The 288,358-nt window shown below is 39.0% G+C and overlaps 4 protein-coding genes across 9 annotated transcripts in view; 2 read left to right on the forward strand and 2 right to left on the reverse strand.

The window, feature by feature from the left end:
- The window catches only part of LOC129724512 (leucine-rich repeat-containing G-protein coupled receptor 4-like), an 85,041-nt gene extending 30,380 nt beyond the window's left edge, over positions 1 to 54,661 (reverse strand). The window contains exons 1-2 of one of the 3 annotated variants that reach the window (XM_055679467.1): positions 53,941 to 54,661; positions 19,589 to 19,989 (exon numbers count right to left, since the gene is read on the reverse strand). The gene's annotated coding sequence lies outside the window, so the exon portion shown is untranslated. Of the gene's footprint in view, positions 1 to 19,588; positions 19,992 to 53,923 lie in introns of all 3 variants that reach the window. The other 2 variants (XM_055679468.1, XM_055679469.1) reach the window with 2 other exon arrangements.
- Positions 54,662 to 75,408: 20,747 nt separating this feature from the next.
- Positions 75,409 to 136,851, forward strand: LOC129723394 (uncharacterized). The gene is made up of 9 exons (XM_055677591.1): positions 75,409 to 76,079; positions 101,874 to 102,004; positions 102,913 to 103,076; positions 111,986 to 112,160; positions 113,349 to 113,391; positions 113,450 to 113,870; positions 113,930 to 114,652; positions 136,035 to 136,271; positions 136,362 to 136,851. Exons 2-9 carry the CDS (start codon positions 101,887 to 101,889, stop codon positions 136,494 to 136,496), a joined length of 2,016 nt encoding a protein of 671 aa, XP_055533566.1. The 5' UTR covers positions 75,409 to 76,079; positions 101,874 to 101,886; the 3' UTR covers positions 136,497 to 136,851.
- A 12,787-nt stretch (positions 136,852 to 149,638) lies between these two features.
- LOC129721932 (uncharacterized) lies at positions 149,639 to 189,354 on the reverse strand. The gene is made up of 8 exons (XM_055675051.1): positions 188,843 to 189,354; positions 165,565 to 165,667; positions 165,046 to 165,297; positions 164,253 to 164,857; positions 151,217 to 151,507; positions 150,655 to 150,915; positions 150,392 to 150,483; positions 149,639 to 150,315 (listed from the first exon to the last, which is right to left on the reverse strand). The coding sequence occupies exons 1-8, from the start codon at positions 188,946 to 188,948 to the stop codon at positions 150,055 to 150,057; spliced, it is 1,971 nt and encodes a 656-aa protein (XP_055531026.1). The 5' UTR covers positions 188,949 to 189,354; the 3' UTR covers positions 149,639 to 150,054.
- Positions 189,355 to 248,105: 58,751 nt separating this feature from the next.
- The window catches only part of LOC129721933 (calcium-transporting ATPase sarcoplasmic/endoplasmic reticulum type-like), a 69,747-nt gene continuing 29,494 nt past the window's right edge, over positions 248,106 to 288,358 (forward strand). Inside the window, exons 1-3 of one of the 4 annotated variants that reach the window (XM_055675053.1) lie at positions 280,111 to 280,680; positions 280,744 to 280,853; positions 283,359 to 283,502. In XM_055675053.1, the coding sequence (XP_055531028.1) occupies positions 283,385 to 283,502 (118 nt within the window). In that variant the 5' untranslated portion in view covers positions 280,111 to 280,680; positions 280,744 to 280,853; positions 283,359 to 283,384. Of the gene's footprint in view, positions 248,256 to 264,954; positions 265,165 to 280,108; positions 280,681 to 280,743; positions 280,854 to 283,358; positions 283,503 to 288,358 lie in introns of those variants that run through there. The other 3 variants (XM_055675052.1, XM_055675054.1, XM_055675055.1) reach the window with 3 other exon arrangements.

A 288,358-nucleotide genomic window follows, 5' to 3' on the forward strand; every position in this document is an offset into this window, starting at 1 on the left:
CAACGGGCGTTGAACGAGAATACAGCTATCAAGTATGGTACGAATGGGTTTCACTGGCAACATCGGGATGATGGCCGCCAGGACGATACCTTGAACAGCCTGGTAGAAGGTTTTTGCAAGCGAAAAAGCATTCATCGTCACGTCACAGTACCTTCATTAATCATTCGCACTGTTTTAAATGGTGCATTACGGTGAAGTACTCTCTGCAATTTTTTTCTAGCAATGCTTTAGTTTCAGGAATTATATAACATAATAGGTTGATGATTTTTAATACCGCTTATATAAGCGCATCAAAGTGGTATCAACGGGTCTGTTTTTGTAGTTTTAGGAAGTTTTGTGCACAATGTTGCTCTGGTGACTAGCTACCAGGCGATCACTTTGAACCATTAATCTTAAATAACTTAGAAATAAAAAATCCCAAATAATTTTCACATTTCACAAATTTCGAGCGAGATTTGTTTATATTACTAAGTTCAAACTAGAACGCTGCAGCTACCTGCAATTGCACTCCGTTATGGTCAAATAGCAGTCTATAATTCAATCAAAAAACAATTGAGTTTTTATTTGTACAATCTTTCAAAACCCTCCAAAATCTTTTTATTCTTTTTTCATTCATTTCCTAAATACTACTTATTTATGAGCGTCTTGCCACTTTTGAAAAATATAATCTTTGTATGTAGAACAGTCACCTGATCCTATCAGATTTTCAGAAAATCAATCATCATTAAGTCTCCTTATCGGTCGCCTCGAAAGAGATGAATTTTTTAACTTTTTTATTGCTCGAGGTGAAAAAAGCTACACAGAAAAATCATCTTTTGCATTTGTTTAAAGTTAGGTTTCGACATAGAAAAAAAGTAGCAGGGTGGTACCCAAGACGCGACCGCATGGCTGACTTGGGATGTTTTAGTTATTAAATTACAATCTTTCGCAATATTTTAGCTGTCGATCGAGACATCGGTGTTTGAAATCCGTTCAGGGGTAGTAAAACAATAAGCACTTCAAAACGATGTTGAATTTACCCAATTACAAGTTTTGGCAACCTTCGTCATTCAGTCAAAACATGCATTGTTGATCAAAATCCGTTCATTTTGTTTTATTTTATTTTATTTTATTTCATTTAGATTTCATCTGACATCGTGGTCTTAATGATATGGTTTTTAAAACTAGTCTAAAGTTAAAAATACAGCTCGCAAGCGTTGTCTAAAACTGACACAAGAATCATTAAAGTCGAAAACGTGATAGCCTTCTTGAAAACGTCTGCGTATTGTGTTGATTGGATCGTTATCACCGTATACGGTGTTCCTTGGTTCTGGCAGGATCAGTTGCCGTCGACGCAGTACACGTTCGGGAGCATAGATTCTCATGCGCTCCAGCAAGCTGGCACTATCGATTTCACCGCACAGCATTTTAGCGCCAAACACAGCTTGGTTTATATTTCAACGGGACTCCAGCGGCTCTATACCCAATAGGGCACAACGATGTTCGTAGGGGGGCAGGTGGTTGGGATTGCGCCATGGAAGTCTTCGCAGTGCACGACGGACAAATTAATGCTGAACAGATTCGATTCTAGATTTCCACACAGCTTCATATGGTGACCAGACGATGCAAACTCGAGTATCGAACGAACTAGGGAACAATAGAGAGCACGTTAGCAGATGGGGTCAATAAAGTCGTTTGCCATTTTCAGAACAAAACCTAGTTGACGATTGGCTTTGTTGATTATCGCGGAATAATGCAGCTTGAATGTTTGTTGGTAGTCAAGCAATACTCCAAGATCCCTGACTTCGTCAACCCGTTCAAGCATCTGATCACCGATGACATAGTTGTATAGGATAGGTCCTTTAAGTCGTCGATATGAGATCACGTAACACTTTGCCACACTCACTACCAGAAAGTTTGACTTGCACCAATGAACGAATTTATCCAGTCGTTTCTGGAGTTCTCTGCAATCAGCTTCATTTCGTATGATCAGGTAGATTTTCAAATCGTCAGCGTAGATTAGTACTCCACCATTCGCAAGAAGTATCGTCACGTCATTAAAAAATATCACAAACAGCAGTGGACCCAGATTGCTTCCTTGAGGCACGCCAGAAGAGGGGGTCAAGCTTTCAGATACTGTTGATCCAAATTCAATTTTATTTGTAAACACAAAATGCGCTCTAGATGCAACATCCACCACCGTGATAAACTGTTGCGTGCCTGAGAGTGCGCTGTACCTTTTGCTATCTGCGTTTACCGACACGTACAGAAGTTTGTTGTCACCGGCCGCACAGTGTAGTGTACGGCACCTTCTGATATATGCTTCTATACAACACAAGAAGAAGAAGGCAATTCGAACGGTGCCAGCCAGTTTTCCTTCAAGACATCAGTTTCGATAGCATTATAACAGCGGTGTTGCCGAATAAATATTTGCAGTTGAGCTGCATCTAAAGCGGACATTACACGAAGCAAATATATTTGCACAAAATAAAATTCGTACCAAAAATAGCGTCTATTCGCGCACGCTGCATCCTCCGTCTTCGGCAACTAGTTGATCAGTAGTCGGGCGGAGCAAACTGCCTCCATTGCACTCTCTTTCCATTGCTTCTTCGAATACCTCGGCATCGAAATGCGATGACTTCCAGCCGCGGATGGTCGGAAAAGGCAATATGACGAATTTGATACTTTTGTGCTTAAACGGTTGATGTTAGCCAAAGAATTCATAAGAATTGTTCACAAAAATATAACGGAAATGTTGATAAGAAATTATTTTGATCATGGCCTACTATCATAAAAATAAAAAATCTAACTTATGATACAGCGAAAATACATGAATAGCTTCTTCAGCAAAGTTGTAGAACTTTTCAAAATATGAAACTTTGCAGAAGATAATAAATTTCTATGACGTCTATTTACTGAAATACAAAGCATTTTCGCTGTCAACCCCCTCAAATTTAGTTTTTCTCGCATAACTTTTTAAATATTGTTTTTAAAAGAACATAATGTTCTAGACAAATATGACCAGCATAAAAACACAGGTTTCCTTTGAAGACAGCATGTTGCTACAATCGTTCTATACTGAGCTAGAGCGTTTTTCCATTAATTTTTTTCCCAGATTTAAATGCATATAGGGGAGAAAGAGGCAAACCAGTGCACATCATCAAATACTTTTTTTTTAAGCTTAGACCTTGTACTATAAGCTTGTTGAACTTTGATACTTGACAATTCATAAATGAATGAGTAAAGTGATGGTTTAGGTATGTATGTTTCTGGGGTTTTCTATACAAAAATGCACAAACTACCTGATTAATGAACGATGATTTGTGAATTTATGAAACAGATGACTCGCAATACTTTCAAAATTAGTGAGAACACCTCTTAGGTATATTTAGTTGTTGATAGGTGCATCCATCAGTCATTCAACGTGAGCAAAATGAATACATAACAGCAATGTTTGTTGTTAATTAGGGTAGGGAACATATTTTAAACAGCTTAAGGAGCCGCCTGTGTATTGAGACGAAATACTTGAAATCTGTAAGGGGAAATACGAACATGAGTATATCGATTTGTTCTCTATCCTTTTCTCTGTCAGCACTTATTTTCAGATTCTAACACCGGTTTAGCAAACTTTAACAATGATCAAATAAAGTTCCCTACCGAGGGACGCTATTGCAATCACCCTGAACCTTTCAAGCAGTTTGCATCTGTTTTGCAGGGGATTTATTTCAGCACCCGAATAGCCCCTGAATAGCTGCAATATTTTTCGTTAGAGTTTTTTCAAAGTATTTTCCGTGTTGAACGGAATTTCATGTATTCGTAAGACAGCTAGTCAATCAAAGTTTTCGTTTCCATCATTGAAATTGTCGATATTGATAAAAATTCAGGAGATCGAGGCCCGTTTATTTCGACTGATTAGAATAGACGCCGCTGCTTAAGCCGTTCCTTACCCCATTTATTTCATCTTCATCTGTCTCGTTTTCACTTTCTGTGAAAATTAATATAAGCTTAGCATCTTTTGAAAATTCTTGATGCTTCTTTTGCGGTTTGACCCGCAAGCCGGCAATTACTGGATCTTAAGGAACCAATAGACGACGTATAAGATCAAATGGTGGCGAACCAGCCTGTGGCTGAAAGCCACCTTAATAAAGTTATAAAAAAAAGTATAAGATCACCGTTAGTAAGAGTTCGTGAAATTTTTCGCGTGTGATCTAGCCTGAACCTTTTTATCACTTTGTTCAGTGACTCTTGCGCTTCTTTAAACAATTGGCCTGATGGAATATTGAAATGGTTAATGTCCGCACCGTGAAATAATATTTCATGGCAAGTAAAACCAAGGATATATGGACACCAACAAACGAGCAGTTTCCAAACAATAGTGTTTGAATTTTGATGCGGTAATTTCCGGCCAGATGAAATGACCTGTAGTATTGTAGCGCAACGTTGAATTGCATGTAGATCATTTGTTGGTTCCCATATATCATTGGTTTTACTTGCCAGCAACAGTCCATATGTTATGTGTTCATTTTAATCACAAATTCACAAATCATCGTTCATGGATCAGGTAGTTTGTGCATTTTTGTATAGAAAACCCCAGAAACATACATACCTAAAACATCATTCTACTCATTCATTTATGAATTGTCAAGTATCAAAGTTTAACTAGCTTATAGTACAAGGTCTAAGCTTTAAAAAAAGTATTTGATGATGTGCACTGGTTTGCCTCTTTCTCCCCTATACGCATTTAAATCTGGGAAATAATTCAATGAAAAAACGCTCTAGCTCAGTATAAAACGATTGTAGCAACTTGAAAGAAACCTGTGTTTTTATGCTGGTCATATTTGTCTAGAACATTATGTTCTTTAAAAAACAATATTGAAAATGTTATGCTAGAAAAACTAAATTTGAGGGGGTTGACAGCGAAAATGCTTTGTATTTCAGTAAATAGACGTCATATAAATTTATTAACTTCTGCAAAGTTTCATATTTTGAAAAGTTCTACAACTTTGCTAAAGAAACTATTTATTTATCTTGGCTGTATCAAAAGTTAGATTTTTTAATTTTATGATAGTAGGCCATGATCAAACAATTTTCTTCGTTTAAGCACAAAAGAATTAAGTTTGTCAAATTGCCTTTTCCGACCACTGTGAGACGGTGTGAGTGTTGGTTCTACCCGTCACTCGCCACCTCGCGTTGTTTTCTACACTATAGCAAACCGACTGGTGATCGCTACTGGTGCAGCAAACGTCTACCCTTCAGTACGTGATCAGTCCTGGGCTGGAGATCGTCACATCGATGATCGACTCCGCACCATTTCTGCTAAATGTACATTTGGTCCCAAAGTTGGCCAGATCTAAGTTGAGCTTTGGCATAGCCTCCAACAGGATCTGACCCCTCTGGTTCGTAGTGCGACTTCCCCACTCAACAGCCCAAGCGTTGAAATCGCCCGCCACCACCAACGGCGTTAGGCCCGTTAGCTCAATTGATAGCTGGTCGATTACCTGAGTGAACCTTTCGGTAGACCAACGTGGCGGAGCATAGACACTGCAGTAGAACACTCCGTTCACCTTGGCAACCGCGTACCCTTCGTTTGAGGTGGAAACAACCTCCTGAACCGGGAACTTGCTTGTCGTCCATACGGCCGCCATACTGGACTTATCCGCAACCCAGTAACCGTTTCCGGGAGGAATGCGGTAGGGGTCCGATACGATGGCGATGTCCGCCAACGACTCAGTGACTGCTTGGTATAGTAGCTGCTGAGCCGCATAGCAGTGGTTCAGGTTCAGTTGCGTTACTCTTATGCCCGTGGTTTCGCAGCCGGCTTACCAGCTGGGCACCCGGGGCCTCTCATAAAGTGTTTGGCGTCCCGTTTTCCAGAACACACCATGCACTTGGAAGACTACCCGCAATCCTTCGCTTTATGGCCTGCACCACCGCAACGTCTGCATAAATGGCTACTGTCGGGCCCCTTGCAGGTCCAGGACTTATGTCATCCGTCAAAGCACAGGAAGCAAACGTCCAATTGTTGGAGTATACCCAGAGGGCATACTGACCAGCCGACCTTTAGCTTGCCTTCTTTTAGTGCCGAGCTCGCATCTGGCGATGCTAACCGGAAGGTGGCCACCTGGGTCCTTGCTGGACCCTTTCGGACCAATCTCACTCTGGATGGCAACGACTGGCAGGGCACTGCGTATTTTACTTTTCCCACAAAGGCAGTAAGCTCCAAGGTGAAGTTCATTTCACACATTAAGTTTCCCAAGAAAGTACTGCTGTGTTTGACAATCAGCGAGAAGAATATGTCGAAGCCGCTCTTCTTTCGCTACGGGCTGACCGAAAAAGAGGAAAATTATAGTACGAAGAGCCTATCGTAGGTTGCGTAGTTCATCAAGAAATACCATAACGGTGAAGACAACACAGTTTTTGCCGGATCTGGTGTCTGCCGAGTCACGTTCATAACGTTAGATATACTGAACGGAAATCAGACATGCTCCTTGGTTTCGCAGACCACATTGATATTTTCGTCGATATCGAGACCGTGGAGAAAGCTTTCAGGCTGCAAGCATGGGACTTCTTCTTCAGGCTGCAAGCATGGGACTCTTCCAAAACAGAGTATATGGTAGCTGTAATCAGATAAGGTCCCGTAGTTTCCCAACTCGCACAAAACTAGTGCTATATATGACGCTGATCCTCTCGGTGGCTCTCTACGGACATGAAACATGAGCACCGAAGCGAGTGCTCGTAGTTTATGAGCCTAAAGTTCTGCGATAGATTGGCGTCAAATTAGAAGGTGGAGTATGGCGCAGACGCATGGATCACGAGTTGTACTAGTTACACAAACATGCTGATATAGTGAAGGCGTGGCAGGATACAGTAGGCTGGACATGTAGTTAGAATGCCTGACGATAAAGTCGCCAAAATTTTCTTCAGTAGTTGTTGCAGTGTGGTACAGTTATGTTCTTACAATTTTGAGTATATGGGAAAACATGTAAATGGGATGTTTTGTTTTCATACGAGATTCAATTACCCAATTACAATTCAATTACAATGAACGAAAATGTCGGCTTTAAAAGCAATTTTCAATGTTCTCTATAAATATTTATCTGTCGATCATTCTGGACTAAAGGGGAGTGTCAAGATTGCAGAGTCGGCTTTGATATGCAATTGGTTGTATGTCGGTGTCAGAGGGACTTTTACGCATGGGTTCATTCTCAGACTCCCTCTCCCACACAGTTGAATGAATACCTCTCCAAGCAGTTGTAACTGCCGATACTTGGCAGGGAAACTAACAAGGCTCGGTTAAGAAGAGCAGTAGAGTCCATATATCAGCGTGTAGAGGAAAGAGTGTAAGTATAAAAATCCGTCATTTACCACGGTGACAAACCAAGATTTCTTTTCGTTATAATCGTTAGAAATAAAGATTTCCTCTTTTTGCTTCTCTAACCGTCCATAAGAACGTAGCCGGCGCCGATATCGATCTGTACAAAGCGGGAGCTACGGAATTGTTGTACATTGAAGATGGTAAATTAAACCCAAATAGCAATCTATATGTGATTCTTAGTGCGACTTAAGTAGCTCTGATCCATCACGTAGGAGCGACTACGAAATGTGCGGTCGTTCAAACTCGAGCTCGTTCTATAAAACCTTGCGAGATTGAAGACTTAACCTATTAAGAAAAACACTAATCAAGACATGATAAACACAATATGTGACCGTATTATAGTGAAAACATTTAGTGCATGTTAATACGTTTGCTCGAGTTAAATCGGTTTGATTTCTGATAGCTAAACTACTCGATAAACATTTTCCCAAAACACAACTACTAAAACTCAAGCTCTTGGAAAGTTGTTCGGTCGATATTTTAAAAATAACCACATCCCAACGGGGGTAAATGTTTAATGCATTGGAGTTACGTCACATGTGCATTGCTAGTGCATCTTGGACAATCTATTTTGCATTCGAATCCTGCAAGGCTTAGCAGAGTCGAGCAGTCTAAATAAAATAAGCAACTGCGATTACGCAAATTGCCACTGCTAGCCTTCATTTCGATACGCATAAAGAACCTAGAGTCGACATAATGTTGAACCTTCCACTTAGCGTTGTCCTACCACACATCGACCCTTCCTCACGTGTGTACTACAAACAGCACCGACCAATTATATGCCGAGTCACGCAAACCCATCGAGCTTTCGCGGGGAGAGGAAACGAGGAAAACTTGTTTATGTCTTCGATAAACTTTCCCGATGGCTTATATTCACCCCGACAGATGACAGGCCCCGTACCCGTACTTTCCTAATGCTAAGAAATTTATTACGTCAGCCGCCAGTCATCGATATACGTTTCCTGCAAATGGCGTGATTTGAAATCGTTTGAGGAAAACCTCCCCGATGACACAGGTCGGTACTTGTTTCCCGTAATTGATGTTCTTATCAGCTGCTTTTAGCACGAGAAGTGCGTGGTTGATGGAAATACTCCTACTCGGGGTGCTGTATGATTTATTTCGGTTTGGGCTTGAAGTATATGAATCGATTTGTTGAGCGGTAATTACCGTTTGAAGAAACTAGGTAAAGTGCCAAGGGTATAAATGTGATTCTCATCAAGTCGTCGGCTAATGGTATTTATTTACTTATGGTAATCAAGTTTGGGGCACTTAATGTGTGCATAGTAAATCAAAAGCAACAGCAAAAGACGTACTTTTACTTTGTATTGATACTTAAATGCGAAATTTTTGATACACGAAATCGTGAAAAATGGAATCTACATCGACTTACAAATAGAGTTTAAAACAAAAGGCCTCAAATTGGTGCAAAATCGAATACGTTTGTGCAAATTTGCTTGGCTTGGTGCATCAAAAACAAAATCATCCATTGTTCAAGATTATATTTATGTAGTAGATCTTCTTGTTTATCCTTCTTATGTATCTTCAAATCAATCTCAAGCAAAAATTCATTAAAAATGACCGAAACATTCTTTAATGAATTTTTGCTTTCTTTGGTGCAACCGTTGTAACACTTCTCATATTACCGGAATACCTTTACTTTTAAAAAAAAAATGGACCTTTAGGAGTTTTTTTGCAATATTTCTGAAATTTTTACCAAAATTATTGTTGAAACTCCAAATTTTTCCACATTATCCAAAAATTAGGATTTGTTTATATATAATGTTAGAAACTCATTTAAAGCAGTTAATGCAGCCTCCTATGCATTGAGACAAACTACTCGAATTGTAATACCGCACACAAAACTAACTCCTGTAACAGAACACGACATCGAATCAAATCAATGTTTGAAGCAATTTACTCGGTAGTAGCAAACCGGCACATGGTTAACCATAATCAAACAGGCATCCATAATTTACGCTATGCAGACGAACGGTAAATAGCCTGTCATGTTCCGAAAATGTGTGTAACCGTGTTGCACAGAGAGGCTCCGCAATTCCGAGGCATCCGGTTGAAACTGTGCGGGACTGAGTGCTGCTACTGGAGCAAAAAAGAAATCCCATTACGGGAATGCAGAAAAATATCCCTCCGTAATCCTTCTGTCTAGAGCTTGTCAGTTGAGTCTACTGCTGCTGCGTTAGTGTCGGCAAATGGCTGAAAGCAGGGAAAAAGTTCACACAAACTTTTGTTTCGTTACATCCCATTTAAATTGAATTTTTTCGTTAGTGAAGATTTACTTTTAGCCGCTAGGTAAATTACGGAGCTAGCAAAAGCCTGACAAGACAAAGCTTTTTGAATAGGTCACAGGTCAAGATTGGGTCACGTAGCTTTTAGAGCAGTGGACCTCTTCACGGAAAAAAATGCTCACATAAAACCAAATGGATACCTCGAGGATTCGAGAAAAGCCCACTTCATACTTCTGCTGCAAATTTTACACGCTTCAAACTTGCTAGTCACCCGACCCCACCACCTGCAAGCCATGATCTCAGGAACATGGGATTAAAACGGAAAATAACTGGGGGCTTATTCGTGTCTGCTTCACTCCCATGGGGATGGAAATAACAACCACGCTGGAGATGGGGAATGTGTCACGTATCTAATATGAATGTTAATGAAACATCTTTCTTCATTTTTCATGGAGAGCGTGTAACCAAACAAATCTCAGATGGATGCATTTATAGAAGGGTTGACCCTAGAAAGCTCGCGATAAACCACACTGGATGGATGTTTGAGTTACTGTAACAATCCTGCCGCGTGACCTCAGTTGTAGTGGAAAAAGTATCAGTCGAGCCTCAAGTGGTTAACTGCTGATGGCAGCATCGAGATGTCGTTTCGCCTTTGTTTTGTATTTGGAAGAGACATCCGTTTCTAAATTTCATGGTAATGCCAGATTTCAAAGACATAATCATTGATTGCGATGAGCGTAAATATAAATTGTGTTTGATTACAATTCACCCACACGAGACCACATGAGACCGAGGAAGACTTGCGATTCGATTTTTTGAGAAAATTTTTGCAGTGTAGGATATGTAAATAAACCTTTCCCTGTTTGCTTTAACAGTACCTCTTTCAAAAACCAACAAACCGTATAACGTAAGATCAAAGTAAGTAAATGCAACATATCTTCAGGATACATGGTTTTCCTAGAAAATAAACAAACTCTGATATTTTGAACTTTATTTTGGTTCAATGATTCTTAAAAACTCTGCTCGGAAATCCTCCATTCCAAACCACGCAATCAAAAACCTCATGAATATTCAAATTAAACCTGCACTATAGTTTTATAATAATAATATTACAAAACTAAACTTGATAGTTTTTTCTAGCAAGATGCGAAAAAAATCATCAGAGTACAGTTGATAAAAAAACAGGAGGGTTGTGTGCAAAGCCACGACCGCAAGGTTGAAGTAGAATACTTTTACAAGAATGATAACCCGGCTGCTTGCGAGTCAGTCATTTTTTCTAGGAAATAAACGTTGACTAATCAGATCAATCGAATTTTGCGCTTCAACAAAGATTGACCATTTTCAATAATATAGCAAGTCATGATTGGGGTTTGACAATTTTTAAATTTTGATATGAAATTTTTTCGGATGTCGTGCTCATGACTGAAGGAAAAGATAATTCAGTACGTTTTGAGACACAGAGATGAAGTAAAATTTATAACTTTTACAAATTTAAAAATGTGAATTAACTCATTAGAAAATATTAAATCTTCAATCAAGTTTTTATTTCATCCTGAAAAGGACAATTTGTTGTTCATTTTAGTATCGGATAAGATGCCGATCACATTTTTGCGTTATCACTAACAGTGCGAATAAAGTATTCCTTGTGATAAAATAAACAGTGAAAACTGACTTAACACTCAAAACTAGACAGCTCACGTGTTGTCAAAATGAGCCAACTTTTCATTGAATGCATTTACTAGAGCCCACTATCGCACAGAGACTGCATTTCACTAAAGTGCCTCACTGCATCAGCTGCTTTGATACTTAGATCCTATGTAACTAGTTCGCTATCCATAGCCATACCACAATTGTGACCGCTATACGCTGCCATTGGTATCCACTGTCCCTGCATCAGCTGGCCCAGCTGCTATCGTTGCTGGAATCCGCTGCAACTAGTGCGCTATCCATTGCTACGCCACAGCTGTGGCCGCTTCCCGCCCTCGCTAGTATCCACTGCACTGCTAATGCTGCTGCTAAGGGAGGACGACTGCTGTTGTCGCTGTCTAGAACTATTCTGAGCGGTTTCGGCTGAAACAGGCTTTTATATAGCCCAAATAGCATGTTTTCAATTGCAAGGTATATGATTCTGTCGACCGTGCTTGGGAAGCAATCATATAACAACCAATCAGAGGTCGAATATTTCGTTTTGACAAGCCTTAATTATTTTCAATAGTACAATAGTGTGAATAATAAAATTACAATTATCTTCTTTTGGGAAGAATCTTAGAAGATTTTCTAATCTATTGCTGCAAGAACGAAGGAAATCCATCGAATACTAACCGATTTATTAGCATTTGAAATTGGACATATTTTTCACTTTTTTCGGTTTTAGATTTTCATTTCACATCCCTATGTAGCCGAACTTCCTGAGAGAAGTATTCTACTTCAAAAAATCAAAAAGGGTTTTGTGAATACACAAAAAAAGAGGGTGGTATCCAAGACACGACCGAATGACGTTGGACTACGGTATTTTTATATTCCATTAAAACAAATGGTAGACGGAATTGTAACTCTAGTATTTTCTGCAATTTAATCTAACAGTGCATTTCTAAAATTTCTGCTGAGAGGTAGAAGCATTATAAATAATAATATATACTAAAGGCACAGACAAACAGACTGCCACTCGATGACGATTTCATCGAGCAGAAAAATAATGATTATTTTGAAGTTTTGCTTAGTAGGCAATAATGTCGCTGGTGTCGCTATAAGCAAGCCTGCACATTCATTCTCAAAAACAAAAACCGTCAGTAAAGCCGCTGGTGTTGATTTGAGCAAGCATACACACCCATTAGCCAAGACAAAAACCTTTTACGAAAACAACTTAGTAGGCAACAAATCGCATGGTGGCGCATGAGTGTAACGTTTCGAACAAGGACCAAGATTTTTCAGGATTTTTCTTCGAAGAGGCACATCTGTTTGTCCGTGCTAAAAAAATGGATCTTTTATATTAGCGCTCTCACTTCATAAAAACCTTAGCCCCAGCCCAGGATATAACGTACGAGAAAAAAAATCCGAACCACTTTTAAATTGCTCAAAGATTTCGAAATGCTGCACAAATCGAAAAATCCTTTTCCACAAAATGAAGATCCACTTTTATATAACTGGCAAAACGATCAGTCGATTCTGTCAGGTGACGCTTAGTTGAGAAAATGGCGTTGTCGGAAGAAGACCGTCGTAAATTGATTTGCAATTTTTGTGAGCAAAACAAAGAAAATTATAAAAGATAAGGGTTCCACTATTTTAGAGATCTTGGATATAAAAAAAAAAACATTTATATACATCACTGTCAAACTCTTCGAGGATGGAAATACCTTCAAAAGAAAACCTGATTCCGGACGAGAATGCACTTTGCAAGAGAGCAACGTTCGAGCGAAATTGAGGGCGGAAACGGCTGGTCGGTCGGCGAAATCATATCGTGAGCTGGGCAATAAAGATCAGAATGATCCGAAAACAGTGAAAAATATCTGCATGAAAGAGGTATAAAACTTAGAATACAAGTACCATAAAAATGACAAACTAGTGTTTTGGCCAGACCTTGCAGTGTCACACTATGCTAATGCAACTTTAACGGAGCAGGATTTGCGGTAAGGCAATATCGAATTTACTCCGAAAGAATGCTTTCCTCAAAATGTGCCACATCTGCAGTCTATTGAAACTTTCTGGGCAAATTTGAAGCGAATGGTCTACCATGAAGGTTACAGAGCAAAGAACGTCGATTGTTCGATCGAAAAATCAAGGAGCTCGAAACAACTGAAACAATCGGAATTCAGAAAGCTATGAGGCAAGTACCCCAGAGGATCAGGAAATCAGCGCGATGTGGAGCTGAGTTTTTCTTATGAGGTTTGTTAATGAGTTACACTACTTAAATAAACAAACAAGTTTAGAAAAATAAGTTGCGCAAGATTTTTTTTTTTTTTTGAATTGAAAGTTTGTTCGGATTTGTTTACTCATACGTTAACTTCATGTATTTGAAGAAATTACGTTTATTTCAATAATTCAAATAAGCAAGAACTCAATCACACGCTTTTTGCGTAGTTGTTATCAAGGTGACGAGGGACAGGAAAATATATTACTTTTTTAATTATGGTTTGGAGCATTTCTAAATGTTATGTTGTTTTTCACGATAGGGACAAGTTTGTTTTTTCTCTGTGTGCGAGAAACATAAACAAAACCGCGCACCGATAAACAAAAACGAAAATATATTACTTAAACGAAAATAATGTTTTAGTGAATAAACGTGAAAATACTAAATCTTCGATTAACACCCGCTATAGCTACCCAAACACGTGCTATAGCAATCCATACATACGAATGAATGAGAAATTTAATTCGATGGCGTGCGCTTTAATAAGCGACTAATATTTGCCACCACGCACTTTCTGCTGCTCCAGAGAGAATTGTTCGCTTTGCCGTTCAACGCATGAAACAGAAATTTAATACGATGGCGTGCATATGTTACCGGTAGAGTTTTGGAATGTAAATGATGGGGTGAAATGTTCGAATATATCATCAAGGTTATATATCAAGGTTTCGTCAGTTATTTGGAAAGAGGGAGGGGTTCAGAAGAATATGGAATGGTAAGGAAAGTCGAAAAGCATCGAAAACAGAAAGTGACCTCGAGTAAAACAACAACAACAACAACAACAAATCGTATACAAAGTCAGATCGGTTGTATCCGTTAGTGTCGGCTATGCTTGGGAAGAGGTAGTGGTTAGTTGCTCTGTATGATTCAGAAAACCGATGTTATTTAGCAATTTTTCAATAGTGTATCTCAAGCAATGTTTGTTACATAAATTTAACCGTAAACAAATTTCTGTTCGGTTGATGCCAAAACCTCGATGTTCTGAAAAGAAATGACTGATATATAAGCGCTCTAAACCTGACCACTTTTCCCTGGTTTTCCCTGATTGAACTACTAGATTTTCAAATTCGGGTGCCTAATTTTGACGTAGACGTTAGTTCAATGGCAATAATTTTAAATCTGAAGTTAACAGAGCGTCAATAGAAAGTAATAACAACATTTTATAATTGCAAAGGCGCTGATAACTTAGATTTATAAACTTTCGAGTTGATGATTATAGAGCCAATTTTAAATGTTTACTATAAAATAATGAACCATCAACAGGGTTACTAATAAGAAATTTAGAAAATTTATAAAAAGATCAAGGCTATGATCAGTCCAACAAAATAGTGAGGTTTTTACAATGTCTCTGGAATGTCATCGTAACCGGTAATAAGAACCGACTGTAGTTTGGTTTACAAAGTTGGTTTTACAAGGAGTTTCAAACATTAATCGTGACTCACGAAACAACTGATTTGAGACAAATTCATAACGATTGCATATTTCGAAATATAACTAAAACCAATTCCCAAGTCAATCTAATTTATTTTTAAACTCAATTTGTCACCCTTATGAAGGCTAGTTACCTTATTTTTTCATAAATATAGTAATCACCCGATTATATCAGTACCCGATTTTATCTGCTCCCGATTTAATAATCATAAAACATTTCATTGAAAAAATGTCAGGGTGAACTGATTTTCTATTACGCTTCAATATTTTAGACTTTTTTCATAATTCTGTGTAGAATCTCCTAAAAGTGAGATAGAATATTTACTTTTTCATTAGATAAAGATAGACGCTTGGTGTCTTAGGCAAAGTATTAGGTTATATCAAAACAAGAACCTTTACAGAAGACATCATGTTTCTATCTCTTACATATTGCAAGCAACATAAAGTTTTCTATGAGAAGGCATTAAAAATCGTAATTTACATTTCAAGATTTTTCTGGTTGCAATATGTGAGAGATATCAGCATGCTGTCTTCGGCAAAGTTTAATGTTGTGAGAACATTTTGCTGTTGGTACTGCGCTACAGAAAGCAAGTAATTCATTTTACCAATTCAAACAAAGACATGAACTATTAAAAAACTTAATTGTAATTTATTTGCAACTTTACATCGATTTTTTTAAGTTTTTTATTTTTTTAGGTTTGTTCAGAAAAGTTTTAGGCATCTGAGTTTATCTATCTAAAAAATATTTAAAAAAATAGTGATGATCGATTTTTTATAGTCACTTTTTGTTTTTGACATATTTTTATTATCAGTACAGGATCTCAAATTGAAATTTTTAATTATTTTTAATAGAAGCTCAGACAGTTTTCTCAAATTCATCCCTTGACAACTTTTCTCTATCTTTTGTCATTATTCAGATATATCGATTTATAAAAAAACAACTGCAGCTTTTCTCATATGTTTATACAGATAAATTTTCCAAAAAAAAAATTAAATCACTGATTTTAGGTATTTAGTTATTGATTTAACTAATTGATTGATTTATTGATTAAATTTCAATAAAAAAAATAAAATTTTAAAAACATTCCCGATTTTATCACTTTCCCTATTTTATCACACCAAAAATCATCAGGGGGTGATATAATCGGGTGATCACTGTAATACAGATGAATATTAAAAAAATCAACTTTGTATCCTCAGAACCAGAGGCTCAGGAGCTTCGTATAGTTTAATGTTATCGACATATGAGCCGTTGTGGAACGGAGTGTTTTGCATTTGGCCATTCTGTTTCGGAAGAAATTTCGACATGGTATAAATTAGCTTAAAAGTTCGATTTTTCGAATTTTTTCTAGTCTCCTAACTTAAGCTTCTTGAGTAGATGCGGTTTATGTAAAAAACTCATTTTTGAAAAAAATGGTCTTTAGACCACTCTGTTCCACAACGGCACATATAATAGCACTTTCAGATTCTTTAGAATAACGAAAATGTATTGCACTCACAAAAAAAAAGAATTGGTCTCAGATAGCAGCGTTAGGAGACCAGCAACTTAAATTGGGTTTGGTATATGATATGCATATGATACATGTCATTTCAACAGACCAGGTTCAGTTCTATTTTTCTGCAGTTCGAAAAGTAGTATTGGTATGTCAATACAGTCGAACGCCTTGTAAAAGCCTGTATAGAAAGCTTCATGTATACTCTTGTCGTTCTTTTACTGTTTGAATATCAATCAACATACAGTGAGCGTTTTATGAGGGAAGACGATGTGAGGTCTAATCTAGCATACCTCAAGCATATAATAAAAATTGCATTTGATAGTTTGTCTGTACGAAGAGACCACATAAAATTGCAATGTTTCTGGGAGGCCTCTCATAGGCAATATCTGAAATTTTCAAAGTTTACGGGTCTTAAAAATTGTAGCAAAATCGTTTAATAAACCCTTGTATGCTATTTGTCTTGATTGTGATAGTGGTGTAGTGGTCTATGAAATAAGGTTCAGAATCTAAAATTAATTCCAAATACCTAACTTTTTCATATTTTCCTACATTCTGATTTCTTATCCTAACTACAATGTTGTGTATTGTTAATTTTTTACTATAAGGTATTGAATTGCATTTTATTATATTTAATTCTTCTCTTACATCTGATGGTCTTTTATTTCCAGTTACAGCTCCATACAGTCTTATCTTAGTACTTTCAGTCTTTTGCGGTTGAAAGAAATGTCGTTTACATACGAAATAATAAGAACTGTTCCCGAATTGTAACCTTATGGGACACTTGAAGCAACTTGAATGAGGTTTCATTTCTTTTCATTACACCTTATTATATGTTCCCTGTTAGTTAAATATGATTTACTTTAACAGACCAGACTCAATTTCTATAATATGCATTTTAAAAAGTAGCACTGGTATGTAAATACAATCGAATGCCTTCCTAAGTTTGCGGCCACATTCTTGCAATCCTTTGCACATTTTTTTCCATTCCCACAAAATTTACAAAAAAGGGATTGTTGACTATATGACCGATGAATTCAATATTTCGCGATTCTATCCGATGCGAGAGCGACGCAGGTCCATCTATCAAACCTTTATTTTACAACCAAAACAATTGATATGTTTACAACATTACTTGAGCGTATTCCCAAAAAAGGTAAGATCATGGTGAAGGAAATCCATCCATCAATGAAAAATACTATACCGTTCGTTTGAAAATTCGCGCACGAAGACGACTCTTGCATCTCATTTTGTTCCATTATTGCATCTCAAACATAACATAACCTATCTTGAAGCTTTGTACGCTGAACTAAAAATGGTACAACTTCATATCCCCTGAGGAAGACCAAGTCCAAAGGCCGAAACGTCGGATATAAGACATAGTAGCGTTTTGATACACCCTTGAAACTGAAAAAAGCCAAATTTCCCTTGAAATTTCATGTTACAGTCGTCTCTAAATTTGAATATGTTATTTTTTCTTGAATTTATTCCAGAACCATAGTGTCTGCAGCGGAATTGTTCAACTATTATTCTTATTAGAAGCTGAAATTTTTTATTTAATTTGAAATGCAAAAAGTAGGTTTATTTCTTGCAAATCTTCATACAAACTTGAAATGCAATGCGCCAGGCGGAGACAAAACCAATCGACTTCCGATGAATTCGGGATTGTTTGGGGCCCCAAATAGAACAAAAAAGTTTGGTTCTGGGTTTGTGCTATCAAGTATAATTTATTCCATATAACGGCGCCCCGCTCTAATACATATGTGTGTGTATACATGATATAGTTAGTAATGCCCGAAAAAATCATGTTACTTTGGCTTCGAATAGTAGAATGGCTTCCATGACCAGATCCGGGGGTATCTATCCCCTCCCCCCCTGTTTCCCCTGAGACCGGGCTTAGCCGTGAGCAAAACGACGAATTCGGTTCCTGAGGTTAGGAAGTGAAATTATTGAATTTTTCACTGATAAAACCGGAAAACAAAGTCAGAGTAGAATACTTCAGAGTCAGAGTAAAATACTTTGAGTAGGCTGAAAGAAATCCATTCCATTACAGTGTCCCTTGCGAAAAAGAACGAGAACTTAAGAATGTGACCTAGGCTTAGAAAATATATAGCACATCCAGGCGAGACTCGAACCCGCAAACTTCCTGTCTCCGGCATGGTGTTTTATCCAACTAAACTGATAAGGAGCGTTATAGAACGTTATCCTGGCAAACTTGGAATTTAGTTATTGTGACGGGTGGCCCACTAAAGTTAATAGAGCACAGGGGTTCACTATAGGTCAGTTTACCCTAAATCAAGCCAAATAAAATATATCTTCCCAGTAGTTTTAATAGGTTGAAACCCCACACCTGAGACAGCAAAATTACGGGTTCCGTCTGTATGAGGTATAGTTATCATTTTTTCTAAGCCTAAGTCACATTCTTCAATTCTTGTTTATTTCAAAAACTCACATATACTACTTGCTCTGCAAAATCTTAAAATGTAGTTATAAAAAAACAAAAATTTGAATTCATTCGTAAAGTAAATTGTTTGTCGTTTTAAATTGAATGTACGCTAAAAAAATAGGAACAACTACTCTACGTTTCGTACAATAATGACGAAAAAGATACCAACGAAAAAATACAGATACCGAAGACTCCTAAATGCAGTTTTGAATAAAGTTTCCTAAACGAGTTATTATTTCACTTATTTATGTTTTTTTTTCTTCATCTATTTATTTATGTTTTGTTAGAACTATAAATCTCTATGAAATGACTATTTGATCAATCTCTGCACAGTAGTAAATATCGATTGAAAAATCATTGAACGATGTTTCTTTTTATTTAGGATTATGATAGCTTATTTGAAAGTACACTTCATGAGTAAAGTAAACCAGTGTCTGTCTAATCGTAGGCTATTTTCATAAGCACAATGTGATGTGCCTGATTTTTCGATTATTGATTATGGAATTCTTATATTCCGACACATGAAACTGCGAGCAAAAAAATCCCACAGGCGTTGAATACTCAAACACTCTAATAGTCAATTAGCTTAATATCCGAGCAATGCACACATCATGATTGCTAGAAACAGAATCTACCGCAAAATAAAATGACACAGATTGCAGACGCACGGGGGACGCAAACCATAAACAAATTAGAACGACATTAGTATCAACTCACCAATACACGAACGGAAGTTTGTATACTGTCGGCAGTCCCATATCCTATATCATGTCCGAAAAAACGAGCCGTCCTCAAATATCAATATTTTTGAACCACCGTTTCGCTTTACCACCGAGAAAAGCCTCACGGACCCGATGCCGGGAAACAATAATTATTTTGTTTCGACCCAGTGCTTTACCACTTAACAATTTTCACTGCTCTCACGCTTAGCACTCAATGACTCGCAATGAAATTTTTTTCTATCTTTTATCCTTCACTTTTGGGGTAAAACAAACTGAACAACAAACAGCCACTGGCCAAATTTTCCCTCGTTTTCACATGTGCAGAGGTGATGACCGGATTGGCGGCGGGCCAAAACGTGCCGAGATTGGCTTCAGTACATTTTCGCGCGCAGTGCACTCTGGAAATGAAGAGAAAAAAACGGAACAAAATAAATATGGAACTTGTTGTCAATTAGCTAATGGTATTCAATGTGAACAAGGTGATTTGATTATAATCAATATTATTTATTTTGAGAGAATCTTCTTCCACGCCTTTATGCCGAAGTGTGAATGATTTTTATTTTGTCGTTTGCCCTGTCCAACGGGTTTCGACAAGTTCAATAATATTATGCAAGTCTTGTATAAGTGTTCATTTGAAATTGAAGCAATCATTGAACCAGAACGCTCAGCTGATATCGTCAAAAAACGTAATGTTTCGAATCTTAATCGTTTTATTGCTTGAAATAATGGAACTGTTTATGACAACGAATTTCAAAACCTTTAATGAATAAAAATCATCCAAACATTTATCTTAGGGATGACAAAATCAGAGTATCCCTGTGACTCTTTTTTGCACTTGATTCCAGCTATTACCTTAAGTCCAATCATCATTTAGCATGAAAAAGTAAAGCAATTTTAAATTCCAGAACAGCAAGTGCTAGCAGGCACGCCAACGGCAAACTCGTTTTAAATATTAATCTCTTTCAAAACGCCATGGTTCGGGATTTCATTTGCGTGATGTCCCGGCTTATGTCCAATCACTATAGATTTGACGCGCATCTCCGTCGTGTTGGGCTCGGGGAAAGTGGTATCTGTGCCTGTGGTGAAGGTTATCACGACATAGAGCACGTTGTTTGGTCATGCCCTGTACACCGTGACGCCAGGTCTAGATTAATAGCTTCCCTGCAGGCCGAAGGTAGGCAGCCGGCTGTTCCTGTTCGTGATGTCTTGGCGAGCCGTGACCTATCCTACATGTCCCTTATATACGTTTTCCTGAAATCCATCCACGCCCCAGTTTAGTCCTATCCCCTTCCGCCTACATCCAACCAAACGACAAGAACACGTTAAGACCCCGGATCCGGAAACAGCAATCAGACCCGCACGATACTCTCAAGGCCCGATGGAAACAACCCAATATGCCAGTCCGTAATATCTTGGCCCAGCAGAGGAACAAATTTAATATGCTGCTTACCTATGGCAATGAAAATCATCAAACAGCAACCTGTGCTTTTAATGCAAAATATTCTAGCTTTAAGTTAGATTTAGTTTCAGCTCGTAGTCGGCAGCGAGGATAAAAAATTTGCTTTTAGTTATTAAGATACTTTAGAAAGTAAGCTACCAGATATAATTGGCGCCGTTAAACATTGAATTGTATTTGTGCCATGTCAAATAAACTATAGATGAAGAAAAAAAAAACCGCCATGGTTACTGTTAGTAGAACTTTTCCGTGTTAGCAAGCGTCCCGTTAAATCCTCTTTTACGGTTGCGCACAGTGTCAGATGGAGCCCATATGTTAACTAGAACAAGCAACCTTACGAAACCAGCCGTGATTGCGGCAGCGGCGTTTGTTTCGATGTTTCCGCGAAGTGTCCATGGCACCCGTATCATTGTAAGGTGGTGAAAAACTTTTGTTGTAGGTATGTAAATTTCTGGAACATGAAGAACAACTTGGATGTTGTTAGGGATGATATTCAAAATGTTCGTTACAAAGTTTACTTCCAGAGTAGGAATGTTGTTTAGAGAACGGTACATTATCATACTAAAATTTTCAAGATGACAGATCAGAGTTACTTTCAAGATATGTATATTTTCATGTTCAGATTCAGACGTGGTTACATCCTTCAAGCATGGATGAAAAACTGTGCCACTCGCCAGTGGAACGTAAAATTTTTCTTACGGTGATTGGTGTTCAATCGAAAATTCTTCTCAGAAAAATGTAACTTCAAAGTGACTCTTATACCGTTTTTACTCCAATTGAATCGGTTTTGTAAGTAGGATAGCGAACGGCTTCGGCAGTGGTTTTCTTCGGCAGGTTTCTGCATAAGATTGCTGCAGAAAACCTGCCGAAGAAAAGCACTGTCGAAGCCGTTTGCTACCGTACTGTTGGTAAAGGCGAAACTCGTGATCCATTTGTCAAGTGGACGTATTGCTTTCGATTTTGCCAATAAATCTGGTACTCTCATAAAAGGAAGCATGATAGAACGAAAATAATACTTTTGAGGCACGGTGGTCATTTTTTCTGATGAAACCCTATTTCTTCTGGAGCAGCCACACAATTCACAAAATTACCGGTTATGGACAGCAGTTAGAGACAATTTCAGAGTTTTAAAAAAGTGTTCTTCGGTTCAAGAGTACAACTTGAGTGATGATTTGGAGGACAGTTTCTAAGCAAAATAAGCTTCCACTGTTTCTTATCAACAAATTAACGCAACTGATTTTCATTAAAAAACGGATGCTTCGGAGAAAATTGTTGCCCCGAGTTTTCGAAAACTCTTTGAAGATTACTATGTGTTCCAGCAAAACCTGATATTCCGTATATACTGCGAACTTGGATCAAGTTTGGTATAGGAACCAGAATCTGAGAAAGTATTTTAATAGACAATTATCAGGTTAAAATGATTCTGTGACCCGTCGCTTTCAATTTAAGAACATTTGCTTCATTAACACTCTATGAATCAAATGAAAGCTACTCGAATGCTCTTGTTTTGATTCTGACAACTGAACAGTATTACTATCACCGGACGATTGTCAATAGGAAAAGACAATAAGCGCTGGCGAATACAGGGGACTTCCATACACGCATGCAGAGGAAAGAAGGAGGTAAAAAAATCGTGACGATATGAAACGAAAGAAGCCTACACCACACAGTAAAAAAAAATTACATTACTTTAAATGCACATAAATGGAGCATTGGAAACCACGTAATATTCCATGAGGCATTATATTCACATGCAAAGTAAATGAATATATTGTGAATTTGCATGCAAATTTATATTCGAAGCTTTAAGTTTATATCAATTAACGTACAAATTTACATGTCTTAAAACGATTCTGTATTGTACATTATTAACGGTGTGAAATTGTATATGTTTTTCACTTTATGTGTTAGAAATCGTTATGTGCTTTCATTTGTATTAGTTGTAAATTTCATTTTTTGGTACTGTGCAGCTTCACAAATCAAAAACAAAAAAAAATTATTCCGAACTATTTATCGCAACTTGCGTAACGTATTTATTGGATGTCATTTCCGTTATGACTGCGGCTTGTGGTATTAAAAAATTGCATCAAACGACGTAATGCAGTGCCAATAACAATTGACACGCTGAAGGAGAGGAAAGAGTGTCTCTCTCCGTCTCTCGCTCCGTCAATTGAAACAGTCATCAGTTTCATTGGGAAGGTTTCGATTCAAATCTGGTAAGAAAAAACCGTGATCAAAGATGTTTGACAGCAAAAATGTTCATCGTGATTCGATGACAGTCACCGAAAGAAATCAACTAAAATTAAAACTGTTCGAATCGAAGTAACTGTGCGAAATCTTAAGTTTCATTGCTATGTTTAGAAAATGTAGTGCCCTAGTAGGAACACTTTGAATCCAAAATTCTTACGAATGCTTACGAAGGTAGAGAGGGACTCAAGAGAATCTTACGTAAGATTCGTGGGGGGAGGGGGGTAATGCGAAATCTTACTAAGCCTTATTATGGGGGGAAGGGGAGTCAAAAATTTCGAAAAAAGTCCTTACACAATTCATGGATGACACCTATCTCCTTATATAAACCCATTGCGCACTTTGGAGGGGCTCGAGAGTGTCCCCGATACGCGGACGTGTCAGTTTATTCGAAAAACCCTAGTTGTGCATTATTCGCCAGAGGTGATCTCGATCGACTGTATCATACGCACCTTGGAGTCCCCGAAGACGTGGTGTGCTCTCGTACTCATAATATTTCTGAAGGACCTGCCGGAGAGTGAAGATTTGATCCGTAGTATCGCGTGCTTGCGTAAATTCCACTTGATACTGCGCTACGAATTCTTTTACTAAAGGAGATAAACGGTAACGCAGGATCTGGGAAACAACTTTGTGGGTAGCGTTGAGCAACGCCATGCCACGGTAGTTTCTGCAATGTAACCGATAGCCTTTCATGCACTAACGTAACTACGCACGCCATCATAGTAACCCATGAGTCAGCAGAATAAATTTGACAGTTCTATCAGTCGAACTCTAACCGTGATGGCGAAAACAGTGAAACTATTCCGTTCAGAAGTGTGCGCGTTCAAAGAACAGTACCCCGTCGAAAACGGATATCGTGCGGCATTTTCTGGACGCCGGATATTCCCGTTCCGGCATCTGCAACATCTTGACACTATTGCACACTAATCAGAGCATCGAAAGAAAGCCTGAGGAAAAGTGGCTACATCGTTGCATGCGCTTGCGTCCACTGGTCTCAAAGCTGCAGGCAATGACGCAGCAGCGGCGGCTGGATAAGATGATCAAGTCTATTTTCACAGCAAATCGTGACATGGCGATGGTGAGGGACTACGAGACCTATCTCATCCAGGATGGCAACGACTGGCAGGGCACTTCGTATTTTACCTCCCCCACGAAGGAAGTGAGCTCCGAGGTGAAGTTCATTTCACACACCAAGTTCCCCACGAAGGTGCTGCTGTGGCTGACAATCAGCGAGAAGGGGATATCAAAGGCGCTCTTCTTTCGCTTCGGACTGGTCGTAAATGGGGACATTTATAGTACGAAGGGCCTGCCCGAAGTTGCGTCGTTCATCGAGAAATACCATAAGAGCGAAGACGTGGTGTTCTTGCCGCAAATCTGAAGCGTAAGATCTGCTCCAACAATTTTGTCATCTGAGGGGTAATCGACTGAGGGAGAATTGATAAATGAAACGAAGAAAGAACTTAAAAACATGCCTACACGCATGTTTTCGTCCGCCAATGCGAATGTTCCGCTTAACCGCCGGAAAGCATTTCAATTATCTGTCTTAGTTTTTTCTGTCACCATACAAAAAAACTTTTTTAAGCGTTTTTTTTTTTCAGTGCACAAATTTCCCGTTCGATCTTCAGGGTATCGGGAACTGGGACACGGCTATCGTCCGCAGCATTCCAAGGTTAACTTTTCTTCCATCTCTCCGTTAACTCGCCACTGCGGTGCTTTTCGAAGAATTACTTCCACCTACCACATTGCGTTCGATTGTGCTCAGGTTTCATCCACGTCTCTACAGATATCCGGACCCAGTGTGTAGCCTTAATGTGATTGGTTCAACTTCGCATTCGCATTGGCGTGTGTCATCAACCCGGACTAGTTGCTCTGCCCTCCTGCTGACGCTCTTTTCTCTTCAGGACTCATTACTCAATAGCTCGCTGGCATTCCCGGTCAATCTAGTCATTTTGTCGGCAAGAGATTACCTCAACTTATGCCTCCGATGGCCGAACGCAGTTTGTTTCTCCAATTATCGAACGACGAAGCTCTTGATTTTTTCATAGCACGTAATACCTCGACAAGTAGCCCTCGGTAGCTTGCGGGTTATGTAATTACCAGATACCGAGGAACACCATGTTTGAAATACCGTAGATAGTTTCTGTACGCTCATGTACTACTAGTAGGTGGTGTTATGATATCCGCACTCCAGAGGGAGCATGCTCTTAGATAATGTGGAAGCATAAACTTTTACTGAATGTTGCGAACTCTTCGCTAAATTTTTTGCATCGATGTTCGACGAAACTTGTGTCTCGGAACCCGAAGCTGAGTTGTTCCTGTGGACTGCATGAATCTAACGCCGTCCGGGATCTGACGGTATACGGTCAGTTATATATTGTCACAGTGCTGTTAATTTTGCAGTGCCATTAGCAGTCATTTCACCCTCTCTCTCTTTGATGTAGTTTTCCCTGAAGTTTGGAAGCAATCGTATATGTTGCCCGTGTTCTAAGCTGGCGACAAAAGAAACGTTAGAATTTATCGCTGTGGAACAAGCTTATCTGCGGCACCACAGCTATTCTAAATTATCGTCAGTGATATGATTCGTAGCCAGTCAAAGAGCTAGATCTCTAGTGATCAGTACAGTTTCATGCTTGGGAGATCTAATTCCACGAATCTTTGGACTTCACCGGCACCTGTATTACTGCAATGAAGAAAAAAATTCTTGATGTCGGTTTTCGACAAAATCGATCACAACGTACTGTTGGCCGAACTGTCTCGTCTAGGATCCTCTTAAGTTGACCTTTCCTGGATCTTCATAAGTTGAGCCTCGAGTTTCTGCAATTCAACCGGAGTGCCCCAAGGTAGCAATTTAGGCCCGCTGTTGTTTCACTATTACCAAACGACGTTGCTTTGCAAAACCAGCTGAATGTGTTGTGGACTGGTGCTCTCGCAACAAACTAAGTTTGTACGCTTGACGTTCTATCGCGCAAAAAACTGATTTCATTTGATTATTGCATTACCGGGACTTCAATCCGATAGGTTGCGTAACATAAACGAGTTAGGAGTCATACTCGATCCAATACTATCATTTGACCTCCACTACACCTCGATAATTGCCAAGGCCAATCGGCAACTTGGTTTCATTTCCGAAGTTGCCAGAAGTTTCAATGATCCATACTGCTTGAAATCCTTGTACTATGCGCTAGCTAGACCAATTCTTGTAACCGCTTGTATTGTAGGATTCCACTAGATACGTGCTGGATCGATGGGATTGAAAGTGAACGAAAATTTATCCGGCTGGCCCTGTGTCACCTTCCTTGGCGAAATTCTCTAGTTCTCCCTGAATACGAAAACCGATGCAGACACACTTGAAAAAACGCGTTAAACAGGCGATGGTCGTCACGAAGTTGCCCAGTGGATAAGTTGACTCTCCTCTGTTACTTCCCATGTTGGATTTTCGTGTGGCTCAACGTTCCCTCCGGTACCGATTGCTGCTGCTGGATACGATGCGGCTTGTCGGGGTTTGAAACAGGGTGACGGGCTGTCAAACTTATAGTTTAGCATTATAATGGAAGGCTAGCGTGCAAAGAAGTGACAATACATGCTCATAGGTTTTGCGGACGATATTGACATCATTGGTATTAACCGTGCAGCGGTGGAAAAGGCCTTTTTACCTCTCAAGTGGGAAGCTGCAAAAATAGGTTTGATCAAAAACTTTATCAAAACGAACTGAATGATGGCTGATAAAGAACGTGGTACCGAGTTTCGCAATGGAGCTACCATTTTGGCTGTAATAGCGTTAGATTCAGTTACCCGCTCAGACGCAGTCGTGAGCCGCCCCAAACCGGGGGACAGACGCTCAGAAAGGCTAGGTTTTTCTCCGAGAAGGTCAGTATCCCATCTCTGTCATCATACGGCCGAGGTCCCACCACGGGTTGGTTACCATGATTTTCGCTTTTTTACTCATATCCCGGCTGGTACCACGGAGATAGGAATACGAGTTCCTTAGCAGGATGCTATGAATCATAAATGAGGTCTTTTTCATTCCTGCAAGTACTGATGGTATGCCCTGTTCAGTTTTTTACCAGCTTCTGCGAGATACTGAAGAGAATTAAAAACTCAGACTAGTACCTGTAGTAAGACGTAGCCATTTACAAGAAAAAGTTGTTTAGTCTATTCCTATGTTAAACACAACAAGTTAAATACAACAATCACGGCTGGAATTAGCTTGTTCCCACAGAATGTAAATTATTCAAAATGAGAAATGTAAGGCACTGTGTACACCGCTCGGTAAGTCCGTCGACATTTGCCCGCTAAAGCTACATAGCACTAAGCTCACATGATTTCCCCGTAGGATCAAGTGGTTTGCTTCCCCGACTGATTAATATGAACTAACCATACGTGAGGTCATATCGAGCGGATGAAATCCATCCATCTAGTGGGTTATATACCTCTGCACATCTACATCTACTTATAACCACCACTTTCAATATGTGCGAGCACGCTCTGGCCGGGAAAGGCGAACAAAACCGTAACAATCCTACCCCAAGCGGAGGAAGAATGTGAATGAAAATTGTCCTTTTTATTACCACTCGGGGACGTTCCGCTGAGCATAAACGGAAGAGAAGTCATAATATGGTTCAACTGTGTAACAACGGACGCATGTGTGGCGCGTATCTTGGCTAGGAGAAGATGGTGCAAGATAAGGAAAAGCGTGACACCACCAACAATGTCTTTCTATTCACAAAAAGGAACTAGGGGTAAGCGGGGTAAGACCGCCCCCTTAAGCAATTCTGTTTATAAAAAAAAAAAGTTGCGGCTGCAATTTCATTTTTTTTTCGCTAAGAGGTTCTTATATTCAATACCCGCATTTAAAAAATAAGAACTGAATTTTTTTTGTTTATTTTCCAGCTTTTTTTTTTCAATTTTAAAAATTCATTGAAAATGTGCAGATCTTTTTCATGCGGGGTAAGCCCGCCCACCAGCGGGGTAAGATCGCCCACCATTTTTTGAGAATAACAAATATTTTTAGGGCCAAGTTGGGTTGATTTTATCGGTATAGTGTCTTTGACAAAGTTGTGGATGGTATTTTTTTTTTTTTTGATAAAATATACCTACACTGTGAAAAATCTGGAAAAATTTTTTTTTCTAAGTTTTAACTTTTTTTTGTTTTTTGATTATCCAAGTTGAAATCAATGTTTAGGTAACTCTTTGTTGTTTTCAAAATACATAGATTTTTCAGAATTGGGGTTTTTCAAGATATTCAATTTATAATAAACCTGTCTTTAAGCTAAAAATACAAACTCATTATACCTGTCTGTATGATTTTTTTGAAGACTTATTATGTATAGAGTAATAATAATAATTATTGATTTTTTGCTCATATTTTAAATTTTTTTATGGTTTTTTTTGACGAACAAAATTACCAACGACGCCCAAGAAATAATCTTTACAAAATTTGAGCTATAAATATTTCCATTACTCCATGATCAAATAACCATCAAATTTCAGCTTACCTTTTGTAGATTCTGCAGGCAGAAACATCTTTTTTTTTAAATAAATTAAAAAAAATTTAATGCCATTTTTATATCTTTTCTTTAATTTTTTTACAGTGTATTCTTTTTTCGGAAGTAAAAAACTGCTGTTTTCAACTCTGCCGGAGAAGTCATATCGATCAAACAAACCGTCCTGGCTCTAAATTTTTTTTTGTTTATTAATACCATTTTTACACAAGTTTACTTTTTTCAAAAATTAGTCGCCATAAAAAAAGTTTCTAGAAAAGCTTCTACCAAATCGGAAATGGTCTATTAACATTGATGTCTTATGTGACTTGAAATTGCTTTACTGATCCCGTAAATATTCCCTTTGTAGTGTTGAGGCATTTTGGTCTTGAAGTAAAACAACAAGCACTTGTATACGTGGCGGTTTTACCCCATGTATAGTGGGCGACTTTACCCCCAGTGGAACATTTTCATATTCCATCGAAAAAGTAGTCAAAATTACAAGATTACTCACGGCCTTCGATATTTCCGAAAGAAGACAGATTCAGGCAAGCGGTTAAACGTATATTCACGAATAAAACAATAGATTTTTAGACAGAAAAACCTTAAGTCCCGTTGCCGCAAAACAATAGCGCGTTGACTGGTTGCCAGCTGAAAGGTAGTTTTTAATTATTTCTGTGACTGTTTGCGCACTATCAAAAAAGAAAGGGGTGCAAAATGTTATGTAATTATACTGTAATAGACATGTTAAATATTTTTTTCAATTATTATATAACTTGGTAGTAAAATCACGGTGAGCGGTCTTACCCCGCTGGGCGCTCTTACCCTGTTTACCCCTAAATAGCTGGAAGCCGCTTACATCGACTCGTTATTGCCCATTACGAGCCGGCTGGAATATGTGGTAGGAAATGTGGGTCAGTCCCGGTGAACCGAAACACTGACGTACAATATACGTTAAATATTTGTTATCAACCTCTAATCGTAGGGGTGTTGCTGGAAAATTTAAGACTATATGGTTTTAGGATAGTGAATGGAGTCTATACTTATAGTAAAAGCAAATATTTTTTCTAACGAAAAATAAGGTCAGACACGTTTGTTATTATAAACTATGAGGGCTATCTTAGCGCCTATCTTCGTTCCATCTAGCTACGGGCCACGAGCAATGATCATCGCCAAGTCGCCCAGCACGCAATATCACAGTTTAGTTCAAGCTGTCATTTCACTGGTAAGCCTTTTGTCCTGCGGGAGACATGTTCCGGAATGATAAAATGACGAAAAATGATGACCACCTAGGACACACGAACACGCAAACGTGCTCTTAGATATAGGTATATATGCATGCGGACAGCACGGGCTTCCTTAGGTAGTCCTTTTCATTGCTTCAATGTTCAATTTGCTTGGGCAAGCTGTCAGACTCAGAGTTAAATTATACGAATACTGAGGGGAGACCGTGGTAGTACGTGATGCGCCGGGGGGGGGGAGGGGGGGAGTGACGACTATGTTTTGTGGTATTGCTGGCGGAAGCTGGCTGCCAGACGAATGAATGGCGAGCTTTGCATACAAAAGTGATTCTAAGTATGGTACTTTGTCAAGCTCACGTTTCATGGGAGTCTCGAATGTATTTGACATAATTGTCTGGAGGAGAGTTCCGACAACGAAGTATTCGTTTTTGGGAGCACCGGAAATAATTTGTGTCTCGTACGATGTGATAAATGGCAGAAGATTTGACGTTGTGGGTAATTAATTAGCTTCGGTGGGGATCATCTTATTTCTGTTGGGGCTCAATTTCCACTTACAATGTGTGCGTGGGTAGCATAGCATGACGTAGATGTATAAAAAAGTAGGCAACTGATTGATTTTGTACGATAAAAGGCTACATAAAAGTGCTGCACGGCATTTAAGACAGGTACTTAACAACAAAGTAATAATTTTACTCAGTAAGCAATTCAAGACCGTATTCAATTCCTATTGAATTTTTTAATTTTTTTTTCATAGGCATAAACACGGGTCGCGTAAAATTTCAAATCAATTTTGTCAGTTTTCCATGATTTTATGCGGGCAGGAATTTTCTAATTACCTTATTGTTTATTACATAATCATTAACTTTATGTGAGAGAATTTGAACAAAATAGCATATTTGGAAGTGAGCTATGTATTCCCTTAACTTCTAATAGTGTGTTCTATGGTGTAGGTCAGATACTTCGCGGAATTTCATTCCTTCATGGAAAAATCTAGCAAACAGCAATCAGTTTAGCATATAATGGCTTCCAGAGAAATGCGGCTAGGAGAGCAATAAAAACGTCAATATTTTTGCTGTACATACTACCAATCGGTCTGGGCACAAAATTCTAAGGAATGAAATACTTTCCCAGACCATAAAAGCCAATTTGTTATTCTCTGCAGTACGACGTCAATTGAAACGCTTTTTACATTCCAACAGTTATACAGAATGTTATCGCTTAATATACATATTACCTAATATGATAACAGAACTGTCTGAGGAATACTATTGAAACTAATGAAACTAAATTTCTAAGCATGTACATAACACACACTAAATTCCGATGGTATGAAACTATATCAATATTCTGCGAAATTCGTTTAATTAGATTGGGTTTAAATCCGATATTAAGAATGTGCCTCAACTACGACATATCTTTTAAATATTCATGCTTTTTTCGTATTTTGGTCGACAAAAATCACTACAGTATTAGAATGTTTACCTGTCCCGTGTTTTTAACCTTAGGGTGCTTATGTTAATCGAGCGGAAGATCTCAAAAACTAGATTTTAACGGAGAAACTTAGGGCATTTTCCGTAATTAAAGGGCGTGTTAACAAAAAAAAACATGTTTTGAAATTTGCACTAAGAATTTGTTTTTGTATACTAAAGTTAAAAAGTTTGTATACTAAAGTTAAAAAATGAGTACCTTCTAGCTGAAATTTAAAAATGGTTTTCTTGCAACAGTGTTTTACGACATGTAACCCTTGTGGGCAACTCGTATTGATGTAATGCTGAAAAACATACATTTCTGGATTCAAAAATATTGATTTCTTTATCCTTCCTTAATCGTTGGTTACTCTAACCGACATTTTATTGCTTGCATCCTCCGATTTTTACCGATCATTAATCATAAAATATTGCTCCCGTGAGACTGTTTATAGCTGGTTGTCAATGTACCGTGTAACGCGAAGGTTGTCGGTCTCATCATCCTCACCACATATACATACATATTCATAATCGCCTGGTATGGTCATGTTGGATGGATGAATGCACGGGCAGATCATGCTACCTCGACTGCAAAATTGCTTTTTTTGTTAGATAGGTAGAACACAATATTTTCCGCAATTCCCAGATCCTCTCAGTTCATGTTTTTACACCACCATTTACACCCCAGTCACACTGGAAGCTGCTAAAATTTCATTCACTCGCAAATAAACTCAAACCGTTTGCCAGATCTAGATCTGTGCGAATGAATAAAATACGGCTCTCGTGACAATCGCTGAGCCACGAAACGAACTTGCCTGTTGGTAGTAACATAAGTTTGAAACTGCCATATAATCCTCACTTAACAGAACGATGATGGCGACAGCCATCATTATCATCATCATCATCATCATCATCATCATCATCATCATCGCCGTCTCACCGAATCATTTTTTGAGTGCAAAATATTGTTCGGGTATAAAATCACAACCACGGTTCCCGATTGAACTTGGAGTCTGCACAAAAAATGCAAAACTCCATTCCTCTTCTCTACTTGCGGAACGCATGCCTGGTACAGAACTCTCAGTTGGATGTGCACATGTACGTTGTACATATATCTGTATGTGGGACGTTTGTTGTACTACGAATTCATCACTTTAATTGAATTAAATCCCGCACACCACAAACGGACAGACGGACAAACGGAACCGACCGGGTGTAAGGCCAACGAGCTTCGGTATGATAACGATACGATTAAATTGGTCTGCTTTGGAATCTGTTGTTCAATAACCAGCATATCTTTCCTGAACAATACAATACGTTGCTGGGACTTGTCACATACAACAGTAGACAATTCAATTGGATCTGAATCACAACCGTATAGAATCGGATATAGGAATATGAAGCTGGAGCATGTCTCTTCAGAGAATGGATGCTTGAGTTGATTTGATACTTCCTGTGCGGGTCCTTCTGTTAAGTGCGGTTTACCAGCGTGGTCTTCGACCGATAGAATATGTCACTATCTCTGCCGAATGAGCGCTGTGATTTGATCAACTGAGGTTTAACTGTATAGTGTAATTCGAGTATTTTGTTTGCGATTATTTCAAACACCGAGAATCCTAGAAACAGAGAAACCGTACCGTAACAAGCTTTCGAACGCTTGGGCGGATTTGTTTCTGTCAGCATGACGACAATCGATAATTCGTTCCGCTAACCGACGGTGTAATTTGACCTCTATTATTTATGGGAATACACTGTGCCACAAACAAACGAATTGCAGCAATGTCAGTACACACACACAGCAATGTCAGTACACACAGTGACACACGATTTTGGCGATTTATTAACAACAACAGAAGTTATAAACAATTGAAGTCGATTTTTTTTGTCGAAAAAGAACTTTTTTTTTCAAACCGTTGCCATTTTGCGAAGAAAAATTCTAGAAATATAATCCTGTGTACTTCACTAGCGACACTTATGTAGATAATGAAAAAAAAATTGTTTTGGTGATAGGTAGAGTTGGGCACGACCTCTACTGCTCGCCGCGGAACAACTTAACAAATGCGGTTCACCGCAATCGCTGCACAGCCGCCATTTTGTAACAAAAATAGTAATAACAATTTTTTTTCTACTCTGCAAGAGTTGCTTAATCCAATTATATATAATTTATATACCTTACATCTCAAATGTCCTTTGAAAAATTAAGAAAAAAATCCTTGTTTTTTTGAGCATTTGGTGGATATTACCTCTTAAGTAAACTCTAAATGTCTCTATACCTCTTTCTTAAATATCACTCAACGAAAAAATTTATCTAAGATTAAGAACTTGCAGTTATTTTATGAAGAATTTCGAGAGAAATTTGTTCAGTTTCGGAAACTTCGGTATTTCGCACAGCCTTACTGATAGTGATTTCATCCTGACGTCATATACTTTTATTTGTATGAAGAGCTTTTTTAGATAATAATTTTTTACCTATTCTTTTAGTTTTTTTTTTTTCAGAGAAAAAAAAAACTTTTTTTAGAGTGTATATTTCATCATATTGTGTCATACCGATCAAACAAACCGTTTTGGCTCTAAAAATATTTGTAATCATCAATACCTTCTCAAAATCGCATTTTTAAAAAACTTTCCAAAAATGAATCGTGTTTCAAAAAATTAAGCCAATAGAACAACATCTATTGCCCATAGAAACATCTATGCAAAATTCTAGCCAAATCAAAAATGGTCGATTAAATTGGTTGCTGTTTTTTTGTCGAATTGCTCACATCGTCTCGCTGATCAACAAATCTGCTCGTATGAAGACATCGAAAAACGGCTTGAATCGTGGACAGCTTCAAACACATTTTTAGTGACGCTATTCAAGCACTGCCAGAAAGATTGGGCAATGCATTGAATGATTTATTAGTATTTAGTATTTTTTGAATGAAGTTGCATTTTTAATAAAAAGTAACGAAGTTTATTCTTGAAATTCATTTGAATGAAAAATTATAATAAATAATTCAAAACATATAAAAATGCAGTCCTGTCTGTCTGTCTGTCTGTTTGATCCATATAGGCTCGGAAACTACTGAACCGATCGACGTGTAATTTTGTATATAGAGGTTCTATGGGCAGGAAACGTTCCGATAGTTCGAGACCCCTCCGTGTTTGGAAGGGAGAGGTCCAATATAAATGAAACACAAATTTCTGCGCATCGCGAAAATTCAAGTAAATGACACCAGGTTTGGCATGTGAAAGCTATAAAAGGCAAAAAATATTTCAATGGTAGTTCGGTACCCCTCCCTCTTTTGAAAGGGACACAAATGAAATACAAATTTCTGCACATCTCGAGAACTAATCAATCAAATGAAACCAAATTTGACATGTAAAAGTTTTTAAAGCCAAAAACATGGGGGTTTGATATCCGTTTTTTTCTGTCCCATTCAAATGAAACCAAGATTTTGCTTAACTCGAGAACCAATCAAGCATATACAGCAAAATTTAGCATGTGTATGTTTTTATAGGTAACAAATATGTCCATGGTGGTTCGACACCCTCCCTCTTCTGGAAGAGAGGCTCTAATACAAATGAAACACAAATTTTGCACAACTCGAGAAACAATTAGGCAAATACAACCAAATGCGGCAGGTAGAGGTTTTTGAAGAAAAATTTTCATGGTGGTAAAACACCCCTCCCTTTTCTCAAAGGAAGGGCTTTTCTCAAAGAAAGGGCTTTTATACAAATCGAACATAAATTTCTATGGTGGTTTGGCACTTCTCCGTACTCTGAAAGGGAGGGAGGTCTCTCAGACAATTAAAACAGATATTTCTACCGGTTTCCCCAGAAACAGCCAAAAATCGACCCCAGGCGCCATTTTTAATTTAAAATGGATACTTCCGGTTCTTGGAAAATAGCTGAACATGAACGAATACCACCCAATATGGATGTTTCTAAAACCAGAATGACGCTCAGAGGTCAAAAATTGTCTCCAAACGCCGTTCCTGAATCCAACATGGCGGCTTCCGGTTTCTGAAAAACACCCAAAAACAGCAGATTTCCACTCAATATGAGTATCTCTGGAACTAAAATGATGCACAGAAGCTGGAAATCGACCACAAACATCATTTTAAATTCTAAGACGGCGACTTCCGGTGTCTGGACCACCGAAAATGCCCAAATACCATCCATTATAAATAATTTTGAATTCCAAGATGACGATTCCCGGGTTCAGGAAAACAGTCTAAAGTGACCAACTTACACTCAATATGGGTATTTCCTAAAATCAACCCCAGATACCATTTTTAATGCTAAGATAGTGAATTCCGGTTTCTGAAAAACAGCCGAAAATATTTATATTTTCCACAATCAAGGTGATGTACAGAATCTAAAAGGCGAGGATGTTGTCATTCCGATAAAACTAATTTTTGAGTCACACCATCCGCGCTACAGAGGGAATGACTGTCCGCGACGCCGTGAGTGACGCGAGAACCAAGCCAAGCTAGTTGGCGCGTTTTGCTTTGCCACTATTGGGCTTTAGTTGCGCTTCCCGCCAAAGCTGGTCATTGTTTGTGACCAGCTATAAAAGTATGCTTGCCATCTCAAATAGTCGTTAGTCAATAATCGTACGGCGGCAGCGCCGTCACGCTGCCCCGTTGTAAACATCCGTCGAATAAATGTACAGTAAAATAGTGATCATTTGTGCTGTGTCGTTGTGGCAAAAGAAAGCTCGTCCCTGGGCCGTAATTGCCCAACCCATGATGCCAAAGGGCGAAATTCAACACAACGTAGGGCCGTGCGCGATCACCAATAATTTCAAACAATTTGTCTTTTGACTTCGATCGTATCTAATATTTGAATCGTCATGCATTTGCAGACTATAAACAAATCGCAAGGATTCTATCAATTTGGAATGTTCAAAATTATTTTAACAAAGAAATCAAAAATGGACGGCATTCGAGTTATCGGTTTCAAATCGTCAAGAAGCATATGCCAAGGGCTCCTAGTTGAAGTGAATTTACTGTTGAGAATTCTCATTAAACACCACGTGTGAGTGGTCCTTAGTCAGTTTTCATCGCAGTTTTCTGTAGGTAGTGTAGAGAATTAAAAAAAGTGTGTTTTAGGGCGGTAAGACGCGAAAATAATCTCGAGACGGCCGTTGTCTAGATCTCTGTTTCGTCAGCACTAATGACACGGCACCACCCTTGGCTTACGCACCGGATCCACTCGTAAAAACGTTCTTCATCACCCGGCACTTGTCTTGTCTCTCGACGATCGATTCAAAATCGACTACCGGGAACCTTCCACTCGATTTAATTTCAACTTTCGGCGAGCCGACTTCGACGGTTTGATAAATGCGTTACTATCTGTCGATTGGGTTGGCATTTTAAATTCGACTGACATCGATTCGGCTGTGAACGATTTTTCCGGCATTTTAAACGGTCTGATAGAAGTTTTCGTCCCTAAAACACGGAACCGATCGCAGAAATATCGTCCGTGGCAGACACCGGCTTTGCGACGCTTAAAAACGTTAAAAAATTCTGCGTTGAAGAGGTTCTCAGCGAGTGGTGCCCTTATACTTCGCGAACACTACCGACAGTTAAACCACGATTATAAGAGACTTCGCCGACGGTGCTATTCTAACTACAGACTACATATGGAAGGTAAACTGCGAGCCGATCCAAAGAAATTTTGGAACTTTGTCAACGAACAACGGAAGAAATCAGGCTTTCCATCCACGATGGAATTCGCTGGTGAGAAAGCGGATAATGTTGCCTCTATTTGCAGAATGTTCGCAGTCAAATTTTCAAGCGTGTTCAGCAACGATACACCAACGGATAGGGACATTTCTGATGCTGCTAATAACGTTCCTTTCCCTGGCCGCTCCATCGCCTCGGTCAACATTGACGACAATGCTATCCTCGCCGCTGCTAGTAAATTGAAACATTCGTACTCCCCAGGCCCGGATGGTATTCCAGCAACGCTACTTAAAAAATGCATTACTGGTTTGGCCACACCGCTTTCTCACTTGTTTCGCTTATCACTCGCTACTGGTAGATTTTCCACAACTTGGAAACAGGCCTTTTTGTTTCCGGTCCACAAAAAAGGCGATCGCTCGAAAATAGACAATTATAGAGGGATTTCGGCTTTGTGTGCAATTTCGAAGCTATTCGAGCTAGTCGTCCTCCAACCAGTTTTTTCTCATTGCCAATGCTCTATTGCGGACGACCAACACGGATTTCTTCCTAAACGTTCCTGTGCTACAAACTTGCTTTGCCTGACTAGTTACGTGCTTGATAGCTTCGACAAACGATGTCAAACCGATGTGATTTACACGGACCTTTCAGCTGCGTTCGATAAAGTAAATCATCAAATCACTGTTGCCAAACTCGACCGCTACGGATTTAGTGGCAACTTGCTCCACTGGTTCGAATCCTACCTGCGAGGACGAACTCTTAGAGTAAAAATCGGCGACGAAATTTCGGAATCATTTGTTGCTACTTCCGGGATTGCCCAAGGTAGTCATCTTGGCCCGCTGGTATTTTTGTTGTATTTCAATGACGTACATCACTCGCTAAAATGTCCCCGCCTTGCCTTCGCTGATGACTTGAAACTGTTCAATGAAATCAAAAACGTCGAAGACGCCACTCATCTTCAACAACAGCTCAACTTATTTACACGCTGGTGTAAGTTGAATTGCATGATACTAAACCCCGATAAATGCTCTGTGATAACGTTTACCAGAAAGCACCGCCCACTACATTTCGATTACACATTGGATGGGACTCCAATACAGAGAGTCGAACACGTCAAGGATCTTGGAGTCCTCCTTGATTCCAAACTCACCTTCAAGCAACATATATCGTTCATTGTTGCTAAAGCCTCTAGGCAACTGGGTGTGATTTGTCGCTTGACGCGGGACTTTAGAAATATACAATGTTTAACGACACTCTACTGCTCACTTGTTCGGTCCTCGCTAGAATTTTGCTCTACTGTCTGGATTCCTCACTACAATAACGCAATTCATCGCATCGAAAGCATCCAGCGCCGGTTCGTGCGTTACGCACTTAGAATGCTCCCCTGGCGACAGCCCATGCGCAATACCCGATATGAGGACCGCTGCCAGCTTCTCCAGCTCGATACTCTCCAGCTTCGTCGAGAAACAGCACGCGCCATGGTAGTGTCGGACGTTTTGACATCCCGGATCGATTGCCCAGCCATTCTCCGCTTGATCAACCTAAACGCGCCATCTAGAAACCTGCGGAGGTCATCTACGCTGCAACTACCTTTCCGCCGCACTAACTACAGTGCTAACGGTGCCATCACTGGTATTCAGCGAGCTTTCAACCGAGTTTCATCTGCCTTTGATTTTCATCTATCTCATCGAGTTTTACGCTCAAAATTTATTTCTCTGTTTCGTAGTGTTTTATATTATTAACCATTAGGACTAGCTATTTATGTCTGTTGGTAGTTGCTTATAAATAAATAAATAGAATTATACCCTACTGAGAATTAGCGACATCAGCCATTGTTTTCGCGAACAATAAACGCACACCAGTGCGGATCGGTTTATCGGATTATCGCCGAGTAGTGATACCAGTGAGATACAACTTTGTATCGTACTTGCATACAAGTTCGACTCGCACACTATCGTGCACTGATGATACTGAGCAAGATAAAGAGATAAACAGTGCGAGGACAAGTGGAAACAATCAATTATTCTCTAACAACGACACGTGCAAAATAAACTCAACTGCCTGCCGAAGAAATAGAAGATGCCGCCTCAGGGCGGTAGAACGAACCATCCCGTTCCTGGTGAGACTAGCTTCCCGGCATTGGGTTTATTGCCCAAGGCTAACGATGAACGTTTTCTCGTACTGGAACGCACGGATGATGGTCAAACACTGGAGAAAATTTCACCGTTTCTGATTGATAAAACCATCAGAAACTGTTGTGGAGACGTCACCAGTATAAAACGAATTCGAGAGGGTAAAATCCTAATTAAAGCGAAAAATGAGAAGCAAGCACGGCAGTTACTGAAACTAAAATGCATTATCGCTGGAATAAACATAGTAGTGAAAGAACATGATACGCTAAATACATGTCGCGCAGTAATTACGTGCCGAGACCTTTTAGAAATGAAGGACGAAGAAATCTTAGAGGAAATGAAGAGCGAGAAAGTTATCAAAGTTGAACGCATCATGAAAAAAATCGACGGTGTCCTTACCAAAACTTCATCCCTGATTCTAACTATCTCAACCGCCTTGCGTCCAGATAAAATAAAGGTTGGCTTTCTTTATGTGCCGACTCGACCATATTATCCAAGACCTATGCGCTGCTTCCAATGCCTTCGATACGGATCTTGGACGAGATTGTAAAGCAGAAAAAACATGTGTGAATTGTGGAGACAACTTTCACGGTGACGATTGCACCAAAAAAGCGAAATGCGTTAATTGTCAAAAGCCTCATAAAGCAACAAGTACTGACTGTGATATGTGGAGAAAAGAAACTGCAATTATTCATCTGCGAATTGATAATAACATACCCTACCGAGATGCCAGAAAGTTGTATGAACAACAAAACCAAACGAGATTAAGTTACGCCTCTACAACAGCGCTAGGTGCTGATGGATGCAAATGCAAATGCACATGCAATAAAACCCCAGAGAATTTTAGAACAACCGAAGTTGTGTTGGTCACACCGCAACCCATGCAGAACATCCCAGAGCCAACTGGAATTACGGATATCGCTGACGAAGAGAGAACTCCCACGAATACCGCCAAATCACAAGCCAGCACGAGTGAAGATAACACCCCACCACCACCGAAACAGAAAAAAACCAAAACAGTTATGAAAACTAGAACGGAGAATAATTTCACAGACAACTGCAGCCAAGGAAGTACATTACGACCCAGCAATACAGGAGAAAATCTGGTAGACCTAGGAAACAACCGCAAAAACTTACACAGGATACCACTGAGCCAGAAGAAAAAAATAGCGAGATAGACATGGTCTAAGAAAAAAAAATCTCAAATCATGATGCCTAACACAACACAAACCCCGCAAAATAACGTACAATCAACGCACCCCAGTGTAGTATCTTGGAATTTCCAGGGACTAAAAACAAGTCGAGCAGATTTAAAAATAGTTTGTAAAGAAAACAACCCGATAGTGCTTTGCTTACAAGAAACAATGTGCTCTAATCAGCGAGACGCCAGCATCAAAGGATATACATCGTACCACCGAAAACGAAGTGAAGGAAGTAGGGCAGCAGGAGGTGTCATCATAGCAGTTCAACTAGACGTAGACAGTGAGGAACTAGAATTAGAAACCGATCTGGAGGCAATTACCTTTAAAGTAAGTGCTCCTCTTAGCTGCACAGTATTAAATATTTATCTCCCTCCAGGAAAACAAATCAGACCTGCACAAGTTGCAGATCTACTCTCTCAAACACCCGGCCCAATCTTAATAGTAGGAGACTTGAATGCGCACCACCCACTATGGGGGTCGCGAAACATCAGTCAGAGAGGAAAAGAAATCGAACAGGTCATACAAGATTTCTCTTTAGCCGTACTATACAACCTTCGTTAGTCAGTCAACAGGGAAAGGTTCCTGTATTGACGTCGCGTGTTGTTCTTTGAAACTAGCTGGAAGATTTGATTTTAACGTAGCAATCGACACCCACGGCAGTGACCATTACCCAATCATAATTTCACTCCCAGACTCTTCACAGAACACTAAAACGAGAATAAGGTGGAAAATTAACGAAGCGAACTGGGATCTATATCAATCCACAGTTGAATTCACGCACAAGGAGAGCGCTGAAGAACAGATAGCCCACATAACATACCAAATCAAAAAAGCGGCCGAGATAGCGATACCTAGAACATTGGGCCGTACCGGAAAAAAACTGTACCCTGGTGGAATGAAACAGTAGCGAAAGAAGTACACAAGAGACGAAAAGCGCTCAGGAAACTTAAAGCTTGCAAGGGAACTGTTATGGAAAAACAGCAGCACATCGAGAATTTTTGCATAGCAAGGACAAAAGCAAAAGAAGCTATTGCAGAGGCACGCGCAAACTCATGGAAAGACTTTGTGAGTTCATTTACAGAGAAAACACCAGTTAAAGAATTGTGGAAAAAATATAGAGCCATACAAGAAAAACAACAAAAAACGAACATCCCAGCAATAAAGTATCAAAACCAAGTAACATCAAACGGCTTAGAAATCGCAGAAGCGTTCGCTGAATATTTCGAAAAAATCGCTCAGAACGAAAGCTACGATCCAGATTTTCGAAATTATAAAGAAAACGTTGAAAAGCAAACGTTGCAAATATTACCAGTACCAGATGCGGATTACAATAACAGTTTTACACCGACTGAATTGGAAGAGGCGCTTTACGGGCTACGGGGCTCATCCCCAGGGCCTGATGACATCCACTACGTAATGATTATGAACCTACCTTTTGATTGCAAGAGAAAATTACTAGAAACATTTAATCGACTTTGGGAGCAAACGGTATATCCAGATAGCTGGACAAAATCGAATGTCGTCCCAATCTATAAAGGCAAAGGCGAAAGATGTAACCCCAAAAGTTACCGTCCTATATTCTTAAACAGCTGTATCGGTAAAGTGTTTGAGAGGATGATAAACAATCGCCTTATACACGTACTAGAGTCACAGAAATTATTACATAATAACCAGTTTGCATTCAGAAAGGGCCGGACAACAACGGATCATTTGTTTGAAATAGAACAGCATATTCGTGAAGCTATGAGCAGAAATCACTATGCACAAGCAGTATTTCTGGACATAACGAAAGCATATGACACCGTCTGGAGGAGGTTAGTCTTGGAAAGACTGACAAGCTGGGGAATAGGAGGACTATCAGTACATTACCTGCAACAGTTACTTAATAGAAGAACATTCTCGGTGGTAGTTAACGGAGAAAAGTCGTCAGAAAAACTACTAGAAACTGGACTTTGTCAAGGATCCGTTCTCAGTGTTACACTTTTTTTAATTGCAATAGATTCAGTAACGGAAAAGTTTCCCGATGAAATACGAATATTGATGTACGCGGATGACATCGTAATCATCACCAGCGGGCCGATATGTTCAATATTGGAAACGCGCCTTAAAATGGCATTAATGCATATTCAAAAATGGCAGCTTAGGACAGGATTTAAAATCTCTGCAGAAAAAAGTGCAACCGTTCTATTCCGTAATCAGAGATGCAGAAAACCGAAGGATGCGACGATACTGTACCCAAACTCCCAACAGATACCTCGGAAGAACAGTCACAGATGCCTCGGAGTGAAGCTAGATCAACATCTACTTTTCAGAGAGCATGTCGAGGAAGTAAGAGCGTCTTGTCTACAACGCATTCAAGTCATCCGAATGGTTGCATCGACACAATGGGGTGATGATCGCCAAACTCTAGTCAAATTATACAAAGCTACGGTAGTTGAAAAACTACTATACGCATCTCCCATCATATCATCAACAGAGGATCAGGTATTGAAGCGATTGGAAACTGTGCACAACGCAGGTCTGCGTTTGATTTGCGGAGCTTTCCATACGAGCCCTATTGAAAGCATACAAGCTGAAATTGGAATACCAAAGCTGCGGTATCTCATAGAACAACGTCTAGCGATTTTCACAGCCAGGAAAACAGCAATTCTTCGCCAGCACACTCCAAGTGAAGATGAAATTTCAACAGACCCCAGTAGTGATAGCAGCTCTGGATAACTGTGGAACTCAAATCAACGGACGATTTATTCAAACACAAAGGAGAGAGGCAAAGAAGTCTTAGACAACCTCAATATAACTTTACCAACCCAAAAAATATTTTATAGACCAACCAGTGCTCCTTGGGAAAGATTCTCGATTTCCACAGACAAAAACATGCTACTAAAAACCAAAAGTGGATCATCAGTTAGCGAATTGAAACAGTACTTCAACGAATTAAAGAACACCAAATATAAGGTATCCCTGGCCATATACACGGATGGCTCGAAACAAGGTGAACGGTGTGGATATAGCGTAGTGTGCGGAGACACAATAATTCGCAAAAGAATCAACGATCTATGCAGTATATTTCAAGCAGAGTGCCAAGCACTAAAAGAAGCGATGCTATGGATATTGTAACAAAATACCGTAGGAACATACGTCGTTTGCACAGACTCACTTAGCTCAATCGAATCACTTGTAAACAGCAACATAAACAGTATATGGCGAGACGTGATGGCAATTTTATACAGCAGAGTAACCAGTAACGGATCAGCTGTAACTTTTTGTTGGGTACCAGGCCACATTGGTATCACTGGCAATGAAAGAGCGGACGAGGAAGCAAAAAAGGCACTTCAAGAACCTCTTCAGCCAGGCGAGCCAGTAGAACACAGGGAACTTAGAAAACACATTAAAACAGCAATTTTGGAAAAATGGCAGCAAAACTGGAACAGGACTACCGACAACAAACTACGAGTAATAAAAAACATAATAATTCCGTATCAATCTGCACTCGAGGGTTGCAGGAGAGATAATGTGGTCTGAGGCTGAGAATCGGGCACACCAAGCTGACACATGGATACCTGCTAGAAAGAGAAGAACAACCAAAATGCCAGTGGTGCAATTCTAGGCTTACAGTGAAGCATATTATTCAGTTTTGTCCATCTCTTGATGCTGAAAGAGCAGCAGTTGGACTCCCAGCCAACATTCGAGAAGCTTTAGCCGACGACACCAACAGGGTCTCAGAAGTTCTAAATTTTATAAAAAGGATTGGTATTTTCCACAAAATTTAACTTATAAGGATAGGAGAGAACATGATATGTAAATATAAATTTTTTTGTAATTTTCTTTCACGGAATAACAAATAGTTAAAAGGTCCTTAAAATAAATATAATAATAATAATAAAAATGGGCGGAATGAAGTTTGCCGAATCAGCTAGTATAAGAATGAAAAGAATATATTTTGGTTACAGTAAGGTCTTTTTTACACGAAGGATGCGTTCCAAATTTGTATGGGATCGCGTGAAAAAGACTTTTGCGAGTTGCAAATATGACGAAAAAAACCGTTTTAAAATGTTTGAATTTCATTTTAATATGATAGTGGTCAATCTAGAGACTAAAATTCAACATTTTAAGTTTTCAGTATTTATTTATTTATTTGTAAATTTTTTTGAAAACGAATATATCACCTTTGGTCTAAAACGGAAAACGTGATAGAAATGAGGTCGATATCTTGTACCGTTGAAGCTCATTTTTAAACATCTATATCTTTTTTACAAAAACTACAAAAGATTACCTAAACAATGCAACCGGTCAGATCATGGAGAAATCAAGAACAAAATCTAAATTAATCCACCTAGCGGTCAGACCCAGCCTTTCTCATTCAAACTTATTATTTGTGAAAATAGATTTACATGAACGCTTCAATCCAATAAAGGTATATTCACTCTGTGAGTTCTAAAATATTGATGTTGTAATTGAAGTTTAAAATATGAAATTTGACGTAATTAACATTACTTAAGTGCTTAAGGAAAAGCGGAATAAAAGAAATGACTCTTAATTTCGAACAATTTAATCACGAGCGATACCGGGAATGTTCAAATAGTGTGATACCACATTTAAATTATGTTGAGGCCACATATATTAAACATAGCAGGTATAGTTGGTCGGCGTGCGACCAGACCGATCCGAGCGCCAAACACATTGTTTTGAGTAATTAGCATTAGAAGTTTGACCACCCATAAATTAATCGTGTTTGAACTTATCATTAATACAATGCTAACACGTAATGGACAGGGATCAATGAATGTCCTGTTATCATAACTACACGAAAAATAGCAATAATTGATAAAATATTTGGTTTTTATTTTTGACAGCTATGCACTCAGTTCACTCTGGTCGAACAAAAATTTTAAAAATTGGTCTTCAGTTCGGTCTGGTCAAACGTATTTACTACAACATATCAACTTGACTATTAAACAAGCTAATTTTTCTCACTAGTCAAACGTAATACATAGATATCAATGCTACCTTAACTCCCAGTCCAATCTGTATCAAAAATTATACAGCTGATAGACAAGCAAAGCTTTATTTCTGTTGCTCTATTTCCTGAAGCCAAAGCGCACCAAGTGCTAAGTGTTAAGATAGTATCAATATGAAATGCTCTGGTATTTTGAAGCGGGTAATGTCTAATTTTATTGATTTAACATATATTAACGCTCAAGTGTGGTCCCCGTGGCTCTGTGGTTAGCGATGTCGGTCGGCTAGCTCCCCCACACGGTTGTGATATCGGGTTCGATTCCCGATCGGGTCGAGGTTCTTTTCGAGCTGGAAATTTTCTCGACTCAGCACTGGGGCACGTTGTATCGTTGTACTTATCCTACACATACAAAATGTGCCAAAAACAATATCGATAACGAATTCTCTCAACTGATATAGTTGATCGAGACCGCTATTAGCCCCAAGGCTAAGCGTGCGATATTGTTTTTTTTTTGTTTAACCCAGTCCTGACGTTTGTTCCAAGAAAAATTGAATTTTATTTGAAAAATATCAAATGGAAATAAAATGCACTTGGTTCGGTCTGGCTCAACAAGATCTTAAAAAAAAGTGATGTGCCCATTGAAACGAAGTTCGGCTCTACGAAAACCACCAGGCTGTTTATTTTTCTAATTCTGATGACAGTCGTATTAACGAGCTGTCCGGAGCGGAGAAATCAGTTACTGGTTAAAATAAATCGCAAAGTTTGTTTTTAAATCACAAACCATCACTTTCTTTAGATGCCATGTCTGTGTTTACGGTTCACTCTGGTCGAACGCAATTTCGTTCTTTTCACAAAGTGCCACAGAGATTTTTCAGTATAACACGCCTATGAACTGTTCAAATGATTTTATTCTTTAATGGAACATAGATTATCAGTTTGCACATCCACTGGTGCTAATAACTCAATTTTAAAGAAAATGGCGCTTGGCTCGGTCTGGTCGCACGCCGACCAGTTCTAAATAGTCTTTGAATTTCGTTTCTTCCCGATCAGTCGAAAATATCAGGATTATAACAAAGCTTGATATTTTGTTACGAACTTTTTTAATCAGCTTGTGTTCTAAACTTGGTCTCGTTAATAGTTAAAAAATCAAAACTCCTAGCAAAATTACTTACTGATTATTACAAATTATAGCAAGTTTTGTAAGGTTTTTGGCAGAAAAAGATCAGGATTAGTTAGGGCATCTTCAGCGGTGGTCTATTTTTGAAACAACTTTATACTAGATTTACACCAGCGAAACCTGAATAGAACCAGCTAATATAGACCAACTTTTAGTTCTCCGCACCGGTGTTGTATATCTTGTTGTTTTAAACCGCTGACATCTGTCACACTGTCAACAATTCAATACCCCATGCAATCAGTTTATGAGACTTGTTATAATAAAAAGCACTCAATATTTAACAAACGGAAATTCGATAATTTTTACGCACATTAAACGATTACTTTGGCAAGACACTTTATATCCACATGACTTCATGATTTGACGGTTTGACCCGAGCGTCAGTGACATTTCTCGGGATGGATTGGTATGATTATGGTATGTTCATCTTCGTATGGTATGGTATGGTATGGTATGTTCATCTTCCATTTTCTTCTCATCAATCTTTCGGAATCTTGCAGTTCTTTAAACTTGGGTTCAGTTTTGAAGATATTGAAACAAGCCTGCATTTTGAACGTTTTCAGTTCAGTGTCTTCGAGGAACATTTTTCTGGCCTCTTAAGTGGTTAATTTTCTTTCTCAGAAAACCCACAAAAATGAATTGTGAATTGTCATAAAAAATCTTTGTTTATTCCCCAACACTCGCAAAACGCTTATATGGAAATGAGGTAATTAAGATATGACATTTTACCCACCTAATGGTAGCGTACAAAGGGTTTCAGAACGATCTATTTCTTGTTCCAAAAATTGACGGAAATAGAACAAAACGTATACCAGTTTCAAATTTTTTCAATTTAGATCTGGTATAAAACAAAATTTACACCACCGGTGCAACAGTGAATATGAGTTTGTTCCAAAAAAATAAAACAAAACAACGATTTGGATCACCGCTGAAGATGTGCTTAGAATGTACAATATTTTGTTAATTGAATAACAAATTTCGGTATAAATATGCTTTAAAAAATCACACTTTTGAACATTCAATTGTATAACAAAATTTGATATAAATCTCTATTTATTTTCATTCTGGCATATCAAAAATATTACAGGCTTTGTTATTTCTATCAAGTTCAGACATATTTGTGTTACCTGTTTGTTATAATCGTTTGATCGGGTTTCCATAACTTTTGAACCACATTTGTTATTTGTTAGTTTTAAAGATGACTCGTTCGTGTGATGCAAGTTTTTGTTCAAATACATCGTGTAATCTTTGAGATAATAAACTTTCGTTGTTTTAACAACAATTTAACGGTTGCTAAAGTTCGATTATAATCAAATGAATTGGGAAGTATAGGTCCAGCCATCTCTGAGAAAAGTGAGTAAGAGTAATAAGTTGCACAAACACACACACAAACACACACACACACACACACACACACACACACGCACACACACACACACACACGCACACACACAAACATACACAAACACACACACACACACACACACACTAAAGTCGCTTTTTACGCTTTTTACGCGGGGAATACGTGCGCCTTAAAAAAAAGTGAAACTTTCGGAATCCGCGCTAAAATAAACGCGCGTAAATTCCAGAATCCGCGTAAAAAAGCCGCATAATAAACCGCGGTAAAAGCAACCCTAGTGTATATTGTTTTTTTTTTTAATATTTTTTTTAATTTATGACATAATAGTTACAGTAAAAGTCCTATGATACCAAATGTGTATAAGAACTTTCTAAACCGCTACACCTTCCATACGACACTAATTTTGTGAAAATAAAACAGCCTGTTCATTTGATATACCTAATGTTTTTTTTAAATCGGTAGTGTAGTTTCTGAGATAATAAGTTTCGTGATTTTTACATTTTGATACATTACAGACAAAGTTACATTCCGATTACAATAAAATTCGATAGAGTGTTATGAGGCAGCTAGACCTCTTACTTGACACTAATTTTGTGAAAATCGGTTAAGCCAACTCTGAGAAAAGTGAGTGAGTTTAAGTATTCTTCGGAATATGTTTCTTTTCAAAGCTAGATTTCAAATTTTTAAACAAAACAGGCAAAGTAAGCGCCCGATTGCAAAACAAATCAATAGGGTCTTATGAGGGAACTAGACCTTCCATTAACCACTGCTTTTATGAAAATCGGTCCAGCCATCTCTGAGAAACATGAGTGAGATTAAACAGTCTCCAAAACATGTTTCTTTCCATATTTTTTGAACCACATGTTCAATTTTTTGTTCAAGGAGTAAATGTAGTAATGAAGATAGAAAATTAAAGTAACTGAAAATATGATAGTAGAAACTACGAAAAATATGGTTCAGCATGTGGGACCCGAGCCCACAACTTCCAATATCCGGTCAGATGTGCTCCGAAGTTGTGGATTCGTGCCAAGTACTGAACTATATTTTTCGTAGTTTCTACTATCATATTTTCAGTTAATTTAATTTTCTATCTTCATTACTACATTTACTCCTTGAACAAAAAATTAAAAATAGCATGACTATGCTTAAAGTAAAAAAAACACACATGTTCAATCTTTATAAAAATCTAAGTTTTAAGGGTTTTTGAGGTAGCTCGTTCATTTGAAACCAATTTTGTTCAAATCGGTTCTGTATTTTTCGAGATAATGATGTTTCATGATTTTTACATTTTGATACATAACCTCTAAACCAACCACCGATTACAATAAAATTTGATAGAGTTATATGGGACAACAAGACCTTTCATTTGCAATTAATTTCATGAAAATCGGTCCAGCCATCTCTGAGAAAAGTGAGTGAGAATAAAAATCTGCACATACACACACATACAGAAAATGCTCAGTTCGTCGAGCTGAGTCGAGTGATATATGCCATTCGGCCCTTTGGAGCACTTTTATATCTCCGGTTTTGAAGGTGATTGCTATACCTTTCTAAGAGATAGGCAAAAATATCATAACTATTTTGAAAAAAAAAAAATTTTTTTTGTTAATATTTTTTTGTGGGGCATGTTTTTTGGAAGGACATAATTATTATCTACAACTTTGCTGAAGACACTATGCCGAGCATTCAAACCGTTTTGGCTGTAGAAATATTTCTAATTTCCAGTAGAGCACTCTATGGGGAATTAAAAATATTTTATAGTCAAAACGGTTTGTTTGATTGGCACAGTCTTTTTTGGCAAAGTCGCAGATAAATGTTATGTCCTTCCATAAGAAAATGTACCCTGAGAAAAAAGTTAATTTTTTATATCTAAATATCATTACTTGTTTTCTTGATTTCTCCATGATCGTTTCATAAAATTGAATTATATTTTTTTAAATTACCCTATTGAGACTATTAATTTTTAATTTTTTCTTCCAACTTGTTTAAAAAAAAATTATAGCGTATATTTTTTTTTTGGAAAGACAAAACTATTATCTAGAGCTTTGTCGAAGACGTCACACCGACCAAACAAACCATTTTGGCCCTAAAAATATTTGTAATCATTAATACCTTCCCAAATTAGCATTTTTCAATATCTTCTAAAAAACAAGTCGTGTTACAAAAAATTAAACCAACAGTACGAAATGGCACCTTTTGTCTATAGAAACGTTTATGCAAATTTTCAGCCAAATAAAAAATGAGAATTTGAAAAAAAAATTTAAAACTGGGACATTTTTTGTGGATCTGCTCTTCATTTTTATTTTCTCTGAGGACCTCTATTACAGTGCATTCAAAATTTAGTAGTCTAATCAATCGTTGGCCAATGATCGAGCTTTCGATCGGAGACTGCCCATCAGCTTCAGTCACAGATTGATCTGCTGGCTTCACATATTAATATTTATCGCCACCGTGCCTTTAAGTAGTGCGATGCCAAATCTGGCCAAAAAAGTACTGGGACATCATGTTTACGGATCATGGGCAACAGGAATTGTTGTTCTTTTTTGAGCTTTTACATCATTAGTTCAAAATCTCAAGACAATGTTATAGCTTAATTGTTTGTTGCCGAGCGAAACAGTATTCATTTAAACCCCTAATCACCTCTAAGACTATGAGTTAAATTTCTATCGTTTACTTTAAGAAACAAATCTAAGAATTCTCTAAGGATCATGAGATAAATCGGAGTGGAATTGACCACCAAATCCACGCAATCTACTACGAATGTGGTATTGTTCGATATGTACTCGGCAAATGATGATTTTATAACTAGAAAATATCACCCACAGCTACTTTGGAAAAGAAAATAAAAAATTTGGGTAAAAATCTATTCATTTTGGTTCACGAGATGAAATTTTCCAATTTTGCTCTTATTTGATCATCGGTCGATCGATTTTAATTCGGTTTGTTACATAGATTCAAAAATAAGCCCAAAATATATTTTTTTTATGTTTAGTAAAAAGGGCAATGTGTGTAATGTAACGAGGATGTGAAAATTAAACAAGGACAGAAGGTGTGACTTAGACTAAGAACAAAATTTCTTCACCCAGACGGAACCCGTAATCTCCGATGTCTACGCCATGGTGTTTTGGCTAATTAAACTATTGGGATGGTCCAGTTTGGAAGAGGAAAAATTTTTCTAAGTCTAAGTCACACCTTCTCTCTCTATTAATTTTTCGCATCCTCGTAACATTACATACATTGCCACTTTACTAAACTAAAAATATAGTCATAAAATGGAATTTGCTCGTAAATTATTTTCTTGTAAATTTTATTTTTGGTAAATCATCAGTATTACATTACTGGTGTCGATGAAAGCTTCGCTTTTATGGCTTTTATAAAACTTTGGTCACACTGAAAATAAATTTTAGTTTATTCCACGAGAACGTATGTTTTATATACAAAACATTTTGTTGTTTTCTGCAACGAAACCAATGCGTAATAAATATGAAGGTACTTTCGTCAGAACTGTCAAAACTATTACAGATTTATATTCGTATACGTAACGAAAGGTTTTAAAAATGAACGCAATCAATCGTACAAAGAATGCTGCATAATGTAAATAGTACGAAAAATTAGTAAGCTTACGCAATAATGTATACATAATACGAAATCAAAAATAAAAGAGTGGCTTGATTGATCATCACCGGTTTGCCACAACGCGATTCTAGTTCTATCGATTGCGAGAGAGCGACGACGCGCGCTTTCCAACTTAACCCCAGAGACGTACAAATGTTCACGAAAGTTATTTCAATACGAAACCTGAGCGAAGGGTATATGTATCTCGGCGGTTCTATCGATGCGAGAGTGATGTTGTTTCAGAAGCATATAAATGTTCTCTTACCTCATCGTGGGAAAGCAACGGATTCGGATCAAGTGAAGGAGTGGAACTCACGACCATCTTATCAAAGCGGACTCTGTAACCATGTGGCTACCAGCTCTGTTCATACGAAATCAAAAATAGCAGAACACATTCAAGTCATTACTCGTTGTCATCCACGTTCATACGAAAGTACATTCGTGAATTGGCCAAATTATGTGTAAGTTGCAGTTCTATTCTATAACTTGCAATACGAATGTTCTATACAACCAGCAAAAGTGCTGTACAATCTACGAATTCCATGTTTACGAAATGTGCGTGCAGAGAATAACGAAAAAATATTTTCAGTGCAGTTCTTCAAGTTTAATGTAATTTACCCTAAAATACGTTCACTTCAAGTAAATTCAACAATTATTTGGCATTATTGAACCTGTTCTATCAAATTTGATTTGGACGCTAGAGAAATTTTAAGAGAATATATCAAAAGGCTTCGTGCATCCAAGGGTTAGCTTTGACAGGTACGTGATTTCCGTGAAAATTGTATTTGAGGACCTATAAACATTATCTTGTGATATAAGATTGGCATCTTTAAATCAGTACTTTTTATCACAAATTTTTGAGTGATCAGTTTCACCTCATTTCACGGAACATCGATGGTTAGAGGCTTATACCATTGAGGCCAATGTTTGATAGTGGAATATTTGTTTTCAAAAATATTATTCATTCTAATTTATGGAAGGGAGGACCAGTTTTATAGAACTACTGAATAACTTGTCACTTGTGAAAAACAAGAACACTGTTTTACTAGGAGTAATCATACAACAATACAAAAAAAATTGATAATGGTAATTTGTCATGGTTTGTCAATTATAAATAGTGAAGATTGTACGACTTAGAGATTGAACATGAACATGTAACTGGTTTCGCGTGAAATTTTTGTACATAAAAGAGCGAAACACACATGTTTATAGATCATGTTATCAAACAATGTGATTCAAATTAGAGTGAAAGGTTAAAATAATTCTGGAAGCAATTTTTCATCTTTTGAATCCACACTAAACGTAATTTGCATTATTCCATTATCAGCCATTCACAAGTCTTCTCGGCTATTTGAAGCCTGGAACGTTCCCAAAACAAATTCAGTACGCTCAGTTGTATCTCCAATTTGACACCGTAAATCAGTCTATTAGGTTGCGACCGCATCCCTTATATAAAGTCATTTCACTTCATTTTCAGCCGGAACTATACCGTGTGATACCGGCAGACACTGGAAGGTCCATTCTGTGATAGAACTCGAAGCACCACTCACGACACATCCACGACCATCGAGAAGATGAAAATACTCGGTCTCAGACTTGTGTCACCGACATCGGCGACGATGACAACGACGATGGCGGCGCAAAATGTCTCCTACCACCCGCAGTGTCATTTGCCTTCCATCAAGTTGCCGCTACTGTTTCTGGTACTGTATGTCGCCGTCGCTTCTATGGGTCCCGCAGGGAGCAGACAATTCATTCAAATTATTTTTTATTCTTTTTTTATCAACCACTTCCATCCATTCAATGGTTTCCATATCACTAACACAGAGCTCGTCACTCCCTATTGCGGTTCAGAGTAAAGCTTGCCTACCGTTCGGACAAAATAATATGCACCAGCACTTGAGGGTGTTTATGATTATGGGTTAAAGTAATTTGTTCTAATCCAGAGTCACTGTTATTCAATTCACTACTGGGATAAAATTGCGCTTCTCAACCGCTTTGTCGTTACTCTTTGTCTCCTGATAAATTTCTATCACCCTGCAGCACGAAATAACACCGTGAAATATTGAAATGATGCTTTACTTCTTGCACGAATTCAGGAGTGTCTTAATTTTGAACCGCTTGTCACTTTTATTTTTCACTTTATGGTGTCACCGGTCGTAAAATCTTATTTTATTGTTTGGGGAACAGCACGAAACACTGACCTTCCTACCTTATTAGGCTTAAGTTTCACACTGCAAAACACAATGCAGAGGAGAGGCACAATTTGATAATTAGTGGTAATGATAAAATTTAATTCCACTCCAAGTTGAAAAAAAGAAAACAAACCATTGAAATATCTTCACCTTTTTTTTGTTCGTCTGCTCGCCGATGGTCACGACACCCTTGATATCCTTGCTGTGTATCACCTTTTCTAGGGTGCCGATTTCTCTGCTTCGCTGGCCCGTAAAACGCGAAGCACTTTTGCTCCAGCCAAGATTCAATTATTCGCACTCTATTGCTTCCGCACAATAAAAATCTATAGCACCCTCCGCGCTCCACAGCAGCTCTCACTGTGGTCAGCGAAAAGCTAGAAAGCACCTCCCCCACCTGTCGCGGTGGCACTAGTCGAGCTGTCTTCCTGTCCCAAAGGAAAATCACGAACTTGCACGCAATGAACAATGGCTGTGAACTGTCCGCACTCTGCTAGCTACCGCGCGTAAACCAACTTAACCCGAACACACAACGTCGCAGAACCTCGCACAACCGTCACCGTCAGTCACGGAGAAACAAAGGATGGTTTGAAACACACCTTTAACCAAGCCCCACCAGAAGGATGCACTTAGACAGGGGATACAGTATAATAAATGATGGTTATCCTGCAGTATGTGAGAGTGTGAGTGCACACGCGGTACAACAGATAGAATCAGAAAACACTTTTATTTTGCGGTATGATGTTCAAGTAAGGAACGAAACAAAACCACGTCCACCTGGAAGCGAGCCGTTTTCTCTACTGAAAAACTGAACCGAAAGCGAACTGTGACTGACTAACGGAGTGACCCCACCGTACCAGTAGTCTCGACAAGGTTGCGTCCATTCATTATATATACGGATGGCTCTCCCGGAAGCTAGCGAATGGCAGTACCCTGAAAACGATCCACCAGTTGCAAAAGTGCGCGAGTCATCCTCGTTAGATGCAGAGAGTGAGCAATTGCGAGCGAGAGAAAGAAAATATGAGAAATTTAGAGACAGGAAGTGAGCGTGGGGAACTCTCCTCAATAAGGATTCGCTACCCATACAGGGTAAGCATTAAGTCTCGAAAGCTTTCAACGCAGAAATGGTTTTCGAAAAAGCTCAACGCCATGCACCGTGACAGCATTTGTGTTGGCTGTATTACTAATAGGATCAATCAAAGCGGCGAGATTTTCAAGGTTATTAACTTATTTAGTTTGTCATTATCATAGATTATATCAATCACGATAATGAACACTTGATTGTGATAACTTGCTAGGGTGAAAATTATGAGGATTATTATAAGGATGCGGAAAAAATGTTTGATGTCTGCAGGTTAAATCACACGAACCTTCCCTAGTAGCCTTCACCGGATCTTATTATCATGCACCATTGCCTGTCAAGTTGGTATCGGATTCCATATTACCTGAAACGGTTTCCTAGCTTGGAGAGACAGTAAAATTCGACAGAAATCAGTTTTTGCATGGAAACCATCGCAGACGCTTGATACAGGCTTCGAACCTAAAATTGTTGTTTGGGTGAACTTACGCAATGCTTTAGTCCAATTTGTAAAGAAAAGTAATTACAAAAAGATTGTTTGATATGAAAGACGTTACACCAATTGAAGTATTAAGTATTGAAAGCAAAAACAAAATTACCATCGTGTGGACAATACATAAGCTATTGAAATAATAACACCTTTAAAACAACCTTGTAAACTAGTTACACAAAAACAGTCAAACATCTTATAATAAAACGAAGCTCAAGTAAGTATTGAAACTGAATTAACAACCATAAAAATGATGAACATACACATTACAAAGTTACAAACTGGTAAAATGGTAAACTTATAGCACACAAGTTTACTGAAATAATAAGCTTCTAAAATTCCAAGCAGCTGGACTGTTGTATTGATATGCTGATAAACTATGAAACAGCTTAACTGCTCAGAAACAAAAACGTTATAAATGCTTAAAATACTTAAATTCTGAAGTGCCAAACAGCCATAACTCTGAACTGCCAAATGCGCATCCTGATTATATCCGCCGATTTGTGCACCAGGTAAATTTCATGGTTAATGAGTCTACGCCAAACACCATTTTCTAGTTTGCCACCAAGGATTAAACGCAAAATCCTACGCTCAAAAACACCAAGGGCTCGCCGATCGGCCTCTTTAAACGTCCAGGAAGGATTAGTGTTATGTTGAGAGCATGTTTAATACAGGTTTGCAGACTGTGGGACCTTAGCTGGTTACGTAATCCGTAGGAAGCCCTGTTTGCAGCTGCTATCCACCTTTTTATCGAATGGCTAATCTTTTGGTCCCATGTCACTGATGTACCCAGGTAATTAATTTCGTCGACTACTTCAAAAGTTTCCCCAACAGCAGCCTGTCAGCACCAGAGCAACACATATTACATATATTTATTTGTCAACAGATGAAAATTTTTACCCTAATGAGAATTACTTAATTAACAATTGAAGTAACACAGAAAGTTTCTCAAGCATCGTTTGTTTTTATCACGGGACGCGTTGAAATCAAACACTTCGTAGCAGCTGTTGAAGACACGACACATGCTGAGCACTGGTTCATGTAGAGCATAGTTAGTTCTTGCAGGTCGGGTAGTTAGAAACGTGTGTGAACGGAGATTACATCGTCTAGCGTTTATATCAAGAAGGCCGAGTAGTAAAGGACAATCGATGATTCCCTGAAGAAGGTCTCCAACGAAACAAGACTTGGCCAAAATCTGCCTTGCTTTCAGTAGCTCTAAGTCGATGAGCTTACAACGGCTTTCATAGCTTGGTAGGTTACGCGAGTCTCGCCAAGGAAACTGTCTCAGGGCAAAGCGAACAAATTTGCGTTGTACGGCTTCAATCCTCGCAATTGTGTCTTGGTAGAAAGGACACCATACAACAGCGGAGTATTCCAATATTGGACGAACCCGAGAGCAATAGAGCGCTTTAAGGCAGTGCACATTTTTGAAGTTTTTAGCGAAGCGAAACAGAAATCCCAATTGCGATGAAGCCTTTGAAACTATGTAAGCTGCATGGTCCTTGAAGTTTAATTTCGAATCGAACATAACTCCCAGATCCTTAACTACCGTTTCGCGACTCAAAACAGTACCTGGAAAGCTGTACTCGTGACGATACATGGCATGATTCCGACCGAAGGAGATAGCTGAGCACTTAGACACATATAGTGACATCCTGTTAATTCGGCACCAACTATCGAAGGCTTCCAAATCATGTTGTAGCATCTGGGCGTCTTGAATATTTGTTATTGTGTTGTATAGTTTTAAATCGTCAGCGTAAGATAATTTCATACATTTGAAAAGCAAATTTACATCGTTCATAAACAGTAGGAAAAGGAATGGTCCGAGGTGACTGCCTTGAGGAACGCCGGATGTAACACAGAAGGGGGACGAGATAAAATCTCCTAGTTTTACAGACATAGTTCTGCCAGTCAAGTAGGAGCAAAGCCAAATTAGGAGGTTGTCATTAATTCCTATTTTGTCGTATTTTGCCAAAGCAATCTCGTGGTTTACCTTGTCGAATGCAGCAGAGAGGTCGGTATAAATAGCGTCTACTTGATGACCGCATGATCTACAGTTTCTCGAGTAATAAACGATGTAAAAGTAATCAGATTTGTTGTCGTCGTGCACTTCGGCATAAACCCATGCTGGTCCAGAGAAATGATGTGAGAACAGTCATGAGTTAATTTTTCAAGAATAACTATTTCAAAAAGCTTTGAAACAGAACTTAGCGATGCAATTCCACGATAGTTAGTAACAGTCCGCTTGCATCCCTTCTTGTGGATGGGGAAGATAAATGAATTTTTCCAGCATTCGGGGAAAACGCCCGTCGTTTAAGATAGGTTGAAAACCAAAGGCCAGGTTGGCCAAAGGTGCAGCAAGAAAATTCAAACATCGTTTGAGGATTAACGAGGGAATACCGTCAGGGCCAGATCCTATTGATGTTTTCAATTGATTCTCGGCTTCAATCACCATGTCTCTATTAATAGTGAACGAAGAGCCGAATAATCGCATAGTCTCTATATTACTCGTGGCATTTACGACATCCTGAGCATTTAGATTTACCTCAGAGAATACACTGTAGAATTGGGTGCGAAACAAATCGGCAATACCTTCGACAGTGTCCACTTCAATGGTCCCATTAGTCATGTTAGACGGCAAACCAGATTCTTTGCGTTGTTTGTTTACATAGCTCCATAACTGTTTGGGATTCGATTTGAGACGATTCTGCAGATCACACTGGTAGTTTTTAAATAAAGTGGCATTGAGGCGCTTGTAAGCGGCATTGGCGCGTAAGTATTCAGCTTTCGCAGCAACGGTTCGATGTTTACTGAATTTCCTCAGGGCCGCTCTTTTTATTCTCTTCATGTGTTTCAAAACTGAATTGGACCAGATTGGATTGCTGGTTTACGGTGGCGTTTTTTAGGGCACAAACTGGTCAATGGCGTAAAGCAAAACATTACACACCGTCGAAGCTGCGGAGTTAGCATCGTCACAGGCAAGCGAAGTATTCCAATCAACACCAGCTAGGCAGTTGTTCATTCCAACAAAATTTGCTCTGTTAAAATCGTAGTGAACAGTTTCGGTGACAGCGTCAGTAGTAGAGGTGGATGATGACTGCAATATTTTACAAGCGGCGCAGGAGCTTGTAGAAGGGAACAGTTTTGCCCCAAATCCTCACTGATGAAGCACTTGCCGGAGCCTGGCAGTAGAATACGCATCGAGTAGGGCAAACGATGCTGATATGATCGAAGAACGAGAATAATCGGGGAATCGGAAGTTGTTACTACTGTGGAGCCATGATATCGTGCTGAGATTGAAGTCACCTATGATGACAATGCTGTCTCTAGTTTCCATTTGTGAAACGATCCATTCTAGAGAAAGTGTATGTGTTTCTATTAAGCTGCAGTCGTTGACACGATCGGGAGGAACATATATTACGCAAATTAACAGGGTGCCAGTAAGCGTGGGAATCGCCACCCACAGATGCTCTGCCGTTAAATCCTCAGGAGGTTTCAACAGACGAGATTTGAAACTGGAACGAACAGCTAGAAGAACTCCACCACCGGTGCTCTTGTTGCTGTTGAGAACTGAACGATCATGCCGATAAACTGAGTACGTTTCATTTAACAGTTGATGCGATAAAGTGTTATTGTTTAACCAGGTTTCGGTGAAAGCATAAATATCATAGCATGCGTCGCTGCATGCTAGCTGGTAATCGGCAAGGGACAAGTTGATGCCGCCTGTGTTCTGATAGAACAGCGAAATTTGTAATTCTGGATCGCCTGAAGGTAACCTGGAAGTGGAGACGGCATCAGGCCGAGCGACGTCGTTGAATGAAGAATACTTGCCGTGAGCGGCAGTTTGGTAGGCCCTGTCCCCAGCACTAGTCTCAGAGCCGGGACGATTATGATGGCAGGAGCGTGAAAGCTGAAAATTACAGGGTCTAGCATTGGGCAAAGCTGAGCTAGGAGGGTCCAGGGTACCATACTACTGTGTGGCGTGCGTCCCGGGCTATCAGAATGCAGATTGATGAGCAGCGATTGTCCAGGCTCTGCAGTTATATTTCGAAGGTATTGGTCCTTAGGTTGATCAGCATGCAGTGGTGAACCAGTTGCAGATAGGCTGGAAGCGCAGAACGAATCAGCGGAAGAATTGTCGTAATCAGGATTATACTTGCCTGAAGATGTATTTTGAAAACTCCGTTCCCCACGTCCACACGCAGGGCCGGGACGATTGTTGCGCGCTGGCAGGAAAAGCTCGACTGCGGTGGAGGGGTCAGGAGCTTCCATAAAGCTAGTTTCGTTGCGTCCCAGCAAGCAGTAGAAATCCGGCTGGCTGGCAAACCTGGTTGAAGAAGCTGATTGCTATGTCGAATAATCGATTCTTTGTTTCGACCTGTTAACTTGATTTTTATAGAGGGGGCATATAGAACTCCAGGAGGCGTGTTTATCACCAACGAACACCAACGAAGCATTTGATTCCAACACTCACCAAAGCTCATAGACTTGTCTGCACAGAATATTTCTTCCTCTTCTGTAGTATTGGTGTTTGGGCTAGAGTCCGACAGTTCGAGCTGGAAAATTTTTGTGTGATGGAGGCGAAGTGTATCGCTCGATAGATTTTTTCACCAAAATAAACCAAATTTGAATCTGCGCTTCGGATGTACGGCATTAAACCCTTTACGACCCGACCTTTTTATGTTTTGCACAAACTTTTTAACTTGTTGGTTACTGTTTTCGAGTGAGTAGTTTTTGAATGTCATATAGTGTAATATTGTCCTACTGTAAATCAATTTGTACGTAAAATGTGAAATATATTTTAGACCCTGATGATGATCCCATAGAAGAACCGAAACGTTGGTGATGAGCAGATAGAAATCAACGCAATTCATTAGACTGCAAGCCGAAATATAAATCCCTTAAATAATACATCAATTCCAGTCGAAAACTTAAGTTACGGTGAACATATGGTCCGTAGTGGAGCGTCCCTCTCGAAAACCACATTGGTAATCGCCAACAAAGGTCTCCTGCAACGGCCTCAGTCTATGGAACAGAACACGGGAGAGAATTTTGTAAACGGTGTTGAGAAGGGTTATGCCCCGAAAACTACTACAATCCAGGCGGTGGCTATCCTTGTGGATGGGACATATGAGAACCTTCAACCAGTCCGAGGGTAATTCTTCATCTGACCACACTTTCAGCATGATCCGGGGTAAAACACGATACAGCTCTTCGCTCCCGACTTTGGAGAGTTCGGCTGGAATGCCGTCCCTACTAGCTGCCTTGCAGTTCTTCAGCTCTTTCACTGCCTTTTTCACCTCGTCCGTGGATGGTGGGTTCACAGCTTTGCCATCATCCTGCTTCTTTCGACACAGCTTTGCCATCATCCTGCTTCTAGCTACAAAATAAAACCGATAAACACGACAACCAATATGCAGTCACAACCTGAAACTTTAGCGTAGCACTTCAACACACTCACAACAAACTGTCATGAAAAAGTAGACTACAGAGAAAGACGCAAAACCAATAGCTCCGAATAATAAATTATCGCTCGAAGTTTTACAGTGCTAGAAAAAGAAGTGCTAGAAAAAAATGTTAGCTGTTATCAGAGCCGGATTTACGATTGTGGGGGCCCGGGCCCAGTTTTAAGTGGGGGCCCCAAAATTTAAAAAAAACGTTTTTTTATCGTACGACAAAAAAACATTTACAGTCAAACCTGTTCTTGTGCGAGGGATAGGGACCGCACAAAATAAATTGCATAAAAAAATCATTTGAAACTTCACGTGCAGTTATAAAACAATATTTCCACAACATTATTGAAAAAAAAAAAATTTTTTAAGCGGTGTATAGGGACCGCATCAAAAAACTACTCAGTTAAAAATAACTCGAAAGTTGTTGATTCTGATTTAGAATACCTTTGAGAACAATTTTAAAACATCTGATTGATAAACGTAACTTTTTTAATTATACTAATCCATTCAACCGCTTTTCTTCGTAGGCTAGCAATTCGCGACTTTTCCTACGTAAAACTGACTCAAATAGTAATTTTTGGACGCAACACTTCTGTAATGCGTTGGAATTTATTCCACGAATCGGAAAACCTAATTGGCTGAAAATGTTGTCGGAAGTGGTCCTTTTTCATATACCGCACAAAAAAAATTCGCACAAAAATAGTCGCACAAAAAAAATTATCGCATAAAAAAGTCGCACAAAATGAATTTCGCACAAAAAAATAGTCGCACAAAAACAGGTTTGACTGTATTTGTTATTGAAAAGTTACTTAAAATTTTGTTAGAACTTTTTCTTACGAGTTTTTTTTTGCAGAGAACTTATTAATTTTTAAACATTCAACTCCTTCAGTATATCGTACTCGCAACTTAACAATGCTAAGTTTGACAGCCTTATAATCCAAGGTTCAAAAGTTAGGTATGGCGCCCTATATACGGCGAAATTTGTAACTAATTCCATCAAAACATATGAAGAACAGCAGTAAACGAAGCAACTTTCTAGAACAGTGTCTCCCTAACTTTTGGCTCCGCGGCCCCTTTTGCTAAATACAAAGAGCTCCGCGGCCCCCTAAAATAATTTCAGATAAGTTTTGCAGTACGAGGCTGCGTTTTTCAGTCTCGAATCATTCTGTAAGTCTAATTTGTTTCACGTCTTGGTCCTAATACTCAGAAGAGTTGAAAAACCGCCTTCACAGAGGTACCTAGAAAGAAAATTCAACTACCAGTCAAATTTACCAAGAGCTTCGCGCCCCCCCTGTATGAGCCTCACGGCCCCCTTGCCGGTCGCGGAGCCCTGGTTGGGAACCACTGTTGTAGGAGATATGGATAACATAAGACTTGAAAAAATAGTTTCGCCGTCCGTTTCTCGATTTTATTTGAAGATCCGGGGTTGAAGACTAACATTGTTCTCCTTGAAGCCTCTTCCATTCATATACTTTGTTTTTGACGCATTGATCAGCAGTCCAATAGGCTTTGCTTCCGCATTTAGTCTGGTGTAGGTGTTTACCACCGTCGCAAAGTTTCGTGCTATGATGTCGAAGTCATCAGCGAAGTTTTTAAGCTGAACACGTTTTGCGAAAATCGTACTTTCGAGGGCGATGTTGAAAAACAAACATGAAACTTCATTACCTCGTCTCAGTCCTCGGCATGACTCGAAGGGATTCTCGAAACACGTACGTGACACATCGCACGGTTTATGGTAGCCTTGATCGGCCGCGTCAATTTATCCGGGAAAATATTCTTGTTCTCAAGCATGATCTGCCATAGCTGTTGTCGACAAACTGTATCATAAGCTGCATTGAGGTCGATTAAAATGTGATGCTTTGAAACGTTGTACTCACGACATTTTTGCAAAATCTGTCGGATGGAAAATATCTGGTCCGTGGTTAGGCGGGCTCTCATGAAACCCGCCTGGTACTGCCCCACGACCCTCCTGGTTAAAGGTGTTAAACGTTGGAATAGAACTAGGTAGAGTATTTTATAAGCAGCGTTGATGAACGTAAAGCCACTTCACCCTTCTTATAGATGGAACAGACGACTTCCTTCATCCACTCTTCCGCCAGTTTTTCCTCTTCCCAGATCTTGGAAATGTCCCAGTGCAGTGCTCTAGCAAGTGTTCTTTTACCATATTTGTAGAGTACTCCCGGCAAGCCGTCTTTGCCGGTGGCTTTGTTGTTCTCGAACCTCCAATTCTCCCACTGAATTTTGTGGAGGTCGGGGGCTGATTACTCAGGTCCGTCTTTTCTCTGGCACCGCTGCCTTGCATTTCCCATCATACCAGTCGTTTCTGCCACTCGGCGCCTCTGTTCCTAGTGTCAGCGTTGCGGATTCCCTGATGGCCGTGCGGATCATGATCCAGCAATCCTCGAGAGACACTGCGCTGAACTCCTCTACCGTGGGTAGTGCCGCTCCAAGCTGTTGCGCATAGACTTCGGTAGCTTGCAGGTTCCGTTGCTGCTCGATGTTGAGCCACGGGGATCGGCTCTGTCGTGACTGACAGACAGTCGACAGTTTTGAGTGCATACAAACCGCCACTAAGTAGTGGTCCGAGTTAATGTCCGCACCTCGGTAGATGCGTATGTTGTTGATGTCCGAGAAAAACCGTTTTTAATGAGCACATGGTCAATTTGGTTTGTTGTTCGTTGGTCAGGTTATTTCCAAATGATTTTGTGGCTGTCCTTGCGGGGGAAAAGTGTACTTCGGACTACCAATCTTCGGGAAGCTGTAAAGTTTACGCATATTTGGCCGTTGTTGTTCGTAGTGTGCAGAATATCTTGTCCGGTCACCGGTTAATACAGGTCTTTCCTTCCGATTTGAGCGTTCATATACCCAATGACGATCTTGATGTCCCGCTGCGAGCAGCTGTCGAAGACGTCCTCCAGCTGTGCGTAGAAGGCTTCGTTTTCATCATCGGCTCTTCCTTTATCCGAGCAGTGCACATTGATGATGGAGCCTTTAATTTTCAATACACACATCCTTTCGCTGATCGCCTGCCACTTGATCACACGATTTTGCATCCTATCCAACACAATAAAGCCGTTACCCCGCTCATTTTTAGCGTCGCCGCTTTGGTAGTACTGGGCTTACAGCTAGGCTGTGCGTATTGAAACACACATTGACAATGTGAGACGCGTTTTGAGCCCTGTGAGCAAGCTTAGGAAAATGACTGGAGAGCGACACTATACTAATGACTTTTCTCTCTCTTCACTCTAACAGCCTCATGCATGAGCTATTCATGAGAGCTCACATACAGCTACAGCTTAAACAAGGCAAAGAAACTGTCTTGTGTTGCGTACGACAGCACATTCTTGCGCATGTATTTTGTTCGTTCGGACATGACAGCCTAGTTTGCTCATTTTGAGGATGTCCTGTTCCTGTCGACAGTCTGCTGATCGGCTGCGGCTGTCGTCGACTTGCATTTTTTCGTTTCTCCTTTTTCACAGGCCGGTGACATACGAAGCAAACCGTTTCCATTGTTGATATTATTCCCCACGTAAGAAAAAACGTGCTTCGCACCGTCTCTCTTTCATTTTTGCATCGGCCTTACTGTCGTGATCATAATCACCTGTCATCCCGCTCGGATTCGTGTTGAAGGATGTCGGAAAATTACAGGCTGTCATTCGCGGCAGCTTTAAAATACCAACAGACATATGAAGATGAAAAATAACAGTCCGTATGGAGTTGCATGTATGCTGTCGTCAGTTGCTGTCGGACTGTTCACCGAACGTGTGGGGAGCAGAAAGAGCAGTGCAATACAATGAGAGCCGGATCAGTTGAAAATTTGCTGTCATTGTCTTGCAGTCATTTTCATAACACTGCCTGTGAGGATCACTACGGCATCCACATTGAACCCTGTGAGAATCACTACGACACGCGCTACACACTATCAGTCTCTCTCGAGCTGGGACTCGAACCTACGACGACTGGCTTGTTGTTAGTACCTCAAGACCAGTTTGAAGGGTACGAGTGGAAGGCACATCTGAATCATGTCCAATTTAGCGGAAATTTTGCACAGATCATTTTTTCGGGTCAATTAACAAAATGTTCATGGTCGGTTTTAGAAATGTGACATGACCATTTTCGGTGCCACCCCTTTTACATATAGAGCTATTTAAATTTTAAAGAGCTTAAACTGGTAGAATGTTAAAATCCTGAAACAACTAAAATTCGATAAAGCTAAACATCAAAAAAACTAAAAAAATTAAAACTAAAAGATGGAAAGATTAAGAAGTTAAAAAGAAGTAAATATTAAAAGACTGAAAGGTAAAAGGCTGAAAATCTATCCGAATCTCGCCTTTAATCTGAACATATATTTCGAAATTGTAAAGCTCAATTGCAAAGAAAAATTCGGCGCTAATATTTTCGAACAAGATGGGAGAGCATTTTGTGCCGCGGAAAGGGGATTTACTGCTTGAGTATTTGTATCATTGAAATAATAAAAGAAAATCATTGATGTTTCAAACAAAGCATTAGTCATATCTATAACTCATGTCAGTTAGTCTATTTCCTTTCGTCGCTTGTAATAACGGAGCCTGTATGTACAAATCCCTGTGTAAGGAAGAATCAACAGCGCGTCAGGAAATTTTCGCAATGGGGAGAATCACAAAAAGCTCACGATCCGCTTACCGGAGTTGAGCGACTCTCTTTCTCCACCAAGCGAAAATATCGTGACATCGTGGATATAATAGTGCAAACAAGTGGCGATTGTGCGCAACTTGTAGCTTCGAATAGGTTTTATCTCTGCATTTTACGGTCTTTCGCCACCTTTTCGTTCTGGTAGCGTTAGCACGGTTCGAGCGAATTTCCGTCTGTCTGTGGTGAATTCACCGGCAAGGATAACATAAAAAACAGGACATGCAAACGAAGTAAACCATCATCCAGCGTTTCATGTTCGTATGTTCCATGCAGTGCTGATAAAAGTCATTTTCCCCAGCAAAATTCTTCGCAAATTACAGCCAATCATTTTCAATTTTCACTTCCAATTATCGCAGCACTCTTTCAGATACACTAGATTTTCGTCCTAGTAACGTGCTGTTATACTCAGATGAAATAGATCGCGCGCATCGTTCACGGTTACGGAAAAAAATTTGACGACAAATCCAACCAAATGATCTTCACTTCAAAGCGAAAAAGAAAAACAAACAGTCCACTCAACAAAAATAAACCTCACCGAAACACTTTTTCACTGACACTGACCGATGCATTGACAATCTTCATCAACTGATAAACTGATTTTGTTGTCTTGCTTCCATCGCATGAAATATAATGAGGTGTTTGACAGTTCACTTCCATGCAAAAAGCGGGAAAGGAGAGCTCTGAAAGGATTGTAAAAAAATAACGTTTATGGATGCTTTTTTTCACTTTCACTCAAGAGTGTCAATAAATATCAACCCTGGTTCCATGACCCGTTCTCATGTAACTTGGTGGTGTTTTTTATTCATTTTTAATAGGAAAAGGTGGAGAGAAAAAATGAAAAGAGCGGAACTGTCGTTGCTCTATCGCCAATAAGGATCTTCGAAGCATTTTACGGGTTCTTGTGCACCGTGGTGACCTTAATGTGAATGCTTCACACCCAACGGGTTGATGGAAACGAAGCGGACTAAGATCACGCTCGAAAAAAGTTCATAACGAGAAATGAATATATGAGGAAAAGTTTCGCTAGGGACAGGATCCACGATACGGTAGGAGCATAACTTCAGGGGTGTTGCATCATGATATGTAGTAGAAACGATTGAATAAACGTGACATTCGAGGAAGCTACAACGTAATGGTCTGACCGTAGCCTGGGGTGGAATGGGCCCCGATGGCTCGTGCGTGCTGTTCGAGTACAGCCGCCGCTTTAAGAGAGAAGTGAAAGATAAAAGATAACGTTATTTTAAATATTTATGAGCTCCGACTGGAGAAGTGATGTCATCGTGATGGGTGTTTAATGTAAACGTAATTCTTTTTCGGTGATATATCGTTGTTAAAGAAGGATACAATGTCACTCTCGTGTTATTGATGTATACAAATGTACTACACATTTAGAAGGGATGTAAAACAATGTTGCCGGGAACTGGCAAAAATACTGGGAAAAGTAGAGATATTTTGACGTAAATTTTATAAATGACGACACCGACACAGATTATTGAAATTCAACTTGCCGAATTAAAATAATTTGAATACATTCAAAATTATTCAAATTTTGAATCAACAATTCAGCATATTTTATTCAAATCAACATTTTTCTTCTACTACAATCTCTTTAATTACGCCCTTTGGTACAACTTTGATCTAACCCAACTCAACCACAAATGACGTCATCTCGTTATTCAGCCTGCTAGTCTCAACCGGTAGAGTCACGAAAAACCGAATCGTTTCTTTTACTCACCCGGTGGCGACTCGAGCAATCCGATGCTGACTGTAAATATGCATGTCTTGCAACATCAACCTCAAACCTTCTCCGAATGAACAAAATAGTTGAGCGCCACATTCAAACCAGATTGATGGTCCTTCGGCGCAATGCATCTCCCACACAATACGGTTTGGTGTGTTTGCCATGTGCTGTAGTTTCCAACCTCAGAAGCAACCGCAGATCTACTAGAGAAACGCGTCTTGTATCACAAGCAACAACAGCACAAACAACTGAAACAGTGTCGGTTGTTCACTAGTGCACACACTGTGATACAAACCGGCCAGTCTGTTTTCGAGCTGCCGGATCAGAGAAGGAGAGAAACGGGAAAAAATCGCGACTCAGCTCAGCCATCGTAAATCAATATTACTCGACTGACCGGGCGGCTCGCTTACTACCACACCACCCAGCGGCCATCTGTATTACGTTTCGTACGATGTGCGATCATGATGGTGATCGGGTTGTTATACAAACAAGTGAACTGAAATGCTGGTGGGGGTGATCGAATTGTTTTGATCTAATTTATGGAACGCTGAATAATTGAGATGATTGATCTGTATTGCATATAGATATGATACTGTTGGAACAACAAAATAAGGAAAAAATGATTGATTTTTTTTTTATGTTCCGATATGTCATATAATTCATTTCTTGTTACAATTCAAGTTGCTTATACTGCCGGTAACCGCAAGTCAGTCCCATCTGTAAAAATATGAAATCGAGAAAACAGCTTCGAAAGAAATTTTACTCACGCTCAGTTATCATTTATTTAAGATGAATTATTTTTACAATATTCCTTGCTAAAATATAGTTTGCATACTAGCCTTTACTATTACGTTGTAACAACCACTAACATCATTGATTTCACGATAAAAAAATTGAGTGTGCCTGACTTGCCGTTACATTCTACAGCGAAGAGAAAAGTAACCGCAAGTCAGTCACATTTCCATGTTGATGCTTTAGTGCATGTTGACGTGTTGTTATTCGTCGCCGTGAAATGCCGTCAATCCTTCGCAGTCCGGGAGTGTATGTCCATGAGAACAGTTAAAAAAAGGTCGGCGTTGGAAAATCTCAGAATGTAGGAATCCATGAAAGCTCATCCGGTGAGGATTCAGATGAAGAAATTGAATCCGGGACTGCAGTTGGTTCACCCGACAACAAATGTCAAGATGATCAAAATCCGTTTGAGGTTCAAGCATCACCTTTGGAGATATCTTGGAACGATTCCCAGGATTTTGATGGAAGTTTATTCGATACTGGAGATTTTTTGGATAGATCCACGAAGAAGCGAAGCAAGAAAAAAATGGACTTGATTTCGTATTAGCAAGAAATTACTGCACATGATTAGCACCAATTCAAACTACAAAATAATCCCAAAAATTGATAATTGTTACTAGATATAAACGGTCATATCAAACTTCTCTCTTCTCTCTTCATCCATTTTATTGTATTAAGCTTGTTTTGTTTTTTAATTGGTTATTTTTCGGTTATTTTTTCTCTGGGACTGACTTGCGGTTACTTATCATAATGGGACAATTCGACTTGGTATTGGTTTCTACTTTTGTTGAACAAACTACTATTTTTTATCGGTACATCTGAAAATACACTCAAAGATAGACCAAAATCCGATGCTAACTCAAAATTGCCAAAATTACAGATGGGACTGACTTGCGATTACCGGCAGTATAGACGGAGAAACATTTACAAAAACGTACGATAATTTTGCTTATCGCATTAAAAAGAATTTATTCCGTGAATTATGTTATATTCGCAGGAACGAAATTCCTTAAACTATTTCATTCATCAGCCTTATTTTCTTATCAGAAACATTCAAATGACTTTTATCCTTTATTTTATCTAACATATAAAATCTAAATTACATCTAACTAGGGGTCTACTAACATCTCCACTGTCCTTGAAATACGTTAATTTATCAATACGCTAGCACACTATTTTTCAAGCAGTTTTTAGATTATTATTCAATAATCTAGTATAGTCAGTTATAAATTTCACAAGTGCTTTGGAAAAACGTTCGGAATTATTTTCACAGCTTTCAACTGCATGGTCACACAAATATAAATAAAAAATTACTATATTAATGATGTACTATAATACCCAGACGTAGAGAATCATTGTGTAACTCAAATTGTAAAGAGCGATAACGCATCTATACACTGCCAATGCGAATCAATTGGACAAAATAATTCAGAAACGTTAGTTCGATCTAGAGATAAACAAAACCATTAAGGACAGAGCATTTGACTCGTAAAAATGCTTCGTTTATCAGGTCTTTTCCTACTGCAAAATGAACTCGATTGATTGGTCATTGAAGTAAAACAATGATCGTAATCAAAAATATAAATTAAATCTTCTGTATGTACACACGGTATCAAGTAAAGTTTACTATGAAGGCCGTACACATCTGTATAGGTCAAAACGAAGATTGAGAAAATTCGATAATAGCAGATCAGCAAAACTAATACAATACTGTTGCAAAAGCATATGCATTGCTGGTTGTGGCAAATGAATGGTGGTCGTTATATGTAAAATGTACTGAGATAATCGCATTTTGCACAACTTGATTAAATCTCAGTTCAAATTTTTGATAGTTTGTGATAGTTTAAATAGTTCTCCCGAATGGTCTCGAGATACGATACTGGCCTAACAAGCCAATCGTCGTAAGTTCGAGTCTCGGCTCGGGAGAGACTGTTAGTGTCAGTTGGTTCGTAGCGTCTAGCCCCGCAACTGTTATGTACACTAAACAGTTGTCTGAGAAGTCTGTCTATAAATAAATCAGAAGGTCGAGTTCCGAATCGGAATGTAGCATAAAAAAAATTACATGCGAAATATTTTGCACCGATTTCGGAATTAACGCATTTCTATGTGGATTTCGAAATTGACACCGATTGCAGTGGATTTAGGAATTCAGCCGGTTTTATTGGGCGGACTTTAAAATTTTCTAGGCATTCTGAGATGGCATTCGTATTCACTGAAAGATGGCATTAGTATTCACTAATAAGAACCATTTTTGCCGAGCTTGATACTTTAAATGAGGCCTGTCAAAACTTCAGCCATTTATGTTTACGCATTTACAAGTTACAGCACTCAGAAGCAGCGTTGCAAAGCGAGCGAGATGCAAAACCTTCCTCCCCCTTTCTGCTTGAAAATGAGACATATGCTACGCTTCTCAAGTCTTTTGCACATACGCTTTCGAGATACTCTTTCTTCTTCATGCATTTCCCTGAGTAGCAGCAAGCACGCACCGACACGCAGAATCTCTTTTTTATTGCTAACTCAGTGACTGCTAAAGAGTACGCGAGTTCCTGCTAGCGAGTAGGAGTACTTGACTAAAATTGCTCGACTAGGAAAAGTGCTTGAAAAACTGTGCTCGAAAACGAAAATGCTTTCTTAATCTACCCGGTTTTACTTCGTGCACCGACAGCCGAACGTGAGAGGAGAATCTGTAAAGTATCGCATACTGGAACGTGTAGGGTAGAGGACTGCTTTGGTAGGTTTTTTACAGCAATCTAATGCAAAACCAGCCCGAGCAAACCGCTATCGAAGTAGTCCGTTACCCTATTTAAAATATTCATTTTGTCCCTCCGCAACTATCGTAATACATCTTGAAACAATTTTACTCGGCTGGTTGTGCTCGCGAGAAGGGGAGCACACGCGAGTAAAAGAGTAGGCGCACCTGTGTGCATATGATCTCGGGAGCGAAGACAAGCAAGGAGGACAGCGAGAAAGAACGAGAAATAGCTTGAATGGAGAATACGCCAGTGTGTGATATCGACAGTTACGAAAACCTCACTTGAGGTGTTACATGCTGTTTATGAGTGAAACTAGCAACACTGCTGAGAAGCGACTAACCACCGAATTTTTTTTTTAATATGAAAAAATGTGAGTTTCGAGTTTTGATCAAACACTAACATCCACGTAAGAAAGCGTTATCCGAGACTAAGCAACATCGATTGGAACGATTCATAAGGGGTTTACCGAGTTTCGTTGTGGCTGTACGAGCAGTGTTGATGCTAAGCCATTTGGGTGCCCAAAAGAGGTCACTACACCAGAAAACGTCGAAAATTTTCAGAATTTGATGCTGAATGTTCCCAAAGTAAAATTGAAAGAGCTAGCTAATGCTTTAGGCATGTCATTGGACCGCGTGGGCTATATCGTGCATTCAGTTTTGGACATGAAGAACCTCTGCGCGCGATGGGTGCTGCGTTTTATCACAGTGACGACTTCCCATCAAAATGTGACATTATTTTCGCGTAAGCCGTCCGAGTTTTTGCGCCGATTCATTACCATGGATGAGACCTGGATCCATTACTACACTCCTGAGTCAACGCAACAGAAAAAACAGTGGGTTTTACTGGGCCAAAGTGTTCTGAAACGTCCAAAAACGCAGCTATGGGCCGGAAAGGTTATGGCCTCCGTATTTTGGGATGCACATGGCATGATATTCGTGGACTGTTTTCCAGACCTGGCTCCCAGCGACTATTACTTGTTCCTTAACCTGAAGAGACGGTTCATCGGTAAGCGTTTTCATTCAAATAAGGAGCTCATAGCTGAAACTGAGGTGTATTTTGGAGACCTTCCGGTCGAGTACTTTTCGGACGGTATCAAACAGTTAGAAAATCGTTGGACTTGCTGTATTGACTTAAAAGGAGTGACCAGATAGTTGGAGCTCGAACGCGGAAAACCAATCTAATTGGGCAGGGGGAAGAGGGGTATGGTTTGGTTTAAAAATCGACTATTTGGTACTTAGAGATTTTCAAACTGGAAAACTTTTCATTGTCATCACTCTCTTTCAGTCTAGTCTAGTCTAGTCTAGTCTAGTCTACACTAACACAGCCAATACTTGAAAGAATCTTGAAATGATATCCACCATTTGAAAAAAATGATTTCCATACATTTTTCCAGGCCGACTGTATAGCGCAATATAATACAATATAATCTAAGAACGGGGACAATCCCTACCAACCGATCCGTTGGGACTGACAAAGCTAAGAAAGTACACTCCTTTGTTGACCAATCTGCTGGGATGAACATAGGTATTTCCTCCTTATGTTCGGGTTTCGAAAGCGCCTTTACTCGCTTCAACTGTTACGGTTGGAACTTGAGCACGAACTCTAGTCCTAGCATTTTTAGCTAATGGTTATAGCGCCATTGCTCGCTTAAAGAAATAATGATCAGTAAAAAGAAATATTCTTAAAGAATTATTGATTAGTAAATAAGAATTACGATATTTTTTCTTGTTATTGAAAAAGGAAAATCTGTCATCAAAAATATTGACACAAAAACTCTAAGTCCCCTTCATCCGCCGATCACTGAGCGGCTGGTAATTCCACACACAGCTCCCTCACTTGTCGACGCAAAACCAACAGTATATGCGAGAACAAAAATAATTAAAGTAAGAATACTTAGCTTTCACTTAAAACCAAATTTGCCCTCTATGGTCTTATCTCGAACATCAATCCGAAACTTCTCTCTTTCACAATCAGAGCAGTCAAAATCCTCCTGGCTCATTTTCACACTAAATCTGAATCTTCACACTAAATCTGGATTTTAAAATCACTTTTGGCACTAACAACACAAATTATTATTTATTATTTATTGATTTTCGTTATCCGACTACACATCTAAATAATATTTGATGTTTGGACTGGGAAAAGCCACCTTGAGTAAACTTCTGTCTTCACTCAAATGGGCATAAAACCCAGTATCTTTTTGTACAACACAATCACAAAATAAAACTATTAGAATTTAGCAATACAGAATACTTAACAAGTGAACAAATACAGTTAACAGACTAAACTAATATCACGTCGGTTATATTCTAAAGCCATCTGCCGAATTGGCTCATGCAGTCGTTAGTTGGTGCGATGTGACCTAACCCGTAGTAAATGATTGTTCCGTTGTGGTCGGAGTGGGCAATGTAACTGAAGAAGCGACAATACAGTAGGGCAGTCATAAACGATCAATAATATTCTTTGGGCGGTGTTTGCTAATATATCTTTGCGACGTTGGTTGAGCGGCGCTAAGCCAATCAGTAGACATAGTTCTTCATAGGGTGGTCGAGCGTCAGGGATTCTCCATGGTAGCATACAGCAAATTTTCCGAATAAAAAAATTTACTTTTCTGTATCCGCTCCAAACGGTTAGTGCAGAACTCATAGTGTGGATTCCAAACGTAGCACACAGAGTTCCGGGATCAATGAATTCTCGTCCAATTCTGAAAATAATTCCCAGCTGTCGATTCGCCTTGTTAATAATCGTCATATAGTGTTGTCTAAACTTCGAATGAGAATCCAACACGTCGCTGCGTCTTAAATACGTATCAATGCAGTAATCATAAACCAGAGGCTGTTTTTTGCGACTGAAGCTGATAACATAGCATTTTGAGATGCTGATTGTCATATGGTTAGATTCACACCATTGTGCAAACAAATCTGCGTAGCTTTGAAGTATTGCGCAGTCATCGATAGATTCTATCAGCAAATAGATCTTAACATCATCAGCATAACATAATCTGGATCCACGTGGCAACAACAGAGTGACATCATTAATTAACAATGAGAAAAGTAGCGGGCCTAAAATGCTACCTTGTGGTACTCCAGAGCGGATAAGAAACCAACAAGATTGAGATGATCCCAACATCACGTTAAATTTGCGAGAGCGTAGATAAGAGCTAAGCCACGAAAGCAAGCAAGGTGACACGCCTAGTTTGTTAAGCTTAGCGCGTAATATTTCATGGTCTACCCGATCGAAGGCCGCTTTGAGATCAGTGTAGATGGCATAGATTTTATTGCCTTGTTCCATGGTGCGCAGACACAACCATGTAAACTCCAATAAGTTGATTGTAACTGATCGGCCTGGATAAAAACCATGTTAAGAAGTGGATATGTTATTTTTTACACGAAACAAAAGATGTTTATGAACGATATTCTCAAATATTTTAGTACATGCGCACAGTAAAGTGATTTCACGATAATGCTCCACATTCTGCTTATCACCTTTTTAAATATGGGAAACATATGCGATGACTTCCAACTCACAGGAAACTTATGGCTTCGTAGAGAGAGATTTAGCAAAACAGTGATAGGAAATTTAAACGCCTCGCAACATGCCTTCAAAAGAGCGGCAGGACTAAATAAATCAATCTGTTCACTGTCGATATTTAGTCGCTTAGTCTTCCAGAGTTTATTTTTTTCTTAAAAACGCGAACGCGAAAAAAACAGACGTCTACTCGTGCCCACGCTTACTTCGATTCCTTTTCATTGTCATCATTCTCTTCATACAGAAAGTCGATTTTTCTAGATTTTTTTCGAGATAACACTAAATCCCGACGTTTCATGCATCTCGAAGACATTTTGTCGGCGTGTAGTCAAACCGCACTAAGCGCCAAAACCATTATTTCTAGTAATCGACGTTCAAAGTTCAAAAGATTCCGTTTTTTTTCATGAAAGATAGATGATTAATTTTTACATCTACTAGTGTTTAGAACACAATTTTTAAAAAACTTGGGCTTGGTTCGGTCTGATCGTATGCCGACCGTTTGGAATTTAAAAGATCGATATCGATAATCGTCCCAGTGAAAATATGTGACATCCGGTGGTTCCATTTTATTGAAATCGCGGGACACCTTAGAAGCGGGATCAACGCAGGATATTTGGTTCAAACGCAGAACTAACCCGCGAAATGCTGGACTACTGTTCACTTTAAACATAACGCGCAACCAAGGAAATTAACACTTGTGTTGCTTATCCCTCCAGATCCCCAAAAATGGGAATTCTTTTATCAGCCATTTCGCAAGATCTCAATCGAATTTGATCCAACTTTTTTCAAGCTGTTGGTTGTTCCTGCCATTCAAAAAATTTTAGAATTTATTGTGGGAATTATGAATTTTATATAATATTTCACTCCAATCCAAAACAACATTTTCATAATGCAATCAAAATAACGCGAATCGAATGGCACCCCCGGCAGCAACAGAATCTTCGATCATCCCCAGCTGAGCCTCTCACACTCGCGCATGATCGCCCCCATCAATGGCCGGGTGTATAGGTTAACTCGGCGATCGTAAGATCGTTTGTTTGGGTTTGTAGCGGTTGGATTTACTCGTTCCGCGAGCATGTGTTGCTCGAACGCAAAGCCGCCGCATCACGTTTCAAGTGTTCGCACGCGCGTCGCGTCTCCTCAGCTCGATGCGCAAAGTTTTGTGCGGAGCAAAATTTCGCTTTAGTTACACTTTAATCACTCGCAACGACGGTCGATCGCCGTTTTAAGTCCTCGCCATTCGGCAACTGTGCACTAAAACCAGCCCACGTCCCTTCGCACTTGCTCTCGTTCGATTTTTCTTCCTGTGTTGCAACCTTCGTGTAGAGAAAAGGATTTGCTAGACAGTTTGTGAGTGCTTTCTTTTGTTAGTGCAGTGCTATATTCCGATTTCTCGAACAGCAGAAATACCTGGCATAAGTTAAAATTCCACCGCTGCAAAATTTTACGAGGAAGTTTAAAAAAAAGTGCTGACTGTTTTTCTCCGAATATTCGCTTTTTACTCAACCAGTTCATACTACCATCGCCTTACTGTGTGTTGGAATCAACTCGCGGTAATATCGAATCGCAGATCTGCACTGGGTCTTCTTTTATGAGGTGTCGCTTTTGCTGAACCGTCAAGAAAGCAGAATAGAAAGGTACAAGCAGTAGACACAGCAGGTTAAAAATAAGAAAACTCGTTTTTTACGTTTCTGAAACGTAATTGGTAAACATAGCAGCAACAACTACGACTGCAAACAGGAGTATATCTTTGCGTTTGAAATAAACATAAACGGATACAAATCATGTAAGTAGTTCGATAGTTGAACATATTTTCAACAGTTCATCGCAGTGCATAGTGTTTGTGTTCCATGTGGATTGAGCTTTAATTAAATATACCTTTATCATACACCGGCAAATTTATGTCAATTGTTTTCATCATAAACCCCCAGCTGCGGAACCTTCGCATGTCAATATTATCGAACATTACCTGACTGTAAATTAAAACCATAAACCGCGTAGATTTTATCATCCAGCCACAAACCCCACATTAGCACTCGTGTCTTGCAGCAAATTTGATTAGTACTGACAGGCAACAGTTTCTGTTCGCTAGGCTCAGACGTTCAATTTCGGTTTTTGTTTACATTGGTACTTGATTGCCGTATTGATTAGCGATAGCACGATTAGATGAGGTTGATGGGCGATCATCAAAGCGAACTCCACCTCGGGAGTTGATAAATTCGCTCACGCTCACGGTTGATGCGACCTTGATGTACAAGTATCTGTTGATTTTTGTTCTCCAACCCAAAAGCACAACAGCTCATCCGTGCGGTGAAAATGTTGACATTCGATCAGCATCCCACGCCGGCCGAACATTTAATTGACCTATAAAACGACTGGCGACACCGACCACTCCGTTGTTGGCGCACAGTAGGTGAGCGTGAAATAGTCTAAGGCCACATTTGCCAGTAAAGCGCTTCCAATCTAGTTTTCGTGTTCTTCAGTGTGGTTTTGTTTCGAATGCGAAGCATATGCTGCACGAAAATCTATCGAAAAACGTGAAACTGAAACCCGGAAGACGTCGGAAGGATGTTACTTATACAATTCTGCTGAAATTGAGTTTGGTTTGTTTGTATATATACTGGTTTGTGAATTACGGATATCGATAAAATAACATAGGCTAGCCGAAACTTTGGGTTCCACTCTCGTGGTTGATATATTGTAGTAGAAGCACATATTGTATTGGAAATTGAATTCATGTGATATATTTCATATATATCAAGTATTTATAAAACTGTGTTAGTTTTGCTGTAAAGAAGCCGATGAAGGATCGAAAAGCAATTGTAACATGGTCGCATTATCTAAATTTTTTTCTCTGAGATGTTATTAATGCACAAATAATTTCAATTCTGTTGAATACTATATAACATAGTGCTTTTTTTCCTACCAGCTGACATAGTTTTCTTTTTGCTGTTAAGAAATGTATCATTGAGTTCAATATAATATTCTAGCAGCGACTTATTTATAAAATTTATAAAAACTGCTAGGTTTTCTTTAAAGTAAAATAAAAGATAGTGATGATTTATTAAAAACAAAAATCTGAGCAAAACAAGAAATTTCAAGTCATGAACACTGAACACTTGTGTACAAATCTTCACAGTAATCAAGTTGAAAGATTTAATTTTCAAGAAGAACAAATTTACCTCTCTCTTGATCACGCTCACGTTGGAAAAGAAGGTGAAATAGATTTATCCATGATCGGCTCAGTTATTTCATTAAATTTATTAGTGAATTTATTCTATTTTCCAGTGTATGGGCGAACCGCTCCACGGTGCTCTCACAGACCGTTATTATAAAAAAATGCACCAAAGAATCTGAGTACACCATTCGATTCGTTACAGACAAAATTATAGACTAAAAATTGATTTTAAGAAGGGGTGTTCCACAAAAAACTATATTTTGTCGAGTCCAACGTACAGATAGGACATCGCAGTATTTGAAAATTATTTTTCTTTCGAACTTTTCTACTACTTTGCTGAAGGAAGCAACCAGGTATATTGAAAATTAGAAAAAATATTTTTTTTTATCTAACTGTTAGGTGGATTGATCGAAAAACCAAAAACGCCAATAGTGAGGTATTGTTTCATGAAACAATCTTGCTGGAAACATTGAGTACATAAATCAATTTTTCACAGTCAAATCTAAAGCGATCACAATTTTTCGAATTTGGACTACTGTGCATTGTGGGATTTTCAAATAAATCTTTTCACCAATTGCTAATGTCTTGAAATATAATATTTGGAATGCGTAGAAACTATTGTTGAAGTTATTTCATAAAATGGTGGCTAAAAAACGGGCTTTTCAACAAATTTTTCGTTGTTTTTATATCACGGTTTTGTACTTTACGACCTTCAAAAGGGCATTACTCAAAAGTGTACCGTACGATGATTTTGAAATTTTGACCATAAATTCTGGACGTCATAACGAATCGAATGGTGTACTCAGAATCTTTGGTGCATTTTTTTTATAATAACGGTCTGTGGGAGCACCGTGGCTCATCTTACCACTTAACCACTTATTGTCAAGATTCGTCACGCATGTCTGCCACTACATCTGATTCTTGAATTTTACCAACCAAAATTAATTTCATTTCTAAGACTCACAGGCTTCGGAAGATAGATACATTTGAAAGCCTTTTGTAGTCTAATCAGCTCAACGCATATACTTTTTAAAATTATAAAACAGCAAATGAAAACAGTCTGCATTAAGTAGAGCACTACAAAAAAAGGAAATTTCATTAATTGCTTTCCATACATTGAAGGATCATTCGATATTTTTCTCATTATTTCTTGCGGAAAGCTAGCAGTAAAAAAAATTATGTCAAATATCTTAAAAATGCATAAGACTTTGAGATCTGGTGTTATCTCAAAAGCATTTTTTTTAAATCGACATTCTAGGACTTTCGCGAGTTTCTCGAGGCCGATGGAACGAGTAATGCTCTTTCAAGACATTTGGCATCACAAAAACAATGCCTTGTCGATCATTTCTTAGATTACTTACTAGCAAAGCTGGTGGTACCTACTACATTTCCATTCTGTTTATTATACACAGACATTGCACACAACTGAGTAGTTCCAAAAATTTGTCCCAGTTTTTTTAATTTGAACTGTCATTTTTGATTTAACTGAAATTTTGCATAGACGTTTCTATAGGCAAAAGATGCCATTTTGTGCTATAAGTTTTTTTTTTTTTTTGGAACACGACTTATTTTTGAGAAGCTATTGCTATTCTGGGAAGGTATTGATGATTACAAATATTTTTAGAGCCAAATCGGCTAGTTGGATCGGTGTGACGTCTCGAACAAAGTTGTAGATAACAATTTTATCTTTCTGAAAAAATATGCACTCTGAAAAAAAATCACTGCACGCGTTCGATTTCGTCAATTTCAACGACTTACGACTTTTTAACCTGATCGCGTTGGATTTTAGAAATGGACCCTTAGGCTTACCTCCTGCAAAAAAAAAATTGAATCGTGAGCACTGAAAGTGAAATCATATCATAACACAAATCACCGACAAGTCTGCGACAAGTAGGATCGCTGCATTGGAATAAAAGGCGTGTCCAGATAATCAATGGTTCAAGCTTTACACAATACATAGATGCGTTGCATAGATTGATAGATAATATCGAGAGAGTTACTGAAACTAAAGAAATTGTACTAACCCATACCGTTTGTTATTAAAAGTTTTATTAAACTTCACATTAATACTGTTGGATCCCTGCTTTGTGTTTGTTTTGACTTCTTTTGTCAAGAGGAAACTAATGGGTTCTGTAGAATTTAAGGTGAGGGAACGGAGCAGTGTTAAGGAGATTGAGATTAAAATCACGTCAAAGTCTTTTAACAACAAAACAGCCTAATCCGGTTAAGATTCGAACACCCGATCCTTGCTTGTTGAAGTATACTCTGTAATCTTGCAGCTACGAAGCTCGAGAAATTTTTCAAGGACGTATGAGAGATTTTCAATCAAATAAATAGTATCTGACTATACATGGTATAGAATAAGAGTCATCATCTTGCAAATCGAAATAATGTCTGGAGTTGAGTTTTGAACGCTGGGTTTACAAAAACCGGATGTCTCAACGAAACTGAACTTGGAGTTGATTTTCGGTCACTAGGTCACTAGGAACAATATTGGTTCCGAATGTACATGTATTTGATGGTATTCTTCCCCGAAATAATGACCAGCATAAAGACCTTTAACGTAAACTAAATCTTATATAACAACAGTAAATCGAACGGAAACCATTAGCAATCGTCATAAGAATAAAAACTCGTTGTTTTTCTCGTGATATGTTGAATTATCCGCTCGAGTAGGTATGTCTAAAGCCACCACATCACCGCGCGCGTGTTTTAAGCGATGCCACGGAGGGTTTTTACATTGCCCTTCAGTGCTTCAGACCCCCTCCCCGTAAAATGGGGTGGATCACGTAAAGACAAATTGTTATTGTATTGTAGAGTATCGCTTACATAATTAATATTACATTAAACATATTTCAAATAAGTTAATCTAACGTCGAGATAAATTTATTTTAGTATTGTAGGAGAATTGGAGCAAAATTGACATGTTGCTGACATTTTACGTGGATCATAGACCTAGCAATCGATGACTGAAACTTTTTTACTCAATACAAGACAGATTTTAACTTCAACTTTTAGATATTAGCGCATTACCAATAATGCTCATACATACCTATTATTATACCGCTTTATGAAAAATACTAAAAACATGCCAGAACCGTTTTCATAAAAACACCGATTGGAGCTTAATTTTTGTCCGATTTAAGATCTGAATTTTGAAAGATGGGTAAAAAATGCTAATATGTGGACAAACTCTCAGAATTTTCAGATTTGGCTTTAAATCAAAATGGCGTCGAAAAAACATTGAAAATTTCCGATTCCTCAAAAATTCTAAATGGCGCCACTGTTGCCCCTTGAGGTGAAATGTGTTCAAACTCGGGACAATTTGTTTTTGCGTCAAAATACATAAAAATATATAGATAATAGAATATATCATATATAGAAGCCAAGGCAAAAAAAATGTTGCACTGTGTTATCCGCTGAAATGATGAATGAGCATCGGCTATTGAATATGAACACTGCTTAAGTCCCATTCATTCAATGCATGAAAAACTTAACAAAATGAATGATCGAGCTAATATAAAATAAATATTCTTACTGGGCACAATCATAATAGCGCTTGATACAAACGATAAACTGGCCAGTATGTGGTATTCAGCTGGTTTGTTATTCGTTGCACGAAAAGTGTTTTTCAACAAATATAAAAAGGTTTTGAACGTTCATTAAGCCGTATCGAGCCCGCTGATGTGTTCACCTATTCGAACCTTTTTAACAGTTATTCTTTCTTTCTGGCGCACAAACTCGAGGTACATTCTACAGAAATTAAAACCAAGGTGTGACATCGGAATTGAATATTTCATACAGTAATTTGTGTATGGAATTATATTACATAGGTTACAATAATCATTGGGTAGATAGAGTGATGGATAATTTTAATGCCCTTAGCAAGCAAAATTTATGAAAAGTTTCAAGGTCGAGTTTGACAGGATATCCCCGTCCCAACAGGTCAACTAACAAGGTTGCTTCCGTGACCCTAGACAATTTTGACGTCTCAAAGGTAAATCATTTCTGAAAACTATGTAATAAACCCTTTAAGTAGACAATTTAATGATCTGCTGTGATATTGTAATAAAACTGATATCTTGAAGGAAAACATATTGGTATAGGCAACAGCAAACTTGGTCCCTATCTAATATGCATTCGGTGCTTGATGCTCGTCTTGGGATCAGCACGCAACTAATAAAGAACATCGCCACATAGGAAGTATCTCTTTTCTGGGCCTTTGCTGCGGTTGCATGCAGCTTGGAGTGGCTCTACGACATTGTTTGTTTGCTTTTCTTTGGTTTGTGTCGTCATTCCGCAGTGTAAGCACGGACAACGTATGCAGACGACTATATCGTCAGATGATTTTAAAACTGGTACAATTCAATATCGATACGACACTTAATTCTATAGTTTTTGTATATTATGAAACGTGTCTTCGTGGGATTAAACTTAACAATATTTAGTGAATAATATAATATTGCAAAGTTTTGATTTGTGACAGTCTTGAAATCAGCGGACGAAATATTTCCTGTTATTTTTGAAACTGATCATCATGAAGTTATTGCAATGAGACTGCACAAACATATGCTGTTTAACAGTCATGTCAAATTTCGAAAACCGGCCATGTACATTTTGTTCATTGGCCCAAAAAAATGATTTGAGGATGCCTAAAAGCGCTCAAAGTTGTGATTTCTCGACCCTCGAAAATCTACCAAGGGGGGAGAACATGAAAATGGAAAAGTCGGCAAATGACTTTAAAATGCACAAAACTCTAGTGGTATCTCGAAGAAAAAAAAATTTCCCGAAAACCGACCTTCTAGGACCGAAGACCGAAGATATGGAATATTTTGGAACTGGTTCCTAAAGTGACTCACAACTCACACCAAATCAGATGCAATTTATTTTAATGTTATTAGGTATCTCAAACTTAATTTTCATTAAGGTGGCTCAATCATTTTTATTAGGGTGGTTCCAAACACAATTAAAACTCAACTTGAAAAGGTTTAGTAGGAAAAACGCTCATATTTATTTACCTACTTGACATCTTAATGATTAATTGATTGATTTATTTTATTCTTCTAAGTGATGCATTGGTGTAAGACACAGACGTTCCAGTTATACCTCTGGAGGTTAGGTACTTTAGGCATCTTATACTTGATATTCCACAAAAATGGACTAACTAGTTTTCGTAAGGGTGGTGACATCTATGAAAACCATGGAATTTTTTGATATTTAGAGGAAAACAGAAACATAACCACAACAAAACTCTTCGGAATTTCCCATTAAAGAATATTGCTATTCAAAGCGAGAGTAACGCAATGTTAATAAGTTTTCTACTATGATTGAGTAACAAAATTTCATTTTTTTTAACCACCCTATAAAAAAAAAAAATTAACCATCCTGATGAAAATCAAGTTTAAGATACTCAATGAACATTAAAATGATTTACATCTGGATTGGAACAAGTTGTGAGTCATTTTAGAAGCCAATTTTAGAACATTCCATATTAAGCATGCGGTTGCCCAGAAAACGACTCCAGTCGAAAAGGGTTGATTTTCGGATATTTTTTTTCGAGATAACACTAGTTTTATGCTTTTGAAGTCATTTGGCATCGAGAAAAATGTTTCGATTCTCCCGATTTTATGTACTATCCTCTCGGTTGATTTTCGAGGGTCGAAAAATCATACATTCGAGTGCTTTGAGGCACCCCTGAATCATGTCTGATTGAGGTGAAATTTTGCAAAGATCTTTTTTTTGGGCCAACGAACGAAATGTACATGGTCGGTTTTTGAAATTCGATGATTATTTTTTTTCCATACAGTGATTGCTATCCTAGAACACAGGGTTGAATTCGTGTTTTCGGTGTGGCCCACCGGAACTACACTTTTGCACTGAAGTTACTCGTTTTTAATTTTCGTGTTAGTAAAATTCTGGTGCTCATTTAACAACCAGAAAAGATATAATATTGAAAAGTGTAAATGAATCTCATTCGTGTATTGTAGAATGTATCTTAAAGAAAAAATTACGGGAAAGCTAGGATTAACCATGCGCAACTTGACAAATGGATTTAATTTAATTTAAGAAAAACATCGTCGACACCCATAAGCAATTAGTTTTATCGGAACGTTTCTTATGAATGCTTTATGACTGAAATAAACAAGTAATGATTAGACAATATCTAATGGCTTGAATGCTTTAATAAATTATATTTAGTCACCGGATAAACTTTAGAAATAATTGTACTTCAGAAATAAAAAAATTTCTTTTAGTGTTATGCGAATCTCTCAGATGGTCTAGGCTTTGCTTTGCTCTGCTTCTGCGTAAAGAAACATTAGAACACAGATATTTTTCAACTCGTCGGATTGAGTCGACTGGCTGTCTGATTCAAATAATTATGAAATGGTCATATGACCATTATAGATAAATTGAAAAAAAAAGCATTTCCTCTTCCTTGACAAATAAATAGAAAAAAATCATCCTGCCGCTGTGTATCACTAAAGCATCTTAAAGAAACAATAAGGCCTAGTTGTTCATGAGGCATATAGCCTCAAAGAAACAAATTTCGCAGAAATATATTTATACCTTACTAAATCACACCTTCGTCAAACGATGGAACAAATGGAATGAAACAGCCGCGATCAAATCTGGCTGAGTATATAAGCCGATTATAGATCCGGATTGGTAGATTTATTTTATCAGCTTTTTCGGAGTTTCCAACATTAGAGATGACATACCTGTTTCACTCTGAACCATTTTGTACTAGAAAACAATATTGTTTCCTTGGATAGTGACTTTTGGCCTCATAAAATATAAAGTTTTACACAATGTGCGCATCATCACCGAGGCGCTTTTCTGCCGTTGTGTGATCACAATTTGTTTGGCACGAAAGGCAAACACGGCCCTTTTTAATATCCGTCCGTCGACGGTACTGGGGCACCCAGCCATCGGAGACCTTCACCGATCCGCCAACACACACTGTATACAGTCTCATTCTCGACATCTCGTAAACGTTAGTTGCTATGCTGCGAGATCCAGCCTGTCAACATCGCCTGGCTGCTGCGGCCGCTCGTTGCGTTGCGTTTACCAAGTATTAGGCACGATTCGCAGGCGATGGCAGCGGGTGCTGGTATTAACGAACACACCAGTAACCCAGTAATGGGACAAGACCAGATAGAGCAGACACGCGGGGATTGGCATGAACCGAAGGTGCACGAACTAAAACCACGCTGATGATAGTACTCCATAAGCATCAAGTGGTTTACTCGATGGCCCACTCGCAGTAAGTCGAGTGTTATTGCCACCGCCTTGCTGCTACCGCAGCCGACAGCGCTGGGCTGAGCAATTTGCTGAGTCGAAAGCGATACTATCAAGATCGGAACAACATGAAGAAAGAATAAATTCCACTCAGCAGAATGGGTGAATTTGACCCTCACCCAGCGTTAAGACATATACGTAAAATGATACTAGATGAAATTATTTCTCAGCTCGAGAGATGCATAATGAGGATAAATCAAGTTTAATAGCACTTATGGTTGGATCCTTTAATTCCGTTAGACTCTAACTGCAGCCACAAATTGTCAACATTGTCAGAAACAGTGAGAAACCGCACTGTTGCTAGACGCACTCCATCTCGCTGCCGTAAGTAACGAAGAAACCTTAATTTAATCCGATGATTTCATTACACCTTGCCAAGTTTGCTGGTATTTATACTCACGTGTGAATAATAATCCGGTATCGAAGCAAGATACAACAACACCCACACGTTTTCTGTCAGCTACTGCCAGCCAAGGCACGACGCTGGCACGGCAGGCCACAATTTCGCTGAAATGGGAAAGACTACGGCAAGAAACCAGCATCCACACACGGGACGACTGTTAGGACGATCATTTATATGAGCGGTATTGATAGCATGCCAGCTCGTTAGATTATTAACCGACTTTCGTATGAACGTCTGAACATCGGGTTATAGAGCATGATCCTCAGTATGGATAAACTAACATATTTTTTCGGAAATAATGTTTTACTACTTGGTTAATTTTTTTTACAAATTAGCTATCTATTTGTGATATAAATTCAAAACCTACTTCTAAATAAACTTTAAAGAACATAAAACATTTCGATTTTGTTTTATTTTGTCAATAAGGCATTCATAACAACACAACACAATAATTTATTTCAAGCGAAGTTAGCTGATTTAGCAGAAGCAGGTTTCATGAAAATCAAGAGCACAAGTTGAAGCATTTTTTTTTTGTTTGATAAAAATTCGAATTGGCCAACGGAGTTATCTTTTCCGTCAAAATTGACGAAGATAAATGCTGCATAGTATCCGCACGTTAACTGTTGTAACTGAAACCGTTCGGTTAAAAGTGAGATTTAAAGCGACATTAGCCAACCCAAGCCACGAGGATTGTGAAACCAAAGGAAAGATATATAACTCAATGACAGTATCCAAAGTAATGTTTCGTGTCAACAAGAGCACGCGAGCAATAAGTTTTGCAATAAATCCAACATTCACGGCAGCCGCCAGACGCCAGACATCGCCATTAGACCTATTTCGATCAAAATGCTAAACAAGCTAATTTCACTTTTTATGGGAAATCAAAAAAATTATTCAGATATACAACTTGAAACCACTTTTTCTTTATGTGAGCCTATATACTTTGGCTAGAAAAGTATTTTATACGTGTGCTGTTTTTTATTCTTAATGGGAGGTAAAATTTTTACTTCGAAACTGTTTTTCTGGATTTGGAAACAAGTAATAATTCGAATGAATAGTTCGCATTCTAATTTCAATTTTCATAATTCATCGTGTTCCTTGAAAAATTTCACATAAGAAACAACTATCACCCCGAGGTTATATGAGTAAGTCTCGAAATATACTAATTTCTCCAATTTTTATCAAACAATCATATTTATTGGAAAATATCTGTTAATTTTCTAACCCAAAGAACAACCCAACAAATGATTTTTAGGATTTTGCTGTCTATCAAGTAATCTAAACATATTTTTACTGCAATGTTGCCTTTTTTTTACTCTCAATTATTAACCAACAAATAAATTTTCAAAAATAAAAGTTATGGGTTTAGCTCTCATTTTTTCTTTCATTCCTTTCTTTCACTTTCTTGCACTTTCGTTGCTATTTTGTTTTAGTCTACGGTTAAATCAAATTGACAATAGTATTATTTGCAATAAAAGAAGAATAGTTTTGGAATCCCTAATAAGGCTGACACAAATTTCGAATTCTTACTATGTCCAAGGTAATCAATAGTTGTATGCAAATTACGACGTGTGTAACTTGCATTCAAGTAAATGTTGAAACATAACACTTTATCATTATTAATGAGTGTTTGGCTTGCTTTTTGACGACACTCTTACTGTCCTTGGACTTGTTTGTTGCGATCAATTCATATACGCTGTCAAAAAAACAAAATCAATAATAAAACGGTATAAAATGAAAATTAAGTGATAGTTTTTTCTTACGTAAAATTTTTCAAAGAAGACGATGAAATTATTAAATTTAAAATTGAAATGACTGCGATAGCCGGAAAATGTAAATTTAGTTTTGAATTACAAAAATAATTTATCTGGCAACACTCCAAATATTATATTTTTTCTAGATTTCTTAGTTTATTTTTTCTTTTCTTCAAAAATCATCTATCAGAATTTTTCGGACATCTTACGTGTATGAATTGTAAGAGAAAGAAAAAAGATATTTGGACAAAAACGCGTTTTTTGCAATAAAGAGGGTGGTACCACAGAGTAGGGAGTGTTTCACCTTACCGTACCAAACAGTCCCAAGCCGTGGTGTGGCCTTTGCTGTACGTAAGAGTCGTCTCCATTCCACTCGGTCCATGATTGCAGTTCGTCAGCTCTGCAGCCTGCGTAGGGTCCGTAGGTTGCCTTCCATCTGATCGATCCACTTTGCCCGCTGTGCACCTTTCCGTCTCGTCCCTGACGGATTGGTATCAAGAACCAACTTTACCGTGCTGTCGTCCGACATCCTTACAAAATGCCTAGCCCACCGCAACCTGCCAATCTTAGAAGTGTGGACGATAGATGACTCACCCTGCAGTTCGTAGTTCATTCGCCTTCTCCATGTTCCGTTCTCCATCTGCGGTCCGCCGAAGTTGGTACGCTACACCTTCCGCTCGAAAACCGCAAGGGCGCGTTGGTCCTCCACAAGCATAGTCCATGACTCATGTCCGTAGAGGACTACCGGTCTGATCAGCGTCTTGTAGATGGGCGACGACGAATTCTACTCGATCGGAGCGTCCTCCGGAGACCAAAGTATGCACGATTTCCTGCTATAATATGCCGATGAATTTCTCTGCTGGTATCGTTGTCGCGGTTACCAGTGAGCCCAGGTACACGAACTCGTCGACCATCTCGATTTTATCACCACCAACTTGAACTCGAGGTGGGAGGTTGGCACTGTCTTCTCGTGGACGCCTTCCTTTCATGTACTTTCTCTTCGATGCATTGATGGCCGGTCCAATCCGTTGGGGTTCGGTCTTTAGTCCGATGTACGTATTCGCCATCTTCACGAAGGTCCGAGCCACAATATCAATATCGTTTGCGAAACCAAACAGATGAACTGACTTTTGGAATATCGTGCCACTCGTGTTAGTCCCCGCTTTTCTAATGACACCTTTCAGGGCAATGTTAAACAGTAGGCACGAGAGATCATCACCTTGCCTTAAACCTCTTCGGGTTTCAAAGGAGCTCGAGAGTGATCGGGGGCACTCGAACTACACACATCACTCGATCCATCGTCACTTTGACTCACCGCGTTAGTTTATCCGGAAACCCGTAGACGTGCATAATTTGCCATAGCTGGTTTCGATCGATTGTGTCGTATGCCGATTTGAAATCGATGAATAAGTTGTGTGTGGGTACGTTGTATTCGCGGCACAGCTCGCTGGGAAGTTGGTCGACTCCAGCAGCTTTATTGTTTTTCAGCCGGCCAATCTCCACTTCCATATCCAGGAAATCGGGGGATGTTATCGTGTTGTCTTCTGCTCGTGCACCAAGATCAGTTGCCTTGCCAAACCGTCTTCGCGCTCTACTGCATCGCCGTTCAGATGCTCATCGAAGTGCTGCTTCCGCCTTTCGATCACCTCACACTCGTAAGGAGGTTGCCGTTCAAGCTCCTGCACATATTGGTTTGCGGCACGTAGCTTCTATGCGAGCTGTTCAGCTTCTCGTAGAACTTCCGAGTGTCGTCAGCTTGGCACAGCTCTTCCATCACTACGTGATCTCTTGCTGGCGCTTCTTCCTTCGTAGGACTGAGTTTTGGCTGTTCCGAGCTTGTCGGTATCGTTCCACGTTCGCTCTCGTACGGTGTTGGCCTTGTAATCTCCAAGTGGATTTGTGATTTGTGAATATCGTGGCGGAGAAAGAAGGTACTTCGGACTTCCATACCACGGGAGGCCGCAAAGTATGCGCATCGGTGGCCGTTATCATTAGACACGACGTGCAGACTATCAGGCCTGATTACCGGTCTGTGAATTGTCTCCCGTCCTACCTAAGCATTCATGTCCCCAATGACGACCTGCTCCAGCTGCGCGTAGAGCGCTTTCTTCTCGTTATCGGGTCTTCCTTCATGTGGGCAGTGCACGTTGATGATGGTGTAGTTGAAGAACCGGTTCTTTATGCTCAACTGGCACATCCTTGCTTTGGTCGGCTGCCACCGCATCACGCGTTGGCTTATCTTGCCCAGTATTATGAAGCCGGTACCCAGCTCGCAGGTGGTGCCACAACTCTGGTAGAAAGTAGCCGCCCGGTGCTCACATTTCCATACCTTCTGTCCTGTCTAACAAAGTTCCTGCAGCGCTACGATTTCGAAGTTGCGTGGATGTAGCTTGTCGTAGTATAATTAAAAATAAATAAAAGTAGTATAACTAAGTCGCATCCCATAAAGCAGAGCGATTTGCAGTTCCATGTCCCTAGTTTCCAATCGTAGTCCTCATTTGATTGCTTAGGTCCATGCCGTTTGCTCCGATACGTATTATCTCTTACGTTGTATTCCGGGGCGACTCGTTGGGCTTTCCCCAACCCCCTGTCTCGCCGGGGTACCATCGTGTCAGCTCTGTTTAGAGTCCCACGTTGACACCAGGACGTTGATCAGCCGCTTCTAACATGAAAATCAGTCGCTGTTGTGAGCCGCATCATTTTGGTGAATAGACATTCGGGTTGGCGAAACATTTTCTCTACCCAGTTCCTGTTTGACGCTCCTTCTAGGTTGTCAACTCATCATTTGAAGCTCATTATTGAGGGGCGTATTTCAATCGACACCAAAATTTGTTTTTTTTTTTAAGTGAACTTAGATGTATAATTCCCCCAACTTTGAGCCAAATCCATGATGGTCGTGTCCGAGTAGTATGGACACTTCGTATGAAACGACCCATTGACTCTCAGCATGATCCGATGTATGACACAATACTGCTGTTCGCTCCCGATTTTTAAAAGTTTGGCGTGAAAGGCCGTCCTAGGGAAGCTGTGAGTTCGAATCTTATTACGATCAGGCCATTTGATGTCAAAAGAGAAGGACTTAAACAGGGGTTTATTCTCACCATGCCTTCACGCTGAATTCTAAAAAGTAAATCCAGATTTAGAGAACCGGGAGCTTAGAGATTGAGCAGAGACAGTTCCTTCTATTAGTCTTGAGACAGTCCACGCAACTTCGTAATGCTGATCAACCGGTCTTTTTGGGTTTTTTTGTAAATAATCAAAAATTTATTTTTGTTTTACAATGTTTGTTTTTTTTCTGGAAGGATGAAATTAGTATCTACAACTTTTCCGAAGACAGTAGACTGTTCAAACAAATCGTTTGGACACTAGAAATTTAATCATTTTTAGACGTTCAGCGCAGGAATAAATATTTTACTAATTAGGGGGGTAGTTGAGCCCGTTACGTAACTGTGTAACTTTCGAGCAAATAGAAATTGCAAATTTGGAGGAGGGGACAGGTTGTCCAGCGTTACGTAATTTTAGGGGGGGAGTCATATCTAACGTTACTAATCGTTATATAAGGATGGGGGAGGGGGTCTGAAATCTAGATTTTAAGCGTTACGTAATTTGTGTACGACGCCTAAGTAATAAATTTTCAACATTATAAGGTGTAGCTATAAAAAACACTCAAAAAAGGTTTAGAGTGAAAATATCAAAATTTTCAAACGTTTATAACTTTTTTGTGTTTCATTCTACCACCACCAAACTTTGACAGAGAGTAGTACATATTATCATCTTCAATGTGTAAAAAAATTAGATTAAAAAAACTTTTTGAGATGTGAAATATCATGTGACAGTTTGGAAAATTTGGCACAGGAAAGAATTTTTTTCCCAGTGTAAATTAAATTTTAAATTTTATTACCTACAACTTTGCTGAAAACGCCATTTCAATTAAAGAAGCCGTTTCTCTTATATATATATATATATATATATATATATATATATATATATATATATATATATATATATATATATATATATATATATATATATATATATATAAATATATATATATATATATATATATATATATATATATATATATATATATATATATATATATATATATATATTTTTTTTTTTTTTTTTTTTTTTTCATCAGCCACCATTTTGGATAGGCCCAGCAGTCGCAAGTCTACATGAAGACTTGATATCATAAAATGACCTTTTTATTAAAAAAAAATTGCAGTGAAAAGTCTCAGCGAAATCGGGAATGGCATGCTATAAATATATTTTTTTACCTTTATTTCATGGAACGCCTCAATAGATTACTAGAGAGTTCATCTCTCTCTCTCTCTCTCTAGTAATCTATTAAAAAAATCTCTCTAGTAATCTATCTTAAAAATTAGGATGAAGAGAAATAAAAATGAAGAAAAGGAGATATGAAGAAACTGTGAGATGAGTGAAAAAAGGATAAAGGAAACGAAAGATGATGAGTAAATAAAGAGACATTAGAAAAAAGAGAGCCAATGAGTATTGTTTCGGTTTCAATTTGCAACGTGCTTTAATAGGCTTTGTAACTGTTTTTTAGTTTCTTTATTGAAAATACCAAAAACCTTCGCATTTAAAAAAAAAATTTTTTGATCATGCATTACAAAAAATGCAAAAAAAAACAATCCTACTTAGTTCAATAACTAACAGTTTCGAAGTAGGTTATTCCACTCAACTCTGACATCATTCAGTATCTTCCGAGGAAAGCACAAAAAGTTGAGCAGCGAGTACCATATGGCGCAAAAATTAACCGAAAAATTTGCATTCTTTTGCATTCTACTTTGCGATCGCAGTGTGGGTGTTGCCAAGAGCTATATGGCAAGACTAGCAAACTTTATAAGCCAGCAGTACAAGTTGAGTTAAGAATTTACGAGCACGCTTCCTTCGAATGTAGCGGTCCACACCGCAACGTACAAGAGCAAGGAATGTCACTTTGGCCTACATAATAAAACATTTCTAGCTGCTGTACTACTAAGAACCATGAATTTTTTATTAATTTTAATTGCAAATGTTGACCTGAATAAAATTATCTTTTAAGGCAATACGTTTTTATGCTGTATTCATACATATTTCAATTTATCAATTATTATATTTCATTTCGAGCATAATTATTACTTGAAACTTGAACAAATACCGGATTATTCTGCACACACGTGTAGTCATATGGACAAATTTCATCACCACTCACTTACCCTGCGTTTCGCTAGGGCCGATCGAGCACGCGGATTGTTGTACGCAGCAACGCAACATGCCAGCTTGATCAACGTCGCACAACCTGTGTGATGTGTCGCACAACACCCGAACTCTCCCAGCCCCGTCCACAAGTATGACTGTAGCAGCACGTCGTCATGTATTAGAGTTTAGGTTACCGTTTGCTCCGTGCCGGTAGAAGGTTTGGGAAAAAATAACAAACAAACAAACAAACTATAACAAACATCGCAACGGCCAACATATGTTTCGAATTTTCGCGTAACGCTTACGACGACGGTGCGGGGATGTTAGCTAGGATCGTGGCTTGCGTAGGAATTTTGTGATCTTACACCACACTGTGCGTACGAAGGCGGCAGAATCAACAATAAATAACTAATCAGATGTTTGGCTAGTGTTTCAGTGTAGTCGTTCGGAATTTAGTTGGTGTGTGCGTCAAAACCATCGAGTATGGGAATAAGCCATAGCAGCAAAAGCTTATATGAACTAATAGGAGGGGGATCGGGTGATAAATTGCTTTTTGCGGAAACGAAAACAAACTTCATCATAAACTGGCTAACAAATGACTATACTCATCGGAAGCAACGTCCGAGCTTTGGTCCGTTCATGGGTGAATAATTGAAACATCGTCGACCGGCTGCATAGCAAAAAATAGCGGTGACGTCGGCAATGCGCTTGGCATTTATGCTCGCATATGGTTGGAAATTGTTGAAAAACTCATGACCTGCACAGATTGGTTGAGCTGGCGAGTGTAGAAAATGAAAACAACTGCGAAAACAATTCACTGCTTTGGTTAAAATTAGTTTTCGAGTATCGGCATCCCGCAGGATATTTGTCCATTAGATGCTCAATTGCATTCAGTTGAATAGATACAGTATTTTGGGATGCATAAATAAAACATCTGATTTTATCACGGCTTGTGCAGCCGGAAGGTCACCGCAGGGTATGATATAACACGTTATTGGAGGCAAATCAAATTTATGGGTTTGAGTCATACTTGATTTCATCAAAATAGCCATTGATACTGTGGTCAGTTGTTAAATCAATGTATGTTCAGTACCAGTATATTCAGTGTCAGTAGGAAAAAAGATCACTTCCGAAACATGGTAAAAAACGAATTTAACTTCCCAGTGCCCAATGCCGCCTTTAAACGGTCTTCAGTTGAACCTCTAAAAAGCTTCAGTCAATACTTAAAAAATGTTTATAGAGATACAAAGTGATTTTTTCGAAGTCCGTCTAAAAATTAATTTGGGCACTAGAGGGTTAATTCGCGGTAACTCGACCAGATGTTGGCAGCACTTTCTCTGAATTCTATGAAATTTTGTCGGTTTTACTACTACTTACTAGGCTTTAGGGGCCATCCACATACCACGTGGACAGATTTTTAACGATTATTACCCCTCCTCCCCCCCCATAACGAGAAAAACGTGTATTTGTTATTTTAACCCAAATAATTATATTGAGATACAATTTCAACAAAATAGTCTGTCAATTTTATGAAGATTGATGTTTGAATAGAGGCCCCATGGATTATACGAGTCTGCCCATGGTTATTAATCCAAATAAAAACCGCTACGCCAGTTTATGCGAATAAACATGCATTTTTCTCGCAGATTGTTCGCATAGTTTGGCGTAGAAAGTCGACTACTTCCTACTCTGCCTCGCAGTTGAATTATTTTTATCAATCGTGTTTCGGTCAAACGTCAATTATTGTCCATCGGCAGTTTCAATTATACAAATACGCACAAACACACATACAAACCCACACACATACACACAAACACATGCACAAAAACTTACATTTACGCTAAGGTGGGTAATCGTTACATGGAAAAATGCAAACTTGACAGCACAGAGCCAGAACAAACTTTTTTTTTGTTCAATTTAGGCCCCCAGACAATGCTAAACCTGCCGAATATGGATTACTCGCGCCTGTGATTGGTGCATTACATATGCATGTTCATGAGTTTGTATGAAAATTTGTATAAAAAAACTTTTTCGTATGTTTTTTTCCTAGAGAGCCATCGATCAATCCACTTCCGGTTTTGTCAGGATTGTTTAGGGCCTCAAATAGAACCATAAATACGTTCTGGAAAATCGATTAATTTTACCCACCGTAATATACACACTCGTTTTAATTATTTCATCTGATGCAAATATCCACTAGTAGGGGGAAAGGACACGGTGACTTTAGACCTTCCCGAGGCTGAGTGTTTGTAAAAATATCAATATACAATAAAAGAATTCAATCCCCCTTACCCCTTTTCCCCTTTCCATGGAATATTTGTCGAATTAAACGGCTTAACTTACACAAACAGACAGTAGTTAGACAGTCGAGTAAAACGACTTAACATAAACAATTGCACCTTGTATGGAGTGACGCCAGTTTTTGCAACTAATTGGCAGTTACGTCAAAACCTTTTTCCAATATTTCTCGAAAGTTTTAGAACAAAATGGTTTCCTTTTTGTTTGTAGTGTATGTATCTTAGGGAAAGGAAGCTGAACAACGAAAAAGTGCATTTGGACGCCATTCGGAATTTCGAGATGGTGACTTTTCGGAAAACGGCCAAAATTGAACAAATATCACCTCATATGAGTATTTTCGGAATCGAAATGATGTGCACAGACCTGGAAACGACCCTAGCGGCGATTTTTAATAACAAAATGGCGAATTCCGGTTTAAGGAAAAGTTAAGAAAATGGCCAAATACCATATTATTCGGGTATTTTCAGAATAGGGATGCTACACAAAGACCTTAAAACGACACCAGACCAACCGGAAGTCACCACCTTGAATTTCAAAATAGCGTGTGAAATTGATTTCCGGTCTCTCGGAATCATCCCGATTCTGAAATACCCATTTTGGGTGGTGTTCGTCCTTTTTTAAATATTTTAGAAACCGGAAGTCACCATTTTTACATTCAAAGTGGCCACTAGGCTGGTTTCCAGGTCTATGGACATCATCTTGATTCCGAACCAGTCATATGAGGTGGTATTTGGTCAATTTTAGCTGTTTTCCAAAAACCGGGAGTTGCCGTCTTATATTTTAAATTAGTGTCTGGAGTTGATTTCGGGTCTCTGGGCCGGTAATACCCATATTCGATGGTATTCGACCAATTTTGATGCATTTCCAGAAACCAGAAGTCACCATTTTGGTATTCAAAATAGCCAATAAGGTCGTTTACAAGTCTCTGGACATCATCACGATTCCGGGAGCACTCATATGAGAATCAATTGTGATTATACCAATAATATTATCAAATATTCATAAAAGCCTGATAAAAGTGTATTTTCAATAATCTTTCGATTTGGAAAAATAACTCAATTAGCAAGGACATGTGATTATTCAAGCTATTTACTGCACTGAAAAAATTTTCTCGAGGCGATAGCGGTTGTAAATGAAGAAATACCAGTAGCGGTTTTCGTTTGTATGATTTGATTCCCGCAATATTTCTGCCGCTTAATCGACGAAAGAGAAACTCATTACGGATGTATTTCTGAATATCTTACATTTGCAATCCTGGCGGCGAAATGAAAAAAGAGATGTCGACGATTTGAACTTTATCTTTCAGAACGAAGTTCGCGGAACTTACAAGAATGAATGAATCAGTAAACTGTAACAATAATAACGGTCACCTTGGTCACCTTGACCAACTATCCAACGAAGCATGCTTGGAAACCAGAACCAACTAGAATTATGTGTTGAGACAAGATTTGAAATAAAGCACCCAAAAACCCAAATATTACCAGCAACGATTTACCTTTTGAGTTTGAACAGATCCAATATTCGATTCATTATGCATTTGCAGAATATAAAAAAATCCCAAGATCAATCTTTTGAAATATGTGGAATCAATTAAGAAAATCCCATCAATGTTTAAAATTCATTAAATAAAGAGAAAAGCTGAGCGGGACTAAATTTATTCATTAACTTCCTGATCAGAGGCACCGCAAAGAAATAATCTGCTAAGAACGCTAGCCGACTAAAGTCAGAAATAGAATTCAAATGGCTTATTTTTAAATAATTGAAAATACAAAGTTATCAACGTTTATTTTTATTAATATAAATGTTCATTTCCGACAAAACATCGTTTGCCGGGTCCAGCTAGTAATTTTCATGAAATTGCAAGTGTGGTCAAAATCCGCTACAGATAACGTGTAGTTGGATATTCACTACATTTTGATAAAACTGTGCATAAACAGTGTTATATACTGCCATCAATTAACCCTCTATTGCCCAGGTTAATTTTTAAACAAATTTCGGTAAAAACACTATGAATCTTTATCAACATTTTTAAAGTATTTATTGAAGCTTTTTAGAGGTTTGACTGAAGCCCGTCTATAGGCGGCACTGGGCACGAGAGGATTAATATCAGCACAAACAGTCTCGCAGTCCAGCACAGCTGCAATATGCAACACGTAACTATCTCTTGCTATTTGCTACCATCCGATACTAGAAGAGTTTGATTGTCCTTCTTCCAAGCTGCAACCTGATACAACGTGCTATTTTGTTATGTGGTTGAGAGCCCTATCGATCTAGTTCCACTGTTTGCCAACACGAAATGAGATTCATGTTTTGTAGATCCATTACATACGGATTAAATGGCCTAACTTGAAAAAAGGCGGAGCTGCTTACAACATGAATCTGAAATGTAAAACACTGGTTTTTCAATTGATTTTTGACTTATTTTTTCATTGTTTTTCAATTGAAAAGATACGCTTATTTGTATAGCATAAATTTAAGAAAAATTTGATCTACCGATTAAAACATTTGTGTTCAAGATCTGTTTATTGAAGGTAACAATGCATATATTCAAAACGGCTCATGGTTCAGTTCTACACTCTACCGTTACGTTATCAGCTATAGAAGTGTTCATTGATTTACTACTAAAAAGATGTGTCAACTTTTATACCACAAGATTGGGATAACCCTCACGTTTCGATCAAGATATTGGCGATTAAAATCCGTTCCGGGATAACCTGGGCGATTGCAATTCCAGTCTTGAGTGGCAAATAACTCTGATTCGGGTGCTGCTGTAAGAGCGTGTGCCCACCATGACAACAGCTCACCGCTGGCGCTGAATATCGTTCACGGAAGTTCGTTCATTTTTTATTCATCTTTTCGTTTGGGAACGATTTATGGTAAATTGACCTAGAGTTTATCCCTTTTTTATAGTATACCACCCGCCAAATAAACTCAATTTATGCAAAAACTCGATGGATTTTCAGGAAATTACCAAACACCGTATACAGCCAATCTACATCAGAATCACGAGAGACATTATTAAAATCCGATTTATGTTAAGAGAAATTGAGTTAATCTGACGAGTGGTCCACTATAGGAAAGGGATCTACTATAGGTTAATTCATCCTAGTCTCGATTAGAAATGTTTATGCCCTTTCATGCCAGCTTCAACCCATTTTCAGCGGACAGAACACAAATTTCGCTTCGGAAAATGACCTTCACATTGTTCTTACTCAGCAACTACATGTACAATTGACACAAACTGTGATGCGTATTGTAGGTTGATCTGTTCTTTTACCGTATTGAACGGTTTCATTGTTCAAAATTTCAAGTTTAATTGTTAAGTTATAATCCGAGCTTAGATGTCAGATGATGCTATACGGCATCAGCCGCCGGGAATGGGTTAAAACCGGTGCTGAATTCAGTCTTGGCGGGTTTGTTTTGATCGGCAGCGGAGGCAGCCATCGGGGGATTATTAGTTTAGCCTCGATCATGTTTGTGTGAGGCGAAGATTGTTTCGCTTTTGTGCCAGTCCAACGAAGGTTGTTCCGTTGGTCGTAGATCAAGTGCGTGAGTTTTGGTATTTGCTCTCCGGATAGTATAAGCTGCGCTTTTGGCTACCACCAGTAAACAGTAAAAAGACACCCACTAAAGATCGTTGTTGCAGCTGGTGGATACTGCGAGCAGCAAGAGCCCATTTTGTGTGATACCATGAGACCTAATTCTCAATATTTTGGTCGAACGGCCGTTTTTGAACCAAAAATTGTCCATATAATGTGATCTTGTACCAAGGCCAGCCGTTGCTTGTGCCAAGGATATCTTGAGAAGCTCCGCTCCGATACCGTCCTTTCCAGCTGTTCTTAAGCCACCGGATAGCATCATCCGTTGCTTGCTGCACCGACAGATTCTCCTGCGTCGCTCTTCTGGTCTCCTGCCTGTACGCCATTCAGGTGTTCATCGAAGTGCTGTCTCCACCTTTCGATCACCTCACGATCATCCGTCAAGATATTTTCTTCCTTATACCTGCACATTTCGGCTCGTGGAACAAAACTTTTGCGGGATGCGTTGAATCTCTGATAGAACTTTCGTGTTTCATGAAAGCGATACAGCTGTTGCAGTTCTTCGCACTCCTCCTCCTTCTTTTTTCCTGAAAGAGTTGGGTTTGCTGTCTCCGTTTCTCCGTTTCTCTCCGTACCGCTCCACGTTCTGACGGGTGGCTCTCCGCAGCATTACTGCCCGCGCTGCGTTCTTTTCATCTAATCTCGTCGAACCATTCGTTACGTCGACTCGGAACTTCGCGACCTAAGACGTTCTTCGCTACGCTGCTGATGGCTGACTTGACGGGATTCCAGCAGATCTCTAGAGGGGCTTATTTTAGCTCGTCCTCTTCTGGCAAAGCAGCTTCGAGAGTAAGCGCGTAGTTTTCGGCGACTTTGGGTTGCTTCAGCCGCGTGAGATTATACCTTGGCGGGCAATGGTACCGTATGTTGTCCACAACGGGTAGTTTTTGGCGTATCTTTACTATCACTAGGTAGTGTTCCGAATCGATGTTAGCGCCCCGAAGTGTTTTGACGTCGACAATGCCTGAAAAGTGCCGAGCATCTATCAAAACGTGGTCGATTTGAGTTTCTGTTTGGCTAGATGATCCCCAGGTGTACCGATGTTGGAGGCTATGCTGGAATTCGGTGCTACGTATGGCCATGTTCTTGGAGGCGGCGAAGTCAATTAGTCTTAGGCCATTTTCACTTGTCAGCCGATGTGCGCTGAATCGTCCAATTACCGGTCTAAATTCGTCCTCCTGACCGACCTGAGCGTTCTTATCCCCGATGACAATCTTAACATCATGTTTTGGGCAGCGATCGTATTCACGACCAACCCCACTTTCTCGCAGGAGGACCGACGTAGTGCTACTGACTTGAGTCCAGAACACAACTAGGACTCGGACATAACGCTTATGGGTGCGTCACTTGGGGCGCTTGTGGTGGCGTTACCGGTCCAAGAAACTTCCTTTCGAGAAAGGAAGCTCGCTTCCCCTGTCAGCATACGACCGATAGTACCACCCGGGTTGCTTACCCGATCTTCTTATTAGTCACTCGTATCCCGGTTGGCACCAACGAGGAGGTAGGGGTTCGGTAGCTGGAAGGCTAATGGTTCGCATGTAGAAACAATTTTGCGTCTTTGGTCCAGTCATTCGCCAACCAAGTGTTACGCCACCATTAAAACCTTTTTGACAGAGAAGGTAGTGTAATTTTGATCTCGTAATCTAGTGAGTTTTAAAACATGTTTGCACATCTATTCTTGGTAGTATATAAATCCTATTAACAGGTGCAACAGTGCAGTACATGTGAGTTAGATTTAAGTTTGAATCCACTGCATAATAATCGGATTGCGATGAAATTCGTGACGTGTCTGCTGCAACAGATTGTTGCTTTGTCTTTCGAAAACATAAATTTCAATCTAGAAACAACACTTATCGCATTGATTTAATCGCCTTTCTTCCTCTTTTACGGAAGACCTGGTCTGAAAGCCCACCCTTTGTGAACTTCGTGAACAATTTTACCAAGTCTATTATTATTTAGTTAAACAATATCTGCAATGCCAGCATATATTTTTTTGTTTATGCTTGCTCATTTAAATGCATTGTATAATTCTAACTGAACTGCACAAAAATATTAGCAAAAAGTTCACGGCAGATCATTTTAAAAGCGAATGCCTTACGTTTTCTACTGTGTATAATTTCTAGCAAACCTCAAACACAACTCGACAGTAAGATAGAGGAAGACCAGCCAAAGTTATGGATAAAAAAGTTTCTTCTTGTTTAAATAGTGACTCAAGCCCAAAAATCTGGCTATCAATCAAAAAATGTACCAGAACATTTTGGCCAGATAAAGCATCATCACTGTTCGCATCGCAAAATATATGGATTATTGGTTGGTTTGGTCTTTTTAAACAAAATAACCAGGTTTAGTACCGAAACCTTCAAACAGTGAAATATCAAGTTTATTACTCTGTATGTAATGTTTGCGTTCAATAAAGTGACACATCTAGGGTGGATACATTTTTTATACTATATTCAACATAGTTACATCTGTTCTATACATCATGGTTACATCATCATTGATTAAAAATTGCATTCTCCGTAAGCTGCCCAGACAGATTGCAATGACATCACTTCGCTACCACAAACGAGTTTTAGTTTCACTTGTTTATCCGTCAACTCCACCTCCAGGTCACACTCACAGTGTGTCAGATAATGACAAGAAAACTTGGCGTTGGTGGACCTCGGAAATACCATTGACGCCGCTTGCGTGGTCTTCCTCCGCGAAGTGAGCAAAAATGCGATTAAAATCTTCAAGATTTACAAGTCGATTCTAATATGTTATGAAATTCTAATAATTTTTGCGAATGATGATGTTTTGTAAAAGGTGTCAGTATATCGAATATTGTCATTCTCATAAACTTTAGTTCGCAGATGAACTAAACCAGATTGTATTTCACGTTAATATAAATAGTATCATGATAATTGAAAATATTCGGTTTTTAAACCCAAAGATCTGTCACGGTGACCAACAATGCGCCGAAGGTGCATCTTATGTCACGACGGTAAACTTCACGCATTTTGCGCATTCGGAAATCTCGTCCATATTGGGTTAGTCAGTTCCGTTACCTTGACTCCTCGGCGGCTTACTGACTTGGACAAAATCGGAGATTCGCTAAATATGGTAAGAACCGCACATCGGCCTTACTCACGGTCAACAACAGCGGTTTACGGCAACAAGACACGTACCTATTTGCTCTCGAAGGGAGCGCAGATGACGAATCACAATCCACTGCGAGCGATCACGATTGTGGAGTTGCGCTACAACTTTTGTTGTGGTGCCAGTAGTCAGTGTGTGACTTTTTTCTCCTCGTTGCATACAGCCTTGGCCATTGAACGGTTTGTTCAACTTTACGACCGGAAGCTCTGACACCAGCAGTAGTCGCGAAAAGGTGCTTGCATGGATTTTATGGGTATTGAGAAAAAAATTCAAACATCCATTGATTGATTCTATCTTGATGGTTGAATCAACAGGTCGAGGTTATATTCTGATTTCCGTAAAATAATAAAATCCAGAACTGAAAGCTAAAGAAAATCACACAGCACAGAGGATGCTCGTGATTGTCATCTTCTCAATTCAGCACATGTCGTAATATTCAGATTTCCTTTGAAATTAAAACGACTGCCTGCGCCCACATTGCTCTCGATTCAGCGAAGCGCTCTTAATTCAAAATAAATAACTTGAGATCATCGAAACGATATTTAGAATTCATTTTACAGTTGGAAATCTGAAATCCACTTGATCATGATCATAGCATTAAGATTGTTTACTTTTACACGGATTCCGAAGAGCATCGAACATTGTGATTTCATGCCATTTTTGTGTGTTTCTTTTTTCTAATTGCGCTTATTTTTATTTGTTCCAGAATTGACTGAAACATGACAACGACTCGAGAGCGGCGAGAAGAATATCACACTTCAAACGTGGTCCGCACGTTAACTCCCTCCCGGCCACTTTCCCCGGGAACCCACACGACTGAGTTCGACAGCAATTTGGGTAGGTAATTCTACTCTTAGCTGAAGTAGGAGGTTAAAACTAAGGATAAGAGCTTTTGCTTTCGTATTTTCAAGTGAATACTTTTTAAACCTTAAAGGCCATATTTAATAGAAATACTTCCTCATGTTTATATTTTTATCTCCACCATTCACTATCCACGAGAACATTTTTCTTCAAGCTTGTACACAAGAACATTAAAAACCAAAGAATGCGTCACTTGGCTTTGCTTTCCACGGTCTAATTACTACGCATCTTGCCTTGGCAGTGGCTATCAACTCGGCATAAACATCTATCATCCGCAAAGCAATCTACCGATTCTTCGCCCCCTAAAGCACAGAATGCTGAATGAAAATCCTTCCACCACAATCTCCGCAATCAGCAGTGACCATATCGCTTATTACCACTAATGAGAAAAAGAATTCTTCCCCGACAGTGCAGTACGATTGCATCGTTCGTTGTGCACTGCATTCAGTAGCTTGGATTGTTCAGGCCAGCTGAACCGTACCAACTGGTTGCTGTATTTTATGAATCTTTCCTCATTTACTGCCAGCATCCTACCACCGACTCAGCAGAAATGTTCATTTTCACTCAAACAAAACAGACCATCGGGATTCTGCCGCTCCGATAGGCAACTGCCTCGTTTTACGGTTCGTCTATTCGTTCTCACTTCCAACAGGTGGCTGCAGCTCCGGAATGCCCCTCCTTGTCCTTGGCCTTCTTTTTTTCGCTGACTATAAAGTTTAGGGCCAGGAAGACCATTGAGCTACAGCACACTGCACTGTTACATCATGCATTGTTCAACAGTACCTGATCATGTTCCAGAAACGTTCCCCAGTAGTGCACTCGAAATTGCATAGTTTTAAAATATAAACTTTTATTATTCGATATTTTTTCTACTTCACCCACAGATAACCTGCTGGAGGACCTGCAGGCAAGTGTTTCACGCCCGGGGAGCTCGCTGGGGCAACCCATCACCGGTGGTTACACGACAACCCGTGAAGTGCAGTATCTGCAGCCAGCCAACGTGACCACAGTTGCCCGGGAGCGCTCGCTCAGCCCCAGTTTGCACTCGGTAAGCAAATGGAAATTTACTCTACTTTACGGTGCACTTTGCTGCCAATTAGATTTTGTTTTCTTTTAGTAATATTTTTTTGTAAGTGTTTGCCAGGAACGGATTGAGTTCAAAAAGTGCAAGAAGGTATTGCGACTGTAATTTTGACTTCCGTCATGATTCATATGCTATGAATTTTTGAAAACGATAATGTCCAAGCAAACTTAAAAATTTTATTTTGAGTACCTATGCTGAGAAAGTAAACGACTCTGATTTTCTATTAGATTTTTTTCGTTCGTCGGTCTATAAATTCTACCAGCTCACAAAGTATCATAAAAATGCGGTATATCCCGGATCAAACTTTTGCAATTATACAAGTTTAAGTAGTTCTACTGTTGTTGTATATTCCTAATATGAAATAGGGTTTTTGAAACTATGTGCTACTATGCAAACATGTAAAACAATACTATCACCTACTTCGATTACTATTACTGTGCTGGACACAGACCCCCTGAATAACAACTCAACCCAGGGCTCTAACTAACGACCTGACAAACCGCTTTGCTTCCTTGTGCGTTGGAAGCCGAGATCCAAGAAATTTATTGCATGAGCAACTTGCCCTGTGTCAAAGGAGGTTATGGTTTAACGCGTTGGATGGGTTGAAAAGAAATCATACCATCCCACAGCTAGCGTGGTGAGTGGAGACATTACCAACCAAGCTAAATTAACACCACAATGTATATAGTAGTTGATGTTAACCAATACATCGAAAGAAAGTATAATTATTCGCTGGACGAAAGTTGTGATTATTTACCTATCACAGTTCACTCAGTAATGATAAATAGGTATGATAATAATGATAATGTAAATGTTTCTAGTTTCATGAAAAAAGAATTAATCTAGTTGCTTAAAAGTATGGCTGATGCTCTCTTGCCGGCGGGTAACTCCTAATTTCGAGCAGTTCCTGCTTTTGACTAGTATTTTCATGCCATGAGGCTTATAGAGCAATTCCTTCAATACAGGGTCTTCGAAGGTTTTAAAACTTCCCGCAAGTGACGATTATTCGGCACAAAATCGGACATATCCATACACATTTGGGTCCTACGATGCCAGTGTTGGAAACAACTTATATTCATATACTCTTACGCATAGAAGAAAACAGGATGGAGCAATTCATGGCTTTATGAAGAAGACCGGGATTTCCTAGCTTGTTGAATAGCAATTTTGCAATATATTTTGTTATTTCGACGAGTCGAAGATTCTTTATCCATGGCAAGGGGTCAAAGCGGCCCAAAACTACCAAGTGCTTGTGAATCGAGCCGGCCACCGACTCGTCACTGGAAGCCAAATTTAATTCAAAAAACTTTTAGAGTAAAATTCACATAGGTTTATTTCAAGTTTGTTTAATTTAAAGGGATCTTAAGCTATAGTAAAAACCATCGTTGAAGCTTTTGCTTTGCGTTGATTTCCTCGACCAATAATGAATCACAGTTTTCTGTTTTCCAATTTATTAATTAGTTACGTAACTGACATGAATTCCCCCCTGTGTAACAATAAGTAAAGCAGATTTTTCCACCTTCCTTCATGCATAACATAATTGTGTCATACACAAGAGAGGCAAGAATATATACATGGAAAAATGTTCCAGATTAGGCCTGGAACTATTGAATGACTATTATAAAGTTATAGAACAGTCAATAAATGGTTTCAAACTTTGAAGTTGATTTAAAATACCAAAATAACGTTTATCAAGTAGATAGGTTTAAAAGGTTTGCATAAAAAGTAAGTTTTCCAGATGGCGATAAAAAACTAAGATAGATAATTGAGTTTGATATATTTCCCATGGGAGGTAATTATATTAGCTTGCGAAAAAATTGTACGCTCTTGCAAACGGTCTTCGGAAGCGCCAGTCAACCGGGACATTGCCATGGTTGACGGAAATATGCGTGTAGGCATGTCTTTGAATTATTTTCCGTTTTATTTATCAATTCCATTTCAGTTTCCGCGAGAAAATTGTTTGCCAGGAATCCTCGATGGGACGCAACTTGGGGACGTTGAGCGGGTTCACCAACTTGGATACCATATCTATATTCAGTCGCTCCATCTCCTCTAACGATTGCTTCAAGTAGGCCGACGCCAGATCCAGCCAAAACACCGCGTACGGCCTTACGGTATTTCTTAATGAATGACGCGACTTCCAGCCCCTCTCGCACCTTCTTAAAGAACTTGGTGTGTGAAATGAACTTCACCTCGGTGCGTGGGGGGAAGTAAAATATAAACTGTCCTGCCAGTCGATGCCATCCAGGAGAGATAGGTCTCATCGTCCATCACCACTGCCACGTTGCGATTTGCCGGTAAAATCGACTTGACCATCTTATTCAAGCGCTGCCGCTGCGTCATTGCCTGCAGCTCCGAGACCAGTGGACGGGACTACCGCTTCCTGACATGTATTTCCATATGCGTCAAGTAGTCAGCCTCCAGGCCAAGCGCACGCAGCGATGTAGCCACTTTTTCCTCGGTTTTCCTCTTCAGTATTCTTTGAAGCTTCTTGTCACTCAGGGTCGTCGGCCGTCCTGAGTTGGGCTTTTTTCCGATGCTCTGATTGTTGTCCAATATTGCCTAGATGATGTAGATGCCGGAACCGGCGTATCCGGTGTCCACGAACTGCCGCACGAAATCCGTTTTCGACGCGACGGAGTACCGTCCTTTGAACGCGTATATTTCTGAACGGAGTAGCTTCGCTCTTTTCGTTTTTATACTAAGATTTCATACCTACATGCAGGCTGGCTTCTCCTCAAAACGTCGAAAGAACAAAGTGGATATTCAGCGCTCTCTTATTGACCAGCATGAACATTGCGTGTAATAATGTTTTCCACTAGACCTCTTTATTCTGCTTTGTACTGTGTTTCTGTCGCTCGCAAAAAGTTGATACACTTGCTGCTTACATCATAGCTAATCAAACCAAGTGTGATGATTCACTCTAGTGAGAATACGCAGAAGTACACCACGGTACGCACTGCTGAGATGAATTCGATAGCATTCGAAGAGCAAACATGCGTGACGGGTTGCTGAATTTTTTTTTTAGTTTCGAAATGCAAAGCAAACACTGCAATCTACTTTCCCAGCCAGATGCTACCCTCATTTGATATATGTTTAAGAGACACACAGTAAAAGCACCATGGGCGCAACTAAGGAAAATTTCTAGGGGGGGCTAGTTTTCATGTATGTAATTTTGTAAAACAAAAAAATGAGTTTTAATATGTATATTTAATAACGCTTAAAATAGTGTCGTAACAGCAGAAAAAATCACTTCGAGATAGAATCTCCGAAAATGTACTGAATATCTTGAACACAGCGTCAACGCCAACCTCTTTCAGCAACAATGATTTAATATTGAGGAGAGCCAGGTTTGGTAAACTGCTGGGCAGTGCTTTTTCACAGCACACCCGTACTAGCTGGAATAAAATAGACCCCAGTGTGGTTCAAGGCATAATGCCCTATTCCTATACCCACGTGTTACCGACTGAGATACGAGTAACCAAGAGAAAACCGGTGGGAACTTGGTCGTATGCTGACAGGAAAGGGGTAGTTGTTCTCCTTAGAGAGCAGCTTGTCTGAACCCCACAGGCTGGGGGCGACTTAAACGGCTGAACTATGAAATGCGGTGTCTCGCCAGCTACACCTATGGCGGCAGTCCCGTCGCGAGACTAGGCATCGCAGCTCTAGTAAGGCAGCATACTAGAATAAACATATTACGAAGAATTCAAAACGAACCGGAACAATAGGCAATGACCCAGCCGACGAAATAAGGACGACGATTAGAAGCTCGGTACATGTTACAGTAGATCGCTCAACGCCCCGGATGTCGACTTGATTCTGCTGGATCAGCTAGAATTCCGCCACGTCGACATCGTTGCGCCGTTGCTGTTGCTGAGCTGGATACCTTAAATATAGCATTTCTTATGTAAAGTTGGCCAATAAATCGATAGGTGATATTTTCACTCTGTGCAGGGCACGGGAAAGGGTCTATATTTCCAAAAATACGCAAAAATAGGGTGAAAAGTGGCGAAAAAGACCATTTCCCGTACCCTGTTCAAAATAAAACCATCGCCAATCAATTTGTTGACCAATTTTACATAAGAAATGCTATATTTAAGGTATCCAGCCCAGCGGCTTTTAATTAGTGGGAAATTGGATTCATTTTTATCAGTGTGCGTTGGTCGAAAATTGACATCGCCGTGTTGTCGTCTCTTGCCCATAGAGGACTACCGGTCCAACTAGTGTTTTGTACAGTTTCAACTTTGTACGGTGCAAAGTAGGCACGGTTTCCCGCTTGAATGCGACCCTGGATCTCCTTGCTGGTGTTGTTGTAAGCGGTTACCAGTGATCCTAAGTACACGAACTCGTCTACCACCTCAAGCTCATCGCCGTCTACGATGATCCGGGGTGGGAGGCCGACATTGTTCTCCTCTTCCCTTCATATGCTTAGTTTTCGACTCATTGATCAGCAGTCCAATACGCTTAGCTTCCACTTTTAGTCTCGTGTAGGTTTCCGTCGCAAAGTTTCGTGCTATGATGTCATAGTCATCAGCGAAGCCGTTAAGCTGATCCCGTTTCGTAAAAATCGTACCACTCGTGTCGATGCCCGCTCTTCGTATAACACCTTCGAGGGCGATCAGCTGTATCATAGGCTGCCTTGAAATTGATAAAAATGTGATGCGTGGACACGTTGTACTCACGACATTTTTGCAAAATCTGTCGGATTGAAAAAATTGGTCCGTGATTGCGCGGGCTCCCATGAAACTCGCCTGGTACTGCCTCACGAATCTCGCGTTGATAAGCGTAATGCCACGATAATTGCAGCACTCCAGCTTGTCGCCCTTTTCATAGATTGGGCAGACGACTCCCTCCATCCACTCTTCCGGCAGTTTTTACTCTTCCCAGATCTTGGAAATGACCCAGTGCAATGCTCTAGCAAGCGTTACTTTACCATGTTGGTAGAGCTCGCCCGGCAGGCCGTCTTTGCCGGTGGCTTTGTTGTTCTTCAGCCTCCCAATCTTCCCCTGAATTTCGTAGAGGTCGGGGGCTAATACCCGGTCATCTACTGCTGGCACTCCAAGGTCCGTTCCAGTTCCGCTTTTGTTTGTTGTATCGCCATTCAGATGTTCATCAAAGTGCTGCTTCCACCGGTCGACCACCTCGCTGTCTTTCGTGATGAGGTTACTTACCATATCCTTGCAAAAGTCGGCTCGCGGCACATAGCCTTTATGGTATTGGTTAACCTTTTCGTAGAACTTTCGCGTCTCATTAACAGTGAACAGCTCTTCATGGTCACGATCCTCTTGCTTGCCCGTCTGTATTTGACCAGGTTCTTTCTCGTCCTTACCCTCAGGTAATTTACCCAAGTCTGGTTTTTCTCTGTCACCGCTGCCTGGCATTCCCCATCATACCAGTCGTTCCTGCCACTCGGCGCCTCCGTTCCTAGTGTCGTTGTCGCGGGTTTCCTGATGGCCGTGCGGATCATGGTCCAGCCATCCTCGAGAGAAGCTGCGCCGGGCTCCTCTGCCGTGGGTAGTGTCGCTTCAAGCTGTTGTGGGTGGACTTCGACATCTTGCGGGTCCCGTAGCTGCTTGATGTTGAACCGCGGGGATCGGCTCTGTCGTGACTGGTAGACAGTTTTGAGCGCATACAAATCGCCACTAAGTAGGGGTCCAAGTCAATGTCCGCACCTCGGTAGGTACGTATGTTGGTGATGTTCGAGAAAAATGGTCAATTTGGTTCGTTGTTTGTTGGTCAGGTGATTTCCAAGTGGCTTTGTGGATGTCCTTGCGGGAGAAAAATGTACTTCGGGCTACCATTCCTCGGGAAGCTGCAAAGTTGACACATCTTTGGCCGTTGTTGTTCGTTTCAGTGTGTAGACTTCCGTGTCCGATCACCGGTTTATACAAGTCTTCCCTTCCGATTTGAGCGTTCAAATCCACGATGACGATCATGATGTCACGCTGCGAGCAGCCGTCGTAGACGTCCTCCAGCTGCACCTAGAAGGCTTCCTTTTCGCCTTCGGGTCTCCCTTCATGCGGGCAGTGGACATTGATGATGGAGTAATTGTAGAACCGGCCTTTAATTCTCAATACACACATCCTGTCACTGATCGCCTGCCACTCGATCACACGCCTTTGCATCTTGCCCAACACAATAATGCCGGTACCCCGCTCATTTGTTGTGCCGCCGCTCTGGTAGTACTGGGCCCTGCGGCCACACATCCTCCGCACAATTTCTCCTTTCCGACAAAGTTCCTGCAGCGCTACGATGCCGAAGTAACGGGGTTCCAACTGATCCAATAGAATCCTGTCGCCACTTGGGATGTTCAGCGATCTAAAGTTCCATGTTTCAAGCTTTCAATCAGTGTCCTTTTTTCGTCGCCTAGGTCGTTGCCGATTGATCCGATCCGTTTCTTCTTCTTGATTATTCGTAGTAAAGTGTTTTTGCCATGCTTCCTCCCTAGGGTGATGATGGCTAGTCTCGCGACGGGGCTGCCGTCTTAGATTTAGCTGGCGAGACACCGCGTTTCATGATTCAGCCGCCCGCTTCGGGTCAGACGCTGTTGTACGCCGCCCTAACATGGGGAAACAGCCGCGTACGTTCCCCCTTCCCAGTCAGCATACGACCAAAGTATCTACCGGGAGTTGGTTATCCGATCTCCGCTAAGGTTACTCGTATTCCGGTCGGCACCTCGTGGAGGTTGGGATAGAAATTGCTGGACAGAGGTGAATGACCACAATAGGGTCTCAGGTGACACGTGTCCAACCATTTACCAGCTCTGTTATGTAGTTGTGAATAATGTCCTTTCGTGTGAGAAAGCTCACATCAGTTTATTATCTCTCCCTCATGATTCGCTGCTCTCTTCAAGCGTCGTCTGACCACCGTGAGAAATAATAAACCCAAATTCCCACTAAATAAACGCCGCTGAACTGGCAACATAAAGTATGTCATTTTTAATGTAAAATTGCTCAGCAAATCGATTGGCGATGGTTTCATCCAGTGCATGGCATGGAAAAGGTTCCATTTTGCCCTTTTTTTCCCTACTTAAGGTAGAGAGTTTGGCGATGGTTTTTGTTACATAGATTCAAATATGAATGAGGAGTAATATACCTCTTCTAGGGAACTAAATGAAACCATTTCTATCAGTTTCCCGCTAGTGTATTCGTGGATTTTTCCATTTTTGCACATAAAAAGTCAGCGGCAATCGTAGCTACGACAGAGGAAATCGAAAAACACGCAAATATATGGTGAAAGGGGGCAGAACAGACCCTTTTCCGTACCCAGCACAGAATAAAACCATCACCAATTGATTTGTTGACTAATTTTACATAAGGAATGGTGTATTTCAAGTTGCCAGTTCAGTGGCGTTTACTTGATGAGAATTTGGGCTGACTTTTTCCCAGTGTGCAGTGTTAGAGCAGCTGTTTTCACAGTGAAAGATATTCTCCTACACGCTAGTAATTCTCTAAGGAAAAAGTCTGTAAGCCTGCTTACGTGTAACATTTATAACATTTATAGCGAAAATGCTATATGAAATTTTTCGCTCTTTGAAATAGCTAAATTATTCTTCTTACACCAATTTAATTTGATGTTTAATTCAAAATAATCATTATTTTACAATTTTTTTGGCGATTAGGGACCTGCATTATTGAAATCCAGAGTGTGCAAAATCGAACTTGTAAGATGTACTTAGTTTAAGTAGCAAGCATTTTTGCATTTTCAACAAAACGCAACAGTGAGATCGGTATTATAATTTTGGTAAGTATTCGAAACGCGGACGGTTTCTTGAACTTTTCCGGTTGGCGAATAAATATTTATCGATTCTCGGAAAATTCGGTAGATGCAAAACGCAGCGTAAGTCAGTATAACTTGAGTAATACGTGCCTGCCGACACCAAAATATGATTAAAGACAATTTGCCACAGTATTTACTTTTAGTCCGTACTGCAAATCATACATCGTACGATTAAATTACCGTATATGAAATTAAATAAAACAGTTATTTTATTGTTTTTACCAAAAATGCACTTTATTTGGCGTTATCTAAAGGAAAGGTTGCCGAGAAATTACCGCGAATTTTGAATATTTTCTATTTTACCACCTGCAAATTTTCGACTTTTTGACGTGAATTACCACTGTCTCTTGTTGCCCCGAATTCTCAAACTCATTTATATCTACTCAACGAAACTTCGAATTAGGTTTAAAAAACGAACAATAATTTCTCAAGATTATTATCGAAATTTTTCAATGCAAGTTTTCTATCTTGAGATAAAACGTTATCAATTTGATCACGGCTTTACATTCTGTCGCGATTTACTTGTTGTTATTGATCTTGCTGAAAAATTGTTATTGATCTTGGCGAGAAAATTTTGCTAATTTTGAAATTGCCAAAACTTTACAAAACATGAATCAACAGTCTTTTATTTTTACTGGAAATGTTTTCTAGTTTCCTGTAAACTAGACGTGACTAACAATAACCAGAAATTTCCCAGACTTTGGGAGTGTGTATCAAAGTTTATAATTACGCAATGAGTGGAACTTTTCTGACATCTGTTTTATTTAGGTTTTTATGTTACCAATAAACTAGAATTTATTTTGAATTTTTTGGTACCCAGAGATAATAAATCCATCAAGAAACCATCGAAATATGAATTATGTAATTATGGGTGTTGTTTTTGGCAAGTTTTATTTTCCTGTTGGGTTGATAGTACACAAATATATTTCGGCCTTAAAAATTTACAAAAAAAATTCTATCTCAATCATTTTATCTATTCTTTGTAGGTAGATCTTAGCAAAAAACAGTAATATGTTGAAGAAGAGCTCTTTAATCGTTAGAGGGCGGAAATGGATCAATATTTTATTTTATTTTCTTCCGTGATATCATTTCAGAACGAGCGGAAAGTGTACAAAACAGCCAAATACGAATACAAAAGTAGCAGCAACAGTGGCACAGCACCAGTGGCCGGTTCCCAGGGAGTCAGCGAAGTGTACCAGCGCAATATCAATCAGCTTGACACACTGCTTAACGATCTCGAGCGGGAGCGAGATTCCTCCTTGGACAGAAGTAAGTTTTCTTTCGTCGGAGCTCTAGCCTGTGGGAGGGAAAATTGTTACCCGATCTGTTCTGTTTTATTTATTGAAGATGACAGACACAACAAGTTGCGCGACTACAATGTCGTTTGTGGCGCTCGGAATCGAAAATCAATATTGGTTTTCGAAAGACGTAGGATAATTTATGCCTTGAAATGGAGATAGGACTGAATACCTTCGAGGCCATCTTCTTTGTAAAGCGATAGATTCATTTTCATTCCAAACAAGATTGAAATTCACAGCTAATCAAAATTTTCAATTTACAATAAACAACGGCGTCTCGGTGTGACGGTCAGCACAAGACGCCGTTTTCGACAGTCAGTACATGAATAATTCTCGATGTAGCGATGAATATAGTGATCTTAGCCAACTTAACGTGCGAGCAAAAGTGTTACAATGTCATCCAAGTTCTAATTTTAGCTGTCGTGCCGAAACATAAACCTCATACACACGTTCGTTCAACAGACATGGCAGAATGAAAATTTGTGAAAAACAAGCGAAAATTTGGTCGGGAAACTAGCTAGTCAAACCAATACCAAGAGCTGAGATCGAGTTTTTGCCAGCCACCGTCGTCTGGCGATGATTCATTCATTGCAACGAATCGGAAAAGTGTGTGCGGTATAGAATGGTTTTTAATTAACCAAGCTCTGATGATCTCACAGAATTTGTTTACCTTCGCAAACGATTGTTGAATTATTGGGCTAGCTGTGCGGAAATGGTTCACTACAGAGATAGAACTCCAAACCTCAGAAGTGAGACATTCCCTATTTTTTTTGCTGGCAATTCAAATTGGGACCAATTTCTAGTTATCTAATGTCTTTCGGTCGGTCGGTTGTCGATCGGTTGAAGAAACAGGCCGAGCGAAACTTGCATAATTTTTCTGTTCAAAATGGGGGACAGTGAACACTTAACATTTGAAAATGTTTTTCAAAAATAAATTGAAAATTATCAACAAGAAAAATCGGTACTAAGGCTCTAGAGCAATTCCAAGCAAAATGTGTCAATTTGGATATTTTTTTAACAGTTACAACTTTGTGGATCAAAAACAGTTAATAAAAATCGTTTCTCTTATGTTGCTCGGAATTACACTCTGTATTAAAATAATAATATACAAACTTAAAATTAATGCATCTAGTTTCTAACATGATTTTCACTCTTGTAGGTCAACGTAGCCTCAACCGAGCAGGAATCGATTCAGGACTAACGTAAGAATATTTACAATTGATACGTTTTTTTAATACTCATCACACCTCCAATTTACAGGGAACCTGGAACGAAAATAATCAAAACAACTCATACATACTCATCAACGGGTGGAAAACAGCCGGTATCACGCGAGCTTATTTTCGACTCGCCCGGTAGCTACGAAGTGCGTCAATCTCGTTCCCGACAGCGGAGTCCGTCGTACGAGAACGCTTCATCTACGGTTAAAAATGTCTCCTACAGTTCCGATAACAGCGGAATCTACGGTGGAATCAACCGCTCCCGCACGGTTACTCCGGTCCGATCTGAGCAGTATTATACCGAAACGCGTACCGTTTCGCCGAATTCCGATCTGGTACCCCGAAATGTACACTACAACGAATCGATTACGACAGACACCATTCCGGCATCCAAGGCACTGGCCAATATCCCTCTGTCCGATAACATTTTACCACGACCGAATACGAAAGTGACCACAACCGTGAGAATTTTATACCAACTTAGTTGCAATCAAAAGATTAATGTTTTCTGAAATTTCAGGTTCGCACTTATACCTACGAGCTACCGCCAGACAACGAACTAAACCAAACCTTGGCTTATCGTAATGAATCTTTCAACCAAACCACAAATACCTTGCCAGCAGCGTATCCAGAGCGCGATCTATCTCCCACGCAGCATGTCAATCCTAGTTCGAAGACAATTCTAGTAAAGAACGAAACCATCAACACATCAAACAACATCCAGGAGTATCCAGTTCCGACGATATTAGACCACCAGCTTCCACCTAACACAGCCAAAACGATTTACTACAAAAAGGACACCAAGCAGTCGACCACTAATTACTATCCGGAACACCTGAACGGCCCGTATCCGACCAATTTCCAGGCAATCGAAGGTCCACCGTTGGGAGATCATCCTCCCCCACGTCCAATCAAGTATACCGAAAGTCCTGCCTATCCACCGGGCCAGAACACGTACATTCACCGCGAGGAACGCACCAACACAACTAACAATCGCTACGGATCGCCGGTTCCTATTGTGGAATATCCAGACCGACACGGAAGCTATCCGCGGGATCCACAGCCGACAACGGTAACCTACAAATACAGTTCGACGACTACAAACGCTACCAGAAACCTGTATCCACCCCCGGAGGAACGGGAGCCTCTTCTGCATCCATTCCCGACCGATGGAATTCCACCCAGCGAAGTGGACGGCACTCCACCGAAACGGGTGGATGATCTGATGGCGACACTTGGAGAGGTAAGTTGGTTTCCAATAGACGAAAGCTGTGTTTATTTCGTAAAGGCTTCAGTTGAAAATACTGATGGTTTTAACTTATTTCCAAAAAAATCTGTAGATTTGGAAAATTTCGTTTTCAAAATAGGTACTTGTCTAGAGGTTATATGCTTTCTCCAGTTGATTCGATTGTGCGGACTTATACGTCTTCTACGTATATTGCTTTCAGTCACGCACACGACAAACGAAAGTTACTCAAATTGTCTTTTTTTCAAGCAAACTCTAAATCTGAGGTACACCAAAGTTTGTTATTTTGTGTGTGTTGCTACGCAAACACAACTGTCGTGACTACAAGTCTGGCAAGTCTGTCCCAATTGCATTTATATCAATTTTGATTTTATTGGTGGAATCATCACCTTTTCATATGTACTTTCGAAAAAAAAACATAATTTTGAATACTTTCTTCTGAGAAACATTGAAAAAAAAGCATGTCAGTTTGTTCCGTAGCAAAAATGATCACATGTCGGTACTATAGAAAAAATCATTGCAAGTGAGTCCTACAGCCAATAAAAATTATGAAATATATTATGTTTACTATACTTTATGGTCTTCAGGTTTTGAGTTTGGTTAACCAGTTGACCTAGTGACATTTGATAAGTGATTCAAGGGAATTTTACTGTCCTTAAGCATTTAAAATGGAAGAAATAAAGGATGCGCTCTTTATTAGCGAAAATTGATTCAAAAAACTGGAATCGCTATTTGTTGTGCCAATACTTTGTAACGTATGAGAAAAAAAATCCGAACAAACTTTCAATTCGAAAAAGAGATTGGCGCAACTTATTTTTCTAAGCTTGTTTGTTTATTTAAGTAGTGTAACTCATTAACAAACCTCATAAGAGAAACTCAGCTCCACGTCGCGCTGATTTCCTGATCCTCTGGGGTACTTGTCTTAAAGCTTCCTAAATTCCGGATGTTTCAATTGTTTTAAGCTCCTTTTTGATTTTTCGATCAAACAACCGTCGTTTTTGCTCTGTAACCTTTATGGTAGAACATTCGCTTCAAATTTACCTAGAAAGTTTCAATAGACTGCAGATGTGGCAGATTTTGAGGAATGCATTCTTTCGGAATAAATTCTATATTGCCTTGCCGCAAATCCGCTAAAGTTGTATTAGCATAGTGTGACACTGCAAGGTCTGGCCAAAATACTACTTTGTCATTTTTATTACTTATATTCTAAGTTCTGTACCCCTTCCATGTAGATACTTTTTCACTGTTTTTGGATCAACCTGATATTTATTGCCCAGCTCACGATATGATTTCGCCGACCGACTAGTCGTTTCCGCCCTCAATTTCGCTCGAACTTTGCTCTCTTGCAAAGTGCATTCTCGTACGGAACCAGATTTCCATTCTCATAGAGTTTGACAGTAATGTATATAAATTTTTTTGACGTAGGACTACGTCTTTGTTTTCTATACTAGATTACACTTGTGAAATTGAAAAATGAAACTGGCAAATGTTGCGTTAGATTTCAAACGATTATAGCAAGCGAACGACTTAATGCATCTTAGTCATTTGTATGTCGGTGGATGGATAAAATGTGTAACAATTTTTTTTGATATAATGTTCAACATTGTTGCTTTACTGCTTAATGGTGGAAAAATCACAGGATGGTTGTGTGCAAAGCCACGACCGCAAGATTGAAGTAGAATACTTTTACAAGAAAGTTAACCCGGCTGCTTGTGGGCTACCGCTTGTTAAGCACAGTATCAACAAATCGTAATAAATATCACACTGCTGTGCATTTGCAGCAGCACCAAACCTCAGTTGCAGTTTATTGATAACCATTCATTATGCTCTTCCACATACATTTAGTAGCCTTAAATAAGGCCGATTGCTGCAATTGCATGTTTCTTTCAATTATTGCACAAATGCTTCATATTCAGATAGCGTGCGATATCCGCTCTGACATAATAAATTTTTCGAACGTTGTGCAATGACATAACTGGAAAAATAGGTGTGGCTAAATTATTTCCAGTTATACCACTCTAAAACGTTCGAAAAATTTTATTTCGTATGTCGCAAAACTCATGTACGAAAAATACATCTCATTCATTCTGTACCCGCCTTTTCAGTTCCTACAGATTTTCTCAGTTTCGTAACACGGATGAACAAAAACGATTTTTTGTGGACATTCTGTCGAGCCGGACCGATAAAGCTCTCATTAAGGCAACAAAATAATATGTATTGTGTCGTGTTGTACGACTTGGAAAGAAAATGTTCCCGTCCCCGTGTCGCATGGAAGCAAATTGTTGCGTGTTTGATATTGCCGATGGTACACATGAGTATGAAGGTCGAAATTCTGCTGGGATGTCTAACCATAACCGTCTTCTTCAAGGCGTTACATCCTTGTCAATGAAGTGTTGTGAATTTTCTGAAACAGACCCAGCATCGTGAGCAGAACGTGCCGAACTTTTCTGTTTGAAATTGGATTTGTTTCGTATACCTATACCGCTTGTTATGCACAGTATCAACAAATCGTAATAAACATCACACTGCTGTGCATTTGCAGCAGCACCAAACCTCAGTTGCAGTTTATTAATAACCATTCATTATGCTCTTCCAAAAACGATCACGCCTTCTATTCTGTATGGAAAAGGTTTCATTGCGCCGTGTGTGTATCTGGGCCTTTAGTAGCCTTGAAAAAGGCCGATTGCTGCAATTGCAATTTTCATTCAATTATTGCATAAATGCTTCATGGTCAGATATACCCGCTGCAACTGCTACGCTATTCGTAGCCATGCCACAGTTGTGGCCGCTATATGCTGCCATTGGTATCCGCTGCATCAGCTGGTCCAGCTGCTATCGATGCTGAGATCCGCTGCAACTAGTACGCTATCCATTGCTACCCCACAACTGTGGCCGCTATTCGCTATCGCTGGTATTCACTGCACTGCTACTGCTCCTGCTAAGGGATGACTGCTGTTGTCGCTGTCTAGAACTATTATGAGCGACTTCGGCGGAAACAGGCTTTTATATAGGCCAAACAGCATATTTTAAATTGCAAGGTATATGCTTTGTCGACCGTGCTTGGGAAGCAATCATATAACAACCAATCAGAGGTCGAATTTTTCGTTTTGACAAGGCTTGATTATTTTCAATAGTACAATAGTGTGAATAATAAAATTACAATTATCTTCTTGTGGGAAGATTCTTAGGAGATTTTCCAATCTATTGCTGCAAGAACGAAAGAAATCCATCCAATACTAACCGATTTATTAGCATTTGAAATTGGTTTTTTCACTTTTTTCGGTTTTAGATTTTCATTACACATCCCTATGTAGCCGAACTTTCTGAGAGAAGTATTCTACTTCAAAATGTGAAAAGTTCCAAGGTCAAGCTTTCTCATTCATTTCCCTCGTTATTGACTTGCTTCCCGAGCACAGATAACAATAACATCGACGAAATAAATTCCACTGCCTACATATTTTGACTCAACAAAGTGTTTTGGTTTGTTTGGTTTTCTTAAGCTGTGTGGCCACGCCCTAATGGCAAAAATCTACTCTGAACTCGATACAAAAGACTGCGTGTAGAAAATTCAGCTTCAGTCTAGTTTGTCACACAACAGCGAGTGGAGTATAGCTGGTGTGGTGCGATCATCATTGTTCTGTAGCACGAATTTCATACTGAAGATTATGGAATCGGTTCTTTTCAGAACTATAGATGCTTGAAGATAAGAGTTATGAGAATTTTCACAACTACTACCTATGTAAATGTAAAATGTATTCATGCATCGTTAGTTTTACAATAACGACCATCAAATATAAACGGTGGTGTTGCCTATGAACAGTTTATCGCAGCATATAATATATACATTTAGTCCTACGTCACCATTTCATACAACCCCTAGGGCTGTATACTTTGTAGTATTTATATCCAAGATCTTTGAAATAAGGGAACACTTACTTTTTATAATTTTCTTTGTTTTGCTCACAAAAATTGTAAATAATTTTCGACGGTCTTCTTCCGACAACGCCATATCATTAACTAAGCGTCACTTGACAGAATCGACTGATCGTTTTGCCAGTTATATGAAAGTAGATCTTCATTTTGTGGAAAAGGATTTTTCGATTTGTGCCGCACTTCGAAATAGTAGACCAATTTAAAAATTGTTCGGATTTTTTTCCTCACACGTTACTAGTAAATTACAAGAAAAAAAGCTAATCACATGTGTGTGTATCAGAGAATAGGACAAAATTTAAACTTTATTGCTTCGCAGTCGTTTGGTCACATTTGTTATTATTATTTCAAGAGTTAAAACTATAAAAATCTATCGATGTCAGTTTTTACTCGAAAATCATTCTAAAACTACTTCTTCTAGTCGTTTAAAACTGGAATAATTGCGTTCAGTGGGGCCTTTTTACAAAATCAATCGTTTTTGTCTCGCTGATACTACAATGTTTTTTACGAGGAAGAGCTTCCACCAGTTGCATGGTGGTTCGAATTGTATGGCAAGGTCAAAAATCATTTCTGTACAGCATTGTTCTTGAAAACTACTGAAATCGCCAGAACTAGGTATTTTTGACTGTAGCTATCATCCAACTTGTTTCATTTTTCTGGCATTCCCATTATTTTGCATACCTAATAGGGTGCCAAAAGAATATAGGGTAAGTTTAAATTTCAAAATGCGGCAGTTTTCAAAAGTTTTGTCTTCTCGGAAAAAGTCCCTATGCAGAATTTAAGCTCAATCGGGCTTCCTTAAGTGAACCCTCAAAGCGATCAAAGTTTGACTTTTCTAATATTAGGAAAACTTCAAACAAATTCGATATTGTCTCAGAAACCTCACGTATTTAAACACCAGATATCAAAATTCGAATATAGACAAATGTTTGTGAACAAATTTGTAAATAGAACTGAATGTACCACAACCCTTTTAAGGAACTATGCAGGAAACATAAAATTCAAACGAAGAACTAACCATGTTTAGCCGCTTGCCATCGACTTAGACTCAAATATATGCAGATGAAACTTTTAACAATTTTTCCTGAGTCCTGAGTCTTTCTTTAGGTGGTAATTCGGTGATAGTGTCTTGCGCGGAACACGAAAAGTTCACATGAATTTTAGTATGAGTGGTGCTCATTGACTTTATTACTACGTTATCTCTTACGACTAATTTTGATTAAGTGTAAGATGTTACAAGTCTCCGAAAGGCCTGAGGAGAGTATATTAATACACATCCCTATACTAGCTAGCTGAGTTCTGTAGTCTGAAATCAAAGTCGTCGCTCAGTCTACTACCACTGTTAAGGTTATTCGATGGGCAACATGAAGTAGTGGTAACTGGAAGCAGGCATCAAATGGTGAGTTGACAACCTGAAAGAAGCGTCAAACATAGCTTCGGCCCTCACAAAATCCTATCTCACACCTCCACGAGTCATACAGGGGATAGTCAAAATAAGTAGGATAGGCAACATTTTGATGAAATTTGAAATGCTATAGCTTTGCTAAACGTTATTCGATTTTGATAATTCGAACACCATTGAACTGGAAAATTTTTGAAGTTTCATTTTCTGACCCCAGATCTGGCCTAGATCACCGGATATAGGAAATATTCCTGAGTTCCGGTAGGCATGTCAAACCTGCTAATTTTTGGATGGATTTGGTAATGGGTTACCTGATAAAAATGCTCATTTGCAATATTGGCATAGATGACAAAATCATTTTTGAAGCGAATGGTACATCAAGATCCGGAATCGGCCAGGAACTCATCGAGAAATGGCTATTTTTCATCCGGAAGTCCTCAGAGGAACCTTTAGTAGGGGACATTTACGTTTTTGAACCAAATATAGCGTGTTACACCTCTATCTTCAGGATTTTTTATCAGGAGTCATTTAAAAGACAGATATATGAATATAGGCTGCATTGGCCACTTCCGGAACGACCTGGAGGCCCCGAAGGAACCCGTAGTGGGAGGATTCACATTTCTGCATCAAAATATAGCATGCGACACCTCCATCTTCAGGATTTTTCATCAGGAATCATCCAAAAGACATATTTTTTCAAATACAGATTACGTTGGCCACTCCCGGAACGATCCAGATTCCCCGGAGGAACCCGGAATTGGGACATTTACATTTTTGCATCAAATAAAACGTGCGACACTTCTACCTTCAAGACTTTTCATCAGGAACCACCAAGAAGACATATTTTTGAATACAGATTACGTTGGCCACTCCCGGGATGATCCGGATACCCCGTAGGAATCCGGAAATGGGGACATTTACTTTATTGCATCAAATAAAGTGTGCGACACTTCTATCTTCAGGATTTTTCATCAGGAATCATACAAAAAAAATATTTCCAAATATAAGCTGCATTGGCCACTTCCGGAACAACCTGGATGCCCCGAAGGAACCCGTAGTGGGAGAATTTACATTTCTGCATCAAAATATAGCATGCGACACCTCTATCTTCAGAATTTTTCATCAGGAATCATCAAAAAGACATATTTTTGAATTCAGAGAGCATTGGCCATTACCGGCACAATCTAAATACCCCGGAGGAACCCTGATGAAAAATCTTGCAGCTCTATGCGCACGCTTTATTTGATGCAGAAATGTAAATGTCCCCATTCCGGATTCCTCCGGGCATCCGGATCTTCCTTCGGGGCATCCAGGTTAGTCCGGAAGTGGCCAATACAGCCTATATTAGGAAATATTTTTTTTGTAAGATTCCTGATGAAAAATCCTGGAGATAGAAGTGTCGCACGCTTTATTTGATGCAATGCAGTAAATGTCCCCATTTCCGGGTTCCTACGGGGTATCCGGATCATCCCGGGAGTGGCCAACGTAATCTGTATTCAAAAATATGTCTTCTTGATGGTTCCTGATGAAAAGTCTTGAAGGTAGAAGCGTCGCCCGCTTTATTTGATGCAAAAATGTAAATGTCCCAATTCCGGGTTCCTCCGGGGAATCTGGATCGTTCCGGGAGTGGCCAACGTAATCTGTATTTAAAAAAATATGTCTTTTGGATGATTCCTGATGAAAAATCCTGAAGATAGAGGTGTCGCATGCTATATTTTGATGCAGAAATATGAATTCTCCCACTACGGGTTCCTTCGGGGTCTCCAGGTCGTTCCGGAAGTGGCCAATGCAGCCTATATTCAGATATATGTCTTTTAAAAGATTCCTAATAAAAAATCCTGAAGATAGAGGTGTAACACGCTATGTTTGGTGCAAAAACGTAAATGTCCCCTACTAAAGGTTCCTCTAAGGACTTCCGGATGAAAAATAGCCATTTCTCGATGAGTTCTTGGCCGATTCCGGATCTTGATGGGTTCGCTTCAGAAATGATTTTTTCATCTATGCCAATGATGCAAATCAGCATTTTTATCAGGTAACTCATTACCAAATCCATCCAAAAATTAACAGGTTTGACATGCCTACCGGAACTCAGGAATATTTCCTATATCCGGTGACCTAGGCCAGATCTGGGGTCAGAAAATGAAACTTCAAAAGTTTTCCAGTTCAATGGTGTTCGAATTATTAAAATCGAATAACGTTTAGCAAAGCTATAGCATTTCAAATTTCATCAAAATTTTGCCTATCCTACTTATTTTGACTATCCCCTGTAGGATTACACTAGACTGCCGGTTGCAAATGGATACAACTGGTTGGTGTTGCCTGGGCAATGTTGTCATCCGACAATAGCTAAGTGAGAAGGTGCGACACGATCATTGGCGCGAAAACATTATTCCGGCGGTAGAGGAAATGCTTCGCCAATCCGAGCGTTTGTTCACCTAGATGGTGCGGCACAAAACAGCGTCTGATCTTTATGTTAGGAGCGGTAGATCAACGTCGTGGTGGCAACGTGGAACTCTAAACAGAGCTGACACGATGGTTCCCCGGTGAGACAGGGGATTGGGGAAGCCAGATTGGGGATAATACGGATCGGAACAATCGGCATGGACCTAGACAACGAAATAAAGACTACGATTCGAAACTTGGGACATGGAACTGCAAATGCTCTGCTTTCCAGGACTTTCAGTACTGGGCAAGATGCGCCAACGCGTGATGGGGTGGCAGCCGATCGACGCAAGGATGTGCAAGTTGAGGATAAAGGGCCGGTTCTTCAACTACAGTATCATCACACACGAAGGAAGACTCGACGACGAGAAGGAAGCGTTCTACGCGCAGCTGGAGCAGATCTACGATAGCTGCCCGCGACGGGACGTGAAAATCGTCATTGGGAGCATGAATGCTAAGGTAGGACGGGAGGCAATGTACAGACCGGTAATCGGACCAGACAGCTTGCATGCCGTGTCTAATGATAACGGCCATCGGTGCGTAAACTTTGCAGCCTCTCGTGGTATGGTAGTCCGAAGTACGTTCTTCCCCCGCAAAGGTATCCACAAATCCACCTGGAGATCACCCGACCAACAGACAGAAAACCAAATCGACAACGTTTATTCGACGGCAGGTTCTTCTCCGACATCATCAACGTTCGCATCCAACGCAGTGCGAATATAGATTCGGACCACTACCTTGTAGCTGCGTGCATGCGCTCAAAACTATCGACGGTGTATAACACCCGCTGAAGTCGAACGCCGCGACCAAACATTGTGGAACTACGGAATGCCGAGGCTGCACAGGAATACGCGCAGCAGCTGGAGGCAGAGCTACCCATGGAAGAGCAGCTTGGCGCAGCTACCCTTGAAGATGGCTGCAGGAGCATCCGATCCGCCATAGGTAGCACTGCTGTAGCGCTACTAGATACAAGGGCCCCGAATTCTAGAAATGACTAGTTTGGCGGCGAATGCAAACGGTTAGTCGAGGAGAAGAATGCAGCACGGGCGAGAATGCTGCAACACCGTACGAGAGCGAACGTCGAACGATACCGACAGGCACGGAACAGCCAAAATTCGGTCCTCCGAAGGAAGAAGCGCCAGCTTGAGGACCGAGATCGCGTAGCGTTGGAAGAGCTGTACCAAGCTAACGACACTCGGAAGTTTTACGAGAAGCTGAACAGCTCCCGCAAAGGCTTCGTGCCGCAAGCCGATATGTGCAGGAGCTTGGACGGCAACCTCCTTACTGACGATTGTGAGGTGATCGAAAGGTGGAAGCAGCGCTTCGACGAGCATCTAAACGGCGATGCAATAGAGCGCGAGTACGGTATGGCAACTGACCTTGGTGCACGAGCAGAAGACATCAGGATTCCAGCCCCCGATCTCCTGGAGGTGGAAGAGGAGATTGGCTGGCTGAAAAACGATAAAGCTGCTGGAGTGGACCAACTTCCCAGCGAGCTATTGAAATACGGTGGAGAAGCACTGGCTAGAGTCGTGCACTGGGCCATTGTCAAGGTTTGGGAGGAAGAACGAGTACCGGAGGAGTGGATGGAGGGTATTGTGTGCCCCATCTATGAAAAGGGCGACAAGTGCTGCAACTATCGGGCAATCACTCTGCTGAACGCCGCCTATAAGGTACTCTCCCAAATACTCTGCCGTCGACTATCATCATTTGCGAAGCAGTTCGTGGGGCACTATCAGGCGGGAATCATGGGTGCCCGCGCCACCACGGATCAGATATTCGCGGTTCGGCAGGTTATGCAGAAATGCTGAGAATAAAACGTGCCCACACATCATTTGTTCATCGATTTTAAATCAGCGTACGACACAATCGATCGGGACCAGCTATAGCAAATTATGCACGACTACGGATTTCCGGACAAACTGACGCGGTTGGTCAAAGCGACGATGAATCGAGTGATGTGTGTAGTTCGAGTATCGGGGGCATTCTCGAGTCCCTTCGAAACCCGAAAAGGCCTAAGGCATGGTCTCTCGTACCTACTGTTTAACATTGCCCTGGAAGGTGTCATTAGAAGAGCAGGGATTAACACGAGGGGCACGATATTCCAAAAGTCGGTTCAACTGTTTGGTTTCGCCGACGATATTGACATTGTGGCTCGGATCTTTGTGAAGATGGCGGATACGTACATCGGACTAAAGGCTGAAGCCAAACGGATTGGACTGATCATCAATGCATCTAAGACGAAGTACATGAAAGGAAGGGATTCACGAGAAGACAGTGCTAACCTCCCAGCTCGAGTTTAAGTTGGTGGTGATGAAATCGAGGTGGTCGACGAGTTGGTGTATCTGGGCTCACTGGTAACTGCCGACAACGATACCAGCAGAGAAATTCAACGGCGCATTATGGCAGAAAATCGTGCATACTTTGATCTCCGGAGAACGCTCCGATCGAGTAGAATCCGTCGCCGCACCAAGTTAACCATCTACAAGACGCTGATCAGACCGGTAGTTCTCTACGGACATGAGACATGGACTATGCTTGTGGAGGACCAACGCGCCCTTGCGGTGTTCGAACGGAAGGTGTTGCGTATCATCCTCGGTGGACTGCAGATGGAAGACGGAGTGTGGAGAAGGCGAATGAACCTGCAGGAGCTGCTTGAGGAGCCATCTATCGTCCACACCGCTAAGATAGGCAGGTTGCGGTGGGCTGGGCATGTTGTAAGGATGTCGGACGACAGCCCGGTAAAGATGGTTCTAGAAACCAATCCGTCAGGGACGAGACGGAGAGGTGCACAGCGGGCAAGGTGGATCGATCAGGTGGAAGATGACCTGCGGACCTTACGCAGATTGCAGAGCTGGCGAACTGCAGCCATGGACCGAGTGGAATGGAGACGACTCTTGCGTACATCAAAGGCCACACCACGGCACAGTGGTTTGAAATAGCAATGTAGCGAACTTAATTCTATAGTGCCTAAGTGCTTTACTTTAGGACTATAGTGTCTTCGAAGCAATTGTTTGTATTGAAATTGCCCACATGATGGTGCTATGCAACAATAGCCATAGCCTACTATGCAAAAAAAAGAATTTCTAACTTTTTTGTTTCTGCATGAAACTAAAAGTTGTCTTCGGCAAAGTTGTAGTTAATTTCATTACAAACAACTTTGCTAACAAGACTTTTGTTCTATATACTGTAGATTTTGAAATAACTTAAGTTTCGTATGACTATGTCCGTAAAATCTGGTTTTTGCTCCTAACTTTTTGGCTTGATTTTTTTTATAAACACACTGTTCTAGAAAATTTTAGGTCTCATGTTTTAAAAATTTCATTAAGACACTATGCTAAAATTCCTTTTGGTTTAAAAGATAAAAGCAATATTTACAATAATTTACCCTATTTTCAACTGTGGATTAGAGAAAAAGGGGGACGCCCGGAAGTACACACTCACCGCCATTTTGAAGCTTCAGGTTAGTACTACAAAATGGCGGAAGATTTACTTGTCCGACTCGTCACAATTTTGAGAAAGAGCGTTATACATATCCGTAGATTTGCGTACTTTTCCTCCTGTGGAACGAGATATCTTCATAGTAACACGGTATTGGACATTGTGTGCATGTATATATGGTTGCATATGTAAGTGTGTATCTCTATGGACGTATGTGTGTGAATGTATGTGTGGGCATATCTGTGTATGTGAGTATAGATATCTATAAATAAGAATATCGTTATATGTTTTGCATTATTCAGAATGCTGTAGAAAACCTGCCGAAAACTTCACTACCGAAGTAGTCCGATAACCTGCTGCAATTTTCATTGAAAGGTATAATCATATTCTCTGATATCATCCGTGAGTTTAAAAGCAAAAAGCAAATTGGTATTAGTCTCTATCTCCTGCTTATTAGTTTTCACAACCGCTTGCCGACGATACATACACTGCATGGCTTTTTGCGATATCACACACAATCACCCATAATTGTTACATAATCCTAGCAGTATTTAGAAATTAGAATCTGAATACGAATCACACATACACTCAATTTTCACATATATACGGTTTTAGAGACACACACTTACATACGCAATCATATATACATACACACAATGTCCAAAACCGTATTACTATGAAGATATCTCGTTCCGCTGAAGGAAAAGTACGCAAAACTACGAAAATATCTAACGCTCTTTCTCAAAACTGTGACGAGTCGGACGAGTAACTCTTCCGCCATTTTGTAGTACTAACCTTAAGCTTCAAAATGGCGGTGAGTGTGTACTTCCGGGCGTCCCCCTTTTTCTCTAATCCAAAGTTGAAAATAGGGTAAATTATTGTTAATATTGCTTTTATCTTTTAAACCAAAAGGAATATTAGCATAGTGTCTTCATGGAATTTTTAAAGCATGATGAGGCCTAAAATTCTCTAGAACAGTGTGTTTATAAAAAAATCAAACCAAAAAGTTAGGAGCAAAAAACAGATTTTACGGACATAGTCATACGAAACTTAAGTTATTTCAAAATCTACATTATATAGAAGAAAAGTCTTGTTGGCAAAGTTGTTTGTAATGAAATCAACTATAACTTTGCCGAAGACAACTTTTAGTTTCATGCAGAAACAAAAAAGTTAGAAATTCTATTTTTTGCATAGTAGGCTATGGCTATTGTTGCATAGCACCATCATGTGGGCAATTTCAATACAAACAATTGCTTCGAAGACACTATAGTCCTAAAGTAAAGCACTTAGGCACTATAGAATTAAGTTCGCGACATTGCTTTTTTAAACCACTGTGCACGGCTTGGGACTGTTTGGTAAGATAAGTAACTTGAAGTAGTTCTCTGCTATACGCTGCCTTACCATGACGTGGTTGAAAAAAGCTGGGACTCAACTAGTTGGAGTGCTTCTGAGGTTCAATTTAAGATTGTTCCACAACAGTTCACAACAATTTAGCACATCCAAACAACACCGTAATTGCAAAACATAGCTGTTTTCTAAAGGTTCATGATGAAAATAGGCAGATGAAGCAATTGAATTTGTTCCAGAGCGAGAATAGACATATTGTAAAAAACATACTGCTCAAGCTGATTTTGCAAGTGTCAAACACCTTCACTTATTTCGTGCTCGAAAGTTTATAAAATAAGCCAATAAAAACAGCTTTTCTGCATTCTCAGGTTCATAACCGATCCATTAAATCGATAATAACCAGAAAACACAAAAACTTTTTTTCTATTTTTGGCCAATGGACGAACCACTGTGAGTTGCTTCTTCCGCCTAAATTTTTTCATTGACTGTGAACAGAATTTTATTTGGCCATCATAATTAGATATGTTACTACTTAAGGTAATGTGAGTTAAAGCATGCTGAAGTGAATACTGCTCTTCGTATTTTATCAATGTTGGGCCGTGGGTAACAATTATTCAACACATATTGGGAAACGGTAAATTTCGTTTTCAAGACCGAATATCGAATACGTTGGTACGCTTCTTAGCTGTTTTCAAGAGGGAATAAAAGTTTTCTAAGATGTGTAGAAGCTGCTCCGCCAAGAACGTGAGGGCGCTCTCAAAACAATTTAGAACAAGTTCCTTGACCTGAAGTGATTTTGAATTTCTCAATAGGATAATAGGATGTTGTATCATGATCGGACCAGTCAGAAAATGTACCATGATCGGACTATTTTTTTATATGCAAGATTTCTCAACTATTGAATAAAAAACTGTATCAAATATGTACCCGCATCATCAAAAAACTTCTTCTGATGATGTTCAGAAGGTTTTATTTAGATTACTTAAGTATTACTATTATTAAAAAAATTTAAAAAATGGTCTATTTCCGAGCACAATTTGCCCTTACAATTGTTACCAAGTCTTGTTCTCAAGCAGTGATTTTAGAATCGAATATTTAAAGATTGCAGTATATGTTCCAGTAATATGCTTCTGTAACATTTAAATTCAATGTAGGAACACTTTTTATATAAAATATTTGCTTTAAAGTTTGAATTATTGGTGAAACGCGAAAGCCAGTTTTGTATCATGATCGGACAAGCATTGAACCATGATCGGACCAACTTACTTCTGAGACATCACTCCTGCACTTTGCTTATGCTTGATATACCCAATGAAGGATTTCACGTTTAATTGATTGGAACAGAATAAAAATGATGAAGCTTATTTTTCATAGAATAAAACCTCTCAAGAACGACGTAAGGTTCGCAAACTAAAGTAAATTTATTTAAAAGTTCACTATAAATAGTCCACTATAATTCAAATAGGGAAAATAAAACTCATTGTCACCCTTATTTAGGAAGCACTTTTTCCCGCGAATTTTCGAACAGTTTACGAGAGAGTGATAAATTAAAATATATGAAAATTTATACGTAACGTTTTGCGTGGATTTTTTTCACGATTATTTTGACTGGTAAAATGATTTACAGGTTTAAAAATTGATTGATTTGTGATCTAATGATAATATGTATATCGAATTTGTTTTTCAGCAACAAGACTCTCTTTGAGACTAACTAATTTATGAGCTGCGGCAAAGGAAACGTAAGGCAAAAAACTAATCTTCGAATTTCGTTTAGCAATATGGCTTAAATGTTTCGTCTCTCCGAAAAATGTCCTAATACAAAGTTTCAACTCAATCGAACTTAAGGAAGTAGTGTCTCAAATTGACCGCTTTGAGTCTTACTTTTTCAACTGATGACGAAAGGCACAGTTCATGCAATTGTCGATATGGAAATTTTTGTTGATACCAAATATCTTAGACATGCGTAAAACGCCGAGATCTGGTGTTTTCTCGAAAAAAAATAATCGGAAAAACTCGACTTTCTGGGACTTAGAAATTTTTGTGCTGGGAAACTCATTTCACTTGTCTTATTCTCATTTTCACTTCACTGTCAATCTAACTTCACGGAGCTAGTTTTTGTCACTTCACTTTAGATGGAATCGGAAATTGGTCTCAAAAAATGAAGTGAGCGTGAGAGTGAAATATATTTCACCGTGAGGTAACTCCCGTAACAAGTACCATTGGCTGAATATTGTACTTCAGGCATAAAAGTTAGAGCATTGTAATATTCGGGAATTTGTGGTACTACTTGGGGACTACAAGTTTGTCATACGTCGTTTCTCAAAATTGTGCTGGTGGAGTGAGCCAGCGGTAAAACGAAACTGCAACCGAAAAAACACCCACAAATTGAATAAGCAAAGTTGCCGTATTGGAAGCTCAAATATAATTCATAACGTTTTCGCAATAATATGAAAAATGTTTGAAAATAATTTTAGAATCACGAAAAAATATCTAATTTCTCAATCCCAAACCAACCACCGTGCATTTAAAGCCCAGCACGCGAAGCGGAATATCGCTTGAAGTCTCAGAAGCACACTGGTCCGATTATGATACATTTTTTGGTCTGATCATGATTCACCCTGGTCCGAACATGATACAAATTCTAGGGTCAGGAAAAACGATATATTTAAATGAATTTACGTCAGATTTGCTATTAATTTTTATTTTTGTAAACTAGACCGATAGACTTTTCCGATAAATATATATTATTTATGATTACATGTAATATTAATGGTGAAAATGTGACATGAAAAGTGATGTTCCTCGGAAATAGTCTAGATTGATCGGATCATGATACATAACCCTAGTATCAGATAGAGAAACAAAGGGATGGCGCAGTTATTCAACCACATTGTGAAATGCTTCTCGCTACAAAATCAACGCAAGCCTAGCACTGGAATCGATTTGCAGTAGGACCTAGTTTGTTTTTCATCGCCGGTCGCAGGTCGCTATGTGACTGATTTGCTATCATTCTGGCTAGGTATCATAAAAGTAACCGCATATGGGCCCTGGCTAATGATTTTCAACAAAATTTAATTTCATTTGATGTCAATGCACGCTTTTTGACGCAAAAGTATTTGCTTGCCATTTCAGTAACAAATTCTGTTGACAGTCTTAATTAAAATAACAAAGGTAAAAAAAGCAAAAGAGTGCAAAATTTCTCCTGAAACGTTACGATTTTCAATTGTCGTTTTCTCATCAGCACAAAAACGCAAATGGGACGGACTTACCATGAGCGGCATCTTAGTTCTCTACAAACCTCCTCTTGCCTGATACAGACCCTTTGAAGCGTGAGGAAATCAGAGAGAACTGAGTCTTAACTTCTTTAGGCACAAGTGTTATTCGCACATATCTAAATGTTCTTAATGATTCAGTTGCTTCGACAAAAACCGTCAAAACTATAGGTAATGTTTCGCTAAGATAGAGGAAGGTGATTTCGGGATGTGGAAGGAAAGTAGTGTTGAAAATATTCAGCTGTGACATACAGAGATTTTAAATTAACCAAGCCACCATCAGTGGCTCATGAACGTCAATCTATAGCTACATGTCCAATTAGTCCTGAAACATCATACAGCTTTATCAAAATTAGGTGATTAAGTGATGGCATAAGACAGTACCCGACTATGAATAGGTCAAGTTCATCATGGGATATTTAAAACAATTGCGCTCCAACGTAATCCTTTAACTATACTCCGACATTTAAACAGTAGAGCAATTCCACAAAAAAATGGGCAACCAATTTAATCGAACATTTTTGATTTGGCTGAAACTTTGCATAGACGTTTCTATAGGCAAAATATGCCATTTTGTGCTATTGGTTTAATTTTTTGGAACACAAACCATTTTTGAGAAGCTAATGAAAAATGCTATTTTGGAAAGGTATTGATGATTACGAATATTTTTATGGCCAAAACGGTTCGTTTGATCGGTGTGACGTCTTCAGCAAAGTTGTAGGTGATAATTTTGTCTTTCCAAAAAAACGTACACTCGAAAAAAAATATTTATTTTTTGGTGAAAAGTTAAAAGAAAAATTAAAAAATTTATTGTCTTAAAAGCTTATTTTTTAAAAATCTAATTTTTTTTCACTACAAAAGATTACCCAAACAATGCGACCAGGGAGAAAAAGTATGATTTTTTGAAAAAAAAATTTTAATAATTTTTTTCGGGGGACATTTTTTTTTTTGGAAGGACAAAATTGATATGTTCAACTTCGCCGAAGACACTATGCCAATCATTAAAACCGTTTTGGCTGTAGAAATATTTTCAATTTCCAATAGAGCACTCTATGGGGAATTGAAATATTTTACAGTCAAAACGGTTTGTTTCATTGGCATAGTCTTTTTAACAAAGTTGTAGATAATAATTTTGTCCTTCCATGAAAAATAATAACCTTTTTTCCCTAATCTCTCCATGATCGGACCGGTTGCATTGTTTAGATAATCTTTTGTAGTTTTCATAAAAAAATAGATTTTTAAAAAATAAACTTTTTAGATTATTTAATTTTTATTTTTGATTTAACTTTTTTTCAAAGAATTAATTTTTTTTTTAGAGTGTATATTTTTTTCGGAAAGACAAAATTATTATCTACAACTTTACCGAAGACGCCACACCGATCAAAAAAACCGGTTGGCTCAAAAAATATTTTTAATCATCAATACCTTTCCAAAATTGCATTTTTCAATAGCTTCTCAAAAATGAGTCGTGTTTCAAAAAATTTAACCAATAGCACAAAATGGCATCTTTTGCCTATAGAAACGTCCATGCAAATCTTCAGTTGAATAAAAAATGACAAATTAAAAAAAATAAAACTGGGACATTTTATGAGGAACTGCTCATTTCTGTTGAAGAATACAAGCGGAGTCGATCATCGTCGTGGCGTTCTACAGCCCAGGACTGATCACGAACTGGAGGGTAGGGGATTGACGATGACTACACCAATAGCGACCTTCAGTCGGTCCGCTATAGTGTAGACCATAACGCAAAGTGATCGGTAGAGCCAAACACTCCGAACAGGGTGGAAGACATATCATTTCAATACCGAGTTATCCGAGAAGGTAATTATAAGAGACCACGAGAGGAGTAGTTGATTCCGTCCGAATGCTAATTACCGTACAGTGCCCATTCACCGCGAGGGTTCCATTCACCGCTCACTTTGCACTTGGAAGTTATTTTTTTCCATAAGAAAACACACTGTTTGAAAAATATTTTCACCGATACTCCAGCAACGCTTTTCTGAAGGATTGGGGTAAATATTTTTCGTGAAGTTTGTTTTGTTATAGAAAAATAGCTTTTAAGTGAAAAGTGAGCGGTGAATGGAACCCTCACGGTGAATGGGCACGGTACGGTAATCAGTTGCCATCAGTGTTGCGAAATTTTGACACTGCGAAATGAATAGCAATTTCACTCTCACTCGCACCTCACTGATACTGAGTGCCACCCATGTCCTTTGTCAGTGAAAATCATGTCAGTGATATAAATGATAATATCATTGTGTCTTAAATTATATCGAAATTATTTGATTTGAGCCAATTCATCGCATGTGGTCAATGAAGTAGGTAAACCTCTACATCTTCAACCGCATAAACATCGCTAAAGTAACACAGCGTGTACGAAATCACAGTAATGCTGCCAGTCGTAATATCACTGTCAACTGACTAGAGCTGAAAGTAATTTTCGCTTTCAGCTCGTTTGTGTTGAAACTGATATTCATAGTTTTCGGTTTCAACTGAGAATCTATCACTGACAGTGAAAATTGGTGAAACACTGGTTGCCATACTATCACAGGCGTGCGAAACCACCATGACTCGGAGTGAAAAGTTATCAGTACACTGGTGGACAGATGCGATAGCGGACCTCCGCAGTTCGTGTCTCCATGTAATAAGAGGGATGCGATGTGCCTGGTACTGAGGAACATACAGTAGTATGTCGCATTTGCTAGATCGGCGCCTAATAGTTCGATTAAGGCCAGCAAAATGTCCTGCTTCAAGAAGCTATACGCTAATACCAAGACGAATCCATGGGATGACGCTTACAGGGTTGTAATGGCGTGTTGGCGCCTCATTGATGGACTCATTTCACGTGATGAGCCAAGTTCTTTGCGTCCAGCTGTTGAGTCGTCTAACGTCCGACCTTCCAGTATTTTAGACACAGTGGGATGGACGGTATCCAAATCGTGAGCGACGGCAACCGTGCAGAGACTAAGGAGGCGGTAAAGGTTATGAATAACGAACTCATCGTAATCGACAACTTGAGCAAGACCAGCAGGATCAGATAGAAACCCAAACTTGGCCATGGAACTGGACCCGGGCTGTTTCGGGCAGTAGCTCAGAAGTGACAAGATAACTACCTTTTTCCAGAGAGGTGGAAGAGGTAGAGACTGGAAAACCGCCGGATGAGCTGTCGGCATATAGCCCTGTCTATCCTGACGAAGAAGTTGAAGCGTGGTATACTGCAGGGAGACAGTCTGTCCCCGTTGCTCTTTGTGCTATATATGGGCCAACGAAAAAATAAAATGCCTAAGAACATCTGGAATGATTCAAAAATCAAAATTAAAGATCAATAACGAACATTTCATAGAAGACTTCTTAGTCACAAACCGAATTGGACACGAGAAGATACTGGGAAGTGAGTTCCTTAGAAAGAATAATAAGACGATAAGCTTCAAAACAAGAAACTTGACTAGAGAGAGAACAGAGGAATAGAAAGGACCTACACATCGCATAGATACATCGAAATTATACAGGTTGGGCCGTCAGCTGGATGAGCAAGTTAACTGACAGATTCAGAAATACCTGAATAAGGGTATCATCTGGGCAGCTCCGATAGTGATGGTACGAAAGGCCGGAGAAAAGTGGGACCTGTGTGTCTACTATCTCGCTGTCTTTGAAAGTCTTTGGTCTATCGTCTCCGGACCTTCTCTGATCACTGTCTTCTTATGGACAGTCTCCTGAATGTACGACTCGATTCTGGTCGTGAGGCCGACCTTTTTCACGTAGTGCTTGTGGAACTTCAAGCAAGTATTCTTCGTAGGGCCTTGAGTCGCCCTCTGTAGTCTCACCGGCTTCCACCTCCCACATCCCTTGCCAGAACCCTCTAGGGTTCTCTAGAAGAGTTTGCGCCGAAGCTCGAAATTGCGATTTGCGGCTCTATACTCACATCGCGCATCGCTAATTTTAAGCTTCCTCCTGTATATTGCCTCGGCCTCCGTCAGCCTTTGGATCGCGGCATCGAAGTCTCTGGACTTCCCGAACACAAGGCCCAGCTCGCCCATCTTCCTCTTCGCTTGCCGCTCTTCGTCACGCTTCAGGAGCCGGCGGGCCCGTGCTTGTTGTAGCAGCTTCCGAGACGCAGAGATCTTTGTGATCTTGGCCTCCACACATGTGCTATCTGCAAAACCGCAATCTTTTTGGAGGCGAGCCAGGGAAATGTCCACACTGCAGAGAAAGGTTCAAGACAGTGGTCTACTAGACACGCTGGATGCTATTTTCTCCGTCACCAATATGACGAAGATAGTATTCCAGCGCAAGAGAAGGAACATTCGCTGTTGCACGATCGTCATACTAGATACGAGAAACGTGTTTAATTGCGTTAGCTGGGACTTTATGGTGTACGCGCTTATGAGCATTCACATGCTGGTGTCGCTGTACAAGATTATGAAAAACTTTCTCCATAGTCGAGTACTAGTTTACAAAACGAAAGAGAGTCGGAAGTGCATCCAAACTACCACAGGAGTACCGCAACGTTCTCTCTTGAGACCGGTATTGTGATATCTGGAATGTACCATGGGATGAATGAACCCAAATTCCCACGAATTGGTCAATAAATCGATTGGTGATGGTTTGGTTTTGTGCAGGGCACGGAAGAGGTGCAGGGCATTTTCCCTCTTTTTACCATATTTTCGTGTATTTTTGGAAATATAGACTATTTCTGTGCCCTGCATAGGGTGAAACTATCACCAATCGATTTATTGACCAATTTTACATAAGAAATGCTATATTTCAGGTGTCCAGCCCAGCGACTTCTAATTAGTGGGAATTTGGGCTCATTTTTTTCCAATGTGCATTGCCTTAAAGCGGTCTTTCAAGCTCTTGGGGGTGATGGTGATGGTTCGGGAGACACGTCGAATATGCCTGTAAGAAAGCCTCGAAAGCTATTGCAGCCTTATCTTTTATAATGCTGAATAGCTCAGTGGTGACTGTGTATACTACAGTGTAAGATAAAATACTGTAACATTCAGATCTATTCTACTTCTAGATCGAGAGTAATCTTGCTAATTGTCAGATCTAAACTATATGGTACAATAGTTCGATTAGAGTTCAGAATAACAATTATCATCATGTAGATCGCAATATACAGCCCCGGATTTGAGAGGGGGCAAAGGAGGCCAATGCCCCGGGCCTCCTGATTCAAGGGGCCCCCCTAGTTCTGGGGCGATCTTTTTTTGCTCGTCACTTCCCAGAAATTTACCTCTACGAGTTTTAAGAAAAGAGGGCCTCACAAACAAATTTGCCCCGGGCCCCCCATCGTCTAAACCCGGCCCTGGCAATATAGATATGAGGTGATTGTAACCATCAATATTTCAATCTTTTATATATCATAATTGGTAACTCTCTTTTCGAGAGCGTATATTTTTAAAATTTTATGATTTTTTTTTGTAAATTAGTGTCAGATTTACCATACTGGTTCATATATTTTTTTATGATAGTACAACTTCAACTTCAAATATCAAAAAGCAACGTTAATCTAATTCAACTAATCCTCCTTTTCCTCCATTTACAGAATGGACAGATAACCTATATGTCAAAGCACACGCATGCCACCGAAAATGGAACCGGTCCGAAAAAGCCCCGTGAAGTGACACCACCCCGGAAGACCGTCCAGCTGGAGGAACCAATCGATAGCAAAGCAGCAGCGGTCGTCTCATCGAAAAACATCGCCGGGCCACCGGTCTACTATCCACCAGGGCATGAAATGTTCGCCAAGAAGGAAAGCGAAGCCGCCGCATGGCGGGCTCAGGTGAGTGCGACAATTTTCAATCGCACAAAGTGTCCCTTCCCGGTCGGGTAGAGTGATGGATTGCGTTTTTCTTTCTACTTCGTTTAACAGGGTGAATATGCAAAAGCGAGTGGCAAGTACATGTACGAGGCGGAAAGTAAATCCAAGAGCAGTTCCAAGTCTGGTGCCGCCGTCGTACCCGTGTGTCTTCCGCTGTGTTGTGCCATGCCGTGCAGTATCATGTAGAGGGTGAAACCCCGGTAGAAGAATGGTGCAGCCCACAAGTTGTGGTTTATTTTCGTTCAGAAAATGCAAGTAGTTTGTAAGAAACCATCAGAAAGCATGATTACTTAAACTATTAACAATGTTAACAATTGAACTTTGTATACAAGTGCCATTAGCAGAGAGGATAAATTATTTTGAAGGAAAAATAAGTGTTCGATGTTGAGATTAAATCAATGCGTTCGAACGGAAGCTGATAGGGCGAAAAATGAAACATATTATGCTTGAATCTTGAAGACTACAAATGCGTATTAACAATTTATTTTGTTGCTATGTTAAATACTCTAATACTTGCTATCAATAAAGTCGCGATCCGAAAGATTAGTTTTTTATGAAATTTTCAAAATCATGGTCAAACCCTGATACCCTGATTTTAGAGCTGCAGCAAAAAAGTGGTTTATACGAAAACAACTTATAAACGGGAACTAATATTTCGTATACAGAAGGTTTAAAAAAAAGTTTATTCTTCGTGATTAATCTCCAACAAACGATGTTCAAGTTTTATGGGTGGAACTCAGAAAGAGAAAACAAATCGAGATCGTTAATGGTCAAGTAAAACTATCTTCGAAACTTTCCTGATTTCTAAGACAATACCGTTTCTAAACATCGTTGCTCATAAATCAAAACTTTATTGTAGAATTGCAAGTGCTAATTGCAAGTATAAACTCAGTTTAGTTAAAGTAAATTAAAAAATAGCGTTTGGAAACTTGTTTCATCACATTTGATTGAGTTTTGGGGCAGTTATTAATAACATTGGCTCAGGTACATACCAACAAGAAGGTGAATCTCGTAAAAGTAGTATTTGAGAATACGTAAACAATATGCAGTGTTATAAAACCAGCGATTTCCCTTCTATATCACGAATTTTAGTTGATAAATCTCATCCCACAGATTAATATAATTAATCTTCCACAAGACAAATAATTAGCCTATACGAATTAGTCACTCAGTTCTGTTCAAATATTCGTCGGGTGTGGTTGTCTTTTTAATTCCCGCAAACCACATCTTATACTGCGAATACCCAATCGTAAATTATCTGGATAACTTCCGCTTCCGATACCAACAACTTCATTGTCCGTTGTCCCAATATTTTCCACGGTTACGAGAGCGATTTCATCAAACATGTGTGAACTCGACCGGTTTTAAAATAAAATTTCTAGTGATAATCACGGAGAAATAATGGATCTACGGATGGAGGGCAGTAAATGGAAGACTACCCCGTGACCCTTTCACCATTCGCACATCCGTAGAACTGTGCGTCGGTGGAAATACACCGACACTGACGAAAATGACCACAGACCAACGACAATTGAAGAAATGTACTTGATGCGGAAGTCATGGGCCAGCCGGAGCTGAGGACCAGCGCACTTAGAAATAAATAATGGAGAGCGAGAATTGACAACTCTCCGATTCTCTGCTCTGTCAGGGCGCACCCATTGTCCCGAAAGAATGATTATCAATGACGCTTGGAACCTAGGTGTTAGGCGACTCACAACACCAATGTCACTAGAACGAACAGATCTTTATCTAGCAAGCACAGATGGACCATTAAAAAGCGCAACAACTTGTACCACTCGGTAGATATAGAAGCTCAAGCTTTTCTACCATTCAGTCGCATCAAACGGGTACAGACCTCCAGCGATTGCCATCAGAATTAAATTACCAATCGTCGTCACTATCGTATCGGTATACCTACATCCCATGTAGGAAAGCGACTAACCTGTAAAGTCTGAAGACTGATGTTATACCCAATCGAAGAAAAAAACTGGAAGACTGCTAGTATGCATTGCTGCCCGGGCTAGCTACAAACACTTGCTGTGACGTAATGCGACAAGCAATGAAAGATGTGATTTTTTACAGGAAACATATCGAACTTGCAGCACTGGATCTCTCAAAGGCATGTAACCGAGCAATCAAGCATGAACACCAGGCATACTAGATCAGCTCATAGGATGGAATCTCGAAAGACGAACTTTGAGCTTCATTCGAAGCTTTTTGTCTACCAGAATCAAACAGTAGTCCTACAGGGATTCGACTACCAGACGACATCCGGATATTCGTGAACGCGGATGACATTGTTCCTATCTCACACTTCCACGAGTCAACTGATCACAATATACTGCCAGCTGAAACACTGGCACAACTGGTTGTTGTATCCTGGACAATGTTATCATATAATCATTGGCAAGTTAAGTATATCAGCCATGGCCCGAGTGGAATAAAGACGACTCTTACGTACAGTAAAGGTCACACCACGGCTTAAGACTGTTTGGTAAGAGTAAGGTAAGTTAAGTACATCTCGGCGGTAGAGAAAATGCTTCGCAAAACCGGAGCGTCTGTTCTCCATGTTAGGGGCGGCTGATCAACGTCCTGGTGCTAGTACGGGACTATAAATAGTGCTGTCACGATGGTCCTCCGGCGAGACTGGGGGTTGGTGCAGGCCTTACTGGGAATTGGCGCAGGAAGCAAATACTGTTAATACGCACCGGAACAGGTCGGCAACGAAAACGGACTAATGATTGGAAACTCGGATCATGGAACTGCAAATCTTTTAAATTTTGGCAATTACCCCCATTCTTTCCGACTTATTGATGGTCCGCAAGTTGGACATTGTAGCGCTGCAGGTGGCATGTTGGAAGGGAGTATCGGTACATACGTATAGAAATGGTTACACCATCTACCAGAGCTGCAGCAACACACACGAGCTGGGCACAGCTTTCATTGTGAAGTGTAAAAGGCAAAAGTGAATGACTGATTGGTGGCCAATCGACAATAGAACGTGCAAATTGAGGAGCAGAGCTACTCAAAACATGACATCAAAATCGTTATCGGAGATCTCAGCGCTCAGGTTGGCAAGGAAAATAAATTTAGACCGGTTATTGGAAAGTTCAGCGCACACCGGCTGACGAATGAAAACGACCTTCGATTTTCTGATGAGGAAGAGCTAACCGCAGCCCCTCTGGAGGACTGGCTATAGTACTGTGAAAGCAGCTATTACCCACGCAGCGAAAGGTGCTGTCGGATTCGTCGAGAGTAATCGACGTAACGACTGGTTAGACAAGGAGTGTCAAACGCTTCTAGATGAGAAGAATACAGCGCGGGCATTGATGCTGCATCAAAAGGCCCCGTCATAACGTGAAGAGCTGGAGTGTGAAGTAATGGAGCAGCTGTGTTGTTCACAAAAAACACGTAGATTCTACAAGAAAATAAACGCATCCCACACAGGCTTCGTGCAGGGAGTTAGAATGTGTCGGGATAAAGATTTAGGAACCTTGAAGGATGAACGTGAAGTGCTCGATAGGTGGAAGTAGCACTACTGGCGTTTAATATGCTGGCCGTACACACAGTTAAAATTACGTCGAGGATAGGCACTTTCCTGTGGAGTGGTTTTGTAGCTAGAGTTCCTATAATGCAGCTGTCGCGCAACCGCGAGCGTGGGGGTCTAACGCTTTAACTACAGGCACTTAAGTGCAAATCACTCGCCGGCATCTACGAGAAATTGATTCCATTCCTCACTACAGATCCCTCCTTCTCCACGGCAATCCCCGCCCAGCAATTTCCATTGATAATCCTGACTACAAAACCATCCTCAACAGCATATCTCGAATACCTAACAAAAATCCAACAAAACCCCTCCGTCGATATCATTCACCAGCATTTCATCCAGCAAACTGAATTTCCAAAGGTAGAGCAAAACAACATTGTATGTTACACACGTCAGGCCCCTGCTGGAATATTGTAGCATAGTCTGGTCGCCATATCAGGATACACATATAAACCGTATAGAATCAGTACAAAAGCGATTTTTGTTGTTTGCTCTACGAAAGCTAGGTTGGACCACTTTACCCTTACCTTCCTATGAGTCGCGTTGTATTATAAACGATGTAATTACACAAAGAATAAACAGCTCAGAAATCTTGGGGAATTTGAACTTATATGCTCCTACTCGTTCTCTTAGAAATGGAAACTTGTTTTATATCAGTAATCAACGGGCAAACTATGGAAAAACCTAACCGCTTAATAGAATGATGTTATGTTATAACCAATATTGTAAATCAATCGATGATGAACAAAACTACACTTGGAAAAATATTTTTTTTTTTAGGTTAGTAAGTTAAGAATGAAATGTAATTATTACGGTCTACTTATGATTGACGACAAATAAATAAAATAAAATAAAATACGACTGGCCATGGGCAAGGCGAAATATTGCATGCAAACAGCTTATTTCGGCTGACAAAAGCAATTTGTACCTGGCTGTTAATGGTAAAATACCACACAACAAACTCTTTTTAAAATAAAGAGAGCTGAGTTTGCCGAATGCGGTCATTGTGATGATCATGCAGAGGAATCAATGAAGCATAAATTTTGATCCTGCGCTCGATTTAGTCCAGCCTGGAAACTCCTACAAAGAAAAATCCCCACCATTTTGAATGGATGGAGACGACTTTCTTTCGACGACCTAATCAAACCGGCTTTAAATCAAAGAAAAAGAGTGGAAATCATGAAAATAGTAATGTTTTTAGTAATGATAGGATAATTAACTTGCAAGCTTTAGAATTCCATTTAAACTTATAAATTACATAAAAAAAAACAATTATACACTATTGACAAATAAAAATTTATCTTACAAAAAATAGGGGGAACTGAGCGTGATAGGACTCGCATAGGCAGTAGCATAGTGATCGACGGAGATGGGTTCGAGGTGGTTGGCGGATTTGTGTACCTCAGATCACTGGTGACGTCAGAAAACAGCTGCAGTAGAAAATGTAGTAAATTGCTGGGCAGAGCGTACTTGCAGTACAACCCGTACTAGTTGGCATAAAATAGACCCCATTGTGGTCCATAGCATCCTGCCCAACAACTCCTATCCCTACCTTCCCGTGGTACCAGCCGGGATACGAGTGACCAAGCAAAGATCATACTGAACAACCCGTGGTGGCAGGGCCGGCGGTTCATGTGGGTAGTGTGGGTAGTAGTACCCATTCGGAAAATGCCTCTGTGGGTACTTACCCACACGGAATTATCCCGCTCCATTGCTTACTACCCACTCGGGAAAATAATGTGACGCCGGCCCTGCGTGGTGGGACCTCGGTCGTATGCTGACAGGGAAGGGGAAGGTGGGTTGATCTCCTCGGATGAAAACCCAACCTTTCTGAGCGTCTGACTCAGAGTGGGCGGCTGAATAAGGAAACGTGTTGTCTCGAACGCTATACCCAGGATTGCAGTCCCATCACGGGACTCGGTAGCGTGCTCCTAGTAACCTACCTGAACAATCACATTACGAACAGTCAAGAAAATATAACTCGTAACATTCGGCATGGACCTAGGCAACGAAAAACGGACTACGACTGGAAACTCGGTACCTGGAATTGCAAGTCGCAAAATCTTGTGGGCGGAGACAGGGTGCTGCGTGAGCAGCTAGAACCCCGCAAGTTCAGCATCGTGGCTCTGCAGAAGATCTGTTGCAAAGGTGCAAAACAAAGCAAAGCATTGGTGCTACATTCCGATTCGGAACTCGACCTTCTGTTTTATTATACACAGACTTCGCAGCCAACTGTTAAATGTACAGGACAATCGCGGGGCTAGCGCTACGATCCTTTTGGCACCAACAGTCTTTTCCGAGCCGAGACTCGAACCTATGACGACTGGCTTGTTAGGCCAGCATCGTACCTCGAGGCCAGCTGAGAGGTTGCAAAGGTGAGGAAGTGCGAATAGTCCGTGGAGGCAATGCCCAGTTCTATCAGAACGGTGGAGCAACTAACGATTTGGGAACGGATTTTTGTGTTTTGGGCAGAATGCAGGATCGCGTGATCAATTGGAAGGCGATCAACGAGAGAATGTGTCTGTTGAGGATTAAAGGTCGTTTCTTCAACTACAGCATCATCAACGTGCACTGCCTGCACAAAGATAGACCTGAGAAGGAATCGTTCCACGCGCAGTTGGAGGCAACATATGAGCCGTTGCGGAACAAAGTGGTTTAAAGACTGTATCTACTCAAGAAGCTGAAGTTGGGAAATCAAGAAAATTTCGAAAAATCGAACTTTCAAGCTGTTTTATACCGTGTCAAAATTTCGTCCGAAACAGAATGGACATTCTGTTTCGGAACAGAGTGGTCTATGTACATAAATCGGTGTAATACTATCATGTAACACATAACATGTAACATATTACATGTGATAAGTAACATGTCACTTGTCCTGTAACATGTCACACGTGATTTGAAACATATTACACGTAATGTAACACGAAAAATGTAACATCATGTAATATGTAATATGTTATGTTACATGTAATGTGAAACGTGACATGTTAAATTTTACATGGTATGTCTTTCATGTTACATGTGACGCTAGCCATTTCGTACCAGTAACCGTCATTTTTTTTGTTTTTCACTAGTATTGTGTACATAGACCACTCTGTTCCGAAACGAATCGAGGATTCCAATAAAATATATATGAAGTCAGAATGGTCTACGAGTTGGTAAGTAAAAATCACTTATTTCGCAAAAAAAAACTGTTGATTTTATGTATTCCCATGTTAAACCACTTCATAACCTTTATATAAGAACATATTGTTCGAAAGAATCCGTTAAACAGAATTTTTTTCATAGATATTTCGGAAATTGCTTTTCCTGATAAATTTGCTCATAGACCACTCTGTTTGCACATAGACCACTCTGTTCCGCAACGGCTCATATGACGGCTGCTTGTCACGGAATATAAAGATCGTCATCGGGGATATGAACACCCAAGGTAGGGAAGTGATGTATAGACTAGTGATAGGGCCTCACGATACCGACACGAGCGACGACGTCCAACTTTGCAGCTTCCCGAGGCCTAGTGATAAGAATCTCCTTCTTTACACGCAAAGATATCCACAAAGCCACCTGGAGAAAACCTGAGCGCTGAACAACAAATCAAATTGACCACGTTCTTATTGATGGCCGATTTTTCTCAAACATTTCAAACCTTTCCCCCACTCCCGGGTGCTATTATCGACTCAGACCACCACATAATAGCAGTACATGTGCGCTCAAAACTTATCACGGTATTTCACACACGACAGAACCTTCCTCCACGGCCGAACATCCGGCAATTGACATCCGAACATCCGGCAAGCTGCCGAAAACTAAGCGCGCCTACTTGATGAGACACTACCTTCCACGGAAGAATTACGTGCTTCGACTCTCGACGATGGATGGGGGCAGTTACGCTCGTCCGTTGGAGGGGCCGAAGTCGCGGATTGAGTTTGATTATGAGTTTGATATCATAAATTTTCATTAATGGGGTATAATGGTTATGATTAAAATTAATCCTGGATGAAATTTCAACCTCAAAAAAAAAATGAAATAACTGCTATCGCTTTTTTACTAAAGTGGCAATTTGCGCAGCAGCGGACAATATGCGTTTGAAAGCTTACGTTTTTACCTAAATTTTGAATGTAGTCACAACCGTGGCAAACTGTGGCAACTAAACTTTTAAGCTACTTTTCTACAAAAAAATCACGTTTTTTCAATTTTTTTCTAGTGTCAGGCCTATTATGACCAAATTTTACAATATCCAATAAAAAGGGTTTGTTTTGCACAATATTTACAACAACTTTTTCTTTGGCGTCAAAAAAATCCAAGCTATCATTGAAGCTACCGAGCGTTTCAAAGCAATGTACTTTTTTTCAAAAAAAGGCAAAAAACGTCAGCTCGCCAAGCTTTGAAAAGTCATAAAAAATTCAGAGTTCATGATATTGCGCCCAAATTTTGGATTTAGACACTTGAATGTTATAGCAATAAAGGAAAAATATTATAAAACAGCTAACGAAAAAAAATTTTTTTGGCTGATGGCCAGCGATTCCCCACTGTGGGGTGGTAGGTTGGTAGGATCACGCCAAGGTAAATCTCTCAGGACCAGTCAAATGAAACGTCTTTGTACACGCTCAAGGCGCAAGTTCCATGAAAGTTGGTGCGGAGTCCAGACCACACTAACGTTTTCAAGTAAAGGGCGCACTAGTGAACAATACAGTGCTTTCATGCAGTGAGGGTCCTTGAACTCACGCGCAACTTTTGCGATGAATCCCAATTGCCTACTTGCTCTCGAAATAACTGCAGCGCGATGTTTATCGAAAGTAGGCTTTCGGTCATGAATAACTCCAAGATCAGTTACGCAATCTACTCTACGCAACATTTCTCCATCGACAGTATAGTTGAAAATGATTGGCGTTTGAGTGCGATGAAATGTTATCACTTTACATTTTGCAGTACTTATAATCAGAAAGTTTAGTTTACACCACGTCACAAATGTATTAAGAAGTGATTGTAAACGATAACAATCCTCGATGTTGCGAATGGTCACGTATATTTTCAAATCATCGACGTGAACTAATCTGCAACCGATCCCAAGAGCATCAGCGACATCGTTGAAGAAAATAATGAAGAGAAGCGGCCCAAGGTTACTACCTTGTGGTACACCAGACGATACACCGGATCCCAGCTTGACTTGTAAAATTCTATCATGCAGGAATGATTCAAGCCACTTAACGAACCGAGATGAGGCACCAAGGCGGGAGATTTTGTTTAACAATATTTTATGGTCGATTCGGTCAGAAGCAGCTTTGAGGTCCGTGTGAATGACATCGACTTGTACTTTACGTTCGAGTTCTGAAATGCAATGCGACGTGAAATGCATTAGATTTTCAATCACAGATCGTCCGGGGAGAAAACTATGCTGGTTTGAAGAAATGTAGTGTCGTGCGCTACTCAATACAACAGAGCTTACAACGATCTCGAAAAGTTTAGACGCGGCAGACAAATTTCCCTAGTAACAATATTGGTTTTATCAAAGTTTTATAGCGCTTAATACAACCAAAACAGCGCTATAAAACTTTCATAAAACCAGTTTTGTTACTTGGGTTGTTATTCGACGGGAATTTTTGACATTACGACGATCACCACTTTTGAAGACCGGGCCTATATAGGAGTGCCTTCAGACCTCGGGGAACTTCTCTTCTACCAAAGACTTGTTGAATATGGTGCAAAGTGGAGCGGCTAGAATATCAATACAACGGCAAAAAAGCACGACCGGTATTCCATCGGGACCAACAGTGTACGAACATTTGAGTTTCTTAGTGGCGGCAGTAACCATATCATGTGTAACTTCAAAGCTGTCAAGATCAACAAGATCTGCAGGCACATTCGCAGCGGCGCGAGCAGCATCGTCATTCGAGGCACAATCGGAGGCGAATATAGAAGAGAAAAACTTCGCGAAAAGTTCGCAAGAATCAGAATCCGAGCAGGATACCATTTCCTCCAAATACACGTCCGTTGGGGTCGAGAAGCATTTCCGTTTTGAATTAACGAAATTCTAAAATGTTTTCGGGTTTCTACGCAGGTTTCTTTGAACTTCCAACACGTATGACTTGTATAGACTTGAGTTCAGCCATCGATATTCTTCACTTGAACGTTTAAAATCATGCTTCGATTCAAAACTCTCAAACTAGGATCACTCCAAGTAGGGGAAGATGGTCGTCTAACAAATGGCAAATTATCTGCAAGCCAAGATCTAACAAATGCGCAAAAATTTGCTGCCATCGAGTCCGCATCGCTGCCAGACGCCACAGTGCTGGCCAATCAATGTTCGATATAAAAGCATTGAAAGCTTCAAAACCTATTTTCCTATGATTTAATACTCGCCTGGCGGAAGGGAGACTAGAACCAGCAATCGATATCCTGGAGATCAAACGGGAAATTGGGTCACTCAAGAACAGCAGAGCTGCCGGCAAGGATAGGCTATCGGCAGAGCTCTATAAACATGGAAAAGAAGCACTAGCAACGGCACTCCATTGGGTAATCTCTAGGATTTGGGAGGAATGGAGACTACTGATGAAATGGATGGAAGGAGTCGTATACCCCTTTTATAACAAGGGCGATCGGCTACAACGCAGTAACAACCGTGGCACAACGCTGATCAACGCTGCCTATAAAGTTCTCTCCCAGATTCTACTCCGCCGTCTATTCCCTTTAGCGAAACAATTCGTGGGGCAGTACCAAGCGGGCTTCACTCAAGCACGCACTACTATGGATCAAATTTTCACTCTCCGGCAGATTCTTCAGAAATGCGTGCCCACACATCATGTTTTCGTGGACTTCAAGGCAGCGTATGATACAGTCGATCAAGACCAGCTATGGCAAATAATGCACGACTACGGTTTTCCGAATAAACTGACACGACTTATCAAAGCTACCTTAGACCGAGTGATGTGTTGCGTGTGCGTTTCGGGGACACTCTCGAATTCCTTCGAAGCGCGCAGTGGGTTGAGACAAGGAGGTGGATTATCCTGCACGTTGTTCAACATTGCCCTTGAGGGTATAATAATATATTTTCAGCAAAGGTAGTTAACTTATAGGCTTCGCAGACAACCTGGACATTAATACGAGAAACTCAGCGACGGCAGAGGTAATCTACACCAGACTAAAAGTGGAAGCTAGAAGAGTTGTACTATAGTTGTATATGAAAGGAAGAGGCTCGAAAGAAACCAACATTCGCCTCCCACGGACGGTGATTATGGACGGCGACGAAGTCAACAGTAGAACAGTTCGTATACTTGGAATCTCTGGTAACCGTCGACAATAACACAAGTAAGAAGGTCCAACGACGTATTCAAGCTGGGAATCGAGCCTACTTTGCCCTTCGCAGGACACTTCGATCCAGGAGCATACGCCGCCGCACGAAACTGTGCAAAACCCTAATTAGACCCGTAATTCTCTATGGACTCGAAACCGTGACGCTGCCCCCGGAGGACATAAGCGCACTGGCCGTATTTAAACTGAAAGTGTTGCGGACTATATTTGGTGGGGTACAAACCGAAAGCGGGGTGTATGAACCACGTGCTTCAGCACTACTTGCTGAGGTTCCCGTTGTGCACCTGACAAAGGTCGAGCGGCTACGATGGGCCGGGTATGTCGCGAGGATGCCGGACGACAGTGCGGTAAAATCGGTTATCTTCAAGGACCCCACTGGCACTAGGGATAGAGGGGCCCAACGTTCTAGATGGCTTGACCAGGTTGAAGCGGATCTGCGAGTATCGAGACGTCTAGGGGAGCTGCGTAGCCGCAAGGTTACAGAGTCCGCTTTGTCAAGCTGATGGTCGTGGGTTCGAATCTTAGTAGAACCAGGCCATCCGATGTCAAAAAGGACTTAAGCATGGGTTTATTCTCAGGCTCCCCACCACCAGTTACCCTTCCTTTACGCTGAAATCTACAAATACCTTTGCGTGACTCCCTCTTAACAAAAAATAAGTCCCTCTTATCAATAAAACTGGCCAGAAGGACGCACGACGAAACTTCTACAGGGAATTATAATTGGTGATATTTGGCAAGAGGAACGAGTATCGGTATAGTAGAACAGTAAGCGTGTAAGGAAGAGTAGCACATTACACACAAGCACTGATGAACAATAAAAATAAGCATGCCACTTCTCAATAGAGGTATTGCTATTAACAGAAGTGCGGGATACAGCAGACACCCGGGCATATCTCACAATAGATCTACGATTCTGGTCGCAGTGAGGAAGCCCATACAGGAAAAAAAAAATCGAGACGTCTATTCAATTGGCGAAGAGTAGCCCAGGACCGAGTAGAGTGGAGAAAAATTCTTGATACGAAAGAAATCCACAGACGTAATGTGGCTGGAAGTCGTTCCTACTACGAACTCCACAAGACGTTGAGGTCTGGCAAAATTAGTCCTCGTATCAAGTGCACCTTGTACGAGACAGTCATGAAATTGGTAGCCCTTTTCAGGAATTGTAGGAATCTTGAAAGCAGTAGACGTTTTCGAACGACGTGTGCTTAGGTCCATCTTCGACAGAGTATATGATAGCGTATGGATGCAAAGAATGAACCTCGACCTGGCGCAACTCTACGGCAAGCCCAGTATCTGGAAAGTCGTTAAATCTGAAAGGAAACAATTGCGGGACATGTTGTAAGAATTCTGGACAACAAAGCCGCAAAAATGGTGTTCGTCTCAAAACCGGTAAATACAAGACGATGGACAGCGATAAGATGAGCTGCAAGACGAAAGTTAAGCTTCATGAAACCTTAGCGAGTAAACATGCAAACACCAATCGAATTGAATACCAGGCCCAGAGATAACCGGGATGAAAATCGACGCCCGCGTCTAAAAAGTTATCCCCAGACCCAGTTTATCAGAAATCAATCCGGATCACGTCCGTCTTACTGTCTTTAATTCTGAGACTAGCAGCGTATGCAAAAGCAGACGTACTCCCATTAGAGCACTTTTTATCAAGATGCACAATATTCTCAAGCAGAAGCAGCAGCAGCCTATATCGCAGCAGTTACCCTGGCCTACCGACCACTCGTCGTACTTATCGACTCGGCCAGCGTCGTCACTGCACTACAGTCCGACACCGTCTCATACTCATGGCTCCAACAACTGCTGTTCGAAGCACCACCAGGTACCACTTTCGTACGGATTCCAGGACATTGTCCAGTAACTGGCAACGTAATGGTCGACCAACTTGCCAAGGCAGGTAGGAAACCGGCATGGTTCACTAAGTTCTAGTTTTGCTAAGTATCCAGATTAATTTGTATTTCCCAGTTTTTCCAACATGCATCCAAATAGGCAGATTTTATGTCCAATTTACAATTTTTTTTTGAATAATAACACAGATTCTTCCAGAGTTTATTCTCTTTGTCAAACTTTACGATTTTTTTTTGCAATTTATTCGTTTCAAATGTTGCATACCTCAAGAACTAGCCCCACGAAATGGCTGCCAGATTTTTCTATTTTTCCCGCTGCAAACACCTGAAATAATGGGTAACAAAGGTGTCAGAAAAAAAAGCGGAAAGCTGTCTGAATGCCTGTCGATGAAAAACTAGAAAATACTTCCTAAGAGAAATTAAGACGAATACTTCTCGATGGAAGGACTCCCTAATCAAACAGAAACAACGAACAGAAAACATTATTAAAATATAGCTATTTTTGTAACGGTTTAAAGTTACCAAATATTCATTTTCCACCAGTGGAAAAAACTCAGTTTAGTAACCTAAATATATCTGCAAAAATTAATACAAAACGGTGATACTCGGCTCCAATCTCTCTCTACAGTTTATTTTTTACTAAAGTTCCGGTACATTGTTTCCTCAATATCGGAAATAACTCAACAACGATATCAAATACGATTATAACGTTTATTCAAATCGAGCATTAATTGAACGTTGCCAGCCAAATTTAGCTAGACTTATTCTTCAAATTCTCAAATAGCACACTGAAATATAATCAACTATTTCATTCTATTGGATTTCTTTCCGCATGAGTGATTTCCCGTCTCAGTCTGAACCGAGACTGAACTAATTAGCCGCAATAACAGCATCGCATGCAAGAGCGAAATGCAAATTTATCTTCTATAACAATCTGCACACCTGAACTTATTCATACTAACAAAGATAGTTTCTCGGAATAGCAGACCGATCCACGGGCTGCTGTTTCATCGCGATTCCCTCACTCAGCACATTAAATAAGAAAATACTTTGGCCCGATAAAGTTCCGACAGGTAGGAAAATCCGAAGGAAAATCTACACCGGCTTGCTGCGCATCTGTCACACTCAGCAGCACGTCCAGTCCCCGGGACCACCCGGACCGTGCGCCCAGATCTCGCAGCATCCACAGCCCGGCATGGGAGGCGACGAATCGCAGCACCGCCAGTGACCTTTTCTCGATGCGGATCGTGTCCCGCTGTATCGGACGGTCGAAATTCCGCCGCACTGTTTCCAGCTGGAATGGCAGTAACAAAGATAAGCAAAGGTGACAATAAATTTAATTTCAGAATGAAGCGAGACAGGTAGCTCACCTGTTTTGAGCAATCCTTGTCAGAACAGCGGGCTGCTGCCAACAGATAGAATCGGTTGCCATGAAGATGATAGGAATGATCTGAATCAGGATCTGTACGTAAGAAAGATGTGAGAAATGTGGCATTTTTGAAAGGTGAAATGGTTTTTCACTCGGCTGACCTTGAGGCTCAATAGTAATTTATATTTATAAAACTTTCTTGTATAATTTTCAACGACGCAACGGAACTTTCGGTTTGGGAACAAAACCCTTGGGAAACATTACCTTCGTTAATTAGCACCAATTCGACTCGATGACCCGCTTCGATAGTCTCGACGTGAACACATTCGCATGACTTGTCAAGTGTTGCTGGCCGATGGCATTTGCTTGGCACCTGTCGGTGAGGACCGTTCGTGCTTTTTATGCGGCTGCTGTTACCACAGAGGTGTGGTACTAACTCGCCATCCCGAATGTTTGACAGCATCAACATCGTAGGAAAGATGAAACTGAACCCGTTGACGGAGTATAAGATATCGTGAAAATGTTCTAGAAGTAATAAAAAATAGATTTTAAACTCCTTCGTTATTTTACGAGAGCCGTTAAGGTGTCAGTTTTTATTAGTTTGAAAAAAAAAAGACATAAATCTCACTCAACGATACTGGCAGATGTGTTTTCAATTACAAACTGTGAAAACCAAACCTCTACCATCGTTTCGTAGAAAACATTGAGAGGAATATCATACTTTTCGCTGAGTGATTCGCGTGCGGAAAAAAACTGTTCCTGAAACTTACACCTTTAATCTACATCGTTAGCAGAGCAAAAAATTAGCCGTTAAAGTTGGACTTACCACCGAAGATCTTTTTTTCAACTTTCTGCTTTGAAAGAACCAGTTTAATCTGCTGGTCGACATTACGCAGCGGCGTCGGAAACTTGTCCTTTCCGGTCATGTCATTTCCGTTACTTTTGGCTCTAGCCCCGAGCAGGCAGAGCTGCTGGTCATAACGGGGCTGAGATTCCACCGAGACAGGGTTTTTCTCGCAGATGGATCGGCCAGCATTAAACCCCAACGGATACTGCTGCTGGTGCTGCTGCTGTTGCCATTCCGGGTGCACCCCATTCGATGCCGCCTCCTGTGGTCCTGCAATCAGGATACGAACGAACGAAAAGGAAGATAGATTACAAATTGAATTTAATTTAATTGTTTCTGGCTGAGCTCGGAAAGTTACCAGCTTAAAATACGCTTCGGGTTGTTAGTGTAGGGAAAAGTAACATAAAAACGGACCAGTTGTGTTTAAATAAGTCTCATTCGAATACTTAATACTCAGTAGATATGTGGTAATCGTTACGGGGAAATTTCCATGTTCTAGACAACTTATTACTACTTATTATTTTCATAAAGGTTTTGCGAGAAATTTAGATCAGTAAAAACAAAACTTTAAAGTAAATTGAACGAAGTATATAATGGGAAACGACTCTGAAGTTACATAACCGACTCTTTTAAAATGAAACCGATTTTTCATCTTAGAAATAAGCTTATATCTAGCTGTTCAATAACGAGCATCATCAAAATGATTCCAGGTACGGTTTTTTATGAATGTAAGGAAGCCAAACTCCTTCTTGAAAACCGGGGTTATTATTATGGGAGAATGAGTGTACGTGAATGAACGTGAATCTGGATGTATAAGCAAATATCTATATTACACATTGTATAATTGTTATCCAAGCTCCATCATCCGATAGTTCACTAGTTTAGGATCACAAAATAATCGTGTGATCTGATCAGTCTAATGATCACTCACTCAAAATTTATTATATTTTCGAACTCAATGTTGGTGATAGGCGATAAAATCGGTGAAGGATATTAATTTTTTTTTCACTGTTCGAATAAACCTGGTTTATCAGCGCGTTGAAACAAAATACGATGTCACTCAACGAGTGAACAAGATGAAGAAAAAAAAAAACGAGTGAACAAAATTTGACGTTAGTTAGGTTATGTTATATCGTCTCGTGAACTAAACGGACAACAGCTCACCAATATCGGACCGATCGGTATCTTGTATAGATGATAATTATGACAGACGAGATTTTGTTTTTTTTGCATTTTTAGTGATATTTCATTTTCTTTAGGTGGATTAACTGTGATTTCATTGATTAATAATGACTTTTTAGTCATCATGAGAGATAAATGCCTCTTGTATACTTGGGATTTGTTTGTTTTTCATCCAAACGCTACTAAACTGATGACTGCTTCTCAATTTAGCACGCGTAACAACACGAATGCAATATTGTTCACTCTATGTCTTCTTCGCACATCTTTGTATACGTGTATAATTTGAACTGTGACAATAACTGCTTCACAGAATAAGTAATATATCTTCTAAAAAAAAAATATCTAAAAAAATATCTTCTAGCTTTAGTTTACTTTATTTTGTTTAATATAATCATTGCGGAACAAATCGCATTTATTTTCTTGGATATTTGATTGCATTATTCAATCTCTATTCCTTAATATCAACAAATTTTCTGTTGAACTTTCTTGAGAAACCTAGTTCTCCTTTAATCTATTGAAAAATCCCTGAATCATATTTTAGGTAACTTTTATGTGAACATGTCACAAAGTAATTATTGATTGATCTTTGATTTCCATTATCGTTCTCAGCAATTTTTTTTATTTTAAACAATTTTTAGCATTTCATGACTCCAGTTCAAAACTGGCCATTTTCACGAAAGTATCCGGAACATGCCTAGAAATTTAATCCTGGATTGAGCAAAACTACCTATTTTAAGGTTTCTATCGATTGCAGATACGTTATTCATACTGAGGCATTAATTATTAATTAGGAGAAACTTATACCAAAAAAAAATAGTATCGCTTTAATACTCGTCGTTCGAAAGCTGGAGGTTTCCCTTTTAGTATGCTACCAAAATTGAAATGTTCTATTGGCGGATCTAAAACAACTTTTTGCAATCAAATTAGTTTAACTATGCAACACAACGAAGTTTTGCAATTTTTTTGCAGATTTAAAAAAAAAGTAAAGTAGGGTGAAAATTACATTTTTGACGTCTCTCAGAAAGCTCAGCTACATACTCAGCTAGATAGGGATGTAAAATGGAAATCTAAAACCGGAAAAAGCGAAAAATATGTCCAATTTCAAATGCCAATCAATCGGTTAGTTTTCGGTGGATTTCCTTCATTTTTGCAGCAATAGATTAGAAAATCTTCTAAGATTCTTCCCAAATGCTGAAAATTGTAATTTTATTATTCAAACTATATTGAAAATTGTCAAGCCTTGTTAAAACGAAAAATTCGACCTCTGATTGATCGTTATATGATTGCTTCCCAAGCACGGTCGACAGAATCCTAGGCCTTGCAATTCGAAATGTATAGCACATGGCCTATAAACGAGCCACTTTTAGCCGAAACTGCTCATATCAGTTCTAGACAGCGACAACAGTAGTCCTCCCTTAGCAGCAGCAGCAGTGCAGCGGATAGCGGCCACAGCTGTGGCATGGCAACGGATAGCACAGCAGTTGCAGCGGGTCTCAGCATCGATATCAGAATTATAGACCTAGTAGCAGGCCCAGCTGATTCAGCGGGGCACTTTTTTTAGTGGAAAGCTGTCTCTGTGCGATAGCGGGCAGTAGTGAATGCATCCAAGAGCTAGTTGCCTCATTTTGACAACACACCAACGTTCCTGGAAGCTGGCGTTAAAAATACATGAGCCGTCTAGTTTTGAATGTAACAGCTTTTCACTATGTTATCTATCACAAGAAAAACCATGAGCGGGGGCCTAGTGTGGTCGGTAACGTCTCCGCCAACCACGCTCGACGCCTGGGTTCGAATCCCGCCGCCGACATAGGTGTCGATGGTTATGAGGTGGCGTGATCCACTCACAACCAACCCAACTGGTCTAGATTCAATCCTAGCCGACACCGGGAGATTTTCTGAGGCGAAAAATCTCTGGGATCACGCCTTCCATCGCATGAGGAAGTAAAGCCGTTGGCGCCGGTCCGTTAATAAACGAGTCGTGAGTTAGGGTCCTGGGTGTGGAGTCGCCTCCCTGGGCGTCGGTGATTGGCCACAACAGTGGCGGAACTAGACCGACGGAAAATAAGCGAGAATAAAAAAAAAACAAAAAAAAACAAGGAAAACCTTATTCGCATTGCCAGTGATTACGCAAAGATTTGATAGGCATCTTTTCCGATATTAAATTAAACAGTAAATTGTCCTTTTCAGGATGAAATAAATACCTAATTGAAGAGTTAATATTTTCTCTTAAACACAAAGCACAAGCAACAATATTATTGAAAATGATCAATTTCCATTAATCTGATTGGCCTTTCTCAAGCACGGTCATCAGAACTATAGACCTAGTAATTCGGAATGTACTATTTGGCCTATATAAGAGCCTGTTTCTGCCGAACCTGCTCATATTAGTTCTAGACAGTGACTACAACAATCCTCATTTAACAGCAGCAGGTGTGGCAGCAGATAGCATCAGCTGCAGCAGTGGTATCAGCAGCGATATTGGGGCCAGCTGGTGCAACGGCACTCCCTCTAGTAAAAGCTTGCTTTGTGCAGTAGCATCAGTAGTAGGTACATTAGCCGGCACTTTCTCCTATGAAAGTTGCCGTATTTTGACAACATTTTGGAAAGCTGACTTTCAATGTATATGGATCGGTAGCACTTCAACTCCTCTTTTGCACAAAATTTTAAACTTATTCAATACAAGTAATGCAACAAACTACCTTATTTAGTTCTTCGTCAAACTTGCGGTCGTGGCTTTGCATACAACCCTTGTAATTTTTTTTCTTCAAAACAATGATGATTGTTAGAGCGTTTCACTCGTAAGAATACTCAACGAAATACTGATCATGATAAATTCAATCATATTATTTCCACAGATCTATTAGTTACAGATCCATGGTCATGGCTTATTTTGAAAAAGTGAAAAGTTATCGTAAATACTACAAGGTATACAGCCCTAGAGGTTGTATGAAATGGTGACGTAGGACTAAATGTATACATTATATGCTGTGATAGACTGTTCATAGGCAACACTACCGTTTTGATTTGATGGTCGTTATTGTAAAACTAACGATGCATGAAAACATGAAAATTTTACACTAGTGGTAGTTGTGAAAATTCTCATAACTCTCATCTTCAAGCATCTATAGCTCTGGAAAAAAAACCGATTCCATAATCTTCAGCTCGAAATGTGTGCTGATGATCGCATCACCACCGGTAGTATTGAATATTTTGTTGGCCGCGCATAAAATTTGCTCTCCGCTGTGCCCTCCAGTAGCTGTGCCAGCAAAATTTCCTGCAGCGTACGATGGTAACTGTTGCTGCCTTATGCAAAATGAAGGTAACATGCTCCGCGGTGCCTGGAAGTTGACTCGTATGCAGCTCTCGTTTCTCAATGTCGCGTACCTCTAACAGCTGTACTCCACTCGCTGTTGTGTGACAAACTAGACTGAAGCTGAATTTTCTACACGCAGTCTTTTGTATCGAGTTCAGCGTAGATTTTTGCCATTAAGGCATGGCCACACAGCTTGGAGAGAGACGAACAAACCAAAACACCTTCGATACTACTGAGTGATTTTCATATGAATCAAAAGAAAGTTTTTGCTTGCCCGATGCGAAAATCACTCTGGTTCTTAGGTTAACTAATTTTCGTTACTAATATTTGACTGATTACGATGTTCGAGTGGGCACAAAGAAACAATTAAACCGGAAAATCACTCAATTCAGCAGTGAAAATTCTTGAAATGAGGGTTATATCTTGCTGTGATAAACTATTCATAGGCAACACTACCGTTTATCTTTGGTGAGCCCTGGTCGTTATTGTGAAAATGATTATTGAGAAATAGATGAACATTTCACACTAGTAGTAGTTGTGAAAATTCTCATAACTCTTATCTTCAAGTATTTATAGTTCTGAAAAGAACCGATTTCATAATCTTCAGCTCGAAATGTGTGCTATAGAGTGCTGATGATCGCACCCCCACTGGTAGTATTGAATATTTTGTTGGCCGCGCATGAAATTTGCTCTCCGCTGTTCCCCTCAAAATATCATGCAGTGTACGATGGTGCCTGTTGCTGCCATATGCAAAATAAAACCGAACCGATTCCATAATCTTCACGTGTGCTACAGAACGCTAATGATCGCACCAACGGTAGCTTGGAAAATTTTTCTTGGCAGCGCATAAAATTTACTCTCCGCTGTGCCCTCCTGTAGCTGTGCCAGCAAAATATCCTGCAACGAACGATAGCAACTGTTGCTGCCGTATGCAAAATAAAGGTAACATGCTCCGCAGTGCCTGGAAGTTGACTGGTATGCAGCTCTCGTTTCTCAATGCCGCGTACCTCTAACAGCTATACTCCACTCGCTATTGTGTGACAAACTAAACTAAGGCTGAATTTTCTACACGCAGTCTTTTGTATCGAGTTCAGCGTTGATTTTTGACATTCGGGCGTGGCCACGCAGCTTAGAGAAAGACACAAACCAAAACACTATGTTGAGACAAAATATGTAGGCAGTGGAATTTATTTCGTCCATGTTATTGTTATCTGTGCTCGAGAAACAAGCCAATAACGAGGGAAATGTATGGGAAAGCTTGACCTTGAAACTTTTCACCTTTTTCCACCATTAAGCAGTAAAGCATCAATGTTGAACATTATATCAAAAAATTGTTACTCATTTTATCTATCCACCGACACATAAATGACTAAGATGCATTAAGTCGTTCGCTCGCTAAAATCCTTTGAAATCTGACGCAACATTTGCCAGTTTCATTTTCAATTTCACAAAGTGTAATCTAGTATAGAAAACAAAGACGTAGTCCTACGTCAAAAACTTTAAGATGAAGTAATATTTCTATTGAAAAAAACAGTTGTTGAATCAGAAAAAAAACAGATAATCAACCTGATCACAGTTATAAATATGCAGAAATAGAAAAGGAAGATGATGATTGTTTTGTATTATCTATGTTGTTTTAATTCTAATGAAAAAATCACATTTTTCGCAAAATTTAATTGATGCTAAAGCTACGTAATCTTTTTCAGTGAGTAGGACACCCTGTGGCGTTGCTAGTGATTAAAGATCATATAATTCTATTTAATATAAAAGTAACGGAAAAAGTGCCAAAAAATCATTAAAAATTAGATCGCGTGCTTTATGGATGGCCCCAATATAGATTCGTGATCAGCATCCCAAAATTATGTAAGTACTATATTTTTGTCGCATTCATCGACACTTTTTTGCTTGGCCAGCTTTTGTATGAAGTCGCCCCACTGTGCAGTGTGAGAGCAGGTGTTCTCTTACACTGCACAGTGGGGCGACTTCATACAAAAGCTGGGTTCGATAGTGATTCTCTGAGGATAGACGACAAGCCTGATTGGTACTTTTCAAACTATCGTAAATTCTTTGGTAACTTTTCTGTGTAATCAACCACAAAATCGATCATCTTGAAGTTCTTCTTTTAGGGTTCAAAAAATTAGTCGCCTATTGACACAAGTCGTTAGGGAGAATCTTCGAATTGACGGGAATTTTAGGCGAAATCTTCCTGAAGATGCTTAATTCTCAAACCATCATGTTTCACTCTGAGAAAGATGTAGATGCTTAAGGTGGAATCTTCAAAAAAATGTACCTCAAAGACTTGAATCACTAGTTATAGAAAATGAAATGATATGATCTGAAAATTTGCAAAAAATTATTAGACCTTTTTGATTCGAATGAAATTGTGCACACATATCTGACTCAGCAAACTGAGAAAGAAATTTTCTAACAGGGTGTGTGTATTTTTGCATTGACTTTGTTCGAAGCATTGTAGCTCAGAAACCTTTAGTGGTACAGATAAACTGTCTGGGAATGAATTGTAGAAAACGGATGCTACCTTGTGAAAAAAATAAACACTGTAAAAAAAATGTGTTCGTTACAAAAAGAATCTAATTAAACACCAAGTTTTACTTAACAAAAAACAGATTTGTTATTTTTTTTCGAAAAATCTAAGTTATAATAACTAAGTTATTTGCTTTGGAAAGAAATGAGGATCATATCAGAAGCCAATTCATGAAGATTCCATATTAAGCCTTCGGTTGCCCAGCAAATGGAAAAATCCCAGAAGTGCGGTACTCGGCCAAGAGTGAAATGGGGTGAAATTGATCAGTGGGGTGAAATTGATCACTTGAAAATTTGTGATAAAAAATACTAATCAAAAGATACTGATCCTACAACACTAGGCAATGTTTACGTGTCCTAAAATTCACAGTTAACCCTTGCATGCCCGGTGCAATTTTACATATTTTCGAAAAATTCTTCTAACTCAGTCAAAACTCAATCAAATTTGATCAAACAAGTTTCCAAATGACAGAAAAAGTATTGAATTTACTTAACCCTCTCCCGCTCACAAGGTTTATCATTGAAATTTATAGCTTCACGAGAAAATTCAAACTGAACACTTTGTAGACTAACTAAAATTACTGTCAACTGTAGTATTTTGAAGAAAATGCATAGTGATGCTCTGAGGCAGCATATAAAAGTTTATGGAACAATCGTAAGCACAACAAATTATTTTATGTCAAGATATGATTATAATTATTATTATTATTATTATTATTATTATTCTTGGTGCTCTAGAGTCACCATGAGCGGGAAAGGGTTAAAGAAGGGGGAATAGGGGCATAATGAGCACCCTTACTTGGTTGCTGATTTAGGCATGGAAAACTATAAAAATTTCAAGCTGTCTTCAGTGTAAAACTTGAATTAACTATTTGTAATTAAAGGTACACTATTCACAAATTGAAAAGTTTATCGTAAAATGGTGAAAAACACAAATTAGATTCATGCATCAAAAACTCGCAATCAGCCGATGTGTGGGGCACAATGAGCACCCCACTGGGTCATAATGAGCACTCTTATAGAACATATATTGAAACTGCGTAGAAGTACAACTAATGGGCCAACGTTGGTCGCGGGATGCCGTGATACTTGGCGGCTTGTGTCTTGAATGTCCCGTCGCGCCTTATGGTGACCAATTCTGCCTGCAGTCCCTTTTTCTGACCGATTCGGTCTCAAAGATTTTCTAAAATATGTTCGCACCATCACCGTAAACAAACACTGACTATGGGAACAGACAAACTCACAAGTCTACTGAGATGAATTTCAGGTAAGTTTATGTGACAAGGTGTGCTCATTTCACCCCACCCAAAGGTGACCATTTCGCCCTATCGAGTTAGTTAAAGTTAACATGAGATTTTAATACTAATTATAGCTTAAAATCAAAACTTCAATGATGGTGAAATTTGGGGTACGACCCATACGTCATATTGATGTGTCTACATACTTGGTTGAGCCATTTAAACGACCGTAGAAGCTTATTTTATAGTGCGCAAAAATAATAATTTTTCCAAGATCCAGGAACCAAATTGATTTTTTCAATATATTTCCATATTTTAAACAGACAAACCACTTAACCACTTTTGTTCTACATAAATAGATACTGTAGTAACTACGAAAGAATTCCGCATACCATATTGTATTAAAAAATGCGTAGTTTCGCATAAAAGAGGGGTGCCCATTTCGCCCCGTGTGCTCATTATGCCCCTAACCCCCCTAATCTTTTTTTTCACAACATTTATTTAACACGGCACAATACTTAAAGTAATCTTGACTAATGGTTAATTACGTTAAACTTGGATAAGTGAGTGAAGTTTGATAAAAGCTCAATAAATATAATCTTTAGCAATGATTATTCCAAACCATTAAAGTAATACTGATGACTTCGCAGGAAACCCAAAAGATTTTAATTTCAGAGCTAGCTTTTAGCTATTGCGATAAACCGAATGGGAATCGATCTAACGATGATCAAATGAGAACCAATTTAGCAAACTGCAGCTTGTGAACCAAAATGAACAAATTTCAACCTGAAATATCGTTGTTTTCGTTTCCACACTAGCTTTGATTGATATTTTACAATTAAGAAATCATCATTCATCATGAACACATCGAAAAAAGCACATTTCCAATAAAATGCATGGATTTCGAAGGAGATCAATTTTACCCCGATTTATCTCATAGTACCTTATAGAATTTTTTGAATTTATTTCATGAAGCAGACGATAGAAATTTCACCCATATCCATAGTAGTTTCCTAGCACATACCTGTACTTGTTTCAAATATATACTATTTCAGGAAAAATGTACATGAAGCTAGTTGGTTGGTAAATTGATCAATTTCACCCCGTTACATGGTACCTCCCGCTCATAAACTTTCTCAATATCCTTAATGCTATTTGTTGATCACCGATGCGATCATAAATATGACTTTCTCCAATTATTACGATTGCATATTACTGCTGGGAACAGCATAAATGTTTTTCATGTTTACTAGTAAGCATGCTGTTGATTCAAAGCGCCATTTTTATGAAAATGTTAAAATTTCAAATGCGGAAAGAAAAATAAAACTGGCGGCCTTTTCAATGCTATGCATTTAGACGCGTATTGAATATCGTAACAGTGGATGACTTGCCAAAAATTTAAAATGTGTTTTGCTGATAGTCAGGCCAAGAAGGCAACGAGTGGATCTTTTTCTCTTAGCACCTAATGCTTTCGTCCTAGCCTAATGATATCTTCGAAACAATTATTTGTATGAATGTATAACTTCAAAGTGTTAAATGTATTTCAAGCTTAAAAGTATATTTAGAAAAGTTTTATATGATAAAATAAATGAAATTGTGTTCAAAAATTCCGATCGAAATTGGGTACAGAGCTATAAAATATTTTACATGGAGGATACTCTAAATTTAGGTTGTTTCACTTAACTTTCATAGTTGCATTTTACAAGAAAACGTTGTTTTTTTTTTTTTTTTGTTCGGACAACATTTATTTGACACGGCACAGAGAAAACGTTGTTTCGAAAAACCATTGGGGCCAGGACTGCAAATTTTCGACACTGCAAACGGAAGTGACAAAACCCGGATTCTCACTGTCTCAAGTTGAAACGACCTTCAGCGTCAACAGTGTCGATTTTCAATAAAAGTCCGGTCATTGACAGAAATGAGAAATCTGATTTAATATCGAAATTATTTGATTTGAGCCAATTCATTGCATGAAGTCGATGAACTATATAAGCATCTACATTCTCAACTGCTTGAACATCGCTAAAGCAACACAGCGTGTGCGAAATCACAGAAATGCTGCACACTACACAGGGCAATTAAAAACTTGATGGCAATACTTTTTCTTGAAGCTCAGCTCAAATACTTAAAGCTGTTATAGGTTCCATTTGTTCCAATCCAACCATATTAGCTTATGACAAGCACATGTTACAGTAGTTTTCCGTATATTGATCCACAGTTTTTTGAAGATTTCCATGAATTATTTGTTTGTTTCCATTTTCAAAGCTTAAAATGCTCCTGAAATTATGGAAGGTATAAAACCACATGCTTGGTCATATATTTTCTAGAGTATTTCAAGTGCGAGTTCAAGTTTCTATATAGGTGCTTCTTGTGTGTTTTGAATACGTTCTATCATGCTTGTCATTCTCCTCAGTATGTGGAAAGAGCGGAGAAAAAATTTACCGCGCACTTCCCTTTCAGTATGTGCCTGCGTGTAGCAAATACTTTCGCCACACTGCTTCTTTGTCCACTCCAAAGTGTCTCAACCAACTTACAGAGAGACAAACACACTTCCAGCTCACCCCACATCTGATAGAAACAAAAGAGGTGAATCACTCTACAGACACGCTAAAGTTCAAGCTTCAATCATCCAATGTGTTCTTTCAATTCGCACAGAATTTGCTCTGACTTCGCACAACCAATGCGTGATACGCATAACGCAAAAGTTGTACAAGGAATACATTGACAGAGATCAAAATCAGAATATGTATCATATACACAAAAATCGTAATGTCTCGGTAAACTTCGGCTTCGGGCGAACGATCAGTTTCGAGGCGCTCAAAAAACCGTTCTTTACTTTCGCGAGCCGGTGCGTATCGACGGCTCGTGCATCCCTAAAAATCGTCAGCAACCGAAACAGCCAAAAGCGAGCCTTGTTGCCGCGAAAGTTATTGACGCTGGTGCCAATAACGCAGAACCGAATGCATGTGAATGAAACCAGAGTCATAATTAAATGTAAAATGTTTTGGACTAATCTCATGTTTCTGTTTATTGTTAATGATTGAATGATGTTTTCAAATGACCTGATTCATGAAAGTCAATGGAGTCAGTACCCAACTTATCAGTATTGATTGCTGGTTGCACTGTTTTAACGATGCCAACCTTCTGAACATCGGCTGATGCTTTATAAGTGTAGTGGTTTGGAGCTGCGCAATACATTCAAAATACGCTAGAGCATCAAATGCGTTATGCCCAACGCACATGCGTTGTACTGGTTCCAATTTTAATTAGTAAATGCGCTAATTTCGCTCATGAACGATCTGGTTACGCACACTCCAACTTTTGCGTGGAGAAAACGCAGAAGTACACCACAGTGTCCACTGACGAGTAGTCCCGAAAGTGGAAAAAAAACTACCGGGCAAAAGTGTAGTCCTCGTGTAACTACACCGCGAAAACGAATTCGACCAGAGTAAACTCGACCGGCACGAGTAACGCAGTCTATTTTTTTTCTATACGTGTGAGAAAGTACAGCATAGTTCATTGTCTCGCAAGAGAGAGATTTTAGATTTCACCACGGTGTTTTCAGGAAGCTCACCAGATAAAAATTGTCCGTCGTTCTCTTCTAGCATGTGCGTTGATTTGCTCTTTTGTGTAAGAGCAGTTTTTTTCGTAGTGCAAGATGTTCTCCTGCACTCTAGAGGTTTTCTGAGGAGAAAAGACAAGCATGACAACACAGTTATGATCTTGTATCGATCAGGGTGCACCCAAACCGAGCCAAGCATTTATCTACATTAATGGAACTAGAAAACTGCAGTAAGAACTAAATTTTATATATTTTACTTTATTTAGCTTTTGGCTGGTTCGCCTCAAATTTCATATTGCAAAAACAGATGGAGTAGGTTGATACATGCTAAATTAATCACCCACAAAACGAGCATGGAATGCGAACATCGAATCGTCACCGTGTTTTTAAATCGTAAATGCGCCGAAACGCAATTGAACTGAAAACCATTTTATTTGAGTTTTATTCAGCCATAGCGGACTGAGTATACGATTTATGTAAACTAGATAACTACTGAAACTAGTTATGAAACTTAGATTGGCTTTCTCTAGAAAACACAACTACTGTTTAAGGATAGTTCACTTAACACTCCACCTTGTTTGAGATTAAAATTCAATGGAATGTTGTTTTAATCACGTACCAATTAAAATTATAATGAGGGAACAGGTCAAATTGTTCACTCGACAAAAACAAGGATTCTCGTTGGCAGCGATTTGTCTATACACGCCGGCACGGCTATTCATCTCAGTAAAATTAAACTCCTAAACCCGAAATACGAGTAAACAACAAAAAAGAAACAGTACCGATCACAATATTATTTGTTCTGTCCTTGATCTTCCACTGGCCTTAACTTATTGACGGCTATTACGAAATTAAACCCCCGTGAAATATTTCTACTTTTCACTTCGGAGACCTGATGCAATGCTGACAAACCACGCGGTATTTGTACTATAACGAAAATAATTTCATTGCGAGTTTCAATGTTTCAATTTATCTATTTCGCATTGATTAAATCTAATTATTGAAATAATATCTAGCAAATTAAAACATGCCGATAGATTCTTCATTATTATAGAACGCTTTAGAAGTTTAAATGAATTATTAACCAAAACAACACACAATAAGTTACCGATTGTACTCAATGTTTGAATGTGAATTTGCACCAAATTACCTAAATTACGACAGAACAAACTAACTCACCTTTACTCCCGCCATTCCCAAGCGTTCTAAGCTTGAATTTATCGAACAACGAATATTTGTCGTGTGGAAAACTACTGACGCAGGTTCCGTTCTTAGTGTCATTGTTACCACCACTAGCCAAACGAATCTGGTAATCCCTCGCTACACCGGCAGTTCGCAGAACAAAATCAATTCGATCCCCATCTGAGAGTGCAATCCGTTGCACTACCAGCGGCTCGATCAGGTTCCCATCGATTGCAACCACCGTAAGGTGATGGTCCTCTATCTCTAGCCATCGTTCGCATTTCGTGTCACCGAAGGGGGCAATGTAGGCGACACGAAATCGATACTTCACGCCACCAGACTGAACCTGTTGAACCAGCCGGTTTCTTCCGTTTATCAGCAAGGAGCCACTGCCTTCGGATATTATCCAGACCTTATCTTCTTGGACGTCTTTCGTCAAAGAGTACTTTCTTCGCTCAAAGTCTGTACGAACGAGCAGCGCTCCAACCAAACCCATTCTCCGCTCCTCACTGGAGAAACCATGGTACAGATGAGTTCCGGCACGATCAGCTTGAAATTTATATTGGAACGTGGTATAACTAGCAATAGGACATTGGGTAATCCTAAAATAGTAAAACAAACAAAAACGCGTCTAAGTCGGTGTTTAACATAACACATGTTTTGTCAAGTTTCGCGCTAACACAGCAATCGATGGAACCGCCCCGTCGAGTGGCGCGCAGTTCAACAACCAGGCGCTTCCATTGAAATTTGCACAACACTAACCCACCCGTTCGGTGCACCACCTACTCACATAGGCACCCCATCCATGAAGGGCGTATGGCGTTGTGTTTGGCCAGTCCAGTGGATCGAAATACTTTGGCCTGGGATGCGATTCTCGACGTCAATCACAATGAAATCGTTCTCACACACACTCAAAGCTGGCCCGGTGTGCTTCCCGTTGACAAGGTAGTAGTCATCAGCCCCGGTTCTGCCACTAGTGAACTGCCCAGCTCCGACAGCGCCAGCCAGTTTATCGTCGCTAATTATACTTTTATGATCCACTCTGTAATTAAACAAGCGGAACGCAATATATTTTAAGCAAAAATAGAGCTCCGGAGTGGCGGGGCTGGTGTTTCTTTCCTTGCATTTAATTAGCCATAGGCGAAGGAAACTCCACCGTACGCTTGTTGACCAAACCAGCCAGGATAGTGTTTTGGTTGGCTAATTAGTTTGTCGACGTTGTTGCTTTTTGGGTGTTGTTATATCCGGATTTAAATGCAACAAACGCGAGCAACTAGTGTGGTGAGTAATGAATACTAGAGCTACTCACGAGGATTTGTAAACGGTGCGTTTCTCCACCACCAGTTTGTAGCGGCAGATCCGGGGCCAGTCTGCCCGATTGCAAGGTCTATCACACGAGTCAAGGATCGCTTCTGCAAAGAGAGTATTTAACAAATTAAAGTAAATATTTTAGCAAAACGAGAAAATCTATAGCGACTGTCGCTTGGAATCGACAGTTACCATCTCGAATCAAGTTTTATCTGTTGCAATTACGTGCAGTTAAAAATTGTAAATCAATGAAAGTGAAAAGCAATGAAACCATGTATTTTAAATGATGCGAGTTGCTCGTCGAAGCTTCTATAATATGGCTCATAATTTATTCCACAATAAAGATCATGATGATGAGAATTGACCAGCAAGAAGTCGTGTGTATACACATTTTTGCTTTTTTTCCCAAAAAAGGTATGGCATTCACTGACAAAATCAAAGGTAAAAATGCTCCAAAAGGTCGTATGTCGTTTATCACTCGACTATCAGTTCGATGAACTGAGCATTTTTTGTATGTGTGTATGTGTTTGTATATGTATATAACGCTATCACTCGATTTTCTCAGAGATGGCTGGACCGATGTTCACGAAATTAGTTGCAAATGAAAAGTCTTCCCGCCCCACAAAACTCTATTAAATTTGATTAAAATCAGACTGTAACTTTGTCTGTTATATATCGAAATGTGAAAATCGTGAAACTCCATTATCTCAGAAACTACTCAACTGATTTGCATAAAATTGGTATTAAGTAAACGAGATGTCTTCAAACCCCTTGACTAATGAAATTCGTGATGATTGAACATTTGAAACACATGTTCAAACATCACGAATTTCATTGGTCAAGATTATGGAGAGGACAGTGTTCTGAAGACTTTTCAAATTCATTCGTTTTTCCAAAGATGGCTGGACTGATATCAACAATCCTAGTGTAGAATGAAAGGTTTAGTTGCCCTCTAGGTTTCTATTTCATTGGATTACAATCACTGGTCGGCAAAAACGAAAAAATGCTGCCCCAAAGCCCAAAATAATTGCTCTAGAAAGATTATAGCTTTGGAACCATTCCTTTGAAATTTGGTGCCTCTAGCCAGTGCACAATGGTCCAGAAACCAAATTTAGGGAGAAATTTGGGTCTAGAGCTCTATAGCAACATTTTAGAGAAAATCTTTCTTCTACAAAGTGTAAGGAGGATCCCGGTAAGACCTCTAAATACCCGACTTATGCGCCAGACGACAAGTCGTCTGTCAGGAATTTCAGATCGGTTTACCCTGGCTAGCTTTTATTCCCCAGTCTTACCGCAGGATCCACCCTCAGGTGTTTTCCACCAACTCCAATTTTCCAAGTCCTTCCCAAAACCAGATTTGTTTCAACTTCCTAAACGTATAAACACTCCTAATTAAATTCCTTTCCAAATTCTATCTTTTATTTCCCTTTTAATTGCATGAAGTTAACTGGTAGCAACCAAGTTCGAACGTTGAAGACAACAAAAAAATGGTTTTGTAACTTTTCCAAAATTTGGGAATTTATGTGATTTTGTTTTTTCTTACTCTCCTAACCCCCTTTTTCTCCTATCTCTCTGGTCCCTCTAAGGAACAATCAGCTGATCTCCCGGAGCGTCTTCGCTAGCCAACAGGAACGATCGGTCTGGTTGTTTCTTAGTGCCCTTTGTGTGACGTCACTGTTTCATCTACTGCGTGAGTCGTTTTTCCTAGCAACTCTGTTTTCCCCCTACTTGACAATCTCGTTCCCTACTACGTTGTTACAGGTTCTCCGGTGTGTGTTTGTGGGTGGGGTATTGTACTCACGGGTTTTCTCTTCAGAGTGGTGTTCTAACCACCCCAGCGGTGGTTTGCGACGGCCGTCGAGTAATGCTGGTGCGGCCAGGTAGGCAGAAACTGGCAGTGCTGGCTGCCGAATAGTTGCTCAGCGTTGGCGCCGATGCGGTTTCGAGCGACGCGGCTAGGAGGGCGATGACTGACCCTGCTGGCGTTGGGAATTCTTTCCCCAGATAGACACGCTCGCGGTGTGTTGCAACCACTGTAATGGCAAGTGGTGCTCGCGATGCCGAGATGCTGCACGATGACCAACGCTCTCCAAATGCACCTATAGAGGTACGCAACCTCGAGGCGATAGGCACATTTAGGGGATCACCCAGGTCCACCGATCCGATAGCTTGCCGGCGGTAGTGCGGCCGAGCCAATTTTCAATGCCGGGATGTCTGCGGCTGCAATTAGAATGGATGCGATCCAGAACTGAATTCCCAACAGCGGAAAGCCACCACGTGGCTCCTATCGAACCGAAAATATCCCATTAACACACCAAGTATTTCAAATAAAGAAAACTGCATTACCTGCTTTGTCAGATATCTTTGTTCTTATTTCACGACTCACTTCCTAGCCTTTTCTGTACCCTAGCTACAATTGAATCAATTTAAATATAAATTCTCGACAGCAAAACGGACAAACTCACTCGTTAAAATTTTACTATTGTCACTCGACTCACGACTTTAATAAATTAACGATTTTCACTTGATAACAAACTCTGGAAAAATAAAATTTAAAATTACAATCCGAAATTTTCTACTTCGACTCAATTTTTACTTAATTATCACGATTGATAATTCCCGTTTGTTTACTACAAATGAACTTCGATTCGGTTTTTTAATATGATCTTTCTAACTCGGCGGTCTGAATGGGAAGGAACAACGCTTTCTCCTCTTAGGCTGTCCAAGCCTAGAACTCTTCTTTTCCTTCCTTTTTATATTACTGTTCTTCTTAGTTCTAAAATTTCTAACTCTAGGTTCCGATTTCTTGATAATAATCTTCCTATCATCAATTTTCTTCAATCACCCACTCCCCCTATATGACCTCATCGATAATAGTTTCGCCCATAACTCCCTACTCATACTTTTAGTATGCTAATTCGAGCACTGTATCGTGGGTTGCCTGACCACAGGCGACCTACTTTTTACTACTATCTACTTTAGACGGATGTTCGTCATGAAACGCTCTCAAACTCGTTTCAAAAGTTGTTACATATGATAAAGCGCTTATTGAAAAATTATCAAAAATTAGGGTGACCAACATTTTCAATGCAAAAAAGTATCTAACTTTTTTGTCTTTGTAGATAGAAGAAAAATTTGTTCTACAATGTTATAGATCCATTTATTTTAAGTAACTTTGTAAAAAAAATCTCTATCTTTGAAAACAACCGATTTATATTGAAAAAACACATTTTACGCTCTAACTTTTTTATTTCAAGACTCATCTCCAAACTGTTTTTAAACGACGTTTAGAGCTTTTTAAGAGGAACAATTTGCAATGCTGACATCGTAAATATCTCAATTTTACTCAAAGTTATTAATATTTTTCATCAAAAAATATGCGTTTTTCATTTGTATGTCATTCTTTCTGGGGCAAACATAAAAACCCAAGTAACACACAAAACATGTTAGAAAATTAGTAACAACGAAAGTAGTCATATAAATGTACTACAAGTGCAATTGAAAACTTGTGTTATTATATTGTGTTTGAAGTTGCTTTTCATCAGTAATACAACCGCATTTCGAAAACAAGTTCGTTTTTTTCTGGTTTTGGAGATGTTTCTAATCACTATCACTTGGTCTTTTCATAAGACGTTACACCATCTAATAACAACTCTACGTACCTGTAAAATGCTTTTCTTTAGTACAATAGTCGTAGCATTCAACACCCAACTCAAAATTACTTGATCAAATTAATATTTAAATTATATGAACGATTTCTATGTTTATTCAAAGCGGGTCGAAACGCGCCATCCAAAGATAAACACAACGCTTGCAGTGTAACCAATATCACTTCAGTTTTTTTTGTTATTGTATATCTAACAACGTTTTCTAGTTTTGTTATATTTTATATCCAGAATACGTAGAAACTATGCGAAAACAATTTCAATATTCAAGGGAAACAAACAACTCTTTTTGAAAAGTTGAATATTATTTTTGTCAACATTTTATAATCAATTAAAACTGCCACTGATAAAAGCAATTGTCGATCTAGTTGCACTGCGCAGACACAACACATTTGCGCATGCGCTTGTTAACAGTTGTCATAGCAACAGATTTGCGCATTGCCGTATTAGTACTCGTGATGTATTTTGCCACTTAATTATATCAAGTTGGCTTGCTTTCATGCAGTTATCGGTACTAGTTTTACTAGCCTTCATGTTTTGCGCTTTTCTGGTGATATTGATGCCATGGAATAGGTAACGTCAACTATTCTATACCAACGTGTGTTACTTGGGAAATATCTCTGGGTCGCATTTTGAAGGGCATACTTGACTCTATAAATGAAGGAATTTTTAAAAATACGTTATTTTTAAAATTTGAGTAAATTTAATTTGAAAACAAGACGAAAATTTCAATAATTTTATACATTATGCATATAAATGCACCCAGATTTATTTTTTGGAATTTTTTCTTATAACTCGACGTAATTACCTTTAATTCAACCCAAAAAGATCGAAAATCGATCAACTGGTTCAAAAGTTATGAATTTTTTTAAATGAAATACATCGAATATAGCCGTTTTTTATGGTCACCCTATTTCGGAGCTGATTCCCTTAACAACCCAACGAAACAATACGGGTTTGATTATTTTCAACATAGATGCATCCCTGCGATTTTGAGCACAATTAAGGTACTTTGCGTGACCAAATTCGAAATAGGGTGACCATAAAAAATGACTGTGTTCAATGTATTTAATTTGAAAAAATTCATAACTTTTGAACCAGTTGATCGCTTTCCAATCTTTTTGGATCGAATCAAAGGTGATTATTCGTAGTTATGAGAAAAAATACCAAAAAATTTAACTGGGTGTTTTTATATGCATAATGTATAAAATTATTGAAATTTTTGTCTTGTTTTTAAATTGAATTTACTCAAATTTTAAAAATAACATATTTCTAAAAATGCCTCCATTTATAGAGTCAAGTATGCCCTTCAATATGAAACCAAGAGATATTTTTTATGTTTGCCCCAAAAAGAATGACATACAAATGAAACACGCTTTATTTTATGAAAAATATTAATAACTTTGAGTAAAATTGAGATATTTACGATGTCAGCATTGCAAATTGTTTCTCTTAAAAAGCTCTAAAAATCGTTCAAAAACAGTTTAGAGATGAAACTTGAAATAAATAAGCTAGAGGGTAAATGTGTTTTTCCAATATAAATCGGTTGTTTTCAAAGATAGAGAAAAACTTTTTTTACAAAGTTACTCAAAATAAATGGAGCTATAACATTGTAGAACAAATTTTTCTTCTATCTACAAAGATAAAAAGTTAGATACTTGATTGCATCGAAAATGTTGGTCACCCTAATTTTTGATAATTTTTCAATAAGCGCTTTATCATATGTAAAAACTTTGTAGAAGAAAGTTTTTCTTTAAAATGTTGCTATAGAGCTCTAGACCCAAATTTCCCCCTTAATTTGGTTCCTGGACCATTGTGCATTGTCGAAACACGTTTACTTACGTCAAAGTGTCGCATAGTAATTGCTCGCCGGGTTCGTCGCTTCAATGTTATGTTTACGAGAAAACTCATTTAAGTCTCTGAAAAAATGTTTGTGGCTAGGGGCACCAAAACTCACAGGAATGGTTAAAAACTGTAATTGAAGATTACAAACTTACGAGTAATAAATTTTATCACAATTTGACATGTGGTTCTAAAGTTATGAAAAGTAACGAAACCCAAAGACTGTTTAATACTAGCTGCTTGGATCAAAATATGTGGCCTCAACATCATTTCAGTTTGATGTTGTACAAATTGAACGTTTCCATCGTTGCTCGTGAATGAAGTGTTCGAAAATAAGAGTCATTTCTATCATTTCACCATATAACACAAGTATTATGTTGAATTTCACATATCATACTAAAGTCATTACTATAAACACAAAATCAATATTCTAGAACCCAAAAAGTGGACATAGCTCCCCAATTAACAAAATTGATTATACTAAAGTTGTTTATTATATGACAAAAAAAACATAAAACCTGCAATGCCGACCATCTCTTACTAACACGCAGAGAATCCTGAGTAAAAATCCCCAGGATACCGAGTTATAGGGTGACGGAATCGTGAAAGGAATCACAAACACGATCCGGAGAATTCCCACTCACGATTCTTATTCAAGAATCCTAGAGCCATATACAGTAGGGTGCCAGCCAAAATGGTCATCTCGAATTTCAAAAACAAACCTATACAAAATGTTCACCTGCTCGAAAAAACACCCTGTGCTAAATTTCACCTCAATCGGATTTAAAATGGGGTGGCGCAAAGCGATTGAAGTTTGTCTCTTTTGAAAACCGAAAAATCACCCAAGGGCCCCCCCTGTGTACGTGAAATTTTGGTTTTCGAATTTTTTTTTTATGTCAAATGTCTTGAAAACGCATGAAACGTCGAGAATTGGTGTCATCTAAAAAAAATTTTTTTTGCAAAAATTTACTCTCTGGAACTTAGTCGTTTTTCCAATTGTGGACGGCGGAGTTCAAAATGTTTAGAATTTATCTTTTGAAATTGATCACTAGTCTCTCGAAATAGCTTGTATAATGATATACACTATAACTAGCATCGAATACATTATGTTTCATTAGGGTGGTTCATTTATTCGGCATAGGGTGGTTCATAATATTGTGAAAAATGATTATAAAATGAAAAAAGCACTTCGGTTCGTTTGATTGGTGTGACGTCTTTGACAAAGTTGTAGATAATAATTCTGTGTTTCCAAAAAAATTACACTCAAAAAATTAATCATTCAAAAGTGAGAAGAAAGACTAAAAATTAATTATTCAAAAGGGCTCATTTTTTAACAACTTGATTTTTTAATAAAACCTACGAAAGATTACCAAAACAATGAAACCAGTCCGATCATATAGAAATCAAGAAAAATATGTTATAATTTTTTGAAAAAAAAATATTTTTTGAAAATAAAATTATTTTAATTATTTTTTTTAAAAGGCATATTTTTTTGGAAGGACAAAATATTATTTTCAACTTTGCCGAAGACACTATGCCGTTTCGACTGTAGACATATTTTTAATTTCCAATAGAGCACTCTATGAGGAATCGAGAATATTTCTACAGTCAAAACGGTTTATTTGATTGGCATAGTGTATCTGGCAAAGTTGCAAATAATAACTTCGTTCCTCAAAAAAATGTACCCTGTGAAAAATAAATAAATTTAAAATAAATAACTTTTTTTTTATTTCTCCATAGCCGGTTTCGTTCACTTGCAAAACCGAAAGTATAAAAGTGCTCCAAAGGGCCAAAGGGAAAGGCATATATCACTCTACTCAGCTCGACGAGCTGAGCATTTTCTGTATGTGTGTGTGTGTGTATGTGCAGGTTTTTATTCTCACTCACTTTTCTCAGAGATGGCTGGACCGATTTTCATGAAATCAATTGCAAATGAAAGGTCTTGTTGTCCCATATGACCCTATTGAATTTTATTGTAATCGGATATTTAGTTTGGAGGTTATGTATCAAAATGTAAAAACCATGAAACATCATTATCTCGAAAACTACACAACCGCTTTGAACAAAATTGATTTCAAATGAACGGGCTACCTAAAATATTTTTATTTTTCGAATTTTATGAAGATTAAACATACGGTTCAAAAGTTATGAAAAGAAACGTGTTCTGAAGACTATTTAATCTCACTCATGTTTCTCAGAAATTGGCTGGACCGATTTTCACAAAATCAGTGTCAAATGAAAGGTCTAGTTGCCTCATAAGACCCTATTGATTTGTTTTGCAATCGGACTATTACTTTGCCTGTTATGTTTAAAAATGTGAAATCTAGCTTTGAAAAGGAACATGTGCCGAAGACTACTTGAACTCACTCACTTTTCTCAGATATGGCTGACCCGATTTCCACAAAATTAGTGTCAATTGAATGGTCTAGCTGCCTTAAGTCCCTATTGAATTTTACTGTAATCGAACTGTAACTTCATTTGTAATGTGCCGACTTGTGAAAATCACGAAACTTCATTATCTCAGAAACTACACAACCGATTTGATTATTATTATCAGATGAGCGGGCTAGTTAAGGGTTAACTGATGAATGATGATTGCACACGTGGTTTCAAAGTTTGGCTGCCCTACACGTTCCCATTTCATTTGATTATAATCGAACTTAAGCAACCGTTATATATTAAATTGTTAATAAAACATTGAAAGTCTATTATCTCAAAGACTACATGACTTATTTGAACATAACTAGTGTCATACGAACGAGTCATCTCTCAAACTTACAAATAACAAACTTCATAACAATTTGATATGTGGCTCAAAAGTTATGGAAAGAAAAGAAATTCAAAAACTATTTTAAACTATACCTGCTTTGATCGATATATGTGGCCTCAACATAATTTAAATGTGGTATCGTACTATTTGAACGTTCCAAATTCATTGATTTCTTGCGATGTGTTCAAAGTCTGCAAATGTTCGTCAAATCGGCCACAGGATATGATCAAAGTCAAATAACAAACCGTTTGAAATGATTGGTTTTATCGAAGTGACAGTATCGTCGACTTTTGGCTTCTGTACACCGCCTTAATTCTGAATACATTCATATTGGGTGGTTTTCGATCATTTTCAGCAGATTTTCTGCCATCAATCTGACACCGGAAATACCCATATTGGGAGGTATTTAGTAATTTTGGTTGCTTACCAGAATTTGAAAGTGGTCGTGTTTAAATTCAAAATGGTGTCCAGGGTCAATGTTTGGTTTCTATGCATCATCTCAATTACGGAAATATTCATATTGAGTATAATTCGATCATTTTCGACTGTTCAGAAGTTGCCATTTAGCAATTCAAAATGATGCTTGAGGTCAATTGTTAGCTCATTGCATCATTCTGATTCCAGAGATACCCATATTGGATGGTATTTGGTTATTTAAGACTGTTTTTCACAAAGCGGAAGTCGCCATCTTGGATTTTAAAATGGTATTTAAGATAATTTCTGGCCTCTGAGCGTCATTCTAGTTGAAAAACCTAAAGTAATCCACCTAGCGGTCAGACCCAGCCATTCTCATTCAAACTTATGATTTATGAAAATAGATTTACAAGAACGCTTCGATCCAATAAATGTATATTCACTCTTAAGGTTCTAAAAAATTGATGTTGTAATCTATACATATAAAAATGCAGTCCGGTCTGTCTGTCTGTCTGATCCATATGGGCTCGAAAACTTCCGAACCGTTCGGCGTGAAAATTTGTATGTATGGGTTTTTGGTGCCGATAAAGGTTCCTATGATAGTTTGAGACCCCTCCTTCTTCTGGAAGGAAGGGGTCCCATACAAATGAAACACAAATTTCTGCACATCTCGAAAACTAATCAACTAAATGGAACCTAATTTGGCAGGTAAATGATTTTAGTGCTAAAAAATATGTTTATAATGTTCTGACACCCCTCCTTCTTTTGGAAGGGAGGACTGCCATACAAATGAAACACAGATTTCTGCACATCCTGAGAACTAACCAACTGAATGGAACCAAATTTGGCAGGTGAATATTTTTAGAGGTAACAAATATGAGCATGATGGTTTGACACCCCTCCCTTTTCTATGAGGGAGAGGTCCCATACAAATGAAACATAATTTTCGCACAGCTCTATAACCAATCAAGAAAATACAACCAAATTTGGTATGAGAATGTTTTGAGATGTAACAAATATGTTCATAATGGTTCGACGCCCCTCCCTCTTCTGGAAGCACATGTTTCTGCACAAATTTCTGCACATCTCGCGAACTAATCAACTAAATGGAACCATATTTGGTGATTGAAAGTTTTCAGTGATAACCAATATGTTCCATAATTGACCTCAGGCAACATTTTGGATTGTAAGATGGCAACATACGGTTTCTGGAAAACAGCCAAAAATGGCCGATTTCCACCCAATGTAATAATATCCGGATCTAGAATGATACACAGGAGCTCAAATCGACCACAGATACCATTTTTAATTCTAAGATGTCGATTTCCGGTTTTTGAAAAACAGCCGAAAATGACCAAATACCACCCAATATGAGTATCTCCGGAGCCAGAATGTTGCAAGAAGCTAAAAATTGACTTCATACACCACTATGAATTGTAGGATGGCAACTTCTGGTTTCTGGAAAACAGCCAAAAATGGCCGATTTCCGCCTAACATGAGTATCTCCGGAACTAGAATGATACACAGCAGCTGAAATCGACCACAGAACCCATATTGGATTCTAGGTTGGCGACTTTCGGTCCCTGGGAAACAGCCGAAAATGATCGAATAACACCCAATATGGGTGTTTCTTCAATCAGAATGACGCTCAGAGGCCAGAAATTATCTTAAATACCATTTTGAAATCCAAGACGGCGACTTCCGGTTTGTGAAAAACAGCCTAAAATAACCAATCAGGCACCATTTTGAATTGTTTAATGGCAACTTCTAGGAAACAGTCGAAAATAACCGAATAATACTCAATATGGATATCGAAATGATGCATAGAAACCAAACATTGAACCTGGATACTATGTTGAATTTAAAGACGACCACTTTTAGTTTCTGGAAAACAACCAGAATAACTAAATACCTGTGTCAGATTGATGCCAGAAAATCTGCTGAAAATGACCGAATACCACCCAATATGAATATATTCAGAATTAGGGCGATGTACAGAAGCCAAAAGTCGAGGATCCAGTCATTTCAAACGATTTGTTATTTTACTTTGATCATATCCTATGGCCGATTCTCCGTGCATTTGCAGACTTAAAACACATCGCAAGGAATCAACGAATTTGGAACGTTCAAATAGTACGATACCGCATTTTAATTATATTGAGGTCACAAATATCGATCAAAGCAGGTATCGTTTTAAATACCGTTAGCCGGGGTTAGATTAAGCCACGGGGGTGAGATTGAGCCAAAACGGGAAATGTTTGTATGTTAAATTACTTGAGATTTCCGAAACCTAATACCTCAAATTCAATACTTTATGAAACATAACATATTTATTCACAACTCAAAACGGAATATAGATAATATCAGTGAACTGCCTCGCTTAAAGAATGTTTCAAAGTACAGGGTGAAAAACATGCGCAAATAACGTTATCCAAAAATGTCCCAAGAAAACCAACCCGATCAAGAAATCACATCAACTTACTGCTCAGTTGGTACGTCAGGATGTCGTCTCCAATGTGTTGAGGAAATATTATGCATTGAACCTGTGCCGGCTCAGAAAATAATGTTTCTCCAAACTGTACACTTTTCGAGCCCTTTTGGGGTGAGATTGTGCCAAGCTATATTGAACGGCACAGTGTGCGGAATTCACATTCACGACAAAATTATATCAGTATACACCAAAACACTTGCATTGTTCACATAGGGTATGTTTTTTTTCCCACAGCATAAGGTATGTTGTCTAGCTATGGTATTCTTTGAAATAATGACTCAAAGCTTGAGAAGCTTACTGTTCTCAATTATTGGATGGAAATTTTCAATGATTGATATTACTTATGGAATGTAACAAAATTTTGTACACCAAATCTATATAAACTGAGGACTTCTAAAGAGAAGAAGGAGGGTTGTGAGTACGTTTCCAGAGGTTTTGAGAGCTCCAATGGAATATACAGTTGTCAATGACAAATGTTTTCCCTTTTTAGGCTACCTGGAGACGCCACTGTGTGTATAGAGACTGTCTATAAGCCACGTTCTCATAACTAATTACCCTATGTATCAATTTGATCCAGCCATACATTTTTCTATAATTCATATGAAATATAGTTTCTGATCAACCCCCTAAATCCCCTTAATAGTCCACGTTGCTTATGGTTGTCCCTATACTTACTGTTTTATCATGTTAGTCATGTCGATTATTCGTAGACATACTACTTTTCATTTAACAGGTATTAAATTTAACTTTTTGTTCTTGGCACAACCTCACCCCATAGAAGGAGTGAGATTGAGCCAAAGTTCATGTATCTTTAGCAAAATTATAGTTTTTTGTAACTTAACCATATTTGTTGTAGTTGTTAACAAAACATTCTAGAATGCATTGGTGTATTTTGGATCGAATCCTTTGCTTAAATATGTGCGTTACAAGCTTGAGAACAAAAAAGCATCATTTTTTGGCACAATCTCACCCCGGATGACGGTAGTCTTTGAATTTCTTTTCTTTCCATAACTTTTGAGCCACATATCAAATTGTTATGAAATTTGTTATTTGTAAGTTTGAGAGATGACTCGTTCGTATGACACTAGTTATGTTCAAAGAAGTCATGTAATTTTTTAAATAATAGACTTTCGTTGTTTTATTAACAATTTAATAACGATTACTTAAGTTCGATTATAATCAAATGAAATGGTAACGTATAGGGCAGCCAAACTTTGAAACCAAGTGTTCAATCATAATTCATCAGTTAACGCTTAACTAGTCCGCTCGTCTGATAATAATAATCAAATCGGTTATGTAGTTTCTGAGATAATGAAGTTTCGTGATTTTCACATTTCGGTACATTACAGACGAAGTTACAGTTCGATTACAGTAAAATTCAATAGGGTGTTATAAGGCAGCTAGACTTATCAATTGACATTAATTTTGTGGAAATCGGTGCAGCCATCTCTAAGAAAAGTGAGTGAGTCCAAGTAGTCTTCGGAATATGTTCCTTTTCAAAGCTGGATTTCACATTTTTAAACATAACAGTCAAAGTAATAGTCCGATTGCAAAACAAATCAATAGGGTCTTATGGGGCTACTAGACCTTCCATTTGACACTGATTTTATGAAAATCGGTCCAGCCATCTCTGAGAAACATGAGTGAGATTAAACTGTCTTTAGAACACGTTTTTTTTCGCAACTTTTGAACCATTAGTTCTATCTTTATAAAATTCAAAAGTTAAAGGTTTTTTAGGTAGCCCGTTCATTCGAAACCAATTTTGTTCAAATCGGTTGTGTGGTTTTAGAGATAATGATGTTTCATGATTTTAACATTTTGATACATAACCTCTAAACTAAAAATCCGATTACAATGAAATTCAACCGGGTCTTATGGGACAAAGAGACCTTTCATTTGCAATTAATTTCATGAAAATCGGTCCAGCCATCTCTGAGAAAAGTGAGTGAGAATAAAAATCTGCACACACACACACACACACACACACACACGCACATACACACACACACACACACACACACACACACACACACACACACACACACACACATACAGAAAATGCTCAGCTCGTCGAGCTGAGTCGAGTGATATATACCATTCGGCCCTTTGGAGCACTTTTATATCTTCGGTTTTGCAAGTGATTGCTATACCTTTCTAGGAGAAAGGCAAAAACACCCATATTGGGTGTTATTCAATCATTTTCGGCAGTTTCCGAGGAACCGGAAGTCGCTAACCTAGAATCCGAAATGGGGTCTTTGGTCGATTTCTCTTGATCCGGAGATACTCATGTTAGACGGAAATAGGCCATTTTTGGCTGTTTTCCAGAAACCAGAAGTTACCATCTTACAATTTTAAATGGTGTCTGAGGTCAATTTTTAGCTTCTTGCAACATTCTAGCTGCGGAGATACTCATATTGGGTGGTATTTGGTCACTTTGGGCTGTTTTTCAGAAACCGAAAGTCGTCATTTTGGACTTTAAAATTGTCTGTGGAATCAATTTCTGTCATCTGGGCGTAATTTTGGGTCCGAAGACATTCATATTGAATGGTATTTGGCCATTTCCGGCTGTTCAAGGAGAATCGTTCGTTTCAGGCTGTTTTCCAGAAACCAGAAGTTGCCATCTTAAAATTCAAAATGTTGTCTGAAGTTACGATTCCATAAAAGCGGCAAACGACCAAATACCACCCAATATGTATTTGGTCGTTTGCCGCTTTTTTTTTAAACCGGAAGTCGCCATTTTGAATTTCATAACGGCATTTGGAGACAATTTCTGGATTTCGAACGTCATACTGGTTGAAGAAACATTCATATTGGGTGGTATGTGGTCATTTTCAGCTGTTTTTCAGAAACCGGAAGTCGCTATCTTACAATCCAAAATGTTGCCTGAGGTCGATTATGGAACATATTTGTTACCACTAAAAACATTCACCTGCCAAATTTGGTTTCATTTTGTTGATTAGTTCTCGAGATGTGCAGAAATTTGTGTTTCATTTGTATGGAACCCCTCCCTTCCAGAAAAGGGAGGGGTGTCGAACCGTTATGGTCATATTTGTTACCCCTTAAAACATCCACATGCCAAATTCGGTTTCATTTGCTTGGTTTGCTCTTGAGTTGTGTAGAAATTTATGTTTCATTTGTAAGGGACCCCTCCCTTTCAAAAGAGGGAGGGGTCTCAAACAATCATAGGAACCTTTATCGGCACCAAAAACCCCTACATATAAATTTTCACGTCGATCGGTTTGGTAGTTTTCGAGCCTATATGGGTCAGACAGACAGACCGGACTGCATTTTTATATGTTTAGATTACAACATCAATATTCCAGTACCTAAAGAGTGAATATACATTTATTGGATTGAAGCGTTCATGTAAATCTATTTTTACAAATAAAAGTTTGAATGAGAAAGGCTGGGTCTGACCGCTAGGTGGATTAATTTAGGTTTTTTTTAAATGGGCTGGTTTCGATAATTAATTTATAACTTTCCTTATTTTTTTTGAAATTAGTAACTTGTTTTTAGAGTGTATATATATTTTTTTTTTTTTTTTGAAAAACAAAACTGTTATCTACAACTTTGCCGAAGATGTCACACCGCTCAAACGAACCGTGTTGGCTCTAAAATATTTTGTAATCATCAATACCATCCGAAATAGCATTTTCCAATAGCTTTTCAAAAATGAGTTGTGTGCAAGCTTAGAATGACTGGAGAGCGACACTATACTGACGACTTTTCTCTCTTTTCACTCTAACAGCCTCATGCATGAGCTATTCATGAGAGCTCACATACAGCTACAGCTTACAAAAGGCAACGAAACTGTCTTGTGTTGCGTACGACAGCTCATTCTTGCGCATGTATTTTGTTCTTTCGGACATGACAGCCTAGTTTGCTCAGTGTGACAGTCTGCTGATCGGCTGCGGCTGTCATCGACTCGCATTTTTTCGTTTCTCCTTTTTCACAGGCCGGTGGCATATTGAATACAAAGAAAACCGTTTCCATTATTGATATTATTCCCCACGTAAGAAAAAACGTGCTTCGCACCATCTCTCTTTCGTTCTTTCATCGGCCCTACTGTCGTGTATCATAATCACCTGACAACCCGCTCGGATTCGTGCTGAAGGATGTCGGAAGATTATAGACTGTCATTTACGACAGCTTGGAATAACCAACAGACATAAGGAGATGAAAACTAACAGCCCGTATGGAGTTGCATGTGTGCTGTCGTCAGTTGCTGTCGGACTGTTTACCGAATGTGTGGGGGACAGAGAGAGCTGTGTTGTCTTGCAGTCATTTTCATAACACTGGTTGTGTGTCAATAAATTAAACCAATAGCACAAAATTGCCAGAGCACTGTGTGTTCAATCACGTGTTGGCAAAGACATTACTGTGGTAAATAAAACGAATAAATTGTCTGGTACAAAATTCGAAAGACGAGTGCAAGTGTCTTAAAGAGTAGGTTTTTCAAGCAAAGTAATATAACATATTCCATCAGTTTCCACCGTTTCATTTAAAAGTTTAAGACACTTGGAATCGAAAACATTTTTCAAATATTAAAATTCCATGTGTGTGATTTTGCAAATGACATGAAAGCATTCAACATTTTCCACGAGACACAAACTTAATTTTGGTTGAGATAATTTTTTTTTGCACAGAGTAGTTTGATACATTTTGTAAATTTGGTTTGTAATATTTTGAAATTTTACTTATGATTTTTCCAATTCAACATTGCCACCCTAACGACAATGATGTAACAAATATTATATTTTCAGGAATTTTTCTATTGGAATTCAGTGAAAAGTGATTTTTTTCATTTTATACTCATTTTTACACAATATTAAAAACCACCCTACGTCGAATAAATTAACCACCCTAATGAAACATAATGTATTCGATGCTAGTTATAGTGTATATCATTATACAAGCTATTTCGAGAGACTAGTGATCCAAGTCCCAGAGAGTAAATTTTAAAGTAAAAAGTAAAAAAAAAAATTTCAGATGACACCAATTCTCGACGTTTCATGCGTTTTTAGGGTAATCGCTCCATTATTCATCTCAACAGCTAGATGCACCTATATTCATCTTATTTCTCTCATTTGACAAATTTACCGTCAAAATTCTACAAATTTTTGAAAGTAAATCTATTTGCTTCTCGATTTTGTCAAGTGGTTGAAAGTTTTACGTTGAAAATATGGTAAAATTTGGCGATAAATTGATCAAAAAGGCGTGATTGGATAAATATAGGTACATGGATGAATATAGGAGCGATTACCCTAAGTCATTTGGCATTAAAAAAAAATTTCGAAAACCGAAATTTCACGTTCCCCCCCCCCCCTTGGGTGATTTTCCGGTTTTCAAAAAAGCCAAACTTCAATCGCTTTGCGCCACCCCATTCTAAGTCCGATTGAGGTGAAATTTTGCACAGGGGTGAACATTTTGTATAGGGTTTTTTTTTTGAAATTTTCTGGTCACTTTTTTCCATACGATGATTGGCGCCCTAATATACAGGGCATTCCTGAGAATTCTTTTTTCAGGAATCCTTTTTAAGGACGCTCACGAATCCAATGTGAGGAATCCTAGAGAATCTATGCGAATCATGTGTGTTCGTCCGGAGCATGCGGTTATAACAACTTAATTACAACAGCTACATGGTTATGGCTTGTTGGCCCAGCTTCATTGCAGTCATCAAAACTTCATATACGCTCCATCATAGGACCAGATATACAACCCGATTTGGTTACCACATGATGGCCTCGAAACTTTAATTGAGATATATTCTTTAAACTGAGTGTGATGCATTAAATTTTATCTTGGTTTCATTTGTCTATGACAGGGGTTTATTCTGACAGTGTCGTGAAAACAAAATTTTGTAGTTTTTAATTTCCATATTGATTAGTAAATGAATATATTGTTGCCTTCGAATTATTTCCGTGGATGTGGAAACACATGCCATAAAATATTTATGGTGAAACCACCCACAACTTTCATCGCAAATGCGCGCCGCAGGAATTCTGTAGGAAGTAAATATATAATTAAATTTTAATTCCTCTGAACTACTGGGATGATTAAATAAAAACCATTATTCGGGGTATTTCGCTAAATGTACGCCGCTACTTATCATTAGATTTTCAAAACTATGGTGTGGTTACGTTATTCTCGTAAAAGAAAATAAATTTCTTTTTGAGCGTCTTAGTAGAATGGAATTGAATATTGCGGATAGGTTATGTTTCCATTTAATTCTACTACAAAAAATCGAATACCCTTTAATCGAATACAATCCGCAGATACGTATTTCGGTTGCTACACATAAAAGAAAATTCAGATTTTAGATATAATTACAAAAGTTTACAATTTTGCCATTCAATACGACATGTTGTTCCAGAATAAAACCTCGGACGTATTTGAAATTTTCGTCATAACCAATTCTCATAATTTTATCAGAACATAACATATCATAACCTAAGTAAACCTATCATAGCATTCGTCTGGTTATGTTCCGATTCTCAGGTTCCGTTTATCAGTTTTTATGTAAGCCACAATCATAACATACATGGCGGGGTTGCCATGACAAATTCTGTTCAAAATGAAATTACAGCTTGGAAATTTTATCTTAGCTTTGAGAGGGACTATCATACAACTCTACGGGTTACGAATTTTTGGTTTTAGTTGGTTGTTATGAAAGTTAATATAAAACAATTTATGACCGTTCTTGAAACTGTGAAGCTAAGTTGTATTATGGAATACATATGAGGCGTTTTATACATTCTTACCGTATAGTGAAACATAAAAGTCAGTTTTGCCTTTCTCCTAGAAAGGTATAGCAATCACTGGAAAAACCAAAAGTATAAAAGTGCTCCAAAGGGTCGAATCTCGTATATCAATCGACTTAGTTTGACGAGCTGAGCATTTTCTGTATGTGTGTGTGTGTATGAGAAAGGCTGGGTCTGACCGCTAGGTGGATTAATTTAGGTTTTTTGTTTTGTCTACGGGAGTTTTGATTTGATAAGTAAATAAAAAAATTAAATTTTTATCTCTCTTTTAGGTGAATTAATCAAAAATTTATTCACATCAAAAGATACCCCTTAAGATCTACAAAAACTTTGTCGAATACACTATAGCATTTAAATGGCATTTTTATACTCAAAAGGCTGACGATCACGTTGTTCGCATTTTAAACCACTGTGCGCTGCTGCTGTATCCTCGTCGACAGTACGTATGTAACGCGTGCGGGGTTCGCCTCGGAGTCATCGGCCTCTATCAAGGTCTCTGCTAAATATTTGTACTTATTACGAGAGTCACTTCACGATGAAATATATTTCACTTTCACGCTCACTTCACTTTTTTTTTCACTTTTCGTGTAGTGAGATTGACAGTGAAGTGAAAACGAGAATAAAATAAGTGAATTAAGTTTTGCATTTTTTTTCTGAAATATGAAAAGTTTAATAACAAAAATGTAAAAATTTTCCTATCATGGAGAAAAAGTGCATTTTTGGCACATGACAAATGAAAAGACCACGTGGTTTTTGTTAGCGGCGGAACGAGGGGGCCACGAAAGACCACGGGGGTACAGAGCACTGTTGCCAACTGTGCAGATTTATCTGGAAATGTACAGATTTTCTCGGTTCTCTCGGTACAGATTCTGTACCGTACAGATTACAGATTTTCGTGAAAAAGTACAGATAAGTACAGATTTTTTAAATGGTTGAAAAGATTAGACAATACTTTTTAACAGATTCTGCAACGATACAATAAATGCAATCTTGCAATCCACACACTTAGAATTTACTGTCAAATCTCGTTACATGATTTCGTAAATCTCGGTTATAACCTAACTGAGACTTTGACACAAAATATCCGGAATATCGGTAGTGTTGCATTACGGAGCTCGAGAGCCATTCTTAAGTGTGCAAATTTTTTATTGACAATCGAGCTAGTAGTTAAAATAAATAATAAGAGAGTCAATGCAGTCACAGTTTTCTTAAAATAATGAACAACAATGTTGAACTTGTTTATTCAAAAATTTACAAAATAAAAATTATGGACCAGTGGTATAGATTTTGGTACAGATTTTTTTCCGAAAAAAGTACAGATAAAAAAGATTTTTACAGCTCCCAGTACAGACGAAAATGTGGCAACACTGGTACAGAGGGTAGAAAAAGTGATCAAAATATGACCACGTGATTTAGGAACGACCCCTTACGCACATTTGTGTGTCCCCCCGAAAGGCTCTTTATGGTTCATTGGTTTAAATCAGAGCCACGTCGTGTGATATGATGTGCATGACTCCAATAGCGTCATACTGTGTAATTCGGTCTCAAATCAGTAAATTTTGAAAATAAATTGTGCTCTATTGAAATGAGCCATGCACACCTGTGCGCGGCCCCAAAGGCATTGTTAATGTCGCTTGGTCTAAACCTGTACCAAATATAAATAAGCTAGTTTTGCTTAATTAATAAACCGGAACTAGCTAAATAGAGACGGGTAGGAGTTTTATGCATAATCGCATCACTTATCAAAGTGAATCCTGATCCAACGAGCCCTTCCCTACTAATTAAAATCTCCTTCCTGTGACCTTCGTGGAGATGCAGAGGTTAACACGGTCTCCAAATAGCAAGAGTCACACTTACATCCGATCTCTCTTCCCACCTGATTGCAAGGACGTGGCCGGCGTTCTTATTGATCCTTTAAAGTATAATGGTCTGACACTCCCAACCTCATTCAGTTGATTCATTGTGCAATTCTACTGATTCAGTTTAATCACGGAGTGCAACCATTACTGCAGTCAAGAATTTCACTAGCAAATATATTTGCACAGGGCAGGAAATTCGAAACTGCTGGACAGCTGAAAAAAGCTGTCGTCGCCGAATAGGCTAATATTACTCCAAATACACAAACATCTCTTATTCATTCTAAGGCTACTGACATACTGAGGCGTCAAATGAAGCGAAGCGTTGAGCGTATTAGAAGCGGAATAAACAGAAGCGTTGGGTGAAGCTTTCTATGACATACTGGAGCGAGCGTCGCAAATGCGTTGTGTTGTCATATTCCTAGATTCCAGCAGCGGTTTCGTTTAAAGGAAATATGAATTCGTCCAATGAAGATTTGTTTGCTTCTTCAAGCACGGTAAATCACGTTTTTAGTAAACATAGAGATTTTTTTATAAAGTAAAATAATATTTTTGAAGTCAGTTGCGCTACAGACGTAGCAAAAAATATAAGAAATTATTCTAAATTTTAAACCCGCTGACCCCGAGTAACGTTCAACTAGTTTATGATATCTGTTAGGCTTTGAATAACCCCTGTGAGCACAGCTAGTTACTCAGCGGCTGGCGTTTCGCGACTGAAGAAGTTCAGCATGTTAGGCATGAAATATCAATCAAAAATACTAACGTTATTTTCCTGACTACCTGAGAATTTTTCCCGATATTTTCTATATTTAAGACCAAAATAAAGCGAATATAAAGCACTTGGCGATATCAGGTTTAGTCTGAACATGTTATTACTGCACTAACATTTTTTAAACATTTTAACATTTTGTAAACGAAAATGTTTTATATTTGCTTTTTTTTTCAATTACCAAACCAAAACAAAGCAAATATAATGCACCTTGCGATGAAAGATTTAGTCTGAACAAGGTATCACCGCGTAAGTATACGCGCGTCAAAATACTACTCTTTCTGTTTCGCCGCCTCTTCCGACGCGTCGTTGCCGCTCGAGTATGACCGGTTTGAGCGTTTCATATAGACGTTCGAAGAAGTAGCTCGGACGCTTTTGGGACGCTTCTTGCTTCGCTTCATTTGACGCTTCAGTATGTCAGTAGCCTAAGACAAAGCGACTACAAGAGTTTATAATGAATAAAGGCAACCAACACATTACTAATCATATTTGCATTGAAGTTTTTTTTTCGAAAATAGAGGATTTCGTTTTTGCTTTTCAAAATGGCGTTATATTTATTTCCACCTTGAAATAGTCAAAACATCTAACAGGTAAAGTATAAAACCATTATCCAAATAATCAGCTGGCGCCAAAGGACCAGTGATGGAAACGAAACGAATATGATGCAATCGTCGTTTATTCATCACATGTACACTTCACGAAGTGTACAGGCCGTGACTAAACTTGAATCCTCTCAACCCATAATGAAACGATGATATGGTGCATAGGTTTGTGGGAGAAAACAAACACATGACTAGACTACATCAGCTCTGAGAAGCGATTCGATCGTTGCGTTTGTCTCTCCATAGGCCGGTAGTTAGTGGAAGAAAGGATAGCAACAGGACAATGTCATGTCGCCTGAACAGCAGCAGAGGTTGGGTGCGGTGAGAGGGAATATGTGGGGGGAGGAACTACTTCGGCAGCGGTTGAGTTTAGGCGACAGTAGGAGGGCATACACTGTCATTTTCTTTCTTTTTCTGACAAAAAATCATATTCATGAGTCAAAAGAATAAGGATATACCAAGTTCTGATCCCTCTGTGTAACAGAGACGAATAACTTCATATACATGGGGTTGAGGGAGGGCAAGCTCTTCAAAATTTCAGAAGTAAAAAAAAGTAAAAGAATTAGAAATAAATACCAGTGTTTAGTGATTGTTACATCAAGGCAACCAGTGAAAAGTTGTCCTTGACATCAGAGTGAAAAATTTGATTATTCTTTGTCCAATCTCGAATAAAATCTTTAGTAAAAACTCTCAAGTTTATTTAAACCTTTGTACATATTACTTTGGCGACGAGGATCTCAAGAATCCACGAACTTAGCAGATGATAGAGTTGATCAGCAGCCGCAACCGGGAATTCAAGATATGATTCTCGAGATGGCCCAACTTTTACAGCAGATGACGGCTCAGCAGCAGCAACCCCGGAGCAGATTTTGGAGTCCCTCTCATCGAACATCACCGAGTTTGTCTTCGACGAAGAAAACGGAATTACGTTTGGACGCTAGTTTAATCGCTCCCAGGACCTCTTCGAGAAGGATGCAGGCCAGTTGAATGATTCGGTGAAGGTATGTTCACTTCTCTGGAATCTGGATACCCATTCACACAGCCGCTATCTCAACTACATCTTGTCAAAGCTTCCCAAGGACGTGAAGTTTGAAGAAACAGTCAAGATTCTCAATAAAAACTTCGGGCACCAAACGTCAACGTTCGGAAGCGATTCATGTGTCTTTTCACGATTGTTGTTAACCATCTGCCGATGAACACTCAGCAAGCATAGAGCACTCAACCGCTGTTCAACCGTTATTGACCGCAGCCAGGTTCTCACTCGACGTAATGTGCTGAACGTCCCCCCTCTGGCTACGCCTATGTTTCCACCAGTGTATAAATAAATATAACTTTTGATCTATTCATTAATTGTTATTGTCGAAGAGTGGACTGTGTTGTGTTATTTGATACTTAACTAACTAATAAATTATTAATAATATTTATGCCAAGTAAAGCTCCTCCAAAATAAACTGTGATTTAAAAAAGTTCACAAAACGTGTTTTGACCAAATGAGGCGAATTGCGTTTACGATTGATTGTTGTTTGCTTCCATAAAAAAAATTGAAAATTGAAACGAGGAAATTTAAAAATACACAGCCAAGCAAATTTCTCTCACTTGATTAAGACATTAAGACATTTTTACTACTTGTTGAAAAAAAAATAAAATAGATTTTCTCGACCGAGCGTTCTACCACCAACGGATATAAAAATAAATAGGTGTTGTCTCAGCAACAGATTGATGGATTTGACTAAACCAGTTTAAGCACGCATTAAAAATCATCAAAGCGCTGCCCGTTCGTGGCGCGAAAAGTAGTCGCTTAGTCAGGGTGATCGGTGGCTGGGTATAGCAAACGAGCCGAGCTCATTGCTCGAAATCTGGGAAAATGTGCACATTTTACTTTCTGATGGAAACTAACGTCAAGGCTATGTAGAACAATTAACATCAATTCTCAAATGGTTGAAGTTTGGCACGCTTTTTTCTCACTTATAAATATGATGAGATCTACTGCATCGAACGAACACTCAAATCCCTCTTCTTTTTGAGAAAGCCCATACCTCTTGCGAAACTCAATCTATGAAATTTTATCCAAAAAAACAAGTCAACAACAACTAAATCACTTCAACTCACTCGGTATAATCGACGTAAAGTGGATCATCTTCATGGCAACCCAAAACACCAAAAGTGTAATTAAGACTCTCTGGATTACCACCGCCGTTGATCGTAATTGCTTCATTTTTACTTCCGAAAACACTAGCACTGTTCTGAAGAATCAATCACTTTTCACTACCGTCACACCTTCATGATCAACCGCGACTACGAGAACCGATCGATTGCGGAAGGTTGCTCACATCCAGCAAAACCTTCTTGTGCTTGTACACACGAGCCCTCCGTTTGCTGCTGTCGGCACTGCGAAAACGTAAAACATAACAAAAACCACATTATGCCATGTAAGCACTACTCCTCGCGATCGGTTCAGGTCGTGCCAATTTACCGGGTCATCGAAGAAATCATGACTGGACGGTTCCAGGTCTGTATGCGAACGCAGAGAAAGAGTGTCGCTGTTCACCGGATTGCAATTTCTTCCACGAGCCCTTGCAGCGCACACTGTGGACTATGACGTACGCTGATTAATTTCCTTATTGCCGTGAAAACGAGTTTCGTTAAGTTGGAGTCGGATTGTGCTGCCCCAATGGATAACAATAGTTTGCAATTTTGCTGTTCCGAAGCGAACAGTAACCGAGATGCAAGCCATGGCTGGTTTCTCTTTTATAAAATGGTAAATATTACATGCTGATGTTGGATTTGCCGAGCCTGGCTGGTGAGGTTATGCAATAAGTTGCAAAGTGCATTGTGGCCTATGCAACTGATGACGCGTCGGTTTCGTGGTCTTACTGACACAGTAAGGCTTTTATCTCCCGCACCACTGTTCTGGGTCGATCTGCGGGGGAACAGTAAAATACTCTTCCACGCTCCACTGCGACTGACTATACTGCGATAATAAATTTTATGTAAATCGTATTCAATTTGTCTTACATTTCTAGGTTGGGCGGAAATATTCATGACATCATAATACAAATTAAAATCAACTTCGTTCACTGATTTAGTTTTAGTTACACTGAAATGGTTTGTAAGTCAGCTTTGGTTCAACTAAAAACTACAGCCTAGCGTATTAGGAGCATCAGGCAGACATGATGATGGAAACAATAGGAATGTAGAGTTCAAAATGATGCTACTGCGGTACACTGTCTTTATCGAGGCGTTGAAATATTGATTGAGTTCTATGATTTTTTCAAATGGTGCATCCAACCAAATCAGTTGGCATCGTTTGACAGGTAGAAACATTTTTCTTAAAAAATGTTTCAGTAAACAATACAAGTTTTTTAAGGGTCGGTTACATTTTTAATACGTTGATACACAGTTCGTTTAAGATTCGCGGGTCACTGTAAAAACCGACAGCTTGTATTCCAAGGTTATGATCCGAACATCTCGTTGGTCCGTTGAACGTATTATTTGTTCAGCGAGTATTGAAAGCAAAACTATTCATCAGAATATAGTATGCAATATGTGTCATTTGCATCACGTGCGTTCTACTGTAACCTCGAGCAAGACCTTTTGAAGAATAGCACAAACTTGTGCAACGACACTAAAGCTGTTGTTTTCGTTTTTATTTGGCAACAAATTGTATTCTTTCCCGTGCATCGTAACATTTCACAATCGCCCCAAAGTTGAATGTTTTTGGCCGCCTCAGATGTTTCTGTCGCAGTATGATATGGGTTATAATTAATGTACAAACTGTTTTAGCCGTACCAAGTGAACCAAGCAAAGAGCAAAGCTACACGAACACAGAAAAGAGTCCTATTATGTAATCATTAAAAATCAGCAGTGACTTCGTAGCTATTTATTTACCAACCGAAATGCTACCAAAGGTAATAGATCACATTTTTAAATGCCAAACAAAATGCAATTATCATAGTCGGTATTTAGCCCATTGAAACAAAAAAGAAATAGAAAAAAAACAACTCCAAAAACACAACTTTGTTTGGTTATGATACCACTGATTCCACTTGATTTAATGTTTTTGTTTATAATACCATTCAGAGACGATTGCAAAATTAGGCAAAACCGCTTTAACAACAAACAAAAAATTCCATTTGGGCACTCAAATGAGCAATTTGTTTTCGCCACACGCAATTGATAAGGACGAGTTTAGCGACATGATGTCTACTAGGTACAGCTGTTGTATAGATTTCCGGTTTCTTGAGACTATGAAAAAACTTTTGCAATAGATTTAAGGATAGAGCCGAAACTGCTAACGGAGATTCAGAAAGTTAAAATAATTGTACTGTGCTCCACCTTTGTTACAAAAAGGTTTTAACATATAAATATTGCTTTAACAGTCAACTTCGGACCTGTCGAACACGTGTTATTAGCAAAATTATCCATCCAACGCTGTGAGGAATTCATCCTTCCTACAGCGACCGATCTGGTACGTTTCCGTTCATTGTCGATTTATTTAATTTCGCAAGACTGAAGCCGTCAAGTTTTCACACGACTTAAATATGTAACGAGTGAAACTCATTAATCTCTCACCGTACGCGAGACCCGCGCACCCAATATACGCGGAAGAACCATCCGATGGTAAAATGGCAAGTCGTTTCTTATTAGTCGTCAAGCAAGAATGCGATTAAATAAAATCTCTCGCCCCGTCAGGCGCACAAAACCTCGCTAATATTGGAAAATCAAACGAAAAGAGTCAATTATATTGTTCGGTGCGCGTTTCAGCTGGCTTGTTGACTGGCAAAAATAGAAACCCTTTGGCTCAGCTTGGACTCACCCGCTGAAGTTTTGTAACAACTGACCTGCTTTAATATCGGTGATGATCGAACGGTCGTAATAATTTCCTTATGCCCTGAAGGTTTATTTTGGATACCGCAGGGGATGTCCCGGGAAACAAAAGTTACCTAGATGATGGATGGCAGTTATTTCCGGTGTAGTTTATGTGAGAGCAGGGCTTATTACGATTAATATACTCAAATAGGGAATTTTTCCTAATGTGGATGAAATTATTGTAATAAATTTTGAGTTTGTCGAATTTAATGAATCAAGGAAGTGTTAAGAATATTCCCATGTTTCGTTAGAGCAAACTATTTTTTTTATAAAATTATTTAAAAGTTTTAAAAGTAGTTTCTAAAATACGAACACATGATTATTACAGTCAATATAAGTCAATATAAGGTAAGTTAGGTCGCTTTTTACGCGTTTTGTTTACGCGGGTTGCTTTCCTCCATTACTTAAAAACGGTACAAGATATCGACCTCATTTCAATCACGTTTTCCGTTTTAGGCCACGAGTGATCATATATCAGTTTTCAAAAAAAATCACAATTTTTGGTGTAAATACTCAAAATTTAAAATATGGAATTTTGGTCTCTAGATTGGCCACTTTCATATTCAAACGAGGTTTTAACGTTTTAGGACGGTTTTTCTGTTATATTTGCAACTCAATATAGTCGTTTTTTACGCGGGCCCATACAATTCTGGAACGCATCCCCCGCGTAAAAAACGACCTTAGTGTATCTTTTTTTCGTTGGGATATTATCGAGTTGAGTTTTATCGAACCACAATTTTTATTTTCTAATGCAAAATTTTTATTGGTTGCTCAAAAGAGCATCAAAACATATTTTTATGCCCCGTTAAGACAATTTCCGTAGACAAACATAATCAGTCACAAAATATTGAAAAAAAAAAAGTTCAATGTAACCCCATATTACGGTACATATAAAAGTAAAGTTTCGTTATATCGTGAATGCCATATATTGAGGTATGACTATATGGTATTTTCATCACACATGAGTTTGTGGATCAATCTGACCGCTTACCTGCCAATTTAGAAAACGATTTTTAAATGATTGTTTGGTGCTTGCTGCTCAACCCTCAGGTATCATAGTACTTTACTGCCGCTCATAGCAAGTCCGTCCCATTTGCGTTTTGGTGCTGACGAGAAAACAGCAATTGAAAATCGTAACGCTTTAAGTGAAATTTTGCACTAAAATGCTTTTTCAATCGAGACCATCAACAGAATTTAGTACTGCAATGACAATCTAACACTTTTGCATCGTAAAACTTGCAAAAACCCCGAAATTTGATCAAAATTTGTTGAAAATCATAAGCTGGGACTCACATGCGATTACTTTTACGGTACGTAGCCAGAATGATAGCAAGTCAGTCCCATAGCCAGCTACGACCGGTGATGAAAAACAAACTACTGCAAACCGATAGTGGTGCTATTATAGCTTGCGTTTGGAATGAATCCATCGCTGGTCAATTCATAAATGACTTTCTCTCGTGCTTTATTAGACAATTTTTTTGTTAAAAGCGTAACATAATGTACCAACTGCGCCGCTCAAAATAAAATTAGATTTTGTTTTTACATTTGATACTACTGATAAATTCAAAATCAGTTTAGGAACTTGTTCTAAATTTTCCTGAGAGCGGTCACACGTTCGTGACGGCGGACAGCTTCCACCTAGCAGTGGAAGCAAATATGGAAGAACACCTATAGCTTAGGAAAATGTTTTCTCCGTTAAAAACAGCTAAGTAGCGTACCGAAGTAAATATTTGATATGACTGACAAATTCTTCAAAGCGAAATTCACGACAATAATTGAACAATTCTTAACCACGCCTTTACATAAAATACGGATAAAATACGAAAAGTAGTTTTTACTAAAGAATGCTTTTACTAACAATACAGTGACACACCTAAAGCGGTCACTGTCAACAAACAACAGCTGAAAGAAGCTACTGGTGGAAACTTTGTCTTGAAGAAAACATTGTTCTATCAGCTAGAGGCACACGATGTAGAGCGCGTAAAAAAATCACACCTCCTATCGAATATCACTTGGTACATCCAATTCTAAACCTGGAGACCGTAAGTTGTGGTAAATATCACATTTTTCATCATCATTATTGGCTGTGGGGTTCAATTACGAAGATTTTTTCAATGGGACCGACTTGCGATCACTTTTGCTATGGGACAAACTGACTTGCTATTTTTTCATAGTTCCTCAGAACGAAGTATTCAAAAATATTTGTTTTATCGAAAGTAGATATAAGAAGGAATTGATTCCATAAATAAACTTAAAACTGATAAAAATGCAATTGGGACGGACTTGCCATGAGCGGCAGTTTACGAAAATTATGATGCGATGATATGATGGTTTATGCTCTTGAGAACTGGTGAGACCACTATTAGACACATTTTAACATCTTACAACGCGTTGCGTAGTCATTGAAGTTTTTGTAATGAAATATTTATACTGGGCACAATCACAGTAGCGCACGCGAGTTTTTCGGTAAATTGACCTGTATGAGAATAAACTAGAACGTGCTTGAATGAGTTCGTCAATATGATGAGTAAACTTAGAGTTTGACTTTTGTATTATTATGTACGCTTAGTGTACTTTCGACTTGGCAGTTTTGAAAAAAAAACGACTCTATTTTATGTTGTTCGACGTTTCGACATTCCCCTGAAGATGTTACTAATCAATGACGAAACTTCGGACAGTATTTAGTAGCTTTTTATGAGGCAGCTCAGTCGAAAATAAACCCAAATGCGTTCTAGGTTTACACATAAAATGCCAAAACGATCACAAGCAGAATATAATATAAGAGCATGACTTTCCGATCGACATTTACCATAATAGGCGAGGCCATTAAATATATCTTAATCTCGTGCGCCAAGAATAAATTGAAAACTATATTGTTAAACTATAATTATAAAAACAGACCGTAATATTTATTATATTTTAATATAATTGAATCCGGCTGATTTCATCATGTGAGAAATAACTATCTTTCTTTTTCTTAGTTGAATAATTGGATCAATATAGTTACGTAATCATAATACCGTTCGATATAGATGTTTAAACACCCCAATGGAGAGGCCTGCTCCCAGATCGACCACATGCTGATCGACGGCAGGCACTTTTCAGACGTCATAGATGTACGGTCCTTTCGAGGTCCAAACATCGACTCGGATCACTATCTCGTGGTAGGCAAGATTCGCGCCCGGTTGTCCAATGTATTTAAATCGAGATCGGCGAGGAAGATACATCTGGACATCCAGAGGTTATCAGCGGAAGGAGTTGCTGCAGAGTATACTCGGAAAGTTGATAGACGGATCGGTGAACCAGCTGGAGTGGACCTGAACGAGCAGTGGAAGCACATCCATGATGCGGTCAGCGAAACAGCGCGAGAAGTGATAGGCATGACAACGGGAACCACGCGTAGTGGGTGGTTCGATGCTAAGTGCCTAGAGCTGACGGAGGAGAAGAACCGAGCCTACGCCCACACGTTAGTAGCAGCCAGTCATGTAACGCGTCAGACGCGGGAGAAATACCGGGAGGCAAGAGCTGCCGAAAAGAGGCTTAATCGCCATAAGAAACGTGAGCACTACAATCGCGTCCTCGCGGAAGCGGAGAATTGCTCTACCAGGCACGACACGAGGAGCTTCTATAGAACGATCAACGGAATCAGGATCCGGACTGTGCCAGTACCTGCCATGTGCAATGACAGCGAGAGGAACCTGATTACCGATACATCGCAGGTGGTCAGGCGTTGGAAGCAACATTTTGAAGTGGTGTTGAACGGTAAGGAAGGTAAGAGAGTCGTCGAAGGGAACAGGATAGAATTTGGGGAGGACGGACAAGCTCTGGACCCACCAACATTGGACGAGGTGAAGAATGCTTGCAAAGAGCTAAAGAACCACAAAGCCGCTGGAAAGGACGGCTTACCGGCCGAATTTTTCAAAGTTGGGGGCGAGCGGCTGTGTAGTGCAATTCACCAGATTATCCTAAGGGTATGGTCTGAGGAACAACTGCCTACGGACTGGTTGGAAGGACTCATATGCCCTATCTACAAGAAGGGACATAGGCTCGACTGTAGTAATTATAGAGGCATAACCCTCATAATTCCGCTTACAAAATTCTCTCCTGTATCCTGTTCCAGCGACTGAGGCCGTTGCAGGAAGCCTTTGTTGGAGAATACCAATGCGGTTTTCGAGTGGGGCGATCTACAACGGACCAGATGTTCACCTTGAGACAGGTTCTCGACAAGTTTCGAGAACACAACTTGCAGACGCATCATCTGTTCATAGACTTTACGACGGCGCACGACACAGTGAAACGCAACAAGCTTTGGCGAATAATGCTAAAACATGGTTTCCCAACAAAACTAATTAAACTGTTACGTGTGACGCTTGACGGTTTCACATCATGCGTCAGGACAGCGGGCGAATTTTCGGACGCATTTGTGACGTTGGATGGTCTGAAGCAAGGTGATGGGCTCTCGAACTTGCTGTTCAACATAGCTTTGGAAGGTGCAATACGAAGGGCAGGTGTGCAGAGGAGCGGCACCATCATCACTAAGTCTCACATGCTTCTGGGCTTTGCGGAAAACATTGGTATAATTGGTATCAACCGTAGAGCAGTTGAGGAGGCCTTTACGGCTCTCAAAAGGGAAGCTGCGAGAATTGGACTCACCATAAACACTGCCAAAACGAAGTACATGGTGGCTGGCAGAGAGCGTGGTAGTTCTACGGGTGTTGGTGCTGCGGTGGAGATGGATGGGGACACTTTCGAAGCGGTCGACGAATTTGTTCATCTTGGTACTCTCGTGACATGTGACAACGAGGTGAGCCGCGAGGTGAAAAGGCGGATTGCGGCGGCGAATAGGGCTTATTACGGATTGCGTAGCCAGCTTAGGTCCCGTAGCCTACAGATCCGTACGAAATTTGCGCTCTATAGGGCTTTGATCCTCCCGGTGGCACTCTACGGACATGAATCGTAGACGTGGAAGGAGGCCGATCGACTAGCGCTTGGGGTCTTCGAGCGTAGAATCCTGCGATCAATACTCGGAGGCAAATGTTCTCTAGTTCGGGGTGTGGCGCAGGCACATGAATCACGAGCTGTACGAAGTAAACAAACACGCTGATAATGTCAAACTGATGAAACACGGCAGGTTACAGTGGGCTGGCCACGTAGCACGGATGGCGGATGAGCGACCGGCAAAGATAATGTTTAAAAGAGAACCGGATAGAGGCCGACGACTTCGAGGCAGACCGCGCACGCGCTGGATGTGTGCTGTCGACGAGGATGCCAGAGCAGCGGGTGTAAGAGGAGACTGGAGAGTAGCAGCCCAAGACCGAGTTTTGTGGAGACATATTCTGGATTCGGCATAGGATCTTAATGATTTGTCGCCATAAAAGTAAAGTAAAGTAGTATAGTTGTTTAAACTAGGGGGCCATCCACATACCACGTGGACAGATTTTTGATTTAATCAAAATGAATCGTGCGAGGAATCATTTTTGCGATGCGGACAGAATCTGTCCGAAACGCATATGGAATTTAAATGTAGGAATCTTCAAGAATCTAAATGTAGGATTTTTTAGGTTTCTTTTTAAGAAATTTATTGGATTCGCGTACACGCATTTAACTACTACAAAGAGAATCTCAGTGACTCGGCGACAGAATCGTGAGATGAATGGTTTCTGCGATACTGACGGAATATTTTTAAGCGGTTTTTTTACTAGGGGTTGTTACGCGGTGTTTTGTAATCAACGCGTATGTTTTTACGCAAATTTTCGAATCAATTATGTTGCTTATACAGAATTTGAATAATCGCGGCTTTTCAACGCGTATTTTTGAATTACTCAGTTTTGTTTTACGCGAATTTTTAAAGATTGTGTAGCACAACACATTTTTGAATTAAGGCGTTTTTCACGAGGAATTTCGAATTAATGAATTTTTAAGCGGATTTTTATGAGGAAAGTTTCCCAGCGTAAAAAAAACCTGACTGTGTACCCGATCAGTCAAAAATATCAGGATTATAACAAATTTTGATATATTGTTACGAACTTTTTTTTATTCAATTGTGTTCTACACTTGGTCTCGTTAATAGTTGCAATATCAAAATTCAAGTTTTGTAAGGTTTTTTGGCAGAAAAAATATTAAAATTCGTTAGAATGTACAATATTTTGTCAATTGAATAAAAAAAATTGTTATAAATATGCTTTTTGAACATTCATGTGTGTGATAACAGAATTTGATATAATCCTGCACTTTGTATCATTCTGGCATATCACAAATATTACAGGCTTTGTCATTTTTATCAAGTTCAGATATATTTGTTTTACCCGTTTATAATAATCGTTTGATCGGGGATTCACCAAGTTTTTTATTTGGCTTCTTCTGATCTGAATCTGAAATGATACGATTTCGAAGACTAAAAATTATGCTATTATACTGCGTCTGACCATTGACCTTGCGTCCATCTAGCATCAAGCCGAAGTTACTTTAACTTCTTAGAATACGAATGGAACTTCTCTGAATATGCGAACAAAATAACTATTTTCAACAACTGACACTAACACAGACAGACTATTTGACCTGACTGACGTCCCGGTTAGAATAAACACATATATATGTTCGTTGCACCAATAAGTTTCGCATAAATTCCCTAGGATTCCTCACTTTGGAATCGTGGGCGTCCGCGAGAATGTATCCTTCCTTACAACCCTATCGAGACTAGGATTCTTGAAAGAGAATCTTGTTATAAGAATTCTTCGGATACGAAACCTCGCACTTGAACTTTTTTGAGCTCAACGAAGTACCCGGGTACCCAAAAATTCAAATTCTTGTATCTTTTGCAAGCTTCATCCGATTTCGATAGTTAGCACCAGAAGATTCAGTGACTTATCTACTCTCAAATTAGCGTCAGCAGCAGCGTTGCCACTAAGTTTTCAATAAAACCTGGTAGAACGAAAATAAACTTGAAACTTTATACAATCCCTCAAATAAATCAGACTAGACAATTTAGTAGAGAATAAAATTTTATGCGCTCAGTCAAAAACAATTTCTAATTTTCATTATTTGCGATCAATCTAAAACAGTGCACAGTGGTCCAATGAGGCAAAAAGTGTAATTTAATCCCAAGGAGCCTTTCACCTTCAGCCTAGCTTAATAGTGTCTTCGGAACAATTGTTTGTATGAATGACCCGCATAATCGCAAATTGTCAAAAAATTGAAAACTTTACTATACTAAAATACTCAAAGTTAGTTTTTTGTACTTAACTTTTGTTAGTTGCATTTAACATGAAAGTGTTGTTCGAAAAAATTGTTAGGGAACACAAAATACACATTTTTGCCAAAGACCATACATCTCCAGGACTTTTCCTTACAAAGTTATATCATATTTTAGCCTTTTTTTTCGATAACTTCAAGAACGTATAGGTTAAAAAGGGACAAGTGGAATCATGATGTCAATGCTTTTCCTTGAAGTCAAGCTGAAGTACTAAAAACTCCTTTAGGTTTCATTTGTCCTAATCCACCTATATTAGAGTACGGCGAGCATCTGTCACAGTAAGTTTTCATATATCAATAATACTAACTTTTTCGTGTTAAGAGATAGAAAAATTGCTTATTCAGCAATGTTTAGGAACGTGCAAAAATATAAAACTTGGATGACCAAACGAAATTCCTATCTTCTTTGGGTACAGAGTTACAGAGTATTTTCAATAAAAGTTACTTAAAAGTTAGTTTATTGTACTTAACTTTTGTTAGTTACATTTTACCAGAAAACATTGTTCTAGAGAAGCATTTGGGTATACAAAACACACGTTTTTGTCAAAGGCCACACATATCCAGGACTTTTCCTTACAAAGTTATAGCACATTTTAGCTTATTTATTTTTGCACGTTCTAAAACTTTGCTGAATAAGCCATTTCTCCATCTCTTAACACAAAAAAGTTCAGCTCGTAGTCGGCAGCGAGGATAAAAATTTTGCTTTAGTTTTTAAGTCATCAGATATAATTGGCGCCGTTAAACATTAAATTGTATTTGTGCCGTGTCAAATAAATGTTATGTGAAGAAAAAAAAACACAAAAAAGTTAGTATTATTGATATATGAAAACCTACCGTGATATATGCTCGCCGTACTCTACTATGGGTGGATTGGGACAAATGAAACCTAAAGAAGTTTATAGTACGTCAGCTTAACTTCGAGGAAAAGCATTAACATCATAATTCCACTTGCCCTTTTTTAACCTACACGTTCTTGAAGTTATAAAAAACCTAAATTATTCCACCTATCGGTCGGACCCAGCCTTTCTCATTCAAACTTATTATTTGTAAAAATAGATTTACATGAACGCTTCAATCCAATAAATGTGTTTGGGTTCTAAAATAATGATGTTGTAATATAAATATAAGATATGAAATTTGACGTAATGTAAATGCTCAATAAATAGCGAAATAAAAGTAATGAGCGATACCGGGAACATTCAAATGGTACGATAGCACAATTAAATTATATTGTGGCCACATATATTGATCAAAGCAGGTATAGTTTTAAATAGCCTTTGAATTTCTTTTCTTTCCATAACTTTTGAACCACATATCAAACTGTTATGAAGTTTGTTATTTGTAAGTTTGAGAGATGACTCGTTCGTATGACACTAGTAATGTTCAAATAAGTCATGTAATCTTTGAGATAATAGAACTTCGTTGTTTTATTAACAATTTAATACATAACGGTTGCTTAGTTCGATTATAATCAAATGAAATGGGAACGTATAGGGCAGCCAAACTTTGAAACCACGTGTTCAATCATAATTCATCAGTTAACCCTTAACTAGCCTGTTCATCTGATAATACAATTGATCAAATCGGTTGTGTACTTTCAGAGATAATGAAGTTTCGTGATTTTCACATTCTGGTACTTTACAGACTAAGTTACAGTCCGATTACATTGAAATTCAATAGGGTGTTATGAGGCAGCTAGACCTTTCATTTGACACTAATTTCGTGGAAATCGGTTCAGCCATCTCTGAGAAAAGTGAGTGAGTTTGAGTAGTCTTCGGAATATGTTCCTTTTCATAGCTGGATCGGTCCAGCCTTCTCTGAGAAAATCGAGTGAGATTGGGAGAGCGTTACGCACACACATACGCACACACACATACAGAAAATGCTCAGCTCGTTAAACTAAGTCGATTGATATACGAGATTCGACACTTTGGAGCACTTTTATACCTTTGGTTTTTCCAGTGATTGCTATACCTTTCTAGGAGAAATGCAAAAAGGCTGAAATATAATATAACTTTATAAGGAAAAGTGCTGGAGATATATGGTCTTTGGCAAAAATGTGTATTTTGTGTGCTCTAACAATTCCTTTTAACAACACTTTCGTGTTCATTCTGTGCCGAACACGCATCAGTACTGGACGTGTTTGGTGATCGGTCCGATAGAGTATAAAACAAAAGACGTGTGAACAAGTGTTGGCATTGTTTGCCTGGTCAAGTGAAATAAATCCGGGTTCAAGGTCGTGCCTTTGTGCAACTGTTTCGCATCGTGACTGCCAGCTGGTGCGTAAGCCGATTTGGCTGCTGGCTGGATTGTGCTACAGCAGTGGACGAGACACAAACGAGGAAAAAGAAGAAGCCATCAGTGTCAGCGAGTTGTATCGCTGTGTGGAGTGATCTCACACCTGGCTCGCTGCTGGTGGCTGTTTGGTGCTGCTGTATTGGTGCTGCTGGCTGTAACGGCTGCTACTTCGAACGATCGGACAACCAACCTTACTGGAAGGGAGAAATAAAAAGGTACGTGTTCTTGTCAGCGCTAGTGCGCTAGACTTAGCGCGATGGATGTAGATCCCTCGCCTCCCGCGCCACCATCCCCGAACCCCTCTGACCCTGACCCTTCTGTTACCCCCTCCCCTGTTCATTCTTCAGTCCCCCCTCGCCCCAGGCTTTACCCAGACGGAGCCCAGGGCAGCTATACTGTTTATTTTCGGCCAAAGGCAGGACCGAAATCGAAAAAGTTGAACCTCTTGCAGATTTCTAAAGACCTGACGAAGGAGTACAAGGGCGTGACCGAAATTTCCAAGGTCCGGCCTAACAAGCTCCGTGTCATGGTCGGTAACCTGAAAGAGGCCAACGATATAGCTTGCTCTGAGCTCTTCACACGCGAGTATCGCGTTTACATACCCGCACGAGACGTGGAGATCGACGGTGTCATAACCGATTCGAGTCTGTCCGTCGAGTGTATACTGCAAAGTGCCAAAGGGTGCTTTAAGAACAAAACGTGTCCCGAAGTAAAGGTGCTCGACTGCAAGCAATTGCGGTCAGCATCGATCATCGGTGGCAAAACAGTATACACTCCGTCAGACTCGTTTCGAGTTACGTTCGCCGGGTCTGCACTACCAAGCCACGTCTCGATCCACCGGGTTCGTCTCCCTGTGAGGCTCTACGTGCCCCGCGTCATGAACTGCCTGAATTGCAAGCAGTTAGGCCATACAGCCGCCTACTGCTGCAATAAGGCACGTTGTGGCAAGTGTGGGGGGTCTCATGCGGAAGATTCTTGCAGTGTTAACGCTGAAAAGTGGTTTCACTGCGGAGAAAATCTGCATGAGCTCTCGACATGTGCGGTGTACATGCAGCGCAGGGATAAAATAAAACGGTCTCTCAAAGAGCGTTCAAAGCGTTCCTACGCTGACATGCTGAAGAAGACCGTTACCACTTCTCCCGTTACTTCGAACCCCTTCGATCTGTTGTCCTCTGATGAAACCGATTCTGACGATTCACCAGCGGGAACATCTTATGCCAATCCTGGGGAGTCTAGAAAGAGGAAAAATATTTCCTCTCCTAAACTTCCCAGAAAAGGTCCTAAGATTTCTCAAAGTGAAATGAAAGTTACAAACAAACCAAACAGTGCTGCGGAAAAACCGAAGCAAACTCCTCCTGGGCTGGCAAATTTAAAGTCCCAGAAGGAGTTCCCAGCACTGCCAGGAACATCTAAAACCCCAGTTGCTCCTTTTACACTCCCAGTTGATGAAACAAACTCTGGATTAGTGAAATTTTCTGACATTGTGGACTGGATTTTTGAAACTTTCAATGTACCCGATCCAATTAAAATTTTTCTTACAGCATTCCTCCCAACAGTTAGATCATTTTTGAAGCAGTTGACTGCCCAATGGCCTCTCCTTGCAGCGATTGTATCCTTCGATGCCTAATTCAACTGCGTATATGAAGGATTCTATCTCTGTCTTACAGTGGAATTGTAGAAGTATTTTACCAAAAATTGATTCGTTTAAAGTTTTGATAAATAAAATCAAATGCGATGCATTTTCCCTTTGTGAAACTTGGCTTACTTCAAATATTGATCTCAACTTCCATGATTTTAATATTATTCGCCTTGATCGAGACACCCCATATGGAGGAGTACTTTTAGGGATTAAGAAGTGCTATTTTTTCTATCGTATTAACCTCCCCTCGATTCCAGGCATCGAAGTTGTCGCTTGTCAAATGACAATACAAGGTAAAGAGCTTTGTATTGCCTCAATATATATTCCTCCCAGAGCACAGGTTGGGCAACGGCTGCTCTTTGATTTAATAGAACTTCTTCCCTCGCCACGTTTGATTTTGGGAGACTTCAACTCTCATGGCGTGGCTTGGGGTTCCCCATACAATGATAACCGCTCCTCTTTAATCTATAACCTTTGCGATGACTTCGACATGACTATTTTAAACAACGGTGAAATGACACGTATCCCGAAACCTCCAGCGCGCCCAAGCGCTTTGGATCTATCCTTATGTTCGACGTCGCTACGGTTGGATTGCACATGGAAGGTAATCCTCGATCCTCACGGTAGCGACCATCTGCCTATTCTTATTTCAATTACTAACGGGTCAACTCGCATGCGACCAATTGACATTCCGTATGACCTCACACGAAATGTCGATTGGAAGTTATACGAGGAAATGATTTCAAAAGCGGTCGAGTCGATTCAACATCATTCACCACTTGAAGAATACAACCTCCTCGCGGGCTCGATTCTCGACGCCGCGTTGCAAGCCCAAACGAAGAAATATCCCGGCGTAACGATCAAAGAACGGCCTCCCACTCCGTGGTGGGACCAAGAGTGCTCCGATGTCTACACGCAAAGATCCGACGCGTTTAAGGCCTACCAGACGGGAGGTATACCTGGCGACTATTTACGGTATTCGGAGCTTGATACCAAGCTTAAAAGCTTGGCTAAAGCAAAGAAACGTGGATATTGGCGTCGGTTCGTGAACGAGACGTCGAGGGAGACATCGATGAGCACTCTTTGGAACACAGCCCGAAGAATGCGGAATCGCGTAACGGTCAACGAAAGCGAGGAGTCTTCAAGTAGGTGGATATTTGATTTTGCCAGGAAAGTATGTCCGGACTCTGTTCCTGAGCAAAATATTGTTCGCGATGCGTCTCCGGGCCACGACGCGATAGAATCACCTTTTACGATGGCAGAATTTTCAGTTGCCCTCCTGTCCTGTAACAATAACGCGCCTGGATTAGATAGAATCAAATTCAACTTGTTGAAGAATCTACCCGGCAATGCCAAGAGGCGCTTGTTGAACTTGTTCAATAAGTTCCTGGAGCAAAACATTGTACCGCAGGATTGGAGGCAAGTGAAGGTGATCGCCATCCAAAAACCAGGGAAACCAGCTTCTAATCACAACTCTTATAGGCCGATTGCAATGCTATCCTGTATCCGGAAATTGATGGAAAAAATGATACTCCGTCGTTTAGACCACTGGGTCGAATCAAATGGTCTACTATCAGAAACTCAATTTGGCTTCCGCCGTGCCAAAGGGACGAATGATTGTCTTGCGTTGCTTTCAACAGATATTCAGCTGGCGTATGCTCGTAAAGAACAAATGGCGTCTGCGTTCTTGGACATTAAGGGGGCTTTTGATTCCGTTTCTATTGACATTCTTTCGGGTAAACTTCACCGACAAGGATTTTCTCCAATTTTGAACAATTTTTTGCACAATTTGTTGTCCGAAAAGCACATGCATTTTACGCATGGCGATTTGGCAACTTTTCGCATTAGCTACATGGGTCTTCCCCAGGGCTCATGTTTAAGCCCCCTTCTTTACAACTTTTATGTAAATGACATCGACGAATGTCTGGCAAATTCATGCACGATAAGACAACTTGCAGACGACAGTGTAATCTCTGTTACAGGAGCCAAAGCTGCCGATTTGCAAGGACCATTGCAAGATACCTTGGACAATTTGTCTGCTTGGGCTTTACAGCTAGGTATCGAATTCTCTCCGGAGAAGACTGAGATAGTAGTTTTTTCTAGGAAGCATGAACCTGCTCAGCTTCAAACACAATTAATGGGTAAAACGATTTCTCAGGTTTTGGTACACAAATATCTTGGTGTCTGGTTCGACTCTAAAGGCACCTGGGGTTGTCACGTGAGGTATCTGATGAAAAAATGTCAACAAAGAGTGAATTTTCTTCGTACAATAACCGGACAATGGTGGGGAGCCCATCCAGGAGACCTTATAAGGCTTTACCAAACAACGATATTGTCTGTTATTGAATACGGGTGTTTCTGCTTCCGCTCCGCAGCAAACACACATTTGATCAAACTGGAGCGAATACAATATCGTTGTTTGCGTATCGCCTTAGGTTGCATGCAGTCGACCCATACGATGAGTTTGGAGGTTTTAGCTGGAGTACTACCATTGAAAAACCGCTTCTGGAGCCTGTCTTCTCGTATTCTAATCAAATGTGAGGTCTTGAACCGTCCCGTGATTGAAAATTTTGAAAGGTTAATCGAACTTCATTCTCAAACCCGTTTTATGACATTGTATTTCAATCACATGTCCCAAAATATTAACCCTTCTTCGAATATTCCAAATCGTGTCGACTTATCAAATACTTCTGATTCTACTGTGTTTTTCGATACATCCATGATAGAAGAAACTCGTGGAATCCCGGATCATTTACGCGTGCAGCAGATCCCTAAAATTTTTTCCAATAAATATCGAAACATCAACTGCGACAATATGTACTACACTGACGGATCACTTCTTGATGGGTCCACTGGCTTCGGTATCTTCAATAACAATTTAACCGTCTCCCATAAGCTCGATAATCCTGCTTCTGTTTACGTCGCAGAATTAGCTGCAATTCAGTACACCCTAGGGATTATCGAAAAAATGCCCACAGACCATTATTTCATTTTTACGGACAGTCTCAGTTCCATTGAGGCTCTCCGGTCGATGAAAGATGTTAAGCACTCTCCGTATTTCCTGGGGAAAATACGGGAACATCTGAGTGCTTTTCCGAAAAATCTACTCAGATTACCTTAGCGTGGGTCCCTTCTCACTGCTCGATACCGGGCAATGAGAAAGCGGACTCTTTGGCTAAGGTGGGCGCAACAAACGGTGATATTTATGAAAGACCAATTGCCTTTAATGAATTTTTCGCACTTGTACGTCAGAATACGATCATCAGTTGGCAAAATGCTTGGACCAGAGGGGAATTGGGAAGGTGGTTACATTCCATAATCCCCAAAGTATCGACGAACCCGTGGTTCAAGGGGTTGGATGTAGGTCGGGATTTCATTTGCGTGATGTCCCGGCTTATGTCCAATCACTATAGATTTGACGCGCTCCTCCGTCGTGTTGGGCTCGGGGAAAGTGGTATCTGTGCCTGTGGTGAAGGTTATCACGACATAGAGCATGTGGTTTGGTCATGCCCTGTACACCGTGACGCCAGGTCTAAATTAATAGCTTCCCTGCAGGCCGAGGGTAGACAGCCGGCTGTTCCTGTTCGTGATGTCTTGGCGAGCCGTGACCTATCCTACATGTCCCTTATATACGTTTTCCTGAAATCCATCCACGCCCCAGTCTAGTCCCGTTCCCCTCCGTCTACACCCAACAAAACGACAAGAACACGTTTGAACCTTAAGCACAAAACCAGCAACCAGACCCCGCACAACAGAACCAGGACCCAAGGACTACGAGCCTCTGTCCCAACTCACGACATCGTGGCTCAGCAGAACGAATCCATACATGCCATTCGACGATTATCAGACGACCATTGAACAACAAAACACTGATTGGAAATCCCATGCTAGTTTTAAGTTAGACTTAATTTCAGCTCGTAGTCGGCAGCGAGGATAAAAAATTTGCTTTAGTTTTTAAGTCATCAGATATAATTGGCGCCGTTAAACATTAAATTGTATTTGTGCCGTGTCAAATAAATGTTATGTGAAGAAAAAAAAACACTTTCGTGTTAAATGCAACTAACAAAAGTTAAGTACAAAAAAATCACAGGAGGGTTGTGTGCAAGGCCAGGACCGCAAGGTTGAAGTAGAATACTTTTACACAGCTCTACTTACGGCTGTAAGTTAACCTACGGCCGGCGTATCGGTTCGCGCCGCTTATCGCGTTTAGCCTGGCAGAGGCCTAATGCGCACGGCCAACACCATAGAAAGGTGTTTTCACATTGAAAATTAGACACGGCTTTACTGGAGTAAGTGAAATGCATCTACCGCTAATACCGCCGCTATCGTACGAAAAATGACGCGCGTCTTAGAACACCCGAACTGTTTCGCCGTGCTGCTTCCATTTACTTCCTTATTACATCGGCCTTAGGGAAGTACCGGCTGCACCTACCGCTGAGGCTGTTACCATACTGCTACTGGTACCCAAAGCTATTAACTCTTCAAATTAAGTGTTTTATTTGTCCTCAAAAGAACAATTGTTCAATTCCATATCGGATATGATGCAATCGCATCTCTGTAATATTACCGACAGTAATATTCTTCTAAACAAAATGATCCAACTTTTCCATTTGAGAAAATGCCGGCTGATGTACCGCAAAAATCTCGCCCGATCGCTCGCGTTGGCGTTCAGCCTGGCAGAGGCCTGAGACGTGGTGACCAACCACAGGGCAAGTGATTTGTTTAAGTTGAAGGCAGCCACAGGCGCGACCCGCTGCTATGGTCTGTTCCTGCTGAGTGCCGATATCTGCTGCTACTGCTGTCAACGTTGAGGACGGTCCATCCAGTTCACCTTCCGACTAATGAATGTAGCTAGTTTTCACAGAAACACTCTTTCACAGCCGAAGGGTGCTACGTAATAGGCCACGCCTTTCAGTTCAGGTTTACGATTTCCTTATGTTCTTTAGACGAGTTATTCCACAATTCGCATTTGATTTTTGTATCCAGCGAATAAACGCCGATGTTGCTCTCACACACGCAACGGTTTTAACCCGTATCTTATTGCGGTTTGTAACATCAAGCGATTTCGTTTGCTCGCTGTTGCGTGTTGCATCATGTTACAACTTTGCAGCTGGGAGACGACGAAATTCTGTTTATGCTGATTGATTGTATCGACTTCATATTAGCTCTGCATAGTCGAACTAACTGCTTTTGTGAATGCGTTCAATGTCGGTTATGCTGATCGCAGCCTTTGCGCTGCCCCTACAGTGGGGGTTTACTAAATAAAGTGAAAATTAGACAACTACAACGGAATTTGATTGCATCCCGCACAGAATGTCTGCTTGTGTTGATGCCAGAAAATTATTAACCTTCAATAATTTTTTTATTTGCCTTGAACAAAGCATATTGCGGTTCAAAATCGGTTGCTAATAACAACCTTTGAGCTGCCCTAACATTGGGGGAATTAAGATACACGGACAACATGCACTGTGGAAGCTATTTCACATTCAGTAGATTAGACGGGTGCGGCAAATTTAAATTGCTAGGATGCAACACAGAATGCTTGCTTGCGTTGACAAAAATTATTAACTTTCAATGACTTGTTTATTTGCCTTGAAAAAGGCATTTTGATTTCCGAAATTGGATTCCTGATGGCAATCTTCATGCTGCCCCATCACGGGGGGAATAATGGCTGTCTGGCGACACACGCTGAGAAAAACCGCGCTGCTCCTGAGACGTGGTGACCAACCACAGGGCTAGTGCTGCTGCTAAGGAAGGACGACTGCTGTTGTCGCTGTCTAGAACTATTATGAGCGGCTCCGGCTGAAACACGCTTTTATATAGGCCAAATAGCATGTTTTCAATTGCAAGGTATATGATCCTGTCGACCGTGCTTGGGAAGCAAGCATATAACGACCAATCAGAGGTCGAATTTTTTGTTTTGACAAGGCTTGACTATTTTCAATAGTACAATAGTGTGAATGATAAAATTACAATTATATTATTTTGGGAAGAATCTTAGAAGATTTTCCAATCCATTGCTGCAAGAACGAAAGAAATCCATCGAATACTAACCGATTAATTAGCATTTGAAATTGGACATATTTTTCACTTTTTTCGGTTTTAGATTTTCATTTCACATCCCTATGTAGCCGAACTTCCTGAGAGAAGTATTCTACTTCAAAACTAACTTTTAAGTAAGTTCCATATATACATCATAAGTTTGTAGCCAATGAAGATAGGATTTTCATTTGTTCAACAAAGTTTCATATTTTTGAATATTCTGCAACTTTTCGGAATAAACCATTCCTCTATCTCTTAACACAAAAAAGTAATTTTTTTTTTTCATTTTTAGTATAGTAAAGTTTTCAACTTTTTTGACAATTTGCGATTACGCGGGTCATTCATACAAACAATTGTTCCAAAGACACTATTAAGCTAGGATGAAGGTGAAAGGTGCTATGGAATTCCACTTTTTGCCTTATTGGACCACTGTGCAGTGGTATCTATGGGAAAATTATGCAGGGTAACCGCTCCTATATTCATCTCATCACACCTTTTTGATCAATTTATCGTCAAATTTTACCATATTTTCAACGTAAAACTTTCAGCCACTTGAGAAAATCGAGAAGCAAATAGATTTACTTTCAAAAAATTTTAGAAATTTGACGGTAAATTGGACAAATGAGAGTAATAAGATGAATATAGGTGCACCAAGCTGTTGAGATGAATAATGGAGCGATTACCCTACTCAAATGCTGGGAATGCTGCGTAAAATATAAAAATCTATACATCATTCTACTAACTCTTATGTTAGCTTACTGTTGCATTAACATCAAAGCATCGAAAAAAAACCTTTGTACATGTTTCCCGCTAGATGACAGTAGCGATATTTGATTTTGGGATTGTAGTGCGTTTTCCATGGATATGACATTCCAATGTTGAGTCGTTTAAAAAAACGAACGAAAAAATAACGAATATGTTCCCGAAATCGGGTTTGCCACAGAAGGCAGAATCACAAAAGGCAGTAGCACGAAAGGCAGAATCATGAAAGGCAGAATTCTATGACCGTACACACAAGGTAGAATATTACAAATGGTGGAAATATAAAAGGCAGAATTTCGAAGGGCACGGAGGGCAGAATCACTGCAAGCAAAACCTGACTCACGATAGCCAAGTGCGTGATGGCAAATTGGTGTTAATCCTGGTCACGGTACCAAAGTTGCTACTCTAAATTTATTATTGATTATTATTTGGTTACCAGACTTATTAACTGGTCGTAAGCAATGACCAGTATTGGTGGGAGATGCAAATCAAGCATAATTATTAGATCCGAAATGCGCAAACTGGTTTGGCTTAGGTCCTCAAAACTTTCACGGCGTCGCGGAGAATAATTTTTCGTGTTTGGTATAACTTACACTAGTCGCAACGGCTTGTTGGGTATAAATTAACATAAAACAATTTATGCGGCGAAGACGCATAATCGAGGACAAGGAACCGAGGCGGCACAAATTCGCCGTGTTTTCCGCAATCCGAGCCGGCTGCCGACTCACCGTCGGAAACGGCGGCCTCTCGCATACAAACGACTGATCTACTGGATTTTAGGATTATTCAACCAGGTTTTCTTTTCCTTAGCTAAGTCCGAACGAGCGGTAGCGAGTAAGGACAACTTACACTTAGACAATAGAGTCGGCCAAAGGCCGCGAATGTGTGTAATAGGGAATATACATGACACAATGTGGTCCCCGTGGTTCTGTGGTTAGCGATGTCGGTCGGCTAGCTCTCCCACACGGCTGTGATATCGGGTTCGATTCCCGATCAGGTCGAGGAACTTTTCGAGCTGGAAATTTTCTCGACTCAGCACTGGGGCACGGTGTATCGTTGTACTTATCCAACAATATGCAAAATGTGCCGAAAACAATATCGATAACGAATTCTCTCAACTATAATCTAGTTGATCGAGACCGCATTAGCCCCCCAGGCTAGCGTGCGATATTGTTTTTTTACATGACACAATGTTAGTTAAGTACATAGCCAAAATCGAATCTGCCATTTTGTGATTCTGCCATTCGTGCTGTTTGTGATTCTGCCTTATGAAATATTCTGCCTTTCATAATTCTGCTTTTTGTGATTCTGCTTTTCGTGATTTCGCCTTTTGATTTCCCGCCTTTCGTAGGAGACCCATTTCATCTATTTCTCCATGGGTTACCGTGAAAAATATACATGGGTCGCATAGTTAGTTAAAGTTACTCTCGAAGAAAAATTTAAAATTCAAATAAAATTTAAAATAAAATAGAGGTACATATTTGTAATTCATAAATAATTAGAGCTTTCAAACTCAGTGATTATCTCTTAAAATAGACATACGCTGTAATAGCTATGCGTAATTCTCGATTGATTTGGCTAATACATCTTGTAAGTAACATATCATTAATAAGTTGGCTCACATCTTTTGCTTATGTGAACTGTGAGCACTAATGATGGTTTCATGTAGTAACCGAAATATGTCTGCGAACTACTTAAAGCAATATTTATGAGCCCTTCGAGTCCATCGTGAATCATTTCCAGCATTACAACAGGCATTACCCGCTAATACACTCCACCATGCCGCCAGTTGTATCGTCCGATTGCGCGCATTCTTAAGTTCACGGTCACCGCAATAGACGTCTTCGCGCCGAGTGAAATAGTACGAGGGTGGTATCCAAGACACGACCGCATGTTTGACGTAGGACTACGATAGTTTTATATTTCATTTAGAGAATTCAGACTTTGTTCGATTGGACCACGTTTCACTTTCGACACGTTTCAGTTTTGGCACGGTCGACTTTGGCACACATAAGCCAAAAACGAGCGGTTATGTTAAAACATATTTCATAGCTTTCTTGTTTTGCTTTTAACCAATGCAAGCTCAACAACCACCAAAAAAAGGCATTTTGTCCATTATGTTGGCGAAATGGAATACCGGAATCAGTAAGACGGTTCTGGAGATATGACCGGAACAAGTTCCAGCAATCTAATAGACATAATCAAAGAAGTACTTAGTATCGTGCTATACCTCTAATTACTCGGGAGGGTCATATCAAGTGTCTAGGTCGTTAAAGGCTGTCCCCGTTGCGTTCCGGATACTTCCAGATTATTGAGCCTAAATTCATCAAGTGACACCTCTAACGACTTACAATCCGAAAACTAGGTCATTGGTGGCCATATATTGTTAAGGTCCTATGCCACCAGACAGTCATAAAAAGAAAAGCGTTTATTTTTAACATGGTCCGATTTTGACAACTGAAAAAAAACCTGATGATTTATTTGCAGACATCTATTTAAGAAAATAAAAATACTGTTTTTAACATTGATGAATACCTTTCATACCAACGCAGTCAATTTTCTTCAACATGCGAAAAGGCAATTTTTTATATAGAACTTAATTAAGAACGATTTAGTAGAAAGTAAACTTCCTTTCGTCTTCAAATGCGCTTGTGAAAGATAGCTCACTCACCGATTCCAAAGTAGCATCATTGTCAGTTTCTTACAACTGCTTAGCAAAGATGTCACATAAAAAAATCCTGCATTTGGAAGTTCGTTGGAAAAGTAACGATAAAAAGTTGCAGCTTTTAGTGGAAAATCTGGATTTACAAAAATTTTGAAATTGACATTGAAGTTTATGAACATGTTAACATTCATTTTTGTTTTATTTTATGCCAATTGAAATATTTATTCATTAAGCAGAACCAGAAAAAAATTAATCAGTTTTTACCAATAAAAAAAAAACAAGCAACAAAATGCCAAAGTCATTTGTCTGTTTCCTTCAAAAATAAACCTAGCTCGGATTGATAAACAACATTAACCTCTCCAATTGATGTTTGCATTATGTTGTTCAATTACAAGTCCGGCAATGACAGGTTGTGTTTAAATGTTTAGTATCTGAAAAGTTTCTTGCAGATGCTGATGTAATATTTTTTGTAATTAAAAATACGAACGTTTAAAACCTAACGTCAAGATGCATATAATTTTGTTTTTCTCTATGCCACAACCGCGTAATGCAACTAGGATTGTCATATTGAATTAACTTTATTTAACTGGAAAAATATAACCATCAGTACAGCTTAAACAAGCAATCTGAACTATCTGTTTAAACATCTTTGCGAAGCATATTGGTTTTCTATTGTCTGTCGCATGTGATTGGTACATTGTTAGTGAAAATACGACCTTGAAATTTTTCATCAATTTTCACTGTTTACCAATTAAGTAACAATGATATATGAAGAATCACAAAATTGTCCATCATTTTATCAATCCAACGACATATTGATTATTGTGATCCATCATGTGGTTACATCAGTATTACCGTTTGAAATCTTTCATTCCGACGTTACATCTTGGTTTTAAGTTTCCTCAGAATGTATCTCAAAATAGTGCGGTTAGACGTAGTCCTACGTCAAAAAAAAATATCACAACCAGCGCGCGGCACGTCCAATGACTCCTGCTTTAGTCGAACGTCTCTTTTTTTACCGCTTGATGACTTCATTTTCGAAAATTTCTTTCAGCGGTCCCCCCAAACGGGTATCAGTAGATATTCGAAAATGTGACGCGCTCCCGCCTCCCTCCAAAACGCATGTTTCGTCCTGCCTTGCGCTATTCGGGACGGTTGTTTTTGCTAGTGTGCCGGATCTCCTAAAGTGTGGATCACTTTTCACGCCACAGTAATGATTGATTTTCACTTGCATGACGTGACCCTGTGGGGGTGGATAATTGATAATTTCAGTATGGACGCCGGGGTACAGCTAGCAAGTGTCGGTGTTTGCGTGAGAGGGCGAGTCATATTTCACAGGAAAATTCATTGCATCATTGTTGGCTAGTACTGGCATTTCTCTCCGTTACATTGTTTTAGAAAGTGAAATAGTTGTTGGGTTACTATTTTTAATATGGCAAATACATTAGCACAGGGGGAAAAAACAACGATGTATAAATCAGAAAAGACCACAATTCGATTTAATGTAGAACAAAATCAAAAACGTAGTTAACGATTATTAAAGGGAAACAAACAGGCGGATTTCCCTGTCTGACAATGGGAACATATATCAAAGCTACGCGGGTTATGAGAATCAACCGATGTTTTAATAGACAGGGAGTTGGAATCATCCGTCGAATTTATTGCTTGCTGCTAATGCGCAACAATGGTACACCTGTTGACGTTTAACGATCCCATAACTCAGCAGATCATTGGTCGGGAATCAAAGTGGACCTGTTCGCACCTAACAATCGCATTGAAAGCCTTGTGCTGCGTCGATATGCTACTAGCGGGTGATAAACAATTTTGTAGAACTGGCCACCGTTGTCGCCATGGGCAAAGAGAGCAGAAGCGCAACGAGAGAATGCCGGGAAATTTCATGCTCGGAAGTCAACTCAAGTATTCGCAAAAATAGGTAGATTGCTTTTATTTTTAAAACAGCGAAAAATTCGACTTGACACTGAACTTGAGAAATTCTACAATCTCCTGCTGCTGTTGCGTTCATTTAACTGGGCTCATCATCTGGTAACAAAACAGTTTCGGTCAGTTGACGATGACAGTCGAGCGAAATGATACCGTCTTTTGTTGCAAGGTTCATCAATGTCAAGAATGTTTTTTTTTCTATTAGAGTGGCTTTCACTAGATTTATTTGTGGCGAAAGCATTCTTTGTCATATCTTAGCCCTATCAATGACCATATATTGGAGTTTCGTTGGAAGTTTCTTTGTACCAATCCGCTTTTAATTCTGGAAGAATTTCAACAAGTACACTTCGTTCCTCACGAATCAGTTAAAGTCAACGTTGTTTGTGTATCAATATGAATATGAATATAGCCTCCCCAGCTGGTCTTGAGGTACGATGCTGGCCTAACAAGCCAGTCGTCGTAGGTTCGAGTCTTGACTCGGGAGAGACTGTTGGTGTCAGTAGGATCGTAGCGCTAGCCCCGCAATTGTCCTGTACACTTAACGGTTGGCTGCGAAGTCTGTGTATAGTAAACAGAAGGTCAAGTTCCGAATCGGAATGTAGCACCAAGGCAAAATGAATTGATAAAATGAAATTGATAAACTCTAACAATAATTTATCGGGAGAGACTGTTGGTGTCAGTAGGATCGTAGCACTAGCCCCGCAATTGTCCTGTACACTAACAGTTGGCTGTGACGTCTGTGTATAATAAACAAAAGGTCGAGTTTCGAATCAGAATATAGCACCAAGGCTTTGCTTTGCTTTTTTGTCACAATGTAATATGTTGTATTCCAGATAATTTAATTTTATAAACGTCTTCCCACCAATTTTTTTTTCGATGATGAGAAATCTATGCTTATCATTAAATCTATCCTGATCATTGAAGCACTGCCTGCAAGAATCTTTGCGAGAAAACTGCAGTAAACTGTGATTTGAATTTTGGATGAAAGGACTCATTGCGGACTACAAACTCCAAATCACACCTGCGGTGCCAGTAAAGGTGTGTTAGTTTTCGTCAAAGATTTTATGGACCACGAAGTTTTTTCAGTAGCAACATTTATCAGTTTCCTCTAAGATAGACTTAATGGTTTTCTCGAGAATAATTGTCTGTTTCATTCAAAACAAAACGAGCCGAATTCGAAAAAATACAAACAATAACAGTATTAAAAAATGATGAACCATTTCTCTTTTTTATTACTTGTTCGGTTCATTTATGAGACTAGATTGCTCTTTTCATTACCATTGTGTTTGTTGATTTGAAAATAAACAATAAATAAAGTATTTTGTTGCATAAATAACATTATTACTCTAAAAAATTTTCAATATTTCCCAAACATCCAGAAATCAGATCACGAATTTCACTACTACCACTATTTGCTATTCGAAGAGACGTCTCCATTCAATTCGGTCCATGGCTGCAGCTCGCCAGCCATATCGGCTGCGGGGGCCCCGTCAATGTTCTGTAGATGGTCAACTTCGTGTGATGGTGGATTATATTCGAGCGGAGCATCTCCGGAATCCATAGTAGGCATGATTTCCTGGCATGAGGCGTAGACGAATTTCTCTGCTGGTATCGTTGTCAGCAGTCAACAGAGCCCAGGTACACGAATTCGTTTACCATCTCGATTCCATCATCGCTGATCTGAATCCGTGGTGGAAGGCTTAGCCTATCTTCTGTGGAACCTCTTCTTCTTATGACCAGTCCAATTCGCCCGGCTTCAGCCTTCAGTCTGATGTACGTCTCCGTCATCTTATCAAGAGCTCGTGGTACGATCTCAATGTCACCGGCGAAGCTAATGAGCTGAACAGACTTCTTGAATATCGTGCTATTTGTTTAAACACCTGCGCTACTTATCACACCTTCCAAAGCGATGGTAAATAGAAAACGCGATAGCCCATCACCATGCTGGAACCCTCTTCGAGATTCGAAGGGACTCGAGAGTCCCCGAAAGTCGAATTATCCATATTACTCAATCCACCGTCGACTTGACCAACCGTGTAAGTTTATCTGGGTTCGTGCGTTTATTCGTGCATAACACTGGTTAACACAGGTTCACTCCAAAAGCTAAAACCGGGAAAAAATGAAAAATCATAGCTATTTAACCATTCCTGTGAATTTTGGTGTCCCTAGCCATTATCGTTTTTTTTTCAGAGACTTAAATGATGATTCCTCGTAAACATAACGTTAAAAGGACGAACCTGGCGAATAATTTCTACACGACACTCTCACGTAAGTCTCGCGTTTTGGTAATGGCTACACGCAAAAATTGGACTGTGCGTAATCACATCAATATTGCGTCTTTCTAGAGCAATTTCTGTACTGTTTCGGAACCAGTACAACGAATGTGTGTTGTTCATAACGCATTTGGTGCTCTAGCGAATGTTCAATGTATTGGACGGCTCAAAACCAAAACACTTTTGAAGTATTAACCGGTGCTAGTATTGCAATGATGATTCGTACTGGTATTGGTAATATTTTCCAGAATGCGGCTATCGTTAAAGCAGTGCAAGCAGTAATTAATACTGATGATTTTGGTACTGACTAGGTTAATGCAAATATGAACTGATCGATTAACTATCATAAATCCGGCCATTCAAAAACATCATCGAATCAATAACAATTAAAAATACATTGGATTTCTTTAAAACATTTTGCATTTAACGACGACTCTGGTTTTATTCATATGCATTCGGTTCAACGTTACTGGCACCAGTGTTAGTAAACTCTGTTGCAACGAGGCTCGCTATTGGCTGTTTCGGTTGCTGACGGTTAGGGATACATGAGCTTTTGATACGCACCGACTCACGAAAGTAACCAGCGGTTTTTTTAATTGGCCCAAAACTGGTCGTTTGCCCAAAACCGAAGTCTACCGAAACACTACGATTTTGTGTGTATTATACGTGTTCTGATTTCAATATCTGTCAATGTATTCATTACGCAACGGTCGCGTTATCCTTTTGACACATTTGTTGTGTAAAAGCCAGAGCATTTATTGTGTGTTTTGGAAGGACACATCGGGTGATGTAAGCTTGAACTTTTGCGTGTAGGGGCACCAAATTCATAGGAATGGTTTGAGGTTTCGGAACGCACTTTTTTATCATTTTCTGACCAGTGTAATCTACTCTAACTGATTTGGATCGGTTGTGTAGTATGCCGATTCAAAATAGATGAACAGATAGTGTGTGGTCACGATATATTCACGGCATTTCTGCAAGACCTGCCGTACTGCGAGTATTTGACTCATGGTGGTGCAGACGCCCATGAACTCAGTCTGGTATTGCCCCACGAACTCCCTGTAAACGGTGATAGTCGATGATATAGAATTTGAGAGAGAACCTTGTAGACGGCGCTCAGGTACCCTTACTTCACTCCTGTTCTAGTACTAACTCTACCTCGCAATAACCCAGTGTAAGCTCACTGGGGAGTAATCAACTCAAGCTGCTTTGTTGTTTTTCAGTCGGTCGATCTTCTCTTTAACCTCCTGGAGGCCAGGAGGTAGAATTCTGTCGTCATCTACGCGTACACCAAGCTCTACTGCCACTTCGTCGTCGTTCTCTGTCACACTGCCGTTATAGTGATCGTCGTAGTATTGTTTCCACCTTTCAATCTCCGTTTTCACTTGTTTGTGAAAAGGTTGCACAGGGGCCGTTCCTAAACCACGTGGTTATATTTTGATCACTCGTGGTCTTTCGTGGTCTTTTGACAAACCCCCCCGTCCCCCTCTTCATGACCACGTGGTTTAGGAACGGCCCCACATCCCTTACTAACACGCAGAGAATCCATCCCCAGGATACCTACAACTCGGTGACGGAATCGTGAAAGGAATCTCAAACACGATCCGGAGGATTCCCACTCACGATTCTTATTCCAAGAATTCTAGAGCCATATACAGGGCATTCCTGAGGATTCTTTTTTCAGGAACCCTTTCAAGGATGCTCACTAATCCAATGTGAGTAGGGAACCTATATAATAGAGAAATGACAAGACACTCACCGTTAAGGCAACTGTCAACATCAAAACGGATAACGGCAATGCAAAATTATACAGCTCGCCCATTTTGATGTTGACAGTTGCCTTAACGGTGAGTGTCTTGTCATTTCTCTAGTGTATAGGTTCCCTAAATGTGAGGAACCCTAGAGAATCTATGCGAATCGTTTGTGTTCGTCCGGGATGTCTGTAGTAGAATGTAGAGTAGAGTGTTGAGCTGAGCATAGTAACCCGTTTGGAAAATGAAGGCATTCTGTATTTGAACACCAAACCAACAAGTATTGTATTGTTGAGTTTCTACATTTGACGACGAAGATCAAGAAGAAGAGGGATTCTTTGGACCGTGAACATTTTTGGAAGAACCGTAAAGCGTATTCAGTGTTCAGCAGGATGTCAACGGTAAGCATTCAATATCACCGTAAATTATGATTAACATGCAAAGAGAAAACATTTGTGTCCAACATTTGATTAACGTTTGATTGGCCGTCCCTGGTTGAACTTTCAGTTCAGGTTCTAGAACTAAGAAAAATGATTTTTGGAAACTTAAAAACAAAAGAGTAAAAAAATCTCATACAGCGTAGAGGCGTGAAGTTCTAGTCCGTTCAGATGAGCGGGATTTCATCCAGTGCAAGTAACGCTATATTCTAAATGAAAAATGAAATGAAATGAAATGAAAAGTATAAGCGAAGGGAACTATAGGTTCCAGGCCGCTGTAAGAATTAAAGGAAGTTAAGAAGAGCTTCAGTCTGATTCTTAGTGAAACGAAGTAAATTTCACGAAAATTCCAGTCCATTTCTGTTACCAAATGTAGAGGACTAAAAAATCCTAATATATTTGGAGGGAACCAACAAACAACGGAAAAAACCGTTTCCATAGAAACAACAAAACATCGCTATCATGTTATGGAAAAATACTATGTTTACTCAGTTTTGGACCTTGCAAAATATGCCATGGTTACTATAGTTACAGCAAAACATTCGCGGTTGGTCACACTGTTGAATGTGTTTATTTTTTATATTATCACAGTTAACATTCAACTTCGTTCCGTTTTGCGAACTCGTAGAAGGATCCACCAGTTCTCGTTGGGAAGAATGGAAAGCTCAGTTTATACTTACCTGTATCTGAAGGGAGTACACTAAAGTCGCTTTTTACGCGAGGGATACGTGCCGCGTAAAAAAAATCCGCGTAAATTCCGGAATCCGCGTAAAAAAACCGCGTGAATTCCGGAATCCGCGTGAAAAAAGCGTAAATTCCGGAACCCGCGTAAAAAAACCTGCTTAAAAAAACCGCGCAGGCAGAAGTGGGTAGTGTCTACAATCAATTGGACAATATGATTATTGACATATATTATTGACTCAATACCACTTTTCCAATACGCTAAATGCACGGGCTAATGCGGAATAAGTTTATTCAGCACGTATTGCGAAACACTGAGGACGTAAGAAAGGAAACTATCCAGCAGCATATCCAAGACTACAACCATATATTTTGCCTTTTCAACGACGACCATAAAGTCGGGGTAAATACTGGATGGACGTCTCCGCCATGCTCCTTGCAGCAAAGAAGCTGTCTGTGGTCATAAACGTGTGTCCATATTCAAAATACTTGAGAAAAATATGACTACTCCTACACCGAGAGGTTGAAAGTGAGACTGGTATGCGATTATTTTTCTTATTTTTCATTGAAGTTTTCACGAAAAAGGCAATTCTTCAATGAAGAAGTTGTGATTAAGATCTATTTCATTATATTATGTCGGAAAGAATAAAATAACCCAACCCAAACAGACGAAATACCCAAAACAAGAAAAATATCTTCCAGCGGTGTTTTCTCAACCCGGCGATTTTCCAGATGGAACTGATATGCGATAATAAGCAGTGCTGGTCAATAAAATCTGCATACGAGCTCTGAAAATCTGCATTTTGCAAAGTACATCTGGTATCCCTAATTTGGACAACGCTGGTTCGATTCAAATGGTGTGTTAATGTGTGCCATTCCAAGAGAATCCAAGGTACCATGGAACGGGGTGAAATTGATCCATTTTCATAACAATTTCCAATTAACTAGCTTCATGTACATTTTTCCCGAAATAGTATAATTTTAAAACAAGTACTGGTATGTGCTCCAGTGAACCTCTTTGGCTATTGGTGAAATTTCTATCGTCTACTTCATGAAATAAATTCGATAATTCTATAAGGTACGATGAGGTAAATTGGGGTGAAATAGATTACCATTGAAATCCATACATTCTTTTCGGCAATGTGCTTTTTTTTCGATATGCTAAAGATAAATGAAGATTTCTGTACTGAAAAATATCATTAACAGCTAGTTTGGAAACGAAAATAACGATGTTTCAGGTTAAAATTTGTTTATTTTGGTTCACGAGCCGCTTGTTGCTAAATTTGCTCTTATTTGATCGTCGTTAGACCGAATTCAATTCGGTTTGTTACAAAAACTCAAAAACTAACACTGAAATTAAAATCTTTGTGGTTTCCTGCGAATTCATCAGTATTTCTTCAATGGTATGGAATGACCATTGTTGAAAATTACATTTTTTGAGCTTTTATTAAACTTTACTCACTTCTCCAAATTTAACGTAATTAACCCTCAACTAACATTACTTTGAGTAAATTCAATACTTTTTTTTTGTTATTTGAAAACTTGTTTGATCAAATTTGATTGAGTTTTGACTGAGTTATAAGAATTTTTCGAACATATGAAAAATTGCTTTGGGCATGCGAGGGTAAACTTTGACAGGTATGTGAATCATGCAAAAGTTGCGTTTAAGGACACGTTAACATTGCCTAGTGTTGTAAGAGCAATATCTTTTGATTAGTATTTTCTATCACGAATTTTCAGGTGATCAATTTCATTCCCCTGATCAATTTCACCCCATTCCACGGTAAGCTCTTATGGATGTAGTTGTGATATTGGCGCTCGCGAATAAATAACACTGAAGGAAAGTTTCAGATTGAAATGGTCTGTTCAAATCTTTTTGCTGTAAATCGAACTTTTGAATGAATCTCATTTTTGAAAGAGAAATTTTTTTTTCTCGATTTGTGAGGGCCCCAAAAATAACCATCCCCCCCCCCTTAAATCCGACACTGCACACAACACTTAAAGGGCATTTTGGTCACAATAGAAATGATCTGCTGCAATTGAGAACAAAACTGCTTCATCCGAAGGTAAACAAAGCCCGAAATGGAGGTAAGGCGACTAGATCATGATTCTCACAGCAATTTTCAAGCCGAGTCGCGATAACTAAACTACCTAGGGGAACTGCTCCATTATTCATCTCATACAACGTCAAAACAAAATTGAAAACAGGAAAAAACGCATATTTTCTTTTTAAACCAATCTGCTAATCCATGGAATGGATTCTTCATAGTTCACTTTAGACTTCTCATAAAGTAGAATTCTCAAAAACTCACTTGAAAGCACTAAATTTGATATTATAGTAGGGCATCTGCACTCGAAACTCATTTATTTCAATCACCTACCTCAGAAAACAAAATCCGCGCATTGCTCTATACGGCTACAACGGGACTCATTCAGCAGCCAACCAAAGTTTTTTTTCATCACTAGCGGACCACTTTTTATTTTAATCACTAAACAAAATCACTCACTACGCTAAGAATACTTTAATGTTTGAAATGTTCACCTCAAATTTCCTAAAACAAGCTTGAATTAGCAGAAATATATCAGATGAATTTCTGCATTTCCTAAAATTCAACTGTATGTATTTTTATCTGTTTTCACTGCGTTGAAGAAAATCAAAAGTTGCCAAATCAGCTTCTGTTATTACGAAAAAATCTTTCTGAAAATGTTGAATTATTCTAACATAATTGACACAAACCGAGAGCACTGCAGTGGTTACCTAGGTTACCAATTTTGCACGTAAACAACTACAGCGGATATCTAGGTAACTTACTACGACGGGCTGCGGCTACGTTTATTCATGATAATGTGATTCATTTATGATTAACAGTGTGATGAATAGGTGCGCGTTGTGAGATGAATAATTGAGCAGTGATTCAAGTTTTGAGATGGATATGAAAGCGTTGTGAAAGATAGTTTGTTTTACAAAATTCAGGAAAAATCTAGCTAATTTTACTAAATATACAATGCTGAACGTTTCCATTAGAGCGCGTAAGCATATTTAGGTTATTTGTTCAATGATTTCCTGAAAATTCGGTGTTTAATCCGTGCATTCTTCGTGAATATCGGCTTAATGAGATGAATAATGGGGCAATTCCCCTATAATGCTTGAAATCTTTTTTGCAACATGATTTGCTTCAAACATGCTGGTACACTAGCGACCTGACTTATCTAGGGACTAAATAATCTTATCTAAAACACAACGATCATATAGCGACAAGGGTCGTCAAGTGCATTTAAGTGTGCAACGTATTAATGAGTGTTCAAGTAATATAGCAGCCCAATTGTCCAACCCTTTAATTCGAATTCAAAATTATTTAACCCACTTCCCGCGTAAGGAGAACACTAAATTTCAAAACAACTCCAGAGAGGATTCGTTCTGTTCAGCGCTATATAAACAAGTTCTCAATTGTAAGCGTCAACCAATAGATAATCATTTAGAAAAATATCCGGAAAACGATTATGATTGATTTTTAGAAACGGTTTGTAGCTGGGTGACTAGTTCTGAATAAGTTTGTATAAATTTTGAATAGAGCAGTAAAAATAATCCATATCGTACTAAAAATGTAGACACCAAAGAAACAACATGATCTAGGTTGGTAGCTTAGTTCCGCAGGTCTGCTGATTTTCCCATCCAATATCGAGCTGTCTCTTTTTCAAGCCCACACGCGGCAGTTTTCAACTGACGATTATGAGCTTTTAACGATTATATTGAACAGCTGTCGTGCGTGTAGGTATCGAGGATTCCCGAGGCAGAACAAATTACTCATCATTTTCATTTGCTATGAGATGACGGTAGTGATTTTTGGAAAATGAAAAAAATTCCCTAAATAAAAACTGTCTCCAATATTTTCGTTTATTCATCTCTGCTTGTAAACGACCGCATAAGCGTAAATACTTATCCGGCTACTAAATTCAACTTCTTGAAAATTCCTCCAAACGCTCCTCAGGCCACATTGTTCGTCTAAAAACCTGCTTGACGTAGTGTCGACGGAATGAGGATGTCGGCAAGCATGTCGGAAAATAAAGAGACGCAAAACTGCGTGTCCGCTACCTTTTGCTTTTGTACGTAAAACCATCGCACAAAAGTAATCATTTTTCTTTGTCGAGTTGAATTTCCATCCGACAGGCGTTCACCAGCCTGCGCTAGCAAAGCGGCAGCTCATTTGACGTAACACTCTGCTTGGTCTTTTCCGATCTGTTACCCACAAAAAAATAATAGATGCGTAACACGCTGTTTTGTGTGTATTTACTTGGAAGTGACGGCAATCTCCTCATTTACAGGAAGAAGCGATGCGATCAGCCGATCGGTTATTGGTATTCATAGTGAGTTGAATTTTGTGTTCCAACCTCCGCGTACTTTCTCTCTTTCTCACCCGAAATAGACACCACCGGGAAGATGCCCGACTGCTGATGTATCGCTAATTAATGAGCGAAAATGATCGTCTGATTAATGAGTTTTTGGGAAAGAGTAAATTTAGGGTTAGGGGTTTGTCCCCGCACTGCTGAAGTTCATTGACTACGTTTGCCAAGAGTAAATTTAGTTGCTCAGCTGTGGTTCGCTGGATTTTCGCTTCGATTGATAAACGAGGTTGAAAATGTAAAATTTTTGGTAGATAATGAAACAATGTCCGGTTGCAATATATTTTTATATTAATTTTGTTTTCATTATTTTAAACAACTATTAAAAAGATATGTTAATTATTGTCAAGAGAGAACTCACGTTCAAACGGAAAAATTGAAAGAAAGTAATTCGAAAACGGATCACAAAATGAAAAAATAAGGTGTTGAATACCGGAAGAAAAAAAGGAAAATAGGAAAATTAAAATAGAAAAATCGAAATTTGTATTAGGGTAAAGGCATGCGTGAAGAGAAATGGAAGATTGAAATGAAAAATAGGGTAATCATGGTAATAAAAAGGGAAAGCAAGACGAAAATAAGGATAAGGAAACGAAACGAAAATGATAAATTAGAAAAACAAACCAATTATTGCTAGAAAGAAAAATAAAGGAAATCAGTTATGTAATGTAAGAATGAAAAATTAGAAAGGTAACTTTTGAAAGAAGAGTGAAAGGAGAAAAATAAAAATTGAACCGCTGAGTAATATATCAGCATGGCATGAAAAGCAAAACAGGAAAGTGAAATGACCAAAATAAGTTAATGTTTGAAATTCCTTACGTCAAACGATAGTAATATGCAGTATTTGATTTCATTTTTCAGTTTTGATCTGGCAATTTCAAACTATATTATACCAATAAGCGAAATGGTGAGGTTCGTTTCAGATTTAAAATCCCCACACGAACAAAAATATTCTAAAGCGAAACGAAACAGTATCGTGTAGTAAGGTAAAAGTGACATTATTTCGCACTGCTCAGAAAAGAGTCTGAGTTGTCTAAAATGTAAATCTGAAATGTCATCAAGTGCAGAAACCACCGTGGCTGATTTTGGCAGCATGTTGCTACCAGCTTAATTATGCAGTATAACAAACTTTTCCCTTCACCCGTAAAAGCGCCGCAAGTGCTTTAGTTCAAAAATATAAATATAAAGACGCATATTTTTGGTGTTTCTAAAATTAGCGTCCCGAAATACGTTCTTCTCGTCAAAGCGGTGTATGTTGAAAAACGCGTGTCACATCGCCAGCCGTATCGTCAGCCAAACGGCGGCTTATTTTTTACTCAAAATCTAAAGCAGAAACTATTCTCCAAGCATCTGCGAATAATTAATGGCATTCGGGATTAAACCGGTACAGCGGTTTTTGCCTATTATATAATAACGGGTGACGGTCGTTTTAGTAGCAAAATACATTGGGAATACACGTATTTTACTAGAATCTACAATTCCGCTTCGATCAGAATACAGAGTATTTAGCAAAAATGTCACTCCCAACTTTACCCAAACATCATATTTTAGGATCCCATGCTTTTGTATTCCTGGTCATCAGGTATAGCTGCGATATCCCATGCGATATCAAATATGTCATAGTTAACCTTTTACAATGCTGGGCAAGTGTTTATTTGGCTGCATATTCCGACGAAGCAATTAAACATCAAGACAAAAACAAATGTCAGTTTCACTACCCGCTAAGCAGTGTATCAACAACATTTTTCCATCGAATTACATGACACATGACGCCGCCGGCTTAAACATCATCATCTTTTCGTAAGCGGAAATTATCACTCGAAGGTCAAAACGCTTCAGTCTGTTTCACCATATCTATCATATTAAGTGCCATCGTCTGGGGTCCGCTGTACTGCTGTACCCCCCTGAGAATGAAGACAACGATCACAGAACGATTTTTCATTGCACGTGGAAAAGTGTCACATTTTTCCGGCGTGATCGAGCGATGCGTATAAGTTAGGGCATGGATGAAATTTCGCAAAAATGACTTTAAAATTTTCTTATTTGACAGAAGACAAGTGGCTGCTTTTCTAAAGCTAGCACCAGGACAAGCGTACTATGTGTGCCCATAAAACCACGCAGGGTCTAAGCTGTAGATTCAAATATTGGTGTGAGCTGGTGCCAAAGAAATGATTGGTCCTGCACGTGTTTGTCCGATCTCGATGGTTTGTGTTGCATTGGCCGCCAGGCTAGGTGTTAAATATAATTTAAGATTTCACACATTTAAACACGAGCTTGCAAAGTGTTACAGCATTTTAGGGTGGATAAGCAATAATATACCAAATACTGAGAACCTCATTCAACACATCCTAAAATCATTTAGCTGCGAAATGTCTTTACGCTATGGAGTATCATTGAATGTCATTCTGGCTGACGCAGAGAAATCACAATAAAAAATATACGATTCAGTGAATTACCAAGTCCACTACAAATTGTTTGCAAAAATTAAAATCATCTTGTAATTTAACGTTAGTGTCATTCATCTTTTTCATATGTTCTTTCATTTAGATCAGAAAAAAGTTACAGACACAATTTATGGACTATTTCCGACATAATTGGAATTCAAACCTGATGGGTGTTGTTTGTACATTAAAACAACATTTTTGAATAATCAATACCTACATTATTTAACCCTCTAGTGCCCAAGTTAATTTTCAGACGGACTTGAAAAAATCACTATGAAACTTTATAAACATTTTTTCGACAGAAACGGACGCGCAAAGTGGTTATTCCATTATTATTCGGTCCGTGTGTACGAATAGCCAAACAAAAGAAAAGATAATACGCGTTCAAGGCCAACTGGTTATAGTATGTTGTGTCGCTACGTGAAGTGATTCCGTACCCGGCGCACTGTGATGTGGCTGTATTGTGGCGAAGCTACCGGCTGCAGCTCTGTTCTTACGGTGTGCAGTGAAACAGATAATACGCGGCCAACTGATAAGTGAGTTGTGTCGCTACGTGAAGTGATTCCGCACCCGGCTCGCTGCTGTGTAGCTGTAACGGCTGCAGCTTCAAAAAATCGGACAATCAATCCTGCTGGAAGTAAGAAGTAAAGAGTTACGTGTTCTTGTCGACGCAAGTACGCTAGATTTAGCGCGATGAATGTAGATCCATCGCCTCCCGCGCCACCATCCCCAAAACCCCTGACCCTGATCCTCCTGGTTCCCCTTCCTCCGCAAATTCTTCACCTTCCCCACGTGTTAGGCTTTACCCGGCCCAAAAGACAGGCCCTTTGATAGTTTATTTCCGCCCGAAAGCCGGACCAAAGTCGAAATCACTGAATGTTATTCAAGTTTCGAAGGACCTGACGTCACATTTCAGTGCAGTGACTGAAATTTCAAAAGTCAGGCCGAACAAATCCGTGTCGTGCAATTACGGTAACTGGTCGCAACTTTTTTATGATTTGAGTCGGATTTCGTTCTTCGTACCGCGATTCTGGGCTAGCACCTGCACTGAGCTCCCTTAGTAAGGTCGTGTGACAACAGCTCGAAACGGCGAGATAACAACCGGTGCAGGGGTCTCCGTCCCGTAAAACCTGGCAGGCCTTCCAGTACGTTCCGCGTCCATTGCCTGGTGGGAATCAGTCAGGAGAAGGATCAGATGGTGGGAATTGGTCTTAGGATCAGATTCCCTTTTCTGACTTACGCCGGTCGGGGGCGACATAGTTGCTCATGAGGCGCTATGGGCGTCCTACCCTAGCCATTGCCTCACTGCTTCGGCATAGCCCACCATGGGACCACATAGGCGACTACTCCATTATGAACAAGGATAGCGGCTGGAAGGGTGACCCAATAAACAAAAATGAGTTTCAATAATAAACAAGTGACGAGTGTGGAGGGACTACCAAATCCCTTTGCGTGAGGTGACATCCAGCGGTCTCCGCAGAAAAAGGCGGAGACGGATGCAGCGAAACGCGGTGGGGGAAACGGTTGATGGTCCCTTGCTAATCAAGGCCATCGAAAAGAGCAGGAACAAGCGGCCTAGGGAGGCAGTGTTTTCCGAACAGCTCGATGCTATCATCGAGTTCGCGGCGAATAGGAGCAATATGTTCAGGGATCTGAAGCAGGGCCTCCTCCTGCTTCGGGCTACCATCGACGAAGTTCGAAAGGAGCACACCAACAGGCCCAAAGGCCAGAATATCGACCGGAGCGGCGACTGCGGGAAATCCATGGGTTACCGTAGTAGGAAAAGGGCGCAAGGAGGGTAAAAAGCGCCATGACGGAGCGGTGACAAAACGTTCGCCAAATGTCAAAAAGGCGAGGAGCAGGGGGGACGCCCACATACTCAAGACTGACGGGTCAAAGTACGCAAAAGTCTTGAAGAAAATGAGGAGTGCTCTCCGCTGAAACTCAGCTCAATGATTTAGGGGCGGATGTGCGGACCATCCGTCGATCTCGCACTGGCGAGATGATTCTTGAGCTCCGAAAGGATGCGAAGAACAAGGGCGCTTCCTACAAGGCGGTAGCCGAGCAGGTGCTTGGCAAAGAGGTGCAGATTCGGGCACTTACCTAGGAGGTGACTCTCCAGCTTAAAAACCTGGATGAAATCACCGAGAAGTGCGACGCCTACCACATTCCTCCCGGAAACGGTAACTGGGTTGCGGATAAGTCCAGTATGGCGGCCGTATGGACGACTAGCAGGCTCCCGGGTCAGGAGGTTGTTTCCACCTCAAACGAAGGGTACGCGGTTGCCATGGTGAACGGAGTATTCTACTGCAGGGTCTATGCTCCGCCACGTTGGTCTACCGAAAGGTTCGCTCAGTTGGTCGACCAGCTATCCATGGAGCAAACGGGCCTAACGCCGTTAGTGGTGGCGGGTGATTTCAACGCTTGGGCTGTTGAGTGGGGAAGTCGCACTACGAACCAGAGGGGTCAGATTCTGTTGGAGGCTTTGGCAAAGCTCAACCTAGATCTGGCCAGCGTTGGGACCAAATGTACATTTAGCAGAAATAGTGCGGAGTCGATCATCGATGTGACGTTCTCCAGCCCAGGACTGATCACGAACTGGAGGGTAGACGATGGCTACACCAATAGCGATCACCAGTCGGTTTGCTATAGTGTAGAAAACAATGCGAGGCGGCAAGTGACGGGTAGAACCAACGCTCTCACCGTCCGCGGCTGGAAGACATCGCATTTCGATGCCGAGGTATTCGAAGAAGCAATGGAAAGAGAGTGCAATAGAGGCAGCTGGCTCCACCCAACTGCTGACCAACTAGTTGCCGTACTATCGCGGGCGTGCGACGCCACCATGCCTAGGACCCACCAACCTAGGAATGGGAAGCTACCGGATTACAGTTCGGTTTCCGGAAGGGCAGGTCCACGCTGGATGCTATGCTCTCCGTCACCAAGACGGCGAAGGTAGCACTCCAGCGCAAGAGAAGGGGCATACGCTATTGCGAAATCGTCACGCTTGACGTGAAGAATGCCTTCAATAGCGCCAGTTGGGACTCCATAGCGCTTGCGCTCAGGAGCTTCCATGCATCGGTGTCGCTGTACAAGATTCTGGAAAACTACTTCCAGAATCGAGTACTTGTTTACAACACGGAGGAGGGTCAGAAATGCGTCCCAATTACCGCAGGAGTTCCGCGAGGTTCTATCCTGGGACCGGTGTTGTGGAATGTCATGTATGACGGGGTGTTGAAATTCAAGTTCCCTGTAGGAGTTGTGATCGTCGGCTTTGCAGACGACATAACGCTAGAGGTCTACGGCGAGTCGATCGAGTTGACGGCCGCGCACTGTATACGCAAAGTCGAAGACTGGATGCACTAAAGCGTAAACTTCTAGCCAGCGTGGTTTTGTCCATACTTAGATATGGAGGCCCAGTGTGGTCCAAAGCGCTAGGTACTAACAGTTATCGTGGTAAACTGGAAAGTACCTACAGGCTCATGTGCCTGAGGGTTGCGAGTGCGTTGAGTACAGTGTCATACAACGCAATCTGCGTCCTGTCCGGCATGATGCTTATCAGCATAGCCATTAGGAAGGACGTAGAATGCTTTGACCAACGTGACACAAGGGACATACGAGGTACCAGAAGATCACTATCGATGATCAGATGGCAGCAGGAATGGTCCAACTCCACGAAAGGTAGATGAACGCACTGACTTATTCCGGTGGTATTCGGGTGGGTCGGCAGACGCCATGGAGAAGTTAAATTCCACCTGACACAGATTCTGTCAGGTTGCTTCAGGCAGTACTCAGTCAACCACAAATCGTATATCAATGTGTGAAAATAATCGCAAATATATCCTAACGAAGTCGGAATCGTATACCATGCTTATTATCATGCGCGAAAAATCAGTTTTAATTGTATATTATGGTGGGGTCTAACCGATTTACGATTGTAGGCTTACAATTGTAAGATAGCGTGAAACAAATCACTTTCAATCGGAAATTATCTACTATATAAAAATGGAATTCCGTAACGCTTGATCTTATTGATATTATTCCCTCAGTCTCTGTGGTGTACAGTAATCATCATCATTTTGAATCGTTCTAAATCAAAAATAATAAGCGGTGACATGTAGGTTTTTTAACATGAAAATGTTCGCTGATGTTCAGGAAAGACATTAGTTATAAAAAAATAGTTATCTAATTACTAAAACTTGAGATATTATTCACAAAACTACGTAAAACATGCAAAATTATGACTTTCTGTGCTAAATTTGCCTCTAAATCAAAATTCAAAGCGATGACATATGATTCTTTTTTCACTAAAATGTTTGTTAATGTTCAGGGAAGACATTCGATGAAAAATAATTAGTATCTGATCACTAAAACTTAAGATATTATTCACAAAACTACGTAAAACATGCAAAATTATGACTTTTTATACTTAATTCGTCTCCAAATCAAAATTCAAAGCGATGACATGTGATTCTTTTTTACATTAAAATATTCGTTGATGTTTAAGAAAGATATTTGAGAAAAAATAATAGGTATCTAATCACTAAAACTTGAGATATTATTCACGAAACTACGTAAAACACGCAAAATTATGACTTTCTGTGCTATATTTGCCTCTAAATCAAAATTCAAAGCGTTGACATATAATTTTTTATACTGAAATGTTTGTTAACGTTCAGAAAAGACATGTGAGGAAAAATAATTAGTATCTGATTACTAAAACTTGAGATTTTATTCACAAAACTACGTAAAACAAGCAAAAATATGCTGAATTTGCCTCTAAATCTAAATTTCAAGCGATGACATGTGATTTTTTTTTACATTAAAATGTTTGTAAACGTTTAGAAAAGACATTTGAAGGAAAGTAACAAGTATCTGTTTACTAAAACTTGAGATTTTATTCACAAAACTACGTAAAACTTGCAAAATTATGACTTTTTATGCTGAATTTGCCTCTAAAACTAAATTTAAAGCCATGACATGTGATTCTTTTTTCATTAAAACGTTTTTTAATGTTCAGGAAAGACATTTGAGGAAAAATAAATAGTATATGATTACTAAAACTTGAGATATTATTCACAAAACTACGTGAAACATGCAACTTTATGACTTTTTATGCTGAATTTGCCTTTAAATCAAAATTTGAAGCGATGACATGTGATTTTTTTTTACATTAAAATGTTTGTTAACGTTCAGGATAGACAAAGTAACAAAGAAAAGTAACAAGTATCTGTTTACTAAAACTTGAGATTTTATTCACTTTTATTCACATTTTAAAACTTAAGATATTATTCACGAAACTACCGAAAACACGCAAAATTATGGCTTTCTGTGCTAAATTTGCCTCTAAATCAAAATTCAAAGCGTTGACATATGATTTTTTTTCACTAAAATGTTTGTTAACGTTCAGGAAAGACATTTGAGGAAAAATTAAATGTATATGATTACTAAAACTTGAGATATTATTCACAAAACTGCGTGAAACATGCAAAATTATGACTTTTTATGCTGGATTTGCCTCTAAATCAAAATTCAAAGCGATGACATGTGATTCTTTTTTCATTAAAATGTTTGTTTGTGTTAAAATATAAAATGTATGTTTGAAGATGATTTTCTGTCTCAGCACAACAATATTGCAGCCTTCTATTAGCGCTCTCGATCAACCAGATTAGTTGAGAAAATTCGTTATCGATATTGTTTTAGCACATGTTGCATGTTGTAGGATAAGAACAACGATACACCGTGCCCCAGAGCTGAGTCGAGAAAAATTGCTGTTCGAAAAGATTCTCGACCTGATCGGGGATCGAACCCGATAGCACAACCGTGTGGGAGCCAATCCACATCGCTAACCACAGAGCCACGGGGACCACATACAGCATACAGAATACAGGAAATCACCGAAATTTTTTTTTTAATTTATACGTTTTTATACGATTACGTGCGAAACTTTGACTTTTTATGCGCAATTCGCCTCGGAATCAAAATTCAATGATTTGTTTTTTTTGCAATAAAATGTTCGTTGTTCTTTCATCTACAATTTTTTTCTGCAGAATAACCCATGTCTCGAGCATGAACATTTTACATTTATGATGTTTTCGTAGTTTTGTAAATAGTTACATTTTACGCCATTCGATTTACTTTTGTACTTTTGAATTTGTATTTGATTTTTATTAGAGAGCTTTTAACCAGAAGGACATTCAGCTCTAAATCTTACTGTTTTACTTTTTTTGCGTTAATCCAAACTAGAACTCACATTTAGCTGCAGGAAAGGTTACGATTCATTTGTTTGAATATCGATTAAGAGGCAGCTTAAGCATTAAAAATCTTTTATTTTCTTCTTTTCTACAAAGTTTTGTGGATTAAAAAATGGCGACTTCCGGTTTCAGGAAAATAACCTAAAGTGATATATGGCCAACAATTTCAATACTTTCGAAAGTGGACCTCCATACGTCATTTTATAGCGATGACACAATTTTTTTTCATTAAAATGTTTGTTAACGTTCAGAAAAGACATTTGAAGAAAAATAACAAGTATCTGATTACTAAATTTGATATATTATTCACAAAACTACATGAAACATGCAAATTTATGACTTCTAAAGTGATATTTGGCCAACAATTTCAATACTTTCGAAAGTGGAACTCCATACGTCACTTTGAAATCCAAAATGGTGACTTCCAGTTTCTGTAAATCAGCTCAAAATCACAAAAAACAATCCAATATGGGTATTTCCGTTCTGCGCGTTCTCAGAATATCGAAGCAGGGTAACGAACGTCTTCGTCAGTGGTTTTCTTCGGTAGTTTTACTGGCGCAATCTTATGCAAAAGAGGTCCGAAGAAAACCACTGACGAAGACGTGATGATGATGGAAGTAAAAGATGTAAATTATATTTTTGAAGTGAGTTGAACTAATGCAGCAATGAAATATAAAAAAAAATCTATCTTTCAAACCTTTGATCCCGAGCATCGCCGGGAATGTTCAACTAGTCGTATATAAATACGTATATCAATAAATTACATACCATTATTCCTCAGTACGGATATCGCCTCCAAAATAGTACGCATATGCTGTTTTTGTGCATCATATGCGAGTTAGTATGATATATATGAGTGCGGATATTGGAATCGAAACATTATTATACGTATGAAAATATTGACTGGGTACCTATACAGGTTCGGGCATGCGAAATCCCCCATGTGCCCCGAGTGCCTGAATGCGTAAGAGACTGCTGAGCATGTCTTCTTCGTATGTCCCGTAAACTGGGGTGACTTTGATCACCGGGGTGATTTTGATCACTGTACCTCTTTTTTGAAAATGTGGTAAAAAAGCGCTCGTAGTGCTTGGGATTTGTCGTAATCTTCACTAATTGTGTGGAAATATGTCTGCACTGCTACTATTCATGCATTTTCTGCTATTTGAGAGCGTTTTTCATGCTAAAATATTAATTGAAAATAAAGTGTATTTTTGGCGATATTTGTTGCCAGAGCCGGATTTATGGGGGGGCCCAGGGGGCCCGGGCCCCGGGCCCCCACATTTTTGGGGCCCCCACAAATTGATAAAAAGATTTTTTCTCTTTAAAAAATGAGATTTAATCAAAAGTTCGATTTGCAGTAAGAAAATTTGATCAGACCATTTCAATCTGACACTTTCTTTTAGTGTTATTTTTTCGCTAGCGCCAATATCACAACTACATCCATAAGAGCTCACCTTGGATCAGGGTTGCCACATTTAGTTCTGTATTTTTGCTGTATCTGTATCCAGCAAACTAAAAATGTTGCATGAAAATCTTCTTCCTTAAAGAGTATATTGAAACAAATCACCATTTTTTGCTTTGGCCTAATTTTTTATTGGTTCCAAACTTATAATTAGGCGAGTTAATCAAATGTAGTAACTGATCACGATATTGCTTATTTATCTTTACGTGATGTTCATGCATGTTTTTGTTAATTTAATTCTAGTAGCTCCTGCTTGGTTGGCAACGTAGCTTATAGCTTTTAAAATTGAGCTCATAAGCTTAGGGACCATGAGATTTCTGGCTTTAGACTTGCTGCAATTATATATTGAAAATATGCGTTCTACAAAAGCCGAAGAATGTGGAATTATTGAAAAAATTCGCACAAATGATCTCAGTAACGGAAACATGAATTTACCATTGGCATTGTGGCGTCCAACTACTCAGACCAAGTTAAGTCATCTGTTTCATCGAATCTTCCGGTCAAAAAGTTTGTTCTTAGCGAGTAAAACTCGTTATTCATGTCTTGTCGATCAGTTACTGTTACGAATTTTGGAAATCAAATCATTTAAATTTTCCAATTTCACGAATGTTTAGAATTGAATAAAGCTACCGTTTTTACAACAGAATCGATAAAATCGAACAGCTTTGCAATTTGTTTCACAAATTTTAAATAGAAATCCCGTCAAATATTTCGAAACGTTATTTTCCGCCTTCGTCCAAGCCTCATCCCTCTTCTTCTGCAACGATACTAACATAAACAGCATCAGGTTTATTCACAAAAGTTTGAAAGTCGTTGAATTGAATTTAACCTTCCAAAAAATTGATTTCATTACGAATAGCAAAAGATTCTGTAAAATCTGTATTTTTGACAACATTCTGTAATACAGATTCTGTATTGCTTTTTTAGTTCAAAAATCTTTAAAATACAGAAAAATCTGTATATGTGGCATCCCTGCCTTGTATTCTCTTGGAATGACACACATTAACACACCATTTGAATCGAACCAGCGCGCATGGGAGATAAAGCAGAGAAAGAAAACCCACAATTTTTTTAATGCATTGCATTTGCTAACTTGTCCGTATCAGGAACACCAGATGTGCTTTGCAAAATGCAGATTTTCTGAGTTCGTGTGCAGATTTCATTGACCTGCAGATGTGTGTAGTTTTTTCCTAGTTTCTGTAGATTATTGTCAGAGTCGTCTTATATTTGCGCAGTCTTTCTCAAATTGTGTGCAAATTTTTGCCTGTGGATCGCAATTTTTTCAAATTAGGTTTTTTTTCCAGGTGTCAAGAAAAAAAAATCGAAGATGAAACTAATTAAAAATAGGTTGCGTACGACTGTGGAGAATGAAAGGCAGTCTTAGCATTATTAAGTTTCGAGTACGAGTATACTGAAGGAGTTAAATGTTTTTTTTTTTTTATTCTCGTTTATTTTCCGTCGGTCTAGTTCCGCCACTGTTGTGGCCAATCACCGACGCCCAGGGAGGCGACTCCACACCCAGGACCCTAACTCACGACCCGTTTATTAACGGACCGGCGCCAACGGCTTTACTTCCTCATGCGATGGAAGGCGTGATCCCAGAGATTTTTCGCCTCAGAAAATCTCCCGGTGTCGGCTAGGATTGAATCTAGACCAGTTGGGTTGGTTGTGAGTGGATCACGCCACCTCACAACCATCAACACCTATGTCGGCGGTGGGATTCGAACCCAGGCGTCGAGCGTGGTTGACGGAGACGTTACCAACCACACTAGGCCCCCGCAAGGAGTTGAATGTTGATTATTTAATTAATAAGTTTTCTGCAAAACAACACGAAAGAAAAAAAATTAACAAATTTTTGATAACTTTTCAATAGCAAATAAATATTTTTAACTCGTACGATAAAAAAAAGGTTTTGTTTTATTTCGGGGCCCCCACTATAACTGGGCCCCGGGCCCCCACAATCGTAAATCCGGCCCTGTTTGTTGCATACAAACAATCGGTTCAAGCAGATTCAAAACAACAAGTTGCAATACGTAATGTTTTTGCCTTTCTCCTAGAAAGGTATAGCAATCACTGGAAAAACCAAAAGTATAAAAGTGGTCCCAATGGCCGAATGTCATATACCACTCGACCCCTTTCGACGAACTGAGCATTTTCTGTATGTATGTATGTATGTGTGTATGTGTGTGTGTGTGTGTGTGTATGTATGTGCAACTTTTTTTTCTCACTCACTTTTCTCAGAGATGGCTGGACCGATTTTCATAAAATTAATTGTAAATGAAAGGTCTAGTTGCGCCATAGGTTGCTATTGAATTTCATTGTAATCGGATTTTTAGTTTAGAGGTTATGTATCAAAATTTAAAAATCACGAAACATCAATATCTCAGAAACCACACAACCGATTTTAATAAAATTGGTTTCAAATGATCGGGCTGTCTTCAGAACCCTTAACTTTTGAATTTCGTAATGATTGAACATATGGTTCAAAAGTTATGTAAATAAAAGTTATCCTGAGGTTGTTTAAACTCACTCATTTTTCTCAGAGATGGCTGAACCGATTTTCACAAAATTAGTGTCAAATGAAAGGTCTAGTTGCCCCATAGGTTGCTATTGAATTTCATTGCAATCGGATTGTGACTTTGTCCGTTGTTCATGAAAATGTGAAATCACATAATGAAAGTAAACATATTGACTTCCTCCTAACGATCACTGGCTAATTAAAAGGTAGAAAAGTGATCCAAATGGCCGAATGTCATATACTACTCGACTCAGTTAGACGAATCGAGCATTTTCTGCATATAAGCAAGTATAGGTGTATATGTTTGTGTGTGGGTGTGTACGTGTGTATGTGCACCTTCTTTCGCACTCACTATTCTCAGAGATGGTCTGACCGAACAGATTTCAATGAAATTAATTGAAAATGAAAGGTCTAGTTGCCCTATAAGACCCTATTGAATTTTAGTGTAATCTGATTTCTAGTTTAGAGGTTATGTATCAAAGTTTAAAAATCACGAAACATCAATATCTCAGAATCCACACATCTGATTTGATTAAAATTAGTTTCAAATGAACAGGCTACCTTAAAAACCCTTAACTTTTGAATTTTATGAAGCTTGAACATGTGGTTCAGAAGTTATGGAAAGAAACGTGTTCTAGAGACTATTTAATCTCACTCATGTTTCTCAGAGATGGCTGGCCCGATTTTTATAAAATTAGTGTCATATGAAAGGTCTTGTTGCCCCATAAGACCCTAATGAATTTTTCTACAAACGGATTATTACTTTGCCTGTTATGTTTAAAAATGTGAAATTCAGCTATTAAAAGAAACATATTCCAAAACAAATTACTTGGACTCACTCATATTTCTCAGAGATGGTTGACCCGATTTCCACAGAATTAGTATCAAATAAAAGGTCTACCTACCTCACAACACCCTATTGAATTTTGCAGTAATCGGACTGTAACTTCGTCTGTAATGTATCGAAATGTGAAAATCACAAAACTTCATTATCTTAGAAACTACACAACCGATTTGAACAATATTGATATCAGATGAACGGGCTAGTTAAGGGTTAACTGATGAATTATGATTGAACACGTGGTTTCAAAGTTTGGCTGCCCCATACGTTCCCTTTTCATTTGATTGTAATCAAACTTAAGCAAGCGGTATGTTTTAATTTGTAAAACAACGAAAGTCTATTATCTCAAGTATTACACGATTTATTTGAACATAACTAGTGTCATACAAATGAGTCATCTCTCAAACTTACAAATAACAAACTTCATAACAATTTGATATGCTGTTGAAAAGTTTTAGAAAGAGAAGAAATTCAAAGACTATTCAACACTTTACCTGCTTCGATCAATATATATGGCCTCAACATGATTTAAATGTGGTATCGTACTATCTGAACGTTCCCGGCATCGCTCGTGATTAAATTGTTCGAAATTAGAGGCATTGCTTTTATTTCGCTATTTCTTAAGTACTAACATTACGTCAAATTTCATATTTTATACTTTAATTACAACATCAATATTTTAGAACCCAAAGAGTGGATAAACATTTTTTGGATTTAAGCATTCATGTAAATCTATTTTTACAAATAATAAGTTTGAATGAGAAAGGCTGAGTCTGACCGCTAGGTGGATTAATTTAGGTTTTTATTTTGTTCTCAGATTAGTTCTTAAGATGAACAAATATTATAACAATGCATTTCATTGTTATTTTGCAAGTTTTTCCTCGAAGGCAACGTTGAGTCCCAATAATCTCCACAGCGTATTACATATTACTTCTCAACAAAAACCCAAGACGTGAAGTAACATGCAAATTTGGACAATTGCATAAATCATATTCAACGTGGACTAGCTTTTGATGATTTTGAACCACCTTCCCTCTCAGTGGTTAACAAGGCATATATATTCTAAAAATTTTGTATGAATCTTGGACATTCGCCAACATAAACTGTTCACGTAGAATGTGAATGGCCCCCCAAATTGCTTCCCATATTTATTAACTCGCTCAAGTCGTTTTAGGCTATTTAATTTAGTGAAAGTAGCAAAATGTTACTCCAAATTCATCAAAATAATAAGGTGATCAAAGTCACCCCGGAATGATGATTGATGTAAAAAATTTTAAAGCATATTTGAAAACAGCAAAATTGTTGCTAAGCTCTTGAAGTAGTGACTGAATCTTTCTCAATGCATGCCGGTACTTATTTTAAAAATATCAAACAATAATGTTTTCAAAATATTTTGAAAATTTTTAAGAAACAATCGAAAAGGTGAGCAAAGTCACCCCAGTTTACGGTCCTCGTTTTGCGCGTGCGCGGAACGACATGATGGTAATGAGCGGGTTGGACACTACTCCAGACAACCTAGTTCAGAGTGTAACCGTTTCGGTTAGAAACCGTCGGAGATAACTGCTAAAGTTACCACAGGGGGCATAAGAATATCGCACTGCCGTAGCACCTCGATTTTGAACAACGATGCTATAACCATAACCGATGAAACCCGAAGCAGTGGCGAAGATCAGCGGATCAACAGGCACATCCGATATTGGCGAGCTATCGTCAGCCATTGCAAATTGATCGCTCGATAAGCCCAGACCAATTTAGTTAAATAAAGTTAAAAGCCAGATAAGCCTAGAAAAGGTTAGTGTTTGAGCACGTGAACCTCAAAGAATAAATGAGGAGAGTGAATCAGATAAGCCTATCTAGCTCCGTATAACCTTAGGCGGAAGGTTGAGCTGATAGCTATTATATGCGATTAATTGGGCCTTTTGTGTTCCAATCAGGACCCAGAATTTGCAATATCGCTTCGTCGCAGGGATAGTACATTGGCCACGTGCAAGCCCTCCGTGCGATCGACCTACACGCTACGCCATCTTTACCATCAAAACCAAGCGTAGACAGTACGTCAGTCAGCGAAGTCATTTGGATTCGGACCAACAAGCAAGACGAGCGAACGAGCCGTGGGACGGCGAAGGTTCGCTGAATTCCCCAATGGTTGCGGCCTGGGAGGAGGAGAGTTGCGGAAACAGCCAGCAGACAGCGGTATCGTCGACGTGACGGCATAGGTTGCCGAGCTACAGAGCAGCCAGCATCGGTAGCAGAGTTCTTCGGAGATATTGTATGTAACTAGCATGTGATTAGACCTAAGATAAAAATGCATGTGCTTAGTTAAGACAAAAATGCCACGTGGTAGAGTAGAGTCAGGTTAAGCCCCCCTTATCGTAAATATAGAGTGCATGTAAAACCCAACTGCTATTTTCGTCATATCGGCCGACCCTGAGAACCTTTGCAAACCTTGGAGAAGGTGTTCGAGAGAGATAGAGAGACATTGCTCACCTGGTTGAGGAGCTGAGGTGACAAGAGGATGTGTGAAGACTCGAACATCTGGAGGGCGGTTTGTGCAGCCGCCTCTCAAATAGTCCTAAGCAGTCCCAGGCAAAACAGGCAACAGGTTGACCACCAACACGCCAGTGTTAGCTAACTGCCAGTCGCCAGGTTAGTTAGCTAATTAGCTAAGAGACTTATAGAGCCAGAAGGTTGCACAAAGCATAAAAGCCGCTCCCCGAAGCAATACTCAGCGGTCGTCCCGGTGAGTATTATGGGCTGGAGACAGGAGGGGTTTCAGTGGGTCCGGTCACTGATTCCAACCAACCCCACACTCCCTGAAGTTGGTCACTTCAGGGGTTTAGTTGCAAATTTCCCCTCCACCTGAAATAAAAAAAAGGTATCGACGAACCCGTGGTTCAAGGAGTTGGATGTAGGTCGGGTTTTCATTTGCATGATGTCCAATCACTACAGATTTGACGCGCATCTCCGTCGTGTTGGGCTCGGGGACAGTGGTATTTGTTCCTGTGGTGAAGGTTATCACGACATAGAGCACGTTGTTTGGTCATGCCCTGTACACCGTGACGGCAGGTCTAAATCAATAGCTTCCCTCCAGGCCGAAGGTAGGCAGCCGGCTGTTGCTGTTCGTGATGTCTTTGCGAGCCATGACCTATCCTACATGTCCCTTATATACGTTTCCCTGAAATCCATCCATGCCCCAGTCTAGTCCTATTCCCTTCCGCCTACATCCAACCAAACGACGAGAATACGTTGAGACCCCGGATCAGGAACCAGCAACCACCGATGAATACAAGCCTACCAGGATTTCCAGGCTCAGTGGAACATCAAGACACGCAGTAAACAAAAAACTAGAATTGAAAAAAAAATATGTTAGTTTTAGTTCTCTTTTCGGGTTTCAATTGATTTTATTCGGTGAGATTTAATAAAACAAAACAACTAAATAGTTTACGTTTCAGCTTACTAATTTTTCAGCCATCCTCAGAACTTTAATTATACGAAAAAAAAAATACAAATTAAAATAATGTCACATATTCTTCGAAATATCACAAATATTACAAAACTTACAAACTATTTTTTCGTGTGCATAACCGTGTGGATCCCTCTAACTTCTATCCATTCTCATTTTGCGCGCGTTGTCGATCAGCAGGTTGATTTTTGTTCTCGTAGGTTAAGCCCCCCTTATCGTAAATATAGAGTGCATGTAAAACCCAACTGCTATTTTCGTCATATCGGCCGACCCTGAGAACCTTTGCAAACCTTGGAGAAGGTGTTCGAGAGAGATAGAGAGACATTGCTCACCTGGTTGAGGAGCTGAGGTGACAAGAGGATGTGTGAAGACTCGAACATCTGGAGGGCGGTTTGTGCAGCCGCCTCTCAAATAGTCCTAAGCAGTCCCAGGCAAAACAGGCAACAGGTTGACCACCAACACGCCAGTGTTAGCTAACTGCCAGTCGCCAGGTTAGTTAGCTAATTAGCTAAGAGACTTATAGAGCCAGAAGGTTGCACAAAGCATAAAAGCCGCTCCCCGAAGCAATACTCAGCGGTCGTCCCGGTGAGTATTATGGGCTGGAGACAGGAGGGGTTTCAGTGGGTCCGGTCACTGATTCCAACCAACCCCACACTCCCTGAAGTTGGTCACTTCAGGGGTTTAGTTGCAAATTTCCCCTCCACCTGAAATAAAAAAAAGGTATCGACGAACCCGTGGTTCAAGGAGTTGGATGTAGGTCGGGTTTTCATTTGCATGATGTCCAATCACTACAGATTTGACGCGCATCTCCGTCGTGTTGGGCTCGGGGACAGTGGTATTTGTTCCTGTGGTGAAGGTTATCACGACATAGAGCACGTTGTTTGGTCATGCCCTGTACACCGTGACGGCAGGTCTAAATCAATAGCTTCCCTCCAGGCCGAAGGTAGGCAGCCGGCTGTTGCTGTTCGTGATGTCTTTGCGAGCCATGACCTATCCTACATGTCCCTTATATACGTTTCCCTGAAATCCATCCATGCCCCAGTCTAGTCCTATTCCCTTCCGCCTACATCCAACCAAACGACGAGAATACGTTGAGACCCCGGATCAGGAACCAGCAACCACCGATGAATACAAGCCTACCAGGATTTCCAGGCTCAGTGGAACATCAAGACACGCAGTAAACAAAAAACTAGAATTGAAAAAAAAATATGTTAGTTTTAGTTCTCTTTTCGGGTTTCAATTGATTTTATTCGGTGAGATTTAATAAAACAAAACAACTAAATAGTTTACGTTTCAGCTTACTAATTTTTCAGCCATCCTCAGAACTTTAATTATACGAAAAAAAAAATACAAATTAAAATAATGTCACATATTCTTCGAAATATCACAAATATTACAAAACTTACAAACTATTTTTTCGTGTGCATAACCGTGTGGATCCCTCTAACTTCTATCCATTCTCATTTTGCGCGCGTTGTCGATCAGCAGGTTGATTTTTGTTCTCGTACACCTCTCTAAGTTTTTTAACCATGCCAATGTATGTATTGGAGAACCCCAGTGCATCGCGTTGTAGATGCACTGATCTGTTCCCGCTCAGCTTAATGTGGAGAGCCTCCGCCGATATTCTGCTTTACTCTCTGGTAATCTGCTCTAGTATTCGAGTGCAGGAGAAATCGAACTCGTGTCCGTTCTCTATTGCGTGTTGCACTAAGCCTGTTGTAGTTGTTTGTCTCCGTACGTCATATCGATGTTGGGCGAGGCGCTTTTCCAGCGTTTGTGAAGTCTGCCCCACGTATTCCTTGTCTGGACAAGCTCCACATGCTACGCTATATACCAAGTTAGTTTTTTGCATTTTTGGTATGTTGTCTTTAAGTTTTGAGAAAACAGTGTTCTTAACTTGGTCCCGAGGTTTGTGCGACGCGATGATGTTAAGTTTGCGTAGTACTTTACCCACCTTCTCGCTCAGACATGGGATATACGGTAACGATACATATTTAGTTCTCTGTGACGTTATTTTAATTTGTATTTTTTTTTCGTATAATTAAAGTTCTGAGGATGGCTGAAAAATTAGTAAGCTGAAACGTAAACTATTTAGTTGTTTTGTTTTATTAAAGCTCACCGAAAAAAATCAATTGAAACCCGAAAAGATTAAAGTTACGGTGATTCGAACCCGGAGAACATAGTTTTAATTCTAGAAATAAATTCAATAAAAAATTTGCTTTTAGTTTTTAAGATACCTTAAAAATTAAAACACTAGAATTAACTGGCGCCGTTAAACATTCTTGCCGTGTCAAATAAATGTTGTGAAAAAAAACTCTTCCCTCTATGCTTAACTCTACTGCTTTCTTCAAACGTGGTACCTCGTTATGATCTTTTTTTAGCAGTGTTTTCATCTGTGTTTCAAAGTGAGGAATGGAAAGGAGCCTGAGAATAAATCCATGGAGCAGTTCCACAAAAAATGACCCAGTTTTATTGCCTTTCTCCTAGAAAGGTATAGCAATCACTTGCAAAACTGTAAGTATAAAAGTGCTCCAAAGGGCCGAATGGCATATATCACTCGACTCAGCTCGACGAGCTGAGCATTTTCTGTATGTGTGTGTGTGTATATGTGTGTGTATGTGCAGATTTTTATTCTCCCTAACTTTTCTCAGAGATGGCTAGACCGATTTTCATGAAATTAACTGCAAATGAAAGGTCTCTTTGTCCCATAAAACCCTATTAAATTTTATTGTAATCGGATTTTCAGTTTAGAGGTTATGTTTCAAAATGTAAAAATTATGAAACATCATTATCTCAAAACTTACACAACCGATTTGAACAAAATTGATTTCAAATGAACGGGCTACCTGAAAAACCCTTAACTTTTGAGTTTCATTAAGATTGAATTTGTGGTTCAAAAGTTATGACAAGAAACGTGTTTTGAAGACTACTTAATCTTACTCATGTTTCTTAGAGATGGCTGAACCGATTTTCATAAAATTAGTGTCAAATGGAAGGTCTAGTTGCCCCATAAGACCCTATTGATTTGTTTTGCAATCGGACTATTACTTTAATATTAATATTACTACTATTAACATATTCCAAAGACTACTTGAACTCACTCACTTTTCTCAGAGATGGCTGACCCGATTTCCACAAAATTAGTGTAAACTAATAAGTCTAGCTGCCTCGTAACACCCTTTCGAATTTTACTGTAATCGGACTGTAACTTCGCCTGTAAAGTACCAAAATGTGAAAATCACGAAACTTCATTATCTCAAAAACTACACAACCGATTTGATCAATATTATTACCAGATGAGCGGGCTAGTTAAGGATTAACTGATGAATTATGATTGAACACGTGGTTTCAAAGTTTGGCTGCCCTGTACGTTCCCATTTCATTTGATTATAATTGAACTTAAGCCACCGTTATGTATTAAATTGTTAATAAAACCATGAAAGTCTATTATTTCACATGACTTATTTGAACATAACTAGTGTCATACGAACGAGTCATCTCTCAAACTTACAAATAACAAACTTCATAACAATTTGATATGTGGCTCAAAAGTTATGGAAAGAAAAGAAATCCAAAGACTATTTAAAACTATACCTGCTTTGATTGATATATTTATGTGGCTTCAACATAATTTAAATGTGGTTTTGTACTATTTGAACGTTTCATTGATTCCTTTCGATGTGTTCAAAGTCTGCAAATGCACAACGAATCGGCCATAGGATATGATCAAAGTCAAAAGACAAATCGTTTGGTTTATCGGTTTTATTGGTTTTATCGAAATGACAACATCCTCGACTTTTGGCTTCTGTACATCGCCCTAATTCTGAATACATTCATATTGGGTGGTATTCGGTCATTTTCAGCAAATTTTCTGGCATCAATCTAACACCGGAAATACCCATATTGGGAGGTATTTAGTTATTTTGGTTGTTTTCCAGAAACTAACAGTGGTCGTCTTCAAATTCAAAATGGTGCCAAGGGTCAATGTTTGGTTTCTATGCATCATCTCGATTACGGAAATATCCATGTTGAGTATTATTTGGTCATTTTCGACTGTTTCCTATAAGTTGCCATTTAGCAATTCAAAATGGTGCCTGAGGTCAATTGTTAGCACATTGCATCATTCTGGTTCCAGAGATACTCATATTGGATGGTATTTGGTTATTTTAGGCTGTTTTTTACAAACCGGAAGTCGCCATCTTGAATTTCAAAATGGTATTTAATATAATTTCTGGCCTCTGAGCGTCATTCTGGCTGAAAAAAACACCCATATTGGGTGTAATTTGATCATTTTCGATTCCAGCTGCTGTGTATCATTCTAGATCCGGAGATACTCATGTTAGACGGAAATCGGCCATTTTTGGCTGTTTTCCAAAAACCACAAGTTGCCATCCTACAATTCATAATGGTGTCTGAAGTCGATTTGTGGCTCCAGTGCATCATTACGATTCCGAAAATACCCATATTGGGTGGTATTTGGTCGTTTGCCGCTGGTTTTCCGAAACCGGAAGTCGCCTTATTAGAATTCAAACTGGTATCTGTGGTCGAATTCAGCTCCTGTGTATCTTTCTTGTGGTCCCCGTGGCTCTGTGGTTAGCGATGTCGAGGATCTTTTTGAACTGGAAATTTTCTCGACTCAGCACTGGGGCACGGTGTATCGTTGTACTTATCCTACACATGCAAAATGTGCCAAAAACAATATCCAAAATGTTGCCTGAGGTCGATTATGGAACATATTTGTTACCACTAAAAACATTCACCTACCAAATATGGTTCCATTTAGTTGATTAGTTCGCGAGATGTGCAGAAATTTGTGCAGAAACATGTGCTTCCATAAGAGGGAGGGGCGTCGAACCATTATCGACATATTTGTTACCCTTTAAAACATCCTTATGACAAATTCGGTTTCATTTGCTTGGTTTGTTCTTGAGTTGTGCAGAAATGTATGTTTCATTTGTATTGGACCCCTCCTTTCCAGAAGAGGGAGGGGTCTCAAACTATCATAGGATCCTTTATCGGGACCAAAAACCCCTACATACAAATTTTCACGTCGATCGGTTCGGTAGTTTTCGAGCCTATATGGATCAAACAGACCGGACTACATTTTTATATGTATAGATTACAACATCAATATTTTAGAACCTAAAGAGTGACATACATTTATTGGATTGAAGCGTTCATATAAATCTATTTTTACAAATAAAAGTTTGAATGAGAAAGGCTGGGTCTGACCGCTAGGGGGATTAATTTAGGTTTTTTTTTAAATTGTTATTTTCGATTTAGCTAAAAATTTGAATGGACATTTCTTAAGGCAAAAGATGCCATTTTATGCTATTGGTTGAATTTTTTGGTACACGACTTATTTTTGAGAAGCTATTAAAAAAACCTAAATTAATCCACCTAGCGGTCAGACCCAGCCTTTCTCATTTAAACTTATTATTTGTAAAAATAGATTTACATGAACGCTGCTATCCAATAAAGCAATTTTTACTCTTTGGGTACTAAAATATTGATGTTGTAACTGAATTATAAAATTTAAAATTTGACTTGATTTCGAAAAATTCAATCACCAGCAATACCAGAAACGTTTAAATTGAACGATAACATATTTAAATTATGTAGAGGCCACATATATTGATCAAAGCAGGTATAGTTTTGAATAGTCTCTGAATTTCTTTACTTTCCATAACTTCTGAACCACATATCAAATTGATATGAAGTTTGTTATTTGTAAGTTTGAGAGATGACTCGTTTGTATGACACAAGTTATGTTGAAATAAGTCGTGTAATACTTGAGATAATAGACTTTCATTGTTTTATTAACAATTTAATACATAACGGTTGCTTTAGTTTGATTACAATCAAATGAAAAGGTAACGTATAGGGCAGCCAAATTTTGAAACAACGTGCTCAATCATGATTCATCAGTTAACCCTTAACAAGCCCGTTCATCTTATATCAATATTGTTCAAATCGGTTGTGTAGTTTCTAAGATAATGAAGTTTCGTGATTTTCACATTTCGATACATTACAGACGAAGTTACAATTCGATTATAGCAAAATTCAAAAGGGTGTTATGAGGCAGCTAGACCTTTCATTTGATACTAATTCTGTGGGAATCGGGTCAACCATCTCTGAGAAAAGTGAGTGAGTCCAAGTAGTCTTCGGAATATGTTTCTTCCAATAGCTGGATTTCACATTTTTAAATATAACAGGCAAAGTAATAATCCGTTTGCGAAAAAAAAATCATTAGAGTCTTATGGGGCAACAAGACCTTCCATATGACACTAATTTTATGCAAATCTGTCCAGCCATCTCTGAGAAACATGAGTGAGATTAAATTGTATCCAGAACACGTTTCTTTTTATAACTTCTGAGCCACATGTCCAATCTTCATAAAATTCAAAAGTTAATGGTTTTCAGGTAGCTCATTCATTTGAGATTATTTTGTTCAAATCGGTTGCGTAGTTTCTGAGATATTGATGTTTCGTGATTTTTACATTTTGATACATACCCTCTAAACTAGAAATCTGATTACAATAAAATTCAATAAGGTCTCATAGGGCAACTAGATCCTTCATTTGCAATTAATTTCATTGAAATCGGTTCAGCCATCGCTGAGAAAAGTGAGTGAGAAAAAAAAGTTGCACACATACACACACACACACACACACACACACACACACACACACACACACACACACACACACACACACACACACATACATACATACAGAAAATGCTCAGTTCGTCGAAAGGGGTCGAGTGGTATATGACATTCGGCCATTGGGACCACTTTTATACCTTTGGTTTTTCCAGTGATTGCTATACCTTTCTAGGAGAAAGGCAAAGAGCTTTTTTGATGATTATAAATATTTTAGGGCCAAAACGGTTTGTTTGATCGGTGTGACGCCTTATGTATGAAGGAGTGTTGATGATAAAGTTCCCTGTAGAGGTTGTGACCGTCGACTTTGCGGACGACTTGATCGGCGAATGTTAGACTGAGTCCAGATTCAGTCGAGAGTGTGTACGGATACGGCAGTAATTGGATAATGATCAAAGATTTCAGTGAAATAAACAATATTATCACATTGTGCAAAAAAATAATAGAAAAGCATATTATTCATCATATTTCCAAGCACCACCCTACAGTACCAAAACACCTGTTCTTAGCCGCAAAGCACCGCTTAAACGTCACTAACGCCAATATGTTGCTAATGTGTACCGAACATCAACCGTCGGTCTTTTAGCTGATATAAAATTTTCAAAAACCTCTACAGAAAACTGCGACGGTAGTTGTGCCGTTCTGTGCTTTGCGTCTCTCGATTCCGTCGGTTGCGTCGGGTTTTCCGTCGGTTCTTCCTGCGGGGTGTCCGCGACCGTTCGTTGGCGCGCGAGCGGAAGGTACACACACACGCTGGCGACGCGGTGCTGCTGGTGGGGTCTTTGGGACCACGACGGTGCGGTAGACCGAAAATTTATATAAGGACTCACCGACAGTAAACCGCTGCCGATTGTCTCGACCTTTCAGAACAGGTCAGTCGTTTAAGTTTGGTTTGCTCCTATCTGTTTGTTTTGTGTGTGTTTAAGCCCTAAAATGTTCAATGGACGGATTGCAATCGTTTTTATTCGATGTAGAATTATACACGTGACAGTGGTTTACGATATTTTTGTGCTTGATTAAAACTCATATAAAATAATAATTATCGCAGCTGGAACAGTGGTGAAAAGTGTGGAGTGGACGGTTGAGGTTCAAAAACTGTAGACTGCTTGATACGTAAAGAACAGGAATACTTTGGAGTCCTAGCGTGGTGATAGTGAAGTCGTTACAAATAACATGTGTTGAGTTTGTGACCAATCTGAGGTAGCGGCGCAGGATCGCTAACATTGTTGGACATACACCGAGAGAAGATAATTTGAAAATAAGTTGAAATACGTCAGCCAACAGCTTGACAACAGCCGACAGTCGCGACGATGATAATATCTTCCTGTACCGTCTCGGAGGAATCACATAATTTTAGAAAATTTTCCCATCCAATCGTATGTATGGTAAAATGTTTCACCCTGATCAGTGGAATGCATCAGCAGAAGGAAACTAGAGCTCTTCTTCTTACTTCACACTGCCCGAGCGGACGTACTTGAAAAAAAAGTTGTTTCAAAATCAACTCATATTGATTCTTGCCGTTACGAGTTGTGACGGCGACACAACAGAAAAATAAAAGGAAGCGCCAATAACTTGTTTTTCCCTTAAGAATTTTCATTTAAATTTTAACAAATCTAAGTTCACTGCTTTCGCACAGGTTTACAACACCTGTAATCTATTAGAGGCTGAACTTTCGGCCAACACTATTCAAAGCATGCTGTAGTACCTTCGAAACAATTGATATCCGTCATCTTAATTTCCAATGTTTTCGAACAATTTCCGACACCCTTTTAATAACTCATTAGTCAGAATTGACTCGTCAACAGGTGCGCAGCATCATGGCCAGGCATCATGTAACGGGACAGCTTCCCTACTGTCGCTTCTATTACTTGAAAAAGAGAAGAAAACGCGTGAAACAAACTACGCAACCGATCACACCGAGTTGATCTTCACACGTCCAAGAAAATAAGTGCGAAAATATCATCTTCTGTTAGAAGAAATGGAAATTATGCAACAGAAGCCAACTAAATTTCGCTTTTTTTTATGGGTCAGGCTACGTTTGTCAGCCCTGCCCTATCCCGCCAACAGTTCCCCTCGCCTGACGCGGGCGCAAGCGGCCCACTCGAGTTCACCCATTAGACGGCCCCATGGCAAAGCACGGACCGTGAAATATGAAAATTTCGCTATGCGCACACCTCTTTTAATAAAAACACAACAGCCTGAGATAACAACAAGCTTAAAATATTTTCTCACTCTTCAACCTCGCCGTACTCTCCGCCCCAGCCCCGATCGGGTTCTACATACAACCACATGGGTAGCTCAGCCGGCTTCGCCGGACTAGCCGATCGCGAAACTACGGACCATTGCGCGGGATACTATTTTTAACCTCTCAGCGGGCAGGTCCTTTGTCAACTTCATTCGGCTTTAGGTTGCCCAAATAATATTTCAACTCTCGCTCTTCGTCTGCACTCACACGATAGTGCCCTTGCGGGCCAACCTCCACGGGCAGGAGCAGTGCGAGGAAGCCAACAGCTTCATAGCATCAGATATATTTTTTTTTTCTTGTTCGACATCTTTTGCTTTTGATTTTGCCAAAACAAGATAAATGCGCTGGCAGCCTGGCAGTTAAGCAAGAGCAGCGGAAAGAATGGCATTATGTCCCCTCCTCTGTGCACTATTTTTAACCATTTATTCACATCGCGGCCATAATTTGTTACACAACGCGCACCGGACAGCACCGGTGTGCCGCCGCGACTTGCTGCGAAGTTTTTCGCTAATTTTCCCCAACAGGCCGACAGATGTGACAACGTGAATATCGTTTCATTTATAACGAGCATAAATCCGATGGCTTTGAACTGCCTCAGCCATGGAAACAGATCATTCAAAGTAAACGCATCGAAGATTGTCACTCGAGCGCCGCCAAGGTTCCAAGTTGAACTTCGTCTGCCCCTACCGGTCAGTTAGTGAGTAAATAAAAAGGGAACGTGAAAGTTGAAAATTATTGCTGAATCGACTTACTCAAAACTTGATCTCAAATGAAATTTGATTTTAGTGTTTATTTATATAGCAATCACGTGTACCATTTTGTCCTCATGAATATGATTGTGATAACAATTCCTACACATAATTAGAAATCATTGCTCAGTAAACTGTACACAACTTTTGGAATATAATTAACATAATTAAAAGTAGGTATTGTTTTGGCATTCAAGCTGGGGTGTTCTTACAATTACATTAGACATGGAGACAGACATCCTTGACCTTACTTAGTTTAACTTTTGACATTAATGAAGCAAAATTGAGTTTACACGAGCCAAAAAACAACCGAACGTCCGCTTTCGCTTTGAAACCGTTGGGCGCTTATTACAGTTATAGTTGCCATTTGTTATTGCTGAGAATTCATTTAATTCGTTTTTAATCATTCACTAAAACTTATAATCCGTTCCAAAGTGAAAGTGGTCGCATGGTTGTTTTCTTTTGGCTCACAGTACCATGCACGTACACCTTGTTCTTCATTTAATGAGAAATCGATTAGGACTCGAATAATTTGCTGATTATATTATATACAATTGACAAAAGTTGAATTATAAATTAACGAAAAGAGGGGCGGATTTAGCACGATATTAATGGGAGTTTCCTATCAGACCCCACCTTTTGTTTATTTTTGTACATATGAATAATAAAACTGGTCATCACAGGTTTTGCCCTGCAGTTCAAACTGAGAAGAATGAATGATTCTAGCTTTTTAACCGTTCCTTTGAGTTTTGGTGCCCATAGCAACGATAGAACGCAGAGCACTTCATTTAAGTCTATGAAGACTACGCACTTCTGAACCGGCTAAGGGTACCACAATTCACTGGATTGGTTAGAAAGATATATTTCAAATTTTTCTTACTTAAATTGATAAATATTCATTGCATAGGAAGCATTTCAAATAACTATCTGGAACTGAACTAGGTTAATTTTGATTCTAGGGAAAAAATGACCGCACAGGTTGGTATTCTTAATTGAAGTGTTTACACTGCAACTTAGTAGAGGGAATTCCAGTAATTCAGAGTCCTGAAGAAATTATAGATAGTACTATTTTCATACCTCTATGTTATTATGAAGAGCATATTCCTTTAGTGAAAGAACTTTTCAAAAACTGATAATTTCAGTAATAACACGAAACGAAGCGAATATTGCTCAGTGCTGCAAGGTTACAGGGTTTATTTCGACGAGCCATGGGTTCTTGTGTATAATAAAACAGAAGGTCGAGTTTCATAGCACCAAGGCTTTGCTTTTATTGGCAGAAGGAACGAGGCTCAGTGAGCGTAAAAATGGGTAAAAAATTCACACGAGAACACAATATAAGCATGTCTCTCAATAGTGATACTGTTGATAATAGAAGTTGTCTGGTGGCAAAAAAAATTATTTATTATTTTTGTCGAGCTTTTGATAGAATCACTATATACTTTACAGTCCACCTCAGCACTGATGAAGTCTCCATGCAAGAACCGCAATTAGTATTTACATATTGTGTTAAGTGATAGATGAAACTGAATTAAAAAGTGAAGTAGATTGAAAGTGTGATGTAATGTGAAAAAATCATTGTCTTAGCGTGATGCAAAATTATATTATTTTACAATAGCTTTAATTAGAAAATCTGTAACTCGAAAATTCTATCTTTTCAGTTCTAAGTTAAGGACGAACTTTTTAGATTTTGTTCAATTTCATCAAAATATTCTTGTATTATTCCAGTTCTCAATCGTTAACTGTTCATAGACCTTAAAAAACTTTATTCAGCAAGAAGGTACATAATAAGGCATATTTTAATCGACTTTTAGAGCAAGTTCGGATTTCTAAACATTAAAATAGAAAGGTCATGGGTTATGTCAGAAAATTGGCCTTAATTTTTACTACGACAAATTTGCAAAAAAAAAGTGCGGAGAGTAGGTGGTAGTCAGGTGGAGAATAATCTGGTGAGTACGGCAGGTGAAGTAAGATCTTTCACTGAAGCATTCCCAAGTTTGTTTTTCCAAGTTCACTTTTGTGACATGGAGTCGAGCATTGTCATGCTGAAGCAGAACTACTTCGTGCCTTTCCTTGTACTTCGGATTGCTGAGTATACCTTGCAATGATTCTGTCAATTTCTTTTGCGTTTGGAACCGTTATCGGCAACTTTAACGCCCGTAAGCCCCCACCATACTGAAATGCTTCTAACATTCAAATTCCCAACCGATTTTGGATGTTGACCCATCAAATGGTTGTAAAATTTGTCCAGGAGTTCACTTTCATCTATTTTGAGTTCATCTGACTAGTTGTCCCTGGAATTTTCGTTTCAGAGCTGGTTCCCGTTGGGCTCTACATGGCACATAAGACGGTCCCGATATAAAAGAATGGCCAAAATTACCAAAATGCGAATTTCATATTCAGGATGTTTTGAGCACATGATTATTTTGTAGTATTTTAGCTATATTTTCATAGTTTTTAAATGAAATCTTGATACAAAAAACGGTTCATGTTGAAAAATGCCTTCAAAGTTACCTATTTCAGAAACGAAGAAAAATAGTTTTTCTGAATATTTTGGAATATATAAAAACCAACTGAAGCTATCATGATATGTTCACTTATGATTGAAAGTTTACTAAATTAGTTTCCTAAAACAGGAAGGGTAATGGCTTTCAACCCTACAGAGTTAGTCGCATGCCACATTGAAAATATGCGTAATTTTTCTAATTTTGACCATCAAAAACATTAAATGTAAGCACGTGTAAGCACACCCAAGCAGCACTTGCAACATGTTTTCAAATGAGACTACTCAATATTTGTTGTTTTAAAACTTTTTTAACGGTGCAAGAAACTTTTTCGGTTACTCTGAAGAAATATAAAAGAATTGAGCAACATTTTGCTATTTACGTGTATCATTCTCGTAACTGAAAACTAGAAATTGCTCAATAGTTTTCTGCAATCTATTTCCAACTGCATATTTCATGATGCTTTTTAATAACGATAATGTCACACGATGTTGCATATTGTTGTTTCACAAACGTTTTCTTTTAGGCAAAGCAAACAAGTGATGAAAATGTATAGCAACATCTTTTTTTTTTTCTTCACAAATCATTTATTTGACACGGCACAAATACAATTCAATGTTTAACGGCGCCAATTACATCGGATGACTTAATAGCAACATCTTGTTGAACCATATATTTGCTAGAATTACCACACAGTAAACAGCCATCTCTAATATAAACGAATGATTAATGATTATTGTTGGAAATATGGTTTTGTTATTCCATATTCCGCATGATTAACACTGCAAATCCACTGTGCAAGATTGTCTGAACTATCGTTTCCCAAAACATTGTTCATAATTTGGCGAGTTTGAATCATAAAATCTCTTCTACAACACTTTATAAAAGGCGCGTGAATAATTACGGAGTAAAAACATTTTTTACACGGTAAATTTTGAATCGCAGGCAAAATAACATACCTATCAGAAGCGTAAGTAGAGAAAAAGTTCGATATATTTGAGGTTTTTTATAATGTAGGGGAACAACGGGCAAGACGGACAGGGCGGGTAAGATGGTCCGTTGCTTATTTCTATATAATCTATTGAAATTAACACAAATCATTTATGCCAGTTACATACCTACAGCATTCTGTGAGTTTCGAGATATTATGTAGATTGAAACAATAGTTAGTTATTTGAGAAATAATAAAAATAAGCTCACCCTCAACAGCAAAGCAATGTGATGTAGTTTTTGCCGTGCCGAATTTAAGCTTCTGCTGCGGTAAAACTTCAGAAAAATATAATTTTTAATAACATTGGAATAATTGAGCATATTTGAAACATGTGGGTGAAGATAGTTTAGTGAAAATATGATTGTTTTGAAAATCACATCGATCCAAAAAATTGTTTGCCTCTTGGGCAAGACGGTCAGTCGTTGTGTTCGCAAAATGGGCAGTCTGAGAAAACGACGATAGCACCATTGAATATTGTTTCTTTCAGCATTCCTAACACGTGAGATAAGACTTAAAGTCATCAACTCTCATTTGAAATAAAAATCATCTTTAGAAACGTTGTTAAAACCTGTAAATATGCTACATGTAAATAATGTGAATGATTCCATCTGCGCAGCGGACGGTAAGCTTTAAACACGTGCTTTTTCTGCGCAGCGCGTCGTCCCGTATAGAAAAGAAATTTGCTATAGTCTTTCATAGGGCCGTCTTACCAGCACAGCCGGTCCGTTTCATTTGCACGTTGTGGAATAGTGTTTTTTCCAGACTGTTTTTATTTTAGTGAAAACTAATATAAAATCACTCTAAAAAGGAAAGGTGTGCATTATATTATGAAAAGAACTAGTCAATGTCGAATATAATGAATATCGTTGGTTGCAATGTTGTGTTTTGAGCAGAATAATGAATGATTTCCTTAGGGTGAACGTCTTGCCCGTTGTTCCCCTATGTAGTTATATTGAACTTCGCGACACCATCACCGAAGAGTAATGACAGTAAAAGTAAACAAACTTAACTTTATTTCTCCTCTCTTTTCTTCCCATATACTGCAGCGGCTATCGATGCAGATGATGGTTCACATAGCACTGTTAGTTGTATATAGGCTCCACTTCCTGTGCTTTTTCGGTTATTTACAAGTTGAATAAAAGTAACGGATGCGATTTATTACAATCTTTGAATGCTGCATTGAGAGTTGCATTTGCTTCATTGCAACAATGCGTGCTGCTTGGGTAGCACCTGATAGTGTGTCTGAGAGTCCTACTTGTGCCCTTCAAGAATGTGTGTTAAGAGTTTGCGGGAAATTTGCGTTTTGGTAAAAAAAGATGATTAAAAATTTTCCATATTTTTGCAATTTTTGAATTTTTGGGTGATTTATTAACAAAGTTTTCCGCATATTATAGCAATTTGGTTCAAAACACATCAAAAGAACGTAAGATTATGAGATTAATTGGTTTATTAGAATATACGTTGTTTAAAACATTTGCTAAAAGTTTGAGTAAAACCTGCGTTTCTGTAGAAAAAGATAATTTAATTTTTTCTTTTTTTTATGAAATTTTTTGGAGTTTTATGGAGACTTATCAACGTATGTTATAGCAATTAGGTTCAAAAATATACTGGAAAAACTTAAAATTAGTATGATTATTCAGTTGTACCCACTTTAGTTAACTTTTTTTTCATTTTGTTTAAAAAAAAGGTTAATATTAGCAATAAATTGATTGTGCGTGTATCTTTATTATTTTCAAACGATGTTTTTTTTATCAACCCAAAGTTTTTTTTCTGAAATTTATTTTGATAACCCAAAAGACTTGGTGATTATTCATGTGAAATCACACTAAATCGAATAAAAAAATGAATTATTATCTCAAAAATGGTTCCCAGAGTTTGTTTAATGAAAACACGGCCACACGCAAACTTCTCTCACCAAACACAAATATCACTGCCAGAGTTAAACAAATGGTTCGAGCTTGCATTTGGGTATATACTTGTCAGTCACGGCCGAAGTAGAAGCTGTGTACCGGATATGTCACCATACAGCATAAACAAATGGAGGTTCTCATGGTCGACCTTTCCAACACTGCAGTCAGGTGTTTCATACACAAAATTGCATTGAGTTAACCGTTAATCTTACAACTACTCCCACGCGTAAACCCGCAATCTCACACATATTGTTATGCTCTTGAATCATGCGGCTCATATGTCTTTTATGGCTGATTGATTCTAGTTCATTCCTTTGAGTCGGTCTGATTGTTTGTGTATGTGGAGGAAACAAAGTTTTATGTGTGCTTTACAGTTCTGAAGTTTTATTCAAGTGTTTTACGAAGAAGCGAGCAATGTCTTACGAGAGAGTTCATAAGATCGATTTAGTGAGTTTGTTCTTAAAACCTAGAACAGAAAATGTTATAAATGATTGCATTGAATTGATCAAGCACCGTTTTAAAACAGTTTTTTACAAACAAGACCATAGAAAACTGTATCAACATTTTTTGGCTTTACAATCGAGATTTGCTAAATCGTTTCATCTTCAGTAGTTTTGTTTGAATTGAATAGCTTTACAACTTTGCTCAAGAAACCATGTCTCTTGGATGCTCCTATCAAAAGTTAGATTCGTGCACCATCTCTGCGGATAAATCGCGAACTAACTCTCAAAGCCATAAGAAGCGTTTTACTATTATATGCATCTTTGCTGAAAACAGTAATCGTTCGTCTCGTTCCAGTAACGAGTTATTTACGTTTTTTCGAAAACGTCTTTTTTTTTCTTTGTTTGTGACGTCACCGTGCAATAATCCCTATTATATTTTTTTTGACGTTTAGCCTGTTAATACGAGCTCTTACTTAGTTGGAGTAAAAATGGCCAAACTTGAGTAAAAAGTTGGTCCCCTGAAATTCAACTGCACTATGTTAAACTGCAATTTGAGATTACAAACTCTATACAATTGACTGATTTTTTTTCTTTATAAAGGTGGTTTTTCACTTTAAATTGTAAGGTTTGTGCTAACGTAAGAACCATATGACCTGTGTCCAACTGCTTACGATGTCTTTTATCAACGTGGGTCGGTTTAATTAACAATTGTATTCATTTATCTCACCAAAGATTGGTCCCAAAAATCTGTATCTACAGAAGCCGGATGCGGTTTTAGGTTCTAGTCGGTCACGAATGCCAAAAATAGGCAAATTCTGCAATCTTTCGACAAGCGAAAATACAAAACTGGTCAAGAATTGGAAAAGTTAGAAGCATTAAATTTTGGTGGGTACCTGGGTACCCAGCCGAACGGTTATGATGCAAAAAAAGTCGGAACCACTCCCCTTCGACCCTCTGCTATAAAAAGTCTGATGATGGAAAATGGTTTATTCTCTGTAGTTAGGAACATGAGTAGAGGTTAAACTTGTTTTTTGAAGCAATAAAGTCTGAAGAGGTACCCGAGTACCCTGCCAAACACATAACATTATAGAAAAGCTCCCTTCCACTACCATAGCTGTCTTCAATGTGAAAATCGCTATTCTTGAAGCGATGAAACTCCTCGCGACAAGGGTTTTCACTCAGAGAGACTTTGCCGTAAGTATTCGACAGATGTCTTCGAAACGGAGAAGAATAACGACACTTCTTGCATATCACGAGCGTTTATCTGAAAAACTAACTTTTCAATCAAAAATGTTTCGATACTAAGAGATATCCACAAATGTTTAGATACGATAATGTTGACAGATGTCCACAAGCACTACTATTATGTATCGATTCTGATCGATTTATATCGATCAGCACTTACCCCTAAAGCATCTATTGGAATACGGCGGAAGCAATGTTGTACACACAATAAGCCTGTATCATTTTTATCCGTGTGTAACATTGTTGTCCGTGTGCTAAATATATGTCCACGTGCTAAATATATGGCAGTATATGTTGTTACTTGACTGGGGAAGAATTTTATTGTCTTTCAAGTAATAGATTTGTTACCCAAAAGGCAATTTGCGCTATTGCTTCCAAAGTAATTAGGAAAAGTTTTGCGTGTATGTATTCGTTCAATCCATGAAAGTGTCGAAAAATTCGACTTAAAATGAATTTTTGGCGAACACTTTTGTCTGGTGCGTTTTTTGAGTGCAGGCCTTAGCAAAATAGCAAATAATTATATGGAGAAAGCTCACATGCACTTTTCGTGTTTTTTTCAAGGGGGAGATTTGTTAGTAGCTTAAGTATTTATGATAAATATTAGTAAATAATGAGTATGTGTATCCAATCACAAATGGTGACTTCTCAACACTGTTAGAAATATGTAATTTTAATTGTTAGGATTTGTTTGCTTTTGCATTTAGGACTTATTATTTGTAGGGATTTAAACCTACTTGTCACAAAAGGAGAAGTAAACTTACAACTAACTTAATTGCTAACTTATTGGCTATAAGATGAGCTTATCCTAGCAATTGAGGATTGCAACGATTTTTGTCGAAAATTGTTAATATTTTTATTTGACATAGCTTCTAATGATTCAATACCAGTAAGTCTATGTAATTCGAGTGTACCAAACCTAGGAGGACGCTTCAAAATCATTTTCAGAATTTTATTCTGAATCATTTAAGCATTCTCTTCCTTGTTGAACAGCAACTTGACGAGATCGTTACAGCATGAAGCATTGCTGGTCTAAAACTTTGTTTGTAAATCAAAAGTTTATTCTTTAAACAAAGTTTGGAATTTCGATTAATGAGAAGATATAAACATCTCGTATATTTGATGCACTTCGCTTGAATACTCTCAATGTGCTCTTTGAGATTTTTCGTATTTCTTAGGGGTCTCATAACAACTGTGTAACTTTTCAGATCGATCGGTGGAATATTTATCTTGCACCCGATTTTTCAAGTTTCCATATGGTTTTACATGGGAAGATCCACTTTTCAAAACTTGCTCTCCAGAGATGTCCAGTTGGCTCCTAAAAATATATTGATAAATATTTGTAAGAACATTCTTCCAGGAAAAAAACTTTTGAAGACCGTAAGGCTTGAAAAGAAAGTTTTTTTCCTCAAACTGATTGAATATTTGACGAATGGCTCAAAATTTAATTTGTATAGGAATACTACTGCGGCGTGCTGCTGTTGTAAATTCAACCACGTGATGAGAAATAATATTTCGTCGAACTATGCTTAGTAGAGTGGGGAAAAATGATCGATTTTCCAGAACCAAGTTTTTTTGGTCCCTTTTGGGGTTCCAAACAACCCTGAACTTACCTGAAGTCGATTGTTTTTGTCTCCGCTTGGCGCATTGCATTTCAAATTTGTATGAAAATTTATATGGGAAAACCTACTTTTTGGCATTTACCTTTCTAGAGAGCTCAATAATGCTCTAATAATGCACTAAATTATGTTTTTAGTATTTTAGATGCCTAACAACTTTGCAGAAGACACTGAGGAGCTAGAATGTCCCTAAGAAGAGCTATAGTTGTTCTAAGTTGAGTATGTCGATTTAAATGCAAAAAATCTTGTTTTCTGCCAACATTACCAATATACACTCAGCTGGACCAAGCAAACAAATTCAGGTCAATATTCTAGGCGTAAATAAAATCTACAACGTGCTTCAGAGGTTACTTTCGATGAAAATCTGACTGACGCCGGTACACTGGCAGTGTTGGCAGAAAAAATTATTTGCAACATAAATTTCGACATACTCAACTTTGAACAGCTCTAGTATTTTTTTGGCACACCCTAGCTCTTTAGTGTCTTCGGCCAAGTTGTTAGGCATCAAAAAACCTACCATTAGAAGTCATGAAACCTATGATTTGAGCCATTTTAAGCTCTTTAGAATGGAAACTGCGAAAAAGTTGGTTTTCCATACAAATCTCATCATAAATTCAAAATGCAATGCGCCAAGCGGAGACAAAACCAATCGACTTCCAATAAATTAAGAAATGTTTGGGGCCCCAAATAGAACAAAAAAAACTTGGTTCTGGCTTTCTGCTATCAAGTTTCGTTTTTTCCATATAACGATTCCCCACCCTAATGCTTAGCATCTTTTCCGAAGAAACTATGAGCAAAAACTGCATTATTAATCATATCAAGAAGACAAACATCTCTCGATCGAAATGACAAGCTTCAAATCAAATAGCGCACTCCATCTATTAAAGGTGGAAGCTTGTTATAAAAGTGGTGGTAATCGTTACGAAAAAATTGTGTACGTACGTGATGATCCTGCCGGTGTATTCGGATTGCATTCACATCGCCAGCACACACACTAACATGCGTTAGTTCCACATTTGGCCGAATGTCTGTGCTGCCAAAACTGTCGCTCGATTTCAGGCAGAGTTTCCAGTCTTCTTGATATGATGATGTTTTCTACTGCGTTCAAAAATTTTAATCAAAGTATTAATTTCCAAACATTCTTTTTGCAAATCCTGGGGAGTAGGATTTCGAAGAAATGTATAAAAAGGAAATTAGGTGAGTAAATCTCGCAAAATATTAATGGCGCTAGGGTAAGCATATATATAAATATTTTGAGACTCAGAGATTTTCAAAAAAAAAATGACATTTTTATGTGCTTATAATGATGCATATTGGATCAATTTTTGAAATACAAATTCAATTGAACTGTAAACTGGGTGGTGAAATGACAGTGTGTTATTTTTCACAAAAATTCATCTTCAAAATCACGTAAGCTATACGAAAATAGCATGATAAAAAATTTCTTTCATATTTAGAATTACCGTAAATTTTAGTTACACCCATGAAAGTGTCAAGAAATGCGGGTGCGATATCACATCGCGGAAAACGTGTGAAATATGGATTCATATTATGGTTGCATGCTGTCAAAAGTTACATTTTTATTGCTCCATATCCGTGCTGTTCGACGAGAGAAAATTTTATTGTTTTCCGAAAAAATGTTGCTGCCAAATTAACCGCTCTAGAAGCGGAGAAAATGAAAAGTAAACCGATGTTTTGGACTAACCCTCCCTAATTATTTGCTCAAGACATTCGTGAATTACAATCTTTAGGGCCAGTGAAAGTATAAATTTCACCATTTGAGGTTACCCGTGCCAAACTACCATTGATACAAAGTTGCTGTGTGTAGGAAAAATTACCAACGAACAGTTCGAAAGTTCGGTTTTCCATAGAAAGTTGCTTCAAGTTCAAACAACCTGACAATATAGGTTGAATTAGGTTGTAAATCATACAATATTGGTAATCCCGTTCACTCTGGTACCCACCAGCAACACGCGCTAATGCGTGGGTTCCAAGTTCAAACCAAATTGCACCCTCGCACACTTCTGCCGGATTCTGCTATTCCGGAACAAGGGCATCGAGACAATCTGGTTCGCCGCCAAATCACCCATCGATTGAATCAGATTTCTAGAAAATTTCGTATCCCTTTCCCAGTTACTCAACCTGCCTCCTCGATAAACGACGGTTAAAAAACCTTCCCTTGAACCATTTCGTGGTCCGCTGGATCCGTTGTATTGGTGCGAGGTTCAGAGCAGCACGTGTCCAAGTGTTGAAAGGTGGCTGGCAGTTTCAAAATGCATCCGATGGGACGAAAATGTTGCAGGGTCGCTTGCATCCCAACGAAAAACAGTATCGCGATCAACGGTATCCATCCCTGCCTCCGGTTTAGTCTAGTCCAACACAATCCTGCACAGCGCTGCACTGCACTATAAATAAGCATTTGCTGCATTTTGGCACCGGTGGGGTCTTCTACTACATGGTAGTATTTTTTGGCAACGTTCGTTCGTAAATGTCAGATAATAACTGATCTACCACCTGAAGGAATTTTTGCTTAATTTGCGCTCGAGCATACTAATTGAAATCGATCGCACAATTTTCCAATGGAGGATTTCATGAAACATTGAGCGTACAATTTGACAATATGTTTCGACTGGTCTTCGTCGTTCAATTGCATAAAACACCCTCCTGCCCTCGTCCATTCGACCACTAATCTGATCATAAAAACTAAACGCTGTTTGATGAACGATTCAAAACTTATAATTAGCGATTAATTTATATTTACATATCGCTCTCTTCGGCCACTATAAACAGCGAGTTTGATTCGAAATTTGCACCGAGAAAATGCTCTCTCCTCTCCTGCCTTGAATTTATTCTTGTATATTTTTTCTCCATTGGATCGGTTTGGAATTATTGCCATTGGGGCAGCATGTAGGAAATAAAAATCTAACCGGAACGTGGTTTGAGAGGATGAAAATAAACGGAAAGTCGTTAAAAATTTTTATCGCTATTATTATTTGGGATTTAGAATTCCCAACGACCCTTCCTAGAGCAGACCAAACATAAAAGAAACAGATGCACTTGACAGTGGGTGAGCTGCAGTAGAGAAAAAAAAAAAAACAGTTTCGATTAGGGTGCCGAACCACGCGTCTTCTTCGATTCATTTTTTCTCAGCCAACACTAGCCGCAGTATTTGCTCTACATATTTGTTTGTCTGTGCGGGTGGCAAAATCACGTTTCGTGTACCACCATTTGGTGGAAAACAGCAAGCTTAATGCCCTAACCGCATGTGTTTGGCCTAGTTTCATGGGAATATTAAATTACGTTTTTCGCAAACCAGATATTAATTTACGCAATGGCTGATTGCTGACCCGTTCACCAGCGAAGCTCTGCAGGTGGTCATGAAAGTTGAGTTTCTTTTTTTCGATATAATGTTCCACTTTAGGAATTGTTTGTCCACAACAGATATCTTTAATAGAATAGGTTATTTTCTTGTTCATAGCTTAAACTTCCTAAAGCGGAATGCGATAATTTACACTTTGAGTAAGGTTAAAATTGACCACAACTGTGCAATTATTGAAGCAATGAAACGTCAACTATTCGCTTGTTGTTGAGTTTTTCGAACAAAAAAAAAAACAGTTCTGAGTGAAAATGTATGACATTTTGCATCGCTTGAAACACCAAACAGGATTTATCAAAAGAAATAATTACGTAAACAATACTAGGAATGTTAGATACAAAATAATCACATAACGTTTCCCGTAGATTTGACGATACGTAATTTTTAGTGTTTCTTTTCACACATTTAGCTCCAAGGTATAATTTTCTTCATGCATACCACTCATGAACAAAATAAGTCAGCGTCATTGATTCGAGGGACAATAATTAGCTAGATAAACAGCACGAACTGTGAACAGTTTCATAGCTAAAAAATAACACATCAATTTTATTCCTGCGCACAGGCGAGGAAAAAGCACAGTCATTTCAAATCTCGGGGCTGATCTTTGAATTTAAATAATAATATCAACTCCGCATGCTTGATTTTTATTACAGCATGTAATTGCATACCCTAATGAGCTGCCAGAAAATGTATATGTCTGGCATCGCTGATATCAATCATGATGTGAAACGAAAGGGTTAGCACAAGCCACATAAACTAAGTTATATTACCCATAAGGCACCAAAATAAACTGAAAGCTTATATTATAACCTCAAAAGGAGGTAAAATCATAGAACTCGCTGACTGAAATATGTCAGTCGATTTTTTTTTTCATTTTCATAACTTTCGGCGGTAAAAGTAGTTTAATTTTAACGTCCAGTTTTGCCAGTAAAAAATGCTAAATAGTTAGAGATACACGTAAATCTGACTGCCACTAACATGTAATAAAGCTCAGCGAGTATTCTTCGCCAGTTTCTGGCGTGGCATTTGACCATTGCTCGGTACTCACCTCGAAAGGTCACAAGTGAAAATGTCAACAAAACAAATGAGGGATTATTTTTGCTGATGCAGCACAGAGAAGACGTCTCCCAGCCTTAAAATTCTCATGTCTTTTTTACATGAAAAGTCACGACATTCTTCATAAGAAACTATGAGCATTACTTTTTATTGTTTATGGTGAAACTAATAACCTTGATTTGTAGTAAACGGGTTTATGTGAGTTTACGTTACTCAGAATTACGTTACGTAAAATGTGGGTTTGATGCCCGTTGCATGTATTTTTACTCAGCTTTCAACCATTTGATGATAGTTCAACAGAACGTTTTCGCAAAACTTTGATTGATCCTTTCGTTTTATTTTTACAAATAACAAAAACATTTGGTTATGTCAAAGAATAAGTACTAGTAAATTTATTTCGATATGTATCATTTATCTGTCACTTTGTCATCACACCGGAAATATAATTGTTCTTGATCTATGGAAAAGTATGGCACCAAGAAGTTTGAATAACAAAATCAGCCAATGGAGTCAGCGGTTGTATTCCTGAGTTGAATACTAAAGCTTCTAAAACTAAAAGAAGTGAAAAAGCAAACGGTTTCAACATTTTTGGTTTGCGTTTTATTACTATTGTGTGCATTACCACCTCATTCTTTCACACATATTTTTTCACTTATTACAGCCGCATGACCCGCCTCGATGCATTTGGCACCTTTAAATTCACCTGACAAAAAAAATCAGGTACCGTACCTTACAGACGGCAATGTAACGAGAGATATTTTTAACTTACATGAACCACTGTTCTTGCCGGTTGGCTCGCACGCTGCTTCCCAGCCGACAGCAGCGCAGATCACCAACAGAGAGTGAGAGTTGCTTGGAGCTCGTGAAGAACAAAAGTGAATCTCTTTCCCCATCACCCGATTCTTCACCCTGCAGAGAAATAATTTATTTTAAAAAAAATATAATACTCCCCATCTAATATTATAAGCGCGACCCTGGGATCGTGTAAAAATAATTACCACGCGTTTATCAAGAGAGTAGAAAACCGAAAACCCACGCAACAGAGAGACCGGAAAGGAGAGCACTGTTGAGTGACAGCTCCCACCACTGGATCCCCATTTCCACCACAGTGAGCATTTTTTTCCGGTCCGAATATTGCCGTTCTGACATTCGCCCTGTAAAATTTCCACAGTGGTTCACCAATTACCCGGGAAACTGGGAAAAGGCCATCTGGGATGCCATGGGATTGATCTTTTTTGACACTAGGGAAAACATTGGACGTTTTTTATTTTTTCACCACGTAGAGCCTCGACTCTCGCTGAGTGTCCCGAGTTACTCTCGCAATCGCAGAGCGAGTGAACAGAAGTGCGCGCGCCTTAGTTTTCCACTGAAGTTAGCAAGCGCCGCGAGGTAGGAAAAATCACCTACTGCGCAAGTAGCTGCTTCCGTGCGGCGATCCTTACTACACAAGGGGACGAATGCTCAGTCATCCACGATCTTTTCTTTAGTGCGCAGCATACCGTCGTAGAACAGCCTTAGCCTGGCTCGCAACTGGCTGGGTCTAAGGTCTTTTCTATTATATAATCGCACTAAAAGCAGTGACTTTTCGTAACGATTTGATTGATTTTGTGGGCGCCCAACATTACCAGGAAAATAGTGCCTTCTAAACGGTGTAAGTGTTGTTCGAGTCTTTGGAGCATTTGTTTGCACAGTGGTTGGCTTGATTGCACAGGAGTTTGTGGTACAGCTAGCTAGCTAGTGAGATTGATTAATAGGAACTGTGGCTATTGGAGTGAAACTCCATTTTTAGACTGAAAATGGCTGATTAAAATACGGAAAAACTGAATAAATGATGTGACCATTATTGGAAAAAAAAAGTTTAAACACAAACATTAGTGTGTTGTCCACAACAGAAAAGCGCTAAATCAAGAGGAATTAAAATCATAAATTTATAAATAGCATTCAACCACTCAAGTGATATCCGGGCAAAGCACACTGGTCACCCAGGAAAATAACAGAAGTGTTCTAAATTAAACCAAGCTCCACGGGTTCAAGAGCTCACCTCGCGGATGTGTCTATACGAGCACGAATATTAGCATGGGGTTTGCAAGTACGGACTGGGAACGAATATTCCCACTAGGTTCACACTCAGTCCGTCGGAAATCGCTCACTGGACACTACGAGATGCACACTTCCCTCCGGCACGATTAGTGGACGAACAGCAACAGACGTACCGACTAGTTAGAAAGTGCGAAAAAGTAGCCAAAATGTGTATATATATTCACAACAGTCTATCTTTCAGCTTCGTAACCGTAGAAGACGAAAAAGTAGCCAACCATAGACATCCTCACCGCACACGAGGGTCTAGAAATAGAACTAACCAGGTGATCGTTACATTTTTATACACCGATCATTATTGGTGGCTACGTAGTTCCCAGTGTGCGATCGCGTTTTTCTATCAAAATTCCGCACCAAAAGCGCTCCACCCCCCTCATATCGCATCCGTCTTCTACTATCTGTTGAACTTGTCAATGCGAGTGTCAGACAAACCGTTTCGTCGCTGCTCTGTTTTCCCTCAATTTTACTGAGAAGCATTTAATCTAATTTCAGTAAACCTGCCGAAAGATATATTTTCCAATAAACTAACGTAATTATACTATTGAGCTAATCCGATTGATGGCACCACCATCACTAGGTTCTAAATGCGCACTCCACGTTTGTGGTGTTTACCACAACAAACTTGCTGTCTCGCGTATATTTTCCATGCTCCCTACCCGCTGTTGGGAAGTTGGGAAGAGGACCGCTATTGATTGATGCTTAAAACTCAATATTTCTGGGATTTTATTTTCGGCAAATTTCTTTCACACATTTTCTCTCGACTCGTCTCCGGTTCCGAGCACCGACGCAGATGGAATGACGAACGGTGTCTATATGCGTTCGATGTAACCTGCCAATGAGGAAATTCGGAAAATATATATATGATGGAAACGCTGTCAATATTCAAGTCATGATTCATAAACAAATAACCAATTACTGTTCTGTGTATTTATTTTTCCGTATTCTATAGTCGGCGGCTTTCCTCTGTTAGTCAGTGCGTGTAGAAATCCGCGACTGCTGCTACTGCTGCTGCTGTTCTACAATTGAAAAGCCAAAACCAGCAATATTTATATACACCTTACAGATGTGCTCTTGCGTTGTGTGTTTTATAATCTATGACCGATAAACAGAAATAACTTTATATTTGACGTATTTCGAGATTTGTTCCGTCCGAAGTATTTAACTGTCGGGTTTTCCGTTTGCTGTACAATAGCAGATTATGAAAAATGGCTCTTCATAACATAAAGTAATTTAAGGTGAAATGATGTTGAAGCCACAAATGGGCGACTTTGAGCCACCACTTAGACCTTTTAAAAACACAAGACTCGGAAATAATTAACGCCTTCCCTGCGAAAACGCTATTTTATGTTTGGTTCACCACAGCAACAGCAACGCAGTGCCCTTGAAAATTCGAAGTGGTGGCTCGAAGTCGGCCATTTGTAGCTTCAACACAGTTTCCTTGAACAGTTTGTTATTTGTGACCCCGCTAAGAGTTTCGAAAAAAAGATTCTTTAGCTTGTATTACCGTTTAAGCAGCATTTATGATTAGGGATACCATCCGTCCTGATTTAGCAGGACATGTCCTGATTTTGAGATCCATTTGGAACGTCCTGATTTATTTTTCATATTTTAGCATTTGTCTTGATTTTTCTGAATAATGTCGGATATTTAAACAGTAAGCAAACTGTTCAGTACTTTCATCTTGATTCCGGGAAGAAACAAACTCATTTGAACGATTTTTTTTGTTGAATCTTGACAAAAGAAATTGCTAGTCGTTGAAATCGTTAAACGTTTTTCGACAATTGTTAAGTTTATTTCAAACAGTTTACTAGTGTTGCCTTTTTTAAGGTATCTTCTAACGCCTAATGAACCAAAGTTGCAAAATTGAATCTTTCGAGAAATACGTTAAATATGAGTCTTTTGGCGTATTTTGAAGCGCAAATCTGAAATTACGTGTTTTATTTATTGATACCTCAAAAAATAACAATAGCTTGGATCAAATTTTTGCTGGAAAAAAATTGTCCTGATTTTTAACTCCGACGAAATGGTAACCCTATTTATGATCAACTTAGAATACTTGAATACAACTCACAGCATTCCTAATCTCGGCTTTTCGTTACAAATATGATAAAAATGCAGAAACATATATCGAAGTTTTACGAATAATTACAAATCTAACAGAATCCTCGGTAAAATATAATAAAATGAATTATTTTATCGGGATACACCAGTATTATAATTAAAACTCAATTCGTGAATCTTTCGCCATTTTTCAATCTTGAACCGATATTTTATTGAAGCTGATACACACCAATTTTCTTCACAAGTGTGTTCTAGAGATCACAGTGAATGCTTGCATAGTTGGGCTTTTATAACTCTCGCTTAGACATTTATTTTCAGCTTAGTATTCCGAACGACAAAAAAGAATAATGGAGATGGGAATTGGAATACAAAACAATATTATTTCAAATCGGAATTATAGCACAATACTTAGAATATCAGAAATGCTAGTTCAGTTTTTGTACACACATTTTCAGCGAACTCAGCAAACAATAGGATGAAATCAGTGGTCAGTGGATGGCGCAAAACCACACAATATTGTACGAAAATAGCGCAACTTTTGTATAGACGTAATAATCATGCGAAGAAACATCAAATTACTTCAATGTTTTCGCTAAAAATTGATTGCATGATACGTGCAAAATCGAACAAAATCTTGCAAATTGAGTTGTTTAGCTAAACACGCGTTTTTCGATTTTTACATATCAGGTTAAAGTGGGTTAAAGAGTATAATTTTCTGAACAAAACGTGATTTAAAAAAAATTATATCGTTTGAATTCGTGATTTAATAACCGAAGACCAACAATATAAACAATAAAAATATTGACAGACCGCTGCATTTTGCTCGAGCTTAAACTTTGGCGTGTACAGTTAGGCGTAAACAATGCCGATTTGAGTTCGATTCTACGGATTTAACCTTCATTGCATCCTAATAAAAACTTACGTTGTTTACCCTGGTGTGTGGTTTTCCACACATACAACATTTTAATTTGTTTTGGACAAGAAACAACTTAATTTTGCCCCAAACTTATTTTTTTCATTGAGTGCATACATACCTGAAGCTATAGGTACCAAATAATACTGTTTCGAAAATCGAATGAGGTATGTATGTGTGCGGAAGTATATGTTTGTGTGTATATTTTTATTCTTACGACCATTATATCTCGATTTTCTCAGCATCGGCTGAACCGATTCGATTGTTCTTAGTCGCGTTTAAAAGAGCTAAAAGTCTAGTTATTTGACAAAAAATATCGTTTTGATCCGAAGGTTCATTCAGAAATGACGTTACGAAATGTGGTTAGCTTATATAGGAACTGATAAACTAACCGATTTTTTCTTTCATCGGTTTGACTGATTTGAGTCCTTTTGGTGCTAGATGCGTTTGTTAGGATTTGGAGGGTAGATTTATATTCAAAAATATACTTAAAATTAAATGATAATTTCCAAAGGTACGATAAAAAAAACAAATCTTGTGGAAACGCCTAGTACATTGCAGTAGTTTGGAGGTAACCTATTGAATAATATTATGCGTAGTGTACAAAAACAATCTTGAATAATACATTTGAATTATCTCAGCAATGGATGTATTGATTTGATTTCCTTGGCTGCAATTGGAATGGCTCGAAGGCCATTAGGTCATCATCGGACATTTGTTTGATCCGATGGTTCATGCAAAAGTTACAAAACAAAACGTGTTTACATGATATGAGACCAATTAAACATGCTATGATAGCAATTGAACAAAAAAAATCCTAACATCGGTTTGACCGAATGAAGCAATTTGGAGCTAGGAATGTTCGTAAGAATATTCTGAAATCTGTGCTAAGCAAAGTAAGCAAAGCCTTGGTGCTACATTCCGATTCGTTCATTATACACAGACTTCGCAGTCAAATGTTTAGTGTAAAGGACAATTGCGGGGCTAGCGCTACGATCCTACTAACACTAACAGTTTCGCCCGAGCCGAGACTCGAACCCACGACGACTGGCTTGTTAGACCATCTCGGGAGATACATTCTAAATTTATTTCAATATACCTAAAAGTGCGAGTATACTTGTCTTGCAGTAGAATACTATATAAAACTGTGTAAATGTTGAACACTGCTCAACCAGGCTGTGCAAACACTAAATAGGTACTTTTAGCATTAGCGTATTCGTAACCCATATGTGTGAAAATTCTCACACTGGCATGAAACAAATGAACACATACTTTTACACATGTCCCACGTAGCCTTTTAATTGATTTGATTTTGATGCGAATTACAAGAATGCACCTTTATTCATTTCTAAAATCAGTCAAACCGTTAAGAAAAAATCAATTAGCTTATCAGTTCCCATGTAAATTGATCACCCTTTGTTACGTCATTTTTGAATGAACCTTCGGATCAAAACGATATTTTCCATCATCTAACTAGACTTTAAGCTCTTTCAAACGCGACTAAGAACAGTCGAATCGGTTCAGCCGTTGCTGAGAAAATTGAGATATATTGGTCGTAAGAATGAAAATAAACACACATACACATACTTCCGCACACATACACACCTTATTCGATTTTTGAAACAGGATTAATTGGTACCTATAGCTTCAGGTATGAAAGCACTCAATGAAAAAAATATGTTTGGGGCAAAATTAAGTTGTTTCTTGTCCACAAAAAAATCGAATGTTGTAAGTGTGGAAATCCACACACCAGGGTAAACAACGTAAGTTTTTAAATATCTCATCAACCAAAAATATTTTTCCCTTGGAGAAAGTGTATTTTGTGTAAGATTGATGGTTTAGGAATTGTCAAGAAGTTTTATCAAAATCGATCGAGAAGTTTTCGAAAAAAAATTAAAAAATTCATTTGTGTGGTTTTCCACACAAGGGTTCAATGAAGGTTAAACAGCTATTTTTTGGCCGGACATATTTTCAAAATTAAACTACCGTATTCAAAACTACATTTTTGTGATCTGAATAATTTCGGAAATATATGGGTTATTCAGTAACACCCAAAATACTCAACGTCTGTTGAAATTTCTCGCTAGTTGACAAAATATTTCGATAAAAATTTTTGTCAAACTCATTCATAAATAATAACCGTGTTTCTCTTCAAACTGTTCGAATTTTCGAATAGTTACTTTTCCTAACAGAGCTCTACGTTTGACAGTTGTCATTTCGATGGGTCTGAAGCACAATGGATACGGTTACGGTAATAACGCGACAAAAATTTGACAGTTCTCTTATGGCTTATCTGTCAAATTTCCGCAAGGTGACCGAGGCCAAGCCCATTGTGTTCGCTAACTGTCAACTCCCTCCACAGAACGGAAGGTCATCTGTGATACGAAAACTGCTAAGTGCTCAGTGAATTTTGCAGCGCTCCCTAGGGGTGGAAAGAACGCTTTTTACACGGAAAATAAACAAAATTTATACTACTTTTATCGAAATCAATCAAACACACTGGTATAAATCTGTCGGCGAAAACACTACAGGTTAACCCTGCTAAGCATCTGTAAGAAGGAAAACACATTATTTCTAGGGGCTTGACAACTTTATTTCATGAAAAATATTTCGGTAATGGTTGATATATATATTAATATCTATCATTTATTTATCACATTAACTTCCCAACCATAGCGTATAGGACATGGTGAACCGGTTTGATCAACAAGTAGGCACGAGCGGCGAAGCGTTTTTTTATTTTGTACGGTTGAAGACGAGGCATCACCAAGCGACAGCAAATAACTTTTTCTACTTGTTAATAGATTCTTACTAACTAAGCAAATGAAAATCGCAAATTCATGTGTTTCAAGTTGTGAACTGCTTCTAAAATGAATGAATATCAGTAGCAAGGTATGTAGCTTTACCGGATTTATAATTTGAATGCATCGAAATAGTATATTATAAGATGCGATGAATTTTGGTCATCGGTTGTTTTAATAAACAACTTTAGTCTTTGGCATTTTTTTTGCAATATAGCCGGTTGTACTTTTGACATACCGTTTTACTATGTTTCTATACACCAACATCACAACAACGATAATATGACTTCAAAGAGTTTTGATGTAACTAGAGGAGTGTCTGAAAATGCAACGATAAACACTTAGAAACAATGAATACAATCAAATTTTGCTCGTTGCACTAAATGCGTAGCCCAACTAGTGAAGGACTTTCACGCGTTGGGTTGAGCTATCCAGGTTGCAAGATGACACCGGTTGTTTCTTTTTGTTAGGATTACTAATCACCTATTGGGTTACGCAGTGTCTTGCCCCTAGCATTCTTCAAAACAGCTGACTCAGATACCGGCATAGATGGTTGTAGAACTGTTCCTTTATTGTTTTTCAGTAATCTACTCCTTTTAACTGTGAAAATAATCAGATTATTAACACGAGGTACATAAAGTGAGCGTCGCATCTTTTGTTTCAAGTCTCTAATTACCATCTCGTTTAGAGTCCTCTTAAAGAATATTCGTATATTACGTAACGTGAAATTTGGCAATTTTCAAAACCCCCATCAACTAAGTAACGCAAATTTGCATGGTGGTCTTATGCAGTGTAACACTTCGCTGGATACCTTTCCTCCACCTCTCCCCTGAGCGCGTTATGTATTATACAAATGTTTCCATATATGAACGAACGCTAGAGGTAAGGCACTATTGATATACAATGGTGATTCGCTTACCAGTTGCTCCTTAGTCGGGGGTTTGTTAGTTGGGCCCTAATCCATCTAAAAAGCGCTCTTATGTCATAATGGAACGACATTCAAATGCATGCAAGAAACCCGAAAAGTGAATAAAAAATAAAATAAATTTTTACTACTCGTACTTGAGTTTATTTGTCATTGATTGTTGGTGGTTACCTTTGATTACTCGAAAAAAATGACATTGATTACTTTGGAGTATTCTCAGGTTACGACGCATTTCAAAACCCCTTGAAACGAACCTCTTGGGATCCTTTTTTAGTGTTCTGTAAGGTTGTGACTTTCGGTTGTCAGCAAAGATACCAGATTTGTCAGCAAAACGATGATTTGTTTTGATTCGCAGGTATGTGCGGTATGTGTTTTCAATCTCCATCCCGCATAATCAATAACCATAAACGGATGATAATCCATATGGTTTAACGATACCCCATACAGTCGAAACTATATCCCGAACTAGTTGTTAGGCACGTTTTATAGTTATTGATTATGCGGAAGGTTAACTACATTTTTTTTCCTATGACTTTCTCAAAATGTGTGCAGTTTTTACAGATTTCTGCCTGCTCGAGCGCATTTTTTCGAATCACGATTAGATTTTTATCAGATTTAAAAAAAGGACTGCACAATGAAACCGGTACCTCTTACAATCGCATTATTCGTTGCTCTAGAAGCTAACCTGATTTTAATTAACCTTATTCAGATTATTTTTGTTTAAATGGCATGTCGCATGTCCCATCAATGAGAAGAAAATCTATATTCTCCAGAATGGACTAGAGTCAATCGACAAAACATTTAATATAATCTTATAAAAGGATGAAAATAGTTTATAAATTTCATTTTCGAATAAAAATGTGATTCATTTATTATAAATATTCTGAAAATTTGCGTTAAAAAATCCATCTGTGCCATGATTTTTAAAAACTCAAAGTACTTTCTTTAGTTGAAAAAAAAAAATACTCACGAGCTGCATTTTAAATTTTAACAATTTTCAAAAATAGCCGTCTATGACACATGGTACAATTGTAAATGGAAGAATTGCAACATTAACGTTTTAAAACGCACGATTTTTCAATAACATTGATTGTTGTTCGTGTTTCAAATCAACATTTGTCGATTACAATACCTTCGTTACACTATTGTAATATGACAAACTCCACAAATGTGAATAATTGCGAATTTTTACCCAAAACGTTTTTGCATCGAACGTAATAGATTGTATTAAACGGGTTAAACTGTTGAAATAACCGTCAATTCAAAACATCGAATAAATTATGCCACATTATACCACTGGCAAAGCGGCATAAACGTACACGACAAATATATATTGCCCGAGAGCACAGAAAATTCAATTGTCATTTTTCAGTCCTTTTTGTGTGCACTTCCTGTTCGATCATATACCTGAAGTTGACCTTCCGTTCTGTGCTCCCTCCCTCTCTCTGGGAAATTAACAGCTGGCTTTCGTTACGGTGTTGCTATACGAGAGCCAAGTATAGATGACAGTTCTAAAAGGTATGCTATTCACGTCGATGCATTAGTATTAGTGATCGTTATGAACTTTTTCCAATTTTGTATGAAATTTGAAATGATTTTGCATTTTAAACTAAACTTATAAAACATACTTTCCTGAAAAGTTATAGAAATGATGTTGAAATATGTTTTATTTGTGGTATTCATAAACATGCTGCGGTTTAGGTAAAATATGCTGTTTTCCATCAATTTGCCGGTAACCTTTTTGCACTTTTCATTTTTTTCTTGTACTCTCATAGCGTATAGATGACAGTTCTAAAAGGTATGCTATTCACGTCGATGCATTAGTATTAGTGATCGTTATGAACTTTTTCCAATTTTGTATGAAATTTGAAATGATTTTGCATTTTAAACTAAACTTATAAAACATACTTTCCTGAAAAGTTATAGAAATGATGTTGAAATATGTTTTATTTGTGGTATTCATAAACATGCTGCGGTTTAGGTAAAATATGCTGTTTTCCATCAATTTGCCGGTAACCTTTTTGCACTTTTCATTTTTTTCTTGTACTCTCATAGCGCTTCTAAATAGAGTCGCTTATGTTTCATACAGTAACAAAAGTCATGAGCTATGACCAGAGCCGGATTTACGATTGTGGGGGCCCGGGGCCCAGTTTACAGTGGGGGCCCCAGAATAAAACAAACCCGTTTTTTTTATCGTACGAGTTAAAAACACTTATTTCTCATTGGAAAGTTACCAAAAATTTGCTAGAATTTTTTCTTACGAGTTTTTTTTTTTGCAGAGAACTTATTGATTGAATAATCAACATTCAGCTCCTTCAGAATATTGTACTCTCCACTTAACAATGCTAAGTTTGACAGCCTTTCACTCTTCATAGTCGTACGCAACCTATTTTCAATCAGTTTCATCTTCGATAAAGACCTTTCTCCAGTTGCGTTCGAGATCATTAGGCTCAAATAAATAAATGTATGCAACTGCTCGAAATCCGGAATTTCTTTCTTGATATCTGAAAAATAAAAACCTACCGCAATTCGAAAAAAATGCGATCCGCAAGCACAAATTTGCACACAATTTGAGAAAGACTGCGCAAATATAAGGCTACGCTGGCAATAATCTACAGAACCTAGGAAAAAACTAGGGGTAAGCGGGGTAAGACCGCCCCCTTAAGCAATTCTGTTTATAGAAAAAAAAGTTGCGACTGCAATTACATTTTTTCTTCGCTAAGAAGTTCTTCTATTCAATACCTGCATTTAAAAAATAGGAACTGAAATATTTTTGTTTATTTTCCAGTTTTTTTTTTCAATTTTTAAAAATTCATTGAAAATGTGCAGATCTTTTTCATGCGGGGTAAGCCCGCCCACCACCGGGGTAAGATCGCCCACCATTTTTTGAGGATAAACAATATTTTTAGGGCCGAAACGGTTGATTTTATCGGTATAGTGTCTCTGACAAAGTTGTGGATGGTATTTTTTTCTTTTTAAATAAAATATACACTGTGAAAAATCTGAAAAAAAAATTTCTAAGTTTCAACTTATTTTATTTTCTGATTATTCAAGTTCAGATCAATGTTTAGGTAACTTTTTTGGTTTTCAAAATAAATAGATTTTTCAGAATTGGGGGTTTTCAAGATATTGAATTCATAATATACCTATCTTTAAGCTAAAAATTAAAACTCATTAAACCTGTCTGTATGATTCTTTTGAAGACTTATTATGTATAGAAAAATACTAATAATTATTCTTTCGTTTATTTATATTTTCAATTTTCTGTTTTTTTTTTTTTGAAGAACAAAATTATCAACGACGCTACACCAAACAAACCATCCAAAAAAATAATTCTTCACAAAAATTTAGCTATTAATATTTCTATTATTCCATGATCCAACAACCATAAAATTTTAGCTTACCTTTTGTAGATTTTACAGGCAAAAACATATTTTTTCAAATAAATTTGAAAAAAAAATATTTTTAATTCTATTTTTATATCTTTTCTTTAAATTTTTTTAGAGTGTGTAATTTTTTCGGAAGTAAAAAACTACTATTTTCAATTCTGCCGGAGACGTCATACCAATCAAACAAACCGTCATGGCTCTAAAATTATTTTGGTTCATTAACACCATTTTCACACAGGTTTACTTTTTTCAAAAATAAGTCTTGTTAAAATATATTACTAGAAAAGTTTCAACCAAATCGAAAATGGTCGATTAACATCGATGTCTTATGTGGCTTGAAGTTGCTTTACTGATCCTGTAAATATTCCCTTTGTAGTGTCGAGGCATTTGGGTCTTGAAGTAAAACAACAAGCAGTTGGATACGTGGTGGTTTTACCCCTTGTATAGTGGGCGACTTTACCCCCAGTGGAACATTTTCATATTTGACCGAAAAAGTAGTCAAAATTACAAGATTACTCACGGCCTTCGACATTCCCGAAAGAAGATAGATTCAGGCAAGCGATCAAACGTATATTCACGAACAAAACAATAGATTTTTAGACTGAAAAACCTTAAGTCCCGTTGCCGCAAAACAATAGCGCATTGACTGGTTGCCAGCTGAAAGGTTGTTTTTGATTATTTCTGCGACCGTTCGCGCACTATGAAAACAGAAAAACGTGCAAAATGTTATGTAATTATACTGTGATAGACACGTTAAAGAAATTTTTCAATTATTTTATAACTTGGTAGTAAACTACAGTGGGCGGTCTTACCCCGCAGGGCGGTCTTACCCTGTTTACCCCTACACACTTCTGCAGGTCAATAAAATCTGCACACGGACTCTGAAAACCTGCATTTTGCAACGCAAATCTAGTATCCCTGATTCGGACAGGTAAACTTATTTTCGGAATCAACAGCAATGTATTAAAAAAACTTGTGGATTATCTTCTTTCCTGCTTGATTTCTCATGCGCGCTGGTTCGATTCAAATGGTGTGTTAATGTGTGTCATTCCAAGAGAATCGAAGGTGAAGTCTTATGGATGTGGTTGTGATATTGGCGCTCGCGAAAAAATAACACTGAAGGAAAGTTTCAGATTGAAATGGTCTGTTCAAATTTTCTTACTGTAAATTGAACTTTTGATTGAATCTCATTTTTGATAGAGAAAAGAACTTTTTCTCGTTTTGTGGGGGCCCCAAAAATGTGGGGGCCCGGGCCCCCTGGGCCCCCCCTTAAATCCGGCTCTGGCTATGACAATGACTAAGATTATGCTCCAACTATTAGAAATATAGCATTTTTATATATTTTATTTCAACATATTGTCGCAATTTTTCACACTAAATCTAAATTAATATCAATTTCTAGTGTGTTTTAACTGGAGATTCACTCTCCAACCAAAAAATCAGCTATAAAACAACATAAAACGAGAAATTTCCAAAAATGTTCTGAATTCCATACAAAACGCGAAATTTTCCATAACGAGATTTGTTTGTGTGCGTGGATAGACAAAAATGTAGCATACCTTGTAGAACTGTCATCATACTTGGATACGAGAGCTCTCTGCTGACAGCCTTTGTCGTAGGAGGATCGGAGAAACTGTAAAACTTCACCACTTGCTCACAGCGTAAAGCAAGACAGCATGTGCACACATACACTGGCAGGTGGAAACTTCTTTGAGGTGAATCGGGACGTGGTCGCGATCAACTCGAATTTTGCAATCTAATTTTTTCTTGATTTATGAAGACTACGTACATGAAACTTTGATCAATTGTTTTCACAACTGTTGCATGCCTGAAGTAGCAATTTGAGTGCCGTTTATTTAGTGGAAGCCGAATTTTTTACGATCAAAATACAGAAGTAAAAAGAACTCTAACCTCAAAATTGTATCGGAAAAGGCCACAATCTCGTTTCACCTTAAAGTCACGGCATATCAGACGGTGCGATCAGACTAGGATTTATATTCAATCATTAAGGTGGAAGTGTGTTGAAGCCACAAATGGCCGACTTCGAGCCACCACGTTGCTGACTTCGAATTTTCAACGGCATACCACTCGGTAATAGTTAGTGTGTAATTTGTGGAAACGACGATATGTTCGTTGTAGTGATGAAAACATAAGACAGTGTTTCCATAAGTAACGCATTAACTATTTTCGAGTCTTGTGCCAATGAAAATTCGTAGTCAACCACGTGATGGCTCCCATGTGGCTTCAACACACTACAACCTTAAAGTAATTTGCTTAAACTTCCCAACCCGGGTGGGCACAAGAAATTTCTTATATTTTGAAATAAATTGGAGAAGAGAGAAACTAAACTCCGATATTATTATACACAGAATGATTGAGCAACTGTCACTGTTTTCTCATAGAAAGAAGAAAACAATATCGTATGAGTAGTAACTCGGTTAGTTAAAACATGGTTAAATTTCATTTCAAGTTAAATATGTAGCGTTCTGTTTGAAAATTCGAGCCCAGGCTTTAATTTGATCAAAAAACAACAAAAATCTGATTTAGTTTAGTTCAGCAAATAATTTTGATTCCTAAAACACTGACGATTTGAAGATAATTGACGACTGTTTAAGAAAACTACTATTCGAGGTACGATGCTGATACAACAAACCAAACATCGCATAGTGCGTTGAATGTATGGTAACAGCTCAAGTAACAATACTGGTTTTATCAAAGTTTTAAAACGCTGTTTTGGCTAAATTTAGTGCTATAAAACTTAGATAAAACCAATGTATGTACTAGGGAGGGGACAAAAATCAAAACTGCATAAATTTGTCGATTAATCACATCGATGTAATAAGAAAAGTTTTTCATTGCCTAAAGAGCTACTAATCACATAAAGGTCTTATAAGATTCACTGAATCGCACAAGTATAGAAAAACGCCAACTCCTTCATCCTGTTAATCCTTATGTCCAAAGTAAAGATGATTGGTACAAGATGCCTGACTCTTGCAGTATGCAACGGACACGAATGTTGCTGCGCGTGAACGAAAGTCGAACTTATTTGTATATTGGTAATTTGATGATGACGGCAAGGTGGCGAAAGGTGAAGCATGTTTTTCAATATCCTTGTATGGTCCTATTTATATCCTTATACGGTGCTGCCATGTAGTTTTCATTTTCATCTGGCGGATTATGCACGATGAATCCTTTTCACTAATAATCATAGTTTTATGCGCATTCAGTCACAAATGGCAGCACTAACCGTTGTTAAGGTGTCATGGGCAAAATGTATGACAAAAATTTGCAAGTAAGGTATATTGTTCTAGTCATCTTAGTAAAGTAAACTGTGAAGAAAACTGTAGTATAGAAACTACTCACTCTTATTCACTTGCTAAAGTGACTTGTATGCAATTATAATGAAAAAAAAACCTAAATGTTTTTTAGTTATTTTTAATTCAATAGAGTAATGCACGTACATACTGACACGTATCTTGAAATTATATATTTTCCAAAGACTTGATTGAGCAATTTAATTTCTTTTAGTTTTTAATATCAAATAAATTTATCTACTGCATCTCCTGAATTAACGATGTTTGGCAATACCAATCACTCTAAATTGAATAAAAATAGATTATACAAACCTTTATCAATGCAATCAATTCCAACTTTCGATTATACTTCATTTATTTTTGTGCAATAAAGAAAAAACTTCAAACGCCAATTTCAATCATTTGAAGTAACTGTTTTTTACGTGCTGAATTTAGTTTCTGTTTTCATTTACTACGCGTGGCGGAGACTCTGACTCTGATTACAAAAATTGTCGAAAATGAAGACGGATTTCAGATGAACTAGCCTGTTTTACAACAAAATTGATTCTTGAGTGCCAGAGTCAATATGATCGTAGCGCAAGCTTCGTAATTTGTAATTTACACTGATAGTCATGCTTATATGACTTAATACACTAGGGTCGCTTTTTACGCGGTTTGTTTTTGTGGCTTTTTTTAAGTGGATCACGGAGTTTATTTGTCAAAAAAACCCTAAAAAAGCTACGTCATTTATGAATGTTCCCTTAACATAAATCGAAAGTATCCTGATAAAAAACATTTAGACTTCACAGCTTGCAAACAACGCTTACGAAAAGCGTATGCTGCATTCTATGTAACAAAATTCACAAGAAACCACTTAAATACGTTACTGAAATTGAAATAAGTTTGTAGTGCGGACTGCTTTTTGGTTTATCCAGAAACACCTTCTAAACTTCCACCGCTAACGTCACTGATGCAGCAGTGTGCGTGTTAAGCGCATATACCGCTACGTATGTGCTTGGACGCGTTTTCTCTACCTCTCGCTGTCATTCTCTCAAATCATTCTCCAAATTCGTCATCTACATTTGTCAGCCTCCATCCAGCCAACAACTAGACCAGCAAGTAATCAGGCAACCAGCCGGCCGTTGTTCAGTCAGTTCAGTTCTGCCAGTTTCGCTTCAAGTCCGCGTTTGTATGTAGTGCACGGTACGCTCTTCTTCTCGCTCGTTCTCACACACTCGCGCATTTGCTGCTGCTGCTGCTGTGCTCTGCTCAAGCCATCGACCATCGTCGTGGTTCCCGTGTAGTATTTCGCCACCGCCGCCGTCTTGTCGTACTATATCGTGCTCCGTTCCTTGAAAGTTCCTTTTTTGTGTATTATATTGAGGTTTGCAAAATGAAGCAACATTTGCTCAGCTAAAAATGACGTTCGCGTTTTCGATAGCCACGTTCCGTTGCGAAACTTTATGATAGGCTGGAGAAGGAAGTCATAAAGTGAACGTGTGGAATTGCTAAGCATTTTGTTCGCCCCCATCGGATAAGAGAACACAGGAATCGAGAATCGTTGAAGGATACACTGTGCGTGCCTATGAAGGATTTCTTTGATCTGCTAGTGAGAAACAGTGTGTCGAGGGTTTTTTAAAAAGAAAAGTTAAAGTATTCCAGTTTGTCAGTTCCGGATCGGGCCCGGTAGGATACAGTGATAGTTTTAATTTTAAGTAGATTTATTTATTTTTTGCAATTGTAAAATAGTTCGGTTAGAAACCAATCTCCAGAACGATAGCGCTGAGCGCCACAGAAGTCTTAAGGGAAGGGTAGTGGAATATCTCTTGTCATCGTGAACGCGAAACACAAATCACCACGTAAGTGTTTACAACGGTATCGTGCGAGAGAGGGAGATTAAATAAGTCGAACAAAAATTTGCAAAATCTTACGAGATTATAATGCCTATTGCCTATTGATTTCAGTGTAGAACAATTACTTTCAGTGTGCAAAGTACACTTTTGAAGCTTGTCAGTCCCGTTCTCTACCGACTACTTTTTAAGGTTATGGTCATCGTCGCATACGCTCTCTTGTGACGATTGCCGTTTTTAGGTACCATTGCTTGCGTGTAGCTTTTCTGTTAAACGACGGAACCGACACGCACACACACAGCTCTAACGATCAAACGGACGTGTACAATCGGTTCGTTTTTACGCGGAGAAATCGTTCTATATGCGGAAAACTTGATATAATATATATCGTGAATTGTACTGTAGAGCAATTTTTGGGGAAAAATGCGTAGTAACATTCAGTTTAAGAAAATAGTTAATTCATAAAACCACAAAAAAGAATTTTGAGTGTTTTTCGCCACGGACCCTACGAGAGCTGCATGACAAGATGCCCTCTTTGCTAATGGAGGATTTTTTTGCTCAGCCAGCCGTTGTTTGCGATCAGCTGAGCGTTTCGCAAAAAGGGAACATAAATTGTGAAACGGAAAAAAGTTAGGCGGTGAGCAATGGTTTCACTTAGATACAGATAGTTGATAATAACTTTCGATTGTGCCTATTAGGCTATTTCGATCGTCTTTGCGCAAGGCGAAAAACGTTACCTTTGCAGCCACGTGAATTGACACACTTCTCAAGACAGCCACCATCGTGGCACATGTACGCAGCAAGCTTTTGTTATTCTGGTGCCCTGATTTGTAACGCTATTTGTTTTCGTATTTACATTTCGATAGAGTTGAGCCACAAACACGCAGAGATGCCAGATATACAGACAAATCTGTATTATACAGACTTTCTGTGTTGCGATACAGACACGCATAAGCCTACAGATTTTATACAGACATTTAGTATAATACAGATATTACACAGATATCTGATATTCTACATAATGGTTTTACCAGTATACACAAAAAAAAACGAACACAAAAACCAAAAGTCACTGTAGCCGTTGCTGGAAAAAGTGAACTAGGAACTGAACACTTTGCTGAACATATTAATCTTGCGTTTTTGAGAGTGAAATCAAGACAACGGGAATCGAGTCAGGCTATCGGGGTTTTTATCGGCCCCGTGGGCACTAATCTGCCTGTTTCGCCCCCAGTAACAAACAGCTGATTGTCTCGATCGATTGCCATGCAGGTTATATTGGTGAAAAGACCGTTTGTTCTATTCGGAGCAATATCCAACGTTGAAGAATTGCTTAAAATGTCCCAAACCTTGAAGGTACTATTTTTATAACCGCGAGACTTCTGCCATCATGTATCAGTTTAGCTACATTACGACGAACGACGATTTTTATCACGGGAAAGACTCTTACTTCTATGTGTTACTTAGATTTAAAAGATAAATTAGTTATCGATTAATCGACCAACTATGATAGACTCGAAAAAGAACAATCAAAACAAGCAATAAAACAAAACAATCTGACAGGTCGACAAATAATTAGGTATCAATGTATCGGTAACTTTTTTTCGCAGCGGTATACAGACTTATACAGACATTTTTATGGATTATACAGACTTGCCAAAAAAAAGTCTGGCATCTCTGCAAACACGTGAAAAGGAATGAGTATCAGCGATTTTTAGTGTTCTTTCCTGCGCAATTTTGGCAAAGCTTGTTACCATGCTGATATCTAAAGGGTTACTAAAATGCAGCTCAGTACCTACAAATGCACTCTTGTTGTTTTACTAGTAACAAATTTTTTATTTTTGTCTTGATATGATATTTTATAAACCCTTCAATTTTTATCGAAAAATTCTCGAAAAACTACTTAAAAAAACGTTCAGAAATAGACGTCTAGATACTTACTCTTGACGTTCTAAGTATGCAAAAATGCTCAAATAATCGAGATCATCAAACCCACAAAATTTTACTGAAATCTGAAACGGTGTTACCAACAGCTGGGTAAATCGGCGTGCAATCTAGACATGCGATCTTGTCTATAACGGAATAGTTTTAGTCTGAGAGTTTTAGTATCTGAGATACTTTGATATCAATTATTAGATTCGATGTTTTCGTCAATAAAAAACGTCAAAAATGTTTCCTAACATAGAACTTTTTCAGATTGTATTACATAAACGAAAGTAACTTTAATAAAACTTGCTACTGTTTGCGAGAGTCCGTGAGTTCAGCCGGGAGCCTCAGCGTGAGCCACAAACTCAACTTGTGTTCAAAGTTCAAGTACAGACAGCACGAACGTTGCCTCCAGCAAGAACGAAGTGAAATTAACTAACAAGCAGCAAATAAATCGCAAACCACAAAACCAAGTGCAATCCGCCTCAAAATTGTATGAACGTGGTAGCCGTCGTGCTGGCCGTCTGCTGTTTCTGCAAGTGTCAGTGATTTCTTCGCCTAACCGATCTTCTTTTCCATACCTTTTTCCAGAACTGCCGGTTACTAGCTAATTCACCATGGAGGACGGCCATTGCAAGTCCGTCGAAGAAGTCGTTTCACACTTCCGAGTGGATCCGGAAAAAGGTCTGAGCCTTGATCAGGTTAAGGAATATCAGAAAAAATACGGCCTCAATGGTAAGTAACAGTATTTGTATTATAACATCATCGCAAGTATATTCGCCTCCTGCTTCTACTCTGGTGAAGAAAAAAAACAAAGCCGGTGATACACCTGATTATTACAAAGATCGATGTAATATTAACCCGTACCATTGAAGGATGACAATAACGCAGCACGTCGCCAATTTACGTCATTTTCTAATATCTTAGATTTCCCTCCGTGCCATCACCCCCACCGGCGAGTCTCGCCGTCATCGCTGTGCGATCATGATCGCGAATAAGCAAGACTTAATGTTTAAGGCCAGCTACATTTGAGCTGTGCGATTAGTTGGGCATCGCGTAAAAGCAAACTGCTGTTGCACGTGAGCTCTCGCGATCGCAATTGGTGCGCTGTTTCCGATAATAGGGAAGAGCAACGATAAACACAACGACTTGAACGCTTATCAATGGCGATCATCGATCTTGCGGCGGTGGCCATCAAACCTGCGGCTAAATTGTTAATCGTTAAGCTGGCAGCATTAAATAGTGGCAGAATTGTTCGGCTTCCATTTGCATTTCCTTAATACATTGTTTTAATATTTTATTGCTAGGGGTCATATAATGTTTGGTTTCTTCCACACGTTCACTGACAGTTTAGCTATCTATGTTGATATGCAAACAAACGTTTCGTTATTTATTGGCTTGGCAATGGGTTTCCAATTAGTATAATTGATATTCTATCAGAAACCAATAATTAAATTCTGCGTGGTGTTTCATAGCTTAGCAGAAGCCTAGTATATGCGACCTACTTTCCACCTCTCAAAAGATAGATAGATTATCCTTAGCCGGGGTGTTATAACCCATCAAACATCGACGAAGGTAGGGACATCAACGGCAGTGGCGCTGTACCATGTTAAAGAGTAAACAAACAAGTTATCTGTTGCTCTCGTTTGGTTCTCGGGTTTAAAACGTAAACCGTATTCATATAACACGCAGTTGCCTCGTGAGCTACAACCTGAGGTTGATTATTTACATTCTCGTTGCAGTACAACACTCTGCCAGAGGATTGAGGCGAAGTATAAGGTTTGGTGTTGTTGATTGGCAAAATTCTAGACGGATGCAGCTTAGGTATACTAGGAATATGTTTTATCGAAAATCATCTCCTACTAGTGTGGTTTCCGAGCTGATTTTGTAAACCTCTGTGGATTTTAATTCCACGTTGAAATAGACTTTATTTTGCGCTTTTTATTCATGATTCATTTCAAAACGTTTCGAGTATGAAGATATTAAAAGTACCACAAGGAAATTGTTTGCGCTTTATTTGGACCAAAGATTTTTCTCGTCTTTATTGTGCTCGTAGACCTCATCGATGACTTTCGTAAAAGGGTATAAAGCAATAATTCAATCTAGACCGTCTAAAGCGCTTTAAGCTGGTATATATTTCGAAACATTAAAATTTGTTATAGCACGAGCACACACGTGAGAAATATTCGAAGTAGTACAAATTTTATATCACGTACTGGACTTGTTTTAGACTGGAATGACGGATTTTGTTGGCATATTTTAAAAAAATCGTGATATTCACGGTTTTTTTATCTAAAATGCTTTTTCTGTTTTCTCATGCAGCATCGGAGCACAAATGTTCTGCTCTAGCTATTAAGCTATTATTAAATAACCCGTGGGTCGTGATATATTAGGAATTCTTGGTCACAAGGACCTACTAAGTACTGTTACTTATGGATCTCTGAAGAATTATAATGTAGTTAAAGATTAGCAAGTATGCTTCAACACACAGATGCGTAGGTGCTGATTTTCTTTTCTCGTCCTGCTAGAATTGTCACTATTACGGTGGATGATGGCACACTACAGCTGCCAGCTGCCAGTGTTTTTGTGCTTATGTGGCTGCTCCCAATAAACGGCAATATTCACCGTGATAAATTGTGTCTAGTTTTTATTCTAGTTTTCTAGTCATATTTTAGTAGCAATAGATCCAAATCGATGGAAGACAGGCTATTACTGTAACGAGAATTGCGTTCAATGTTCTCAATGTTTGCTATCTATCGATTATATACAAGCAAGCACACCTTATTGTGAACATTCGTCATGAAATTCAGCAGGAGTTCAAGACAAAAAGATTTGACATTCTTTAATTAGTCAAATATGCGGAAACTAAGGAGGATTCATGATCCTTGGAATAAATGCTTCATCCTTCGCACGGTTTTCTTACTTTCTCACAATTTCCGGTTCTACCCGTCTTCTCAATAACACCATTTGCAAGAAAAATGTCGCACATGCCTTGACTGAAAACGATTATCAACAACACCCGGTCATTAAATCCTGATGAATATAAATGGGTTTGTTTTCAACCTCCTAACCAATCTTTCGGACTTTATGTTATCACAAAGAATAGTTATATCATATGCAATAAAGGGGATAAACCAACATTTGAAAATGTAATAAGACAAGAAATTCTTGGCTTAACCTAATGCAGTCCTACGATCTCTGGTAGGATAAAAAACTGGCATGAATCAGATAAGGAATCCCTATCTGATCACAAGCAAATATTATTTGATTACGAAGCTAATCATCAAAACACTGAATTCATAAGAGATCCCAGAAAAACAAACTGGGAGCAATATAATTCACAGCTTTGAAGGATGTTCTAAATCCTACGGAGAGCTGGAAGAAAACTAAAAACATCTTTTCAATTTGATCCAGCAATCATATTTTGATTGCTGCCCCACGAAGATACGCTCTGCAAATAGAGAGATGCCTTGGTGGGGACGGATACAAACAAAACCTCACCGCCTATAATAAAAAAAATCCAAAGATCAAAAAGGATTGGAGGCATACATGTGAAAACATCGAAAATACTCCAGCAACCGCCAGGCAGCGATAAATCCTTGAGAAAAAAAAATTCGAATAAATTAGGTACTCTGAGGAAAGAAGATGGTTCTTATACTAGCTCTACTAATGAAACATTGGAGCTAATGATAAAAACACATGCCTCGGGTCGGATATTGACTTAAAGGAAGACCAAAGTACATCTGCACAAGAACTGGATTTCTTGAAACCAGGACGGAAATTCATGAAACACTGAATACGATAACTGGGCTTTACAGAACTAGGGATGTATTAGCATCATCCCTGGATGGCCAAACAAATTTTTACCAAAAGTAGAATTGAATGGGCAATAGACTCCATTGAACCCTTCAAATAACCTGGTAGAACGGAATTTTTCCTGTACTACTACAGAGGGGTAAGGTAAAATTTGGGTGTTGTCTTGTTTTTTGTGAGAATGGGTCCATTTTGGCATGCTCTTCAAGAATAGTTATTAAAAAAGTAAGGCTTGATTCCCACAATCTCGATTTTAATGGCTGTTCTTGAAGAGCATGCCAAAATGGACCCATTCCCGCAAAAAAAAGAAAATACAAAATTTTACATAGGACTGTTAGGCAATTAGCGGCAGTAAATCAGTTTTAATACCTATTCTAACAAAACTTTCGATCAAGCTTAATTTTAGGTTATATCCCGGGAGCGTGGCGACAATTACAGGTTATCTTTATTCCCAAAGCCAACAAAAGGAACAAAACATTACCAAGGCATTGGAAGCACTACTTTTTAAGCTTCCAGTTCTTTGAGGGTGACCTAACGGGTCATCTTAGTATTCTAAGAACTATTCGTTTCAATCCCCTAGTAATCAACAATGAAGACTAGATGGAGAAAAGATACAATTTTGAAAGACGATTTCGAATGTTTGAACCTGAGTCTGATGTTTGGTAACGCGATGGTCCTGATCTCCATTCAGGATCAACCATTTTCTACACAGATGGTTCAAAAATTCATATGATCAGAACCTTTCTGTGGCTTATCCGCTTCTACACTCAAAATGAGCTGAAAGCATGGGAGATTTTTCTAAAAAAAGATATAAGTTCTTCGATAGAGAGCTATTAGAACTCTCGGGAATTTGGAGAACAACTCCCAGTACGGTTGTGCGCTTTATGCAAAGTGTAATACCACACTGGCCCTATGCTATTGGTCATATGACGGCACTTCCAAGTGTTACGTCATCTTGACTTAGCAAAATTAACAAAAGGCATATGTCGCAAAAGATCAAAGAATTAGTCGCAGTGACAAAAATACCTAATACGGGAAAAAAGACCTCCTAACTACATACCCACCCTTCGCACCGAATTCTACAGTAGCTATTCTCAGGGAATTGTAATTGTAGCGATATTGGTAGAAGGAACAAGGCTTCGATAAGACTCATTTTTGTTGAAAAAAATAGGTCCTTCTTATAATGATACTAACAAGAGGAAAATTAGTCCTCTTTAAAAATTGTAATTGGTGTTACTGGCAGGAGGAACGGGGTTTGGAATGACTCCTTCCTCTTGACAAAACAAGCCTGGCCTATAATGAAAATGAGCAGAGCAACGGTTGTGAAGTCTCTCCTGAAAATTGTAATTGCCAATATTGGAAGGAAGAAAAAAGTCTTGAAACCAAAGGGTAAAAACATACACACAAGCATGGATGTAAATGATAAGTATGTCACTTATGTGCACTCAATAGTGGTTTTGTACTGAAAACACAACACCTGCAGTATAACAATATCACAAACGATCAAATGTTTCTGGTCGCAGTGATTGAGTCCATACAAAGAAAGAAAAATTACCAGAACCACAAAGGGAGTCTCATGCTTTTGCTTCATCTTCATTGGAGTCCTGTGGTTGGGAGAACCGAACCATAAAAGCAATGATGCCTTACATTAAAGCCTGTAATCAACTTGTTTTTGTCGATTACTACAGTCCAAGAAACAAGATTAATTTCGGTTTTCTTATTTTTTGTGCAAAAAAGTGGAAAAACAGGTATGGCTTCAAATTTTTATATTTAAATCA

Source organism: Wyeomyia smithii, chromosome 2 (assembly GCF_029784165.1).
Source record: "Wyeomyia smithii strain HCP4-BCI-WySm-NY-G18 chromosome 2, ASM2978416v1, whole genome shotgun sequence".
Lineage (NCBI taxonomy): Eukaryota > Metazoa > Arthropoda > Insecta > Diptera > Culicidae > Wyeomyia > Wyeomyia smithii.

Coding starts and splice junctions, on each gene's coding strand:
- LOC129723394 (XM_055677591.1), top strand. CDS start 101,887: ATGACAACGACTCGAGAGCGGCGAGAAGAATATCACACTTCAAACGTG. Junction 103,077..111,985: donor TCAGCCCCAGTTTGCACTCG/GTAAGCAAATGG, acceptor ATATCATTTCAG/AACGAGCGGAAAGTGTACAA. Junction 113,871..113,929: donor ATACGAAAGTGACCACAACC/GTGAGAATTTTA, acceptor CTGAAATTTCAG/GTTCGCACTTATACCTACGA.
- LOC129721932 (XM_055675051.1), bottom strand. CDS start 188,948: ATGAAGCAATTACGATCAACGGCGGTGGTAATCCAGAGAGTCTTAATT. Junction 164,858..165,045: donor TTCATGGATGGGGTGCCTAT/GTGAGTAGGTGG, acceptor TTACTATTTTAG/GATTACCCAATGTCCTATTG. Junction 150,916..151,216: donor TGAAAAAAAGATCTTCGGTG/GTAAGTCCAACT, acceptor TATTACTTCTAG/AACATTTTCACGATATCTTA.